This window comes from Heloderma suspectum, chromosome 17, assembly GCF_057233095.1.
Source record: "Heloderma suspectum isolate Gila_16-S chromosome 17, 16-S_ref, whole genome shotgun sequence".
NCBI lineage: Eukaryota > Metazoa > Chordata > Lepidosauria > Squamata > Helodermatidae > Heloderma > Heloderma suspectum.
The window spans coordinates 911,911-1,136,501 of record NC_139474.1 but is presented as its reverse complement, the minus strand read 5'-3'; the positions used below and the strand labels follow the sequence as shown (position 1 = coordinate 1,136,501).

General features: G+C 49.4%; 1 protein-coding gene across 5 annotated transcripts; it reads left to right on the top strand.

Moving 5' to 3' along the window:
• The first annotated feature begins 26,842 nt into the window (after positions 1 to 26,842).
• On the top strand, positions 26,843 to 182,801 carry MEF2D (myocyte enhancer factor 2D). Of its 5 annotated transcripts, none has more exons than XM_084824321.1 (12): positions 26,843 to 27,122; positions 76,407 to 76,476; positions 113,276 to 113,567; positions 134,392 to 134,595; positions 145,045 to 145,182; positions 152,775 to 152,985; positions 155,243 to 155,299; positions 162,404 to 162,594; positions 163,883 to 163,903; positions 168,996 to 169,122; positions 176,202 to 176,340; positions 177,212 to 182,794. In XM_084824321.1, exons 3-12 carry the CDS (start codon positions 113,514 to 113,516, stop codon positions 177,537 to 177,539), a joined length of 1,470 nt encoding a protein of 489 aa, XP_084680447.1. In that variant the 5' UTR covers positions 26,843 to 27,122; positions 76,407 to 76,476; positions 113,276 to 113,513; the 3' UTR covers positions 177,540 to 182,794. The 5 variants fall into 5 exon arrangements, with proteins under 5 accessions (XP_084680447.1, XP_084680451.1, XP_084680450.1 ...); XM_084824326.1 differs by lacking the exons at positions 26,843 to 27,122; positions 76,407 to 76,476 and adding exons at positions 76,489 to 84,080; positions 145,326 to 145,460 and having other exon boundaries at positions 177,212 to 182,801; XM_084824325.1 differs by lacking the exon at positions 145,045 to 145,182 and having other exon boundaries at positions 177,212 to 182,795.
• Positions 182,802 to 224,591: the final 41,790 nt, after the last annotated feature.

Below are 224,591 nucleotides of genomic sequence, written 5' to 3'. Positions count from 1 at the left end.
GATCTGAGAGTCCTCGGAGACGTGTCCTTTGATCATTCTGAGCCTGTACTGCAGATTCCCAGCCTCCCCCTTCTCTCCAGCAGTTCTGCACTAAGCTTGGCCTCATTTCCCCTCCCTTTTAGCCTCTTGCAATTGGGGCATGAGATGATTCAGAGCACATTTGCATGGCTTTAAAGCCAGTCCAATGCTAGACTGGGCAGGCGAGTCCTGGAGCTTTGACAGAGAGAATGGTAAAGTGTGGCTGGGGCTTCCCACACCCTTTGGGGGCTCTACTAGCTGCTGGGCGGGGGGGGGGAGCTCTTTGCTGTCTGAAAGGCAGGATGAAAACGTCAATGAGAAAAGCACTCGGTGCACACAAAAGGCCTATGTTGTTTCATTTATTTATTTAAAATATTTATAGACATTTCAACCCCATCAGGGCCTCCAAGGGCACTCGCAGCATAAAACAAACCCTCTAACCCCAAACAATGCCGATTTAAAAACCCAAACAATGCAGCAGTTCAAAATTACAGCAACCTCCCAAAATGCTGCCAATGGCTGTCGAAATCTTAATCACCAGCCACCAATGCCTTGTGGGGAACAGTTTCCATTTTAAATCAACGGGCATTTTAAATCAACGGGCATGTTAAATCAATTGGTGGGTGCCTGGCGAATAGGGCACCACCACATCTTGAGTAGCCAGTCACCTCTCCTCTGCTGAGAGTGGGGCCTGTGCAGACTTATTTCTTGGTATTTATTATATTTCTGCATTGCCCAATAGCTGAAGCATATCCCCCAAAGGATCCTCAAAGCAGTGTGCAACAAATAAAAGAATACAATGCAATAAAAGAAGCAGCCAAACAAACCAGCGCAATCAAACCATGCAACTCTGAGCAGCCCCGGATGCAGGAGCATGCGCCACTGAGTAGGCCTTGCCTCAAGCAGCATCCTGGCAGATCCATCCAAGGCCTCCAAAGGAGACCCTCCAGCACGTCACAGGTGGAGCCAGGGCCGCCCTTCTCACACACCCCCTTCTCATGGGGTGACCCCCCCCCCCGCCACTGCTGAATGCTCTTTGCCATCTGCTGCTCTCCCTCTGCAATGGCCCACATCCCCCACTGATTTAAAACCCAGGCATGTGGTGGTTCTTTTGGCTAAAGATGCACCTGAAAAAATCATCCTTGTCCTACAACATCAGCACTTCAAAAGGTGCCTTGGCAGCGACCCGGCAGCCGTGCTCTCATCGTGCTGTAGAGTCTGTCCGCGTGCAGTTGCCACATGCTCATGAGGGTAGCCGCTCACTCATCACAAGGGAGCACAGGCCAGTCTGTGGCAGTGGTGGTAGCCAAGAGGCTGTACCTCTGTGCCGCTCCCAGGGCATCAGCCGGCTGAACTTTCCCAAGAGGAGCAGGGCCTGTTCTAGCTTGGCCCACCTGGGGATGCACCAGACGGCTTAGAAGTCTGCTCTGAACATGGGACATTCTGCCTGCTGCCACTGAGCGACCATCCCGCCAAGTGGGCCAAACCTTTGGAATCAGCTGCCAATGGAACCTGGGGGACAGAACTGTGTCCTGAAGGAATGCACTGAATGTATTCTTGGAAGCTCTGTGTTTACAGGTGATGTTGTTATACACAGACACACAGAGGTGAACGCAGAAGCTAAACCAAAACCGGATCTAGCCAACCGCCATTCCTTTGTCTCCAGGGCAAGCAGGATGCACAAGGCCAGAACCGGGCCAGAGCTACTTTTCCCATTCCGCTGGAAGCAGCCGGTGGGGGCAGAGCCCGTGCCGTTCTGCTCCAGTGGCCAGTACAGTGTTGATGTGCGTCCTCCCTGGACCTGAGCCAGGCGGGAGAGGAGGCGACTGCACCAGCTGGGGCAGCAGCGAAGGTGTCTCAGGTATGGTGGCTTTGAGCACCAGGGAGGAGAGGCCTTCGGCTGAGTCAGCGAGCAGCATCCTGAGGGCAGCTCTGACTCCTCAGCCCAATGCCCCGTTGAGGAGATGTTGAGGGGGCTGGACTCGATGGCCTTGTAGGCCCCTTCCAACCCTACTATTCTATGACACACAAGCGTCGGGCAGCGGAGACACACACCAGCCCCGCTTGTCGCAGGTGGGGTCCTGCGGGGCTTCTGTTCTGTGAGGCAAGTTTGACTCCATTGCTGAGGGAAACAGGGAAATGCTGGCTGGGGGTCATCTGTGGATGATCCTGTCAGGGTAGGCTTCAGAGGAAATGAATGCTAATTCTTCCCCCCAAATGATCATTTTTAAAAAATCTGAAAGGTATTTTTTCTGGCCCTCATGGTTTTGGGGTGGGGGTGGGGACAGGAAGCCACATTCTCCCAAATAGGCCATAAAGGGATTTTAGTGTTTTTAAAATTTAGATCAGAGTTACTTAACTTTTAAGACAGTTCCATGAAGCTTATTTAGCTTTCTCACCAAGACCAAACCCAACAACACTGTCAAGCAGCGAACGGATGCCCCGGGAAGGAAATTTCAGGACTGTCCCTAGACTAAAGGCCATGCTGGAGCCCTGCTGCCTGACATGCTAGATTTCTGTGTGCAGGGGGCTGTTACAGGGAGAAGCATTCAAAGGGAGCTGTCAGTGCTCTTGCATCCATGCAATAGTTTATTAACTAATGTAATCCTGCAAGAAATTCAGGGCGCTGCCTTGTCCTCCTAAGGCCAGGCCCCCTCGGACAGAAGGTGGGGCAAATCCACACAGCGAGGTCTGGACCAGGTTGAGGCCAGAAACCCAGTGGTACCGTCAGAAAGTGGGGCAGTGCCAAAAGCAAGCTCTTGAGTGAAGCCAAAACCATACTGAAGCCGAAACAGAGTGAAGCAGTTGGGAAGCAAGCGTCCAAGGGCAGGGTCTGAAGCAGGGGTCTTGGAGTCGGCAGCACGGGTCAGTCAAAAGCTGGAGCAGAGTCGGGGAAGCCAGTTTGCAAGAGTCGGGGAGCCAAAAGACGTCTGTTGTTTCAGCAGCCACTACACCTCAACTAAGGGTTTATACAGTCTGTTCTCCTGGACCCTGCGCAAGTCCAGCTGCAAACTGGTTTGAAACCAGTTTAATTATCATGGCTCCTCAGTCCTGAGCAGTTGCTAAGAATTCCTGGTTCCAGAATTCACTCCCACCGTCCTTTGGCTGGTAACTGCATTGAAACTGATGTGAAACTGGGTTAAGTGTTCAGTGCTGACATACCCCATTGTCTAGACCCAAACCAGACTGAGGTGGTTTTGCCTGAATAGATATCAGTGCATGCTCTGCATTGACCTACGGAGAATAAGTATTTGATATCTTTTTTTCTTGATTTAATCGGCCCGGAGGATGTGGACTGGGCATCACCATGCCTGCAAGGAGTTTGTGTCCTCCGCGTGGGAGTTGCTCACCCTATCGGGGGTCCTGCGCCTCCCAACCCACCCTTTAGTACCTTGACACAAGTGTCTATAACAATTTCATTTGTTAGACGGTGAACCTTCTTAAAATTAATGAACATAAGGCTGTCACGGTTGCCATGGCGACAGCACATCCCCTTGGCAACCGCAGCGATGCAGAGCGGCGGAGTTTAATAACGGGTCACGTTAGCAAACACGGGGAGAAGCGAGAATATTTTTTTACAGAAGAGGTGGGAGAGGGAAGGAGTCAGATCCCACCCACGGGCAAGCGGCTGCCGGCGCAAGGCCTGGAAATCGCTGGCTGCCTCCCACAGCCATCCGCCCCTATGGGCCACGCTGCCTGGGGGGTCGGGAGGATGCGCAGCTTGTGCGAAGGGAGGGCCCGCTCCACATCCCAGGTGCGCCTCCCTCGGGGTCAGCGAATGCATTCATGCATCCTCAGACATGAGGCCGGGGGTGGAGATGGTGCTCTGTCCCTCCCCCACACCTATTTGAAACATGTGTTTAACAGCTCAAGCCCCCCCCCCCCGACTCCCAACCGAGCCCCCGGGGCTGCCAACCAGAGAGGCAGTGGACCCATGAAGGTGCCAATGGAGCTTCACTCTCAGCTCGCCCACAGTGAGGATCCAGCCCCGTCGCCCAGAGAAGCAGGTGCCGCTGCTTGCTGCCACTGTCATCTGGGGCCCCTTAGAGCTGCAGGAGCCCAAACCTGTGCCCGCTCCGCTGGCTCTCGCGGCAGTGCATGCCACGGCCACCGCCCTGCTCCTTGGATTGGCGCATCTGTCAGGAGCGCAGCCGCCCTTCCCCACGCTGGTGCCCCGCAGACGTGCGCGGCTGCAACCCCGCTCATGTTCTGAACGCATGCAGCTCCCGGGCGGACCGGGGGCCACGACCTTCCGCAGCAGGCCGGGGATCTGTGGCAGGCAAGCAGATGCCGAAAGGGCGTGTGCGGGGAGCTGCGCGCACGGCGTCCCGCCCCAGCTTCTCTGGTCAGAAGGATGGCAGTGCTGCCAGCCATGCAGAGACCCCTGGCTCCAACCCTTGGGAGCAGCGACCAGTCGGAGCAGCCCCCGGCCCGTGGTGACCCTTGCGCTGACCTGGGCCGAGGCAGCTTCTGCAGAAGTGCCGGAACTCGGGCTGAGCAGCCCTTCGCCGGCAGAATGGCCCAGTTCAATCAGCCTGTGACATCTCCGGCTAAACAAGCTGGGAGGGCTTTTTGGGGGCCCCGGAGCTGCTCAGAGTGGCGCCTGGGGCTTGACGGACTAGTGGTCTGCCTTGGTGTAGCAGAGCCCCTGCTTCGCGCGCAGAAGGTCCCGGTTCAAGCCCTGCCATCCCCAGGTGCGGCCAGGGAAGTCCCCCGTTGAAGACCTACAGGGCCATTGCCACATCCCAGTAGACAGCCCTGGCCTGGACCAGGGGTGCAGAACCATTGGCGGGGCTGATGTCACCCCCCTTTTTTCCTCCGTGCTGGAAGGAGGCACGGAACGATGCCTCCTCCCAGCACGGAGAGAGGGACCCTCATCCCAGCCGCTATTTCCAATCAGAGTTTCTGTTGGGCCCCTGCGGCGCCGGCAAGAGCAGCACGCTTTCTCCTGCAGGTGGGTTCCAGTGCCCAGGCTGCCTGGTCTCCCTGCAGCCACCTCCGGCCGGAAACAGCAGCGGCGATGAGGGGTGTTGGGCTCAGCCAAGCGGGGAGAGCAAACACCCTGCCCCACGCGCAGGCAAGGCCCGTGCCCAGGCGCCTGGCGTTCCAGTGGGAGATCACAGTGGAGATTCCACTGCAGCCAGGCTCCACCAGGGAGACCCCCACTGCGATCTCTGATGCCCTCTGAGGGGACTCCTGCAGGGGGAGCCCCACGAAGCTGCATGTGCTGGACTGGGGCATCCACAGGTTGGATTAGGCCCGTGGCCAGAGGTTCTGCACCTGTGGGCTAGATGGATCAAGAGTCCAACTCAGTGGAATGTGGCTTCGTAGTTCCTCTGATCCAGCCATTCAGGTTAGTGTATATTGCTAGTTTTCATACCTTAATATTTTTACTGTTGTAATGCTCTTGTTTTACTGTGTCAGGGTTTTATTATTTTAATTTGTTGTACACTATCTTGATGGCTTTTTAGCAGATCATAGAATCATAGAATACTAGGGTTGGAAGGGGCCTACAAGGCCATCGAGTCCAACCCCTGATATATATTAACATTATATACTGATAAATTGGTATATAATGTTAATAAATAAATAAATTTTCTTAAGTCACCGTGCAGACAAATAGAGATGAAAAAAACAATTGCAGATTTTCCACAATTTTAAACAGACACAGAAAGTAATAACAACCACACACATACCAAGAAAAAAAGAAACAGAAAAATCAACACTCTTGCAATGCACAGTGCATATTTTGTAAAAAGTAGATAAGATTAAGAATATATGCCATGAAACTAGCTGTTAAATAATTCTAACTGGTTGCTGTGAGGCATTCGCCTTTCAGTAGACTTAAGAAATGGAGTCCACTTAGCATAGAAACTATCTACGTTTGTTAACCCAATCTGAAAGGTTAGCGTTTCCATGGTTGCTTTGTCTCACACCCTAAAGTACCAAGATGAAATGGTACAAGGAATGGGGGATTTCCAAATGAGCGAAGAGATGTTTTGCTTTGAACGAGCAGGTTCAGCTCTTGCTAAGCTGAGCTTAACGGCCAGTAACTTTTCTTTTAAGATCAGTCTGTTGGACTTCTGTGATATCATGGCCGCTCCACCAATGACTGGCTGCTGATGGGTTGGTTTGTAAGCCTGTGCCATTTCTCTTGCAACCTGTGCTGGTGGAGGGGAAAGGCTGTTAACTGTTACTGCAGGCAGATGTCCTGATGGAGCACTCCTGGGCGCTGACAGATCTTTCACTATAATTAAGCAGGCAGGGAACCAAAAATAGCACTGAGATCTACTGACTGTGGGCAGGTTATCTAAGGGGGAAGAAGAAACGCTCTCTGGGGAACAGCATCCTCATCTGTTTGCTCCCGCCTTTGTAATGAATCAGAACAACCCCTCAGTTGAAAGGACCCAGGCGTTCTCGCTGTAGCACAGGGCGAGCGCTGGATTTCTGGCCTCTTCGAATATGCAGTGCACGTGGGCAACCCACATGCCACGGCCACACGTGGCCCTCTGCTGGCCTCCATAGAGGGCTAAGCCACTGCCCCTGCAAACTTGTTCCTTTTAGGCCAAGGTAGCTGAGGGACGAGGCTGATGGATGACGCATCCCGCACCCAGGCTGACAGCACCTCTGCAGTGAGGCTGGCCCAAGACATTTTGCACCTGAGGTGGAGCGGGCGACATCGCCTCCCCCCCCCCAAGTCATGGTGCACAGTACCTGAGGCATGTTATTCTGGCACCTGAGGGAGCAAATCCCACAAGCGCCTCTTCCTCCCGGGCAGTAGCAATACAATAATAATGCATGAAATGTCTGTGTCCTGCCTTTTCATGAACCCCCAAACCAGCTGCCTCACCCTGCCCAATAGGTGAGCTGGCCCTGCTCTTCAGTCATGGAGAACAAGGGTCTCGGAGAAAGAGGGCATTGCCCAGAGGAAGAGGGAAATGATCCCTCGGAAGAGCCCCATTCCTTGGGGAACAAACCAATATCTTCTTGCACCGAGGATTCGCCTCCGGTGGTGGGAAACTCCTACTAGAGGTTGATCCAACCATTAGAAACACACAGAGGTGGGGTTGTGATGGGCCTGTTAGACCATATGGTGCCTTCCGTGGCCAGTGCAGAGGTAGCAGATGTCGCCCTCCATCTAGATGGGCTGGGAAATCGTGCTGGAGAGGAGTTGGTGGTGGTGGTGCACATCGGCACCGATCGTGTGATGAAAATGCAATTGTACCGTCTTGGGAGCCAAATGCAGGTTGCTAGGTGGAATGTGGAGTTCCGAGACCCCCAAGGCAGCCTCCTCTGAAACGCTCCCTGCTCCACGAACAGGGTCAGTGAGACAGGCAGGACCGAGGGCCCTCAATGTGTGGAGGAGGTGGTGCTGTCAGGAGGCGGGGAACATCTCCGGACAAGGTGGGCCTGTACAAAAGTATTGGGCTGCATGCTGACTTGGAACCAGCCTGCTGGCACTTAATATCAAGGAGGCCGCAGAGCAGCTTTTAAGGTGGGCCTTGCTGAAAGCTGACCGGGGCTGGGAAATATCCACCTCAGGATGAATCATTCCAAGAAGATGAAGGTGAAAACATCACCCAAGCATCATCCAAACGGGGACTAGGCCGTGAGTGTACGGCAGGATGCAATAGCCAGTCATCGGGGCCAAGGGGAAAATGCAGATGCCAGAGACATTTGCAGGGGTCATGCAGTAGTGTTTGTATGCTAACGTTCAAAGCCTCTTGGCCACGCTCAGTGAGTCTCCTTTTAAAGGAGAACATAGCTATAGCGGGCATAATAGAAACCTGGGAATGGGGAGAACCAGTGTGATATGGTCATTTCTGGATACCAACATTACAGGTGGGACAGGGAAGGGTGTGATGGAGGTGGTGTCACTCTATACATCAAAGAGAGCAGAGTCAACCAAGGCATAAATCCCGTGAAAGGCAGACTGCCCCGCAGAATCACTGTGGTTGGCGATATTAGGCGCAAAAGGGAATTCAATCCTGGGAACCTACAATCCCCCCCCCCCCCCGGCACACACAGGGTGATCTTGAGATGGGGAATGAAATTAGGGAGGCACCCAAACAAGAAAGAGTTGTAATAATGGGTGGCTTCAGTTACCCTCACAGACTAATTAAATGCATGTTCCAGGCATGACGAAAAGGTGAAATCTCTAGATACCCTAAAAAAACAACACCAGTACCTTAGAACAGTTGGTTAGGAAAGCAACCAGAAGGCAACTGGAGGCCCTGGACTTATCCTAAGTGGTGTCCAAGACCTGGTGAAAGACGTACGTTGTGAGTGTGTTGAATTTGATGGTACAGTGGACGGACGGACACTTATTTATTTACAATATTTATATACTGCCCCACATCAAAGATTTCAGAGCAGTGAACAACAAGATGTATGTATGTATGTATATAAAATGAGGGGTGGGGTGTTAGTAAAGCAAGTTGAAAGGGAAAATCAAAAAGGGTCAAAACTGACTCTCAGCCTAACCAAGATTGTTGTGAGGATAAAATGGAGAGGTGGGGGAGGATCATGGAAGCCGCCTTGGGTTCCTCAGAGGAAAAAAAGCAGGATATAAAAATGTAGTAGAAATAATAATAGTAATAACAACAACAACAACAACAATGAAAGGTACCACCAAGTCCAAGGCCAGTATGGTTAATGAGCAGGGTCAAGGAAGCTATTGGAGGCAAGAAATGGAAATCTTGCCCCAGTGAGAAGGAAAAGGAACACATACTTGCACCAAAATAATTCAGGCAGACTAAAAAGGAAAAATGAATTTAAGAAGCATATTTCTAAAAACATTAAGACAAAGAATAAAATATCTTTAAATACACCAGAAGCAGGAAACTAGTCAGGGAGGTGGTTGGCTGTTAGATGACACAACAGAATTAACTAAAGGACAAAGAGTTGCAGAATAGCTGAATTAATTATTTGCATCTTTCTTTAATGTGAAAGGTACGTGAAATTATTTTTTCAGGAAGGGAGTCTAAAGAATTGAAATAGTAGTGACAAGAGATGGTTCTAGGTCTTGACAAATTAAAAATGAACAACTTTTGTTCCCATTGAATTTTGTAATTGTATTTAATTGTGGTCGGCACTGTATTAATCCGAGAGTTCTTAATGAACTCAGATGTGAAACTGCTTATGTTCTCACAAACAACGGTAATGTTTCCCAAGAGCGGTCTCTCACGAAAGCAGCCAAGGCAATGTCGGTTTTAAAACGGGCTGTGGGTGGGGCGCAGATCCCGGGGAAGTCACAGCCAGGTTCGCTTTCAGGGCAGCCCTGTTCCTGTCTCGGAGCTCCTGGACATCTCCCGAGTCCTGCTGGGCTCCAGCTGGCAGGCCAGAACCGAGCAGGAGCAGCATCTGCTGATCCCCCTTTGCGGGTGGAGGTGGTCTTCTACTGCAGAGGCAGGGGCCCTCCGGCCAAATCCAGCCCTCATGGGGTCCAATTCCAGTCCCTGGGGTTCCCCAGGTGGCCACGCCCCTCCCCCTGGCCACCCCACCTTTCCCCCATCCACCGATCCTTTGGTGGTTTCCCAACCTTTCTGCAGTTTCCCTTGGCTTGAGAAGGCCAAAATGCCTCTCCTGGTAGAAAGGGCCCTTAGGCACAATACCCTGGGGTATCTTGACCCCACCCACCACTGGAATGCGGCCCCTGAGAGCTTCTCCGAAACTGACTTCGGCCCTTCAGCTGGAAGAGCTTCCCCGCCCCCGTTTCACTGTTTCCCTCTAGCTGCAAGCCCCAGCACTGGTCTAAATCTTCCCCTGTGTGTACAGTGAGGGAGGGGAGCCTCCCCCACTCTCTGCTTCCGATCCAGAGCCTCCCCTGCTCTGCCCATGCCATGCTTCTGCCCCCCCGCCCTTTCCCCTCTCTGATATCAGAACTCAGTAGGTCTTATTTCAGAGTAGACATGCATAGGATTACTCTATTAATGTCTGTTCTGGATATATTGGTAGAAAGCATTGCTAAAGGTAAAATTACAAAACTCATAGGACAAGTCTTGCTGAAGAAGAATCAGCAAGGCTTTTGCAATGATAAATCCTGTCTTACTAATCTCGTAGAAAGGGGTTTCTTGACTTGGTTTTTTGGGGAGAATTTTAATAAGCATATGGATGGGGTGATCCTGTAGACATTGTACACTTTGACTTTGGAAAAGCTTCTGACGAAGTCCTTCACCAAAGGTTCCTGAGTGAACTCTCAGTGGCGAGAAAAAGTTTGTGAACCCTTAGGATTGTCACATATTTCCAACCTAAAATGTTATTAGACCTTAAATCTAATTCCATGGTCCTAGATAAAGAACAACAGATAACCTGATTAAACAAATGACACACAAACATGATGCTTTTTCAACATTCATTTATCCACAACTGATTCAACGTTCAATATCCGTGTGTGAAAAAGTATGTGAACCTTTCGATTCAGTCCCTGGTGGCCCCCCTTGAGCAGCAATGACTTCAAGTAAGCATTTCCTGTAACCGTTGGTCCATCTCTTGGAGATGGCTTGGAGGAATTTTGCCCCATTCCTCCTTGCAGAACTGCTTCAACTCAGTGACACTTGAGGGCTTCCTTGCATGAACAGCTCACTTCAGGACCTGCCACACTTCAGGACCTGCCACAACGGAATTGGCGGGACCGACCACTTGCGGAAAGGAATTGGCGGGGGTGTAAGCATCCCACTGGATTCTGCCTTAGAAAAGGAATTGACTGCCAATAACATAAGGCCTTTATACAAATCTATGGTGAACCAACACTTGGAATGCTGTGTACAGTTCTGGTCACTGCACCTCAAAATGGGTATTGTAGAGTGGGAAAAAGTGCAGAAAAGAGCAACCAAAATGATCAAGGGGCTGGACCGCTTCCCCTCTGAGGAAAGTTACAATGTTTGTGACTTTAGTGTAGAATAAAAAGTGTGTAAGAGGGTGATGGAGGTATATAAAATTATGCATAGTGTAGAGACAGCTCACAGGGAGAAGTTTTTCTCCCCCTCTCATAATAGAACCTGGAGTCATCCCACGAAGGTGATTCATAGAATCATAGAATAGTAGGGTTGGAAGGGGCCTACAAGGCCATCGAGTCCAACCCCCTGCTCAAGGCAGGAATCCAAGTCAGAGCATCCCTGACAGGTGGCTGTCCAGCCTTGTCTTGAATGCCTCCAGTGTGGGACAGCCCACCACCTCCCCAGGTACTCGGTTCCATTGTCGTATGGCTCTTACAGTCAGGAAGTTTTTCCTGATGTTCAGCCGGAATCTGGCTTCCTGTAACTTGAGCCCATTATTCTTTGTCCTGCACTCTGGGATGATCAAGAAGAGATCCTGGCCTTCCTCTCTGTGACAACCTTTCAAGTACTTGAAGAGCGCTATCCTATCTCCCCTCAGTCTTCTCTTCTCAAGGCTAAACATGCCCAGTTCTTTCAATCTCTCTCCATAGGGCTTTGTTTCCAGTCCCCTGATCATCTTTGTTGCCCTTCTCTGAACCCTCTCCAGTTTGTCTGCATCCTTCTTCAAGTGTGGTGCCCAGAACTGGACACAGTACTCCAGATGAGGCCTAACCAGTGCTGAGTAGAGGGGAACTAGTACTTCCCAGGATTTGGAAGCGATGCTTCTATGAATGCAGCCCAAAATAGCATTTGCCTTTTTTGCAGCCACATCACATTGTTGGCTCATATTCAGCTTGTGATCGACGACAATTCCAAGATCCTTCTCGCTCGTAGTGTGGTTGAGCCACGTATCCCCCATCTTGTAACTGTGCATTTGGTTTCTTTTTCCTAGGTGCAGAACTTGGCATTTGTCCCTATTAAATGTCATTCTGTTGTTTTCTGCCCAGCGCTCCAGTCTATCCAGATCACTTTGAATTTTGTTTCTGTCTTCCAAAGTATTAGCTATCCCTCCCAATTTTGTGTCATCTGCAAATTTGATCAGCATTCCCTGCACCTGCTCCTCCAAGTCATTCATAAAAACGTTGAAGAGCACTGGGCCCAGAACTGAGCCCTGCGGTACCCCGCTCGTTACCTCTCCCCAGTTTGAGAAGGTCCCATTGATAAGAACTCTTTGAGTCCGATTCTGTAGCCAACTGTGGATCCACCGGATCGTTGTTTCATCTAGCCCACTTTGAGCTAGTTTGCTCATCAGGATATCATGGGGCACTTTGTCGAAAGCTTTGCTGAAGTCAAGGTATATGATGTCTACAGCATTCCCACGGTCTACAAGGGAGGTGACTTGATCAAAAAATGAGATCAGATTTGTCTGGCAGGACTTGTTTTTGACAAATCCATGTTGGCTTCGAGTAATCACGGCATTGTTGTCAAGGTGCTTCCAGATGGATTGCTTTATGATCTGCTCCAGAATTTTCCCAGGGATTGATGTCAGACTGACTGGTCTGTAGTTCCCAGGTTCCTCCTTTTTACCCTTTTTGAAGATAGGGATAACGTTAGCCCTCCTCCAGTCCTCTGGCACTTCCCCCGTCCTCCATGATTTCTCAAAGAGAATAGACAGCGGTTCTGAGAGTTCTTCTGCCAGTTCCTTTATTACTCTAGGATGCAGTTCATCCGGCCCTGGAGATTTGAACTCATTCAAAGTAATGAGGTGTTCCTTGACCATATGCCTGTCGATCTCAAGCTGCAATCCTGCCCCTTCAGCCTGTACTTCGCCTTTGCCAGGGGGGTCATAGACCCTCTTTTGGGAGAAGACTGAGCCGAAGTAGGAATTGAGCACCTCTGCCTTTTCTTTGTCATCTGTTATCGTTTCTCCATCCTTATTTAATAGCTGAACCACCATTTCTTTCCTCTTGTCTTTTACTATGCACGTAGCTGAAGAAAGCCTTTTTGTTGTTTTTAACATCCCTTGCTAACCTCAGCTCATTCTCAGCTTTAGCCTTCCTGACGCCATCCCTGCAATTCTGTGCTACCTGCCTGTACTCTTCCTTTGTTACTTGCCCTTCTTTCCACTTCCTATATGTGTCCTTTTTTGTTTTCAGGTCATCCCTAAGCTTTTTGTGAAGCCACATTTGGCTTCTTCTGTTGTCTTCCACCTTTTCTTCTTGTTGGAATTGCTTGTGATTGTGCCTTGAGAATTTCCTTTTTTAAAAGCTCCCACCCATCTTGGACTCCTTTTCTCGCTAGCATCGCTTGCCATGGGACCTTCCTGATCATTGTTCTGAGTTTATGAAAATCAGCTTTCCTAAAATCCAGGGTACGCGTTTGAGTACACTCGGCTTTTGCTTCCCTTAGAACCAAGAACTCAAGTACAACATGGTCGCTTTCCCCCAGAGTTCCTGTAACTGCTACTTTATCCACTAAGTCATCTCTGTTGCTTAGGATCAAGTCAAGGATAGCCGATCCTCTGGTTCCTTCCTCTACTTTCTGTAGGAGGAAGTTATCCGCCACACAAGTCAGGAATTTCCTGGAGGGGCCATGTTTTGCAGAATTTGTCTCCCAACAAATATCAGGGAAATTGAAGTCCCCCATTACTACTACATCATGCTTCCTTAAAACATTGGCTCTTTGCTTTTCAAAAGTTTCATCCTTGTCTTCTCCTTGATTGGGTGGCCGGTAGTAGACTCCAACCACCAGGTTCCTTTTATTCTTTGCTCCATTTATTTCAACCCAGATGCTCTCGATGGGGCTACCAAGCTCCTCCTCCTTTATTTCTGTGACAGGACAGATATTCAGGACAGATAAATGGAAGTCCTTCTTCACACAGCCCAGAGTTAGACTATGGAATTTGCTGCTACAAGCTGTGGTGCTGGCTCTCGACCTGAACAGGTTTAAAAAGGGATTAATCAATGGAGGATAAAGCTGTCCGTAACTAGTAGTCCTGATGGCTCTGTGCTGCCTTCCGTATCAGAAGCTGCATGCCTCTCCGTGGCAGCCGTTCAGGAACAGTGGCAGGTGGGGCTCTTGCCCTCACGACCCATTTGTGGGCTTCCTGGGAGCATCTGGCCAGATCCTACAAGGGTCATTTTACGTCCTTCTGTTCTTTCGTGCTACCCTGCTATTCCTGTTTTCTCCTGTGCAAAAATTTATATGGCATTAGTTTAGAGCGTGCATACGCTGCCTCTCCAACAGCCCAAAGCAACTTACCACACGTTCAAAATCTAAGGAATCAAGCTTCTGTCTGAAGAGCTATTCCAGCTGAAAGCTCCATGGGGCAGGGCCCCTGCCCCCACTCCTCTTTTGCTCCTTCTGCAAAGCAGGTTCAAGTCCTGCCCAACTGAAACAGACCTCTGCTCCTCGCACCGCAGTCTTCACCATTTATTTACTGAGAGCATTTGTTCCTGCCGTCTGCCACAGAGTTTAGCCAGCTATGGATTTTTCTTCTGCTTTTATCCTCATAACAACCCTGAGAGGTAGGCGAGGCTGAAAGATGGCAACGGGCTCAAAGTTATCCAGTGAGCTTCATAGTTGAGTTGGATGTGGATGCAGCGCTCCCAGATCCTTCTCGGACACGCGAATGGCTACGCCACAGTTGGCTTTCTTTCTTTCTCATGGTTGTCTCCACCTCCATTACCACGATGCTCCTGGGGAGAGGCCCCTCCCTCAGTTATCTAGACCTGGTCCTGCATCCCTGTCCCCATCTCTCCCCAGACACACAAGGCACAGAGCTTAGACGTTGTGTTACATAACCAGGGAGATGTTAATCAGGCTGAGAAACTATGGCTGCCAGCCAATGTTTGGCAATAAACTGGTGCAAAGGATTCTGGGGAGGAGCTTGGATAGCTGGTGGGGAAGCATACACTGAGAAATGAACAGCAGCAGGCTAAATCCATGGGGTGGGGGATGTACTTAAAGGGGAAGACAAAAATAGTTCAGGCTTCAGCAGACCCCTTCGCCACTCTAATCCCCTTGGCCTTTGAGATCTCAGTCCAGCACCCATATGTTTTCAAGCCCATCTTAAGGGCTGGAAACTTGTACCCCTCTTTTCAAAAACACTAAATCTGAAATTCTCAAGATAATGATTTCCGTACGCAGTTTCAATTCCTGGCTTGCAAGGCATGACCACAAAATCATGCAGTGCACACAGGCCAGATGGGAGGCCAGATGCAAAGGAGGACAGTGGGAGGAGGGGGCTCCTGTGCCTATAATCATTTGTAGTAAGTAGAGGGAACGAACTCCGGCAGCTCTGCAACATGCCATGTCAGGGAGAGAAAAACTGCACCTGCTGAACCCCCCCCCCCTTTACAGCCCTGTTAAAGGGACAGGAGCATCTGGCTGGGCACAGCTTCTGAGAGTCACACTGGAGCATGGGGGGGGGGCATTTTCTCTCGTACAAACACTTGCTGTTGCCTTGCTCTCTTGCCACCCATGCATGCCGGGTGCTCAACAGAGTAACTGCAAGAGGAGAAGATCCTTGCTCTGATGAGCATCTTCTACTTTGAGATTCAGCAAAGGGGGAGGCAACAGAGGGAGAACTGAGAGATGGGGGAAGGAGAAGAATTAAGTGTTCTGTTCAGAATGTGCATGTATTTAGGCTTCAACACTGCAGAGACACATGGCATCTTAAAGGCTAACAGATTTCTTCTAAACAAGCCATTTCTTGTTATTGTTATCAAGAAATCTGTTTGTTTTTCAGGTGCCACCAGACACTTTACCGATTTTGCTGCAACACGCGAAGATGGCCACCCTCTGGAGTTTCAGCAGGGGATGAGGACTAAGGGGTTATGCCACAGGATTAGGGCAGGAGAATAAGGAAGATGAAATAGGCCAGCCATGCATTGCCCTGAGGAACTGCTGTGTGTGACTTTGAAGTTTACATACTCCACTGCAAATGGAAACTGCCACAGCTTCACGTGTTGCCCCGATCATTTTGCCTGGTTATGCATCTGAAGAGATGTTCCTAGGAGGGACAGGCGCCTGCTTCAGCTTGTGGGAACCTGGACGAGTCCCAAGGAGTTCAAGAAAAGCGGGAGAGGGAGAGGGGGGGAGGGAGAGAGAGACTTAGTTACTCACCAAAAAAGGAAAACTTGCAGAGGCCAGGCCAGGCCGGGGGGGGCGGGGGGCGGTTGATTTCAGATTCAGACGCGGCGCATTTTTATTCCGCGAGACGGGCCTTTCGGAGCCTCGTTCGCAGATACGCGGCAGCCCTCGGGGGCCGCCCTCGGGGCGAGCCGCGCGGCGCGTGCAGCAGGGAGCCGCAGCGCGGGAGCCGCCCCGGGAGCGCGCGGGGGCCTGGCGGCGGAGCGGGCCGGCCAGGGCGCGGGGCGGCCAGGCTGCCGGTGGGCCGCCCGCCCCCGGCGGCAGGTGGCGAGGCGCGCAGCCTGCGCGGACGGGAATGCTGCCGCACAGCGGCGTCCGCGGGCGCCCAGGGCGCGCCAAGCGCTTCCCGAGCGGCGGGCGCGCCGGCTGCGGGCCCGGCTCCTCCCCGCGCGTCCTCAGAGGCCGGGCCCGGGGGCTCGGGGGGGCTCCCCGAGGCCGCCGGCCGCCTCGGCGCCGCATGGCCCGCGCGCACGGCCGCGCCTCGCGAGGGCCGGGCCGCGCCTGGCCGGGCCCGGCTGAGCATCCGCAGAGCGGCCCGGCGGCCCGCGGCCGGACTGGGGCCCGCGGGGCCCCGCGCCCGGCGGCCCTTCCACCGCGCCCGGCCAAGACAGCCGCCGGCTCTTCAGATGTCCCCCACGCGCGGCCCGGTTGCGCTGGCGACGGTGACGCACGCGCGACGTCAATGGCGCGGCCGGGCGGGGGCGGGCGGCGCCCGGCCGGCGGGGAGAGGGCCGCGCGCGCAGCCGGCGGCGAACTGCGTCTCCCTCCGCCGCCGGCCCCAAAGAATCCCTCGCCGGCGCGCAGGGCCGCCGGCGGGGCAGCGGCGCGCGTGCGCACAGCGCCTGCGCCGCCGCCTTTGGCCGGGCGCCCGGGGCCCCGGGAGGCGGCGGCCTTCTGGGCGCGTGACGCGCGGCTCGAGTGCGAGGGGAGCCGCCCGCTCGCCGGTTACTGGTCGCGCGTGTGGGCTGCGCCGTCTCTTCCTGCCAGGAGCCCGAGGCGGCGTGCGTGACCTGCTCCTGCTCCTCGCCACTGTCCTCACAACGGCCCTGCGAGGTGGCCCGGCCCGAGAGGCTGTGACGGGCCGAAGCCTCCCAGTGGGCTTCCGTGGCCGCGTGGGGCGAGAACCGGCTCCCCCGGCTCCCCGCCTGGCGCTCCCAAGGCCGCCGGGTGCCTCCCAGGGCTCCCGGGAGCCACGCCCCAGGCCCTGCCCAGGCTGCGGTGCTCGCCCTTCGCCCCGGCATCCGAGCGCGGACGGCCGCAGATCTGGCAGGGAGTCCGGAGTGGACACGGCGCCTGTGCGGCTCCGTGGGCGATCCGGCTGTAAACGCTGACTTGGCAGGTGACCGGGAAAGAGAGGCGAGGCTTCTCTGGTCGGTGGGCGACCCTGTTACCCAGCTGGAACCGGCAACCGGCAGCCCCAAGATCCAAAACTGGCCGTGAGAGGAGGGCCCCGCTGGTCCCCTACCCCAACTTGAAAGTGGGATGCAGAGGAGCAGCAGTAGGCAACTTTCCATGCAGAGCCTTTGAGGCACAAAGTCGAGACATTACTTTGAAAATAAATATAAAATCATGCATCACCTGCAAGGTTGCATAAGGCAGTTATGGCCAAGACTTCCCTGTAATCTTGAGCTTGCCACCAGAGGGAAATAGAGTGCCACAACCTCCCTGTGGCTTGTTGCCCCAAACACTTCAGCGCTTCCTTGACTGTGAGTGCTCGCTAAGGGCGCAATCCTATGCATGTTTAGACAGAAAAAAAGTCCTACAACTCCCAGCAGCCCTTCAGCCAGTTCTGCTGGCTGGGGCATGCTGGGAATTCTAGGACTTTTTTTTCTGTCTAAACATGCATAGGATTGCGCCCTAAAGAAATTTAAAGGGCAAATTACGGATGGGATATTGCATTTAAAAACCATATAACCATCAGCAAGATGTGACAAGCAACATCAACCATTATGAACAGCTCTGTTTATATTCTGCATTTCTCCACATTGTCCAGAACCTTGTCTTTCTGGGAAACTCAGCTGGGTTTGCTAACAAACAAAATACTTCTAGTCCTCATTGAAATGTTCAAAAAGTGTTTCTTCCGAAGTCTTGGACATGAACCTAAAAAGGATCGGGGTGTGAACATGTGCGAATATTTACACAGAAATACATCAATGAAGAGTTACAGATTTCTGGGGCTTGATCTGGCAACTGCAGGGGCTGAACAGCCAGGTCAGGTGAAGGCTGCATGCTGATCCCCACCCATGAGGCAGGTGGCAGCTTCTTCAATGCCCAAACTGCCCACACAGGAAGTTGTACCCGAAAGAGGTACTTCCTAATGAGGAGGTTGCGTGCAATGGTGATGGGGCACCTTGCAAGTAAGAATGATATCCAGGTAAAAACTTTTGAATAATTAGATGTAATTGCCTGAACAGGAACTGAGGCACGGGGTCATGGAATGCAAGGAAACAATTAGTGTAAGGAGATGAGTTTGGAGAACTTGGGTGATTTCTCTGTTTTGAGCTGTGGGAGTCGTGTGTGTGTGTGTGTGTGTGTGTGTAGTGGCTTTATGAGGGTGCTGAGGGCACGTCCAGATGGAGAACCTTTCCTGTGGCAAACGGATGCAGTCAGCCCAGCAATAAAATGTGAGGTGTACTGGTCTTGTTTTCTTTGTTTCTGTCTGCTGTGTTAGCACAAAAGGAGACTGGGAAGAACTCAGGTTCCAAAGCACTTTGGCACAGGGATTACTCATCATATAAAATAAACGCTGTTATTGATTAACTCTCAGTTAATCTCAGTTCTAGGATAAAACTCTGGAAATATGATATTGTGCTGGGGAGGATGCACAAATGCTTTCCTAACACTGAAAATGGGTTGTGTGTGAATTCACATGGTGCCGCTGTGGTCTCTCAGCCATGCGGAGCTGTTCCTCTTTGCAGATTGATCAGTCAAAACCTTTCTTGCTACAAGCTGCTATTTCTGCAGAGTGGGACCCCAGGCTGGTCGAAGCTGCCCTGCAAATGAGAAGAAGTCCCAAATCAGATGGGCATTTTAAGTTTTTTAATTGGACTGCCATCTGTCAGGGATGCTCTGACTTGGATTCCTGCATTGAGCAGGGGGTTGGACTCAATGGTCTTATAGGCCCCTTCCAGCCCTCGTATTCTATGACTCTGTGAATTGTCACACAGGAACCTTCTCCTGCTTCAGCTAATAATGCACTACCCCTACCCTTTACAAGCCTTCCCCAACCTGGTGCCCTCCAGATGTGTTGGACTACAATTCCCATAACTCGCAGCCAGCGGGGCCATTGGGGTCATACACGATTAAGCCACACACACACTCCATCCAGCACAGGATGCTCCTCAATACCAGTTGCTGGGGAACACAAGCAATGTGTGTGTGGGGTTGCCCTCCTGTCCTGCTTGTGGGCTCCCCATTGAGGCATCTGGCTGGCCACTGTGGGAACAGAATGCTGGACTAGACAGGCCTTTGGCCTGATGTAGCACAGCCCTTCTTAGGTTTTTACACCTGCCTCTCGTAGCTACAGCCTGCCCCACCATCATTTCCTTCACCATTGTATGCGCTGCCCCACCCCCATAACATGGCAGGTCTCGCTCTCACTAACCTACTGCCCTGGGCAATCCCATGCCAAGTGGCTGGGTTGGTGAGCCACGATTTTACTTTCCCCCAATCCGCAGAGCGGGACTGTGCTGAAGTTATTAAAACAGATGTTTGCTCCTGTTTCCGCCACCATGGAAACCTGCAGCGGGGGTGCGCCATCATAGGAGGGGGCCACCAGAGGGCACTTTGCAGAAGGCCCCCTCAAAGTGGGCCTGGCACCACTGAGAAGGTGTTCCCACCACCGCACTTATCTACAGGGAGGAAAGGCTATTTTGCAGCCGTAAACCCGCAACTGGGCTGCATTACTTCACATAGCGGGGGGGGGGGCAGAGGTCACATGATAGAATGCTCCCCCACCAAAACAAATGAAACATGAACAAGGCCATTTCCAACAATATGGAAAAGATGGCAGCTGGAGGACTCAACACACACCTCCCGTGCTCCTTCTTGATGTCCTCCGCAGAACTTAGGATGGCTTTTCAGGTAGCTTTCCACCAGGCAAGCCCTGGCCATCCTCCCCTCTGCTTTGGCAAGGTGCCTCGAGGCCGCAGCCAGGAGGGGTCTGTTCGCTACTCAAACAAAAAACAGAAAAAAGTTGAAATGCAAGTCTCAATCCACCTAGTTCCTTCATGACTACCTTGTGTGTGTTTTTTTTTTAAAAACCTTGCTATAAGTGCATTTGAAACTACCTTGCTGTCTCTCACACATGCAAACCACCCCCCGCACTGCGCACAGCTGGAGACTCACCTTCTGGAATGTTCTTCCCTATTAAAAACCAACAACCCTCCATGTAGAAAGCAAGCATGTAAACGGAGAAGGGCGCTTGCCTGCCCAGCCTCCTTTCCCAGGTGAAAGCTTTCTATGCGCAATAGGACATATTTTTGTATGGAGGAGCATCTGACCCAGCTATGGTCTGAATGGTACAATCTTGACACAGGTTGAGCACCTCAGCAGTAGATTCAAGTCATATTTGAGATGGGGAGATCAGGAGAACAAAGCAAACATCAGGAAGCAACATCGCAGAAGCTGAAAGCAACAAAATAACTGAAAGCTAGTTCATGGACCAGGGATATTGGGCAATCTGGAAGTCTGGGAAATTGTTTCACATAGTGACTGAAAATGGTGAAGAAAATCCGTAGAAAACAAATGAGCAAAATATGTTCAAAAAACAGCGCTGCCACCACGGCCAGAACAACGAAAGACAAGACATCACGCTGTTAAATTGTCAATTTTAAAAGTATTTTAATTGCTGCATATAATGGCTAATTCTGTGGGTTTTAATATTGTGTGTTTTTAATATATCCCGCCCATTCATTTTTTGTAAGCTGCTCTTGAGTATGTATTGATAGAACAGCAGGATACACATGTAAATACTGAATAATATTACCACCACTACAGCAGTAATAAATTAAATCATAGATGAGATGATATTATAAAAGTGCATAGTAGTAAATTAGACCAATGCCACTTTGCTAATGTTCATTGTTGAGCAAAATTAAACGTTTACAAGAAGGAAGGATATGTCTCTACTCCCTCCCCCCTCCCTTCCTTAACAGCATTCTGGCACCGAGATGAAGCGTGGGGGAAGCAGGATTGGCTAAGTTATCTGTCCTCAAATGTCTGAATGCTGGGGAGTACTTTCTCTCCTGGACTGAAATACTGGTAGAAAGATTCACTGCTACACCTGAAAAAAGTTTACTTTTAAGGTAACTTGGCATTTTGAGAATGTGTCATGGGCACTCTCACAAAATGGCTGCATGGAGAGGGTTTGCCTATTCATACTATGGCCATGGTGGGCATGGCCAGTAACAAAATACCCATTTCCCAGAAGGAAAACTCAGGGATTAAAATAAATTTGCCAAGAATGTAACTACAAGGCAACTTCTGGGGTCTAAGTGCCCCAAACCCAAACCATTGTTTTGAACCGACCATGTTTTGCTCCATGACCTATTTCACAGAAGGCAAATGATGTGCCTGGTCTCGTCTGATCTTGGAAGCTAAGCAGGGTCAGCCCTGGTTAGTACTTGGATGGGGGACTGCCTAGGAATCGGGCTTCCTGCACTGAGCAGGGGGTTGGACTCGATGGTCTTGCAGGCCCCTTCCGACCCTACGATTCTGTGACTGAGACAAGTAACTTGGCCAAGAAAGTGAATAATGGCTTGGCAGGCACCAAAAGAGTCCATTACGTAGTTGCACAGTTGCGCTGAAGAGATGAACCTGTTGAGTGAATGGTCGTGGTTTAGGTTGATGGCGGGGTAAAGTTATTTTAGAAAAAAGCATACTTTGTGTTTAAATTATCTATGTATTCATGTGTCCTCTTCATGGATCACCGCCTTGCTGTGGTGAAGGGGCTTGCGTGACTCAGTGAAGCCATAAGCTATGCCGTGCAGGGCCACCCAAGACAGACAGGTCATGACGGAGAGTTCTGACAAAATGTGGTCCACTGGAGAAGGAAATGGCAACCCACTCCAGCATTCCTGCCAAGAAAACCCCATGGAACGTATCCCAAGGCTAAAAGAGATGACGCCGGAAGATGAGCCCCTCAAGTCGGAAGGTGTCCAATATGCTACTGGGGAAGAGCAGAGGGAATTTCCAAGTAGTGCCAGAAAGAGTGAAGCGGCTGGGCCAAAGCCGAAAGGACACTCAGCCGTGGATGTGTCTGGTGGTGAAAAGAAAGTCCGATGCTGTAAAGAACAATATTGTTTAGGAACCTGGAATGTAAGTTCAATGAATCAAGGTAAGCTGGAGGTGGTCAAACATGAGATGGCAAGATTGAACATCGACATCTTGGGAATCAGTGAACTAAAATGGACAGGCATGGGCGAATTTAATTCAGGTGACCATCATATCTACTACTGTGGGCAAGAATCCCTTAGAAGAAATGGAGTAGCACTCATAGTCAACAAAAGGGTGGGAAAAGCAGTACTGGGGTACAATCTCAAAAACGATAGAATGATCCCAGTACAAATCCAAGGCAAACCATTCAACATCACAGTAATTCAAGTCTATGCCCCAACCACTGAGGCTGAAGAAGGTGAGGTTGATCGGTTCTATGAAGACCTACAACACCTTCTAGAACTAACACCAAAAAAAGATGTCCTCTTCATCATAGGGGATTGGAATGCCAAAGTAGGAAGTCAAGAAATCACCGGGATAACAGGCAAGCATGGCCTTGGTGTACAAAATGAAGCAGGACAAAGGCTCATAGAGTTTTGCCAAGAGAACACGCTGATCATAGCAAACACTCTTTTCCAGCAGCACAAGAGGCGACTCCACACATGGACATCACCAGATGGTCAATATTGAAATCAGATTGATTATGTCCTTTGCAGCCAAAGATGGAGAAGCTCTACACAGTCAGTAAAAACAAGACCTGGAGCTGACTGTGGCTCAGATCATGAGCTGCTTCTTGCAAAATTTCAGCTTAAATTGAAGAACGTAGGGAAAACCACTAAACCATTCAGGTATGACCTCAATCATATCCCTTATGAATATACAGTGGAGGTGAGGAATAGATTTCAGGGATTAGACCTGATAGACAGAGTGCCTGAGGAACTATGGACGGAGGTCCATAACATTGTTCAGGAGGCAGCAACGAAATCCATCCCCAAGAAAAAGAAATGCAAGAAAGCCAAGTGGCTGTCTGATGAGGCTTTACAAGTAGCTGAGGAAAGAAGGGAAGCGAAAAGCAAGGGAGAAAGGGGAAGATATATGCAAATGAATGCAGAGTTCCAGAGAATAGCAAGGAGAGACAAGAAGGCCGCCTTAAATGAACAATGCAAAGAAATCGAGGAAAACAACAGAATGGGAAAGACTAAAGATCTCTTCAAGAAAATCGGAGATCTCAAGGGAACTTTTGTGCAAAGATGGGCATGATAAAGGACAAAGAAGGCAGGGACCTAACAGAAGCAGATGAGATTAAGAAGAGGTGGCAAGAATACACAGAAGAACGATACAGGAAAGATCTTAATGTCCCTGATAGCCATGATAGTGCAGTCACTGAACTTGAGCCTGACATCCTAGAGAGTGAAGTCAAGTGGGCCTTAGGAAGCATTACTGACAACAAAGCTAGCGGAGATGACAGTCTTCCAGCTGAGCTGTTTAAAATCCTAAAAGATGATGCTGTGAAAGTGCTGCACTCAATATGCCAACAAATTTGGAACACTCAGCAGTGGCCACAAGACTGGAAAAGGTCAGTTTACATTCCAATTCCAAAGAAGGGCAACGCCAAAGAGTGTTCAAACTACCATACCATTGCGCTCATTTCACATGCCAGCAAGGTTATGCTCAAAATCCTACAAGCTAGGCTTCAGCAGTATGCGAACCGAGAACTACTGGAAGTACAAGCTGGGTTTCGAAGAGGCAGAGGAACTAGAGATCAAATCGCCAACATTCGCTGGATCATGGAGAAAGCAAGAGAATTCCGGAAAAACGTCTGTTTCTGCTTCATTGACTACGCTAAAGTCTTTGATTGTGTGCATCACAACAAACTGTGGCAAATTCTGAAAGAGATGGGAGTACCAGACCACCTTACCTGTCTCCTGAGAAACCTGTACGAGGGACGAGAAGCAACAGTAAAAACCAGACATGGAACAACCGATTGGTTCAAAATTGAGAATTGAGTACGACAAGGCTGTATATTGTCGCCCTGCTTATTTAATTTATATGCAGAGTACATGGTGAGAAATGCCGGGTTGGATAAATCACAGGTTGGAATTAAGATTACCGGGAGAATTATCAACCACCTCAGATATGCAGAGGATACTACCCTAATGGCAGAAAGCGAAGAGGATCTAAAGAGCCTCTTGTTGAGGGTGAAAGAGGAGAGTGCAAAAGCTGGTTTGAAACTCAACATTAAAAAAACGAAGATCATGGCATCTGGCCCCATCACTTCCTGGCATATGGAAGGGGAAGAAATGGAAGCATTGACAGATTTTACTTTCTTGGGCTCCAAGCGTCTTTTAATTTCATGGCTACAGTCACCGTCCGCAGACGGTGACTGTAGCCATGAAATTAAAAGACGCTTGCTCCTTGGGAGGAAAGCTATGGCACACCTAGACAGCGTAGTAAGAAGCAGAGACATCACCTTGCCAACAAAGGTCTGTCTAATCAAAGCTATGGTTTTCCCAGTAGTAATGTCTGGCTGTGAGAGCTGGACTTTAAGGAAGGCTGAGCACCGAAGAACTGATGCCTTCAAACTGTGGTGCTGGAGAAGACTCTTATGAGTCCCCTGGACTGCAAGGAGGTCCAATCAGTCAATCCTAAAGGAAATCAACCCTGAGTGCTCATTGGAAGGACAGATACTGAAGCTGAAGCTCAAATATTTTGGCCACCTAATGCGAAGAGAAAATTCCCTGGAAAAGACCCTGATGCTGGGAAAGACTGAAGGCCAAAGGAGAAGGGGACGGCAGAGGATGAGATGGCTAGATAGCATCACCGGTGCAATGAATATGGACTTGGGCATGCTCCAGGAGAGAGCGCAGGACAGGAAGGCCTGGCGTGCTATGGTCCATGGGGTCACGAAGAGTCGGACACGACTGAACGACTGAACAACAACAACAAATTCAGGTGTGGTAGCAGGAGCCATGTTAGAAGAGGCATCACTGTCTCCTATGTGTGTGCAAGGCCTCTCTGAAGATGGTGCCTTCCAGCAAGAGTGTTTATAACTTTTTGTATTAAAAATACATATATTGCAAACAAGCAGCAGCAGCTGCAGGCTGATTAATCAGGGGCATTTTTTTAGTTGATCAAAAGGTTTTAAGTGATCAGACTAGAACCAAAAAGACTTGTGTCCAAATCCCTGCTCAGCTGCAAGCCTCATAGACTTAACCTACCTCTTGGTTTAACATACCTTACAGGGTTGTTGTGGGGCTGGGGGGAGGGAGAACAACCCTATACTCTGCCCTTTGAAGGAAGGTAGGATAAACATGCAACAACCCTTCCAAAGGGAGAAAAAGATGCAATTGGTGCTCCTCCTTCAAGGGTCAGCTGAATGCAGGCAGGTGCAGGTGGAGACGGACCTCGGGACTGATGTCTAGGGTCCCACGGTCGTCCTCCCCCGAGCATCCAGAGAGCAGCAGGTGAGGGGGAAATGGCAAACATGCCCAGTGTCAGCTTGCCCATCGGGGCCTGCCGGGGCTGAAGCTGGTCTCTACAGCACCCTTTAGAAAAGTAGAAATGTGTGGTCAGGGGGCAGCCAGGCAGGTCTGTACATGGCTACAAATGCTAGTTTTATCATTTATTATCCTTTTCAACAGGCTTTCTTATGTTCTTAGATGGAATTTGCTACCACAGGAAGTAGTGATGGCCACCAGTTTGGATGGTTTTAAAAGGGGTTAGACAAATTCAAGAAGAAGGCTATCAATGGCTACTAGTCCTGAGGGCTCTGTGCTGCCCCAGGACCAGCAGCAGCGAGCCTATGTACACCGGTTGCTGGGGAACATGGGTGGGAGGGTGCTGGTGTGCTCATGCCTGCCTGTGGGTTCCCGGTCGACAGTGGGTCGGCCGCTGCGTGAACAGAAGGCTGGACTAGATGGGCCCTCGGTCTGATCCAGCAGGGCTCTTCCGACGTCGTCAAGCTCTTCTTTCGATGCCATCTTTTCTTCCCCTATATTAATCCTTAATGCTGCTATGTCGGGCGGGGGATACTCATCTTGGAGGTCACAGGGTATAGTGCCTGTAAACCAGACCACTCCCCAGAAGCCGTCAGTCAGGACTGGACAGCACATTTAGCGCCGCCTCAAGAGGACGCACAGCGAAATGGTGCTGATTCCCCAGCGCAGCGTCCGCTGCTGTCCTGCGGTCGCGACGGCGCTGCGACGCGAGCTCGGGCGCCGAGGCCGCACACGCCCGGGGCGGCTCTTTTGCATCCCGGGCGGCGACCGGGGCCTTTCGGAAAGGGGTTGGTCCAACGCGCCACGAACGCGACACCTGGGCCGGGCCGGGCCGGGCCGGGGGGCGAAAAAGAGAGCGGGCGCGCGCTTCGCGCCCGGCCGCCCCCGCCCCCGCCCCCGGCCGCCGGGCCGCCGGGCCGGGTCTCGCCCGCCCCTGCGCGGCGCCGGGGGAGCCGCGCTCCGCCGGGCGGAAGGATACGAGGCGGGCGGCGCCGCAGGCGGCCGGGGCGGGGCGCAGGGGCGGGCGCCTCGATTCATTGGGCGCGCCGCGCCTGGCCCCGCCTCCGCTCCCGGCCGGCCGCGCCATTGGCCGGCGCCCGCGCTGCGCTGCCTCCGCCCGGCGCTGGGGGCGTCGCCGCGTCCCGCCGCCCGGCTCGTGCCATGTAGCCGCCGCCGCCGCCGCCGCCGCCTGCTGTTGATCCGCTGCCCGCCGACGCCGGGCAGGGAGCGCGAGGGAGCCGGGCGCGCAGCGGCGGCAGCGGGCAGCAGGGCCCGCGCGGCTGCGAGGCGCGAGGCGGGCGGACCGGTGCCCCGCCGCAGGCGCGCCTCGTCCGGCTCCGCCGCCCCGCCCGAGGCCGGCGACGGGCCGAGCGCTCCCCGGCGCCTCCGCCTGGGCCGCGGCGTCTCCGGGCGCACGGAGGTGAGTGGGGCGCCGCGCCGCTGCGCGCCTCGCGGCGGCTGCTGGTGCTTGCCGCCGCCGCCCCGGGGCGCCCCGGGGCCCCTCGAAACGGCGCAGGGAGGGCCGGGAGCGGGGGAGGCCGGGGCCGGCGCGGCGCCGCGGGGGAGGCCGGCCTGGCCGGGGCGGGGCGGGGCGGCGGCGCGGAGAGAGCCGCGGCTTGGGGTCCGGAGCTGGGGGCGGCGGGCGGGGTCTCACGCTGAAGGGGGCCCGAGGGCCGGAAGGCGCGGCGGAGACCCGTGCGTGGAAGGGGCCTGGCGGCCGGCGGGCCGGTGTGGCGCGGGGGCGCAGTGCCTGGGCGCCTCCCGCCGCGGGGAGGCGGTGACCGGGGGGCACGCAGCGCGGACCGGGTCGTCGGGCGGCTTGCCGCGGCGTGTCCTGAACTGTGGGGCTCCTCGCGGACGGTGGGGCAAACGCCGGGGCGAGAAGCGCCTTGGGAAAACAGTGCGAAGGAGCAGGCTGGGGAGCGGGAGCGGAGACCGACGGGCACTGGGGCATGAACTGGCATGTCGGGGGTCATGTCTTAGGAGCTGGTGCTGATAGAGGGGAGGGGAGAAGTACCTGTTTCCCGAGGTGCTTTGATAGAGGTACTTTTTGGGAAGGGATAAGGAAGGATAATCAGGAAGTAGGGAGGGTGTGAATTATGCAGGCAGGCCAAAGAATATAGGGGGACGACGCGGGGAGAACAATTGGGATCATGGTATCTTGAGGATGAGGGGAAGGAATTGGTGCAGTTTTGGGGGTGGGGTGGGGGTGGGGGAGAAGGGCAGGAAGAATGTGGAGGCAACGCTCTGGGAATGCAAGGCTAGCTATGTCATGTATCTCGCACGCCTGAAGATGTGCCAAGCTGTTTTGATCTCGACTTCCTGTCAGCCAACAACATTCCCATTTGACAGATGCAGAACTGAGACCCAGGGAGACTGACAGTGTAGTCCTGTATTTGTCTTGTCAGATGTCAGCCCCGCTGGGCTCCAAAGTAAATGTGTATAAGATTGCAGTCTGAGTTGCCCAAGGCCGCATAATAAGGCTATCACAGAAGGGGTGCTTGAACCCACATCTCTGGATCCAGCTCCTGACTGTTTCTTCATAGTTGGAGCAGAGTTAGAGAGCTCTGTACTCACAGTTTGCTGGGAGGCAGTTGAGAGTTGTGGGGAGGGAGGGAAGGATAGAAGGATATGGCATCTCTGATGTTGACATTCAACACCTGCCCAAATTGCAAATGTGTGTGTGTGAATTTACATTGCAAGCTGTCATAATAGGTCAGCCCATTAGTAAATCGGGCCCAGTATCCTAATCAGTATCAGAAAAAAACAGAGCAATTCTGGATTGCCACACATGTATGTGTATAGATTGGTGGAGAATCATATGCCGCTATAGATTATGGTTCACTAAGGCCCGTTATTTAAAAACATCCCGAAGTCTCTGGAACCTTAAGAGATCTGGTGATGGGGTTAAGAGTATGAGCCAGGAAGACTGCTTCAAATCTCAACTCTGCCATGACCTCTGGGATACCCTTTGGCAAGTCTTTGTTTCATCCTCAGTCTTAAGCAAGCAATCATTATGGATATTAGGCATGGCAAGACAAATACAGCCTGCATGATTAGAAGCTATGCAGGACTGTTGGATGCTGGGGATGAGGCATGGAGAAGGTCTGTAGCCTCCTTGACCTGCTGGTGGAAGCATGAAGAGTTGGTGGCCAAAGTGATGGGCCCTCTTTGGTCGGATCCAGCATGGCAGTTCTTGTGTTCTTAATTAATGCTGGCCTATCTTACAGCTCTGTTGCAGGAATTGCTATGATAATGTATGTAAAATGTTTTGAGCACTTAGGAAAACAACTGTATGGTATAATAATATTGCTATGAGACCTCCAAAATGAGCTCCATATTTTTTATGTTAAACTTTGCTGCTCAATTGGTTCCAGAACTAATTCAGGGCTACAAGGTATGCCAAATGACATCTTCCATTCAGCCAGGTTCCCTTGGCATGCAGTTGTATTGCACAGAACTCCACACTGGATAGAATGAAGAATTCTGTATAACCTGAAGGCTTCCAGGTTCTTACATTATATGTTGTTTCCATAAAACTTTCACAATAATGTGTGTGTGTGGGGGGGGGATAACCCTTCTGACTGAATATGAGAAAGGTGCTTTGAAGCAGAGTTGGTGGGGCCAGCCATCAGGAAGCTGCTTCTCCCCTCCACTCTGTATATGGTCTGAGGGGTGACAGTGCTGAGACTGTGGACCCACTAGCGAAATATTGGTGTCTGTGTGTATGTAAGCAGTATTTAAGGTGGTGCCTGTGTCTGGAGAGGGCAGTGTGTGTGTGTGTGTGTGTGTGAGAGAGAGAGAGAGATTGAGAGAGAGAGAGAGAGATTGAGAGAGAGAGAGAGAGAGAGAGCCTTAAACAGCCACACAGGGGCAGGGCAGTGAAGGCAACAATCCTGGGTTGACAACAGGAACCTTGGCCTTGATGAACAGGGGTCCTGGAGCTTTGCAGTCCTGCCTTGTGGTGGACAGTTCCGGTTTTAAAAAGTGAAAGGGTGCCTGTGGGAAATTGTATGTGGATGGTAGAGATTCTTCTGCTACTTCCCAACCAGGTGTTATGGGGAAGGGGAGAGATGGTGGGAGTGAGAGGGTGTTGGAAGAGGGCAGTGCTGAGGGGTGTCTACAGCAGCTGTGTGCGAAGCATGAAGTTGGCCTTGACATGTTTTCGGGCACTTGTGTCTGTTGGGTTCTCCTTTCTGGAAGGAAAGGCTGCTGGTGAACACTCTTGGGTCGCTCCACTGGATGTCAATGTTGTTGAAGGAGACTGGAGAGAAGAAAGGATATTTCAGATGCTGTGGAATCAGGATTATCACCGGTGTGTGTGTGTGTGACAGTGGAGGCTGGATTTATAAAAGTGTGAACAATGGTCTAGTCTAGCCTTCCCCAACCTGGTGCCCTCTGGATGTTTTTGGCTACAACTCCCAGCTTTGCTGGCTGGGGGCTTCTGGGGGGCATCAAGTTGGGGGGAACTGGTCTAGATAGCTCAGGAGCCAAGCAGTGGGAACAAGCATTGGCTACAAGTGTGGAAAGGGTGCAATCTACATTCGCACACACTCTGTTTCCCTTGTGGGCGTGATGTGGTTTTCCTCCCGTTCTGTCTGCTGCCTCAATCACATGCTTGCCCAAACACGTGTACGCACTTACACGCTACCCTTGATCTGTTGTTGTCTGTGTGTTTTGGTTCTCCTAATGTTTTTTTGTGTGTGTGTCATTCCATTGCACTCTTTTCTCTATGTTCTTTGATAAACTCACCATGCATAAATTTTTACTCAGTTGGCTATTGTTAGGCTCTCACATTCCCTTAATCTTCTGTCTGTCGTTCCTACCCTCTGAGGTGAGGTGGATATCGACTAGGGAAAGAGCCTTTTCTGTGGTGGTGCCCCAGTTCTGGAACATTTTTCCCCAGGCAAGTTAGGGAGGCACCTGGCTAAACTTTTACTCATCAGAGCAGGACCAGCTCTAGACCCAGGTGGGAAGTGCCTTTGGTACCCCTTCCATTTGCTCGACTTCTGGATAACTTGCTTTTTAATTGCATTTGTAGCCCATTTCATGACTTTGATGTATTAAATTTGTACACTAGAATCTGTAGATTTGTTTTTATTTATGCCGTATGAACTGTTTCAGCTGCGGAGTAGACAGTCTGATATATAGCCCATGGAGTCATCCCCTGAACCCGGTGTTCCAGGCTGTTGCCTGGGTCGCCTTCCCCTAAATTTGGTGGGGAAGTAGCATTTTATTGATTTTAAACATTTATATACTTCCTTATTTGCTAAGAAGCCATCGAGGTAGTACACAACAACCTAAAACAATAAAAACTTAACACAGTAAACAAGAACATTAAAACAGTAAATAATTAAAACAACTACATAATTTAAAAGGATAAATTAAAAAGATGCATTTTCACACCCTTTCTGAAAGCCAGGAGAGTGGGGCTAATCGTAGTTCTGCAGGGAGCATATTCACCAGTTTGGGAGCGTGCCTGACAAACCGGCCTCTGCAGGTGTCCTCAAAAGGGCCTCTCCTGCAGATCGTAATACTCCACCAGGTTCATAGCAAGACAGGCGGCCCCTTAGATAGCCAGGTCCAAAGCTGTTCAGGGATTTAAAGGTGAAAACCAGCACCTTGAATTGAGCCCAGAAAGCAACTGGCAACCAGTGCAGGTCTTTCAAGGCAGGTGTGATATGGTCCCGATACCATGCACCATTTAGTAGCCTAGCTGCTGCATTTTGTGCCAATGGAAGCTTCCAGACACTCTCTAGGAGTAGGCCCACGTAGAGAGCATTGCAGTAGTCTAAACACGATGCTGTTACATTTTGTGATGTTCCTCCACATTAAAAAACAACAACCACCCAACACCAGTGCATCAGGGAGAAATCCCAGCATAACCCTGCTGTGCTAGTGTTCTGTAGCCTTTTCTGTCAAGGTATATTCAAAAATGGAATTTCCTGCCAGTAGTCTGAAGTAGTGCAGTGCCTTCAGGACCCTCAGGAGTGCACAACCTCATTCTGTTGCGAGTATATAGCTACATCCTGACTGAGTGGGACCCAAAGCATCTCATAATTACACAACCCTTTGATTTAGTAGCCCTTCTTACATACGCAGTTCACAGAATTTCCATCCTGTTTCTCTCATCAGGTTACTGGCTAACCTGGCTGCTGCTCTCAGTATTCTGAAAATCTGTTTCCACCCACAGTTAAGAATGGCAAGGGCCGCCATCCCCCACGACAGGGCAAAGTGTGTGTGTTTCCCGCAGATGCAACCTCCCCTCAGGCCTTGTGGTCTTCCAACTGGTTGCTGGGAGCAGATACACTAATTTCTCAAAAGCCATGTCTCTTCCTCCCATTCCACTACTTCTTTATTGCATTTCTATATGGCCCAATAGCTGAAGCTCTCTGGGCAGTTCACTAGGGTGCTGTGTTTCAGGATGTCTTGCAGAACCATCTTGCTACCCAAGAGGCCAGTGTGTTGGGTGTCCCTGAACAAAACCCAACCCCCTTCCTCTTAGGACTGGCCCACCGGGACATCTCCTCTGCTCCAAAGAGAGATGGACTCTTGTTGACAAAAAGGACCACTGGCTTCAAATGTGGTCTTAACGTATAACCTTGGGATGGTCTTGAGCACTGGGGGCTTCTCTTTGGATGGTCTGGTGCATCTATAGCTGCTGTCTGTTTTTCCATCTTTGTTCTTAAGTATTTGCGCTCTTGTTTATCTCTCCATCCTTACTTCCTTCCACCAGCTGAGTTCAACTGCCTGTCTGTGGCGATGTCTGTAACACGGTGCACTGGGCTGACTACTGTTTCCCCTTCCTGTTTCCTTCCTCACTGCTTTATTGTCAGCATCAAAGAATCTACTGTAAAAAGTTAAGATTATGGTGTTGAAGCTCTTTGGATTCTGAACTATTGTCTGAAATTGGTAATGGGCTAGGTGTGGGCTAGAGATTTAATCCAAAGTGCTCTTGGTCAGTAGGACTATTGGCTCAGGGTTCAGCCTCTGTTGCGTGGGGTTGCACTTCCCTTGGAAAATCCTTTGGAACACGTGACTCCATTTTTATACTGACTTCACTAGCCACTGTTCCATTTCTGGACACATAGGAACATAGGAAGCTGCCTTATACTGAGTCAGACCGTTGGCCCATCTAGCCCAGTATTGTCGACACTGACCAGCAGCGGCTCTCCAGGGTTTCAGGCAGTTCTTCCAACCCTACCTGGAGATGCTGCTGGGGATTGATCCTGGGGCCTTACGCAGGGGTTGTACCACTGAGTCACGGCTCCAATTCAGGGGGCTAGTTATTCAGTGGGGAAGGGCCTTCTTGCATGCAGCACCCAGGATCTGGACTTCCCCCGTGCCCTTGGAAGCCCATTTCTCTCCCTCTTTGGAAACCCTTTTTTGGCTTTAGCAGGCTTTTGGCCTGACTCCCCCACCCCACCCCCGCTCCATATTGTTTTGTTTCCACTGGAGTGTTTTTAAATTATTTGCAGCTGTGTTTGCTTTTAAACTATTTTATTGAGTGGGTTGTTTTTCATCGATGATTCTAGCCACCTCGAGAGCTTTGTTCTGAAGCAGAAAGATGGGATGGAAGTCTCAAAAATGATAAATAATATATCCCTCGCCTCTGCACACAGGATAATCTTGTTTCAAAGATGCTGTCCTTTTGTCTTAATGAAAATATTTGGCGTTGTCTCTTCTTGGTGCTGCTGTTAACCCAATGGAATTCCTATTTATCACTGGTGTGTTGCTGAAGTCACAAGTAGGTTTGTTGGTGGGTTGCCCATAACAGTGACCTCACTGCTGCTGCTGTGGGAAATGTACAGAACGGCATTTGGGGGCATGTCCTGTGCAAGACTTTGGAGGTGACAGCGAGGCTACCTGGCACTACATTGTTAACCACATTTGGAATCTGTCAAGGAATTCAAGCAGGGGCATGGGATTATCCTCACAACAACGTTGTGAGGTAGGCTAGATAATGGTGCAGTTCAGACATGGCGCTGAAACATGGTTAAGGAAGCATAACTTTGGTGTGACATGATGTCTGAATTGATAAACCATGGCTAGTGTCATTTCCCCAATTCTGAAAACTGCTGCTCCATGGTGGCAGGAGTGGATTTAAGAAGTGTGAGTCCTGAGAGAATGGAAAGGAAAGCAGATGAGCCCCTCTGAATCTTGGCTGGCCTCTTGTACTGTCCATTTGAGGGCTCTGAATGTGCAGCCCATGGTCTGGTGTTCCCCCTGCCCCTTCTGTTCCAGCATGCCTTTGGTTTCTTGGTTTTCCTGACATCATGTCGTGCAGTTCTTTAACCCACTGTTTTGTGGGTTTGTTTTTATTTGCTGCTGGCTTTCAATTTGTTATGGTTGTGTGCAATTTTATGTTTAATTCTGTTTAATGTTTTATTTTCTTGCAGTTATGTAAGCCCTTCATTTGTGTCTGGACAGGAAAGCAGGATGAAAGTAATAAAGCAATCTGACTTGAGCCATTGGCTAGCCAGTGAGGTTCATGATAGGGTGCGTTGGGGCAGGGACCTGAACTTGGACTTTCCTCCGGTTATTGGCCAATAATACTGTTGAGAAATCTTTTTCAGAGGAATAAAAAAACGCTGCAAACAATCTGGATGAAATTGTCCACAGGAATCGCAAATTTGGATGTGGTGTAATAAAAACCACAGTAGCACCGCTGTGTTGCCTTCTTTTGTCATCAGTATTTAAATGGGATTACAGTTTGTTTCATTGACATATTGTCAACACTTTAAGTACATAGAAAGGTCTGTCGCTGGAGTGATTTGCATGTGAAATGTTATGTTTTTATAATTTCATTATGTAATCCACTCAGACAACTGTTCGTTACTGGGCAGACTAAAATATAATAAATAAATAAATAAATGCTTGCAAGGCTGCAGCAGGCAAGTACATCAGCTGTGCTACTGGGCAGTTTATGGCAGGGGTGGGGGGCTGGACTAGATAGTTTGAGTGACCCTCCAGCTGGGTAGTGGGTTGAAAGATGGGATGCAGTCGGTGATGAGATGGGACTGCTACTGTTGGGGCGTTGTTGGCACTTGGGGATAGAACAGGCTTTCCATCTATATTTCATTTCATTTGTATAACACCCAATAGCCGAAGTTATCTGGGCAGTTCACAAAATTAAATCCACAAAAATGCGACAGAAAATGCAATATTAAAAAATATAATAGATTAAAACTGAAGAATAAAAACACAACCAGAGTGAAACTAGCAGCAGTGCAGATATTTAAAATGCAATAGCAGATTTAGGGCAGCAGAGCTAAAACACCAGAATGCTAGAAATGCCTGGGAAAATAAAAAGGTCTTCACCTGGCACCAGAAAGAGTGCAATGTAGGCGCCAGGCGAGCCTCTCTAGGGCGTCCGTTCCACAGCTGGGGTGCCACAGCAGAAAATGCCTTTTCCTGGTAGCCACCTGCCTTACCACTTTTGGCAGGGGCTCCTGGAGAAGGACCCCTGAAGATGATCTGACTTGGATTCCTGCATTGAGCAGGGGGTTGGACTCGATGGCCTTGTAGGCCCCTTCCAACCCTACTATTCTATGATTCTATGATCTTAGGGTCCAGGCAGGCACATATGGGAGGAGGCGATCCTTCAGATAACCTGGCCCAAGCCGTTTAGGGCTTTGAATGTTAATGGCAGCACTTTCAGTCGGGCCCAAACATGGACTGGCAGCCAGTGCAGCTGGAAAAGTACTGGCATAATATGAGCTCGTTGGCCAGTCGCTGTTAACAATCTCACTGCCTGTTTGGGCCAGCTGAAGTTTCCAGACCGTTTTCAAAGGCAGTCCCACGTATAACGCATTGCAGTAATCCAGAGGAGAGGTATCGGAGCATGGATAACTGTAGCTAGGCTATCTCTGTCCAGATAAGGGCGTAGTTGGTATATCAGCCTAAACTGATAAAAAGGTGCTCCATAAAGTGTAGTCCCTAATTTTGGTGGACAGATCCAATTTTTTGAAACTTGTCCCTGATAAATTACCGTTCTGATGAATACAATTATATATCACAGAGTTAGAAGGGATCTGGGAGATCATCTCAAGGCACAATCCTATGCATGCTTAGACAGTAAAAAGTCTCACAATTCCGAGCATGGCTGGCTGGGGAATGCTGGGAATTATAGGATTTTTTTCTGTCTAAACATGCATAGGATTGCGCCCTAAATTAAAAAGGAGAAGTGTGAGGGAGGGTGGCTAAAGGAAGCCGGACCAAACAGAGCCCTGGAAAGCAAGATCTTGATGAAATGAGGGGTGGGGAAGTCAAGAAGAAAGAGGACATGGGCAAAGCTCTGCACAGGGGCTTAGAGTCAGGAGGAGCTGTGTGCTCTTGGCAAGATGGAAGGGAGCAGACAGGAGGTGTTCTTGGAGGGTTGGGACTTCTGGCCCAGGGAGCCAAGTGGGCAAAGAAAGGGTTGTTTGTCTTGACCCCGGCAGGGAATTCTGCTGGGTCTACCCAGTCCTAGTCTGACACTGTACCACCACACCACACTATCCAGTAGCTTAGGCAGCTTTCAAAAACAGGATTAGACAAATCCGCTCAGGACTAGAAGCCTTCATGCAGAGAAAGGGCTGGTTAGTTTGAATCCATAAATGAACTTCAGTACACGTGGTAAGCACACACTGTTTCAGCACAGTCCCACAGCAATAATAGAAATATTACTGTGGGACTGTGCTAAAAAGCAGCGCGTGTGCCTGCTCACCATGCGCACCGAAGCAGGGGGTCAGACTAGGACTGGGAAGACCCACTTGGCCATGAAGCTCAGTAGGTGACCCTGGGCCAGTTGCCATCTCAGCCTAACCTGCCTCACAGGGTGCTTGTGAGGCTAAAGTAAGTGTGTGTGTGTGTGTGTGTGTGTGTGAGAGAGAGAGAGCGAGAGAGAGTGTGCACACCATATATGCCACCTGCGATGAAGAAATAAATAATGGCCATGGCCACATCTTGCAGCAGTGAATTCCATTTGCTAATTATTTGTTGTGTGAAGAAATGCTTTCTTTTCTTGCCCCGAACCACCTGCCAATCAACTTTTCAGGACTCAGCCTCTTTAGAAGTCAAATCTATTGTTTGTTGTGATTTTATTAGTATTCTGTGATGTTACTTATAAGCTGCCTTGGAAGGATTTGTATCCTGAAAGGTGGGATATAAGTAATTGTAATAAACAATAAATCTTTGAGTGGAGTTGGGTAGAGGAGGGTGGACATGCTTTTTGTCTCTAGAGTACATCTAGGTAAACATGTGGGCACACGGGCAGTAAGGCGCCATGCCGTGCATAGCCTGCCATTTCCTAGGGTGCAACTGATAAGGCCTGGTTTGAATTGTTGGTAACAGAACGTAGGACAATCTTTAAAATATCTTTGAGTTGAAAGAACAGATGTTGGGCAAGGAGGCCTAGAAAGATAACTGGAGTTTCTCAGCTGAAACGCCGACTTCTCCATGCAGAGAGCCTTAAGTACTGAAATGAACACATTAACATCTCTAATTAATGGTTTTAGTAATTACATAGCATTTCTAGCATAAAGAGTGATTTACAAACCTGATTAAGCTTTCCAACAACCCTTGCAAGGTAGGTCATGAATAATGTCTCTGTTTTATAGATGAGAAGCCGAAAGCAACTCAGTGAGGTGTTGTGTGAGCTGGGATTTGAACCCAGATGCGATTCCAGTGTTGCCCATTGAGCCCCACTGGGCGCTCGCAGATAGTTAACGCTTAGACAGCCCAGGCCGTGCCTGCTCCGTGGGGCTTATTCCAGTCCTTTGCAGGCCTTGTAGCAATTCTGATAACTTCAGTTGTCTTTCCATGTCAGCTGACACTGATTTCATGTTGCTTTTCTCTGTAGTGTTTATGGAGAGGATGCTGCTGGGGTTCTAAAAGGAGGACCAGTCAGACTTCTTATTATTGGCATGCCTTATATAATGGAACAGGGTTATAAAAGTTGTTTTGGGCTTAAGCATATGCCTTAATAGGTCATGGTTACAAGAACACTGGTGGTTACAAATGACCTTTTAGGCAGTGTGTAGCACTGGGTTGGCCTTCTTATTAAAGTGTTTCCTAAACATTAAGTTAACCCTTCTAATAAGTGACAAAATGCTCCTTGGCCACCAGGTACTGAGATACAGCTTTCCAGAGCCACAAGCCAAGAACGAACGAACAAAACCAATTTGACCCCTACAACATCGTGAGATGTGAGTTTTCAGATACGATGTTCAGTCACAACTAAATAATCTTTGTCAACTTTGGTATTTAACTATTACACGGAGCTCTGCAGAGAAACATGAGCACAGAGACCCCTGCCGGGTTCCAGCAAGGAAGGGCCCTCAGTCCAGAGCCCTCTCCACCACACGGCCAGCCCGGTGCTTCGGCCCCAGGAAGCTCATCAGCAGGGTCTGCAGGCAGTAGCCCTCTGCCGCCGTTGGTCCCCAGCATGGGGCTCCGTCTCTCTGCACGTGGCAGTTCCATGCAGCCATCCTGGCTCAGAGCCATCGGCTCCTCCTCCTCCTCCTCAGGTGAAGCCACCTAAGCCAAATCCGTCCCCAAATTGCACAGGGTCTGAGTACAGATTCCCGGATCGGGGAGAGGGAGAGGCAAGTGTAAACCATTTCATTTAGTTCACTCTTATTTTTATCTCCTTCCTCCAAGGAATATCTCCCCTCACATCCCGGCAACAACCCTCCGAGGTAGCTTGGCTGAGAGAGCATTGCTAGCCCAGGGTAAGCGTTGTGGCTGAGTATGATTTGAACCTGGGTCTTCTCAGTCCTAGCCCAGCATGTAAACGCTACACCACATTGGCTTGGCTCGCACGATCATCACTGCGGCGCGTGCTCGATGCCATTAGTCTAATTGCCCACCTAGAGCATGGTGTCAACTGAACTACGGTGCCATGGCTTGTTTGAGGGGGAAGCAGCCCTCAAACAACCGTGGCAGATAATTAGGCAAATTGCACCTGGCAGGTGCCACGGCTCGAACAAGTCAGGGTGGTCATGTGAACCGGGCAGTTGGTTCAAACATGGAAACTAGCAGGGCGTCTCAAAACGAGACGAGTCCTAGCTCCTGCAAAAAATGAGAGGATGCAGGAAGCTTGGTGGGAAAGATCAGAAGTGGATACTTCTGGGGGAAACCTAAGTTGTTTGGCATTTCAGCAGCCCATCTTATACTGATCTGTTTGAAAGGGGGGGAAAGGGACTGGAATCTGATTGGGAATTAGAGTGGATCCCAGAAAATAAGGCAGTTTGGGCCCTGCTATGGGTAGCCAGTGGGCTTGATGCTAATGGAGTGTGAGGGAAGGAGAAAACCCTCCCTCCCCAGCATCCTCGCTTGGAATGTGGTATTGCACGCACATTTTAGCTTTTTAAGAATCTCAGTTTCCATTTTAAAGTTTCTGAATGTGTGTGAACAATTCCTGCTGAAGCGTCAGCTGAGCGCAAGCACTGAAACACCAAAGTGCTGCAGAGCAGTAAGCCCCATGCTTTGGGTATGAGTAACTGACATGAATATCTTCTCATTATTTTTGCTCCACGTGCCTCTTGGTCAACGCTTACAGCACCGTGTAGGTTACTAAATTCTTAGCCCTACTCCTCCTCTGCATGCATAGCTTACTTGACTCTGGCCTCCGACTGTCAACTGAAACTCCACCTTCTGATTTCTTGAAAAATATCTGGGGCCTGTTTATCTTTTCTTTTAATATGGGTTACTACTGACTTTCAGGGATGTGTGGAAGAGAGAAATTGGATTTCCTTTGGCAAGTGGTATGGGTAGTTCCAGGAGGTAGGACGTGTCTGTTTTCTGGTCCTCCACCTCTCAAGACAGTGGGAATAACCTGGCTGCAATCAGCCATGGTTGATTGGAGTCCTAGAATGCACTGCAATTTAGCCAAGGCTACCATTGGACAAACCTTTGCAGCTGAATTTTGCCACTACTTTCCCCTTTAAAATTATGGCCTTGCTTATGATATTCCTAAATTTGGGACAGACACAAAAAATACTTGCTGGGTTTGAAACACATTGAGAGTCTTGGTTTTCTCAAAGGAGGCAATCTATGTGCTTAGGTTTCTGAGGACCACATTTTATTGTTAGCACTGTAGCTGTAGGAGGGGGAAATGAAGAAAGAGAATAACTATGGTGATGATACTGAAGCCAGATATAAAGAAGCTTAAGAGTTCATGATCTCTTTGAAGTCTTATGATTTCTAAAGGCATCTCAGGAATTTTAGGTGCCAATTTACCACTGGAAAATTTTGAGGTTAGCCATCTCAGGACTCTGGGTTTAAGATTAACCTCTAGTCCTAGATGGTTTCTGCTGGTCCATGTGTGCAACAGGGCTAGTGTGGACTCTGGGCTGACTCCAGGTTGTTGACACACATCCCTGCCCCAGGCAAGTGACTATATGTAGCCCCCTCCCCACGTCCCTGCGATCATGGCATCCTGTCGTGACTTAGTTCTAGTTCTCCCTGGGGTGGTCAGCCTTTGCCTGGGCTCTGCCATTTCAGGTGGCTTCTGTGGTCTTGTGATTGAATGCTTGCCTTCCAGGATGGCCCTAGACTAAATGGTGCCACAGGGCTGAGAGTGTCTTTGTTCAGCTCTCAAATACTTTATCTTTTATTGCATTTGTAGCCCATTTTGCAATGTCATGTGCAGGAAGTATCCCTGGTGTATAAGATGATAAACGTGCACTCATGGATCTCCACCTCACAGTCAAGCACGCATGTGCACCATTTGTTGAATGGGTACTGACAATGAACATTTCCCCATTGATAATAACAGTGATAACAATAAGAATAAGTGGTGTTAACATAACCCTGGCCATGTATGTCAATGTTGCAAGCTGTAAAAGTGAATATAAACTGTTTATACTGTTTATTTAAGCTGTTGAATGGAGAGCTGAGTAGATGGCCCAGGATAACGCCCCCTCAAAGAAAACTAGGCACCCGAGACCCTTGCCTAGGTCATCTATCCCTATGTCTGGCCCTGCTCCCCATTACTAAAACATAAATAAATATCTCTGCTAATAGAAAACTAGCAATGTCAAGGAGAAGGGTTCTGGCTGAACCTTCTTCCTGGCATGCTAGTTTTTTCTATGCGCAGGGACCGTGTTATCCAAAGAATGTACTACTTTATGTATTGCATAAATTAACCTATGGAATAAACAAGTTGATGTCATCAGCACATGCTAGTCACCATAGGCTCTGTGCATGTCTTGTGTTGCATGTTCTTTGTGGACCAGCCCGGATCCATCCACCCTCCTCTCCCACCACCTCTGAAGCGTGAATGGCACATGCACAAAAATGGCAGTGGCTTCAAGGTTTATTTTATTTATTTGTTACAGATTATTGTTATACTGCCCTTTAGTCAAAATTTACAGGGGGGTTTACATAAGAAGAAAATACAGACGTGGTTAAGGCTGGTGGCTCCTTAAGTGGGCTGAGGGTCTCCTAAGGCAGTTGCCAAAAGCTTGGAGTTAAAAGGCGGTACCTGGCAGATGAGCAGGTGGTGCATAGGGTGGGACCGGCGGGTCAGGATGAGAGCCTGGCTGTGCCTTGGTGATGATGCCCGATCAGCATGAGACTAGAGAGCATGGCAGACACTCTCCAGTCAAGCAGAAAAGTCTCTCTCTCCCCGCAGCCCTGATTCTGACCTGAGATTTGACTCCTCCCCTAGAGGCTGTGGGAAGGGTCCTCAGACCCCAACGGCTGGCAGCCCTTGGTGGATCTGAACAGTAGTAGCACTTGGCTGACTCGCGGTGCTTGGTACGCGTGAGCCAGCGTGAGCTGAGGGATCCCTGGGGCTGGCGCGCAAGAGCTTCCCAGGAGGGTCTGGGCTCAGGGGAGCGAGCACCTGCTTTCCGCCCGAACTTTCCTTGCAGTCCTTTATACCCTGCTTCCCTGTTAGGCTCTGTAGGTGGCATACAAATAATGTGAAAAACCATGCAAACACACATACAAACATGGGACATGTTTCAGCCAACGTTAAGCACTTTGAGACTTGGGTGGAGAGATTTAAGCTGACTTCTTCAGCTGGAGTCAGTAGCACTATAAAGCACGCAATTTCAGCTGAATCATATGCATAATGCATCTTATATTGTCTATAACTCTGCCTTAATTTCTCTTCCCTTCCTCTGTCCCCGCTGCATCAAAGTTTAGATTGTAAGTTCCTTGAGGCAGGGACCCGCCTTCATGTATTTCATAAGGTATTATTATGTATAAATAATAATGCTTAAAAACTGGGGTCTCCAAAGTGGTGCTCATGGATCCCTCTCTTGGTACCTACAAGGCACCCCGCCACTCTTAATGTAATTATTACTTATTTTTGAACCTGGGAGGCTGGCATGCTGCAAAGCAAAGTACAAAGCACCATCTTTATTTGGGTTCAAAATAGTGTTTTTGTGTTTAGGACTCGGACCCCACCTCTGTCCTGTAATCAGCTTCTTGGGCAAGTTACTTTTCTTTTAGTCACACCAGTTTGGCTTCTGGGAAATGAGTGTTCTGTGACCAGCCACAACTGAACAACAAGAACAAAGGTGCTCCCATGGCAGCCATTTTGTGAGGGCCCCCACGACACAATATTTCAGATGTGCCCACCAAGCCAAGAAAGTTGGGACCCTTGCTTTAAAAAAAACTTGGTAAGACTTAGCATGGTGTGGAGAATGTGGATAAGGAGACATTTTTCTCCTTCTCTCAAAATACTAGAACCCAGTGGGGTTATCCCGTGGAGCTGATTGGTAGGAGATTCAGAACAGATAAAGGGAACGACTTCTTCAGACAGCACATGGAATTCACTACCACAGGATGTAGTGATGGCCACCAATTTGGATGGCTTTAAAAGGGGATTGGACAAATTCCTGGAGGAAAAGGCTATCAATGGCTACTAGTCCTGATGGCTCTGTGCTACCTCCAGTACCAGAGGCAGTGAGCCTATGTACATCAGTTGCTGGGGAACATGGGTGGGAGGGGGCTGTTGCGCTCGTGACCTTCTTGTGGGTTCCTGGTTGACAGCTGGTTGGCCACTGTGTGAACAGAATGCTGGACTAGATGGACCCTTGGTCTCATCCAGCATGGCTCTTCTTATGTTCTTATGCTCAGTAGCTGAGAAGAGTAATCAATACACTACAGGCCATTGCTGTCATTTAAACCTTGTCAGCTTCCCAAGTGACGGAACTGAAGGGTCCTGATGGCCTTCCTCGGTTGAAGGGGATCCAGAGATGGCGGTGCTCCTACAGAGACTGTCCTGGACCAGGTCATCATCTGCTGAAGGTCAGGCAATGGTGGTGTCCTCTACAGTACCTTCTCTAAAGGTTTAAGGACCTGGGGCCAACATGGGACAGAGAGTTACATGTTTCTACATTCAACAAGGACAGCAAATTGCTTTCTGGATATACTGAACTGGTACTAAATATGCTGTCCAGTCCTGACTGACTGTCTCTTGGGAATGATTTGAGTTATAAATACTTATATACTGCTCTTCAGGTCTACAATGTCCCAAATTAGTATACAATCCCCCCCCCCCAATATAGCAGCAATAAGGGTTAATATAGTGAAACAGAAGATGGCATCAAAAGAAGAACTTTTCAAAGATAATGAGATTTGAAATTTCCTGGCTCCACCTGGTCAGCTCTCTCCTCCTGATATGAAGAGCCAGGAGAGCAAGGGTCTCGCATCAGGACAGTCTCTTAAGTTTTGTGCTGGTCAGAAATCTTCAACTCACATGTATAATAAGGTGGCCTTGTATAGCTTGCATATCATCCATAATAATTGCCTCTCGCAGCCCTGCTTACTGGAAATGGTGATACATTAAGCCACTAATTTACATTAAGAGCAGGGTCTCACTAAACATTCCTAGGCTGCCTGTTGAGGGAGAAAAAAACATTGACAGGAGGGTCAGCAAGGTCAGTGAGGTGCCAGACCGCTGTGAATGTTGCCTCTTTGGAACCCTTCCCCTTCCCCTTTGCAAAGCCAGTTCTTCCCCACCCCCTCTCCAATGTGGAACAATCTGCAGAGAGACATAAATGAATCGGCAGCAATCTGATTTTTTTTTTATTTTGTGCACCTTAATTTAAAAGATCTCCCTTTCCTTTCCTTTCCTTTCCTTTCCTTTCCTTTCCTTTCCTTTCCTTTCCTTTCCTTTCCTTTCCTTTCCTTGTTGAGTCACTGGGTGCAGGTGGGACCCACTGGGCAGTATTTTTTGGATTTTGGAGGGGGAAGATCAGACTTCCTAGGCTGCTAGCTAGCATGGTGGCTGCGAGACTGGGCAATGAAGCAGGAAGTCTCAGGGTTGAATCTCATCCCTCCTGTAGTGGGTGTTGTAGGTTTTGCACCACATGAGACCTTAGTGCGCATGCACGTTCATTAAATTCAAGATCTTCACTCAGATATTTGACTTCTGGAGATCCAGGGGTGGGAATTGAACCCTGAGGGATGACACCGCTGCCGGCTGGCACTACAGTGCTTCCCCAAAAGGGAAATAGAGGGGCAGTGATTCATTTTCCAGAAACAAAGATAGCTGGGGCATAGGGAGGCAAGGGGAGGGTGGGATGTGAGCAGTTGCAGTTAACATGTACTTAAACCTTGGTTATAGTTGGGTAACAGGGTTAAGGAGATAAGCCAGGGACCACACAGGAAGGAGAGCAGTGGTGGCATTCTGTATGTGGTCAAGGAGGGGATTTTACACATGGGGAGAGTGAGTGGGGTCATTTAAGGGCGCAGTAGGCTGTTGGGCTTCTGGCTGTACGTGAGTGTGCTTTGCTGAATGGGGTGGACATTTTCTTTGCAAGGGGTTGGGATATTATGAATGCATTTTCAGCAGCCCTGCTGTGCATGGAAGAAACTGTACATGAGCTGGGGAAGGGAGATGGTACATTGTGGGACTCTGCAAAACTGTCTACCAAACTTCATACTCAAGCCACGCTCTCATTTCTGAAGTAACTCGTACTTTTGTTCTTGCTTGTGCTTTTGTTCTTGCACCCAGTTTTCACATTTAGAGCAAAGGTGGCTAATTCCTACCCTCACACAGAGGAGCTTGTCCCATGTGTTTCTGTGTGAGTTGCTGTTCCTGAGCGTGAAGGAGAGAAGACCACAAGCAATGACTCGGGTTGAGAGACAATGGGCATCCTCCTTTGGGGCAGATAATCCTGTTGTGTTTTTCTGCATAGGGAGTGATTGGATAAGTCCTTCATAGCCCCCACCCCCTTCCACTGGTGGCAGTTTGGAAGGAGACAAAGCTGAAGCAATAAATCACCCAGAGATGCATCAAGCAACCTCTTCTCTGGCTGTGTGCTTTGGGCTTTGTTGTTGTTGTTCAGTCGTTCAGTCGTGTCCGACTCTTCGTGACCCCATGGACCATAGCACGCCAGGCCTTCCTGTCCTGCGCTCTCTCCTGGAGTGTGCTCAAGTTCATATTCATTGCATCGGTGATGCTATCTAGCCATCTCATCCTCTACCGTCCCCTTCTCCTTTTGCCTTCAGTCTTTCCCAGCATCAGGGTCTTTTCCAGAGAGTTTTCTCTTCGCATTAGGTGGCCAAAATATTTCAGCTTCAGCTTCAGTAGCTGTCCTTCCAATGAGCACTCAGGGTTGATTTCCTTTAGGATGGACTGATTTGACCTCCTTGCAGACCAGGGGACTCGTAAGAGTCTTCTCCAGCACCACAGTTCGAAAGCATCAATTCTTCGGCGCTCAGCCTTCCTTATAGTCCAGCTCTCACAGCCATACATTACTACTGGGAAAACCATAGCTTTGATTAGACGGACCTTTGTTGGCAAGGTGATGTCTCTGCTTCTGACTATGCTGTCTAGGTTTGCCATAGCTTTCCTCCCAAGGAGCAAGCATCTTTTAATTTCATGGCTACAGTCACCGTCTGCGGTGATCTTGGAGCCCAAGAAAGTAAAATCTGTCACTGCTTCCATTTCTTCCCCTTCTATAGCTTTGGGCTTTGGAGAACCTTTAATTATGTCCATCCCTTATTTCTTTCAATATAGTAGTAGTCCCTTTGGTGCATGCATTTTGGGAGCTACTGCTCTGTGGAGTATGAATCTGTTTCTCAGTGCTTTTTCTGAGACCCTGTGTGGATATTAGTGGGTTTCTCTACTGTGTTGGGTCAAAGGCCTTCCACACTTAGCCATCCTTGTAGGTCTGTAAAGGAGCAGAAGTGTCATATCATTTGAGTCAGACACATGAGGAGGGCATCTGGGGATACTTGACCTCATTGGAGAACATGCTTTGCCTCATATTAGGTGCCCTCGAGTTGGATGGCTACCTTAGCCTGACCTTGGCTTCTTTCAGAGCTAGCAAAAACACCCTTAAGTATGCATCATAAATAATAGGTAATGCTTGCTTGCTCCTTCGCTTGCTTACTTACATAAGGCCCTTTAGTCATGGACCTGGGAACACTTTAGGAGAGAAGGTCGGAGACATGATGATGGTGCATCCTGAGAGCTTGGAAACTGAGGCAAGGAGGAAGCAGTGGATGACCTTGGCTAAGGTCATCCCTTAAATTGCTTTTCCGAGCCTTGAATTAAAATCCCATGGAAGCCTTGGCTGCAGCTCACTGAACCAAAGAGGGCATCTTTTGCTTTGGAGAGGAGAGAAGATGATTCTTTTTCTGGCAATAATACAATCAGAGAGGCAAGACAGAGCAATGGACTTAACCTGCATTTTCCTGCTGTTTCTGCCTTTACAAATTGTAACAGCAGTTTCCTTCCCTTTTGAGACTTTGGTAATTTTAAATAAAAATTAGCTGATTTCCCCTTCTGAACTTCTCTACCCTGGCTTATTCTCTTCCCCTTTCTATCCTCTTCCTGCACCAGAATCTCTGATGCTGATTCTGTGGCATCCTGATTATTGCCATGGCAACTCTCTTTTTTAAAAAAAAAGACACAGTATTATGGCAAGTCACAGTATTATGTTTCTTACTGTGGGATCAGGCAGGAAAGGTGCAAAGAGGTAAAATTGGGGCATTTTTCTCCCTCCATCCAGTGGTGCAGCTAGACCTTGGACTTAATGGTCTTACACTCCCCCCCCCTTTAAATTACCATGTGTTGCGAAGCACTCCATGGAACCACCATTCCATGCTTTACATCTGCTTCTTCGTTCTTGATACGTTAGAACAAAAAAATCCTTTAAAAGATCCTGTTTGCCAACCCTGATAAAAAAGAGATACTCTTGAGCATGTGCAATTTCGGTTTTTAAAGTCACATTATAGCACTGTAATGAGTACAGGAATAAAATGGAGTTTGCTAAACACGTTTACTTGGGAATTAGTACCATTTTGTTGTAGAAAAGGATAATATGTACTCGAAGTATAAATTATAAAATTAGCCTTTATAGCCATGTACATACCTGCCTGGCTGCCCCCTGACCGTACAATTTTTTTTTAAAAAAAAGAAGATGAAGAAAGGGTGCTGTGGTGACCGGTGGGCCTAATGAGCAGGCTGACACTGGGCCTGTTTGCTGCTGCTCCCCTCACTTGCTGCTCTCTGGGTAGTCGTTTGGGGGCCAAAGTCAAAAAAGAAAAGCTGCACCAGTTGAATTCCCAACGTGTTTAGACACTTGGTCTTTATCTAGGGAACTGAAGAATACAAAATATAAAATACATGATAAGTGATATATAAGGTACACCAAAACACTTAAAATACATTTTACATGTTTCCAAAAGAATTCTTGAATAACATGTATTGACTAATTAAAATCTTTAAAACATGCTAAACTATCCTAAGAATAATGTTAGAATTCTCTCTATATAAATACCTAAGTTTTATCATCTCTCAAGTGTTAAAAAACATAATAAATGACATATACACACACACATACTAGGCATTTAAAATACAAATTTATATGTTTTCAGCGAAATCTCTGGACACCGTAAAATGACTCATTAAAACTGCAAAACGTGTCAACTGGCTTAAAAATGATCATGAGATTCTCTGTGTTCAGATATCCAATGATAATCAAACAGGATTTTTTTAAAGCTTACTTACAAACTCTTGGAGATCTTTTGGAGGATTCCCTCTCCCTTGCTTCTTCCAAAGAAGAATGAAAAGTATTCTACTTTTCAAGGCTTATGTAGGGTATCAGTTAATTTTAACCAAATTAAATTGGGCTTGATTAGACTCTTCCCCCCCACCCCCACCTCACCTCTTAAAGGCAGAATGGTAAAAATCCTGTTCAGATGTACTATTGAGATCAATTTCAAGATATAAACAAGAATGAGTATATTATACAGCTTATTCCAAGAGAGATATATAATCAATATTATCATTTAACCCTGAAGGGGTTAGAGTACCAAGCCTCAAGATCCACCTTGCTTCCTTTCTAAGTAGTTTCTTCCTAAACAGCTCTTTCCTCTTTTCCAGAGCAATCCGCTCTCTGGCCCAAAATAAAATATACCCTGCTTTATGTCCCCGTTGTAAGTAATGTTTGACTAAGGGTTCTGCTTCCCTTTTCTGCTTTACATTATTAAACTGCTCTGCAGTTCTTACGTTCAGCTTACGGGTAGCCATTCCCACATGCATTAGATTGCATGGACATCTAACAATATAAACCACACCCTGGCTGGCACAGATGATAAAACTTTGCAAGAAATATTCCCATTGGCTGTTAGGATCCATCAAGGACAATAAAGCAATTTAAGGGATGACCTTAGTCAAGGTCATCCACTGCTTTCTCCTTGCCTCAGTTTCCAAGCTGTCAGGATGCACCATCATCATGTCTCTGACCTTCTCTCCTAAGCGGTGCCTAAACCACAAAGACAACCATGCACTGTGCATATTTGCAGTATGCACAGTGCCCACAGGGGCAGTGGCCTTAAGGTGGAGTAGAGCCTAGTAAGGATCAAGATATTGTTCCCCTTCTATCTCTCGAAGTGGTGTCACTATGCACCAGTAAGTATTAGTTCTTTTGTAGGCAAAGATTGGCTTCCTTTGAAAAATGGATATGCCTCCCAAAATATGCCAATACTTCGAAATGCTACTTCTTCTGGATGCGCTAGCTTTATTAGAGGTCAAATTACATACTCTGCTCTCATCTTTCTGTTGTGTTCCTTCTTGTTTACCCTTAGGTAAACCCACAGAGAAGTCTAGCAGAGCCAACAGGGATACACTGCCCCTGTCCAGTTCCCAGTGTAGATTGTCCACTCAGGCGACCAAAGAAGTCTCTGTTCCATAACCAGGTCAAGTCAGATTGAAATGGATTTAGATAATCCGCCTCATCCAGAAACCCACAGATGCCAGCCCACGCTCCCAACAACTTGCCCAAGAATGGAACATTGGAGACTAGCTGGAAACCACCCAGTATGGTAGAGTTGGGGGGGGGGGCTTTTAAATCGAGGTCTCACCACTGCTTTCTTTAGGCAAGATGGAATCACACCCTCTTTGTTGGAAAGAGACATTCACTGCTACCCATAGCAGTGCTACCCATAGCAGTTGCCCTGTGGCTGCTCTTATAAGTCAGGAAGGGCAAGGGTCCGGCAGACATGTGGACAGGATCTTTGGAGAAGTGAGGCCTGCCACATCTTCGAGTTGTACAAATTGAAAAGTACCCATTGTAGCTGGACAAGCAGGGGCCAAAGCTACATACACTGGATCTGTATCCACGATTGCATCCAGGTTGGCACAGATCCAAGCAATTTCATCTGTAAAGTGTTACGCAGATTGGTCACGATGGGCTATTGAGTGGTCTACATGTTCTTCTTATCTCCACCTTTCCTCCAAGGACCCCAGAGCAGTGAGCTGTGCTCCCCCATTTTATTCTCACAACAAAGCTGTAAAGTAGCTTGGGTTGAGAGAGAAAGGTAGTGAGCGGTCCAAGGTCATCCAGTAACCTTTGTGGCTGAGTGGAGATTTGAACCTGGGTCTCCCAAGATCTAATCTAATGCTCTTCATCTCTGTACCTCTCTCTCTCTCTCTCTCTCTCTCTCTCTCTCTCTCTCACACACACACACACACACACACACACACTATGAAATGCAGGCTTCCAGCTCCTTCCCAGTGTGCGTGCCTGCTGTCAAAAACGTGTGAGAGATGGTCTTGCTTCTGCTTTCCCAGTGTTAGGACTGGGCCAAGGCTGTGAGCAGCCACACCTGAACAGAGGTGCGAGGCAGGCTCCTTCAGTGCGGTCAGGGGCGTGAGCTGGTGGCCTGTTCTGTGGGCCAGGCAGGCCAGGGCAGGAGGCCAGGCTGGTGGCATTTCCAGCAGGCCCGCCCAGCCAAGGGGTTTCATGCTGTCTGGCAATACAGGGGCTCTGGTTCTCTCCTGTGCCTGAAGAGGGCTCTGAGGCTTGAACACAGGGGGCCCGAGGTAGTCAAGCCCTGGGCGGTGAGGTTTGTTGGCAGTTCAAATCTAGAATCCCTGACATGGCCCTGAATGGCAGCACCTCCCATAACAACTGAAAGAGGCCCTTTTTATGTAATTAGGAATCCCCCCCCCCCCCAGCCAAATCATGGTTCTTGTTGAAAGCAGCACAGTTTTGGTTGTCTTTGTGGTTAGGCACGGCTTAGTCCCCCCAAATAAACACTTTGTTGTTGTTTTTCTGCACACCCCCAGATCTGCTGTTGTACATGGCAAAGTGCCCAACTCTGCCGCTTTCATTCCCTCTGACATTACTCACGGTAGCTATGTTTGGCCACAGAGGAAGTAAAATGGGAGGGAAACTCTTTGATTATTATTATTTTTAGTATTTATTTTTAAATAATTTTTTTCCTCCAGGAAATGGCAGTACAATCTAATCTCTCCAGTAGATTTCCATCCTATGTAAATTTCACTTGTCAAGGTTAATGCTGGAATAATGAGTTTTGCAGTTGCTTAATATTTGTACAGGAACAAGCAGTATACAAATGCTAAATTTGGATCTGGGAGAGAGCAGCTTGTCTAAAGGTGCCCAAATGGAGGGTGCAGAGAACATGCTTTGGTTTGGCTTGGTGGCAGAGCGCACGCTTTGTATGCAGAAGGATCAGTCCCTCACATCTCCAGGTAAAGGTGGGAAAGATGCCCATGTGGAACCCTGGAGAGCTGTTGCCAGCCAGTGCACACCATCTGAGCTAGACGGATCAAGGCAGGTCTGACTCGGTAGGAGGCAGCTTCTGATGTTCCTGATGAACTGGCTGAGCTGAGTCTTGAACTGGGAGTGTGTGCATCATGCTCTTAACCACAATGCTACACTGGCTTATGAAAAACTAGTGGTACTAGGTTCTTCAGTAATTGCCAGCAAATACGCATGGAGAGCAGACAAGGGGAGTGTACGGTTGCCTACCAAAGAACATAGGAAGCGTCCTCCTGGATGAGACCCATGGTCTATCTAGTTGAACGTTCTTTTCCCACAGTGGCCAACCAGATGCCCCAACGGGAAGCCCACGAGCAGGACAGGAGGGCAACAGCACCCTCCCACTCATGTTCCTAGGGTCTGGCATACAGAGGCATATTGCCTCTGATACTGGAGGTAATGTATAGCCATTAGGGCCAGTAGCCATTGGAAGCCTTATTCTCCACGAATTTGTGTAATCCCTGGTCAGTCTTGAATTTTATTCTGGTTCAATTTCCCGCTTAGATATTATAGTCCTGCTGGTGTGGCCACTGCCAGTTACCCTTTCTCTGATTCTGTCTTGTTTACTTTTTGTTGGGGAACAATAGAAATTGGCATCTGGGTGCACAACACGGAGACTTCGCTGTGTGTGCTGTTTTACAAATACAGCCGCCACTTCTATGCGATGGTTCGGGCTGGGTTTGTTGTTGCATCTGTTGAGTCCAGTGCCTGATTTTTAGCCATTTGACAACTCCTAAATCATTATTACTGTAGGTTGCGCTGTGATAGCACACGTCTGCACACTCACAGCAGCAGTGTCTCTGTTGGGTCTCCTCACCCCCTCCCTCCCTGCCTTGCTTAGCATGCTCTGACTGGGCAATCCTATGGGCCTGTCCCATTGGCACAACTTAGGTGGCATCCAATCTGTGCCCGCCTGGCACAAACGTTGAGGGGGGAAAGTACGACTTCAAGAAGCACAGAATGGAGCAGCATCGCCAGCCACTCTCTGGCATCCAGGGCACACTTTTGACTCTCACCAGTTATGGGCTGCCACGGCAACAACGCCCCCATGAGAGACAGCCAAGGAGGACTCAATCCACTCATGGCTACAGCGAGCTGCCCCTGCGACGTCTTCCCACACAAGAGTCAACCTACTGGGCTGCTGGCACCCTCCGCTGCATGAACGACTGTAGTGCCGGCAGGAAGAACCCAGTAACTGGGAGCCCCAGAAATCCCTGCACAAGGGGGGATTCAGATCCATTTGTACTCCTCACACAATCTCCCATTGTCCATGCACACGCTTTGGACTGCACAGCACAAGCGGAATGAAGGATGGGCATGAGAACAAGGACAACTTAAATGAAGGCCTACATTAAGAATGCACAGGCCCCCTGGGACATGGCCCGAGACCCACGGAAAGTCTTTTGCAAGGCAGGGAAGGGAGGAACCAGCCCAGGCAGTAGTTTGCACTGTCTTTAGTGTTGGGTTGCCTTTAAAAACAGTCTGGAAACTGCAGTTGGTCTAAAGAGGGTTGCAAGATCACTAACTGGGACGTGGCATTTCAGTTATAGTACGCCAGTGCTCCCAGGCCCAATTTGAAGTTGGATTTCCCCTTTGAAGTCTTTAATGGCTTGGGAGGAACCAGCTTATCTGGAAGATTGCCTACTATGTATATATCCACCTGGACCTTAAGTTCCTCTGCAGAGGCCTTGCTGTGTGTGCCCCTGCCAAGAGAAGTGAGGCGGGCAGCTGCCAGGGGCCTTTTCAGCAGTGGCACCCCAGCTGTGGAATTGCTTCTCCCAGAGAGGCTCGCCTGGCACTGCCTTTATGGTCTTTTTGTCAATAGGTAAAGCACTGTTCATTCATCTAGGCCTTTTAAGCAATGTTTGTTTAAAACAGAACAAAAGCAAAAAACAAACTGGACCTCACTTTGTCTTAATGACCTCATCTGCAAAATGTGGCTTTATTTTCCTCTGCTAGAAAGCAAATGTGTTTTTTTAATGCTGCATTTTATTATCTTTTTTCTTGCATTTCAGTTATTGTATTTTGTATTTTAATGTTGTGTTTTATTCTCCTGTGAGCCCCTCAAAGAGCTTATGTTGATGGGTGGCCATACAAATGTAATAAAATGAATAAAATAAGGGGACCCACAATGAGGAGTCTCACAGGAGCAACCCCCAGTCGCTCATTGCATACGGCTTGGGGTAGGGAGACAGGCGATGGGAGTTCCAGCCGTACCACCGGGGATGGGAGGAAGAAGGCCCTGCATAGTTCTTAGCTACGTGCCTGCCCAGCAGCAGTCATGGCAGAGCCAACAGACTGAGCTGCCCAGAGCAGCTCCCTCCCCACCCAGCCACTGCAGCATAGAGATCCTGGGGCATTTGTCATCCTCCAGCCGTCAGCACACCGACCCTGTCTTCTACACCAGGACCAGACTGGCTGTGAGAGGAGTCCTAGCGCTGTGGAACAGCTCAGGTTCCACGTGCAGGAGCTTGCAGGTTCAGAACCTGGATATGACACAGCCCCCCCCCCCCCCGTGTAATGGTTGAGCTAATTGGGAGAACGCTGCCTGGGTGGATAGCCTGATCCTGAACTGGCCTCGCATCCTCTTGATCCAGGCCTCTCCCTTTCAACAGGTCTGAGGGCTGCCCACCCCACCCCCCAGTCCCCAGTGCTGTTTTGCTTGACTGGCTGGCCCTGTTTGGCTATTGGCCCAGTGGGCCTCATAGTCCATCCCCTCAAACCAACTGGCACTGGGTGATCCATTGGGTGCAGAGTTAAGCTATCTGCATAAGAATGCACCATCCCTGCAGTGTGGGTGGGCAAGAAGGTGTGAGAAATCCTAGGGCTCTCTTTACTTACGCCATCTCTGGGGTCTGCATAACATCGTGGCAGTGTTGGGGGCAGGATCGAGGGGAGGAGCGTAGGACTTGGCACATGCCCGCCACTTTCCTTTCACACGCACCTCGGCCTTCTTTTGGCCCCTGTGCCAGAGCTGCAACTAGGCTGGCATCTGGGTGGGCTGGTGCATCCGCTGCACTGTGCTGGGAGATCTCCACTGGCAGGGTGCCGTGTGCAGGTGGCCCTGGCATAACGGGACTTCTACCTCAAGCCCCAAACATCTGTAATCTGCGTTAATTTCTGGGGAGGGGGGTAGCTGTGTTCGTCTGTGTTACGTGATCCCGAGCATGATGTTTTACTTTACTTAAGATGTGGTTGTGCTGAACTGGTGCCTGAATGAGGGCCAACAAAGTGAAGCCCAGTCCAGAGATGCTGTTAATAGGTGGTTCTCCAGTCTGGATGGGCAGGGTAAAACCAGTTCTAGATGGGCTCACACTCCCCCTGAGGAAACAGGTGCGCAGCTTGGGGATACTCTTGGATCCATCATTGTCACTGGAGGCACAAATGGTCTCTGTCACTCAGAGCACCTTCTCCCAGCTTTGGTTGGTGGTCCAGTTTCAACCCGATCCGGATGGCTTTGGAGGTGTATGCCCTGGTAATTTCTGCGTTAGATTACTGCAATGCACTTTAGGTTAGCCTGCCTTTGAAGATGGTTTGGGGACTGCAACTAATGCAGAATGCGGCAGTCAGACAAAAGAACACTAGGTGTTCTGGATCTGTAACTCCAGTTCTGTCCTGCCTGCACCAGCTGCCAATTTGTTTTGAAGTCCAATTCAAGCTGTCTTTTCTTTTTTTTCCAAGCTGGTTTTTGACGTATAAAACCTTTCATGGCTCATGACCACAGTACTTCAAGGACTGCCTTTCCTCATATGAATCTGCCCAGACGCCGAGATCGATATCTGAGACCCTTCTCTCCAGGTCTGCTCCGAGGGTGGCACTGAGAGAACAGGCCTTTCGTGTGGCAGCCCCCACCCCAGTTATGGAATGCAGGCCCCACTGGATGGTCCTCCAAAACCTGGCCAGGGAATAACTTTCTGCACACTCCTGGTAGTGGCTTCAGGAAACTTGCTGTTTATAGTAAGGAGGTGGGAAGAACATCTAGTATACTTCTTCATAAAACTGATGCACAGAGCTGTATAAAGCCACTGGTTTTCAAAAGAGTCCCGTCACCTACCCACTACAGGGGTCCTCACTTTTTGGGTTGATGGACACATTTGGAATTTTGAGAAAGTGTCATGGGTACGTGCACAAAATGGGTGCCATAGGGGGCATGGCTGGTCACAAAACACTCATTTCCCAGGAGGCAAACTGGTGAGGCCCCAAAAGAGTTAAATGCTCAAGAACTTACACCCAAGTCAGTGGTGGGGTTTAAGCTCCAAAACACAAAACCACTCTTTTGAACCGAAATATAGATGGTGCTGGACAGCAGCACATCAGTTTGCAGCTTCCCAGATTAAAAATGATTTAAAAAATCTTAAGAAATAAAATAAAGATCAGGAGAGGCAGGGAGCTTGGAGGGCACCAAGGGTGGTATCTGCAGGCACATTGGAACCCAGACCTACTGGCTTTATGGCCCTTGAGCCAAATTTGCAGACATTTGCGGGGGGAAATGTGCTTTAGCCTGCTGAAGTCAATGTGAGAATCCAGGTTTCCTGCTGAGGCCTAGTGGGTTATCATCACAACCAAACCTTCTCTTTAGTAGCCAAGCGATTTTATTGCTCCTGCCCAAATTTAGGGTAAGTGAAGCATAAAAGTGTATTTATAGGCTTTAAGAGAAGCGGTGAGTCTTCATGTTTTTTTATCGTATGTTTATTAAAAAGTTAACAATAGCATCCCCAACTTGGCTGTATGACCTAATGCTCTGGATTTTTCAAAACAGTCTGTGACTGGGATGGAGCTTCCGGAATGTGAGGGAGCCATTTGGAGCATTCCAGTATAATTGGGATTCTGGGATTCTGGTATGACTGACGCTGTTATTGCCACATGGTTGTTAGTGCTTCCAGTACTGGCTGTTTCAGACATGGTGGAAGATGTCGCCAGCTGTTCTTCAATGAGGTGCCGGGCCTGGGGACAGCGTGGGGAAGGCATTCCGTTGCAGACCTGCACAATGTGTGAGCCACTCGGCCAAACGTAGCCCATGTACTATTTCTGATGGCTTCCTGGCAATTCCAGTAAACCTCTTTTTTTGCTGTTTTCCTTGGAGGGCATATGGAGGTGGAGCGAGTGTTTGTCCAGACCTGAGGGGTTTGGCCAGTGTGCTGCATTTTGACAGTCATGTGAAGAGTTTATATACATTTAACAGTTAAATTTTAACTAGTTAAAGCTAAAAGTTAGCAGCCTTTAAAACTGAGTTAAAACAATGTTATACTTGTCATACATTTTTCAGAATAACAACTTACCAATACCTATGTTAGATCCTTCTCATCTTTTCCATGTGCAGCTGATCACAAACTACATTCCAATCTGCTGTTAGGATCAGTGGCATCAACTCCTTGCCCAGTGTCTAGACGTTAAATCTGAAAAGGTTCATCCGACTGGGAGCTCTGCTGTGTTGTGTCCTACATCCCTTAAGGATACTTGCAGTGAAGGGTGCAGCTTTTAAAATGGTCCTTGGTGCGAGAATTGAGATGTTACATGGAGGCCCCTACTTCTGTCTGTAGGAAGTTGGAAGGTATGGGACGGTGGCGTCATTTATGGAGAATAGGGTTTCTCTCCGGTGATGAAGGAGTGTGCTGTTGTTGCATGTGTGAGGTTTAGTACCTCTGATGGAGGTCCTCTCATCTTCTCATGGTTTGAGGAATGCTGGAGTCTCTCAACAGCCATGCCTTGAAGCACTATATTTGCTGTTTTTTCTTTCCTGTCCTCAGAATGGTTATTGCTTTCAGTCTTAAATGCTGTTGATTGAGATTAACATCTTACATTCTTAGTGACTGTATTTTGCATCTGGCTGTCTCAAGATTTTTTGTTTTGTTATTTGGTTGGAGGGAGTGAGGAAAGAACAGCTTGTTCTGGGTCCTGATTTCATAAAAAAGAGAAAAGGATGCCTATGGGATAAGAATTAATTCCTTCAAGATAATCATTTCTATGCCCATTTGCCTCACCAGTAAACAGTAGGACCTTCTCCAGGCATCTTAGTTTGATTTGTTTGTAAAGACAGGTGCTTCCAGCCTTCACATTCTTTCTGTGTTAGTTGTACCTGATGTGTTACGGGATTGTGGATTTGAGGCTGGTGTCTTTGGAAAAGGCTGTGGCTGTTCGAGGTTGAGGGCAACCTTTAATACATCGGGCATTGATCATGGGATTCCCATTATTGTTTTTTGTGGGCAGAAAATATATGTGAGTTTAAAGGCCAAGAAATGGAACCAACCAGGTGTCTTTGGTTGTGGTTTATGAAAAGGATTGAAAATAAATCTACAGGTATCATGAAACCATTATATAAATCTATGGTGCTGTCACACTTAAAATAATTGTATACAGTTGAGTCACACCATCACAAAAAATCTTATAGAGCTATAAAAGCACAGCCAGAATGATCGATGTGTTGGAACATCTGTTTGAGAGCCAGTAAGGAGTAGAATGTGGATGGGGGAAGACCTGGGTTCAAATCCCCACTCAGCCATGAAGTTTATTGGGTGACCTTGGGACAGTGTCACACTTTCATACCAATCCACCTTGCATGGTAGCTGTGAGGCCTTGAGCTCTTTGATGGATGAGGAAGATAGAAATGTAAGGCAAAGGCAAAAACCCATGAGGCTTTTTAGTTTAGAAAAAAAGATGACGGAGCAGGGAACATGGTAGAGATGTGCAACATGGGGGATTGATTATTTATTTATTTATCTGTTTATTTATTTAATTTCTATACCGCCCAATAGCCGAAGCTCTCTGGGTGGTTCACAAAAATTAAAACCAAAGAGCACACAATAAAACAATATAAAACATATAAAACGTTAAAACCATAGTATAACAATACAACCAGAATAAAACCTAGCAGCAATGCAGGGATTTAAAATATAGATTTAAAACGGCAAAGCTAAAAGTCTAGAAAGCTAAAATGCTAAAATGCCTGGGAAAATAAAAACATCTTCACCTGGCACCGGAAAGAATACAGTGTAGGTGCCAGGCGAACCTCACTAGGGAGCTCATTCCACAGCCGGGGTGCCACAGCAGAGAAAGCCCTCCCCCTAGTAGCCACCTGCCTCACTTCCTTTGGCAGGGGCTCACGGAGAAGGGTGGCTGAGGATGATCTTAAGGTCTGGGCAGGCACATATGGGAGGAGGCGATCCTTCAATAACTTGTGGCAGGAGTAAACGAGAACTTAAAAATTCTTGATGAGGTTTTGGGCGGTTCAGGACGATCAAGAGGAAGTACTTGTATTCACTTATGGAATTACCAGTCAAAACATAGGTGATGGTCTTGAGCTGTGGCAATTTTTAAACAGTATTACCCAAATCCATGGAAGAAGCCCCATAGTGAGAAGCCAAGGACCTTGACTTGCTGGCTTCTGGAGGCAAGCAACAGGGCATCACATCACATCCCAGAGTGCAGGACACGGAATAATGGGCTCAAGTTACAGGAAGCCAGATTCCGGCTGAACATCAAGAAAAACTTCCTGACTGTTAGAGCAATACGACAATGGAACCAATTACCTGGGGAGGTGGTGGGCTCTCCCACACTGGAGGCCTTCAAGACGAGGCTGGACAGCCATCTATCAGGGATGCTCTGACGTGGATTCCCGCATTGAGCAGGGGGTTGGACTTGATGGCCTTGTAGGCCCCTTCCAACCCTACTATTCTATGATTCTATGAATTAAACAGACCTTGTGGCTGGAAGGTGCACTGTTATGTCCCCTTGGAATAAAGCAAGGGCTCTCTTTCAAGGCCCATGCTTTGAGCTGCCTTTCTGCTGCTGTAGGTAGGGCTTTTTGGACTGACCCTTTTTCACTTGACTAGTTCTGTCCAAAGTGTCTGAACACACATGATCGGCCATTAATCTTTTTATGTGGTGTCTCATTACTCCTTCATTAGCATCTTGTTGTAAGTTCATTATCCAGTTATGAATTTCAGTTAGCAGGAGTTACTGGGGTTGGCGGCAGGATAATTGCCTTCAGCATTAAGGTTTGTTCCAGAATCTAAAATTGAGAGGGCTAATATTCCAGAAGGGAATCCAGAAGACTTTTGGTATTCCAAGAGATGGATGTGGAATCTAACAAGGGAGTTGCTTTTTTTAAAAAAAACCCTGCCCTTTCAAATTGGCATTATTGCCTCATATGCATTTGATTGCAATTGTTTGATGTTAAAAAGAAAATGAAAGAGAGGGAAGGCACCTTGGAGACCATCATGTCTAACATTCTACAATGAAATGAGATCTTGATTCAATTCCCGCTGAGGAATCCACATTATCCATGGGATTTAACAACATACCCTCAAGTGGTTCATAACACATTACAAAACAATAATCATTAAAAAATATAATAGCATTTAGATAAGTTAATGGTTGGAAAAAGCCAGGATAAACAAGTACGCTTTTAGTTATCATCAAAAACACATGATAACTGGTGCCTGAGGTATCACAAGGGGAAGTCATTCCAGAAGGATGGAGCCTCCACAGAGAAGGCCCGTTGCCATGTTTGCTGCCACTTGGGACTCTGCAGGGTATGGCACAGACAACAAGCCTCCTGAAAATCATATTGTTCTAACAGGTCTATATAGGGGGAGAGAATCTTTCAGGTAGCCTGGTCCTAAGTTGTTTAGGGTATTGCAAGCCATACCACAGAGGTATGTGCAGCAGACTTGTAATAGTTTAATAAAACAAACAGCTGGCTCAAGTGAATGAGCCAAGCTGCATGCTACGCAAAAGATGATGAAATAGCCCCAAGGTTTGTCAGATAACCAGTATATTCATATAGTGGTAATAAAGCCACAATTTCCCTCCAGTTTATGGATAAGGATTTATTTATTTATGACATTTGTGTGCCACCCCATATTGAAACTGGGGCAGAAAGATAAGGATATAGCAAGAACCCGGAGTTTCATCAGACAGCGTTAGCCCTATCTAGTCCTTTCTCCTGCTTCACAGTGTGGCCATGCAGATGCATCCAGGAAGACCTCAGGCAGGACATGAAATCAATACCCCCCCAGTGCACCTTGGCTGGGTGAGAACTTGAAGTGGTCATTACTTCATCACCATCTATTTAGAAAATGTTGGTTTCTCTGCCATTGGTATGATATGGTTATTATTATTAATATTAATAATAATAATAACAACAATAGAATTAACAAATTGCAGGCCTTACCAGCAAGGCAAATATTGTGCCAGAGTGGATAGAAGCAGAGAAGACGGCTGTGAGAGTTGTTCCCTTGCATGAAGCAGATCTGCATGGTCTGCTGAGTTTCTCAGGGCTAGAGCTTTATAGTGTCACATATGGAGCTAGTGACTGTACAAAGATACGCAGGTGATTGTACAAAGTTACGCCCTCCCCACCCCTGCTCCAGTAGAAGGAGGCCTCTTATAGAAGCTGTGATCTTCTACAGCAGTGTGGCAGAAAGCTTTGCTAAATTCAGAGACATGGGACAAAACCCTTAGAATTTCTTTCCAGCTTGCTATTTTTTCTGATGTTATTTTAGCAGTTCATTACTTACTAAAAAAGTACATATCAGCTTTCTAGCCCTTTGAATCTGATTGTTTCCAAAGGTGCATCCATTTCCCCTACCACTCCAGCATTATAGCTGAGTGTCAACAGATGGAACCTACTTAGTTACAGACTGGCAGGCCTAGTTTGGCAAGTGGGCAGAACCGCTCTATAAATAGCCTCTCACCTACGGCAAGAGAGAATCTTTTTGGGAGGACAGATTGGAACCTTCTGTAATGTAGGGAAGGAGTTGGTCCTTTTAAATTTCTGTTCTTCAGGCTATCATCCTGACACAGATGATCAATATATGGGCAGCTGTGCAAGTAGTTATTTTATTTTATTTTTTGTGACTCCTGATGATGTGGATTGGCTGCTTGGTTTGGTCAAAAAGACAGCTTGCCCTCTTGGTCCCTGCCCATTCTGGCTTGTAGTCCAGGGAGGGGAGAGGGTAAAGCAATTCTTGCTGAATATTAATAATGCCTCCCTAAGGGAAGGTAATTTTCCATCATGTCTGAAAGAAGCAAGTGTTAGACTGCTTCTGAAGAAGCCTTCCCTTGACCCTCTGGACTAAAAATTATAGGCCAGTAAGTAATCTACCATTTTTGGGCAAGGTAATCAAAGGCGGTGTCCATTCAACTCCAGGCAGTCTTGGATGAAACTGATTATCTGAACCCATTTCAAACTGGCTTCAGAGCAGGATATGGAGTTGAGACTGCCATGCTTGCCTGGTGGGTGATCTTCGCCTGGGAACTGATAGGGAGAGTGGATCCCTGTTGATTCTTTTGGATCGCTCAGCGGCATTCGATACCATCGACCATGGTATCCTTCTGGATTGCCTGAGGGAGTTGGGGGTTGGGGGCACTGCTCTGCAGTGGTTCTGCTCCTTTCTCTCAGGGCGGTTCCAGATGGTGTCGCTCAGGGATAGTTGTCCCTCGAAAAAGGAACTATTATGTGGAGTCCCTCAGGGCTCCATTCGATCCCTGGTGCTGTTCAATGTCCACATGAAACCGCTGGGAGAGATCATCAGGAGGTTTGGGGCTGGGTGTCATCAGTATGCTGATGACACCCACATCTATTTCTCCTTAACATCCTTATCCAAGGAAGGTACGACTCCTCTGAATGACTGCCTGAAGTCGGTAATGGGCTGGATGAGGGAGAACAAGCTGAAGCTGAATCCAGGCAAGACAGAGGTGCTCATTGTGAAGGGGCCTAATTCAGGTGTTGAGGTATGTCAACCAGGTCTGCACCCTCCAGAAGGGGCACGTTTGTAGCTTGAGGTACTTCTTGGCCCAACCCTGCTCCTGGCACCCCAGGTGGAGGCCACGGTGAGAAGTGCCTGTTATGAACTTCAGCTGACGCGCCAGCCACGCCCGTTCCTGGAACAGGTGGGCCTGGCGACGGTGCTGCACGCGCTGGTGGCCTCTAGGCGTGATTTCTGGAACGCGCTGTAGTTGGGGCTGCCTGTATATTTGGTTTGGAAACTTCAACTGGTACAAAATATGGCAGCCAGGTTGGTCTCTGGGACACCCCGTGGAGACCATATTACGCCGGTTTTAAAATCTTTACACTGGCTGCCAGTTTGTTTCTGAGCAAAATCTAAAGTGCTGGTTCTTACCTTTAAGGCCTTATGTAGTCTAGGTCCAGGGTATCTTAGGGAGCGCCTTCTCCCCTGCGTCCCTGTCCGCCCCCTAAGGTCCTCCGAGGGCTCTCTGCTGCGGCTGCCTCATGTGAGACTGGCAGCCACACGCACGAGGGCCTTCTCCTTGGCCGCCCCTCAGGTGTGCAATGACCTGCCGGCTGAAATGCGCCTGCCGACCTCCTTGAAGGTTTTAAGCTGGCATTAAAGACACCATTATTCTGGCAGGCCTCCACGTTTGAGAATTCTCGTTCCTTTGGCTGACTTTTGTATATTATTTTTAAGCAGTGTTCTTTTAAGCTGTGTTTTATGGTTGGATTTTTTAAACAACTTGTTTTTAGTTCAGAGTTGTTTTTTGTTATATGTTGTTTCTCCCTATGTTTTATGTAAATAGTTTTTAAACTTTGTATATTGTATTTTAATGTTTCAACTTTTGTAAACTGCCCAGAGAGCTTCAGCTATGGGATAGTATAGAAATGTAATAAATAATAATAGTAATAATAATAGTTTTTTTTATTGTGGGCTAATAATTTTGGATCTGTTTGCAAGACTGTGCTACTGTGCTATTTCTAAGCTCCCTTTTAGGGCAGACTTAGGGTCTTTTCTCAGGAACTATACTTTTTTATGTGCATATGTAAAAAATGTAGAGGCTATTCCTCCCCACCCCACCCCACCCCCATGCCACATAGCCAACTTAAAGAGCAAGGGAGATATGTATGCTCAGGCAGGTGGGCTGAATAGTCTGTCCCTCATTTCTTATCTAGATGAAAAGTTCCATGCTGTTCTTTCTCTCTGGCTGAGAAAGTTTTGCTGCATTCCTAGGGCTGGTGCACGCACACAAAGTCTGACCCCATTTCCAAGACTGTACAGTATATGATGGCAGGAAGCCAAAGTTAATTATAGGAAAGAAGGAAGAGGGATGTGGGAAAAAGATGGCATTTGAAAAGGCACCACCCTGTCATTGAGGACCGTTCAGGGGCCATGCAGGCAAGCGGTACAGTCTGCAGCAAGTATTCCTTTGGATTGCCTTTGGGGTCCGTATCCCATGTGTGTGGGGGCATAAATGCCCGTTCCCAGCAACTCTATTGCACTCAAGAGCAGCCTTCCCCAACCTGGTGCCCTCCAGATGTTTATCATCAGCATCAGCATCATTATATTTACATCCCGCCATTTTCCCAATACTGGGACTTAAAGCGGCTTTACAACATTAAAAACTTGTACAGTTAAAACCTATAAATAGAGATATACAGAAGTTTGAAATATAGTTAAAACATCAATAATAAAATTATATAAAATAACACTATTACTATTATATTTATTTTCGACTAGAACTCTCATCATCAATTACCATTGACCATGTTGGCTGGAGCTGAAGGAAGTTGTAGTCCGAAAACATCTGGAGGGCACCATGTTGGGGAAGACTGCTCTTGGGTGACCAAGAAACAGAACTTAAGATGGGGCTGTGCAGAAGCACACTTTTATTTTCCATGACTGGGGTCACTTTGTATACAAGCCTCTCCACAGAGTAGCCCAGCCTTCCCCAACCTGGTGCCCTCCAGATGTTTTGGGCAACAACTCCCAGCACACCTGCACATTTGCCACACTGGCTGGGGCTGATGGGAGTTGGAAACATCTGGAGGGCACCAAATTGGAGAAGGCTGGAGTAGGTCCTTACAGTCCTACTAAGGAATGCATGCTGGGGTCGGATGGGCGTGCATGGGCTTTACCTCTGCACACGGACGTGAAGGCTGCAGCGAGCCCCTGCGCACACAGCTGCATGTGTGGAGAGAGCCCCCTGTGCATACAGTATAAAAGTGGAGAACTCTTCAGACCTTCAGTCAAGTGCACGTAGGTTGCGTGGTTGAATCTGCAGTTGCAGTCCCACTCTTCCATCTCCTCGACTCCTTGTTCTTTAGAAATAGGCCACTGGAAGGGGGCTTCTGTCTTCATGACCATTTCTCATGCACGAGTGTTGCCCCAAGCGATGGAACCTAGGTCATGTGAAGGATACGTCTTGGTTATGCCAAGAAGGGCTGGTTTAGTTCCCATTGAATTCCTCGGGTCAAAGTGTGATAGGCTGGCAAGCTCAGACGGAGTTGAGAAGAGATTCATCTTGCTCCCTTGGTGGCTGCGAGAACTTCCATCCTTCAGCATTTCACAGTTGAAAAGAGGGCATGCTTGCAACATCTCCCACAGCAAGGACCACTGCCCGAGGCCCCTCCCCATTTCACATTGCTGAAGGCAGAACGTAGATCTTCAGATGTTTTGTACTTCAGCTCCCAGAAGCCACTGCCAGCTTAGGCAATGGTCAGGAAATGCCGGGAGTTGAAGTCCAAACATCTGGAGAGGTACTTTCGGCCCATGTAGTGTAAAACCTAAAAAAAATTGAAAACAGCTACCGAATAAAACCAAAGTAAAACCAAGAGCAATGCTAAGATCTAAACAGCTTGAACACAGAATTTGTCTCCTCCTGAGCCAGGCTGTGGGTCTGTCTCTTGCCCATTATTGACCACTCTGGCAGTCGATCTCTGAGGTCTCCAGGGGCGCCCTTTCCCTGGCACTTGCTGTCTGACCTCCTTTTAATGGGGGATGCCAGGGCTTGGCATCTTCTGCATGGAAAGCCGGCGCTTTACCTCAGCACTTTGGCCCTCCCCCAAGTGAGGCAAATCTTGTTGCAAGAATGATGTCAGCAACTAGCTGGAGAAAATAAACGTTTTTCCCTCTTGCAGGCCTTAAAGTGAGGAAGGAGGGATGGATATAATAACACATCAGCTGCAGAAGAGACCGGAATAAACGGCATGGGCTGTCATTTCCCCATTCAGTCGCACCCTGTTTCGGGTGTTAGCACCAGTGCACATCTGGGGCACGTGGTATTCCCTAGGCCAGCACGGGTATCCTGGCATGAACGGATGGGGGAGAGACATTTTGGGCAGGAACCCTGTAAAACCTTCATCTACCCAACAGCATAGAAACCCAGTTCTGTCAGACTTGCAAATTAATAAGGCAAGAATTTACTGTATCAACTTATTCAGCTGAAGTCCAGAAGAATATTGACTGCCTCATAGAGCTGGAAGGGACTTCAGGGTCATCTAGTCCAGCCGCCTGCCGTGGCAAGACATCTGCTGCCGCAGCAGCAACCCCGAGAGGTGGCCATCCAGCCTGTGCTTAATAACCTCCGGTGAGGGAGCATTCGCCCCCTCCTGAGGCAGTCTGTTGCACTGCTGAACAGCTTGTCCTGTCAGGAACGTCTTGTGATTTTGAACCCATTGGTTCAGACCCCCTGGTGCAAAGGACGACAAATTAACTCCATATTCTTCATGAGCCCTTCAGATATTTGAAGATGGCTGCCCTGCTATCGCCTCTTAATCTTCTCTTCTCCAGGTTAAACATACCCAGCTCCTTCAGCCTTTCCTCTCAGGGCTTGGCCTCTGGGCCCCTCACCATCTTTGCCGCCTCCTGTGGACATGCTCCAGGTTGTCGATATCCTTCCGAAACTGCAGTGCCTGGAACTGGACTCCAGTTGTGGTCTGAGCAAAGCAGTACTATTACTTCTCGTCATCTGGACGCTATACTTCTGGTGATGCAGTTTAAAATTGCATTAGCCTTTTCAGCTCCCGCATCCCGCTGCTGGCTATTACTCCTTGCTGGATGCTCTTCTCCTGCTTTCTGTAGGCTTTCCAAGTCTTCTGAGGGTCAGACCCTGAGATGCAAGGGATGGAGCCTGGCAATTAAAGGGTGGGGCTTAATAGGTTGGGGCTGGAGCCTTGTGGGGGAGAGGATGGCACTTGGTGGGTCAAGAGGAGGGGCTGGTTGTGCTAGGTGTCTGCTGGACAGAGTGAAAAGCAAAAGCTCTTCAAACAGTAGGCCGTCCCCTTGAGTCTTGCCCCTTACTTTGAGATTTTACTCGTTCTGCAAGAGACCCTGAGAAGGAGGGAAACCATGAGACTGCCGGTCACTTCGAGAGATCTGTTAATCCTATGTTGCATTCATTTATTCTGGAAGAGCTGGTCCTGCACTGGATTCCAAAGATGGATGAGGTAGTTTAGTAAATTACCATAAACATTTTCCTTAAAAAAAAAAAAAAGAAGGAAAAAGTCATAACAGCCCCAGTTCCACTTACTCTAAAGCAGACATATTCGGAAGGTATTTCTGTTGTGTTTTCTGTCCTCGCAGGCAGTTGTAGATGGGTAGAAAGGGAGTAGGCTTTAGTATTGTATGTGTACGCGCACGTGTATTTATACACATTGGCACCAGATAAGACAATTTACGCTCTAGAGACCAAACCCTGAAGGGTTTGAGTGCATGCTTTATCATGCGCATGAACTCAGTGTTAGAAGAAATTCCCTGCATCTCTCTCTGTGGTAGGGTCATAACTTTCTAAAGACCAGTACGTTGGGATGGACCCTAAATACACAGATAGTGGGAGTGTGAGTGCGAGCACAGCTTTTGTGTACAAGTGCCTCTGTGTATGGGGGGACCATCAAGGAAAGGGGTTGCTGCCCCCTCAAATGTCAGCTGCCCTCCCTGCGTTTTTCCACTTCTGCTTCATTTTGTGGTTGGCAGCATTTTAGGACAGGACATGTCGGAAAGATCCTTTGCGACACGTTTGGAGAAAGAAGCAGCCCCTGTGGAAGGAAAGCCCTTCCCAAAATGCGTTGGGTGGAATACAAGCTTTTCAGGCGCCTGAGAATATTTCCTCTTCTGTTCTGCCGCCAAGGAGGACGGAATGTGGTTAGAAAGCCATCAGGTGATTCAGAGGAGCCCAGCTCATTTTCAGGGCCCCTGCCTCAGGATTCTCCATGCAACAGGCCCCACTCACTTCAAGGTCCTTCTGCCTAACTTCTGAAATCCTTCTCTCTTAACCCCCCCTCCTCCCCCGCAAAGCAACAGCCACCTCCCCGCACCAGTAGGTGAGATGGCCTCTGTGCGGGTAGACGAGGGGATGCACAAGCTGCCCTGCGCGTCCTGTTTTGCTCCTTCGCACCATCCAGTGGTTCGTCCCTCCCGGAAGGTTCAATGCCTTGTGCTTCATTCATGGTGTCGTAATTACCTCTGGGAGGTGACTTACAGCCTGCCACTGTGTTTTGCCAGAAGCACAAGAGTTACTGCTGCAAACTGTTTTCTGGGGCCAGGCAAGCGCTCTGTGCGCGCGCGCGCATGTGTGTTTGGTTGCCATGGGGAGGATGACGGGGCGAGCTGTCACTCAACCTTGAGAGTGGTGTGTTTGTGTAGGAGGCGTGGGCCTGGCATGCGGTATGAAGCACTTCTTTAAAGTTGCTGACTCATGTGAAAGCAAACATACGTGTGTGTGTGTGTGTGTGTGTGTGTGAGAGAGTGAGAGAGAGAGAGAGAGAGAGAAGGAACTTTAGCTCCATCTTCTCTTCCTGAGCCTGTTCTAACCATCTCTGGAAGGAGCCTGGCCTCTGTTTCTGCACCTTCCCCCTGCAACCTCCTGGATGTCTTTCAAGTCAGTTGGCCAGTTTTTAAGCAGTTGGTTGACCCCTTCACCTTCCAGTTCCTCAATTCTGAAATGGGGAGGGAGGGGAGAGCAGCATCACTGTCGAGCTTTCCCACCCAGATAGGATCTGCTGGTGCTCTCTTCAGAGCCGTAGCTCAGTGGCAGAGCACCCGCTTTGCAAGCAGAAAGTCGCTGGCATCTCCAGGAACGCCTAGGAAAGAGCACCCGGAGAGCTGCTGCTGCCAGTCAGGGCCGACAATACCCAGCTAGACGGGCCAAGGGCCTGGCTTGTGTTCAGGCAGCTTCCAATGCGCCCGTGTTCCTAAAAATGCAAGGTACAATGAAGCAGGAAAAGCACTTCAGATTAGAAGGCAAAAAAAGCATGAATTCAGGGCAAAAAGTAGTTTTTCTGTAGTGCCTTGCTGCAGTTCATAGTAAAGACCTGGTTACCACAATCACCACGGCCTACCATGGCTTACTAGCTACGGTGGGTCGTGGGACCCGTGGGCGCCAGGTGGGCGATCCAAGCTGCCGCAGCTTCTCATTTTGTGCACACCCGGCGAAGGTGGGTTGTTGGGGTGATCGCCAAGCCACCCAGAACCCATGGGCTGATTTTTGGTTGTGGGTGGCTTGTTGGCCTCCCCAACAACCCGCTGTTGCTGGTTTCGCATGTAATGAGAAGCTATGGCACGCCCCTGCCACACCGCAGATATTCAAAATGGCGGCAGCCCTTGAAACGAGAAACCCTGCGGGGAAATTCACCCACAGTGTCTTTTTGTTACACATGAACCAGGCCAAAGACTCCTTCCTCAGGTACTTGCAAGATTTTTTAGTACTTCTTGAGATATAGCAGCCTCAATATCGGTTTTAGAACAGAGGCTGTTTGTGGATGAGCATGGAAAGAAAGAAAAGGGTTGCTCTTTTGTTCTAAAACCTATACATTAAAACCAGTTTTTGCCCCATTCAAGACCTGAGTTTGCTCTTTTTTGCCTTCCCATGTTCCTAAGCCAGAGGTGGGCAACTTGTGGCCCTCCAGATGTTTTGGCCTACAACTCCCATGATCCCTCACCACTGGCAATGCTGGCTAGGGCGGCGGGGAGTTGTAGGCCGAAATATCTGTAGGGCCACAAGTTGCCCACCCTTGGAAGCGATGCTATTGGCAGTGAAAGGAAGCTTCCCGCATACATTTTCTAGTTCAGCAGCTGAGAAACTCAGCTGTAATTTAAAGACACCAAACAAGGGTCTAGCTGTCATAGATGTGAATGGAAGTTTCAAAGCGAATGAATGATGCCTGATGAGCTCTCTGAAGCCAGAGGTCATAGAATCACAGAATCATAGAATAGTAGGGTTGGAAGAGGCCTACAAGGCCATCGAGTCCAACCCCCTGCTCAATGCAGGAATCCAAGTCAGAGCATCCCTGACAGATGGCTGTCCAGCCTCATCTTGAATGCCTCCAGTGTGGGAGAGCCCACCACCTCCCCAGGTCATTGGTTCCACTGCCATATTGCTCTAACAGTCAGGAAGGTTCTCCTGCTGTTCAGCCGGAATCTGGCTTCCTGTAACTTGAGCCCATGATTCCATGTCCTGCACTCTGGGATGATTGAGAAGAGATCCTGGCCTTCCTCTCTGTGACAGCCTTTCAAGTCCTTGAAGAGCGCTATCCTATCTCCCCTCAGTCTTCTCTTCTCAAGGCTAAACATGCCCAGTTCTTTCAGTCTCTCCTCACAGGGCTTTGTTTCCAGTCCTCTGATCATCTTTGTTGCCCTCCTCTGAACCCTCTCCAGTTTGTCTGCATCCTTCTTCAAGTGTGGTGCCCAGAACTGGACACAGTACTCCAGATGAGGCCTAAGCAGTGCTGAGTAGAGGGGAACTAGTACTTCCTGGGATTTGGAAGCTATGCTTCTATTAATGCAGCCCCAAATAGCATTTGCCTTTTTTGCAGCCACATCACATTGTTGGCTCATATTCAGCTTGTGATCGACAACAATTCCAAGATCCTTCTCGCTTGTAGTGTTGTTGAGCCACGTATCCCCCATCTCATAACTGTGCATTTGGTTTCTTTTTCCTAGGTGCAGAACTTGGCATTTGTCCCTATTCAATGTCATTCCATTGTTTTCTGCCCAGCGCTCTAGTCTATCCAGATCACTTTGAATTTTGTTTCTGTCTTCCAAAGTATTAGCTATCCCACCCAATTTTGTGTCATCTGCAAATTTGATCAGCATTCCCTGCACCTCCTCCAAGTCATTCATAAAAATGTTGAAGAGCACTGGGCCCAGGACTGAGCCCTGCAGTACCCCGCTCGTTACCTCTCCCCAGTTTGAGAAGAACCCATTGATAAGCACTCTTTGAGTCCAATTCTGTAGCCAACTGTGGATCCACCGGATCGTTGTTTCATCTAGCCCACTTTGAGCTAGTTTGCTCATCAGGATATCATAGGGCACTTTGTCAAAAGCTTTGCTGAAGTCGAGGTATATTATGTCTACAGCATTCCCACGGTCCACAAGGGAGGTGACTTGATCAAAAAATGAGATCAGATTCGTCTGGCAGGACTTGTTCTTGACAAATCCATGTTAGCTTTGAGTAATCACTGCATTGTTTTCAAGGTGCTTACAGATGGATTGCTTTATGATCTGCTCCAGAATTTTCCCAGGGATTGATGTCAGACGGACTGGTCTGTAGTTCCCAGGTTCCTCCTTTTTACCCTTTTTGAAGATTAGCTACAGTGGCTCAGTAGGATTTTCCGACAGTAGGGGCCTGCATGATTCTTTTTGTGCCCATCATTCCCAAACAGAATACATATCTATGACTTGTTATAACTTTAGACTTTGCTATATCCAGCTTGTTAGACAGAATTATTTTGATTTACAGCTCTGCCCTTGAGTATAGGAAACCAAAGCTGTACTTCAGATTCTGCCCTCCCTGGCAGAAGACTTGCTTCCATTCCTTCAGACCTCCTGGGAATTATTATTTTTTTACATTGGTATGCTGTGAGTCTGTGTGTGTGCATGAGGTTCTCTGTGCGAGCTGTGAGAAATGACACCCCAGCCTACGTGGGAATTGGCCATCTGTAAACCAACCCTGTTCTGGACCAGCAACCAAAGACCTGTAAATCCAGCTGGTGCTCAGCTCCCTCCTTGTAGGTGCTATTGCATGGCAGATAACTACAGTATTATATAACACTGCAGTCTACCTTGGCATGCGATTAACCAGAGGCTTCTAAATCATTGATGCCTTGGCAATCTTGCCGTTAAGTAGGTCAGCAGTGAGATGAGAATTTGGAGGGCTGTGCAGGGACTCAGCAGACGGGAGCGTGAGTGTAGGTGACAGTAAGTGAGCCCTCTCCACCTCTGTTGTTGTCAGGGCTGGGCTGGAGATGGCTGCGCACAAATCCAGAGGTGGCATGAGTGCCTTCCAACCTATGGTCCCTGCAGTCTGGGCTGGGCTTACGTCTAGGCTGGGGCCTGAAATTTAGGAGGTTGCTCCTGGCAGCGGCAAACCTAGCCAGAGACTTTTTCCTTTTATTTCCTACATGTATGGGGATATGGGTGTATGGTTCAGATTCTCAGCGATGGATAGCCCGGTGGGACACTTCGAGATTTACCTGGAGAAGCCTATTCCACTGACCCTGAAGTGCTGGGAGGCTCTTCCCCCATGATCTCCATGTAAAAAAAAACATCATCGGCCAACGGTGCTGATCCGTGCAACACACCAGTGGTACTCTGCATGACTCGGAACGGTGTGTCTTTGCTCCTCTTGTGCTACAGGGCACCCGTCATAACACATACTATGTGAAATGGCCTCAACACCCAGTCAGAACAGGCAAATTTGGGCTATAAGGTAGGCTGGCCTCTGTATGTGTCACAACATTTCAAAAGCGCAAAAGATTCAATTTCCTAAGAATCTCAGACTTTATTTCGGTTTGGCTTTCTTTTCCCCCTTTCCTTTGTTAAAAGGAAACAAGGTCTTATTATTTTATTTTGCTCGTTTTATTATTTCAGAAAATTTATAAACTGCTTTTCATTTAAAAATAAATAAATCCTAAAGCAGTTTACAAAGTAAAATCATAACAAAATCCAGTAAGACCAACCGATAAAAGTAAGAAAGCAGTAAAAGATCACATTAAAATAACCAGCAGTAGCTGGCAATGTTAGCAGTCAGGAAAACGCCCAGACAAACAAATATGTCTTTAGTTTTCAGCAGAAATGCTCCATGCTAGGAACTTGACTTATGGTTCTGAAGATAGGTTTATAGCACAATCCTAGGTATGTCTGCTCAGAGATAAGTTCCATTGCATTCAGTGGGACTTGTTCTCAGATGGGTGAGCCTAGGATTGTAATCCTAAAGCCTTGGGTGGGCTCCTGCCTTTAAAGGTTACCTAGAAATATTTTAAATAAATAAAGCACATCAGCTTTCCTAGTAAAATCTCAGAAGGCCGAGTATGGGATTCAGGGCCTTCCTGTGATGAAGTGGAATTTATTAGATTCTCTTATTTTGCACAATGTACTGTCTTGGACATACCTCTTGATACAATGCATCATTAACCTCTGGAATTCATTGCCACAGGATGTGGTGATGGATATGGTTATGAATTAGACAAATTCATAGATGAGGAAAGGTCTCTGAGCAGAGGCCCAGAGGCAGCCTGACCCTGAATACTCGTTGTTGAGGGGCAGGTGAGGAAGGTGGGGGGCTCTTGCCTTCCTGCCCTGCTCATGAGCTTCCTGGAAGCATCTGCTTAGATGCTGCTGAAAAGGGGATGGTAGACAAGGTGGGGCCAGCTTGGTCTGGACTCTCCAACCAGGACCCTCTTATGAGACATGCATATTATTGGCTTGAGAATTATTACTATTATTTGGATCATTCTGTCTTTTGCCTGGGTTGCTTCAGGATTTCCTGCTAAGCCTTGTCCCTCCTGCACCTTCTGCTCATGTCAGCTATGTAAACGATCAGGCTCATGTGCCTTGTAATAGTGAGGCATGTTGGCCTGTCTTTACCACTGCAGTGCAACAATATGGCTATGAAAGCTGTCAATAGAACCCCGGCCTCTATTGCTTGTGGCCACTTCTGCCCCCGTGCCTCTGCTTGCACACACATGCACATATATACCGTTTTCACCCCTCACCCTTCCATCATCCATCCATCTGTTGGTTTCACTTCTGTCTCTCCCTGTGCAAGAAGGAAGTTGATCAGTGAGACCGAAACTCGTGGTTCCAACAGTCACGGCCCCGTGTTGTTCTCTGGATTGCCAAGCTGGGCTAAGCCTGGATGCTCTTGCCACACACAATGCTGCACACGCCGTCGCGGGGGCAGCAGCATCCTGTGTTTGTTATGTCTGCCATGCCTGCCTCTCTGTGCCTTCTGAGCTGGCAGAATGAATATCAGTTGAAGGGACCACATCCCCTCCAACAGTCCTCAGATGGAGAAACCATGTTTGTGACGTCCTGAGTCTGTGCACATGGGTCCCTGCCTGAGCCTCTCCACACTATTACACAGTGAACGCTTTAGTCTGCTTTCTGTATGCCGTATTAATTTTCTCTACAATAGTTTTTCCTCTATTGATTTGAAAGCCAGGGAGGTCTTTGTTCTTTGTGGTAAACATATTTGTGAAAAACAACATCACAGTTGTCCTGCACTACGTCATCAACCATTTGGTAGCTGCAGGGTCTGTGGAATGGCAGGTGCATGGTGCTTTAGCGGCCGTGCGCCTCCATTTACATGCATGCGTGCTAGGAACAAGCTGCATCTGCTCCCCACTCCAAGAGGAAAGTTCTGCAGCCCTCCCCTGAGGGGGCTGAACTCTGAAGAATGCCCAAGCTGCTAGCTCTCATGTGCAAAATTTGTAGCAAGGATGCCCAACCAGCAGGAAGGAGCAGGACTGGGAAATAGGGACGGTCCCTGATCAATGTGGATAAGTGGAGGATCTGGAAATAGTGTGGCATCGCAGAGGGTCTTGGACAGTGCAGAATCCTTCTTGGTTCAAGTCCCTGGTAAGGCCAAAAGTGCCAGTCGCTCTACCTCACAGGGTGGCTGTGAGGATAAAATGGCAGGATGGACACCGTGTTGGCCGCCCTGAGCTCTTTGGTGGGATACAAATGTAAGTAATAATATGACACGAATATGAAAAAGCAAGGAAAAAACCCATGCTCCCTCAAAAGAGATGCGCCCATCTTCTTACCCACTGGAATAACGAGTGCAGGATAGCAACGCAAGGAGGGAAGGATGGGGAAGGAGGAAGGAGGCATGGCTTCTGCAAAGGATTATCCAACCTTTTAGAGTTCTTTGATGTTATTAACAGACATGAATATGGGTGATTATAGTGGTAGACCCAGTATGCCAGGAGTCCCAAAAAGCTTTTGACCAAGTCCCACACCTGGACACACTTAGCACTTGTGGGATAAGAGGAGAGACCCTTTCTTGACTAGCAACTGGTTACAGAACAGGAAGCACAGAGCAGGAATAAATGGACGGTTCTCACAGTGGCGGGAGGGAGAGGCACGAAGTGGGGGCCTCCAAGGGTCTCTAAGATCTATTTTGTGAACCACTCAGAGCTTCGGCTAATGGGCGATATAGAAATGTAATAAATAAGGACCAGTGCTTTTAAACTTGTCCATAAATGTCTGATAAATTCTCAGGAGGCAGAAAGTGATCCCTGGAAAGTACATTCCACAGGAAAGGTGTCCTCCTCTTTAACTGTGACAGTAAGATGGCTCTTTACAAACAGTGTCCAGGATCCAAAGGACTGCAAAGTTAGTTTGTTGGACCCAGAAGGGGTCTAAACTTCCTCTTTATTCAGCTCCCTTCCCAACTCCCACAGTTGCATGGCTAACTGCTTTTATGATAAGTTATTGTGGGGTGGAGGGGATAAAGTTTTTTTTCAAGTTTTCAGTTCCATTGGGCTATCAAGGTCCTTGCGTGGTGTGTTGATCAGAGCATTGGACTAGGATGGGGAGACCTGGGTGCAAATCCTAACAGCTCTGAAGCTCACTAGGTAACTTTGGAGCCAATCTGTCTTTCACAAGGTAGCATAAGATGGGGTGAAGGAGGAGAACTGCGAGCTCTTTGGAGGAAAGGTGGAATGTAAAGGCGATAAATCAATAGGAGATCTTTGGTCGTGTGATACAGTCAGAGAAGTCACATAAATTTTTCTCAGGTGAGAATAGTTTCCTTTTGGAGCACCTGCTCAGAACAAAATGGTCTCTGGATGTGCCGTGTTGGGCAGGCGGGATGGAAGGGTGTGGATGCTGTTGGCGCAACCTGCGCTTTCCATTGGCTGCTGATGGCAGAGGCGTTTCAGTCGGCCTCGGCACCACTATCGTCAGCTCTCTCCCATCCCCAGGGAAGGCAACAGCTGGCATGGTGTGACCTTGGTTGGCCTGAGTGCCTCAGGTTGGGGGAAGAGCTTATGGGGCGTGGTGGGGAGCAAGCTCGTTTGGGTTGTAATTACATCGAACCTTCTCACTGGTATAGCCTGTTGCGAAGGACAATCCTCTTCAAAATTATAAATATGTTTCTTGAAAGCTGTTTTTTTCCTGCACTCAGGCCATGTGGGGTTAATGCTCAGTCACCTTCTACTTGACAGGTCAGATTAGGGCTGGCAGTTCACCCTCACCATGCCGTATCAATTAGAGCTAAGTAGATTACTCGCTTGCCTCAGATCGGGGAGAACTCCGTAACACGTGTGTTGGTAGGGATATGGCTCTCTCACATCAAGGCCTGATGCAGACTGATGGCAGAGGGATTTTCTGTTGCTCTGGATGTTTTTGTGATTGTGCACACGAGTACCCAGTTTCATTCTATGCCGGCTTGAAGGGAATGACAGATACAAAGAGCCTTTGGCCACCCAATTTACTAGCGAAAAAGGCTAGCGAATTTACTGTGGCAAAAGGACACTTGTGCCCTCCTCTTAGCCAGGTAGGGTGTCATTGTCACTTGTGGGTTCACTCCCGGCTGGTCTAGGTAGTGATGGTCTCTGCCAGAGGCATTCATAGAATAGTAGGGTTGGAAGGGGCCGACAAGGCCATCAAGTCCAACTCCCTGCTCAGTGAAGGAATCCAAGTCAGAGCATCCCTGACAGATGGCTGTCCAGCCTTGTCTTGAACGCCTCCAGTGTGGGAGAGCCCACCACCTCCCTAGATTATTGGTTTCATTCACCACTGATGCACCGCCAGTGAAGGCTGAACTGCTGGGATCATCCCTTCAAGGATGGGATGACGGGGAAGGCCCCGTTTTTTGTCCTGCAATGTGGGGTGTCGTCTGGGCATGGGAGGGATTGCACTCTGGCTCAGATAAGGGCTGGATAGCGCCATTATGGGTGCTATCCAGAGGACCCAGAAAGGTATTGACAGAGTGTTTTATTCTATTTCCCCAGCCATTTAAAAAGTGATCATACTGTTTTAAAGCAGGTTTTCTATTCTAGTTTCTCAGTCTAAAATATGTGTCTTTTTGGATTGATCTGATAGTACCGCGGTGGCTTAGTGGACCGCGGTGGCTTAGTGGTTAAGACGCTGAACTGCAGACTGGAAGGTCGGCAGGTCAGCAGTTCGAGACCCGAGTGCTGCGTGACGGAGTGAGCTCCCGTCTTCAGTCCCAGCTCCTGCCAACCTAGCAGTTCGAAAGCAAGAAATTGCAAGTAGATAAATAGGTACCGCCTCGGCGGGAAAGGTAACAGCGTTCCGTGCACCTCGGTGTTCAGTCATGCCAGCCACATGACCACGGAACTGTCTTCGGACAGCGCTGGCTCTTCGGCTTAGAAACGGGGATGAGCACCGCACCCTAGAGTCGGACACGACTGGTTGGGGACACCTTTACCTTTTTTTTTTTACATTGCTTTTAGTGCAGCTTTACTGAGGAAAATCAGTGGGATAGCAATGAAATAAACATATACATGGTGCCAGACTAAATCTGTTAATCTTTCAGCTCTTGGAGTCCCTGCTCAGCCCTGAGGTCTTGGGCAGCCTGGAGCAAAGACCCTCTCTTACCATTATCGACCTCGCAGGACTGTTCTTTAAGATAAAAATTAGTTCTATCCTGGGCTCCTTGGAGGATGGAAATGTGACTGATCTCTTTCCCCGTCCTTCTAGATTGACTGACAGGCACTGGCTACAAATCGCCTTATGAAGACAACTGAAGATGCAGTGACCCAGCAGACAGGTGAGTGGGTGTTACTTGATCTCCTTTGTGAAAAAGGGATGTTGTTCATTTTATTACATTGGCCTGGGCCTCTAGGTATGAGGGAACTTGCAGTTCCATGTTGTGAGAAGAGGGAAGGTCTTTTCTGTACTAGGAAAGGATCCATCCTGTAACAGATACTGTTACTACCCTTCTCATATGAATTGGCCAAGACATAACACTGGCATTACTAAACCATGATGATTCTAGCTGAAAACAGGTGGGACCTTCACTTTGTCACAAGCTGAATTACCAGCTTCTGATTCTATTACATTTAGGTCCGGGTCTGGAGTTGCCAGTCTGTTTTAGCAGCTGTGCTCCTCTGCCTTCTAAGAACAGTCTGACCCTGGAATTAAGTGGGTGAAACCTTTGCTTCATCACTTCACCTCCATTGCAGGAAAAAGCCTTACTAGAACAGGAGCAGAGACAATACAAATTAGCAGTCCAATCGGTGTCTCCAAGTCTTGTACAGAGAAGGAGAGAAAGATGGAGGAATGTTTCCCCTTCCCTAGTGGGCTTAAGAGGCTGTGCTGGGATTGTTGACCTGTTTTATTTCATGTATTTTTACTTTGATTTTAATCTTGGTGTAAATTTCCCTGAGAACCTATAGGGTGGCATATACATACCTGCAAGGTGTGAATGAATGCAATCATGCTTCCTTAGTTCCGGTGGGGGGGAGAAGCTGCCATGCAGCAGGGCACAGGCGGGATCTGGGGAAACGAAAGTTCTCAGCCAGACGTCTCCCCGAGGAGTGGCCCCTGGGAAACTGTGTGTGTTTGTTAAATAGAGTTGCCAGGTTTCAGGGTTTGAATCAATGCTTGAAGGTTTTGGCCTCCTTCTCAGGACCCCCAGGGGAAGGAGGAGTACAATCCCAAGTGAGGGAGCAAATTCAGGGGGCAGGGAGAGGGGCATTTTTCTGCTCGACTTGTAAGTCTTTGCTGTTTACTTAGGTGACCACTGCTGAGGTCACCGCTTGACCTCAGTGGTGGTCCCCCCCCCCCGACTGGCCAAGTGCTATCCCCAAGGCTTCTTGCCATGATCGGTCAGGCACCACCCTGAGCACCCAGGTTCCCCCCGCCCATATCTCAGGGTTCCAGCCATTCTATACTTGGTAGCCCTCGTCCTGAATGTTCCAGCCCGGTCCTTGAATAGGAGGAATGAGGCTGTTGCCACTCTGCCCTGCTGGATAAAGGCTGCTAATGTTGATTTCAGAAATACTGACCTCCCTGGGCAAGAGCCACTTGGAATTTAGGGGGCCTGAGGGTAGAGCCTGACCAGAAGATGTGCTCTTGAGTTGCTAGAGCCCAGTGAAATCCGCAGGAACATGATTTACTGGCTAGACCAGTAGCATATTGGCTGGGAGGCGGTGCTGTTATTTCTAGCATCTGCCATTGCTATGCTAATGCCATTTTGAGTGGGGTGTGTTGGTGCGGGGAGGGGAGGGGGCAGTCAAGCAAGAACAAAATTGTGGCTTGGCCCAGTTTTGGGTAGCAGAGGTTGTCCCTAGAGCTGTGTTCATAGCTGTAATGAGAATCAAGAAATGAAGGTGAAGGGGGGAGTTAGAAAAACGTATGTGCAGGTGTGTGTGTGTGTGTGTGTGTGTATGTGTGCGTCTGTACTCCATCCCATAATTTATATCCTCATTTTATTGCTGTTACCGTAAACGTTAGCATCTTTTCCGGCTGTAATGAGATTGCGGCATGCAGAGTACTGGGGCAACTATTTCTTTTTTCTTTTTAATTTAATAAGGGCTCTTGGTTTTGTGTAATGTACATTCTGCTGGTCAAAAATCAATGAGAGAAAAGATGATAAAAAATGAAAGTGAGCCCAACACTAGAAATGTGGGTGTTTTAAGTTCATCTGAGAAAAAAAAAGGATCATGATGGTTTCAAGACGGGGCGTGTGAAAAAGGCATTGGAGACTTGGTACATTTGACGGCAGATTGTCCAGCAAAATTATTTTTGTTAATGTTCCTCCTGCAAGGTCAGGATTGAAAGTGGAGGCATTGACGTTGTAATTTCTTGTAGCCTGAGTGCTGCTCCTGCCCCAAGGTCAGTGAGTTGTAAATTATAAGAATGTAGAAGCAAAGGGAGCCTTCCTTCGACCTGGCCAGGCAGCTGTTCTGTCTGGCCCAGTGCTGCAGCTGGCCAGCAGCATCTCTTCTGGTTTTTGGGCAGGGGTCTTCCAGCCCTGCTGCCAAAGGCCCTTTAATGGCGAGGTCCTGGGGTGTGTGTGTGTGTATTTGTTTATTTACAGTGTTTATACCCTGCCTTTTGACTTAAAAAGGCCTCAAGGTGACTTGTAACACAAAAATCACATAAAACATAGATCTGTGCTGCTTTCTTCCACCATCAGCATATCTGGGTCAGAGTCTGATACTGGAGTTGTGTCTGTTGATACCTAGCAAGTCTGTTTCTACTGCTTCTTGGAGTCCCTCCCACACAGCTTTGGCCCATCCCTCTGGGTACTGTCTACTCAGAGTGGCGTCAACTCCCCAACTCCCCATCAGACAACCATAACAAGGCGCCCTTCAGATGGTTCGGAGTACAACACCCATATCCCCAGCCAGCCCGTGCTCTGCTGGATGGTGATTATGGGGGTTGTAGTCCAACCAACTGGAGGGTGCCAGGCTTGGGAAGGCTGCCCAAGATCCTTGAACTGGAGGTGCTGACAGGGATTGAACCTGAGCCTTTGTGCATGCAAAGCAGGTGCCCCTGTAGCCACTGAGCAATGGACATGCCCCCACAGCTGTGCAGAAATGGTCAAGGAATCCATGGCTGAAGACTTGTATTCAGTGAGGTCTAGTCTCAGTATTGAGCACTGTTATGTGCTGCACTGGAAGCTAGAGTGGTGGGCACTTCAGTTCCTTGTTTGGCCCAAGTGTAATAGAAGCAGTAACAGAAGAGAGCTTCAAGCTATTGGGCAATATAGACATGTAATTAATTAATTAATTAAAGCATTCTCTTTGCTCACTGGCAAATGATGTGCCTTAACCATCTTGTTGTTTATGTACACCATGCTTCCCCATTCTGGTGCCCTCCAGATGTGTAGGGCTGTGGTCCGACACATCTGGAGGACACAGGTTGTGGAAGGCTGCTGTACAGGTTCTTCATTTATGGGGAAAACCTTGGTGTGATCTTCCCAGAGGGCAGGGGTGGTGCTTAGAGTTGCCTACCTAGCTAGGGGGTTGCATGGTTGGGAGAAACCATTTTCTGAGCCAGGAGGTTGAGCGCTTTTTTCAGCATTTTGTGGGTGTGGGGTGAAAGTGCTCCCTGAACATAGGATTGATCTGCAGGGAAGGGGAAATTCTAAGAGTATTTGGAGAGATGGGGGTGGTGTTACTTTACTTAGGAGAGGTGGTCTTGCAAAGGTATTCGGGGAGGGAGTTCATACAGCAAAATAGAGAAAACTATTATAACAGCAAGATAAAAGCAGCACAGGAAAGTGTTTTCAAAGCCTGCATGAATAAGAGTCTTCACTGGCACCCCAAAAATAATGAGGTCTGCACAATGTGAGCCTCCTTATGGAGTGAGTTCGAAAGGCAGGGTGCCATCTATCCCAGGTCCCTGCTTGACTTGCCTCAGATAGGAGAGGGACCCACAAACAGGCCTCTGATTAGCCTCTTAACAACTGGGGAGTAGGGTTCACGTGGCAAGAGGTGATCCTTCAGCTATCCTGTTTCTCAGCCATTTAGGGCTTCGACATGTAAATCCAATGCCTTGAGTTGAGTTCAGATGTGTTTGTTTGTTTATTTGTACTACTTATATACTGCTTAATATAATAAGATCTCTAAGCAGTTCACATATGAATATTAAAATCACATCAGAACATCAGAAGAGCCCTGCTGGACCAGACCAAGGGTCCATCTAGTCCAGCATTGTGTTCACACAGTGGCCAACCAGCTGTTGACCAGGAACCCACAAGCAGGACACGAGTGCAACAGCACCCTCCCGCCCATGTTCCCCAGCCACCAGTGCATATAGGCTTACTGCGTCTAACACTGGAGGTGGCATGTAGCCATCAGGGCTAGTAGCCATTGATAGCCTTCTCCTCCAGGAATTTGTATAACCCCCTTTTAAAGCCAATCAAAATTGGTGGCCGTCACTACATCTTGTGGTAGCAAATTCCATAGTTTAACTATGCGCTGTGTGAATACACTATTAAAAATAATTCTAGTTACGATAACAATGCAAAACAATATAAGGAGCAGTAAGACAGAGCAGCATGTGATTAATTTCAATTAATTGCAAGCCAGAAAAAACCCAGGTGAGTAAGTGTGTGTTCAGGAGGTGTTTGAAACATACCTCATTTTCCGCCTCCCAACTGCATGGGGCAGGGTTTCCCAGAGTTCTGTTTGTCCTCTGTGCCAAGGAGCCTACTTGGGCCTCCAGAGATGGGGCTAGAGCTAATAGGACTCCAAGGGGCAACCCTGATCCTTATGACAAACCTATCCAGAACAGGTTGCCCACCAGCCTTCCCCAGCCTGTTGTCCTCTGGATGTGTCAGCCTGCTTCTCCCATTGGCCATGTTGGCTGGGAGTCGCAGTCCAACACATCTGGGCGATACCAGGTTGGGGAAGGTTGCTGCACACCATCCCCTGTATCAGATGGACCACCTTCCAGTAGCATCCCTGCCTCATCAGAATTGGGCATCATTTTACTGGCCCTATCCAGCCCATTACCATTCCTAGACATCAGTTCAGCACTTTGACAGCATTTCCTGCATTTGGGAAAAAAAGAAGAAGAGTTTGCTGTCTTCAGCATACCGAAGACATCACCCCCAAAACCCTGGATGACCTCACTCAGTAGAGAATCACGTTGATTCTCAAGAGCATGGAGGGCAACACTGATTTACATGGCACACCTTTTCATTAATGTTCTGGGACAGAGCAGTAGTCCCCAGGCACCCCCTTCTGGAATTGGCCATCCGGGATGGAGCGGAACCACCCAGCACCATGGCCCCAGCCCCCCCTTCAGATAGCCAATCCAGAATGGTTGTGTGTGTGTGTGAGGGGAGGGAAAGGGAGAGGGAGACTGGAGAAAGGCCACGTGCTCCCTTGCTTGGAAAGACTCACCTGAGGCGTTAGTTGAAGGGGAGCGCGGCCCGGGCCTGGAAGTGTCGTTGATCTTGCCTTGGAACCAGCATCCGATCAAGTGGGGGGTCTCGGTGTCATGCTAGCTCTGTGTAAGGGGCACTGCCAAAGGGCCTTATGAGGAGATGCCTTGTGTTCCTGGCACAATATGCTTCCGAGGTGAGCCTGGCCAGCTTGTTGAGTCTGCTCGCTTCTGTTGGCATCTGTCGGGGCATCCAGCAACCTCTTGCGCTGACGTGGGACGGTGTGTTGCCTTCTCCTCCTGCTTGCTTGTGAGCTGCGGCCACGCTCCGGAGGCCCTCTTGACCAAGGGTGGTCCCTAGTTTTTGGCCCCTGTCCCTGGTTGTTTTATTTTGCCTTTTGGTGATGCCTGTTAAAATTCAGCTAGAGGGTGTTGCTAGTTCTTATATCTGCCCCAAGCACTGGAAATGGGTTGCTACTTTCTCAGCCACTACCTGGTCTTGGTTTTGAGCTGCTGGAGCCTGCTGGTTGCAAAGATGCCCGGGAGCGGCCTCAGCAACACACGTCCTTCTATGAACAGAGAAAAGCGGCCATGGAGTGTCGCCATCAGGGCCGGTAACCTGCTGAGGTGAGGGTGCAGGTTGCTTGCAAATATTTGCAGATGCAGTTGGGGTCACAGTGCCCCAAAAGTGGAATGAGTAAATATTGCACAAAATGGTAGCTGTGATTAAGAAAATATGTTTTGCTGGGTTACAAGGAGAGTTCTGACTGGGGAAAAAAAGTTTTAGAAATTCAAGGTGTTCTGTAAACCTGTAGGGTGCTATTGGCCCCTAACATGATTGTTAAGGAAAGTGAGTAATTTGTCTATTATAAAAGTACATAAGGTATTTCCATGGTCTAGTGTCCTTTTTCACAAGAAATGGAGAGAACAGGTTCTGGGCTAGGCATATGTAGACATGAAGAGTAACTATTTAAACAGCATTGTATGGGGTAATCTTGACCCCTGTGCATAGGTTTTCAGTTTTCTCCATCATTCCAACAGGAGTAGAATTGACCCCCCAAAGCTGTAAAGAATAAACACTTGAGAATTTTCAGTAGATTGCTGGGGGGTGGGCCTGAAACACCACTTAGCAATTCACACCTTGACAAGGTATAGGAATACCTAGAACATAAAAATGTGGAAGAGTGACACAAAGTTTTATGGTTTTTTCCCCTGGTGCTGTCAGGGCATGCTTGATTGCACTTATCAACGGAGTTAAAAACCTTGCCTCTGCCTGGGTTAATTCCTGGTCCCCAATTCTCAAATGTCACTCTGAAACCAAAAAGCATTTGCATTAGTTTGAAAAGATACTGAATCTTGGGCCATGGTGAGTTTTCTGAGGAGAGTTCCATAGATGAGAGGCAATGAATGAAACAGTACTGATTCTGTTTTGAATTCTTGTGATCAAGGAGGCATACTCATGTATGATATGCACACATCAGGGTCACACTTCTATATTTTGGAAGAGAATGTAGTGAAAACTTTACGCATGTACTTTCCGTGCTGTGTGCTCACTGCAGTCTCATGGAAGGACAAGGGAAAGCACAACATATGTTACTTAGCAGAGAATTCAGTTGCCTGAAAATCTTGGCTTTCGTTTAAAACAACAGCACATGGCCCTTATGGAGGGAGTCATGTGCATACATTTCTAAGCAAATGCCTGCTGAAATCTCAGAGACTACAGTGGTGGCAGAATAAGATTTCCAGAGGTCCAGGACAGGGCCAGGTAGGAAGAATACATTATGCAAAATAGGAATAATTTATTTAAGTAGCAGAATTGAGCTCTCTCGTGGTGCAGGATCTGCGTTGCACAGTTGCAGAATTTCAGAGAATTTCAGAATTTGTGCACCCACCACTGTGCATGTGTGTGCTCAAAAATTCAAGCACGAATCTGCCCGAAGGGGCCCAGGCCAAATGATTTTCCAGTGCATGAAATGTCAAGATCACTTTGGTGTCTGCCCTGCCAGAAAACCAGAGTGGGGGGAATTCCTCCCTGCACACACACACATGGACGGCCCCCTCCATGCCTCTCCAGTGATGGCCCTGGCTGCTGCTTCTTCTTTTCGGCCACAAAGGAAGCGAGCACCAGCGGCTGGCTTTGGGCAGCTGTTCCGACTGAGGCAGCCGCCCATCCCCCAGTGCTCCCCCTGCACGCACTTGAACCACCCTCCCTCAGATTTCTGCATCTGTTCCTGCCCTTTAGCCAGCCTAGCGGTTCCTTCCTGTCATCCCGGGACAGTGTTTGGGCAAAGGAACAGATCGGCTTGATGGTGAAGAGGGAAAAGGGAAGCTGGCGTGATCCTCCGGTGCTGTTGCTGCCTGTGACATTTTTGGGACTTCTGTCCAGGCACTGGCTTGTGGGGGACACGGAGGGAAAGACACGAGCTTTTCTCCAGACCAGGGCAGCTGAGACGCCAGCTCTACCCTGCCAGGTTCCTCTCTGACATCCAGGGCCGTGTAGACGTGGAAAAGGACGCAGCCATTCTGTCTCCCGTGAGTACTGTTTCACTCTTTCCACTGGAGAGTTAAAATTAGCAACTCCACCCCCCACCCCCCTTCTTCTTCTAAAGGACAGGCATTGCTTGAACGGAACCCAACAACCGCAGAGGTCGTGTTTCTTTTTAAAGGAATAGATGGCGTTATGTTTTGGGAACTGGTACCAAAACGGCCCGGCCCGGCACCTCAGATTAGATCGCGGATGGAGAACCTTGGAATGCAACCAGAGACGTGGGAATGCAATTAGCCCGGCATCTCATTGTGCTGTTTTCCTGTTGGTGTTAATACTCTTTCCGATTTTTTTTTCTGAAATTCCCAAAATAGATCCTGGAGGCGTGCTGGTGGGGATAGAGGGCTTGTTTTTGTGCATGTGGTGTTCTGATTGAAATGCCTATTAGCTCAGGGGGAACTCCTTAAGGAAAGAGTTTCTACAACTTCTTAGCATGTGGGATTTTCTCTCCACTCAAGATCCTGACCTGAACATCCACCTCCCCGCTCCCCCACCTCCTGAGCACGAGCTCCTCATGTTCACAACTCTCTTGTGCACGGCGCCAAAGTGTCCTGGTGGCTCTCCTCACATCTAGGTATTTTGGTTAACCAAAGAGCCAACCCTGATATCGGAGCCATGCTGTGCAATGAGGACATGAGGACTTCCTTAATAGCTCACACATCACCATTATGTCTCCATCTTTGGAAGTTAGGTCATTGCTATTATGCAGATGAGCAACAGAGTAGCTTTGCAGTGAGGCATAGGGCAGGACTTGAACCCAGGACTCAGAGGTCGGTGCTTGGTTGACTGGATGATCCTGGCTTGATTCATACATTTTTTTTTAAAGGCTTTCTTGATCATTCTTGTAGCTTTTTCTGTGAAGCCTTCCAAAGGGGTCAATGCTCTTCTTGAACTGAGATGGTCAGGAGTGAAGGCAGAACTCCAAATCCATTTGCAAAGGAGAGCTGAGCATCTTTCAGGCATTTCTGTTGCTTGCAATGGAATTGAATTGTAAGAGAAATCAGAAGCAGAGAGAGGCAGTGTGAGCACTCTAGCCTTTAAACCTAGCTCGGAGGTAGACCACATTCTTTTCATGCAGAATGTCCCGGGTTCACTCCCTGATATCTCCAATTAAGAAGATCAGTGGTGGGAAAGCCTTTCTCTGCCTGAGACACTGGAGAGCCCCTGACAGTCACAGTAAACATGGTGGATCAGCTCAGTCTGACTCAGCAGAACAGCCAACCCAGGTGCGTGAGCCAAGTAAGAGCTTCCATGGGGAGGGGCTGAATTGGACTAGGGTTGTGGTGAACCACCCAGGGAGCTTCGGCTATGGGGCAGTATAGAAACACAATAAATGACATGAAATGGTGCTGGAGAAAGGGTTTTTAACTCCTTGCTCCAACCCTGTACTCTTGATTTAAAGCACCCAGCTGCTATTTTGCCCTGAAGGGGGAATCTTACAGGTGGCATATGAGTACCTATACATTTCTCCCCTCGGGAAAAGTCAGCATCAGTATGTGTGCATGTGGGGGCTTTTGGTGGAGAAAAGCCGTGCTTGAGGAAAGGGTTATCCCCCCACCCTGCTCATTGCTGTGGCCCAGATACAATTGGCTCCCCATGCTGCTTTTTAATTCTTCTTCTTCTTCTTCTTCTTCTTCAACAAAACCTGTGTCTGATCAAGTTAGGCCCTTCATTTGTTTGAGCAAAGTCAGCCAAGTCCTTTGGAGCCCTTGACAGACCAACACATTTACTGGGCCATAAGGTTTTGTGGGCTGGAGCCCCTTTGTCAAGATACTGTATGTGTCATGATAAATGTGGTTATTTGGAGGTTTGGAGGTTTCCCATCTCCTTAGGGAACTGTAGCTATGTGAGGGGCTGGAGATCTCTTAATGGACAATTATCAGCACCTTTGCTAGACTTAAATTCCTAGGATTCTTTGGGGGAGCTGTGAGCATGCCATATCTCAACTGTCCCTGTTTACCGGGAACAGTTGCTATTTTCTGGTCCCTGGCCCTATAAAATCACAGCCCTTATTTCTGTAGTGGGGGATGCCTTGTGACAATGTTGTTGCCGGATTTGCGGTTCTGCAGGTTTCAGCCCTGGTGTCCCGCCTCGTAGAAGTTACATGAGCTGTGTGAGGTGGATGCATCTTGTCTCTAGTACACAGCCATGAAAATGCACATAAATCCCTGTACATACAGTTGAGATGCTTACCAGTGTGACTGATGAAAACAGATTATAGGACAATTTAAGAGCCGCAGTGAATCAGACCAAAGGCCTCCCTAGTCCAGCATTCTCTTCCCACAAGCAGGACATGAGTGCAATTACAGCACCCTCCCACTTGTTTTCCGCAGCAGAGGCACACCGTCTCCAATACCGTAGGTAATATATAGCCATCATGACTAGTAGCCCTTGATAGCCTTATCTTCCGTGAATCCGCTTTTTTAAAGCCATCCAAGTTGGTGGCCATTGCTGCATCTTGCGGTAGCAAATTCCATGGTTTAAGTATGTGCTGCCTGAAGAAGTCCTTCCTTCTATCTGTCCTGAATCTCCCACTATTCAGCTTCATGGGATGACCCTGGGTTTTTCTCACTGTCCACTGTTTCTGTATCCACCATGCATCATTTGATGCATCTCTACCATGTCCCCCTTACTTGCCTTTTTTGTAAGCGAAAAGGCCCCAAGCGTTGTAACCTTTCCTCATAGGGGAGTTTGCGCTAGCCTCTTGGCAATTTTGGCTGCCCTTTTCTGTACCCTCATTGGCTCTGCAATATCCATTTTGAGGTGCAGTGACTGGAACTGCACACAGTATTCCAAATGTGGTTGCATTATAGATTTGTATATAAGGGCAGTATGATATTGGCAGTTTTATATTAACCAAAATAAATTGGCACTCTGTTTTTTAATGAATACTCTTAAAATCTTGTTTCTTCTTTGTCTCTTTTGTTCATTTTATCCCTTGTTGTTCACCATGCCGGAATCTGTTTAGATGCGGATTGGCATACAAATGTTGTAAATAAGTAAATATTGGATTCCTTTCCTAATTATGCCTAATGTGGAATGTGTCTTTTTCACAGCATTTTCATCTAGCTGTCCACCACAACTCTTTCTTGTTTAGTCTCTTTCTTGATCAGTTACTGCTAACTCTGATCCCATCGGCATATATGTGAAGTTGGGATTTTTTTACCTCAGCATGCATTATTTTATGCTTATTTACATTGAACTACACTCACCATTGTAATCCCTGTTCTTCCAGTTTGGAGATATCCTTTTGGAGCTCTTCACAACCTGTTTTTGCTTTAACCATCCCAAATAATTTGGTGTCATTGGTAAACTTGGCTTCCTCACTTGTTGTTGTTGTTCAGTCGTTAAGTCATGTCCGACTGTTCGTGACCCCATGGACCATAACACGCCAGGCCTTCCTGTCCTCCGCTCTCTCCCGGAGCATGCTCAAGTTCATGTTCATTGCATCGGTGATGCTATCTAGCCATCTCATCCTCTGCCGTCCCCTTCTCCTTTTGCCTTCAATCTTTCCCAGCATCAGGGTCTTTTCCAGAGAGTTTTCTCTTCGCATTAGGGGGTTGGACTCGATGGCCTTGTAGGCCCCTTCCAACCCTACTATTCTATGATTCTATGATTCTAGGTTGCCAAAATATTTGAGCTTCAGCTTCAGTATCTGTCCTTCCAATGAGCAGTCAGGGTTGATTTCCTTTAGGATTGACCGACTGGACCTCCTTGCAGTCCAGGGGACTCATAAGAGTCTTCTCCAGCACCACAGTTCAAAGGCATCAATTCTTGGCACTCAGCCTTCCTTATAGTCCAGCTCTCACAGCCATACATTACTACTGGGAAAACCATAGCTTTGATTAGACGGACCTTTGTCGGCAAGGTGATGTCTCTGCTTCTTACTATGCTGTCTAGGTGTGCCATAGCTTTCCTCCCAAGGAGCAAGCGTCTTTTAATTTCATGGCTACAGTCACCGTCTGCGGTGATCTTGGAGCCCAGGAAAGTAAAATCTGTCACTGCTTCCTTTTCTTCCCCTTCTATATGCCAGGAAGTGATGGGGCCAGATCCCATGATCTTAGTTTTGTTAATGTTGAGTTTCAAACCAGCTTTTGCACTCTCCACTTTCATCCTCAACAAGAGGCTCTTTAGATCCTTTTCGCTTTCTGCCATTAGGGTAGTATCGTCTGCGTATCTGAGGTTGTTGATAATTCTCCCGGCAATCTTAATTCCAACCTGTGATTCATCCAACCCGACATTTCTCATGATGTACTCTGCATATAAGTTAAATAAGCAGGGTGACAATATACAGCCTTGTCGTACTCCTTTCCCAATTCCTCAGTGCTTCCTCACTGCTCACTCCTAATTCCAGATCATTGATGAACAAGTTAAAAAGCAGTCCCAATACAGACACTTGGAGGATCCCACTTCTGACAGCCCTCCCTTGCAATAACTGACTGTTATTCCTACTCCCTGCTTTCTGTTCTTTAACCAGCTGTTCTGATCCATAAGCGCCCCCCCTCTTCTTACCTTATGACTTCCAAGTTTGTTCAGGAGCCTTTGGTGAGAGACGGGCAAAAGCTTTTTGGAAGTTCATTTTTTTCAAGGCTATTTTTAACCAAAAAAATAAAACCTACCTCGGAGGATTGTGATGATAAACCTGGAGAGGGATGAACCATGTACGTTGTCTTGAGTTCTTTGGAGGAAAGCTGGGATATCCATGTAATCAACTGCAACAACAGCAATGTCAGAGTAAAGGGATAGAGCATACAGCAGGTGCCAATTGAAATGGGGCAGGGGCCCTCGATCAGTGGGCTTTCATATGCATGCCTTGTTTTCCTTTGTGCGTGTGTAAGGAGGCAACAATCTGAAAAACTGCATAGGCTGATACATAATGTTCTCAGATCTGTTCCTTTGCAACTCGTGTCTTTGTTAAAAGGTTACAGCTGTAATCCTGTGGGCACGTACCTTGGAGCAACTTGTCCCATTGAACGCAATAGGGCATACTTTTGAGTAGACATATATAGGATTGTACTATAAGAGACGGCAACAATGTAGCTTGACTGTCATGGGTTGGGTCTGTCAAACCCCTATACCTGCCATATTCTGCTTCAGTCTTACATCCACATTTTTGTGTTCTGGCTATAATTTACTCCCGTATACAATGCTGGCCCCAGGTTTGGGGCGGGGGGCAGAGGTTGGCCAAGGTTCCCTCAGTGTGCCCTCCTCTCCAAGGCTCCACTGCTTCCCATTCACTTACCCTCTCCATCTGGGTCCAATCTGCAGATAACTAGAGGGAGTGCACAAGGGAAGTGGAGGGTGCTGCTTAGTGTCCTCACTCTTGGAGTTGCTTCTGGCATGGAGCTGGGAGGTGAATTAGCAGCAACAGTGAGGAGGCAGCGGCGATGGCAGCTCCAGTGTGGGCAGTGGGCCCCAACCACGGTGTGGGCCTTAGCAGGTGCCCAGCAATGCCTACCCCTGACTCCAGCCCTGCCCATATATTTGAAAGTTTCAAGAAACAATGTGTAAAGTTTGAATTAAAAGAGATAGATGTATAGCCCTGACTTCTGTGCTGCACACTTCGTAAACTGTTTTGAGCTATTGGAAAAATGTTGTAATTAAAAAGCAAAGAAACTCTAAGGGTTCTGACCACAATGGACCTGACTCCTTGGGGATCTCCCAGGCCCCTTCTCTTTAATTTTCACCTTTCTTAAAATAATAATTAAAAAAGTAAATATCTAGTCTCTTTATTTGTAGAGATGCAAGGGAAAGCAAGCAGGGTAGGAATCTTCCAAGGGCTGGCCCTGCTGTTAGGCAAACTGAGGCGGCTGCCTCAGGCAGCTGATTTGGGGTTTCATGATGGAAGGACAGCCAGGGAGGGGAAAGAGGCACTTCTGGGATTTGCACTCTCAGGCACCAGCATAATATGCCAGCCTCAGGTACTGTGCACCTTGATCTTGGGGGGAAATGGCATTTCCTGCTCCACTGCAGGCAACAAAATGTTTTGGGCCAGCCCTGATTCTATCCAATTGCTCATTAAGAAGCTAACCCTCCATCAGCCTTCTAGGTTTCCGCCAACTGAGTGCAAATGCTGAGATAGGCAGCCCCAATGAAGCCAATGATTCAGGTTATTTATATTTTTGGCATTGGTCCTGACCCCCGAGCGCTCCCGTAGACCTCCTCACCACAACATTTCTGGCTCCAGGGCTGAGATAAAATGGGTGCTGGGTCTGAAAACGCCGAGGTTCTTCTCCCCTCTTCAACATGAGTACATGACTGCTCTCTTTTTCTCTTTTCCTTTCCTTTTTGTATTATTATACTATTTTAACAAGCTGTTCTCCAAGATTCCTTTGCAACTGTCTTCTTCAACACTTTCCCCCCTCAAAATGTGCCTTTGTTTCATTTGGGTGGGTGGGGTTGTGGGTTTGCAAAGAGGAAACAGATGGGGGGGGGGAGAGAGAGAGAGAGAGATGTCTATATACACCAAGACAGTGTCTGGCCCCAGACGGGGCAGGTTGTGTGCTGAAGCCTCCACTGTTTCCTCTAAGAAAAGAGGGACATGCTTGTAATACTCCAAGTCTCACACTAAAGGTCACTGCCTGAGTTGCTGCTGCACTTTAGGTTAGCTATTTTTTTATTTTTATTTTTAATCGTACCAAGCATTTCTAGCAAACATCTCCAAAGCAGCTCAAAACCCACATTAAAGTTGCACTCTATACAGACTTGCCTGGGAGTAAGCCCCATTGAACTTAGTGGGGCTTATTTCTGAGTAGGCAGGTACATGATTGCACTGTAAGACAATACATTTAACTGTACCTAACAACAATTGAATTAAGAACGAAACTGCAGCGGGGCTGACTATTTAAGTGGGATCTAAAACAACAACCTTATGCACTGCTGAAGGCTATGCGCTTGTCTTGGTATGGTGTATTTTACACTGGCTTTATTCTGATGCTGTTCAAAGTTGGTTTTATGGCTTTAATTTTTTCTGTACAGTAAGAGAACTAGAGAACTTACTGTTCTCTTACCTAGAGAACTTACTGTTAATGGGTGGCACGGAAATGCTGTTAAAAATAAATAAATAGATACATAAATATGTGTTTACTTAGCAATACCCCATTCTCAGCTAATAAAAAGTCCACAAGGGTAATGTCTTTGGGGGATTAAAATATATATTAGAAAAACAAGATGCTCCCAAAATTTTATCAGCAGTTCAAAATATACTTCAGCAGCTGCAGGATATGTGCAACAGCAGGGCTGTGCATTGCATGGTGGTGCCTTAGCATGCACATGCATTAATTTACCTGCATGGGGGGCAGAGACAAGGTGCATCTGTTCCCCACTCATAGATGTACGCTGTAGGGGCGGGGTGTGTGTGTGTTGAACTCTGAACATCTCATCCATGCTAGCAAAACTTTGAACAATCTTTTTGTCGTTGCCAACAGTGATTTACCAGCGAAAGGACCAGTATGTGTGGGCTCTCCTTGATTAACAGGGCAGTTGTGTTCAGTAGAAAGCGGGGTCTAGTCGGGCGCCAGGGGTGGGCCACTGCAATCTTGAGTGGATATGGCACAAGTTCTGGATGTTGCTTCAGCAACCAGAGGGAGCCTTAAATGGATCTGCAGCTTGGTCTGAATGTTTTGTTGAAGGGCCCTTGTCCATTTCAACAGCTGTTAACTTTGGTGCCTTCTGGGCTGGAGTCCTCCAAGGGTGCCAGTGTGCAAGAGGTGCTGGCAGAATGGGCTCCATCTGTGCTGGAGCTTCCAGGACCCTGGGGACCTCCTGAGGGTGTTTCTGAGGACCATTTCTACTCACCCTCTGATTCTTCTTCCAAATCCATGGCTTCAACCCCCAAGGAGGCAGAGTCCGACCCTGAGGTCATGACAAGTTGGAACATATGTTACAAGGTGGGTGCGGGAAAGGAATGGCAGGATTCTGCTCCCCCTGCCCATTCTTGTGTGTGGTACTTTCTCCTCATTTTGGGAAGACACTTCACCAATTGGACCCCTTTATTCAGCAAGAAACCTCTCTTCTGCTGTCCCTGATCTTTTCAGGCACTGTAACATAGGGATGTATGTAAGTTTCATTCCTGTACGCAAACGCATGTTCTCCAAAAATGTTAGCAGGTTCCCAAACTTGCATTCACAAAATGTGCTCGCTCATTTCTGTACCACCCAATAGCCGAAGCTCTGTAGGCAGTTCACAAAATTAAAACCACAAGTAAAGCATAAAAACAATATAAAATATAAAGCATTAAAACTACAGTATATAAGTACAACTAGCATAAAACCTAGCAGCAATGCAGAGATTTAAAATACAGTAACAAATTTAAAACAGCAAAGCTAAAAGACTAGAATGTTAAAATGCTAAAATTCCTGGGAAAATAAAAAGGTATTTCACCGGAAAGAGTGCAACATAGGCGCCAGGTGAACCTTCCTAGGGAGCTCATTCCACACCCAGAAATGTGCACACTTTTAGATTTTAGAAATGTGTGCACTTTTTTAAATGCACAACTATAAGTATGTATGCACAGCTTTGGGAAAATGGACAGCTTTGGAAAACTGTGCACTTTTCTTATTTGAATGAACTGCGGAACAGGTCACAAATGAGAGTGGGCTGAACTGAGCGTTGAAGGAAGATTTGGAGAATATCAGCGAGCTTGAGCATCCCTGGTTCTCCCATTCCTACTGTAACCTGAGCGTGGCAGTTGTTTGGCACGGTGGGCCCTTTCTGCTGGTCTGGGGTGTCAGCAGGTACCCAACTGTCGCTGCCTCCTGGGGTCAGCCCTGCTTGTGTAGAATCACTGCTTTCCCATGACCAGAGAGTGTGGATTGTGTTGAGTCACAAGGACGTATACAGCCAGGCTGTCCCGTACAGTTATCGTTCTGGTTTCTGAGCTGATGGGAGGCCCATAGCTCAGTAGCAGGGCACCTGCTTGCCTGCGGACGGTCCCAGGCAGGTTCAAACCCAGCACGCCCAGTCAAAGCAGGGCTGGGAAAGGCCTCTTTCCGCCTCTGCCTGATGCCTTGGAGAGCCACAGCTAGTCAGAACAGACGAAATGGGGCTAGACGGACAAACAGCCTGACCTGCGATGAGGCAGCTTCACCTGTTGTTAGCTTTCCTATGGAATCGTGTGTTGTGGTGTGGGAAAGAGAGTGCTAGGCAGGCCTGACATATAATAGATACATTTAATTAAAAAAAATACGTTTGTGTCTGTGCAGAATCTGTTCCTTCTGCGTGAGCGGCTGCAGCTGATCACCAGCTGTCCTAGTTTTTTGTTCAGGGTTTTCAGCTGCTGCTTAAGAGGCAGCAAGAGATTCCACAATGTGCACAAAAGGCTGCTTTTCGAGCCGTCTGGTGGTGAGAGATCATGGAGGCCCCGAGAGTGATGTGTGAAGGGTCCTGGCTGGCGGAAGTGTCACCTGTCCCCCCGCTCCCCTTCCACCAGCCCTTCTCCATCCCCGCCTGCCGCTTTCTACTTGAGTGTAAACACTGTTTTCCTTGTTATGGTGCAGCTCAGTTAGTCTGCCTGACCAGTACCCTTAGCAAAAGCTGGTTCACAGGCCCTGTGACCCTAGGAGGAATGTGATGACCGCCCCAACTGGTGGGCTTCAGCTGCTTCTGGTCACTTGTGTGTGTGGCTTTGGGAGGTGCCTTAAAGTCCAGGAATATATCAACATTCTATTGAGCCCGGGGGCCTCTCAGCGATATTGTTGGTGACTCTACTTGAGGTTGGATCCTCAGGATGTGTTGCTTCCCCTGGAACGGGGGAGACTCCACCCCCCTCCCCTGTATGTTTTAATGTTTAGGATTTTTGAGAGAAGAGCAGTATCCACCATTTTCTTAGGGTTGCAGAATCTGTAGAATCAAGGCAAAGAAATCCTGCTGCCCTCACAGGATGTGCTCTCCTTCTGGACGTTGGAGTGCATAACATCCACCCTTTTTCTTTTCTTGAAATTATTGGTAACCAAACAATCCTGCAGTCCTTGCCGCACAGCTGCCTTCCCTCCCAAGCTGGTTCTTGCAAGAATGCCTCTGAAGGGAGACTTGGAGGCAGGGCGAGAGTGAGCAGGCATAGGAACACCAGAGGATTTTGTCGTAGGGTGGAAGTGCCTCTAGAAGTTCTCAGCTTCGCATTAAAAATATTGGACGGTGTTTTCCAGAATGTATACAAAGGAAGGGGCAGCCTTACTTCCTAAAAAACCCAACAGGGGCTCAGGCCTGTGAGGGATCCCCGCCATCTGGCTTGGAAGGGAGATGCCCTCTTAGCTCTTAGGGTGCTTCCAGATGGAACGCTCCTCCTAGCATCACCAGTCAAAAGGTGCTGTGTAGCTATTCTTTCTTCCCTCCTTAATGGAGCTTTTATGGTAAGAAAACGACGGAGGAAATGGTGAGAAAACATGAGAGGGTTACAAGTTGAAGATGTTGTCTGCACTCCCCACAGAATTCTGTGGGCAAGGAAGGGCAGTCTCACGATAAAAGCCCGCTTGGGGCATGGAGACGGGCTGTAGTTGCTTAGTGGCAAAGGGCAGGTGCTTGGAGGTATGTATGCGATAGCATAACCTCATCACGGGAGCAGCACTTCTCCCCGGAGGTTATTGCCCTCCATGGCCGTCGGTGTGCTGCTTCATTAGGCTGGCGTGTGGGATATTGCTTTTATTGATCGCTGTTAGGCTTGTTTGCTGCACTTCTGTGAGAGGGAGGGTTGGTGCTTACCTTTCCTGGTCTCCTTCTTCCCAGGCCTGCTGTAGCTAGTGTGGGCTCCTGTGGATCTGTAGTGTGAGTACAGGCATTGGGTTGTATCCAGTGTTAGTTCTTGTTAGAGCAGACCCACTGAAATGAAAGAGACTTGCATTGGTCATGACAAACTCTAAGTAGGGCTAACAGCCCACTATGTGAAGAGGGACTCTGGGGGGGGGGGGTCTCCTCCCGTTTGGTTTTGCTGCTGTTTTTGTATTAAGAAAACTGGGAGAGTCATTGTTTTAGGATTGTGCCCTTTGTGGTGTGTTCACAGTTTTGATTCTCTCCCTGCTCCTAGCTTTCACTGGTTTGCTAATGGGCTGCCATAAGGGAGAGGGCGCCTCAGCCCTTCGTTCTGAGTGTTTAGTGTGAGAGGGGGTGCTCTCTGGAGCGGAGGGGGAAGGGCCTTCCTTCCTTGGTGGAATCCTACTGGAGTGAGTGGATTGCAACAGCAAAGTTCTGGATATTGGCACTTGGTGTTTTCTAGTTCAGCTGTTACTTTGCTTTGTGCGTGCTGTCTACTGGTAAACTTGAGCGATTGCGTAGAGATATTTTTTAGACACGGTAGTAAATAGATTAAATGAATAAATAAAAAACTGTTTTGTACTTAAAATGATGTATGGTTTTTGCTAGTTCTAAAGATTAATATTGGCATTCATTGACATTCCCCTGCTTGTAATTAAATGAACCACGCTGCTCCATCTTACTGCTCCTTGTAACTGGGATTGTTTTAGTACTGTACTTTAAATGTTATTTTAATAATTATATGTAAACCACTTAGGGATTTTATTATATTTAGCGGTATATAAATATCACAAACAAATAAATAATAAATAAATTGATATTGTGTCAGTTTAAGTGGTGTCTCCTTTAATAGTGATTTTGCGATTTTGGTATAATATGGTGATAGTATTTATTTTCTTATTAGATTTGTGTACCATCCAGCTAGCTAATGCCCTTCGGGTGGTTTACAGTCATAAAACCAAACAACAAAGTAAGAACAAAAATACAATAAACGTATCAAAATAATACAATATTAAACATTACAAATATGAAAAACATTGAACCCATGGAGGATCCAACAGCAAAATTAATAATCAAGCAACAGATTAAAGATTAAATGCCTGCTAAAAGAGGAAGGTCTTAACCTGATGTCTAGATGTATATAATTGTATAGTATTTAGTGATTGCTTATCTGGCAATGAACTTGTAATACTTTTTATAAAGCTGTTATTAAATGAATTTTATAGTAGATAGTGTGTGTTGGTATGCATTCTTGTCTTTATGAATTGCTACTATTATCACTACTCTTATTTTTATTATCTTTATATACTACTATGGGCGGTTTGTATATGAGCTCTTACTGGTTTGTTATTGTAATGATCTGTTGGGTGTGTATAGTCTTATTTCTTTTACTGTGACGCACTTGGGGATATTTATGCGGAATATAAGGAGCATATACGATAATTAGATGATGGCTTCTTTAACAAAGGCCACAGATGGGAGGAGTTGGCTACCAGGCAAGATACTTCGCTTGGTGGGCTGCCCCATAGAAGCTAAGCTGCATGCTGCCTTCCAAACTGGCCATCCCTAGCAAAGCACCCAATTGAACTGCACCAGTCCCTGGTTGCAGGGGTGCTTTGTAAAACTAGCATCTGAAATTTCAGTTGCGCGACCCCATGATGCTGACCCAGAACTTCTCATGATTGAGTTCCATGGGATTTGTGCTCCTGGTCTGTGCATTAACAGTTCTTGCCTTGAGCTACGCGCAGGAGGAGGTGGTATTGCCATGCCAGCCTTCCTCTGGGTCAGTTCATGCATTCAGTAGAATCAAGTGTCAAGCCCGGAATGTACTACTTCAGGTTGCAGGTGGGGGATTACATGTCTGCACGCTCACCCATATTGAAAAAGTCCTGCATGCAGAAGGCAGCATGTCACCGAGAAAGGGGTTCAGACTAGCCTTCTCTCTGATTGTTCCAGCTGCAGGAAGAGTTTGGGTTTTTTTTGCCGTATAGGAGCATTCAGACATGCAACTCCCCTCCCCACCCACCTGCAGCATGAAGTGGTACTGCAGTAGAGGAAACCGTCTCCTCTTGGTTTGGCAGAATGTATAAACTGGCCCTCACAGGGGTGGGAGGCTGGGCAGCGCTGGTTGCGCGCGAGGCGGAGCCCAGCTGCTCTTGGTGGGGACCTCTCAAGCCTCTCCCCGCTCTGACTTCCAGCACAGAATTCTTGCCCTCTTCCTTGTGTGTCTTGAAGACATATTTCCTGCCCCAGTCCACCCAGCAGCTGCTCTCCTCCATAGAAAGGGAGAGATGCTGAATCTGGAAGGGGGAGGGAGGGAAGGCGCCCTGGGCATGCCGCTGGGTCCTCAGCCTGAGATAGTGCTCCATTTCTCTGGGGCGGGAGGGGGAGGACAGACGACCCGACACCTTGGCTCAGGTCCTGGCAACCCTGTGCAGCCTTCGGCATGGCTCCTCCACTTGAGGCAGGCCATGGATTCCTTCCCTCTGCCCTGGCTGCTGACGAAAAGACGTGTGCGTCAGAGAACATGACCTGGATGGAAATTTAGAGGCAGCTGCTTGAAACAGAATCTTGGGCTTTGGAGCAGCACGGCCTGGCTGCTGGTGCACCATAACCCCCTGCCCCAGCCGTCTTTTCTGGCCTTGTTGCGCATGCTTCCACGTCTGTGCCTGAGCCATGGCCCACCCGGCCTTGGTCGTGTGGCTCCTCCTGCCCAGGGCTGCCAGGCCTCTGGAGCTGAGACTTGGGGTGGGGGAGAGGCTGTAGAGCTGGACATAGGGCCAGGGATGGATGTTCGCGGCCCCTGACGGCTCAGCGGGCGGAGCTTCTGGGAAAAGCTCTCAAGTCAAGTGGAAAGATCCTGGCCTCTCCCTCTGAGAGTTCAGTCCTTCCGCTGGAACCCCTGATCCCCCAACTCAAACCCCACAGTCTGATCACCTTAATTCTGCTGCCACCTTCAGCCTGCTCCTTCCTGCCCTCTTGGCTTAGGCTTCTTAGCTGAGAACCCAGCTTGTTATAGACTCTGCCTTTGGATTGACCCACCGTGTGGATTAGCCTCGGCCCTCGAGGCTGAAAGGCCTCCCGGGTTTGTGCACTTGGCTGGCTGCAGGCCAGCGCTGGGCCGGCCTCCCTCGCAATCCGATTTCTCAATCTGCCAGGTTTTTGAGAATTGTTTGGGCTTTAGCTTAACATCTGTAAGAATATGGCCTGTAAAAATCTCACTGCTGCTAAAGCAAATCTATCATTTCCACTTTTCCCAAAATCTGGTGGAGAGCAGATTTGAGAGCAAAATCCTGCACAGGATGACGAGCAGGCCTGGGGAAGCGGAGGTTTTCATTTTCTCTTTAAGTAATTTTTTTAATGAGGCCACTCTCATCCACCAGTAATTTTTTTAATGAGGCCACTCTCATCCACCACGCTGAAGCGTCTCATTATCAGGGATCTAAATTTTCACAATGACACTAGTGAGAGGGAGAAATCTTGCAGCAGCACCTTTGTGCAGAGAGATGGTAGTTGGTTATTTCATGCCCTGCAGGGTGCTGAAAGGGGTGTGGGTTGTGGCTGCGAGTTTAATGGTCTCTCGCGCCTCTTCATTGAGATAGGAAGCTGTATTTAGTGCAGGCAGGTTGAGGGCGGGGGGGATGTAAGTCACCTGGGCTGTTTGCTGTGCTGTTGCCTTTTGACTGATGGCAGACCGTTCCTGGGAGCCGAAATGGAGAAGTTCAGCCCAGGTAGCTCGGTTGTCTTCCCTTAAGGTCCTGGTCAGTTTTGTGTTACACTATTTTTATTGACCTCAGTATACAATTTAAGATACAATATATTTGTTAAGCAGGATCACATGTCCTGGGGAGGGGCTGTAGCTCCGTGATAGAGTGCATACAGAAGAGCCAAGGTTTGAGCCCTGGCATTTCCAGGTAGATGCTGGTGATCAAAACACTCCTGTCTGAAACCCTGGAGCGCTGCTGCCAGTCAGTGTCAACAGTATGGACCTAAATGGACCAGTGGTCATGTCCCTAAATCTTGAATGCTTCCCATTGATAAACATAAGAAGAGCCATGCTGGATCAGGGCAGCGTTCCAGCTAATCCAGAGTCCTGTTTCCCACAGTAGCCAACCAGATGCCTCTAAGTAGCCCATGGGTGGGGCAGAGCAGGGCAGGGAGAGGCGGCAGCAGCCGTTTGCTTTCCAGTTGTTGCCCCCTCACAGCTGGTATTCAGAACTACTCTGCTGCTGGACCTGGGTGCACTATTTGGTCATCATGGCCACGGCAAAACTGCCCCTTACCCGTGGAGTTGTCTAACCCCCTTTTAAAGCTGTCTGAGCCAATGGCTGCCATCACTACATCTGGTGGCAGCAAATTCCATTAGTTAATTGTGTCTTGCTTGGAGAAGTTATTTTGTTTATTTTCATATAGGTGTTGATAGCATCGAGATGTCTGCAGAGACTCCATATTCAAAATTACTATTCTAGCAGTCCAGAAATTCTGTCCATCTGAAAATGTGTTTTGTTATCTGCCCCTATGAAATGTGTTAGTTGTACTGTTGCTATAGTTTTCCAACAGTAATAAACCAGCCACTTGTCATCGGCATTTCCAGACCCTTCGGTCTATAAAGGGCCTTATAGGCCCCTTCCAACCCTACTATCCTGTGATTCTATAAGCAACCTTCATTCTTGCTGAAATCCTTGCATTTTCAACTGGTTATGGCCACTCTTCCAGTGTGCTAGTAATACCAATAAGAGGGCCACAGGAGTATGGTATATTATAGGAAATCCTGGGTAATTTGAATTCTGTAAGTATATTCTTATACAGATTCATCCTCTGTGTTTTTTAAAGCAGAAACAAAATATTTCAAAATGTATACTTTTATTGCATTTTTCAGTTTTTCTAGCATTTTTAGCAACAAAACACAAATAAATGAAGGGGGAAAGAGGAGGAGGGGGCTCCAGCTTGTAAGACAGAAGGAAAAATATTTAGTTTTAAGTAATTTGACCACAGTGCATGGAAGGATTCATACTAATGTGTCCATATAGGCAGTCCAAATGCGTTGATTGATGCCAGAGGTTTGCTGCTTGTTCAAATACAGAGACGGCAGTATGATCTTCAGTCTGCTGGTGGCTTGATGGTGGAAACTTGTCTTCCCAGTGTTGGAGAGTGAGTGTTTTTTCTACCGTGAGTGCTTATAGAATCCATTTATTTCCATCTGAGAGGCCCCAAAGTGCAGGAATACAGTTGAGTAACACATGAAGATTAGGAAGGCTTCTAATACATGATGAATGCAAATATAGACTATCTACCACAGGCTGTGCCCAGATCACATGCAAGAGAGTAGTGACATCACTACTAGAGCTAGTTAAATTCTTCTGGAGAAGACACTGCAGAGTCCAGGAGGTTCTCAAAAGTGATTTCTGTCACACCACTAGTGAGGAGAGGCATATAGAATCAAAGCATCAGTCTGTCGCTGTTTGTGCATGGGTCTTTCTAGGTGCTTCTTCCATTTGTCTCTGATAGTTTACGTGTCCAATTCAGATTTCTCAGGGAGCCATTTCTACATAGTGTGGATTTGGAAAGGGGGTGGGGTTAATTAGTGCTTCTAATATCAGAAGTGATTCTGAAGTGCTGGCAAGTTTGAGAGTCAAGTAATATTACTTGATACGTTTCATCCTATTTGAAAAAGACCTATTTCAAAAAAATATCTTCAAGGGCTTTTATTTAATGACTGGGGCTTGTTGTTGCCGCTCTATATGGTTCTGGTCACTCCATCTCAAAAAGGACATTGTAGTGCTGGGAAAGGTGCAGAAAAGGGGAGCCCCCCAAGTGATTAGGAGGCTGGAGCACCATCTCTGCAAAATGCTGAAATGTTGAAGGGGGCAGAGAGAAGGCAGCTAAGGCGGGCGATGTGGAAAAGGTTTTATGAAATGGTGAATTATGTGAAAAAAGAGATGGTCTTTCTCACTCTCCTGCATAGTAGTAGAATTTGTGTCACAAAATGAAACTGATGGACACGAGCTTCGAGGCAGACAAGCAGGGAGCTTTCTGCACATAGAAGACATACTGTGCGGGAGGGCCCAGACTTGGCGTAGATAAAGTCCTGGGTTCAACCCCTTTGGCATCGCCACCTGCAGGATTTCAGCTAGCAGGTTCCAAGAAAGGATCTACACACACACACACACACACACACACACCACCACCACCACCACCACTGTCAGGGGACCTGGAGAGTTGCTGCTGCTTGTTGGAATAATCAAAATTAGGACTAGATGAACTGATGGTCTGATTTGCTACAAAAGGGGAAATTAGAGAAAATAATAGAAATTTCATGCCGCAGCTGGAGGCGTCTTATCAATGGCTAATGGGCATGATGGCCAAATGGGTATGTTTGGAGGCAGAGTACCTCTGAATACCAAATGCTCTTGGGTACAAAGAACAGAGGATTCTGTCGCCATTTTACTTTTTGAGGGAGCTTCCAAAGGGAGCCTCTGACTGTCCTCTGTCAGAAGCAGGACCCTGGTCTAGATGAAGCACTCTTCTTATGGCTTCACCTTGGTTTTTCCACATTTGGTGTGATGTGTTGATTTAGCCTTTTTATGTCGAAGCTAGAAAAAGAGAGATTGGGTGGATCAGCCGACTCTCCTTGCTAATAAGTCTTGATTGTTTCCTTGCTTTTTGCTGTGACCGGGGATTCCCTCTGAAGAAACTTGGTGGTGGCTTTTGTTTCCTTGGGAAATGGCTCTTCATAATTGCTTGCAAGTCCTCATTTGTCCTGAGACTATTTCTGCGATTGAGAGTCAGAAATCCTTAACCATCTCCTGCAAATCGAGATCTACCAGTAGACCCACTCCTACCTTCTCCCTGCCCCTTGCTCTAGTCTATTTTACATTTTCCTGGCCTGCTGCAGGGAGAGAAAAGGGTCTCTTGCAGGCACTCAGCAAGATGGCCCCTTCCCAGAATCACTGATGCTGCGTAATCTGATTGCTGGCTGGCCTTCGCCCACCCGCTTTGTTCAGAAGAGAGGGAGAGGCAGGGCTGTAAGACTTTCTGCATTTTCACATTTCCGTTTTGGTCTCCTAGCTGGTAAATGGGCAGCAGCTGAGACAATGTAGGTCTGAGAGGCTTTGCAAATAATAAATAAGAGTAGGACTTGTATATACTTGCTGAGTGCTCGGAGAGCTTCATCTTCATAATCTTTACAGTGCTGTAAGGCAGGACTGGCAAACAGAAGCCCTGCTTCACACAATGCACAATTAACTCATGGGACTCACTGCCACAAGGAGATTTGATAGCAATGACCTTAGATGCCATTACAGAAGGATTAGAAAGAAGATCGACCTCATCAACTGCTGATGGCTAAACGTTCCCATTCAGAGGCAGCGATATTTTGCAAAGTGCCAGATGCTATGGGGCAGGGCGAGGATGAGGTCAGAGTCATCTGGTTTATTTTCAGAATCCAAATTTGTGGGATTGAATGTTTGTAAGCCAGCCCCATTATATCCTCAGCATTATTCCCAAACACAAACTCCTTGTTCTTTTGTTCACATATTCAGGATGGCCAAAGTGGGGCGAAAGGTTCCCATTCTCTTCCACTTTTGCTGAGTGAAGGAGGTGAGGACCAGTGAGGGTTGTTCTGGGTTAGGTTACCCATGACAACCAGGCGAATGGGAGGGGGCTGTTCCTGCAGAAATTGTTTCCTTTGTGTCCCTATGGGACTTGGGAGAGAACGGCTCTCTACGTATAAGAGTGCTAGCTGCTCTCTTATAGCTCGTTGCTATGGTTCCTGATTTTTCTAATATATTTTAGGCTGCTTATAACACTTATCTGGGTGGGGTAAGTCCCATTGAATGCATTGGGCTGGTTCACACAACACGAGGGTGGTTAATGAGCTATGGTGGCTTGTTAATCACCCTGTGCGTGCTAATTGCGTGCTGGCCTGATTTACATAATTACCGGCGCAGCTTCCCGTGTCGCCTGAACCTGGCAAAGGTGATGTCTTGGAGTGGTTAACCAACCACCCCAGAACCTATGGCCAGTTGTAGGGTTGTGGGGTGGTTGGTTAACCATCCCAACAAGCCGGGGGTGGGGGGTGGGGGCTTGAATCAGCAACCTGGTGCCCACAGACACTGCAACCTACCATGGCTTAAATAAACCACGGTGGCTGTAGTGATTGTGCGAACCAGGTTAGTGAGATTTACTTCTGAGGAGACACATACAAGATTGAGCCGTTAATTAACTATACCAGGCTAAACCTTGCTTCTCCACCCCATAGGTCAGAAGTGGGCAACTTGTGGCTCTCCAGATGTTCTGGCCTACAACTTCCATCAGCCCTCACCATTGGCTATGCTGGCTAGGCTGATGAGAGTCGCAGTTGATCACTATTTGGAGGGCCACAAGTTGCTCACCCCTGCCATAAGAGCTAAGAAAACCATTGATGATAATGACCTTCCATTTGAAAAAGGGAAAACTGAGGAACTTGGATTGGGAGACTTTTCCGGGGCAGTCCTGAGACACAGGCGGGGAACATAGGGAGCTGCCTGATACTGAGTCATCTAGCCCAGCAGCTCTCCAGGGATTCAAGCAAGAGTTTTTCCTGCCTTACTTGGAGATGTCGGGGATCGAACCTGGGACCTTCTGCATGCAAAGCAGGGGCTCTGCCCACGGAGCCCCGGCTCTTGCCTGGCTGGGAACTGCGCCAGCTGTGCAAGAAACCTGGAGTCACTTCCGAATAGCAAAGGGATCCTAAAAGAAAAAAGATTTGGCTGCTTTGTTTTTGTTTTTAAAGAACAGGAAGGCAGGACGTGGCAGGCTGTAACTCGGGGACCCGTGTAGTCTGATGCTCACTAGTCAGAGGCTCACAAATTGGGCAAGGTTGAGATACAAACCAAAGGCCTCGTTAGTTTGTTGTCCAGGCTAGGACAGAAAGCCAGCACCACATTCAGACGCATCTCAGACCTTGGGACAAGTCACACTTGGGAATAGGCACCTTTTAGGCAATTGGGTTCAAGGAGTTTGCTGCAATTCCATCTGGGCCAGAAGGAGATGCGTGGTCCAGACCAGGCAGTGTCTTTACACCAGAGATGTGTTGCCCTGACTGAGGAGCAAGCTCTGAGGCAGGGCTTTATATGGCCCACTGGGCAGGGATTGGTTCTGGCGGTTTGAGGTGTTCCCCCCCCCCCCAAGCCTGGCCAATCGAGAAGTTTCACACGGCTGCTCCCAATCCCAGGGGTCGATGTTGCACATCCCTTGTGTTGAGTGATTTACAAGTTGTGCTGGTTTAAAACGAAATAAATACAACAGTCCAGCAGGTTTTGAGGAGGGATGTGGTGCTTCAGGAACAGTCTGGCAGCAGAGGAGATTGCCAGGCAGGTAAGAGCAGAGCACAGCAGAGAGAACTGGGAGGAACAAATGGGCCCTCTTTTCTTTCTCAGCTGTCCAATTTATTTTACTCTTTCCCATTTTTTTAAAAGAAGAGCTTGTGTTTAGGATTGCATTCCTCCCCTCCCTGTGATGGTGTAGAACTTGGCAGGGACTCAGGAACTGCAGCTGTGGCACCTGATACTCTCCAGAGAATACTTCAGTCTGGGTCAGGAATATTATAAGTGTGTGGATGTGTGTCCCTCTCCTCCCTCTCTTCTATTCCTCAAGGGGCCTGGTGGCATTTGTCCTCTGCTTCTGTCATTTGAGGCTCCTGCTGGTGGAGCCTGCCCCTCGATGGCCTGGTGGCTTCAACTGCCCTTTGCTGGTTGAGGGACCAGGCCACCGGTCCTCAGAACTCAGGGGCAAAGACTGCATATTAACCCTGCCTCTTAAGGGGAGCTGGATCAGATGGGCACTGCTGGAGGCAAATTGTCTGGACAGGGTGGTGGAAACATGGAAATGTTCCCCCCAAGGACATCACGGCGCGTGAGTTGTGCTCCTGGCTTAGGGTCTGAATGGTCACAGTATTGGCGCTCATGAAGGAAGGTTGAATTCTCATGATTCCTGCAAGCTATTGGCACCTCCGTTTCTCCCAACCCTCATGCTTATGCAAAATTGTCTTCCGGCCAAGGGAGTCCCTCCCCCACTCCATTTAATTCTCATTCTCTCCCTCTCATTCAGTTCTCTCTTCCAGTTTTTCCTCTTCCTCCAGAAAGCAAACTCTTCTCCCCCTCTTCAATTTGAGGCAATTTATTGGGAGTTGGGTATGAATTACAAGGCAGGGTGCTAACAAGCACCTGCTTGTATGTAATTGACTTGCCTGCTAATTGCTGGGATAATCATACTTTGTGCATGATAGTTCGAGGGAGAGCGTGCCGGGTGTGTGTGCCACTCAGTTGCCTGCTGGGCTCTAGGGGGAACGGCCTGGATCCCCTTCCCTCTGCAAGCTGACTGTGCTGGTGCTGCCTTTTTGAGGCCTCGATGTCGGCCTGTGCTTGAACTGCCACAGGCCACGGTTCTCTCTCTGCCTCTGCAGGAGCCATCTAGCCCGAGAGGCCTGCTGGAGAGGGCTGCGGAGAGGGCTGCCAGCCAGTCAGACTGTGCCGGTGACAAGCTACAGAGGAGAGCATGGTTTAACTACAATTGTGGGGACTTAAGGAGAGATGAGGCTTGTGAATTTCACCAGAGGCATTCCTGCTCCCTCCCCGCAATAATAATTTAAGCACTGAATTGAGTGCCGGATTATTTCAGGCTCCACCCACAATCCACGAGGTGACACCTTGGTGCTGCCCCTAGGTTGCTCCCCGCCTCCTCCCTCTGGCGCTGCCCCCAAATTGCCAGCCACACCACAGCCTGCTGTGGAAGGGGCAGCTATGGAGCAGGGGCTTCTCTGGAAGCCCCAACATGCTGGAGCCATGTGCCCAAGACGAAGTGCCTGTGCACCCACTTTTGGCTATTTAAGAGGAGCAGCACCTTTTCTCCAGCATCCCGCGTGCCGCCATTGTCTTGACTTCGGGATGTCCCAGACACAGCACTGGACATGTGGACTGGGCTGCTGAGTTTCACTTCTCCCCCTAGAAAGCTCAGCGAAACGGCCTGCCAAGATCGCCCCTGCAAACGGGGCCACAGGTTTGTTGGGCCATTTGATCTCAAGTTTAGACCTATAACAACTCCTGATTTGATAGGCTTTTAATTCCTTCTCTTTTTTTTGTACTTGCTGACTTTTCGTTGTGCCGTGTGTGTGTGTGTGTGTGTGTGAGTGAGTGAGAGAGAGAAATTATGCTTGTGACTGGTTCTTTTATCTGACTCTTAAGACTTAAAACTAAGGAAACCTACAGCTTTAACTATAAATAAATGCATCATAAATTAAGTTTCTGTCCCTCATGGTTGAAAAGCTAAGAACAGGGTGGCAATTTTGTGCCTGACAGCTTGATCCTGTAGCCTTATAGGAGGAATTGGAATGGTGAGGAAACTCTGGCCTGTTCATAGCAGAATCATTAGTAACATTATTTTCAGGATGGTGTATGCTGTAAAGACAAATTAAAACTCTGCTATGAGAGAAAGTAAGTATTGTATAAATGCTGCATTTACTCAGATCTCCACGCCTTTCCTGAATTTGCCCAATTCAGCCTCTGAAGACTCCCTGCAAATCCACTGCATTCTGAGATTTCATCAGGCATGCATGGACTTTCAAACGTATCTCTGCAGCCTTAAGGGCTAGAAACTTTCTTTTTAAAAATAAGAGCTGAGATTCTTGGGATTTATGAATGCAAATACACAATTCCATGCTTGCACTGTGCAGTTGTGGAATATCTACCACCTTCCTGAAAGGTTTGGGGTTGGGGTTGGGGGAGGCCTTTCCCCGGCTCCTGTCCCTATAACTGACTGCCATTCCCCAATCCTCTGTCTATCCAGTGAGCTGACAAGAAAAGGAAAGGAAGGGGGCGGGAAGAAAAAACCTGGAAGAACTGTTGCATGGTAATAGTTACCATGGAGACCACCCCATCTGCATCCATGCTTCCCAGGTGCCTGCTTCTTTCTTTCATCATTCTGCACCTCATGTCTCTGGGCGAATTTGAGAGAGAGGCATTGCTGGCTGGGATGAGCGCAATTCTCCCGTGGTGGAAGCACCAAACTCTAACTTCTGGGGAGCAGTTGCATTCCCCTGAATAAAGCTATTGGGGCTCCAGAAACGATTAAGCCCTTTTTAGTTGGCAAAGGGCAGGAGAGGCCATTCGTCATGCCTGTTGTGCTCTGCCCGCATGTGCTGCTTTGGACTCATGTGGGCACAAATGAAAGATGCTCCCTGGCTGTGCTGGTGTGGCACCGGTGCGTACATTGCCCTCCGCAGCAACTTCAGCGGCCCCCTGTTTAGCCCCCTCCCCACCTGTGAAGTTTGTCCCCTTTTAAACAAGGTCCAGCCTTGCTTTCCTTTGCCACAACTTTGCCACACCCCCATCCCCCGTGTGTGGCATATTTTATGCCTAGCTCCTTCCAGTCCTCTCAGCTGCCTTGCAAACAGGTCTCTCTTACTCCTCTTTCTCTCTGCATGAGACTGGGAAGTGAGAGGCAACAGCCGGCACGTCTGCCATGCTGAGATGCACAAGAGCCCCTGCTCTCTAAAATGACTCCACCCATTCTCCCTCACTGCCCATTCAGAAGAATGTAGGAAGCACGGTGCTGGATCAGGCCAAAGGCCTCTCTGTAGTGCAGCATCCGGCTGCCACAGTGGCCAGCCAGATTCCATGGGGAATCTCACAAAAGACGAGCAGAAGGGTGCAGTTGCACTTGTGCTATGCTCAGGCGTATGACCTCCAATGCTAGAGGTAATACACAGCCATCAGGACTAGTAGCCGCTGACAGCCCTCTCCTCCATGAATCTGTCTAATCCCCCCTTAAAGCCTTCCCAATTGGTGGCCATGACTGCATCCTGTAGTAGCGAATTCCACAGTTTGACTGTGCACTGTGTGAAGAACTTCCTCTTACCTGTCCTGAATCTCCCACCATTCAGCTTTGTGGGATGACCCCATTGGGTTATAATGTTATCAGAGAGAGAGGGGCCAAGGCTGAGTGTGATGGAGCCCCTGCTTTGCAGGCAGAAGGTCCCAAGTTCGATCCCCTGCATCTCCAGGCAAGGCTGGAAAAATTCCTGCCTGAAACCCTGGAGAGCCTTTGCTGCCAGTCAGTGTCAACAATACTGGGCCATTAGATGGACTAAGTCTGACTCGGTATAAGGCAGCTTCCTATGTTCCTAGGGGGAGGACTGTCAGTGGCTGTAAGCTATGAAGACCAAGTGGAGCCCCCATTTTCAGAGGTGCTCTACCACCTGGGGACAACTTGCAGGGGAAGGCATCTGTCTGTCTGTCTTTCATAGTCCACCCAATAACAAGAGGTCTCTGGGCATATATGTCCTCCTCGTGTGCTGGCCATTGCTAGACTTGATGTACTTGGGTCTGGTCCATCAGATCCTGAGCATGTCATGGCAGAGGCTTAAGTGTCATTTCAGGCGTGGAGGAAGAGGAGAGTGTTAAGCTAAAGCCTTTGCAGGAAAGATGAGTTTTGAGAGAGGATTTCAAGGATGAGAGAGAGGCTGCCCCCCTCTACTGAGAGGAACGTCCAAGGAAACAGTAGTGACAAGAGATGAAATTCTAACTCTCATTGACGCATTTTCTTTGTAAATTGCTTCAGGACTCCTTTCAGTTGTGTGAAGCTATTCATAAATGTAATAAACTAAACTAAATTAAAACAAACAAACAAATCACTGGGTCTGGATAGTATCTGTCTGAGAGTTCTTAAAAGAATTCAAATTGAAATTGCTGATCTTCTAACAAAAATATGTAATATATCCCTAAGATCAGCCTCTTTACCAGAGGACTGGAGAGTGGTTGGTGTAATGCCAATTTTTAAAAAGGGATCTGATCTGTGTGTGGGGAGTGGGGTGGGGTGGGGGAACCAGGAAATTACAAGCTGGTTAATGTAACATCTGTTTTAGGTAAATTGGTGGATGGCACCACATTGTTCTGGGTGTTGAAAATGAAAACAGATTTCAAAGAGCTCCAAAATACTCTCTGCAAAATGGCAAATGTAATCAAATGTAAAGAGATGCACGGGCCAACCGACCACCAGCACCTAACATCACATATACACTGATACGGTATGAACTGGGGGTGACCAACCAGGGAAGTGAGACTGGAGTTGTGGTTCAATTAGAATATCAACTCAGCACGCAGCAGCTATGAAAAAGACACCTCCTGTGCTAGAAATAGGAAAACTATCAAAAATATAATTGCCGGTATTGCAGTGCCCTTACACAAATCTTTGGTGAAGCCACGCTAGGAATCCCATGTACTGCTCTAATTGCCCTGTCTCAATAAAAAATATCATAGTGATGGGAAATATGCAGAAAACAGCAACAAGGGACCAGAATATCTTCCCTACAAGGGAAAACTGAAGTATTTGGGGCGTTTCAGTGTAGTGCAGCCTTCCCCAACCTGGCGCCGGCCAGCTGTATTGGACCACTTGACTCTAACTCCAGATCCTTTATGAACATGTTTAAAAGCACCAGCCCCAACAGATCCGTGGGAGCCTCACTTCTTTCTTCGCTCCACTGTGCTGTGTAAATGCTCCATATTAACCCCATCTGCCAAACGGGAAAAATGCAAAAGTGGCCCAGCGCTGATGTAGTGCAGTGGCGGAGCGAAGGAGCTACAGGGATCATTAAGTCCCCAGTTCAGATGTTGCCTTTGCCATAACTCACCAGGTGGCTGTTATTCTCAGCCTCATCCCTCCCATCTGTGAGACAGGGTTCTCCCATGTCCCCCCGTCCCTATTCACCAGGGATAGTCAGCAGCCCCATCCAGAACAGGACGTCTCCTTAATTTCCAGCCCTGAGAACTACTTACCCAGAGCACCTCCCTCTTGTCAAGGATTCTGCTTCCACTTCTTGGCCTTCAGCCCATCACTGCCTCCAGGCACCTCTCCTGATTCAGATGGAATGGGGAGATAGGGCAGAGTGTCATCACCATGTCCCAAATCCCTGGATGACAGCTCTGAATGGTTTCATATGGACGATAAAGCAGTATGGGGAAAGGATAGACTAGAACCCTGCAGGACCCCTCTGCACAAGTGCCATGGAGATCAGCAGACATCCCCCACTGCGCCGGCTCTGTCTTAGCGACCCTGCAGGAAGGAGTGGAACCCCTGTGACACAGGGCCTCCCGACCCACAGAGTCATTCCAGTGGGACACGGTGGGCAGTGGTCTGAAATGCCTCCAAGAGATCCAGGAGAATCAGCAGTTAGTCCTCCCCCCTGCCTTCCCCTCTCCTGATAAAGGCTGCAAACGTCTTCTCTGTGTTCCCTCCAGAACACAAATGTTGGGGAAAAATTTAGCTCCGCTGTGCTTGGGCTGGGGTGGGCAACTTGTAGTCCCACACTATCCGGGTGCCACAGCTCTCGTCAACCCTCGCCACTGGCTGTGCTGCCTATGGCTGATGGAAGTTGCATCAGCCACAGCCAGGTCCCCTGTGCTCGGGGAACCACTTTTCACTACGAACCTGGCTCCATCCATCTCAACATAGATGAGATCAGAGTTTTTCCAGGAATTGAGTTTTATCGAGAGCAGTGATATGAAGTGGCAATTTAAAGGCTGTCCCAGAGATGGGAGAGAAGGAGGAGAAGTGATGTTGCTAAGGAGGTTGGAGCGGGGCAGGGGGTTGCACTGGGGATTGAAAGCTGGCAAGGGGGAGGGAGGGACTGATACCTTTCCTTCCCCAGGCTCTGTCCAAAACACAGGGAGGGGGAGCCGGGATCCTGCATGTCTGGGCAAATCCAAAAGGCAGACTTTCCTTTGCTGCAGCTAGGCTTTTATGGGGCAGAGTCCACTGGAAGTGGGGATGCAGAAAAGGAGCACTCTAAGCTGGGAGCCCAGCTCAGCTCAGGCTGAGTTGATCCCAGCAAGATCTCCCCTGGAATCACCTGGAGTTGAGGGGTTTAGGAGTGCAAAAGCCTGGTGTTTCAAAATGCAGGCAGTGTCTGCCAGCAAAAGCAGCACAGGGGAACATGTGAAAGGAGACTTGTGCAGGACCTGGGGTGGCTTACTTGGAAAACCCGTGGAGTCCAAGGCCATTTTAGCCTCTGATTGCAAAGACTCCCCAAAGAGTAGGGTAGTCCTGGAAGGGTGATTTCCAGGTGCCAAAAGGAAAATGGCTGCTTTGTTCCTGCCTAACAAAAGAAGGGGGTCTAGTCGGCTTTAGGGGCCATTGAAAGTACTTATTTTAGAACATTGGTTCTAGTCCTGTCCCCTTCTAGAGCAACAGAGCACAGCTTTGCTCCATCGTCTGCATGACAGCCTTTCAGATATCTGAAGAACTGACTTCTGCTGGTCAGAAATCTCTTTGCTGAGATGTGTGGAACAGGTCCCTTTTATTTTCACATATTTTTCTGCTTTTGATCTCCATGGTGTCAGAGATGATACCTTGGGAGGTTTTTGAAGAATGTATATGTTCCCCCCCCCAGCCGCCATTTTTCTCTCTCTGCTTGCTTAAGTGCTAATTGCAAATGATTTAGTCATAGCGCAAAGGCTCCAATTAGCAGTGTTGGTACTGCTAAGGTTTCTCTGCAGCTCTGCTGATGGTAGGGAGAAGTGCCTTAACGTTAGTGGAGAAATTGGCAAGGGCTTGGGGATGTCTTGTCAGCCTCTGACTGACGCGCTTGCCCTCTCTCTCTCTCTCTCTCTCTCTCTCTCTCTCTCTCACACACACACACACACACACACACACACACACACAGTTGCATGGACATCTCTGGGCTTGCAGTGCTGGAGAAGAAGCATGTCAGTTTCACTGCAAATGGTGGAGCTTGAACAGGATGCTGCACATCCAGCTGCATCTATTTTTTTTTTTCCTGAGCAGATAGATGCACAACTTGGTGCATCAGATGTCGATGACATTTTTTCCCTAATAGAAGTTAAGTTGGATAGAATCAGACATAAGGAGGGTCCAGGATGTTTGTCCACATCCGTGGAAATGCAGCATCCTGCTGGGCGACTGCGATATCCCCGATCATCTCCTGGTGAACTTCCCAGCCAGTTCCCAACCCCAGAACTCTGCTCTCGGGCTCTCTTCAAATTGAAGGCTGCACACACTCCAGCCCCACACGAGAAGGTCTGGTGTGATGCTCAACCCAGTGGCACCCATGACCATAGAGTCGGACCCTACCGAGAGAGACTTGGGTGTCATATGAGTCTGCTGAAAGAATGGACAGTCCCATGCAGAAAGCTAAGCTAGAGCTCTGTTACCCATCATCACCTTCTATTCTTATTCTTACTATCATCACCATCCACAGCCCACTCTCCCTTCAAGGAGCCCCATGGGCAGTATAGTTGAGCAACTGATGATTTTTTTCTTTAATTAAAAGGACCCTCTTTTTCTCAGAAGAAATGCAAAAAAGGAAAATGAGTCTGTTTGTTATGGCTCTTCTGTCACCATGCCTGCCAGGTGTACAGTGAGTGCTTCCTGTTTATGGCTTTTACTGTTTGGGGCTTCTTCTGAGACAAAGTCTTCTGAGTGGAAAGGTTTCCTTAAGAGGCTTCCTTGGGGCGGGAAGGTCATCACCAATCAATTGGGTTCCTGACCCTGGCATAGTAGAGCTGCTGGGTTCTTTTGAATCATTTTGTTCTTGCTGTTGAATTATAGTCTTACACTTTAAAATTGTGCTGTTTTGCTAATTTAAAACCAAAATCTTATTGTATATTTAATGGGGTCTTATATTATGCATTTATTTATTTGTCCTTATCCTTGTGCATTTGTAAATGTGGAAACTTGTTATTTGTATGAAATAATCACATTCCTTCATAAAGCATATCCAACTTGGTTTATAAAACCTGTTAAGGAAGAAGGCAAATCTTAGGTCTGTCCCTGCAGATAGAACACTAGCACATCAGGGTTCTCCCTGACATGCTAGTTTTCTACATGCAGAGACTTTTTGTACAGAAGAGATTGTCATGTGAGTGCCCAGGCTGAACACAGGCTAAACACAGATTGACTGCCTCAGTGAGAAAGACAGCCATGCCTCCCACTCAAAGTAGGTCAAATGTGAAACAAAGATGACAACCCAGCACAGATAGGCAGAATGCCCCCCCCCGGGGGGGGGGATTTGCTTTTCTCCAGCAGGGCAAATAGCTTGGGAGGATGTATGGTCCTGAGGCAATTCAAGGAGCTCCTTGCTAGCTGTTAGAGAAGTTTAATGAGAGAGGAAATACTGTTGTGAAGTGTCAGAAACTTGTCTAGCGTGGCCCCCTGTGTCCTGTATGGATGGTCCCCAACTCCTGAGCAAATTATGCTCTGAAAGACATGTTTTTTTAATCAGTGGAATGCTCATTTCAGAACTGAAAAGCACTGGTTTCTATAGGTGGCCAAAGTGTGGTGGGTGGACTAGTTCCTGAATGCACCCCATAATGCACCCGTTTGCAAAGCAATCATTTTCATTCTTTTTCTCCTTCCTCCTCCTCCTTTTTTTTTTTTTTTGCAGGTTTCTTTTAACGTCATCCCCAAAACCCCACATCTGGATTTATACAGACAAGTGGAATATCATGATCTGAAGAAGAGACAAACTTTTTTTTGTTTTTGTTTTGTTTCGTAATTTTCTATTTTTTGTTTTTAAAAAGAGTTTTTTGGATGACAACATTTTGAAAAACAAGGTTTTTCATTTTAAGTTCTGGAAATTAAAACAATTAAGCCACCCCATACCGTGAGGATTTCCGGAGAACATGGGGAGAAAAAAGATCCAGATCCAGAGGATTACAGACGAGAGGAACCGGCAGGTCAGTCGCACGAATGGATATAATTTCTATGGCTGATTCTTCCTCTCTTTTCCCACTACCCCAGACTGCTTTTTGCCGCTTGCTATAAAGTCCCATGGGTAACGCCTTTCATTTGGCTCATGTCTTAACTTTCCTAACTGTAGAATGTAGCTGGTGGTTTTCAGTAGCTTGGGATGTTCTGAGTGGTGCAGGAAGGAAGGTGTGTGGAACCCAGCAGAGGATTGGTAGAGCTGTTTGGGACCCAGGTTGGGTTTCCTGGGGGTGGAACCTGTGAGCTATTGGGTGTGGCCTTATAGACTGGGGCAGAGCATGGTGGGAGTACAGGGCAGGGTATGTTTCTGATATATATTCTGCCCATTCTGGAGCTGCATGCTGCTTTCCCCCTGTTTGAGAACTCAACACTGCCTGCCTGCCTGCCTGCCTGCCTGCCTGCCTGCCTGCCTGCCTTCCTTCCTTCCTTCCTTCCTTCCTTCCTTCCTTGCTTTGCAAAAGCTGTCTGGCTGGTGACTCACACGTCCCAGTCCCTTCAGGCCCTGCGACCATCTTCCTCTCATGCCACCACTCGACATGCAGTCAAACAGTTAGTCTTTGGAGGCTCTGAATTCCCACCCAGTGGGGCACCCAAGCTTCTGCATTTTAAGATAGTTGCTTTGCCTGGAGGTCATAAAGCATTGAATTTTGGAGCAGTTCACCTCATAATCCCCCCCACACACACGTGCGTGCGCGTCAGTGCAAGTCGATACTATCCAGGGATTCCAGCCTGCCAAAATGGTCTTTGGGATGCACTGACACAGATGAAGGCTGCTGCTCCATCATGCTGCCAGGACTACCAGGTGTTGGAGGTCTCAAGCCGAGGGAGTGCTTTCCGAGCTCACTTCTTCCCAGATCACGTAAGGGGGCAGCCACCCCCAGAAATCCAGTGTGGAGCAAGTGAGGGCCCAGTGCCAGGGGACATTATGTCCCATTTCTGCCAACCCTGCCTTACCACAAATCCTGCCTTACCAGGAGCAGTCCTGGGGGTCAAGGAGAAGGAAGTTCAGGTTAGCGGGGGAGCTGTCCGGCAGAGAGCATAGCAAGAAAGATGTTGTTTCAGCAATGGCTAGGCTCTACCTGAGCAGCATTAGAGGTGCTGTTGCTGCCCCAGCCCCTTCTGGCTTTTCAGTAGGGCCTGGATCCTGAGCATGCTTCCTCCTCATGAGTAGGGCTCAGGGATAGTTGTTGTACTGCCATCTGTTCCTCTGAGTTTCCTTCTGGACATGCTACTCCCTCCGTTCCTGGGTGATGCTGGTGGGCCTGGAATGGGGTCTGGGTCTGGCCGCTTCAGTTCCTCCAGTGCCACAACCTCCTTGAGGTGGGCATCCCCCTGGATGGTGGTCCTGGGAGGGCACCCTTTAATTCCTCTTGACCCATGCAAATGCTAGATCCAGTGGTAGCACTCCTCTGAGTGAATCCTCCTCTTGAGGTCTCATCCAGTTCCAGAGTGGACTGTCAGGAAGGTAGTGGGACACAATATGTTCAGAGTACCCCAGTCTTGGCTGGTTGTGCCTTTTTTGAGTGGGGGTTCATCTCTCATTTGCATGCTGCTTTTTGTTTTCATCCTTCATGAACCTTCCACGTTTCCACCCCTAAACAGTCTGAGCCCAACTCCCCTAGAAGATCGCTCTCGCTGTAAAGGTGTGTCTGCACGTACATCACTGCAGCAGTGAGACCATTGTAGAAAAGTGTCTGTGTGCCATTTGTGCCACATGTACGACCTTCTTGCTTGGCTTGAGCTCAGGGGGCCCTTGTGTTCCCAGTGTGAGAAGGGGGTGGATCTGCACTGCACTGCCCTGCCCGGCCATCCCTTGCTTCACTTGCTAGGCCCTCTCAAAGTAGGGGGCTGTGCCTGGTGCTGGTTGGAGGGGCCTTCTGTCAGTCATGAAGCGACCTTTAACCCTTACCATGGAGCCAATTTTAAAGTGAAAAATGAAAGGGGGGGGCATTGAGCAAATGTTTAAGCAGATAAGCATGAAGGCACTTGCAACCTTCCCCACCACCCCCTAGCCTAGTCCTAATCTGCCTCCCCTGCCCCAGGGTGGCTTGACCTTCATCAGCCTCCTTGTTTGTTGCCTCTGTGCCATGAGGACTTGGAACTTGTATACTTTTAAAAAGCAACAACCCTAAAATAAACCTGGAGCTTTCATGAATGTCTCAGAAATCCTGCAGGCTTTTACTACGTCCCATTTCTGTTACACATCAGAACTCCACCCCCACCCCCTGTGTGCACCTGAATACGATGACTGGTATGAGGTCCCTGCCGTTCCTCTTGCTAGCAGAGGGATCATCCTGGCGAGCAGCAATTGCTGCAGCAAATGTCTTCCTCCCCTTCAGGGAACCACCCTCAAGGCTGTGACGTCATAAAATTAACCTGTCGTGACAGATGGCCTAGTTAGGATTTCCAGCTCCCCATCAGGTCTGTTCTCCTGGCAACGGCCCCTCGGTGCAGAGCAAGGCTGCTTCACATGGGAGAACTACAAATCCCATTATGAGAAATGAAAATGCTAGCCCTCCTCAAGCCCCTGTTGGCCAAAACTGCAGGAGAGGCAGGGCAGGAAGAGAATTAGAAGCTCTGTTCATGGGAGCAAAGCTGAACAGTCGTGCCTGGAACATCTGTGAGGTTGTTTGAGGAGGGTGCTGAATAAGGCCAGTGTCCACAGGCCCTGTTATCTGGAGGGGCTCATCCCCCATTCTTTTTCCTGTGAGAAACCTGCTGTCAGCTATGAGTTCCTTCTCAAACTCACAAGAATAAAAGAGCCCCTCACCGGGTGTCTCCTGCCTTTGCTTATCCCTGCAACTAGTGGGTCTGGTCTGAAGGTCCCTGATGCAGCCATCTTTTTGAAGCGAAGCTCGTCTGGGCTGGTCAGTTCCTTGATGGAAGGCTGCTGGGGACCCGTGTGTGCTGCCTTGAGCTCCATCCAGGAAGAAAGGCGGGATGTGCACGTACATCAAAAAGGGCTAATAAATATATTCAGTCCCCCTCCCTGGCAGTTGGGAGGGAGGGGGTGGGGCAGCTTACCTTGCCTTCCCCTATGCAGACGGTGTCTTGAACCCCACTGCAGGCCCCTGATGTGCCACCGTGACTGATCTTGATGAGGAGTCCTGAAGAAGCTTCCAAGTTAGAGAAATAACGGCGTTAGGCGAGATGCCCAGTTCCCAGTACATGCTCGGTGTGATTGTGCTCATTTCTGTGTAGGCCCATCATCAGGAGACAGTTTGAAACGTTTTGTATCGCGCAGTAGGAGAGGTGCATGCCCCAGTGGGCTTGTAGTGGTGCCAATGGGGCCACTTCTGAAAGTCTCCCATCCACATTCCTTCATAGATTCTGGAGTTCTGAATTGCCTAGCCTCGATTCTGATCGAACAGATGCATCAGGAAACTTCCATTGTTTTGCTTTCTGTTCCCATTTTTGTAGAATGTAGCATGCATGTGATGTTTGCATTTCTGTCCACCAATGTCTTCCCAGTGTGCATGTGTCATAGTTTTCATGCAATAGTACCTAGCAGGAGTATGCCAAGCAATGCTTTACTAATGTGTATGTATAGATTTGTGGATTGAAAAAGCACCAGAAAAAGCAATTGTGACGTGATCGTATGGTTGGTTGTATCAAGATTCTTTGTGCAGGGTATTTTATCCAAGCTCAAGCGTGCATGTGCACCTCGATAGAATACCACACAAAAAGGATTGCAGTGCGCTCATACATAGGAGCACATCAAGATGGCTACTTTTACAGTGTTTTTATGAAAGTACACATGTGTATTGGTTAGTAACAAAGGAGGGGGAAAGACACAAGTGGTCTGAAGGAACTGGAAGGTGTGGCAAACTGCACAAGCTCCAATTCCAGAATTTAGTTACTTTGTTTATTCCTCTTTTTGATGACCTTTTTCTTCCCTTCTAGTAATCATTAGAGCTACGATGTCTAGTCGATTAATCATTTTAGTTTGATTAAAAATCTTTCATTTAAAAGGTGTCCCCAACTAATCAGGCAGCAGAACTTCTTAAAAATGGTTTATTACTTTTAATGTAACTACTTCCAAATTCAAGTCCTCTTGGAACTGGAATGCCTCTCCTGAGGAAATGATGGGCCCTTGGTGAGATGTGCAGAACTTTCAAAAAGCAAAGGGTGCAATTTTCTTTAAAATGAGTGTTGTATTAATATGCAGATTTGTTTGAGTAAATCAGTTAAAACTCACATGATTAATCCACTAAGATTTCTTTAATTGAGTGGCAGTCCTAATAATCATACTTTGCCTTTACATAGCACTTTAAAGGGTTCAAGGTGTTTCGCATATGCTATCTCATAATCATTACAATGACCTTGTATGGTACGGCTGTGATGCTAATCCTTCTATTACAGATGGGAGGCGAAGAGAGATGGCCTTGCCTAGGCCTCCTAGTGAGTTCCTGGCAGAGAGGCAACTTTTGAACTAAGGACTTCCAGATTCCCTGACTGGTGACTTGGTCTTGTAACCGTTACGTTACATCAGCTGTCTTTTTAGCGGAGAGCATTTTGCCTCCATTTTTAATGCTGGGCACTGCCCTGCACACAACCAGTGGGGACAACTAATTTCCGTTGGACTGGTTTCCCTATTGAAACAGTTGGACTTGCAAGTTTCCTTATTAGATTTACTGGTAAGGTGGGGCAGGGGGCAAGGAGTAAAGAAGAAATGGTTGAAAGCATTCCAGTTGTGCAAAGCATTATTTGTTTTTAAGTCTAGCAGGAAATATCCCATTAACAATTATTGAGAAAGTGGACTGGGGGGAGGGGGGATGACTGTTATTGAGGTAGTGATGTTTTGCAACCCGGGAATGCCAGTGCCAGGGGCCAAGAAAAAGCCTAATCTTTCCACGGTTATTGGGAGCTGTAAAAATACTTTGGAAAATACTTTGCAGCCCAGGGAGTTCTAGGGAGCTTTGAGGACGTCCAGGCTCCCCAACCCTTCAGGAAAGGGGGAAGGGTTCCATGCCAGAGTGCAGGGCCAAGGCGAAGGTTGTCTTTCCATCAGGCTGCTGCTTGTTTGTGCTCCTGTTGCAAAGCCTTTGAATGAAGGCGAGACGGCATCCAGTCACAAGGCCTAAGAGCCTTGGTTGGGTTTGCCCTGAGTGTCTTGCTTGCTTTTAGAGAGCTTCGGCTATTGGGTGGTATAGAAATCAAATAAATAAATAAATTTTAGTGCTGTGGTTTGGAACTAGAGATGCCCCTGTGGGAGACTTTGCATGTAGCTGATTCTTCTCTGTGAGCACTGAAAATGTTCTACAAATATGAGTCCTGGGAAAACTGAGAATGGCCACTTTTTCACCTTGCAGGTTTCTAGACTAATGTGTGCAGTCTTCATCTGATGTTAAGTGTATTTATTTACCTTCTGTATACACCATATTCGCTTATTCTGCACAATTGCAGAATAATTACTATGCACAATTCAGGACAATTGTGTTTTTCTAGTACACTTTTTGTGGTCTAGTAGACCACAAAATGAACCTCCCCAGCTATAGCATGTGAAATGGGAGACTGTTTTAAGTGCTGCTTTACCGTGCATGCACGGTAAAGGCCAAGCTGCATCAGCTCCACCACTCAGAAATGGAATGTCTAGAGACCCACTTGCTAGCTACTTGTGTTACCAAGATTTTTAAAAAGGCATCCACATCTCCCAAAAGGCAAAAACTGGAACAGTGACTTACCCAGGAGATATCCCAGAAACGTGAGTCTGTCCCTGATCAATGGGGTCCATTGGTGCATGGTCTTAGTACTGTGCTGGATTTGCCCCATCTGCAGGGGACACGCAGGGGTTGCCTTCCTCTGGGCAGGGAAAATTGGGTTAAGTCAGACGCAGGCCAACAGAAGCCCAAGGCAAGGGTGCCCAGCTTGTAATAGTCCCTGATGACATTACAGGCATTTGCTGAGTGGATTTGCCCCAGCAGATCAGTCCACTGTTATGTCAGGGCTGGCTGGCTGACTTGGGAAGCGGCTGGGACCTTGACGCATGCGAAGGGAGCCAGAAATCCTCCCTCAGCTGTGCCAGGCTGGATGGTACAGTAATTCCTTCCCCAACACAGCTTACACCCTGGAGAAGGAGATTTGATTACCTTCTCCATCTTAAAAGGTTAATGCCGGCAGATGAGGGTGAGCAGGCCTGGCTAAATCCTATCCAGGCCCCAAAGGGAGTGAAAAAAGCCTTCTGTCTTTGCTCTGTCTTGGCCTGGATCTGCCCCGCTGATGCAGATGTAAGGGGGTGAGTGGCTTTAGCAAGGGTGAAGGGATCCCGTGGGGTTCAGATGGAGCTGTCCTATGCCGAGCCAGGCCCTCAGCATATGAACAGCCCAACATTGGCAGTGGCTCTCCAAGAGAGAGATGCCAGCCTGAGATCTGTTTCCCAGCCTGAGATCTGTTTAACTGGAGATGCCAGACAGAACCTTAAAGCGAAGTAAGTGTCCAGAATGGATGGCCCTTACGGAAACATACAAAGCCAGGCCATTGGTTCATCTCGCCCAGTATTGTCTGCTCTGGTTGGCAGCAGCTTCCCAAGATCTCTGGCAGGGAGAGGCCTTTTTCCCCCAGGCCCCTTTAACTGGGGATTGAACTGAGGAGCATCCCTGAGCTTTGTCCTGCTCCCCCTCTGTTTTCTTCCTATGTCCAGCAGAGAAGCATGGAAAGGTTCATGTAAAGTCGAAAGCTCACAAGCCACTGGGTCTGCCCATCTCCCCTGGGCCACCCACAAGCCCCTTCGCATACTTACCTGCTCTGTTTGCACCACACCACTTGTCCATCAGGCTCTGTCCCTGATCCACCACACACAGCACCCCTCTGGGCATCTCTAGACCTCACCTGCTGCCCTGATATCCTGATGCTGTCAGCCCCACCCCCACCCCGTCCCCACTTATCTGACCCTCAAGAGGTCTGGAACCCCTTCATTTCAGGGTCTGGTGGGAAGGGTAAGCAGCAGGATTTCAGTGTGTGTGTGTGGGGGGGGGGTTCTGTGCGTCATGGGGGCAGGATTCCTGGCAAGTTTCAGAGGCCTCCTCAAGATTACATTGCAAAAAACTCAACTGGGCACAATGCACAGTTTGGCTAGTTAATGCAGCTCAATCAGTAGAGGTGTCCAGAGCACCAAGCAGCCCAGCTTTACTGGAATAGTTTCTGTTGTTGAGGCCCCAGGATGAGAAGGAGTTGCTTGGCCACATCTGGTCGACCACCGGTGTGCTTGGCCCTTGCCCTTCATGGCTTCCTACTTCTAACAGGGAGGGGATGTCTGGCTGGGTCCAGGAGGCTGCCTGGAGCTGACAGCCTCCTTCACTTTTGCATGAAACTGATTATCTGGATCCATTTTGGTCAGGCTTCAGGCCTGGTTTTGGAATGGAAACCGCCTTTGTTGCCCTGTGATATGACCTTTGCCGAGAAAGGGACAGGGGGAATGGAACCCATTCCCTAGGGAGGTGGTGGGCTCTCCCAGACTGGAGGCATTCAAGGTGAAGCTGGACACCCATCTGCCAGGGATGCTCTGACTTGGATTCCTGCATTGAGCAGGGGGTTGGACTTGATGGCCTTATAGTCCCCTCCCAACCCAACTATTCTATGATTCTATGAATGCAGCCCTATTGATTCTCTTGGAACTCTCAGCGGCTTTCAATATCATCAGCCATGGTATCCTTCTGGATAGGCTGTCTAAGTTGTGTGTTGGAGATACTGCATTACCGGGGTTCTGCTCCTACTTGGATGGCCGAATCCAGAAGGTGGTGCTGGAGGATTATTGCTCTGATATGTGGCAGTTGTGCTGTGGGGTTCCACAAGGCTCTGTTTCATCCCCCATGCTTTTCAACATCTACGTGAAACCCCTGAGAGAGATGCATACTGAGATGTCACCGATATACAGATGACACCCAGCTCTGTCTCCCCTTTTCATCAAATTGAGGTATGGCAGTGGGTGTTCTGAATCAGTGCCTGGTTGCAGTAATGGACTGGGTGAGGGCCAATAAACTGAGACTCAGTCCAGACAAGATGGAGGCACTGTTAGTGGGTGGTTCGTCTGCCCACCTGAATGGTGTTCGACCTGTTCTGGAGGGGGGTGCACTCCTGCTAAAGGATCAGGTTTGTAGTTGAGGGACTTCAGTGGGACTATTTACACCAGGAGATGGAGTGCGCCCCTCTTGGTTCCACTGGACCTCTCAACAGTTTTTATACCATTGACCATGGTAACCTTCTGCATTGTTTGGTGTGGATGGAACTTGGGGGCAGTGTCTTGCAGAAGCTCCTGTCCTCCTTAGAGGGATGATCCCAGAAAATGATGCTAGGGTACTATTGCACAACATCTTGGCCATTGGCCAAGGTGATGAAGCACCTTGCCCAAGAATGAATGTTAGAGATGAGCTTATTGTGTCTCAGGAGGATCCATCTTGTCCCAGTGCTGTTTAACATCTACATGAAACTGCTAGGAAAGACAGGGATATGGAGTGTGGTATCTCCAATATGCTGATGACACCCAACGCTCTCCATCTGGGTCCAGAGAGCTAAGGAAGTTCTGAATCATTGTCTGTGCATGATAGTGGACTAGATGTGGGCTAATAAATTGAAGCTTAATCCAGACACGATAGAGGTGTTTTTGGTCAGTAGGAGAGCTGATCTGGGATTGGGTGTACATCCTCTTCTGAATGAGGTAGCACTCCCTTTGAAAATTTACCTGGGGCATCCTGATTTGCTCCTGGATTCTCAGAGAGTGGCTGTGGCCAGGAGTGCTTTAGCCTGGCTTAGAAGTCAGACCTGGGCATGATGGCATCTCAGCTGAATTACTGCAATAGGCTCTATGTGGGCTGTCTCTCAGAAGTGTTCAGAAACTTCAGCTGGGCTTGAACGTGGCAACTAGGACGTTTACGGGAGACAGTCCTTGGTCACATACGACTCCCTCATTGCAAGAGCTGCATTGGCTTCTGGTCCATTTTGTACCAGTTCAAAGTGTTGGTCCTAAATGGCCTTGGAGCAGGTTACTGAAAGGGCCGCCTCCCCTCTCCCATCAGAGCTTGCCTGCTGGTTAAGATCTACTGGAGACGTGCAGCCAGTTGGCAGCAAAAGTGTGGCTGGCGGGGTGCAGGAGAGAGCCTTCTCTGTGGCCGTGCATTGGCTGCGGCCCTCTTGTAAAGGCTGTCTTTTTCATCAGGCTTTCTCCCTTGGAGAAGGACTTCTTGTTTGTTTTAACTTGCTGTTTTTTATTGTTGAGATGTCACTGTTCGGAATATGATGCAAGCTGCCTTGAGCATTGCTGTTTTTTAAATGGAAAGGTGGGGGTTAAACACTTTAAATGATATGTTTCATAATCAGCTAGTTGGAATTTAGGCTCTTGAGGCTGTACCTGTGAGTTCTGCATGTCCGGTGTGAACTGGAGACCCTTGTTTCTCTATTTTGGCTTGGAGTGATGGGTGGTATGAAAAGGTGAAGGAGGCTGTGTGCCAAGGCAAAGGTGGTTCTTGGCGTTTGACAGCTGAAAAAATGAAGTGGAATGAAGCACAAAGGTGATGGAGAAATGGGGAACAGATGAGTGATGTAATGGCAAGGGAAGGATCAGAAAGCTGAACTCCCTCTCTGCAGAGAGGCCTAGGAAGCGTTGTATGAGTCGAAGTTTGAAGCCTGGCAAGTTTGTTTTGTAGCATCTTGACTGAGGCATGAATCAGGATATCCCCACTTCAAATTTTGCCTCTGCCAGGAACTTCCTAACTAGCCTTAGCTAAGGGGCATTAGTTAAGCCATTCTCTCTCAGCATTCCCCCCCTCCCCCCCCCGCATTACAGGGTAATAATAGTGCCCTACTTTGTAGGGATGTTGCAAGAACTTCAGCAAGATAAAGTGTCTGTGAAGTACTTTGAACATTTGCAAGCACTATACAAATGCAAATTCATGATAATCAAAATGTGAATGCATTGTTGTTGATATATTTATTGCTAATTTCATTGGCATGCTTTCTCTGTTGGCATTACTTGGCAGTGTTTTATGAGAGCACCTCGGGTTGATGCAAACGTGGCAGTGTGCTGGTGCAAGGTGCCCAATCGCTCCTGCTCCAAGCAGGAGCCTGACGTGTGTACCCGGAACTCTGGCTTGTTATGGAAGAAGAGACAAGCGAGAGGTGGAACGCAGAGCCTGACAAGCCAGAGTTCTTGGTTCACACGTCATGCTAAACAACCCAGGGACGGAGCGTCCCTGGGTTGTTTAGCCACTCTGGTGCACCAGCCTGTTTCCATGTTCGTTCCATGTGAACTGGACCTTGTCTGTGTCTCCCCTACCAAAGTAGACTCGAAGCCAAACTACCCTAAGGAACAGTGGTGGAAGGTACTACCCTGTGGAGGCTTTTGGCCTTGAGTTTTGGCACACGTGTCCAAGCATTTAGCCACCTCTGCCTTCATCCTAGGCATGTGAAGAGCCCCTTAACTGTGGTGAGTAAAAACCTCACCCAGGTGAGCGGGCAAGGAAACCTGGTTACCAACACTTTTTTCCCCCCTGTGATACTGCAAACAGGTAGCATAAGTATGCATATGCTGGTGGACTAGGAACTCCTGTGAGAATTCGGCCTTGTCTACCTATGCAAGCAGGATGATGTGGCACAGAGCACTGTACAACTTCAGGCTGAAGGGAAGGGACCACATGTTGGAGTGCTGCTCCATATTTTTTTTTAAACCCTCCTTGCAAGTAAATGCCAGCACATTAGTGAGAGAGGTTCTAGCTCAGCCCTCCCCCCTCTGTGCTAGTTTTCTTCCTTCTGGGAGCTTTTTATGCAAAGGACCATTCCAGAATAGGATTCATGCCCACTGAAGTCTGAAAGGGTATTATAGTCTTATTTGACCACCCCATTCTGCTGCACGTGGTTATTCTGAAATCCACACATTTGCCTCTCTCCATCTGATTTCTTTTTATTAGCATGAAGTAGCACTGCTGGATCAGGCCGCTTGCATCTATTGCTTACATTTTTACCCCGCCGTTCTGCCAAGAAGCTCAGGGCAGGGCAAGCACATAGGAGCCGACCAGCCCCCTTTTACCCTTACAACAGCCCTGCGAGGTGGCTCAGGTGAGAGTGACTTGCCGAAGGGCCCCCGGGGAATAGGAGTTTGAACCTGGGTCTTCCTGCTCTTAGGTCAGCCATTACACTACACTGAACATAGGCGGCTGCCTTATCCGAAGGCAGGAGTTCTTCCCACTCTGTCCTCCCCCCCGCCCCCCCAATAATGGCAGGGGCTCTGCTCAGCACTGCCATCTGCAATCCTGCATGCAGTGTGGAGATGTGAGGAGCAGCCCTTCCCTTGCGCAGCCTGTCAAGTGTGGCTGAGCTTGCAGGGAGTTTGGCGGTGCAGCCATCGTTTGGAAAGAAGGTGGTGTGAAATCAGTCTTTGCTAAGATGACATCTCTGTGTATTTTTGGCACGGGGGTTGTGATCGCTTTGCTCAGAGTACAATCAGGCCTAGCCGGGAGGGAGGATTTGCTAGGCTAGGCGATGTGTTTGGATGGAGTGTAGCGACTTTTCCGCATTTCGCAGATGGAATGAGGGGCATGCTTGGAACACCCCCGATTCTTATAACAAGGATTCCTGCCCAAAACACCTTTGCAAGGATGGGGGGATGCAGCTCGGCCCCTCCTCCTGCTTTCGTTTACTCTGTTGTTTGTGTTTTGGGAGAAAAGGCTGTTAAAAAAAGCCATTCTGTTGTTTGTGTTTTGGGAGAAATGGCTGTTAAAAAAAGCCATAAGCCGCATCACTGATTTCCCCATGGTCATAAACAAATCATCCCCCCATAGCCTTCTAAAAATAGTGTCCAAGGGAGCAGGCCTATTCTGGCCCCCTGTAATTCAAGCACTGACTTATTCTATAGTAGCTCATCCTGTCTGGATTTGAAATCCAAGGTGGTGATGCTTTTTGTTTGGTTTTAAAGAGATGCTAGAAAAACAGCACTGTCCTCCAAAGAGACCAGGGCAAAGTTGGAAAGGACACAAAGCTGCCACCTTGCTGAATCTGGGCAGGGCAGTCTCAGTTCCTGGATGTGGGGGTCAACTGGGAACCCCCCTGCACGCCACATTGAGTTGCATGGAGTAAAGCTGTATGAGAGAGGAAAGCTGGAGCTTCATGCTGAAGGAAGGACTTTACATGTAGGTGTGACCCCTGGCTTCTCCAGTTCAAAGAAGAATCGGGGAGCAGTTGATTGGAGGTGAATTGCTAGGGAGATGGTGCTTGTTGTTGTTAATAATAGTTTAGTTCAAAGCATTTTAGCCCTCTCTTTGGCCAAAAAGAAGGCTCAAGAGCAGTTTTATTATTTTATTATTTATTTATTGCATTTATATCCCACCTTTTTTCCTCCAAGGAACCCAAAGTAGCGTACATAATCCCCCCCTCCATTTTATCCTCACAACAACAACCCAGTGAGGTGGGCTGGGCTGAGAGTCTGACTGCCCCAAGTCAGGGAGCTTCCACGGCTGAGTGGGGACTAGGGCTTCCAGCACTCTCACCACTACCCCGCACTGGCTTGCAGAGATTAATAATAAAGCAGGCCCTGCCCTCAGGCTTACAATCTGAAAACCCCGAAACAAAAGGAAAAAGGAGTTGGGGCGTGGGGGAGAGGAAAACAGCAAATCTGGGCCCTGGTCTTTAGGTATAGAATTCTTGTAAGCACTCTTCCTGGCAGCGAGGAGGGAAGAAAGCTCTCTGCAGCTTCTCTTTCTTGGGTCAGTGGATGGGGTCAGGCTGGTCTCCCCTTGTCATGATCTTCCTAGGAGCCCTGGCCGATAATCCTGGGCGAGATAAATAGTCTCACCTGGCAGCCTCCTCTCTTGTTCAAAACATGCCCCAGCAGCTGCAGACGGGTGCTGCATGGTACTGTGGGGCTCATGAGCGTGCATTTTACATGGCTGTGTGCGCAGAGATTTAACTTCTGGAGAATCCTGAAGAATGACAGCACTGGCAACAGAGCTGAACAAAAATGATAATAAGGCAATCCCAGAGGTAAAGAGACGGACAAAATAAGGGCTGTAACTTATCAAGCACAGAAACCGGAACTGTCCCTAGTAAATACAGACATTTGAAGCACATGTAGTAGATACTCCAGAGCAGATAGGTTAGAGAAAGAATATCAAACCATAGTTGTGTTTTCATGCAACGGGAAACCCGAATTCTGGAGAATCTTGGCTTACTGTGAACAAGCTGTGTGCCTGTGGATGTAGCCCTTTCACTCCTGTTTGACTTCTCTCTGGAGCAGTTAAGTTAACCAGGAATTAAAAGCTTGCTGTGTTGTCTGAACCTGAGCTCCTGTCTTGATTCACCCCTTTACAGGCCAGGATTGCAAACCAGGGTTTGTTCTTGGTTTATGATCCCTGGCTTGCTTGGGAGCAACAAACGAGAAGCCCTGCTCTGGAGAACACGGTAAGCTTCCAAGTTTTGGTTTGTTTAGCCACTCCCTCTGGTGGGAGGAGCCAAGGGGGAGTGAAAGGCCTGTGCGCGTGCGCAGGGACATAGCTTGTTCACAGTAAGCCAGGATTCTCCAGATCCCTGGTTTACTGTTGCATGCCAATGCGGCCATAGAGGGATTGCCGGCTCTTGTGTCAAAAATATTGTAGTCTGTGAACCTGAGTGCTTCTCTGAAGGCGGACATGATTTTTCCTTTTGAACAAAAGATCTTTGCAGCAGTGAAAAGTTTGTCCACGTCCTTTGTATAAGAAACAGACCGAAGTGGATGTCTCTTTTCCTCTCCAAAGCAGGATAGTTATAGCAGTGGATTGAGCCATGTTACTTAAATGGAACCTCCATATATGGCAGAATTCTAGGGGCTGGGGACCAGCAGGGGAACGGCCGTTGCTTCACACCCTCTTTGCAACCCTCCAGAGGCATTGGCTGGCCCACTTTTGGGAACAGGAGGCTAGACTACACGGGTCCTTCTCAAGGACAGGAGAAATCCTTGTCTGCATCCTTTAAGAAGGATGCAGACAAACTGGAGAGGGTTCAGAGGAGGGCAACAAAGATGATCAGGGGACTGGAAACAAAGCCCTATGAGGAGAGACTGAAGGAACTGGGCCTGTTTAGCCTTGAGAAGAGAAGACTGGGGGGAGACAGGATAGCGCTGTTGAAGTTCTTGAAAGGCTGTCCCAGAGAGGAAGGCCAGGACCTCTTCTCGATCATCCCAGAGTGCAGGACACGGAATCATGGGCTCCAGTGACAGGAAGCCAGATTCCGGCTGAACATCAGGAAAAGCTTCCTGACTGTTAGAGCCATATGACAACGGAACCAGTTCCCTAGGGAGGTGGCGGGCTCTCCCACACTGGAGGCATTCAAGACGAGGCTGGACAGCCACTTGTCAGGGATGCCTTGACTTGGATTCCTGCATTGAGCAGTGGGTTGGATGCAATGGTCTTGCAAGCCCCTTCCAACCCTACTATTCTATGATTCTATGAAATTTAGAGAGAAGAGAAAAGGCCCACCCATTGCTGTTAGCCTGACAACTAAATGGAACCTCCAAGCTCAGGGGCAGCATCCCTTAGGATGCCAGGCGCTGGGGACAAATGACAGTATTGCGTTGTTGTGGTCTTCCTGAAAGCATTTGAGTGCAACCTGATGCCGGGATAGAGGATCTCCTTTCTCCTTTCCCCTTTAGAATACTCTATTTTGTATCCTAAAAATATTTCGTATCTTGTTAGGATCTTGGCTAGAAAGTCCCAATGAGAGGATAACCAGAACAACCAACAGCCCTCCCTCTCTCCCTCCACATTCTTTTTGCTGGCAGCTGCTGATGCTCTAAGAGGGCCGGTCTCCTTCTGACTGTGTCTGGCTCCTCCGAAAGGTGGCATCTGAGATGGATGGAAGAGGCAGCCAGCCGGGCAGTCAGATATGCAGCCGCTGGCCTGCAGCAAGTGCTGCATGGGCATCCATGCCCCCTCACCCTCCCTGGCCTCCATGTTGCCACTTGGGAGCTCAGCTTGATCCCACTCCTTGCAAGGGAGCCAGCCAGGAGAGCAACGGAGGCTGCTCCCCGGTTTAAGCCTCCCCTGTCAGGCTGGCAGCCGTCTGCAGCCAGAACGTCCTTAACATGCCACAAGCGGCCAAGTGGCCTTGCCCGGCTGGCAGCAGGCTGGAGGAGGAAAGAGAAAGGGGTGGGGAGGGTGGGCAGAGCCGGCCGCTGACCCCTGCCTTGATTCCAGAATAATGTGGTTCGCTGCTGCAGAGCCGGCCAGAGACCCTGGCAACGTGACTGCCGCCGGCTCCGAGGCAGGGAGCCCAGAAGACAAAGGACAGGTGGCTGAGCCACCTCACGTGGTGGAACAGCTGTGTCGTGTGCCTCACCTTCGAGGGGGCGAGGCGATTAGAGCCCAATCTTGTTAACTGCTTTGGGCGTATCGGTGGCGGGTGGGCGGGGGAGTAGGCTTGAGCCACTGGTGGGAGAACGCAGGAGGCGGGCAGCCTGGGCTACTAGCCCTGGTAAATCCCCCCTCCTGTCCTTTTATCCACGGGATTGTGGCGGGTCTCCTAAGGGCTCAGCCTCTTCTCTCAGGCTGCTTCTCCCTCCAGTAGGTTGAGGAAATGACTGAGGAGCTGCACAGCAGGTTCAAGTCAGGCAGAGCGAGGACTTGAAGCTTTCGCCTCTCTTCTCAGTTAACTGCAGTTTAGCGTGGCGTCCGAACCCCAACCCTTCAGTGTGGTTTAGCAAATAAGCCGATTTCACAGACGAGGATTTGAAGTTGGCTTGTTTCCATAAAGTATCATTAAAGTTAACCAGAGTTTGTCTGGGCTTGGACATAACACATGAAGTAAGGTTAGTTACAGTGGAAGTGAATGCTTCTGATCCTCCTCATGGCTGCGCCAGCGGGGAATGGGGTGGGCGGGGTGGGTGAGCCCGAGTCTGTTCGTGTCATGCTGTGCCATAGCTTAGTATTGTGTCTGACCAGGCCAATGTGTTTTTAATGTGTGAACCTTATAGCAATGAGATGTGGTTAAGGCCACTGGCGAGGAGGAGGAGGCTGTCAACAGAGGCTGTCAACTCTGATGGCTCCCATGCCCAGAAGCAGCAAGCCTCTCAGTCCCAGTCAAACCAGAAAGGGGGGGGGGGGCTGGCATAGCTGTAGCACTGAAGTGCAGGATCTCATCGTGGCAGCCCTCCCCCCGAGAATCCGTTGACATGCGCTCCCACTAAAAACATCCATTATAAAACACAGACATCCAAAACAAACAAACCAGGAATAGTATCTCACAGTTACATTTACTGGCCATGACTGCAGTCCTGTGCATCATTACCTGGGAGCCAGCTCCGTTGGTCTCGATGGTGCTGGCTGCTGACTGCAGAGGTTCAATGTGCGAAACACACCGAGCTTCAACAAAGGCTCCCCAGCCAGCTGAAATGCCGTCTTTAACTTCTAGTTAGAAATGGAAACGGTCTTGCAAAGAACTGCTGCCGTGTAACCTGGTGAAATAGGAACCCCGTCCAAGGAAAGGAAAGCGGTATCCAGCCTCAGCTTGGTTGTTTCCCCATTCCCCGACTTCTTCTGTGCTAACCTGTCACAAGCAATCCTAGACCTCGAAAGCCTCCGATCTGCTCATTCCCTGCCCAGAACGAGGAGGGACCTTCTGTCACCCTGATGCTTGGGCAGATGATGTCACTGCTTTTGTGCTGAAAAAGGTCCCGGGGCTGTGCTCCCCTCCACTGCAGCACTGGGGAGGACTCCTGCCTCCCTGTACTGCTTGCGGGCTTCCCTGAAGCACCTGATCGGCCACGGTGGGGAGCAGGATGCTGGACTTGATGGGCCCTTGGTCTGATCCAGCAGCGCTCTTGCACTCTTACATGGGCCTCTGTGACTCTCTCAGGACATGGCTTTCTTCCCCCTGTTTAATGCATGCTGCTCCCGTTTTCTCCCCATCTCGTATGGTCAGTAGTGAAACTGGAATGGGACCACTGGAGCTATGCAGCTTGAGCAGGGTAGAAAATTAGCACTGAAGCTCATGTAATACAGTTATTTTATGCTTATAATGTTAAATGATGTCATCTTTTCTTTTTCCATCTAAAATAATTAGACGTGCTGATCAAAAGCCTCAGAGGCTTAGAGTGGGCAGGAGACCAGTCAGAGTGGCACTGTCACAATTCCTCCTGGGCACTGTGCTTCCCAGGCAGTAACCAGGGCATTTCCCCTCTTCCCTCCTGAACTCCCCTTGTAGCATCATTTTCTAGTATTTGCCAGGAGTTGCTTTTCACTCACATTGAACAAGAGCTTAGCAAGGAGTTACTTGTGCCTTTTAACTGCTTGCTCTGCGTCTGTCTCCACCTCTTCTACCCCGCCCTCCATGCACTCACCCTCCCTAGCAAGGAGTAAGTCCCCCAAGGATTCTCAGGTTTCCGCCCGCTGTGCCCTCTGCAGAAGCGAGTGGCGTGTTCAGAGGCACCCTCTCCTGGATCAAGTGGCTTTGTCGGTAGAGAAGGGCAGCCAACCCTGTCTCCATTTGTCAGGATCCAAAGCAGGAGACAGGATCTGTCCAGCCAAGAATGGATGGCTCAGTGACCTTGCCGAAGGACAGTGAAGGGAAGCGGTCACTAGGCGGATGACCCCTCCGCCTGTGACAAGCAGAGAGGGGGAAATGCTCGGACAGCTGAGATGCAGCAGCACTCGTAGGTGACACCCTTCGCCTGTTGCAGGGGAGCGGAGAGCCCTGGGTGGCTCTTGTCCGGCACTCCAGGGCTTCAGTACCAAAGGGGCTGCTGGCCAGAGGAAAGAGCTGCCCAGCCCAAAAGGGGACGCACCTGCTGCAGCCCAGAATCCTCGTGGTCCTGGGACCAGGTGATCCAAGACCGCCAGTCTTGTGCTACTACATACTATCAAGCTTCCAGGTCTCCTGCCCTCCCTTGGTCTGGGCAAGTCACAGCCCAGCAAGGCCCCAGGCTGATCCTCCTGGCTTGCCAGACAGTTGGACGACCTGCTTGCTCGCCCTGTTTGTTGCTGGCCTTTCTGACTGCCTCTTTGGCCCGGGTACTTGAGCCTGAGCAGCTGACAGATCTCTGTGGGATCTAGCTGGTGGTAATACCCCTGTAGGCCTTGAAACATCCATAGCAAAGAGCACCCCATTCTCCAGAATCATAGAATAGTAGGGTTGGGAGGGGCGTACAAGGCCATCGAGTCCAACCCCCTTCAGTGCAGGAGTCCAAATCAGAGCATCCCCGACAGATGGCTGTCCAGCCTCGTCTTGAACGCCTCCAGTGTGGGGGAGCCCACCGCCTCCCTAGGTCGAAGGGAACAGGCAGCTGGGCAGTGGCTCAGTATGTGTATTGGATAAAGTCATTCAAAGTGAGTGGTATTGATATTCCCGGACTGTACCACTTCAGTCTACAAGTGGTGAGGCTGCGTATGTGGATGGTTCTAAAAATAAATAAATCACTCACTGTACATGGAAAGCAAGTGTATCAGGGAGATGGGTTCAACTTGGACTCCTCTCTCATATTCCCTATGATAGGTGGAGGTTTTCTGTGTGCGAGCATTCCTCTCAGCCCGAAGCGGCACTGTCTGGGCAAAGCTTGACCATCCAGTTCCTGCCAGTTGGATTTTGGCCTTTGCAGCAGGGAGACTTAGGCAGGCCCAGGAACTTTCTCGAGTTGGTTGTGCACGAGTTCTAATAGTCTCATATCCACCAAGCTCTTTGAGATCCTCAGTGGGCAGATGCTATGAACACACACAGGCCTTTCTCATCACTGGAAGCTGTGTATTGTGGAATGAACGGGGAAATAAATTTCACCCCAGTCCCCAGCTGCACTTCCATGTCTCCCCTTTGGCACGAGAGGGTCTTCCCCCCACCCCCCGGGCCATAGCATAGGAGATCGGCATTGCCTTGGAAGCAGCGGAAATGTTATCAGGAGAACAGGGCAATGTTGGGAGAACTGTTCCAGTCAGGCCAGGGTCTCTATTTGCACCCCAGAAAAGCAGCCCTGTGCAGCTGACAGCTGGGCTCAAGAGAGCCAGCAGGGAGGCCTGTCAGGGAGGCTGGCCAAGTCTGCTCACTTGGGGGCTTTGGATAGCAGGACTTGAATTGGCCCCCAGTGCCCAGATGAATCCCAAGCCCATTCTCACAGCAAGTTTGTGGCTTCAGGATGTGACTGCAACAGGGCTCCTTGGGGGTGGGCAGGCTTCGTTGACATTGGGGGCATTCACTTCCTAGATTTTGCCCCCCCGCAATGAATTGTGAAAATGAATGGTTTTATTTTACAGAAAGTCGCTTAATGTGTGTGCTTTAATCCATTCTAAGCCTTTGATTTTTATTTTACGTTTTGGTACAGGGGATGGTCTGAGCAGGAGCACCCTTGCAGATCAGTATGTTCTGTGCACGTGCGCGTTTATCACCTCTAAGTCCTGGCTAGAGTTGCCACCTTTTTCCTTGGTAGCCTCCTTTGCCTGTAAGAGAGACTTACAAGTATAGATTTTCCAGGCATGAGGGTTCCCTGGTGGGTAGCGCTTTGCTTGCATTTCTGACTGTCAGTGGGGACAGCTGCTGGAAGTATTGGGCCCCATGCTAGGGAGGAAAATGTGGTAACTCCATTGCCAGAGTGGCAGGGAAAAAACAGGTTAGCCTTGACAGGGCTTCCAGTAATCAAGGGATAGACTCTCCTTTAAAACTAAAAACCCACTACAGCCTAGGCCAGTGACTTTACCACCTGTGCAACATTCTGCGAGTTTTAATTCTCCCTTCAAAGCCTATACTTCCGGCCTTAACCAAAAGGATTTGCAAAGTCAAAGTACACATTTTGCATGAAGGAAGGAAGTCATGTCAGCCAAGGCAATAGTGTGCACTGATGGATATTATCTAGGGGTGATGAGCGTGTTCCCCATTTCCTTCCTTGATTCTTCTCTGGTTTGCTTTGCCTTGAGTTCTGCCGCTTCTGAATTTCAGCCGCTGTGCCGCTTCTTTTGCATGCATTGAAGCTGGAGTTGAATTGTCACAGACTGTACTTTTTGCATTTCATTACCATTTAGCTTCTGTTTACACCCCCCCCCCACACACACACACGTCCATGTTGTGTATACATAGCTGCCAACTCAGGGTAATGCTTCACGCATCTGATGAAACGGTTTCTTGTCCACAAAGGCTTCTGCCATAATGAATGCATTAGTCTTTAAGGTGCCCCAAGACTTTTTGTAGTTTAGGAGCATTTCTGAAATTCCGTTTTGGAAAACAAAAAATAATTTCTAAACAAGCTTTCAGGTGTGTCCGTTTATTTGCACCTCCTCCTTCCTCTGTATTGACTGAATGCAGTGTGCATGAATGAAACAACTGCAAAAAAGCAAACTCGGTGTGATCTGTAGGCATGATGGCATCAACCTTCTTTTATATGGTGCTTCAGCAATGCACATGTGTACTCCTGCACATTGGCAAAGCCCACACAAAAGAATCTTGATACAATTGTATGTGCAATGTACATTGATCAGACACTGCACACAAAGATGCAATCCGGCCTATAAATCTCACCAAGATGGCTGTTTTCATTTTGGGTTTTGGCAGTGTTTTATCAGTGCCCACGTGTGAATTGTTAATGTAGAGAAGAAAAGACACACTGCCCACACACAGCACTCTTGACAAAATTCAGCAGTAAAACAATAGAACGATGAAGAATTCTCTGTGTGTCCATTCCACTTCCGAACGATTGAGTCTTGCTTCAGGCTCCAACATCCAGGGCACAATTTGGATGAGGAGAATTTCTGGATATCCCCTACCCCTTCCAGATGGTATCAGTCGAAGAATTTGGGTTTCCTGTTGCAGCCAGGAGCTGTGTTTGATTTGACTCCCCTTGTTTTCTCGGCTTGCTTCCTGCAGGTGACATTCACTAAACGGAAGTTTGGGCTGATGAAGAAAGCCTATGAGCTGAGCGTTCTCTGCGACTGCGAGATTGCGCTCATCATCTTCAACCACTCAAACAAGCTGTTCCAGTACGCGAGCACGGACATGGACAAGGTGCTGCTGAAGTACACAGAGTACAACGAGCCTCACGAGAGCCGGACCAACGCAGATATTATTGAGGTACAGTGTGCCGCCCCTGCCTTGCCCCAGCAAAGGGCGTGGTGTGAGAGCGTGGCTAGGAGCCACAGTGGTGCCAGGTCCGGAGGAAGCCTGCCTCTGGATGCCAGCCCCAGCAAGTAAATAACCGGTGCCTTTGTGCGCTGCTTGCGGGCGTCCTGAAAGCACCTGAGTGGCTGCTCTTGCCAGGGGTGGAGCCGGGTCACACACAGTATAACACTGGTGACGTCTGTACGTGGCAGCAGGTGCTTCCACCTTTCATCTGCCACCGGAAGTTTGACAAGATACCGAGATGAAATACTGCTGCTAGGCAATTTAGTTCTGGGTACCAGTGGCTGGGGACAGACTTCCACCTGTGCTTGTGGGTGCCCCAAAGCCTTCTGCATAGCCAGAGGATGCTAGAGGGTCTCTCAGTCTGGTGCAGCCCTGCACCAAGGATTCTCTTATGTCCTTGAGAACGTGCAGCCCTGCCGATCTGAACCCTTCCAGGCCTCCAGTGCTTTTAACAATCATGCGCAAAGGGAGCATTTTGGCAGATACTTACTTATTCTCCCACCAATAGGCCAAGTAAAAAACTGGACATGTGCTGATGGTTGTAAAAAAAAAAAGATCTAATACAGCTAAGGGACGATGAGGGATCAGACATCACAAGTGTGACTTCCCTGTCATTTTAGGGTTGTCACCTTACAGGGAAATGGCACCACCAGGTGGGAATCATTGTAGTTCTTCTGTGGTTAATTGTTCTCATACATTTTATTTTTATTTATTTCTATACCACCCAATAGCCGATGCTCTCTAAATGTGCTCCCAAAGTGATGAGAGGCAACGGTTAAGGGACTGGAATTGTTATGTCTGCACAGAAGGAACTATATCAAGTTTAAGTCCCAGACAAGTATGAATCTTGGAGGGACAGGAAAACTTCCAGCAGTAAGCCAGAGACAAAATGTGAGTGTGAAGTGAACACCCACTGAGACAAGAGGTTGGCTGCGTCTCCATCCTCAGCCTCCGAAATGCAGGTCTCCCCCCCCCCCCCGTCACTTCCTTGTCTCTTTCCTTCCAAGAATTTTGCAAGCACAAGGGTAAGGTTAGTTCCTGCATGTGCCATGTTCCAAAGAGTGGGATAGAGCTGAGATTGTAGCAGTTGCTTTGTCACCTTTCAATGAAAAACTGTGCGTGTGGGCAGCTCCCTTTATGCTTGGTAAGATTTAGACAAATGAATGGTTTGGCTGGGTAATTATTGACATTACAAGTGAGTAGAAATTAAGGCACGCAAAACCTTTAGTCATTCAATTTATCTGCTAGAGACGGCATGGAATACGAGGCCAGTGGAGGAGTGCGGGGAAAAATGTTCCAGGGAAAATATGTGCGTTTTGTGCACAATTGCACTCAGACTTCGGCTTATTTTTTTTTTTAATGTTGTAAATTAAAAAAAAATTACAGCATCATTGACTAGCCACAGATGGAATATAACAGGGGGCACAAAAAGACCCCACCAGCCTCAGATGGCTCTCCCAAGCCCTGTCTGGTGGCCCCCCACTCATGTGTATGAATGACTGTATGTGAGTATGTATCTGTGTGTAAATGAGTGTGCATGTTTGTGCAGCTCCTGGCACCCCAGTGGACACCCAGTGTGGCCCTGGGAGCTGAACATTTTCTCCACCCCTGGCATACAGTATAAAGAGGAGAAGAAATAGAGGTGCCAACTCAAAATGCAGTTTCTTCTTCTTTTTTGCATGTATCTATCACTTTTAGTGAAGGTAGTTTAAAATATTCTAAAAATATTATAATATGAATAAAAAATAATGCAGTGAAACAGAAGAACGTTTAAACCCCTTGGTCCATGTCCTGAAAGCCCAGGCAAATCAAAGTCTTCACCGGTGCAAGCCAGCCTCTCTGGTGAGTGCGTTCCAGAGCGCCCCGCAACTCCAGAGGCAGTGCCCCAGGTCAGATCGCGCCGGACTCTGTGGAGGATCTTAACGCCTGGGCAGGTTTGTGCAGGAGGAGGTGGCCCTCGAGGTTTTCTGCTCTAAGCTGTTTGGGGCTTTGACAGCTAAAACCAGCAGCTAGGATCGGCCCCAGAAATGGGTTGGGAGCCATGCAACTGTCTCAAGACTGGTGAGACTACTTCCACACGCCTGACAGTGCCTTTGAGTAGCCTGGCTGCTCCATTCTGTATGAATGGTGGCTTCTGGAATGGAAGCGATCTCCCCAAGGGGCTGACACTCTTTGGAATCGACCTTTGGGGGGCAGTCCCCACTCTTCTTTGAGTCCCTCGGCTCCGCTGGACATGCCCCAGAGTCTGGATGCCAACTGCCTAGGCCACCAAGTTCCTCTGTGCTGCTCCGCTCCACTGCTGGTGAGCTGATGGGCAACAAAGAGGGACTGGGAGAAATGGCTGTTCAGAGCCCCTCACAGGTATTGCTGCCACCACATGGCTGTTGCCATGTCTCAGCAGTGGCAGCACCAGATCACGTCTGTGCTGGGGAGGGACCATGTCTCCATCAGAGATCACCTGCTTTGCATGCGGAAGATTCCAGGTTCATTCCCCAACATTTCCGTCTCGGCAGCAAGGCTGGGAAAGACCTGAGACGGTGGAGAGTTGATGATGGCCAGAGCAGAGAGAGAAAGCTGAGGCAGGGGGACCAAAATGGTAGTCCTTTATCTGCTGCAGTTTACTCCTCTTAGCTCGCCATGTGAAACACACTTGTTAGGTCCCAAAAGCATCATCAAGACTCAAGAACGCTGCCTCTGTCTCCTCCTTATGGTCTCGGCTGCAAAAGCTTGAAAGTGCGTTGAGTGCTTGGAGCCGGGAGGAACCCTCTGTTCCACAGCGATTCTTGTGTATCAGAAGAAGGGCAACATTCATGCCACTGTCTGCTTTGTGTGTCTGACACGAGCTTGTAGGAGCGGGGCCATTCTGTACGAAGCAGAGCTGAATCCTGCTGCCTGCATGCATCTCAGGCAAATGAAACATGTTTGTCTCTGTCTTCTTAGTTTGTGTAATGTTATTTTGGGTTTGTGAGTCATAGGGAAAGTCAGGGAGCTGTGCCAGACTCTGAATCCCCCCTTGGTGGCGCCACCCCCAAAGTGACTGGGAATCCCCCACACTCTCTTCACAGACTTCACCAGGCATCGCCCACTGTCCAGCCTGCATTTCCAATCATAAGGAGTGCAGCTTGCTTTTTAAAAAATTAAATGCTGAAATTAATGCCCAGTACAACGTTCTGTCACCTTTCCATGCTTGTCTGGCATTGCAGAATACACTTGCATGATTGCCCGCAAAAGGAAGCGTGGAAAGCTGCAACAGAAAATGCTTCCTCCCCTGTCCCCCCAGTTTGCTTTGTTTTAGGTCTGCTGTCCCCCTTGGTCCCCGTCTCCTGTATCTCTTTCAGACAGGCTTCTTCAGATCATTATTCTGGGAACTCTGGGCTTCCTTGGAGATGCACAGCTCTGCCTATAGCTTTCATCTACTAATCTCAGAGCTCAGATTAGAACTCAGCAGAGGCAGTAAAACTCTTTAGCATGGCTGACGGGAAGATGGGAGTTGTAGGCCAACACATCTGGAGGGTGCCAGAGGTAGGAAGGCGAGGCGGGTGCTGCCTCCTGAGACTGCGCCAAGCCCCTGCACCTCCCCAGCTGCCCAGGGCTCTCTGCGCCATCCGGCAGTCCCTCTCCGAGTCCTCCGCTAACTGAGACTCTTCTAATCGGAGCTGCCAGGGACTGACGTGGCTGTTCTGCCTGCAGAGGAGCCACACGCTCTCCCACTCGTGGGACAAGCAAGCCTCCGCATGCATGGCTCTTTTTCATGCGGTATTTGGCCTGGTTTGTTGCCTGCGATCTTCTTGTCCTTCACTTCCTGCATTGCTCCCTGTTGTCGCATGCACGCACGTGTTCAGCACCCTGCCGATGTCAGGGACAGCACAAGGAAGCCCACTCGGAGTGGGCCACGGCCATGTCCGCGTGGCGTGGGAGAGGCTGCAGTTGGCTTGCTCTTCTCCACTGATAATTTACAGTGATGCGCTCTGGCCCAGCTTTCTCTTCAGCAATCCAGGCTGGCAAGAAGCAGAGAGGAATGTCCACTGACAAGGTAAAGCGTTCTCTCTGGGTGAAGTCCTGAGCAAATGGAAGGCATATAAAGAATGACACACACACACACTCACGCGCCGGGCATGGGAGGTGGCTGGCTGGCTTTGCTGTTTTAGCTCCTCAGTTTCCTTGGTGCAAGTACCGGGCTGTTGTATACACTCGGGGTAAGCACGGTCCTTCTGTAATAGTTTAGACTGCTGTTCCTCCAGGGCGTCTTTTTCACATGATTAATTATCCCGAGACTAACGAGTCCTTTGCTGGCGTCAGTCTCCAGTTTGTTTGAATTGGCGTTTCTCGACCTTCATAAAATTCCCTTCCCTTCCTCCACTTTAAAGACTGTCCACAGCCCCTTGACAGCCCAGGGCCTCACTGGGTGTCCCCACCTGACTCCTCTCTTCTTGTGCCATCTCTAACTCGCCCCCACCACCCCCACTCCTACACCACCTTCCTGGACGCTTGGGGCTAGTGATACCCTGATGGCTTGCACAAAGCGCTTTGCACGTGTTATTTCAATAATCCTTGCAACAGCCATGTAAGGGAAGTCAACACAAAGACAGAGGAGGAGTCATAGAATCATAGAATCATAGAATAGTAGGGTTGGAAGGGGCCTACAAGGCCATCGAGTCCAACCCCCTGCTCAATGCAGGAATCCAAGTCAGAGCATCCCTGACAAATGGCTGTCCAGCCTCGTCTTAAAGGCCTCCAGTGTGGGAGAGCCCACCACCTCCCCAGGTAATTGGTTCCATTGCTGTCCTGGGGAGGTGTCCTGGGGCTAGATGTGGCCAAAACTCCATCTGGCCTAGCACCCTCTTTCCCACAGTGACCAGCCAGGTGATCCCAGGAAGCCCATGAGCAGGGCATGAGGTCATGCCCCCCCACCCCGCTGCTCATCCTCCCCTTACGAAGGTCATCCCTAGGTGAAGGCCTGAGCCTGAGATTGATGTCACCCACTTCTGTCCTGGTTCTGCCCGAGATTTGAGGCAGGTTGCTGAAGGCTGTACAATGAATTTTAATAGCCAGTGATACTCTCTGTTAGCTGCCACAGCACACCAGCCCCTATTGAGGTTGCAGGCACTGCTGCTTACAGGCCACTTCCCAATAAGACCTGCAAGGCTGTATGAGTGCAGATGCCCCCACACTGCAGGCTAGAGCTGTCCATCCGGTTCCGGTCTGATTTACGGGAACTGGGATTGGTTCACAAGGAGCTCCCGTGAAGTGCTTGGACAACTGGATTTCATCCTAGGCAAGGCTGCGGCGCCTGTCAAGCCCAGCCACGCGCTCTCTTGCGAAATTGATTGTGTGGCTTGGCCTCGATTTGCACAGTTGGGGGGGGGGGGCACTACTTGGCTTGGAGTATTCCTGTGCTCTAAAGCCAGCCAGAATGCCTGGGTGTTGGGTTCTTGTCCTGGGTTGTGGAGAAACATTGGAATGGCCGGAATGGACATGGCTTTTGCACAAACGGATTTTAACTCCCTCCAAACCGGCTCGTTCTAAGCCCAGCAAAGTCTTGTCCGCTCCAAGCTTAGACGTCAGAGCAAACCTCCATTAATGCAGGAGGTTCCCCTCCCCCGCCTTCCTTGAGCCCCCCCAAGGGGCATGCCAGCCACCACATGCTGGCCAGGACTGGGCTTGAGCTGGCTTTGCATCCTGCTGTCACTCCTCCTGTCCTTGTGGTCTGGCTGGTACGCCAGGTCCTGCCAAGTGACGTCAGTGGGAGCTCCAGTTCTGCTCTTAGCTTGTTATGTTATTTATATAGTGCAGTCAGCATCCACAGTGTTTTGCAGAGGAACAGAAACTTTAAAAGATAGGCCTCTGCCCCATGGAGCTCACAATCTAGTCCTGTAAGCTCTGCAGGTTTAGAGGAGGGGCTGCGTTGAACTCTGGTGCCACAGAGAAGGCGGGGAGGGGGGAAGATCGAGTGTGACATCAGGATTGTGAAGGTGTGTGGGGTTACGAGCTGAAGCCAGCCAGCCCCCATCTGGTTCCATGAATCCAGTCCTGGAAGGACAAGGATGTTGAGACAGAGTTTCTCCGAGAGCTTGAGAAGACCACACAGCTGTAGAACGTCCTGCACCTCCGTTTGCTTCTCAAGGGCTCGGAATGATTCTCATTCCACTCTCCTTCTGCGAGGCAGGATAAACTGAAAGGTAGTGATTTGTCGGCCCGTGGATGAGCAGGGACCCGAACTCGGGTCTTCCCCATCCAGGGCCAACACTCTGTCCTCTGCGCTAGCTCTGTCCGTTGCTGTAACAAAGGTCTCTGAATCCCAGTGTTCCCCTGTGCTGGGATGCAGGAAATCGCACGCTGTCCTGCTGTCTGTGCATGTTGCTTGTGGTGGCTGCCAGCTGGAACAGACTGGATCAGTCCAGCCTTGACTCCCTTCCTCTGCCTCCAAGCAAGCTCCCAGAGACCCGGCTGGCCCGCGTTTGCGATGAGCAAGGGTTGAGGAATCTGCAGGCCGCCTTGCACATGGCTGAGCTGTTATCTGCTGCCCGCGGCTCAGCTTTGCGCTGCTGGCTGCCTGCGCCCAGAGAAAGACAGCTGGGAAAGCCAGGTGGAGAGGCGAGCTCATGCACTGTCATCACGGCGCCCGACGAAGGCGCAGGAGCCAGAAGGGCTCAGTTCCTGCCCGGGAGCGCTTGCAGTCCATATTTTCGATACTAGGGGCAGGGCGGGGGGAGGAAAGAGAGAGGTCGGGATGAGTGTGAGCAGCACAGCGATGCCTTCTCACGCTGGGGATGGGGAAGTACATGAGCCCATGAAACTTCCTCGGATGAAGTTGGACCACTGGTCCGCCTGGGCCAGCGTTGACTGGCAGTGGCTTTTGAGCCCTGCTTCCTGGGAGCCCTGTAGCTGGACCCAAGTCCTTCTCTAGGGCGGCCACTTCCGCATCGTCAAGAAGGAGGGCAAAGTGGGTGCCTGGATGGAGCACTGGAGCAGAACGCAGGGTAGAGGGTAGGCCAAGAGGCAAGCTGAGGAGGACGCGTGAAGGGAGTGGGTAAAAATGGGGAGCCGGGCAGATAGAGGGAGCATACAGCATTCCCGGGCCACAAGGAGGAAGCCAGAGGAAGGCCAAAGCCTGGCCATTGCTTAGGCCAAGTGCCCAGGAAGCGTTGGTAGCCAGCCCATATCAGGAAGAGCTAAGGGCTGCTTGGGGGCCTGGTGGCGCCATGGTGGGATTTGGCGGAAGGATTCCTCCATTCTGGGCCTTCAGTGGCTCACCAGAGATGGCGGATCCTGACCCTGGAGCCATGCGCCTCTCAGACTGTGGCTGAAGGGCTGAGCTTTCTCTGGCAGGATGTGTGGCTGCCTGCTTGAGCCCATGGCATGATAGCCTTGCTTCCATCAAAGAGGGTTCCTAGCCATCGCTTGGCAATGACTTTTGCTCTGCTTCGAAGGCTTCCGAAAACTGGCCCTCTGCCGGAGGAACCTTTGCTAGGTCTGAGGAAGAGGGTCTTTGAACACAGGCTTAAAGGAGGTGATGTTTGAAGAGGGCGCTTCCCTTTGCACTCCTCCACAAAGCCTTGCTGAGGGAGAGAGGGGCCAGCTGGACATCTGTGGGAGGCCTGAAAGTTTGGAGACAGACCCTTGCTTGTGCACAGAGAGAGAGAGGGAGTGCGTGAAGGGACTGCTGACCAAGGCCGAGTTTGTCACTGAAGCATTCCCTATAAAGCCTCCTCCTTTGATCTCACATTTTCTTCCACCTGTAGGAAGCATCATTATAGTCTCATTTCCAAGAACAATCCCTGACTGCTATCCTCTCCTCCCCGAGCAGGACTCATATTCGAAGGAGGAACTATTGGCTTCAAACCAGGCACTGTCCAGGGGGAAATTCTCCTGCTCAAGTCCTGTTGAAATGAATGGGCATGTGCAGCACCCATTCATGTCAATGGGCCGGCACGGGAGAGCCTCCCACAGGACGGCACCTTTAGTCCAGGGGTGGGCCACTTTGGAAGGTCTGGGGACCACTTTCCACCCCCCGGACTCCCCTTCCCTGCCACGGACCATACTTCTGCCACACTGCTGAATTTGGTGGTGCCTTGGCAGCAAAAATAAAATTAAAACGTTGTTGGATTCTGATTTGTCCTTAAAGCTCTGCGACGGTTTGCTGCCGGAACTCAGTGGCAACCCGCCTTTTTTGGTAGCGTGGCAGCAGCAGGGGCCGCACAAGAGGACAAGGGGCTGCGTGTGGGGAGGGGCCAGAGGGTGGGCGGCAGCACGGTTGGCATGGCGAACGAAAGCCTTCCTCGGTCCTGAGCAAGAGGTGTCTGAGGCGTGGCCTTGAGAATGCTAAAAGGCTGCTCCCTTGCCTTTTCACCAGATGAGGGATGCAGCACCTCAGGGGTGCTCCAACCCTTTCCCCTAATTTTCAGCTGTTGTTAGAAAAGGAAGTCTCTAGTCCCTTTTACTGGTGGAGATACAAGGAAATGTGGGCAGGTAGAATTCTACCCAAGGGCTTCTTAAGAAGGAAATTTGTTCCCATCTTCCTGTATTCTGGATAGGATAATGGATAAGCACTAGGCATTTATTTTCAATTTTTAAAACAATATATTTTAGTAATATTTGATACAATTAAATAACTTTACGGCTTCAGTGCTATACATCCTTACCTGGGTGTACGTCCCATTGAACTCAATGGGGCTTACTTCTGAGCAGACATGTATAGGATTGCATTGTAAATGTATGATGCTGCCTGTATCTAAGTTCTGGTGTTCTGAAGTGGTTCTTCTCCTCACCACACCATTTCTGGCTATGGGCCTGGTCCAGTCTCACAGATGCTTGCTGAACAGGCAGAGAACTCCTAACGTGGCTATTGTGTTAAAATGGTTAGTGCTGTTTGGAAAGAGCAATTTTTGTTTTTTATTCACACCCCTTTCAGTTGGCACGAAAAGGAATCAAGACTTCCAGGAAATGTTGTAGCACTGACTTTTAAAAAGAAATTGGCAAGTGATGATCCCATAATATGGGTTAATTGCTTCTGGTATTTTGAAAATACAGTGATGAAGCGTAGCTGAGGAAGGCAGTCCTCGAATTGGTTGCCATGCGTGGAACAAACTTCTGAAACGTTGCACTTGATGGAGGGGTTTTTCCTGTCTTAATGCTGTGCATCCAGCAGGCATCTGCAGTTGTTGCACCTCTCTGTGGTGGGTGACCTTGGAGAGAGAAAAGTGCAGTCCTGTCTCAGAGTTCATTAGCACATTAGTCATCCTGAAACTCTTAAAGTCACTTCAGATCCCTGATATTAGCGTCTGAGTCTCCAATTAATTCCCCCCCCCCCTTGAACTTTATGGTTAGAATATAGTCCCCGGCGGCACTGGTCGCCATCCCAGAAGCCAGTGATGACCGTAGAGCTTGACTCTCCGTGCTTTTGCTACGTGTGGGATCAGTTCAGATGTCGCTGCTCCAGACGTCGCTGAGGGAAGCGTAACGGTTGTTTGGCGTGATGTCCAAATCGACAAAGCCTGGCTTGTGATCGGTCAGCCCGCTGGAATCAGATATCATGGGTTGGAGTGAATTTGCACACAATGATTTGTGCTAGTCCGAAGTGACAACCTGGAATGACTCACTGGCACCACTCTTCCTCCAGAGTGGCTCCACCTAGTGGCAGGAAGGCTGAGCAGATGGAAAATGAAGACAGACGCGCCTGTTCCATGTTTGGAAGCTCAGCACGTGGTCTGGGTTCTAAAGACGATGGTTTCTGCACGCTGTGATTTGGCACGGTGTCTGATCTGGCCCTCTTGACAGAAAAAAGATTGCTATCTCAAAATGGCAGGATAAACACTTCCTGTAATGCTGCGGACGGAGGACCTTATAACGCATTCAGCATTTGAACCAGTGGCATATAGGGGCCACCTTCAAATAATGGATACTTATTTGGATATCTAGTCCACTTTTGTTGAAGCCTGTGTATAATTGCTAGGAAGTTGTATTTTCATATATATGCCTTTCATATGTATTCATTGCTATGGATACGTACAAATAGGCATATTAAAAAAGCTCGAAAAAAGAACAAAGAACAAAATGACGTCTGACCTGAGCCATAGAGAGGCAGGACATCTCTCAGGAGTCTCTGGGAATGTCCGCACCTTCCTTCCGATTACCTGCTCAGCCCATCACCATGAAAGGGGCTTGTGCTCACTGTGGCCATACTGTTTCTTTTCTGCTTCCTCTCCAGTGAGGTTTCGCTCCATGTCTGGACCTCTTCTGGTTGTGCTTTCAGACCAGGGATGGACAGTTTCACTTTTGCCAACATTTGGATTTTTCATATCAAGTACTTTCCGTCCTGTTTAGGGAGAAATGTGTACATTTTTGTAAGTGCTAATAAAAAAATAAACCGAGCCAAATTCTCACCCGTCCCTGTTTCAGACCTTAAGAAAGAAAGGTTTTAACGGTTGTGACAGTCCGGAGCCTGATGGGGACGACTCCATCGACCAGAGCCCACTGATGGAAGACAAATACCGCAAAGCCAGCGAAGAGCTCGACGTCCTCTTCAAGCGCTACGGTGTAAGTAGCCGCTTCAGGCCAGAGGTCCTTCACTCTCTCTCTCTTTTTCTTTTCTCCCCCCTCCCCATTTTTGTTTGTGTGTTTGATTGACCCATCCCCCCCAAACAACCCCCCTCCCACACCTTCCTCCGGCCACATAACAGGCGCTGAACAAGAAGCATAGAGAGTGTGAGAGCCCTGACGGGGAGGACGTGTTCACGTTGACGCCTCAGACGGAAGAGAAATATAAAAAGATTGATGAGGAGTTTGATAAAATGATGCAGACTTACAGGCTCGCAGTGAGTAACAGCTGCTGGGCCTGCCGACCCCCTCCTCCGTGGTTAGGGTTGCCAACCTGCCCAATGTTTTTTAATAAGAATATTAGGAATAATAGAATTAAAGCGTGCGATGTTGCATTAGGCACCGGTCAAGCCATTTATCCTGGATGTTGCTGGCCTGGCCAGAATATCTTACTTGTAACCAGTTGGTAGAACAGAAGGCGGGGGGGGGGGGGGTTGCGTTTGGGTTTTTTTAAGGGTTTTCTTTCTTTATATTTTTCAAAAAACAGAAACATCAAAAGATGACACCCTTCCAGGGAAATGTTGTACACATATTCAGAGGCATGCTGTCCTGCCCTTAATACCTTTAAAAAGCTGCTTCCCACCAGAAGCAGAAAGTACTCTGTGCTTGCTTAGAGGCACTGGGTACATGGGCTCTTGTTGATGCTGTTTTTTAAAAATAGCCGGCTCCCTTCACAAAGAAAAGGCACACGGCACAAGCCCAGATGCCAGAATTCTTTGAAAGTGAAAGTTGGCAGCCCTACCCATGAGGGAAAAATAGTATGGAGGGGGGAATTTTGCATGGTTTGGCTTTCACGGAGCCTCAGCTAATTTGCACCCCTAAGGCGAAAGTTATGAGATGTCCCTCTGACATTTGGAAGGCAGCGTGAGCCCAGTTGCTAAGGAGCGGAGTGGCAAAAGTGTGGCGCTTAGTTGCAGCTGGGCCTTGCTAGGACACCCTGGGAGCTTGTGTGGAAGTGGACCCTTGGAAAGTCTTCTGGGCCAGTTTCTGAAATGTAGGCCTCAGCCTGACCTTTCTTCCCCATCCTCTCAGGATCGGAGAGGGATGAGGGCATTAATTTTATTTTAAGCACTTCTATTTAGTTTAAAGTTCTCTTCCGCTAGAGGATCCCAAAGCAGTTAACAGCACAGAGATGCAGACGATCATGCCAATAACAAACAGCATGGATAAAATATTATTGGAGTAATATAATAATATTGGCTAGAACCTGTTGTTTTATGAGTAGACCTGTTTCCGGTGGATATGGGAGAAAAAAGTTTAAGCTTCTCTGGGTCTTAAAAAAATGTTTTTGCTTTCATTGGCGATAGACGTAAAGCTTCCCATTTTAAGGAAAAGGTGCTCAGGTTCAGAGGCACTGTGTCTTGGGGTTATTTAAAAAAGAAGCCATTGAAATCCAGCAGGTCCAGCACCAATAGCTGGGCAATGCTGGCATCTATAGGAGACCGGCAGAAGACTAATATTGTGGGGCGGTGCGAGATTAATAATAAAAATCCATATATTAAAGGATTTTACACTCATTACTGGGTGATTCTTTGATATATACATGTTGCTAGCCTAGTATATCAAATAGTCGCCCTGCAGAAGTAAGAACGCAGTGCTGATAATGATATGCAGTCACAATAAAACAGCATTAAAAAGATCTGAAATAAGACACTGCAAACCATCCAGAGTTAAATAAGCGCATTTACGTCCCCTTGGTTTCGGAAGGAGACAGCTGAGCATGCACTTCTCAGGAGAACTAACCCCAACCCTTCGCCAGACTAACTATTAATCAGAAGCTGCTCCTGAATGGAGCTCTCACATTCTAAATATTGTAATTTGCTTTGCTGGCGGTGAGGCTGAATGTATCCCTGGCTGATGCAATGAATGCCCCACGCTCCCAAGAAACCAGCCAGGGGCTGCCTCTTGGGAGCAGTCAGCACCTCCTTGAGCAGATTGGGTCTGGCTTCTGGGTGGTTCTGGAAGGAGTCGGGTCAGGTGGTGGTTCCATAACAGAGCGACTTCTGAACATGAGAACATTAAACTGCCTTCAACAGACTGAGAACCCTTGGTCCCTCTAGCCAAAACCAGCCTTCCCTGATGGCTGTCCAGGGTCTTTCCCCAGCTCTGCTACCCACAATCCTTTTTCTATGGGAGGTGGCAGGAATTCACCTTGGGAACCTGGGCAGGCAAGGCATGTCCTCTACTGCTGAGCTACGGACCTTCTCCCCCCCCCGTACCCTCCCCCCGAGCAGGCCCAAGCAGGGGGCCGCAATCCTGTTACCATGAGGGGAAAATGGAGGCTCCGTAAGTTATGGAAACCTATTTCCCTGTGCCTGTGCCCCTGTTTTGTCCAAATCTTTTGAGAGTTGCTCGAGTCCATCACAGACAGAACAAAAGCATTCTGAGCAGCAAGTCGCTGCCCCCCAGACTTCCTCTAGAGCAGAGTGAGGGTGCAGCTGTGCAAGTGGTTGGTTGGTTTCTTTAAAGCGGGGGTGGCAGCTTCCGAAGGCCCAAGGGCCATTTTCGCCCCCACCACCCCTGCCAGGGCATTCTGCAGGGCGCCTTCCCCGCAAAAAAGGGGCGAGGCCCCAAGGCACCGCTTCGCTGCCAACGTTTGGCAACAAACCACTACAGAGTGCCCAGTGGTTGCATTTAGCTTGTTTTCAAGCGAAGCGTAACCCGTCTGCTGTGGCGACAGAGCACCAAACGGGCCGATTTAGTTTACAGACAAGCTACATTTGGCTGTTTGGGTGCCCTGTAGCTGCTACGGGCACCATTTTTAAAAACTGGCTTACATTTGGGGGAGGAAACCAGGGGGCGGGGGGGCAGAATAGGGGTGGCGGGGCCTGTGTGTTGCCTACCCCTGCTTTAAAGCATCTTTACCGCGCTCTTTGGCAAAAAAGGCTCCCAGAATGGCTTCCAAAGATCAGTAGCATGACAGTCACAGAATCATAGAACCGTGGGGCTGGATGGGGCCCGCAAGGCCATCGCGTCCAGCCCCCTGCTCCGCGCAGGAATCCCAGTCAGAGCGTCCCTGGCAGGTGGCTGTCCAGCCGCGTCTTGAAGGCCTCCAGTGCGGGGGAGCCCACTGCCTCCCTAGGGAATCGGTCCCATTGCCATATTGTTCTATCAGTCAGGAAGCTTCTCCTGATGTTCAGCCGGAACCTGGCTTCCTGTCACTGGAGCCCATTGTTCCGTGTCCTGCGCTCTGGGAGGATCGAGGAGAGGTCCTGGCCTTCCTCTCTGTGACAGCCTTCCAAGTCCTTGAAGAGCGCTATCCTATCTCCCCTCAGTCTTCTCCTCTCAAGGCTAAACGTGCCCAGTTCTTTCAGTCTCTCCTCATAGGGCTTTGTTTCCAGTCCCCTCATCATCAGTCTCTGCTGTCAGGCTTACAGTCTAAAAGACATGTCACACAAGGGAAAGGGATGGGGAGGGGGGAGGAAAAAAGCAGGCTCGGGTGCCAGTTCTCAAAAGCACCATTCTTATAACGACAAGCTTGGGTGGAAGCAGTTCAGCTAGCCTGATGGAATGGCTGCCTCTGCTGGCCGTTGAAGGAGGGCCGAAGGGGTCTCTCAGCAGAGATGAGAGTAGCCCTGATTTTCTCCCTCTGCTCTGCAGTCTGTTAGAATAGCTGCTGCTAAGGGGCAGTCAAACTAGGATGTGTAGTTTCCTGTGGACAGGGAAGCAAACATCTCGGTGTGATATGTGTTCCAGAACTACCGCTCCTAGGGCCCTTGCACCTCACGTGAAACCCGTATCTAGCAGCTATGTCGTCTTCCATTTTCATTCAGGACCACAGCATAGGGGCTTTAACCCTTCCCTCCCTGCACACCGTAGGCCTAATCAGGGACGCTGCACCTACTGTAGAGTAAAAATCAGAACTACGTAGCTGCTAGATACAGATCTTAAGTAATGTCTGTTTTGTCCCTAGAGTTACTTGCCTTTAGGCAAGTGGGAGGAACAGAGCATTGTAATGACCAGGGACACAGTTTCCAGGGTGGTGAGGAGTGGTCCTGCTGGTAGGATTTACAGGCACAAAATGTATGTAATTGTCTAGTTCACACCACGTCTGGCTGCGAATATAGATCTCGCTCCATGTATGGATGGGGTGGGGCTGTGACGCGTGTGTGGGAGGGGGCCCAGGGTACAAGTCTGTACTGCAGCCCCCCAAAACAATACTCAGCCCTGCCCCAGAGACCCGTGGCTCCTTTTTCGCATGGTCAGGGGCTGTTATCTCAGGGTAGCGATCCTGCAACACATAGAAGCCCTGTCTCTTTGCAGTCGTGCAGCGAAACAGCCTCCTTCCTCAATCTCCACTTCTCCGTTCCCCCTGTGGTTTTCCCTTCCCGTGTTTTGCTCTTTCCTTTGACTTCAGTGGAATTGGGCCAATTTATACTATCTATGGAGACGGCCCCGATTCCCTTCAATGACATTAAGCCTGTTTTCCGCTCCCCGGGATTCCGGTGGGGTGGGGGGAGAAAATGAGCACGTTGGTTTCATGGAACTGGCCCCCAAGGGACAATCGGTCCGAGCCAGTGTTCTGGTTCCTGGGAGATGAAGAGCTTCTTGATCCTTGGGGCTCAAATGCTGCTCGTGTTCTTGCCGTGGTCTCGCTTCTCCCTTTTAACCTTCTGCTTTGATGCTTGGATCCATTTTCTGCTTGCTTGCTCTGGGCTCTTTTAAAGCAGCCAAGAGCACCTCTTAACAAGAGGAGGCAAAACGGCTGGCAGCCAAGCTTTGACGGTGCCCAGATGGCCGTGCTTGTTCTCTGCCTGAAGTGTGTGTGGGGGGTGCGGGCGGGGAGGGCACACAATTCCTGTCAGCAGCACCATCATCAGAAGGGAATGAGTGGGATGACAGGTTAGCATCTCAACTCCTAGCCAACCACATCGTGGCCACATCTTCTGTGTCTCTTGAGGCCTAATTCTCACGGAGTTGGCCGAGCTGCGTCTGGGCTGAGCTGTTTTGGGGAGCAGGTGGGGGGCTGTCACACTTGAGAGCCCCCACCCCATGCAGCAGTGTTCTTTGCGTATAGGAGACCAGCATGTAAGGCCAAAGGGCTCCAGCTTCCGAGTGCTGCATCTTGGGAGTCCTCTGGAAGGTGCCCCAGTCTCTCTGGGGTCCTCGGGGAGGGGGTGCTTCATTGGGATTCTCCCAACACAACTTTGTAGCTCAGTTTGTCTCGCTCCTGCTCTTGTTTGCAACCTGTTTTTCTTTTCATTCGAACGGGAAAAGTGAAAATTTTTGTACACATTTTTCAACAGTGTGCAGTTCCCCCACTGACTAAAACATGAAAGTGTGTATTTTTTTAAAAATGTACATTTTAAAGTGTGCATTTTTGTTTTCAAACGTGATCATAAATTCAGCAATTTGCAATTTCCCCCTGAAATAATTTGCTCCCATTTGAGATTGCAAGTGGGGCAAGTTCAAATGGTTTGCGAACTGAAACAAAATACCCATACATCCCTAAGAGAGACCCACGACATCTCCTTGTTTCTGCCCTTCCTCTTCCTCCCCCAACATTCCCATTCCTTGTGGATTATCACCTGATCATGGCAGGCTGTGCAGTGTCTCCCCACCCCCCTTGCCTGAAAGAACACCTAGTGTCTGCCCACCCTCCAGCCAGGCAATTCTTCCCCTCCATCCCCCACTTCTCCATTATGGGGGGAGAAAATATAAAGTTAGTGCTGGGTATGCACTCTTTCATAAGCGTAAATCTCAAGGAAAAGCCCAGGAGGGTTGATGTCTGCAGAGATCTTGGAAGAAAAGGAGGGAAGGCACCAGTACAGTAGAGAGAAGAACCTTTCAGATGAAGTGAATTATGATTTATTCACCCAACACAGTTCAGTTTATTTAATATTTGCATTCATGGGACGCCATAAATATGAGTAAGTCATTTAAAATAAAACAGTAATACAATAAATTCTAACAAAAAATTAAAAGCACAACTTAAAACTAACAGATAATACACAAGTCAACAGGATAAAATGCAGTACGTAAGAACTAAAGCCAGCCAATGGATACAAGGGCTAAAACCACCAAAATGTCACAAGGATTATAGTTGTGGGGGATCATTTTGTGACACAGCACTTCTTAAAACGTGCCCAGAACTGGACACAGTACTCCAGGTGTGGACTGACCAGCACGGAATAGAATGGAACGATTGCTGCTCGTGACCTGGACTTGGTGCATTTGCTCATTAAGCTTAAGGGCATCTCTACACCAGCCTAAAATCCTGCATTTGAAACGGGGCTTTCTGCTTCCATTTTAAATGCCGGATCACAATTGACTTCCTTTACATGTGCTTCCTCCCCGCCCTGCCTTTCTCCCCATATCTGAGTCTCCCATTCTCTTTCATGGATCTCGCTCCTCTTCTTGCCGCTTTTCCTCTTTTCACGGAGGGAACTGAAGGAGAACACAACAGGGGTAATTTGATAGCTCACGATCTGTGACCTGTTTAAAATAGACCCTGGAGGGTCACGGCATCATGTAAAGAGTCCGCAAACTTCCATGAGGAAGCCATCTCAATCGCAGGATAACAGCTCCGTGTGAAGAAAGCCTCACTATAACCTTCGAATCCTCTCCCACATTCAGGCCCCTCCCACCTGTCACTCACCTTTCGCCCTAAGATTGTATTCGCTTTTTAAGCAGCTGCCTCACACTGCTGAGTCATGGTCAGTTTGTGATCCACTAAGACCTAGGTCCTTTGTATAATGTGCTGCTGCCAAGTCAGGTGTTCCCCACCCTGTGCTAGTGCCTTTGATTTGGGGGATGGATACCTAAAAGTGCTATTTTATATTCATCTCGGTTGAATTCCATCTTGCTGGTTTGGGCCCAGTCTTCCCGCCTGCTCAGATCCTTTTGAATCTTGACCCTGTCTTCTGTAGTGCTGGCTCCCCGCCCCAGCTCTGTGCTGTCTGCAGATTCGATGGCCGTCCCCTCTGCACCCTCATCCGGGCCATTTACAAAAACATTGAGCACACCAGGGCCAAGGACAGAGACCTGCGGCCCGCCGCTCGAGGCCTCCCCCCAGGGTGAGGCAGAGCCAGGAAGGAGCGCTGGCTGCATGCAGCGCTCAACCAGCTGTGGATCCACCTGATATCACATCCAGCCCACATGTTGCCACCTTGTCAGCAAGGATAGCATGGGAGGCTGTGTCAAGCGCTTTGCTGAAACCACGGTATGCTATGTTCACGGCACTCCCATGATCTATTAAGCTACTAACTCTAACAAAAAAAGAGATAAGGTTGGTCTGTCATGACTTATTTTTGATCAACTCATGCTGACTGCTGGTAATCAAAAGTTACTGGAATGTGTTGGGTGAATAAGTGATTATTTACTGTACCTGAGAGATTCTCTCTTCTTGTTACTGGAATTGCCCAGGAACAGTGGCTGCCCATGAAAAGCATCAAAATTGAAAGCATTGGCTCCCGTGTGTACTCACGAAGTTGTGACTGACTGCTGCTTGGCAAATCTAACTGCAAGCCCCTCCTATCAGTTTCCTACTTTTAACATGCTCTGCTTCTCCCCCCCCCCCCCCCATTCCTCAGTCTGCAGTTCCAGCTCCAAATTTTGCCATGCCCGTTACGGTTCCAGTGACCAACCAGAACACCCTGCAGTTCAGCAACCCGGGAGGCTCCCTAGTGACCCAGTCTCTGGTGACGTCCTCCTTGACTGACCCACGGCTCCTGTCACCACAGCAACCAGCCCTCCAGCGGAACACAGTTTCTCCAGGTCTCCCACAGAGACCAGCCAGTGCAGGTAGTTCTGTTGTTCTTAAAAAAAATAAAAAATAATAAAGTAAAAATGACAGTTTGCATCCCCCAAAGGAAAAAAAACAAACAATGTAAGAAGAAGGGTCTTATTACTTGCAGGCAAATTGAACAGGAAAGATCCTCAAGCATAGGAACAATATTGAAAGGCATAAACAACGGACCAGTTAAAAAGCCGCTTTGACAGGAGGTTGCGTGAGATGGGATTAATTTTCAGTATGAGAGATAAAAGGGGGTGCCCCTCCACTTGAAAAGCATCAAGTTCAGCCAGTGCTTTTACGCAGGGGAATTCCCCACCCCATAGTTTGCCCAGCCTCACAGCCCTCCAATACCGAAGAGTTACATTTTCCGAGTGTCCTAGACTTTTTTTTTTTTTGATGACAACTGTTTCTGTGGTGAAAGGAATACATAATATTTATTTATTTATTTATGCCATTGGCATGCATGGTGATTTACAGAGTATAGGAGGACAGGTCCCTGCCCCAAGGGGCTTGCAGTCGAAAACTGGGGAAACAACAGAGGAAGGAGAGGGGAGTGGAGGCTGGAGTAAGCAAGGGAAGAATGTGGCTAAGCTGCAAAACTGAGGCTGAATTCCAGTAGGACAACAGAACTAGGGGGTTATTTTGTTTTCAATTGTCCCCATTCCTCATCTGGAGGCCCGCATACATTTACAATTTGCTTTTTTTTGGTTTGTTTTTGTATGTATATGTTTGGTAAAATGTCTTCTTGGTCCATTCCCCCTTCACTCACACAAACTCCCTCATTCACACACCAACTTGTAATCCACATATAAGCACACTACTGTTCATGTACCACTCTCCTAAGACATTTTTTCACACACCATTAACTAACATTTCAAAGTCTGAACAATTGGAATGTTCATAAACATTCCGTAATACTTCAATGCATTGGGTGGGATTCTGCACACTGAAGCCAGGGCTCTTACAGACAACAGCTTAGTTTTGTGAACCTCCTGGAGAGCTTTGGCTATTGGGTGGTATAGAAATGCAGTATTAAAATAAATAAACAAACAAACAAACAAACAAACAAATAGCTGTGGAAGTTTTCACCTTCTTTTGTTGAGTTTATCTGATGGAGGAAAAGTGGCAAAACCACTATCCCCCACTCCCCAGCAAATCAGCATGTTTCGTGTTTAAATGTTATAAGCTATCCATCTCTTTCTCTTTAATCATAGTCAATGATCTAAAAGATTATCCAAAGCTAGTTTCACAAATAGAAGAGTTTGACCCTTCTGCAAATGCAGGACTTTGCCTCTTCCCTTATACTGAAAAGGCTCAGGCCCCTGGCTTGTAAGGTGGTTACTTCCACACCACTCGGAAATCAGTATCTCCATCTCCCCACAGACAGGATTCACACGATCGTGCCTTGGTTGACAAGCCACAGTGGTTTGTTAGCCTCACAGCACATGCTGGATGGATTTCCCTAATTGCCCTCGTTGGGGCAGCTTGCTCTGTCATCCAGATCTGGGTGGCATGGCTTGTTTGAGGGGGCAGCAATCTTCAAATAAATCATGGGCTGTTGTTGGGTTATTTAGGGGTTGCTGCCCCTCCACTAACAGGCCATGCCGCCCAGCTTTGGGCAACACAGGCCATGCCAGTGAGGGTAATTAGGGAAATTTAGCTAGCACACAGGGCAGGGCAAATAAGCCACCATGGCCTATTTTCCTCTTTACAGTTGTGCAAACCAACCCATACGCCAGGTTCGCACGATCACCAGGGAAAACAATGCAGGATGGGTGGCTTCCCCTGCCCCCGCATCCACCCAGCATTCGCTTAATTACTCGGGCCGCATCATGGGTTGCTATGCTGTCCGATCCCAGTGCACAGTGGAGGCGGCTTCTAACCCACCAGGCTTTGTATAGGGGTTTGAGGATGGGTTAGAGGCCACCCCCGTTGCGCTGCGTGCCGGGTTTGGACGACAGGGCGATTCGCGATACGGTGCAGATAATTAAGCAAACGCCAGGCATGTGCGCAGCACACACAGGGCGGGGGAAACAACCCATTCTGCGTCGTTTCCCCCTGCAGTTGTGCGAACTCGGGCATGGTCTTCCCAAGGCAAGCCCCCTCTAATCCCCAGTTGACAGGTAGAAACGATGCTTCAGAGGCAGAGACTTTCCCAGGCAGACCAGATACACTAACAAGAGGAACATGAAGTGCAGGACTGTACCACATCGGACAAGTGACATATTTGAATTCTAATTTCCTTTGCCAATTGCTTCTTCATAGGGGCAATGCTCGGAGGAGACCTCAGCAACACAAATGGTGCCTGCCCAAGCCCTGTTGGTGAGTAGACATAAATGGAGGCGAGTTTTTCTGGAAGGCAGGCCTTGAGATTTGCCATGGACGAGCTCAGTGGTCTGTATGTAGGCCTTCTTCAAAGTTTCGGAACAGCCTTCCTTTTATGAGTCGTGCTGTGGACGTCGGGAGCCCAGCCGCTTCACACCGGGTGTCAGGAAACACCCCACCCAAGGGAGGGTCTGGTTGGAAATGGGGATCCCAGCTAGAGGGAGCTGGGAGCCGTGCTGTGATTTTAGCTCAGGAGGTCTTTATGAGCTGCGTCCCGGATACGGCAGACATCTTGACTGAGGGAGCAGGCCGAGTGTTCAACTCTTGTGCTGTGGCATCGTGGAGCAGGGCTCGCAGGGCCGAAGTACTGCGGGGGGGGGGGGTAGTAGTGGTGATGGTGACATCATCTGCCACCCCCCTCGGACTTCCCTGTCCTCTCTGGCTTTAGCAATCCTCACAGTAGGGCGACCCAGAAAGGGGCTCCAGATTTCCAGGGGCCCAGGCACAACTTCAGTGCAGCTACCTTTGCTCAAAGGGATCTGGGGAGAGTGATTAGCAACTCCATGCAGAGAACAACAGTGTGGCGATCTGCAGAGCATCCCGTGCTGGTCGGGCTGGCTGAGTCCGAGTGGTGCGGCACTGTCTGAGAGCGCTCTGAATCTCAGCGGGGTGGGTGACCTTGTGCTTGGGGAGGCGGCCCCTCAGCTCCCTGAGCTGGGCGGGCTCTTTTGGTTTCCTCCCATGCTGAGGACTGAAAATGCTGCTGGAGATTCAGGCTTCTTAGCGGCAGTCTCTAGGAGGCAGCTGTCCATGCACCTGACACGTGTCTGAAGTTCAGAAATGGGCCAGCGGGGCCTGGTAAGCCAAAGAATGGCTGCTTTTGGGCACTGCAGCTTCTTATCGGGAAGCACATTTGCTCCGGCCTTCCATGGTTTCAGCCAATGAGCGCAAAGGCCCTGAGATGGCTGATAAGCCCTTGAGCACTGGGGGCTTGGCACTTGTTCTGTCTTCTAAAAGAATAGTCAAATTATTTAATACATCTAATGTTAAACCTGTGAAGACCTCGTGTTAAGACACACACCCCCGCCCCAGCTTTGGACTGCCCCTTCCCATCATGTCTGGCTCAATGCTGCTGAGGCGGCTGTTGGGTGAGCAGATGCAGAAGGGGCCATCAGGCTCCCGACCCTGTCACAGGTGGTGCCGAAGGAAGGATTTCCAGAACAGAAAGAGCCCCATGGATCCATTGGAGACATTCCGTATTGGGGACAATCAGATGATACCTTTGTAAGGGTGAACTGCAGTTTGCAAGATAACGTGCTAGCTTTTGAACTCGCTCTTCCACAGGTTGGATATGAAGCATAAGCAAAGAAGCGGTTTATAAAAATCAGCCGGTGGAGGTGGGGGTAGAAAATGGTGTCGCCGGGCACAGGTGGAAGCCCCAGAATGTGCACAGCTAAATATGTGTGTGTGGATGGATTGTGGCTGCAACACTGAGGTGATTAATTGATTAAATTAGGGTGCAATCCTATACATTTTGAGACAGAAGAATTCTTACTACTCCCAGCATCCTCCAACCAGCCATGCTGGCTGGGGCATGCTGGGAAGTGCAGGACTTTTTTCTGTCCAGACATGCATAGGATTGCACCCTTAACAGATTGAGGGTGCAATCCTATGCACATTACATACGTTGAACTTAGCAGGACATACTTCCAAGTAAACATGCTTAGGACTGCACTGTAAAAAAACATCTTGATTGACTAAAAAGACAGCAGTTTGGGGGTTTCTTTAGTTGAGTTTAATAGAAGTTCATATAAAATTGCAGATGCCTCTAAGTACATCTTAGAGGCTTTCTCGCTGGTGTGTTTGAGAAGGGGGTCAGACTTCTTCTTGGATGGGCGCCCACTACAACAGATCTGTGCACCATCTAAAAATGAAGAGAATGTGCATGGTGTGTGTGTGTAGAGTTGTAGAGATATTTTCCCCTTTTGTAAATTTATGTAGAGTATTCACCCGTACAGTTAATCAGCTAAGGTTTTTTTTAATTGCATGATGTATTTTTTATAAACAGAATCTATTAAGTACACAAGCTGACTTACATCCCCCCCAAATAATCAGCAAATAAAAGCAAATGAAAACAATGAATACAAGATATTTCCATTTAAAAACAATAAAGCTCCAGTTTAAAAACATGGCAAAGAAACAATCGCATCACAAATGGTTAGGAAAAGGTCTCTGAAAAACTTATCTTCAAGGCTGACATAATCACCCTCTTCAAAAAAAACAAAACAAAAACACCTCCCCTTAGAGGGAGGTGGGGGTGGAACCCTCATTGTAGGACTAAAACTGGCGGGTTCCAGGGAAGCAGGTTTTTCTGCCCTGGTTTTAATTAGAGGCTGCGCTGCGCTGCAGATCACTTATTTGTCCTTGTCAGTTTTAAAACCAGCCCTTGTTTTAAAACCCTTGTTAAAATGACAACAGTTCTGGGTTGCTTCAGAAATGTTGCCTGAATCCTTTTTAAATTACTCTTTGTTTTGTTTAATTACTGGATGGCAACGGGCGGAGATGGTTCTAATTGACTATTGAGACATCCTGGCCTTTAGATTAAATGTTAGAGTAGTCATGCCTCTTTTAATGTTAATAATTGCATGGAAGAGAGAATTTCAGAGGGTTCAGTTTTTCCCGCTTTGGCGGCACCGTGATGTGACAAGCTGCATAGCCACGCTAGTACTGTCTCTTTCCACTACTGTTACAGGAGACCTGGGAGCTCCCCCCTTGATTGCATCTAGGCAGCCTACTTAGGGCTCACAGGGGAAAGATTGAGGGATGGAGGGAGAGAGATTTGCGGACACGCAATCCGGGCTGCCTAAGGCCTGCTGCCTGGATCAGAAAGGAGGGCTAACAGCCAGAACTGATGGAGGCTTTGCACTGGCCAGTGGTGGTGGAGGCCGCAGTTGTGGGTGCCTTCCATCAGCCTCGCCTATCATGTGAGCTTGGGAAGGGAGGACCGGAACTGCGATCTGATGGAAGGCCTGATCCCCAAAGCGGGGCAGTGATGGCTATTTACGTCAGGGCTCCAGTGTTGAATTGGTCTTAAAACCAGATCATTTAAAAAGGCGCCCCGACTGATCGGACAGCAGATTAATTTGGTTTTAAAGACACGAGTAGTTTTTACCAACTGTCAGTCGCCACCATTATCTTAAAAGAGTCGTCTCCCTTCTCAGTCGCCCACCCCGGAGGGAGTGCTTCTTCTAGGATTGTGCCTGCTGCTGCAGTGTGCAACAGACGCCTTTTCAGAACGACAGCTGTGCCTGCTGCTGCTCTCTGTTTCTTGTGTGTTTGCTTCAGAACTCTTGTTTTTATGCACATGCAAATATGCTCAATTTATCAGTTGGGTTAGATTTCTTTAGTCAGATAATAGCCCTCAGCAATTACATGCCACTTGTCCAGCACGTGTCCACAGTAGCTTACAACAGACAGAGAGAGAGAATTTAAATGACCATCATGAGACCCCAGATCTCACCGCCAGAAACATCCCTGTGCAGAGCTCCCGGGGCCAGTGGGAGGGGTTGCTCCAGCCTTTCCAAAGGCCAGCAGAGAGGAACCATGGAGGACCACGTCAGCCTCGAGATGGAAGCAGGGAAGCAGCTTGAGGAGCTGGCCTGGACTTGGGAAAGCCCTCGGTGAGCGCCCAGGACAGTGCAGCCAGGAACAGTGATTCTGCAGCAGCACTCTGTGGGCTTCTCGGCTTCCCAGCATCGCTTCAGTGCTCTTGCACCACAGTACAAGGCAGGGACAGGATGTCAGCAGGCCAGGAATGTTAGCAGCAGCCTATCAGCACTGAGGCTGGAGAGAAATCTGAGACTCCACGAGGACAAGCCTGCAAGGGATCTGGCACTGAGACAGAGGGGGCGCCATTTTAACTTCACCCATCGTGCCCAAACGCTGAGCATCGGCCCTTCCTGGGATTCCTAGGCACACTTGCTGTCTCTGTCCATCATCTGCACATGCAACTCTCCCCGCCCCCCGGCCTCCATGTCAGCTGTTGCGAGCGGCTGTTCCGGCTTGTAACTTGGCAGGGTCTGTGAATGTCAGCATTGACGTCACCAAAACATTCCCGTCATTCCAGGAAACAGGAGCAGGGAAGCAAAAGGAGAGCTGAGGGGGCAGACCCCCGGAGAGACTTTGCTTGGCCCTGGGACTTTCTCAGGACCCCACCGCCTTTGCGCCGTTTCCTCCTGGCCGCCGCTCCTTGTGGTTGGTCTCATGGAGAGGCCGAATTAGCTGGTGGAGGTGGAGGAGGGATTGAGGCCTGGCTGTGGAGGGCCTGGGGCTGCCTTGATGTCTCCTCTTGGCTGGACTGTGACACTAATTCTGCAGCCACTCCCAGAGGACAACTGGGACGTGTTTAGAAGCCTTACACCAAGGGGAGAGCCCTTCCGTGGCCCGCGAGCTGGCTGGCGGGGGCTCTTGTGAGAAACAGCCGACCAGGGGTGCCGTAGGCCGGGGTCTCCACACTTTTTTGATCGTGCACCCCTTTCAGTAAAAAAATGTTGAGCTTGCACCCCCAATATATGTATATTTATAAAAGATATATGTGTACTACTGTACTAATATATTATGTACATTATAAAACATACACAAAAAATAGAAATTAAAAAGATACGATAAAGATGAAATAAACAATATTTTTGAAATAATTTATTTTATTTATTAACTTTAAAAAACCCCTTTTTGTTCTCACTCAATTTTTTATTATTAATAATGATATGTTTTAGTGAGAGCAATGTGATTGAATATGCTTCGTTATTTTTGAAAATCTTGGTTTAACGCTTTGTGATACAGCGATTCGAAGGTCCGGTTCTAAGTTCAGTTTATTTCAATACTTGGTTTTAATGGCTGTCATAGCTGAAAAAGACACCTCTCAAAGATACGTAGATCCAAATGGAAGAAGGCCATCTTAGGGTGTGCTTACTAAATCATAATTCTCATTTTTCAATCCCATCCCCCAATTATGCAAAGGTTTTTGTTGAGATTCAGCTAGTAACCTTCCATCTGCCCTGATGTCAATCAGTTGTTCTTGCAAACTAATCGGAAGGTATTGCATTTTTATATTTTTAACGAACGGGTTCAAAACCCACTGAAAATCTTTGGAAGACTTTCAAACAGGTCAGAAAATTTGGTTTCCAAGTTTTTTAAGTGCACAGATGTGAGAGTTTTTATAGGTGACGACGCACTTACATCGTTTTGGCAATAAAACCACATACCGATGGAAACATTTCTAAACATCCATTTTCACAATGCTCTCTCTATGGCATGAGTTTCTTTCGAATAGCAGTTACTTTCTCACTCGTTGTTACGAGTGAGAAAGTGCTTTGAATGTCACCTTTACCTTGACGGGACAGATTAAATGTAGTTTTTCAAAAGTATCCGCCAGGTAGCACACTACTGACAGCCACTTGTCATCACAGGAACGGGCAGCAAATTCGGAACAAATCTGCTCTCCTTCGGCAGGATGGCAGCTGCTCCAGTGCCAGGGCCGAGCAAGGAACCGTGCCTTCCTCCGCCGCGCCTGGCAGAGACTGGCACCGTTGAGCTTGGTGGCCGCGGCAGAATAGGACTGGAGCCGAGAGAGAAATGCCACGGAGCTTCCCTCTCGGCTCCCGTCCCCTCCTGCTGCCCCTGCCACTGCCCCTGCACACACTGGCAGCTTGTCGGGGCAGCAGGAGGCAGCTCAATTATCAGGCGGCTCGCGCACCCCCGTGGATCGTCTTGCGCACCCCTGGGGTGCACGCACCGCACTTTGGAGACCACTGCCTTAGGGCACATGCACAGCAGAGTTGTAGTTTCACTGCTGCTTAGTATTTATTATTGTGTGATTTTATGGTCATGTTTTATTGTTGTATTTGCTGGCAGTGATAACTGCATGTTGTCTGCATGACAACTGCAAAGTATATACTACTTTGATATGGAAAGAAGAATATACGTTCCATGGAAAGTAGTATATACATTTAGGTAATAAATAAAAATAAGTCCAGAGGCGAAGCATCCACTCCTCCCATTCAGAGAAAGATAGTCTTCAGGAGGGAGCTGAATCCTGGAGAATGACGATGTAAGCATCTCACGTTCACAAGACCTTGACAGGGTGCGCACGCACACTTCCCCAGGTCAGACTCTAAAGCAGGGCCAAAACATCTGGCGATCTCCCGTCTGCCTGCTGCAAAAGGGAAGCTGATCCAGCTTCCTGTTTCCAGATGCCTCTGGGAAACTCACAAGCAGGGCCTCAAGGCAAGAGTCGTCCCATTGCTGCTTGCCCCTCTGTAACTGGTATTCAGGGGTAGACTGTTTATGAACATGGAGGTTCAGTTTAATGTCCATGGCTAATAGCTGTTGATAGACCTGTCCTCCATCAGAATCTCTGTGTTGCCCTCCTGGATCAAATGGAAGTCTGTGAGCAGGACAGGAAGGAGCAGCCTTCGGCTCAACGTTTGCCCTCTGGCAACTGGTGCTCAGAGGTATGCTACCTCTGGATGTGGGAGGGTCCATTTAGCTCTGATGATCAATTATGAGATGGAGATGGAGCAGCCCATGACGTGAGGCAGCCAAATTGTGTCTCTGCGTGGGTTTTTCCACGCCCTTGTGTGCCTCTAATTTGCAGTGGGAGAGTGGAAGGGGAGGGTCTGTTTCAGTGGCAATAGCCTGAGTGCTTTTGGCTCTTATTCATTATTAGCCTCATGGTCCAGTTAGTGGCCAGATACTGACTTTTGCCTCTACTTTATTTGTTGCCCTGGTAGATACAGGACAGTGGAGAACTGTCCCCATTGTAACACTGACGATGGTGTTGTTATTGCTCTGTGTTTGGATGTAGATGGCACCATCCATGTAGGCTTTGCAAAGGACAGGGCCTCCAATTCTTAAAATAGATGGATGAGAAACAGCAGAGGAAGGGGAGAGAAATGGAGGCCCCAGGGGTCAACGGGGGGAGGATACGAGCTATTCCAGGTACACGCACTTTGGCTTAGTCACAGTAGAGAATGGAGACAACGTGAAGTTTTCCACCACTGTTGATCCTTTAAAAAATCACCTCTCCATTTCCTCCTTCAGGGAACGGCTATGTCAGTGCCAGAGCCTCCCCAGGCCTCCTCCCCATCTCCAACGGCAACAGCCTCGGCAAGGTCATCCCGGCAAAATCGCCACCGCCCCCCTCCCATGGCACCCAGCTGGCCACCAGCAACCGCAAGCCAGACCTGCGCGTCATCACCTCGCAGAGTGGGAAGGGCCTCATGCACCATTTGGTGAGTCCCGCCTAAGGCAGAGAAATCCGGCTGGTGAGATAGTGGCGCAGGCAGCCCCAGTTTGCGCGTAATCCTCCACCGACCGTCTGCTTGGGGCTGCGTTGAGAAGACCATGCAGGGGGTAGACCTTGGCGATGAATTTGGTCTGTCTGGAAACCTCTACCCACAACCCTTGGCGTGTCTTTTTTGTTGTTATCCCTGACAAACGCACAACAGTAGAGAACATGCTGCGGCGTAAGATACCCTCCCCCCTCCTTGGGCTCTCCAGATGTGTTGGAGTGGACTACAGCTTCCACTATCCCCTACTGCCAGGGGCCATGCTGGCTGGGGAAGATAGGAGCTGCGGCACACATCTGGATGGCACGAGGTTGGGAAAGGCTGGCTTAAGAGGTAATGGTGATCAACATATGATGTGCAACAGTGATTTAGATCAGCTTGCAAAAATCTCCTATCTGTCCTTGAAGATAAGAGTACTGAATAGGGCTGCTGTGCATAATCCTGAGTCTTACAGCTCGATCCTGTGACCTGAATTGGTTAGACAATTAAATTTGCATGCATTTGCATATGACATCGTTTAAAAGAAAACCACATACTGTGTGTTTAGGTGAGGCACATGAGAGTCGCAGCAGAGAGCATCCCCCCTTCTTTCTTTCACACACAAGCAGAAGAAGCCATTTGCTACCTGCAGTTTTTATATTTATAGAAATTCTGCTGCCCGGCTAATTTGGGGCACCCCTTTAGTCGATCAAAATGTTTTAATCTATTAATCTATCTGATTAGCCGACTAAGTATTGCAGCTGTCAGTCATTCCAAACATGCAATGCCACCATTTGGGAAGCCAGAAATGTCTTTGGAAAGGAAGGGATACTTTGCACGGCTCCTATCTCAGCCCTGTTGAGGGAGAGTGGCTCACTGTTTGGCTAATACAGGATCGCTGACGGTTTCGTTGGGTGGGAGGATGCGGAGATGCCTCCATCCTGAAATGTGCCGAGTTTGTGTGTGCTGAAACCATTCCAAGATGGCGTCACCTTGCTGCTGTTTTGGCAGCCATCTTGGCACCAGGCAATTTTCACCTTGGACCTTCTCCAAGCATAGACATTTTCTTTAGTGGCTTAGCTTTGCTATTGAAAAGGGTTTTGAATTGTTTCACACAGCACGGGTCTTTGAATTTCTGGTCCTCTATGCGTGACAATAGAGAACAGGATTCTCAATTAGTACTGGAAGGAGGGCCAAAATTAGGAGCTAAATGTAACAATTTCCTTTGGTTTCATTTCTGTTCTGCACCCAGACGGAGGATCATTTGGATCTGGTGAGTGTCCTGGCTTGCCTGCGTGTGTGTGTGTTTCTGTTTGGCTTGTTTTGCCCCATTTAACAACATGTGTGTTGAAGCAGGCAGGCGTGGGGGAGGGGCTGCCAGAGGGAGCTTGGCACCTTCGTGGCCTGTCCTAGGGCGCCCTGAGTGGGCCGGGCAGGGGGCTAGCAGCCTGCCCACAGCGGCAACTCCTCAGCAGTGGGTGCATGTGCCTCAGCAGTGGCTGTCCTTGGGGACAGGGGAGGGGCTCCTTGCTCTTCACGGACTTCTAGCTCTGCGTCTTCCTCTCTGGGAAGGAGAAGCTGCCACTGTGGACCAGGCAGAAATGGAACTGTCCAGTTGTCACCACCCTTCCGTGTTGCACACAGCAGCCCGCCCTCTTTGGCAGGTCTCCTTCATCCATCGCCAGGCTTGAGATGTGGGTCTCGTCCACGCTCTACCCCATTTTGTCATGGCCATCCCATCTTCTCCTGTGTGGGATGCTCTATCCCCTCCTCTTGGCTGCCTTCAAACAGCATCCTTGCAGAGCCCTCCCCTGACCACTGTGGCATCACATCCGGCACATAACGCGGTGCTTCTGGGTCGTGCAGAGAGCCTCCAGACCAGGCAAGTGCAGTTCTGGCTGAGACATACTCCAGGGGATTTGAAAGAAGCACATGATCCATGTCATGGCTCTGACCAGGAGAAGATTTTCTTTCATGTTAGGATATCCCGTCCTCCTTCCATAGTGGAACTCAGAGCGGTGCAAATGGAGGTCTCCATCCAGGGACTGAATAGACCTAGCCCTGCTTGGCTTCAGTGAGGGGGCTACATCAGGTGCCTTCAGGCCAGGCCCAGGGAGGTTTTATTTATTTTGTGTGCGTTTGTTTTCTATCCCATCCTTCAATATAAATGTTTCCTAGGTGCCTTGCAGCATCAAAACAATAAGATCTTACGAGAACAATGGAATGACCCCGAGCCAAAGAGCAGCATTAAAGCAGTCTCTTCCAAGGTTAATAAAGGCCTGTGGGAAATGGAAATGGTGCTGAAAAGACATTCAAGTGGGCATCAGGCAAGCCTCCCTGGGGAGAGCATGTCATCAGGGCCAGTGGAGGGCACGACTGAGAAGTCCCTCTCCCCAGTGGTCACCCTGAGGAGGGAGATGAAGCTGCCATTTTGTGGCGAGCAGGGTGTGTTGTTAGCCAGCTTTTGGCAAGTCCTTTCCATCCTGGTGGCTTGGTGACCCGCATCCTTCTGCCACGTTCTGCCCTGGGCAGCCCCCTGGGTATGCCTGGTGCCAAGGCTGGTCCTGATTCACAGATCAGGAAGGGAAGCACGATCCTTTGTTCACTCTGAAATTCTGGATTGCACCGACAAAAGGGTTGCTTCTGTGCGCCACCTCTTTGCATGCTCTGTGCGGTGGCAGCTGTCCCCTTGCCGCTCGCCCCATGGTTGTGCCAGAGTCCTACCCTGGTTGTGTTCCGGACTGTGTGGATTCTGCCCCTTTAAAACCAAAATTGGATTCTGAACCAAAAGTGAAAGTCTACAGCTTCTAGAAGGAGAAGCCTGGCCAAATGAGTGTGTTCCTCTTTCAAAGGAAGACAGAGAAGCGGTTGGAGAAGGGGGGCTGCGCAGGCGTGTGGGGGCACGTGGCAAGCCAGAGGAAAGAGCTCGAGGCGGGACGGCGGAGGCAGTGACTCAGGGGCCTGGGGAGATTCTGTGCTGCTTTGCACGTCTGCGTTCCTCGCAAGTGGTGATGCAGTCGTGCCGACATTGAAAACAGGGCCGGGCCTTTCAGCGGAGGAGGTCGCAGGCCAGAGAGGCCATCCCTGCCGGTATCTCTGATGCAGGGGGCTTGGGGAGCAGGGGGGGAAGACCCCTTGCCTGAGGGCAGCCCAAGCGGAGCCTCCGGGGCAGGACGGTCTGCCCTGCAGAAGCAGGCTGTCTGTGTTTCTGAGGAGGGTCCACAGGGGCTCCGTGGCTCTGTGGCGGAGTGTCCGCGCCAACGGCTGTGGGGCAGCAGGGCTGCGAAAGTGCCTTTGCTGCTTGGCGCGGGCGCTGCTGCAGGGGAGGGGCTCCGCACGGCTGGACGCGGCAGCTTCCCGGGTGAGCGTGGGGCAATGAGGTGACGAGAAGGCCTGCCATGCGTGAGCGGCCTTGCAGAGAGCATAGGGCAGAGGCTGGCCAGGAGAACTCAGGTGCAGAGGGCCAGAGCCCGAAGAGGTTTAGAGCCAGGGAGGGAGGTCTGGTGGGAAGACAAACCAAGGGTGACACCTGGACACAACAAGGGGAGGGAGAGGGCTGCTGCCCCACGTGGTACACGGTGGCCGTGTTGCCAGGGCCGGGTCTCCAGCGCGTCCTCGTTCACAGTGGGTGGGAGAAACAGCCCCCCGCCAGCATCCTCCCTTCTCCCCAAAGGCGCAGGAGCCTCCCTGGTGGACCACCGCCACCCCTCTGTTGGTGTGGAGGGCGGGAGGGGCCAGAGGGGGCTGACAGCGGCTCCCTCCTGTACCCATTTTGAGAGAGAGAGCTGCGGGAGGGGATTCCTCGCCACTTTCACATAACGAGATCCTTGGTCTGGGCTTCCCTGGCCTCATGCCAGGTGATGCAGGAGGAGGAAGTGCAGGAGGGGATCCTCCAAGCCCCCAGGCCAGCCCCAGCTTCAGGATCCTGGTTCAAGCCCTGTCATCCTGGACAACTTGGGTAAAACCCGTCCTTTCCAAAATGCATCTTTTATGTTCTCGCCAGGACTGCCCAAATGCTCCTTTCCACAATGCATGACTAGTTCATGGAGTTCACCGCCACAGGGTGAGGAGGAGACGGCCTCTGGCTTGGGGGGGGGCGTTAAAATGTAATTAGCCAGATCCCTGGAGCAGGAGGGGTGTCCCTGTGGCCCTCAGTTCAGCCGTGAGAACTGAATGGAAGCTCCCCATTCAGAGGCAGCTCCTTCGACGGCCTGCGGCAGGAGGGCAGCATGGCTGGGGAGACGCACCTTCTGCTGGCAGGGAAGAGCGTGCTGGGCCAGACGGGCCCTCGTTCGGTCTGGTCCTGCAGCTGGGCTCTCCTCCCGTGGCGCCCGATCTCGGAAGCTGAGCAGGGCCAGCCTTGGTTGGTCCTTGGGCAGGGGACCGCCTGGGAATCAGACTTCCTGCATGGAGCAGGGGGCCGGACTCAAGGGTCTTGTAGGCCCCTTCCGACCCCACGACTCTGTGATTCCCCAGGGGCTTGCTTTGCCCACCTGGGGCCACCCCATTGCTCCCCCCTTCTGCCTCCCACAGGAAGGACCTGATAAGACCTTTGGGGGGGAGGAGAGGGAGGGGAGATCCCAGCAGCCATGCATGAATGTGCCCCAGGGCTGCTGAGCGTGCAGGGCCTGCGTCCACAGCCCGGGCTCTTGCAAGCGACAGGTGCCCGCCAGGAGAACTGGCCCCTGCAGGCTCAAGGGCTGCCTGTGCTCTGCTCCGGAGGGGCACCTTCTTCCTCTGCCTTGGAAACGGGCTGTCCTCTTTGGGGAGTATCTGTGGCATCCAGGCCAGATGGCAAGAAGCTGGCGCTGGTTTCACCCCTTCTTCATGGTACACGTTACAGATACGTGCTCAGAATAGGCAGCGGGGGACCCTGTGTCTCTCCTCTCTTCTCCCCGTTTCCTTCCTCCTGGCGTTGGTGTACTTAATCAGCCAAAAGAAACCAGTGCAGATAGCCAGTGGAGTCTTGGGACGTCTCCAGGGGAGATCTGGGTTCGGGTCCCCACTCAGTGGTGGTGTTAACCTGAGAGCTTGGTGCAGTCACCCTTTCCCTCAGCCTAACCTACCCCACAGGGTTGTTTGGGGGGTGAAAAACTCCCCACAGGGGGAACCACGTATGCGACCCTTGTTGGAAAAGATAGAGTAACGTTGCAATATGTGTTTTTTACACAATTCTGTGGCTGTATACATTATTCAGATTAAGTCCGTCTTTTCAAAGAGCTGTAAAGGGCCCAGGAAGACCCTCTGGGGTGCAAGGTCAGCCCTACCCTTAGGCAGGGCGAGGCGGCAGATGCTGCTGGGGGCGGGGAGCCGCTCCCCATGCTGGTCTGCTGCTCTCAGGGGCAATGGCGATCCGGCTGTCGGTCTGCTCAGCTGCTGCACATGAAGTAGGGCAAATACACCCTGCCTTCTGAGATTTCAGTGCAAATTCCCAAGCCCGTCTTCACGTTGCCCGACATAACATTCCTAAGCCAGATCTTGGCAGTTGACTTATTCAGACCTTATCATGGTTGCTGTTGTTGGTGAGACAGTAGCCTAGGAAGGCACAGGCCCCAGCTCTGTGAGCTTACAGTCCGAAATGGGGCACAGAGATGGAGAGGGAAGGGAAGTGGGGCGGGGGAGAATGCGTGCGCCGTTCAGGTGCATGTAGTCACGCTTCAGGTCAGCAAGGGGGAGGACTTGCAGGTTTCACCAAAGACTCCATGGAGAAAAGGTGAGTTTGAGGCAGGGGGTTGCAAGGAGCAAGAGAGAGAGATCCCATAAGAATTCTGGGAGACGGGGGGCAAGAACAGAGGAGGTGGGATCGTGTGGGATGGTTGAGGATGGTTCGTGTCCAGGGGTATCTTTCAGAACTGACATACACCTTTCCCCTTGATTGGCTCCAGAGCTCAGGGGTAGCACAGGCACCCCCTGCACCCCCTTCAGCCTTCCCTTGAGGTACATCAGGCGGAGAGCAGGCGACTAGCCCAGGGGCACCCAGTGAGCTTTGTGGCTGAGCGGTGACTTGAACCCAGGGCTCCTTAGGCCTACTCCGACACCCTGATCGCTATCCCCACACTGGCCATCTGCACATGAGGAGGATTGCAGGGACATCCTCATCATGGGTGAACAAGCAGTGACTGAATATGGCTTATGTTCTCCCCACAGGCCAGTGTCTTGTCTTTGCCTTGTCTTTGCCTTGTCTGAGGCATCTGTGAAGAAGCCTGAGCCATTTTTCTTCCCTTCTATGTCAAGGCTTGAGGTCCTGTGCCAGAGAATGGACCAAGGGGTCATCTCCCCTGCACCCCTCTTCCCTGTCTCATGACTCTCTCTCTCTCTCTCTCTCTCTCTCTCTCTCTCTCTCTCTCTCTGTTTTTCCCCAGCAGAACACACAGAGACTGGTCGTCTCTCAAGCAACTCATTCTTTGACCACCCCGGTTGTTTCCGTGACTACCCCAAGCCTCCTGACGCAGGGGTTGCCCTTCTCGGCTATGCCCACAGCCTACAACACAGGTAAGGCCAATCCCACCTGGGAGGGGAGGAGCAGGGGAAATTAGCTGCTAAGCTGAGATCAGTGGTTGTTCTGTTGTACAAAATGTCCTTGACAGAAATTGTAATTGAAATGCACCGGGGTGGTTACATCGGAAGCTGCCTTCTACTGAGTCAGACCCTTGGTCCATTGAGCCCGGCACTGTCAACACGGACTGGCAGCAGCAGCTCTCCAGGGTTTCAGGCAGGAGATTTCCTTGTCCTACCTGGAGATGCCAGGGATTGAACCTGGAACCTTCTGCGTGCAAAGCAGGTGCTCTGCCAGCGAGCTGTGGCCCCTTACATTGTAAGGTAGTGCACCTTAGAGGTTCCCTCTTGTTTTGGAAGAGTATTAGTTGCATCTATCAAAGCCATGGAAGTGCATAAGAACAAGAAGAGCCCTGCTGGGTCAGACCCAGGTCCATCTAGTCCAGCATTCTGCTCACACAGCCACCAACCAGCTGCCCAGGGGAAACTCACAAGCAGGCCACCCTCCCGCCCATGTTCCCCAGCAACTGGTGTTCATAGGCTCATTGCCTCTGGTACTGGAGGTAGCACAGAGCCATCAGGACTAGTAATCATTGATAGCCTTCTTCTCCAGGAATTTGTCCACAGCCTTTTAACGCCATCCAAATTGGTGGCTATCACTACATCCTGTAGTAGCGAATTCCATAGTTTCTCTCTGTGCTATGTGAAGAAGCCCTTCCTTTTATCTGCCATGAATCTCCCACCAGTCAGCTTCATGGGGGGACCCTGCTGGGTTCTAGTATTATGAGAGAGGGAGAGGAATTTCTCCCACTCCACTTTCTCCACACCAGGCATAATTCTGTACACCACTCTCATGTCTCCCCTTACTTGCCTCTTTTCTAAGCTAAAAAATCCCAAATGTTGTAACTTTTCCTCGTAGGGGAGTTTCTCTAACCCCTTGATCACTTCAGTTGCCCTTTTCTGCACTTTTCCCAACCCTACCATACCTGTTTTTAGGTGCAATGACCAGAACCGTACCTGCTATCCTAAGGGTGGTTGCACCCTCGATTGGCGCAAGGGCAGTGTGATTTTGGCAGTGTCATTCTCAGTTCACTGTGAGGCCCGTAGACCAGTGGCAGAGCACGTGCTTCGCGTGCAAAATGTCCCCAGTTCAGCCCTACAGAAGAGCCAGTCTGAAACCCTGGAACGCTGCTGCCGCCGTTCCACATGAACCATCCTGGCCAGACAGACTGAGCCAGTGTCAGGCACTGTCTCGTGTTCCTGGGCTCCAAGGCGTTCTCTCGCAGTCCTAAACACAATGGGCGGCCCAACGGGAGGAAAGTGCTGGCCTGCCCTGCTTGCGAGCATCTGGTTGGAGACCGAGTTCTGGGCCAGAGGGCCTCCAGCATAGGCTGTTTGGATGTGGCGGTGGGGTGACGGGGTGACTTCAGAAGTAAGGACAAGAAGCCTGAAGTTGACACAGAGAATGACAGTGAGCTGGTCTTCAGGAGCGGGCTGATGCCGAGGAATGGAATGAGGTGTGAGGTCCACACGCCCATCTTAATTAGCAGACATGGCCCAACATCTGTCTGCTCACGAGGGATGCCTTTCTCAGGGTGATGGAAAGTCAGGCGGGTGTCTGGCTCTCGCCCTTTGTCTCTGTCATTGCAAATAGAGGCTTTCTTTGAAAAACAGTAACACACAATGACCTGACTCAAACTGCGGGTTGTTTTTTCAATTCCTGGGTTGTTTGGGCCCCTTTCGCCCACTCCCTCCCTCTACCCTACATGTAGTACCCTACATGTTGTTTCGCCGGTACTACAGCACTGTAGTACCGGCGTGTAGAGCAACTGGTGTTTTTTTTACCATTTTTGCCCACCACCTCTGTAGCCTGGTGAAGCAACCTATGAACAACCCAAAGTTCTGGGTTTGCACATAATGACTACCCATGATTTAAACAACCCACAATTCGCAGTCCAGCCACAAACCATGGGCTCTCTTCTGGATTGTTCATGGTTAACAACCCAGAGCCAACCCATAGTTCTGGACTGACACATAACGACAACCCAAGATTCAACAAATTATGGTCAATTCAACCACATGAACCAGGTCATTGAGGCTCGATGTGTGGGCTAGCTATGGATTTCAACCCTTGTAAAGGAGCTGCCAGCGAAACGGGTGTCTGGCATCCAGCCACCAGGTTTGTTTTCTCCAAGGCTGTTGCTGCCATTTCTAATACAGCACCCTCTGGGTGTTGCTTAAAAAGTTACTTTTTTCTTTCCCTACATGGGTGATCATGTCCACATTAGGAGAAACATAACATGTGCATGTAATGCAACATGAGTGTTGTTTAATTTGTTTATTTCTGACTTTGTTGATCGTTAGAATTTTGCAATGCTGGACACTAAAATGACCACTTAACATCAGTATTGTACCCTGTATCCCTGTTCCCGATTTCGCCCCAGCATTCTCCCTCTGCCTCTGTAGAAAGACAGACAGAATGACATGGAGAGTGAACCGTGATATGCAGAGCTTTGAAACTTGAACTTCAGGGTGCTGGAAATCTTCCCTGGCTTCTGAGATGTCAGCAGACTTTGGCTGCCCATGCATTTTTAAGCATACCTTCAAAACTTTAAAAGTTTAAGAAACTTGAATTTTATTTTTTTTTTTTTAAAAGTTGAGGTTCTTTGGAAGCTAAATTAAGTGGTCGATGCGACATCTTCGCCACTCTTCTGGGCTGTGTACACATGCAAAGTGCTATGTTTTGCCTCACTTTTTGTTGCATCTTTGATGTGGAAGAGAAGCTCATGGGTTTTTTCCAACCGTCGGTGCAGGGGGGTGGGGGTGGGCTCAGAATTTCCCAGCAAGGGCTTTGGCAGCTGCTCACTCTTTGCTTTCGAGTGGTTTTGACAGCTGGGGAGGGGGTGACAGAAACTGCAGACACGCAAAACAAGTATGAGATGGGATGGGACAGCACAGTCAAGGGCTCCACCAAATATTCAGGTTGCATTGTGTTCACATCAAACCCAGAGAGACAATCTGGCAGAACCACCTCTAGGGAAATTTGATCAGAGGCTGGCGGCTTCTTGGGAGAAGAATGAATGTCCCCTTCGTTAAATATTTGAAGTGCTGTCCCTTGGGGTTTGATTACAGCTGTAAGAGGGTTCTCCTCCTCTCCTTGTTATGGGAGTTGCACACAAGAAAAACACAGACTGGGTTTCCACTACACAAAGTTCTTTTAACTTCAAGGCGGCATCGAGAAACTTTGGGTGTTGAAACGCCTGCAAAATGGAGTGACGACAGTTCTAAGGACCGATGCCTCTTCCCGCCCTGACACAGGGTGGGTGTGCAGTTTATTGTGAAAAATGAAGTATGCAGGAAAACAGGCCCAAACCTTATTATTTCACCCCATCAGAAATTCTTTCATCTGTTGTTGACTAGGGAGAGAGTGTTCTTCACACATGTTAAAAACTGTCGGCACCATCCCGCCCAGTTCAGCCTCTGTAATTCTTATCGATTTCCATATCATAGAATCATAGAAGAGCAGGTTGGGAGGGGCCTACAAGACGCTCGAGTCCAGCCCCTGCTCAAGGCAGGAATATGGGCAGTTATGCACTTTTTAATCCCAGCATACCTAACTGGCTAGATTGTGCCCTTTGTTTATTCTTTTATATCAAATCCTGGGTGAGACTTAGATGCTCACTTTGGGAAATAAATATGTCCAAGTATAGCTGCCAGTTTTTCCATATCTGTCTAAATTTCTCATATTCTTTCTTTGTTGCCCTGGTGTCTGTTTTACTCTCGAAGTTTAACTGCCAGCTTCTTGAGGCATTGATCTGTCATCTTTTTTTTTGTTCCTGTGAAATCACTGTACAGTACCAATGTAAGCCAATTAACAACAATAACAGCACTAATTTTCTCATTTGTGCATGTTTCAGCATTAGCAGCTGCCAAGCTATATCCTCCAACTGCATCTGTTTATTGGACCCATTACCTGTTTTTTCTGTGTTTAATAGACTGATCGCTGATACAAGCTCACCTCATACCTAATAAGCAAGCTGACCTCCCAACTGTCACCCATTGCAGATGGATCTGACAGTTGGTCAGCGTATAGTGAACTCTGAAATGCCAAACGTGGTCATACTTTCAGAGTGAGGTGTTGGGTGCAATGAGCTCATTTACGATGTGTGGATATTCAAAATATACTCCCCGGGCCGCGTAATTTTGCGGTCGGAGCCATGCTGCTATTGCTTAAGGAACTGGCTGTGACCTGTGTGGCTTATTAGTTACCCATGCCTGAGAGGCCGTGAACATGGGTGGCTGTGACAAAGCGCTTGAGAAGGGTGCGCAGCGCCCTTCTCGACCCGTGGGGAGCCCAGCTGAAGGCACACGTGCCGGGTCTGGCTTTTGGAATGGGTTGGAGAAGGCAGTGCCTATTCTTTCTAAACCCGTGCTGAAACTGCCCTGCTTCTGAGGGCCCCAGGGGCTGTTGGGACTTCAGCCAAAGGCTGGGCGGGCTGGAGCCTGGCTCAGCCCAGCCGGGGCCATCCTGCGTTGGCGATGCGCGTGGTGATGGTGGTGATGCTCATGACTTGCTCACCACCAAAGCCAGATGAAGGAGTTTTCTTCTGTGCATCCAAACAGTCGCATGACCAGGTCCTGAGCAACCCATCTCCCTCCCGCCTAGGCCTAACGCAAAACTCATCTACTCTGCTGTCTGATGGTAGCAGCGGGCGTGCGCAAAGGACTCCATCTAGTGGCACGTAATTCTGTCACCCTTGGTTTTGTTTTTCCTCCATTCTTTTTTCCAAACTAAAAAAACCCAGCCTCATATGCAATAAATAAATAAATAATGGGCATATCCAGAGTACTGTGTCCAGTTCTGGGCACCACATTTTAAGAAGGATGCAGACAAGCTGGAGAGGGTTCAGAGGAGGGCAATGAAGATGATCAGGGGACTGGAAACAAAGCCCTACGAGGAGAGACTGAAAGAACTGGGCATGTTTAGCCTTGAGAAGAGAAGACTGAGGGGAGATATGATAGCGCTCTTCAAGGACTTGGAAGATTGTCCCAGAGAGGAAGGCCAGGACCTCTTCTCGATCATCCCATAGTGCAGGACACGGAATAATGGGCTCAAGTTACAGGAAGCCAGATTCCGGCTGAACATCAGGAAAAACCTCCTGACTCTCAGAGCAATACGACAATAGGACCAATTCCCTAGGGAGGTGGTGGGCTCTCCCACACTGGAGGCACTCAAGACAAGGCCGGACAGCCATGTGTCAGGGGTGCTCTGACTGGGATTCCTGCGTTGCGCAGGGGATTGGACTCAATGGCCTTGTAGGCCCCTTCCAACCCTACTATTCTATGATTCTATCACATTATTTATTTAGCAAGCAGAACGTTGATTTTTGGGAGGTGTTTGTGGGATTATGTTTATAGGCTGCTTTTCCTTGTATAGGCCTTCAAAGTGGGTTAACCAATAAAATAAAGACCAACAAGCATAATATTAAAATACCCAGTAAAAAAAACACTAGAAACCTGCAGAGCAACAGAAAACCTCAACAAATGCAAAATAGCTGCTAGCTGTGACTCCGGCAGTGGCAGGACACGAAACAAGTTCCCAGCTTGTGACCTTGGCAAACAGGCAGGTACATATGGGGGAAAGTGGTCCATTTAGAAACTGTGGGCCCAAACTTTGTAGGGCTCTAAAGGTAGCAACCAGCACTTTGAATTGTGCCCAAGCACAATTCAGGAGCCAATGAAGATGGAATAATAGTGGAGTGCCGTGATTGCTGTGGTGGCTACCAGAAAGCAGAGTCTGCTTTGCTTCCGAAACACTTTTCATAGCCTGCCCCGCGTAGAGCACGTTATGCTCATGCTGCCGCCCTCCACCTGGTGCCCTTCCGGTGTGCCACAGATGGAACTGACCCGGGAAACTGCCAGTCCGTGATCTTGGCAGCATGATGGAACTGATCGAGTGAATCGGCACACTGGGGGCTCGAAGCTTAGGCTTTTTATACGATTTTAATGAAAGCTTCAAAGACACAAAAGGGTGTCTGTCCTACCTGACATGATAAAGCTAGAAAGAGGCTGCGGAAAGATTCCCAGGGTTGGGACAGCTTCTCGCCAGAGCCATCACAAATGCAAAAAGGGCTGTTTGGGGTGAGCAAACCACTCCAGGAAATGCTGAGTCTCTGGCTATTTGAGAACAATGACCTTTCCAGAACTTTAGAAATTCTCAGGCTTACGCTTGGACCAGTGATTGCTTTACATGTGCAGATCGCCTCAGGGCTGGCGTGCACGTGTGGAATTCCGCTGGTGTTTGCCCATCCTGGGGCCGTTTGCATGTGTGCAGTTTTGCTGAGCTTGGTGCTGCTAGATCCCTTCCCTACGTGACCAACAGGATTTTTTGGCAAGACCGCTTTGCACTATCACGTTCCCTGCGTTTGCTCAGGCAGGACTTCTTAAAGCGGCCTCCTCCATGGTAGCCTGCTGAAGCCAACCAGAGACGTGACAGGAACACTCGTCACGGAGACCCTAAACTCCCCTGGAGCCATCAGGAATCCATCCGGATCCGTCAGGCTCCAAGTAGGACCATCCTACTCTGCCGGTAGCATGGTCCCCTCTTCCCACTGCTATGGATGTGCTTGTATCGAGGCTAGTCTTGCCCAGCTTGGTACCCTGCAGAGGTTCTGGATTGCAGCTGTCATCCTCCTGACCATTCGCCATGCTGGCTGGGGCTGATGGGAGTTGCAGTTCAGCAGGTGTGGTGGGCACCAGGCTGGGGAAAGCTCCTTAAGCTTTACAGATAAACAGCACCGACTTGTGAGTCATGGCCAGGTGGACCTGCGTGCGTGCAGTTGCCTCCTGAGGGTCACACTCGCTGCCTCCAGCGAAGCGGGCTTCTGCCACAAGAGACCCGTTCGTCCTGCCGCAGGGCGCTCTGCTGTTGGGTGCTGGCCCCTGCAGCAGAGGCTCTGGGCAGCCCTCCCTCCGCAGCGCCGCCTCCGCCGCCTCTTTGCACTGCCGCGGGGCTCCTGACAGGTCTGAAGCGGGTGCGTCACCGCCTTCTGAACCCTCTCCCTTTCTCCTTCCAGACTACCAGCTGACCAGCGCAGATCTCTCGTCCCTCCCAGCGTTCAGTTCGCCCGCTGGCTTGTCTCTGGGGAACATCTCTGCTTGGCAGCAGCAGCAGCAGCAGCAGCACCTGGTCCCCGTATCGCTCAGTAACTTGATGTGAGTGCAGTGGTCTTCCCCTGCAAAAGAATCTCGTTGGCCTGGACGGGGCAATGCCGTAGCATTGAGAGCGGGGGGACCTGTTTTGGCCCAAGGGCCGAACTGTCTCTGCACCAGTGTGTTGGGAGCATGTGCCAGCAATGGGTGAGGCAGCCCACTGCTGGCATGCGCCCCGGGGCCCTTTCGTCCCCCCACACACACACGCTCGCTCCAACGCTCTTCCTCGAGGCCTCTCCTGGGCTAGCAGAGGGCAGGGCTGGCCAGGCCGGGGAAGCCGCCTGTCGCCAGTGGACCTGCCGCTCAAGGCCCGCTTCAGAGGACCTGCTCTGCCCCACCCCACCCCGGCCACCTCAGAGAAGGCCTTGTCTGTGCTGGTGCCCTGTCGATCAACCTTCTCTGGGGATATTCGTAGGAAACTGACTCTGCTAGTTTCTCGTTGCCAGGTGAACGCAGCATTATTCCCCCACGGACAGGGTATTTGTGAGCTTTTTTGTTTCTGCCTTTGTTTTGTTTTGTTTTGTTGTCTTGGAGTAGCTTTCATTGTTTTACATGTTTCAGTCGTTTCTTTAACCTTTTTTTAGCCAACTCATAGGTTTTATGCTAGAAGGAGAGGCAAAACCAAAATCTTTAACTACATAAAATAAATGGAACTTCTGAGCCCAGGAACAGGGTCTCCTGGGGCAAGAGAGTTGGGCCGCAAACCCTCCCGTGGTCCTGCCGGTCCAGATCTTCTCGACGCCTGCTAATGACGCGCAGATGCTCCTCAGCCTTTGGTGGCCAGTTTATTTAATCCCTGCATTGCTGCTGGCGGCTTGGGGCGGGGGGAAGCAGCTCCCTGTGCGTGCGCGTGACACTCTCTTTCCCTCCCCAGACAAGGCAGCCACCTCTCTCACGCCACCACCTTGACCGTCAACACCAACCCCAACATCAGTATCAAGTCGGAGCCCGTCTCCCCCAACCGGGAACGCAGCACTGCCACGCCGCTCTCCTCCTTTCCTCACCAAGGCCGGCATGAGCCCACGGGATGCTCGCCCGTCGACAGTCTCAGCAGCAACACCAGCTCCTACGAGGGCGCCGAGCGGGAAGACCCATCCCGGGCCGACTTCGGCTCTTCCCTTGGCCTCCTGAGACCCGCCGCCGAGGCAGACGGGGAGAACCCCTCTGTCAAACGCATGCGCTTGGACGCTTGGGTAACATAACTGCCTCCCTCAGGGCCAGCTCCCCCGCAGGGCGGCTGTCGGCTCTCCGCTGTGTGTGTCGGGGGGGGGGGGGGCAGTGGATGGGGGAGATGAGGAGGGGAGAGGGAGGGGGAGGCATGGGGTGCTGAGGGTGGGGGGGGACTATTATAAACTGCCTGAGAAATAGCTTTAGGATTTTGTAGGCGTCCGTTCTAGCGACATTATGCAGTACATAATGGCTCTTGAGGGTCTTTCAAGAGCCACAAAAAGTATAGAAACCCCTCACTGGTAACCAAACTCCCCAGGCCTTGGGCCTCACCCAGTATAGTGACTCGTGCAAATGCCAGCCCTGTGCTAGGCTGATGCCAGTCAAAGGAAACGTCTAGCATGGAGGGGGCGGGGTGGAGGGGCCGGGTAGAAGGGCGAGAGACTTGTCTCAAATGCGCCGTTTGCACGGCTCATCATAATGTAGAGAGAAGAGTGCCTTCAGATGTCAAGAGTTGTTATGAAGAACTCGAGGAGAGCGTCGGTGTGCAGGCTTTCTTTCAGGGGAACGACACCAGGGCTGCTTCCCAGGTAGGCAGCACAAGGAATGTCACTTGAAGCCAGAGACAGATTTCGAGTTTGGCACAATTGGGCGGGGGGAAAGTTAAAGCTCTCAGTGGAATAATGATCTGCTTTGAATCTCAATTAATGATGTCTTGCATGGAGACACAATTTTTGAAGAGTATATCCAGGTCAACGAAGGCTGGAGAAATGCAATAGCTTTAAGAGAGTTGACTCTCTAATCCAGTGTTTCCCAAACGTTTGATAATCTGGGGCACAGGGTTGTTTTGTTCTTTCTGGGTGAAAATCGGAGGCACACTTCTTTCATACACTCCAGAAGACGTGCATGGATTTTCTTGATCGGCTCCAAATAACATGGGCAGGGACCTCCCTTTCCCATTTAGTTTCTGCCCTCCCTTTTCTCCCAGTCAGTCCAGCTCATGCTTCCTTTGAAATGATGATGCCTCTGTGATCCCCGCCGCATCTCTCAGCTGCAGCACAGACTGCATCAGGGAGCCTCGGTGCGTCTGTCTTCCCTCCTTTGGGATGATACCAGTACCCAAATACTGGCAGAGAGAGGGGGACTTACATGGCACAGAGCCTCTGCACTTGGGGAACATGGAGCGGTGGCTTCTAACGCACCAGGGCGTGCTTCTGCCTCTCCAGTGCCGCCCTCGTGGTGGGAATCGTCCCTTCAGCAAGGGGGGACAGTGAAAGTAAAGGCAGTTCAAGCAGCGGCCTCAGCAGCCCAGCTGCAGTGTGTGAACATCAGCCGTGGAGCAACAGTCCGGGGTGGGGCTTCTTTCATTTTGGGAGGCTTCCCTGACTTCCTGTTGTCCTGTGGAGAGAGCCCACCGTCATGTTTTTGCTTCAGCGTGAGTCCACTTTGCAAGGCAGCACCTTCTGGAAGTTACCCCCAAACGGGTCGAATGCGGAGTATGGCACCTTGCCACGGGGGGCCTTGGCGAGGCAAAGGTGGGCGGAGCGACTTGTGAGGGTCCTTTCACACATCATGCAGCCGCCAAGCAGTCGCCCAGCGGCAAGCTGCAGCCAGTCACAACGAGGGCGCTTGAGGATGTTATTTCAGTTTGGTTTTGATAAGAAGCAATTCATGTTTATGAAGTTTTCCATAAAAAGATTTTGAGATTCTAAAAAACTGGGAGAAACCAAAACAGACAGATCCATGCATCCCAGCTGAGCACTTAGCTCTTAAAAGTCTGGGTCTGAATCCCTGTACATGCAAACACATTAGTGGTTAGTTGGGGCCGCCACCTGTTTTTCTGGCAATCTCCTCATCCGTAATAGCTCTATAGGGTGGGCAGGTACAACATGGTCCTTTCCATGCTGGGAATAACTGGACCTATGGAATTTGACTGCTGCAGACGGGTGAGGATTCCGATTCAGTTCATTCTTTTATAAGAATTTACCAAAATTCACAAACTTCTCCATATTTGAGAGAGAAAGAACTTGAGATTTTAACAATTCGAATGTGGGAGAAAGAGAAACTGATATCCATTCCTAGTTCACAACTCTCTTCAGGGTGCATGTTATTTTCAGGCACCTGCTAGTCACCAGTACGCCTTCCCTTTTTAGTCAGGTGACATTTAATTGATCAGCGAAATCTGCATATTTTGGGATTTGAGAAAATAGTTATCATTTTAGAGAAAAGATACTTAGTTTTTACGTGATGAGCCTGCATGTCACACTCATCTGAGACAGAGCCATGCGCGGGATTTTTGTGTAAGTATCTTGGGAAAATCTGCTGCCGGATTAATCAAGGACACCATTTTAGTCAAACAAAATGCTTTTGAATTGCTTAATCTAACCAATGACTTGACCAAGTGCTGTAGCCCTGTTTTTTAGACTTAACAGTGTAGTGTGTGAAGAGCCTCTCAGCCCGCACCCAATAAGCTGGAACTGGTTGTGACAGCCAGGAAGCTCCCTGGGGCCACACCTCAATCTGTGAGAGGAGCAAACGCCTGTAGGCTTCTGCCTCCTTCTGGTCAGCATATCAAAATAAAACCTTGCCTTGGGGCAAAGTGAGGGACAGTCCCTATTCATCTTTTAGGCTGTAATCCTTGGGGAAAAGCACCATTGAACTCAGTGGGGATTACTTCTGAGTAGGCATGTATAGGAGTGCACTGTTTCTCTTTTGAACACTCCTGCTTGCTTTGCTTCCCTCCATCTCTGAAAGCTCATGGAGCAAGCGGGACTTTGCTAAGCATCCCTTGCAAAGTGGAGCCTTGAGGACCTGAGATGTGTTGATCAAATTAACTGGCACCAGGAAAGCCCCTAGGCAGGCTGCTTTGCCTCCCGCCATCTCCCTCCTCCTTGAACAATCCTGTGCCCTCCTGCGGGGAACTTAACCAGGAAAGGACAGGAGGCCGATGTTGTGTAAGCTCAGGAATCTTGTACTGAAGGGCTGTTTGGGAGTTCTCGGAGGGGGACCGTGGCGCGCCCAGGGAGAGGCGCTCAGTTCCTCCCCTTGAGAGCTGCCAAGCATCAAGGCTCAGTTTGTCATTTTTATTTTTGCTCAGGCTTTGTTTATGCTCATTCTCGGCCAGAGTCTGTGGGCTTCTAAACCACACACCACCTGCGTGCTTCTTCCACTGTGTTGACTGAGACTTCCTTGACTTCCTGGGGTGGAAGTTCCTTTGGGCAGAACCCTGGCTGGAGGTTTGGCCCGGTTCCTCTTCTGGGGAAGGTAGCTGTTGCTTTTGCAGCATCGGGGTCCCCCCCAAGTTTCCAGTTGTTGGGGAGAGTGGGCAGGTGAGGCAAAGATGCCAGTTGCGGTAGGATTTGGAAACAATTCTCTGGGCAGAAAGTCAAGCAGAACGGCTCTGCCACCCCAGCCAAGGTCAGGATGTGCACACCGACCTCCTGTAGGCACAAACCTTCTTTTGGCTGTCAGAGAGGGACCTTGCGAGCTACTGCTCTTGGCTGTTGGTTTTGTGTTTCTCGTGTTCACAAATCCGTCATGTTTCTCCCACATCAGCCATCCAAGGCAAGCCCATGTTTTACAACACCTGTCTGACAAACAACCACCCTCATTTCCACACAGCTTTGCATTGAAATATTTCTTATCAAATGTGTCATGTTGTCCCCCGCCCCACATCCTTCCCCAAATCTTGCCAAAAAACATCTTTCTTCTTCATTTCTTCAGTGCATCTTTGGCTCAAGAAAAATCCCCCCCCCCCCAATAGTTCACTGGTATCACAGAAACATTCTGTAGCCATCCAAAGCCCACATGAAAACCTCAGTAGACAACACTTGGCTGCAGAAAATGTGTTTTCAATATTTTCTTTGTGGCCATTTTACTCATGAACTTCACTGTTCTAGTTTCCACCTTCCTTTGGAGAGGAGGACTTGGAAAATTAATGAGCAACATCGAAAGAAAAGAGGGAATTGGTCAATTGGCAAAGGTCTTGCATAGTTCAGTGGTGAGCTGGTATAGAAACAACTCAACTTTTATAGTCTGATCAGGCTTGTAATATGGTGACTCTTACCCTGGGGTGAGGAGACATTCAAGAGACAACTGGCATTTGCACCTTTGTTTATGCAAGAAGCTCTTCATTGTGTTTCTTTCCATCTGGGTTATCACTATCCATTATTTCGCACTGGGACGGTATAATTGTCTGCCTCCTTCCTCCTCCACCTCCTCATTTTTGAAAGATAAGCAGAAGAATGACAATCTACAAAATCAACACCCTTGTTTGTATTTCTATAAATATATTTCTCGAGATCTTTTAATTTTATTCTCGTGTTCATCCGTACTGTTGACAGTTACATTGTGTATAATTTTTTTTTAATTTGGAAAAAAAATTGGCGTTTGTATAGGGTTTTAGTTTTAAAAAGTTATCTATATATAAATATAAATATATATATATATTATATTTTCCATTTTTAAAAAGGGGTGTTGCAAAGAAACACAAAATTGCACGATTTAAAATGACTTTAGTTGAAAATGCTGCAGTTTTTAGAGATGTGGGGAAAAATGGAGCTTATTTATTCTCAAAGGCTACAAAAAAGTGTACAATGCATGGAGAAAACATTTACAAAAAAGACAAAAAAAGACAAAAAAGTGTAACCTGAACAAAGTGTAGCGTTTTAAAAAAAACACAAAAAATTTAAATGACAAAAATGGCTAATATATTGTGTTTGGCTGGTTCGCTTTTGGTTTTTAAATGTTTCCTTTTTTTCTTTGAGAATGAAATACAATAGTGTATATTTTCATATAAGAAGTATGCACTGATATGTTTAAAAAATGATATATTACTTTCTAAAAGCGTGGTTACTTAACCAATGTCTGTTTCTGCTCTTTTCCTTTAAAAAAAGAAAAACCTCTATGGATCTTCATACATGCATATTTGGGGGTTTAAATATAGGTGACCTTTGTCCTTAGGTTCCTATATGCTGCCCTGAATTATTCTGGTGCCTCACTTTTTTTTTTTAAGTACATGTTGCTAGCCCTCATGGTGGATGAAAGCTTGAAAATGTGAGTGCACCGCCCACCAGAGGTGTATCTTTTCACAGCCGAGCGTGGCCCTCCACAAAACGTCGGCGACTGACCCCGGGCTGCTTCGTGGGGCTGGCGAGTTGTGCGGAGGGAGCCCCTCTCTGCCACTCGGCACGCCTCCCCTCCCTCCTCGCGAGGGAGATTATGGGCGGAAACAGCCGGGCCGTCTCCCGAAAGGCTTCGCTTCCGCCGTTCTCCTCCAGCGCAGGAGCGGCGGGCTCCAGCGCCGCACCAGCTGTTTGGATCCTGGCCGCGGCAGCGCTCAGGGCTGCGCTGCAGCAAGTGCCGTCCGGGGCCGAGCGCGGAGGTCTCCCGCGGCCCCCCCCCGACGGCGCTGCGGCGAGCGGGGGCGCGGTCCGCAGTCGCGTCCTTCAGGGGATGCGCCGTCGTGCCCCAGCCCGCCCCGCACGTGGCCCCCGCGCCTTCGCGACAGCGCCCCGCGAGCGGGCGGCGGGCCCCGCCATCCCTCCGGCCAGCCCGGGCCTCCGCCGCCAGGGCCAGGGCGGCAGCGCGCGACCATGCCCGCGGCCGGGCCGGGCCGGCGAGCGCTCTGCCCGCGGCGCTCGGCCTGCCCGGGGGTGGCCGCGCGACGCTGCCGCCAGCGAGCGCTTGCCGGGGGGCGTCGGCCCGCCCCCGAGGTCGGCGGCGGGCGGGCGGGCCTCCCTGCCCCGCGGAGGAAGAGGAGCCCGGCAGACCAGGCTCCTGGGCGGCTCCGCCGCGCGCGCGCGGCCTGCCCCGTGGCTCGAGCGAGGCCGCCCGGCCGCGGAACGAAGGCGGCGAGTCGCTGACGCGGCGCCGGGGGGGGGGGGGTTGCCTACGTTGGAAGGTTCGAGCGAGGGCGAGAGGCGCGCCGTCGGGGGCAGGAGATGGGGGGGCAAGCGCGGCGAGGGGCTCGCCTCGGGTCAGCCTCCGCGGAGCCCCCCCGCAGCCTTCCTGCTGGGGAGCACCGCTGAACCGGCACTTGAGCGGGGAGAGCGGGACCCGGACCCCTCGGGCCTCTTCGCCGTGCGTGGTGCAGGGGACAAGCCCCTCTCCCTCGTGACCCGGCGGCGCCTGAGGGGCCCTGCCTCGGGCGGGGCTCTCCCCAGCCTCTTCCACGGCCACGCGTAGCGACGACCTCCACGCCGAGCCCCCCCACACGCACCAGCGCCCTGGTTTGGAGTCGGGGCGGGAGAAATCTCGCATGCAGAGGAGAAGCCAGTTCTCCCTTATGCTAAAATAAGATCTGTTCTGCGACTCCCCGTGTAAAAGAGCGGGGGGGGCGCTTTCCCTTGGGCCTTGCTTTGCGCTCCTTTTATGCCGTCACAATTAGCAAACAGCGCAAAACGCCGCCCCGGAAGAAACCCGAGTCCTCATTTCATAGCTGTGAGTCGCCATCTGCAGCTCACCGTCTTCTCAAGCTGCACAACGCAGGTCGAAGGTGAAGTAAAGAGGGGATGTCTCTCCCTCTCACAGCTTAGATTGTATTTCAGATGTGACCTCCTTTGAGGGGGTGGCACGGGGCTCACCGAGGTGGGCAACTTGTGTCTTGGTGGCACCAGGACCAGAGGATTAGCTCGGGTGGTTGTGTGCTGCTTTGTTGCTCAGTCGTTCAGTCGTGTCCGACTTCGTGACCCCACGGACCACAGCACGCCAGGCCTTCCTGTCCTGCGCTCTCTCCCGGAGCGTGCTCAAGTCCATGTTCATTGCGTCGGTGATGCTATCATACAAACAATGTGTGTGTGCTGCTACATACAAACAAAAAGATTCAACTCTGCACATAGAAAACCAGCATCTCGGGGAGAAGGGAAGGATAGGCTAGAACCCTGTTCCCTGACATGCTAACTTTTATGTTCAGGGATTCTTTCCTTTTCTCTTGTATGCTGGAGCATTTATTTATTATTTAGTAATTAATTAAATTTATTAATCTCCCATCTGGCTGGTCACCCAGCCACTCCAGGCGATGTACAGCATATAATAAAACAGTTTAAAACAATAAAATTCTACAATAAAAACGTTTTCTAAAATACCCTAACCCACCCCAAATGCCTGCCTGAACAACCATGTTTTTAATGCACGGCAGAAGCTCATTAAAGAGGGGGCATGGCGGAGTTCCCTAGGGAGGGAGTTCCACAGAGTGGGGGCCACCACAGAAAAGGCCCTCACATGGAGCATTCCATCACATGAGCACCCCACCTGCAGCCTGAAGTGAAATAATCTGGAAACCCGTTGACCACCTTAGTGAGAGCTGGACTATTGTGATCAGATTAAAGGTTAAATATCACACCAGCCAAAAGCCATGAAGGAGGTGGCTTCTGTAGAAGGGAAGCCATTTTATCAAGTGGCTGCACCTCACAGATACCACACACTTTTCACACCACTGACTTAAAGTCCTTGTCTGTTCTCCAAATCAAGACTGCCTGTGGGCAACCTTGACCAGGTTCTAGACAGTGGACCTAAGGCGCTCATTTACAACTCCGTTAATAAGACTAGGTAGGCTTTTATCCACCGAGTAGATCCAGTCACTTCAGGAGAGATGTTCAAGCCCTCAAGCCCTGTTTTCTTGTATTGCCATTCAGAAGAATCCTTCAAGACTGCTGCCAGCTAAATATGGTTCCTTCACAATGATTGTCCAGGTCTAAGACCATTGGAAGTGGTACATTTCGGAAGGGAATGAAATGGAACAATTCTTACGGAGTTTTTTAAAATATACTTATGACAAGACCTTAAATTGCAGGACACTTTGGAAACTGTTTTCCACATGGCATCATAAACTGAGCAGAAGGCTAGCATCTCTTGAATTGTGGGTGGAAAATTAAGAGTGGAGAGAGAGATTCAAAACACAAAAAAATCAAGATACGTATTCTTTGCTTTTATATAGCATTTCTGAGTATTCAAAATGCTTCATATATATTATTTCAGTAATCTTGAGAAAGGCCTTGGGTTTGCTCATCATTCCCTTTGAAAGAGCCGAAAACAGATAAGCCAAGAAGAAGATTCCTGGTGTGTGTTTGGAGAAGAAATCCGAGAACAACATGGTGTGGGTTTGGGGTAGGATGGGGCACGTCCCATTGCTTGAAACCCTGAAAGGTAAGTGCTCCCTGGCACTGAACGTTTTTGATGAGCAACCTAGATTGGAGCAATGCTCAACTTTAAAGAGGCTTGATCATGGATCTGAAACAAGAAGTATTTGTCTGGTAGCAGCTCTTGGTTGCTTTTGCTGCAACCGACTAACTTGGTTAGCCCCTCTGAAATTAGACAACATTCGGGCATTTCAGATCATGTCTCCGCATTGAAGGGGCCAGATATGAGGAACTGAATCATGCTGTTAAGCCTGAGTGCTGCTTCTTCCCCCACTCCTCTGTCTCCTCCCCCATCCCTCCCTCACACACACACACTTAAAATACTGGCTTCAAATGACACCTCCTCCTAGAACGGGAATGGACATTTGCAGATGTGACAAACTTACTTTGTAATGTGTATTTCAAGTCAAAATTTAACTTCCAAAATTTGCCACCTGAATTCTGGAATTAAAATAAAGCACCAAAGGTCCAGATTAGCTGACTGAATGCTTTTAACATGAAATTTACTATAGGCAATTGCCTGTCAGTTGTTATATGTTGACTAACAGCATGTCAGATATTGTCAAAGTGAACTGTTTCTGCAGCATAATATATTTAGTGGTGATGTGGAATTTCACATTCACATCAGGAGTGTATTTAAAGAACATCAGCATTTCCAGACGACAACACACACACCCCCCCGGGGGGCAGGGGGACACATATAATTTCGCTGTTTTTTCTTCCTTTTTCAACCAGTGGAAACCCTCCCCTGCAGCAGATAATTTTGTTCTTGCCACTTCTTACCCCTGCTCCTTCCATCTGAAAATGAAATACCATGAACAGATTATAGAGAGGGGGACTCAGTTTCACTCTTCCCACATTGCTTTTCCTTTTCTTTCACGCCTTCCTGTCTGACCTTCCTTTTTTGACCTGGCTCCTGTATTTGGAAATAATATGTTTCAATATATTTAGCAATGGTATAACAGTATGGGATACTGATCTCTCTGTTACATTTGCATGAAATGAGAATTTATTTTTTGTTGAATTAATACCACCAACTTGGATCACAGCACTTTCCTGTCTAGCTTATACTAATTTTCACCTCAATTTTCACCTCTTTCCAGCCCACTCAAATTTGAACCCACAGTGGCTATATATTGGGGTAAGGACAGGAACAGCTGCTACAGAGCTCAAAGAGATGGGGTTGAACAGATTTGGCTGCCTCCCGTTATATCTCTTAAGACATAGGGAGCTGGGAAGCATCTGGTTTGGGATGAATCATCCCCAGAGGATGGGGGTAAAAATGTTTTGACTGCCCAAATGGAGATGAGGCAGAAATAGAACATGGCCATACAGGAGACCATGATAGACAGTCAGTGAGGCCACCGGTCATGGGGGAAATGTCCGTGCCAGATACACTTGGAGAGGGAGTGCTTGGTTTTAAGGAAGAACTTGGGTATAGTGGGCATAACAGACCTGGCTGGCAGAATAGAGGGAACCAGTAAGATAGGGTCATCTCTGGATACAAACTCTAAGGGCACAGGGGGGGATCTGCACATCAGACAGAGCAGAGGGTCAAATGTACTAAAAGTGTCAAAAGAGGGAGACTTCTCCACAGAATCATCACTGTGGGTGACAATACCAGGCCCCCAAAGAAATCTAGCCCTGGAGCCATGCTCCTTGCCCCCCAACCAAAATGCTTAGGGTGATCTTGAGATGGGGAACAGAACCAGGGATGCCTCGAAAGGAGGAAATGTTGTAACTGATGATTCCAATTACCCTCACTTAGACTGGATAAATGTATGTTCAGGTCACAACAAAGAGATAAATCTGTCTAGGTATCCTGTACCCTAGAACAGTTGGTCATGGAACTGACTTCATCCTAGGTGGTGCTGTGCAAGATGTGAATGTTGTTTGAACCAGCTGGAAACCCTGACCACAGTGCTATCAGATTTAGTATATATTTAAGCGGGACATTGCCCAGGAAATCCAACACAGTCACATTTGACTTCAGAAGAGGAAACTTCTCTACAATGAGGGGAACGGCAAAAAGAAAGTTGAAAGGGAAAGTCCAGAACTCAAATATCTCCAGAATGCTTGGGAGTCATTCAAAACCACCACAACAGAAACTCAGCTAGAACGTTTACCGCAGGTCAGGAATGGTATCACCACTGCCAAGAGGTCACCAGCATGGTTGATGGGTAATGTCAAGGAACCTATTGCAGAAAAGAAGGTTTCCTTTAGAAAATGGGAGTGATGCCTAATTGAGGTGAACAAAAAGGAACGCAAGCATTGGCCAAAGAAATGCATGCAGACAACAAGGGATGCAAAAAATTTTTTTAAGTACTTTGAGGAACATGCCACTAATAGCTAGCATGTCAACTGTGCCTGTTCCTAGGGATGTCTGATTCGGCCACAGTGTCACCCGACTTAGTTGTGTCTCTTAGTTATGTGCTCTGCATGGGGCTGCCTTTGAAAACTGTCCCGAAAGTTCAGCTGGTCCAGAATGCTGCAGTCAGACTGTCGACTGGGGTGCAGTTACAGGGAGCACAGCTCTCTCTCTGTGCGACAGCTTCAGAGGCTACCGGTCTGTTTCCAGGAACAATTCAAAGTGCTGGTTATGACCTAGAAAGCTCTATATGAGGCCAGGCTACCTGAAAGACCGCCTACTCCCACATAAGCCTGCCTGGGTGTTAAGGTCTTTGGGGGAGGCCCTTCTCTTTAGAGCACTGGCTTCAGAGGCATGTCTGTTGGTGACCCAAGAGAGGGCCTTCTTGGTGGGTGCTCCCAAGCTGTAGAACTCCCTGCTGAGGGAGGCTAGGGTGGCCCCCTCTCTACTGGCTTTCTGCTGGCAGGCAAAGTCCTTTTTATTTAAGCAGGCCTTTAGCTTGTAAGTGAGTCAGCTGGGTTGGATGTTGTTTTTATTCCGTTACTGTTATGTTTTTAATTGTGTTTTAATTCATTTGTTTTATTGTTTTAATCAAGTTTTATTTAGGATTGTAAGTTGCCTTGAGTGCTGTTTTTCTTGGTAGAAAAGCAGGGTACAAATCAAATCAACAAATATCATAAATAACAATTAAAAATCTTTAAATACTTTAAAAGCAGGAAACCGGCTAAGGAGGCAGCTGGACCACTGGATAACCAGGGAGTTAAAGAAGTGCTGAAGGAGAATGGGATTGCAGAGAAGCTGAATGAATTATTTGCATCTATCTTTATGACAGAAGATAGGGCAGTTACAGCGCCCAAGCTGACATTTTCAGGAAGGGAGCTTGAGAAACGGAGGCAAAGCGTGCTGACAAAAAATGAAGTTCTATACCTCACTGACAAATTGGAAAGAAGCAAAGTATCAGTTTGAAATAGTATACATCTGGGACTTCTTAAAGAATTAAAATGGGAAAATGTTGATCTTGTAACAAAAATATGTAAGATGGCCCTGAGGCCGGCCTCTGGAAAGAGGGCAGCATAACACCAAATTTTTAAAAGCCGTTCAGGAAATTACAGACCAGTTAGCTTAATGTCTGTTTCAGGTAAATTGGTGGAAAGCGCTCTTGGAGATAATGTTACAAAGCACACACAAGGGCAAATCTTGCTGAAGAAGACTTAACTTGGCTTCTGCAAAGGCAAGTTCTGTTTCGTGAATCATTTCAAGTTAGTTGCGAGTCAAAAGGCATGTGGTGGGGATGCTCTGGTGGACACTGCTTTCCTGGCCTTCCAGAAGCTTAGGGGCTTTTGGCAAAGTCCCTAACTAGACAGTCCTGAGCAAAGGTAGCAGTCATGGCATGCAGGAAGCAGAGGGTAGGAATAAATGGACAGTTCTCGCAAGGGAAGAGCCTCGTGTGGTACAGAGTGGCGGGCGGCAGCATTGCAACCGAAACTCTCCCCACGACCGGAGTTCGATCCCAGCAGAAGCCAGGTCTCGGGTAGTCGACTCAGCCCTCCACCCTTCCGAGGTCTGTAAAATGAGCACCCAGCTTGCTGGGGGAAAGGTGGTCACGACGGGGGAAGGCCATGGCAAACCACCCCGCTGCAGTCTGCCATGAAAGCGCCAGCGGCGTCCCTCTAGGGGTCAGCAATGACCCGGTGCTTGCGCAGGAGGAGCCTTTCTTTTTTTTCTTCCCACAAGGGAAGGATGCCAACACTACCTTCCCCCAAGACTCTATATTGGGGCTGGGTGTGATTCCAAACGGAGGGCTCCTAGTGCAATCAATCACAAGGCATTGTGCCACAATTCCATCTTTTTTTTCTTAGTGGATTTTCTGTGTTAAAAAAGATGGAAGGAGCAATGAGAAAACACAGGAGGGATACGAGGGGAAGATGACAACATCTGGACCTTCCAACATTCTGTGAATCAGGCAGAGTGGAGGTGCGATAAAATCCCCACCTGGAAGTACCCTGGGCCTTTTTAACTTGTTTATAAATGACCTGGAGTTAGGGGTTAGTAATGAGATGGCCAGGTTTGCTGATGACATCCAATTATTTAGTGTGGTTAAAATAAAAATATCCACACCAAATAACAAAAATACTGTATGTAGTTCAATGCAATGTTAAGAATCACATGCAAGCAGGCCAAGCCTAAACTGAGCACTTTGAAGGGAATGCAGAGCCCTATATGGTTTTTCCCCAAAGCAGACTTGCATCCTGATCCTGAATATGTTGTTTATACCACTGGCTTGAATCTTTTTGACGTTTTTCCCCCCACCGCCCCACACACACACTCCCACCCATCCCTATTCTGCTTTGTCACCTCCTCTTCTGCCAGCAGAAATGAGTGTGAAGAAACACACACTCTAACCTGCTGCCCAACCGCCCATATTACATGCAGGTTTCCTACCACTACTTTTGTCCCAAATTGCACCCCCCACACACTGGTTGCAAAACCAATGAGAGGTGATGGAAGCAAATGCTGAATCACAAAGAAGAGAAACAGGTTCTCAGGATGCAAAAGAATATATATATAGTAGGAAGCCCAACGCATTTCAGCCTTTTTCTTATTTTTAGGTCTAAAAATAAGAAAAAGGCCAACACATGTTGGGCTTCCCACAATAATTTTTGGGAATTATAACGGGGGTTTTGCATCCTGAGAACCTGTTTCTCCTTTTTGTGATTTACTTTGGAGGCTCCCCTCCTCCTGTTTTCTTGAAGCAAATGGTGACCAGTGTCAGGCCCGCCTTTGAACTCCTGCAAAGAGGTGGAGTGCAGTGGAGGCCTTTTTGATGCACAGCAGACCCTCTGGCATGTCCTGGAGGGTGGAATCAGGGACATGGGAATCGCACCCCAATCCTCGAACCAAGGACCACGAGCAAGGTCTGGCAAAATTGCTTTTTTGCCTGGTGGGAGCCTAGAACAACGGTCTGCTTTTAAGGATTGCAAGATAATTCATATGAAGCATGTCAGCTATTTCAAACTGCTACAGACAATGCTTGAATTGTAGGCTACCTCGAGTGCCGAATAATAACGAAGATAATGCACTATCTGGGAAAGGATCCAGTGCTTTTATACCCCGTTTGTTTCAATGAGAACACTGAGCTTGCGTCTTTCCCAGGGGAATCAAGGGCACTTGAAAGCGCTCATGCTTTGCTCTCTTGACGTGCTGCTCCTGGCAGCTCCAGCACTGCTTCTGCATTTGCTCAGCAGTCCTTGGAGCAGCCCTCCAGATGTTTTGGACTTCAGCTCCCATTAGCCCCAGCCGGCCTGGCCAATGGTCAGTGTTGAAGACCAGAATGCTGGGCAGGGGCCTGCCTCAGAGCAAGCCTGTCTGGCAAGTCAAAATGCTCACTCCCCCACGTGGCAAGTGGCAGTGGGTTTGCCAGGGCCCCTTGGCAGAGGCGTGATTTGAACAAGGGACTTCAAAGCATCCAAAGCCCTCTTTTGCCAGCAACAAAAGGGGCAGGGCCAGAAATGCAAAAACATTGCAGCTTAATTTTATTTATTTATTACATTTCTATATCGCCTAACAGCCAACCCTCTCTGGGCAGATCACAACAAGTACAGCACTAAATTACGACAGTCCACTGAAATATGACACAATAAAATACAATATAAACATTTACAAGTATGGTATAAATAAAAATAATGACCAAATAAAACTTAGCAGCACCACAAACATTTAAAATGCAGCAACATATTCAAAGCAGCAGAAACTGAAAGAGTGAGATGCCTGGCGGGAGAGCTTTTCCTGCTGGTCATGCAGCCTCTGGAGAGGCATTTCCACCTTTGAGAATGGGGGGAATGTGGGGGGTGGGGTCCCACCTACAGTATTACCCAGATTTTCATGGAATCAGCTTTGGTTTGTCAGGGACACATGAAGCAGGAAAAGTCGAGTGTACCGCACCATTAAAATCCAGTTTTCAGGGCTCACACAGCATTTGAAAGGAACATACTTCCAGGTGGGCTGGGGAGAGTAGTACTGAACGTCATCAGACTGGCAGGGGTTGTTCAACCAATGGGAGAGGCTTGTTTAGCCCCCACACCACTCCAGGCTCCCCCCGCTACTATGTTGTTATGAATGGAGAGGAACTAATGCACATTTCTGAAGTCTCCCTCCTGCTACTATATTATCTCCCCCCACCCCTTTTCCCCAGTGTGCGCACTTTCGCCTAGAGAAGCCAAAATCCCCGATTCTGGAGTGCAGCACCTAAGGGCTTCCCATGTAAGCAGCCCAGCCTCTCAGTTTTGCCCCATTCCAGCACTCCGCCAGGGACTCATTGCTTCCACCACCCCCTTTCTACCCCGCTTTCTCCTCCCTGCCTGCAATGAGATGAGAAGCTCTCATGATATCAAATGATCTCTACTGTGACTTTACATAACAACAGAGAAACCACGGAACATCAAAGTAAAAGAAGCATAGCATCAAGATAGCCATTTCACAGGGAAGCAAAAGAGCGCTTTAGGGCGAGTTACTAAAGTTAGCCTTTTAACCCTTTAACCCCAAAAAGCTCCGTGTGAAGAAGCCCACAGAGAGGTTCAGGGAAGGGATATTTCCTTTGGCAAGAAAAGTTACAAATTGGGACATCTGTAAAACGGCGGGATGGGGAACTCTTCGTGGGAGACAACAAGCACCTACCGCATAAGGATTTGCTCACATTCTTCTGGGCTGCAGCAGATGGGCTCTGGGCGCCCCCGGGACGACCCTCCCTCAGGCTTCTCAGACACCCTCAGAGCTGCTCTGGGCAGGAGCAAGGGAGGTGCTGCTTGGTGGGCTTCCCGGGCTCCCTTCCTCCCGAATCATCCCAGGGCCTCAGCTGAGGGGGAAATGAAGGCACCACTTGCCTCGAGGTCCTGCCTGGAATTTGGTGGGCCCCCCGCCATTGCCCCACCCGCTCCACAAGGGTGCTCTGCCACACCAGCTGTGAGCCCTAGAGGCAGACTGGCCTATCTGGTGTGTGTTTCATCAGATGGAAGGAGCCGACCAAGGGCTCCTTCCCACCGGGCTTTTATCGAGCGATTGCGAGGGCTCCTTCACGGACGTTTGCGGGCTCTTTACATGACGCCGTGAGCCTCCAGGGTGTCTCCTGCAGTACATGCCCTCTGTTCTGTTTTTAAACAGATCGCAGAGAAGGAGCTATTACTCCGTTGTATTCCGCTTGAGTTTCCTCCGTGAAAAGAGGAAAAGCGGCAAGAAGAGGAGCGAGATCCATGACAGATGATGGAAGACTTGGATGTGGGGGGCGGGAAGAAAGCAGGTGAAAAAGGGAGTCGCTGTGACCCTGCATTTAAGCAGAACGCCCCCTTCTAAACGCAGGCCTTTAGGCTGGCGTAGAGATGCCCCAAGAATAGGAGGGCCTGGGGGAGCGGCAGATCAGCCACAGCTGGGCAGCGTGCCCTGGGCCTCTGGCGAGCCTGTGCCTCCCTCTGGCGCCCCGGGGGCTGTGGTGCGGCCACTGGGGAGAGCAGGGCGGCCACCTCGGGCAGCTGGTTCTGAGCTTCAGGAAAGGGCAGCAACGCCTTCGCTGTGAAGGCGGCCTTGTTCTTATCCCCAGGGAGGAGAGGGCCTCCTCAGGCCTCCGGCACAGCTGCTGGCCTTGGGTGCTGAGCGCCTGGACGTGGTGGGGGAGGGAGCAGGGGCCATTTGCTGCTCCACCTCACTAGCAGCGTGCCTTGGACCGGCGCTGCCAGTGTCGGTGGGCTTGGCTGCCCCAGCTTTGCTGCTGGGCCTAAATCTGACAGCAACTCAAGAGCTGTGCGCCGTCAGAGCCCTCCTCCTCCAGTTGCGGGGGCTTCCAGTGTTGTAATGGGGGGTTTGCTTGCAGGGTCTTTACGGAAGGTGACCACAAGGTGGCACGAGAGCCACAGGGACGCCTTCCCGCGATCCGAGGAGTGCTCCCGCTCAGAGAGCTACTTTGGGCGCACCCCGGGGTGCTTTTACACACCCAATCCGGGCCTGCACACGCCCTCCGTTGCCCCTGATTCACCAAACGTGTTGCCTGAAAACTGGCCTTTGCATTTGCGGCATGACAGCCTCCATTTAGAGAGTGAGGGCTTGATGTCGGAATAAGAACCTCTCGGGTTTTAACAAGAAACCAGTGGGAGGCAATCCCCCCGCAACCCCTGGCGACCTCTCCCCCCCGCCGGATTCCTCCTGGCTGTGGGTGACTGTGTCAAGAGCACTCTCATCCTTATGATGGGATGCTGAAAATACCACCCCCCCCAGCTACTGTGACTGTGCACTGCAGAGGGTTACCAAATGTGCTCTCCTAGACAAGCGTGAAAATGCGCACCCGTTCTCCAGACGCCATTCCTTCAGGCAGAGTGGGCAACCTCTTGGGCCCGCGGGCACTTTTAACGTGCTGGAAATGTGCCTGGGGCACTGTGGCAACTTCCCCGGCCCTTGCCTGGGGTTCCTCTTCCCCACCGCGGCATCCCCTCAGCAGGCCTGAAGCCTCCAGATGGGTGGCTTCCTGCTTCCACACGAGGGCTCTGGGCTGGTCCACAGAACCCTGCAGTTCGTCACGCTCTGAAAACGGGCTGCTCTCCTGCCAGCAGTGGGTAGGCCAGGAGACCAAGGACCCCTTCACACGGAGCGTTTATCCTGCTCCCTCACAGACATTTGCGGGCTCTTCGCATGACGCCGTGACCCTCCAGGGCGCCTCCTGCACTAAATGCCCTCTGTCCCGTTTTTAAACAAATCGCAGGTCATGAGCTATCAAATTGCCCCGTTGTGCTCCGCTACAGTTTCCTCCGTGAAAAGAGGAAAAGCGGCAAGAAGAGGAGCGAGGTCAATAAAAGGTAATGGAAGACCCAGATATGGGGAGAAGGAGGAGGAAAAGGGAGGGGGAGCGGGGAAAGGGAGCACGTGAAAAAGGGTGTCCTTGTGATCCTGCATTTAAAACGGAAGCAGAAAGCCCCGTTTTAAATGCAGGATTTTAGGCTGGTGCAGAGATGCCCCAAGGCGGTTTGGGTAGCCTGGGGCCAGTCAGCACCAGTGATTTTGGGAAAAGGGGCCTGCTCAGGGTGGCCAGGCGTTTAATGATTTCAGCAGCATAGAACTGATCTAGTGAATCAGCACACTGAGGGCTTGGAACTTGGGGGCTTACACAGTTCTAACAGAAGTGTCCGAGGCCAACATGCCTGACATTACAAAATGTGACGGACCTGCAGAAGGATTCCCAAATGGCCTGAGTAGCTGTTGTGCACTAGAAACGCTGTTCCACATATACAAAAAGGGTGATTAGAACTGCTGAACATCTGCTGCCTAGAGGAGGATGCTCTTGCTGGATCTGACCTCGCACGCCTGACCTGGGGGGTGCTTAGGCGCGATCTCAAACACTGACCCAGGAACGGAACCTTTCCTGTACAAAGCAGCAAAACTGCTCTGGCTTGGCCCAGCTGGTAGCCAGCTTCTCTGCATGCACCCGAGGGGGCTGATTCGCTCTGCACCCTGGGTGACCCCTGCTACGACCTCTCACATGCGGAGAGCAGATCAGCCCTCGGTGAGACTTCCCATCCGTGTGGTCTCCTGCCACTGCTATTCCAGCACAGAGCACACTTCAGAGTGCTGGGCTGAATGCAGATGGAGGCAGGTGCAACTGGGGTGGCGGAAGCCGGCTTCCCACCCCTCCTGGAAGCACGACCAGAGTGCCAGGGACCCTGCTGAATGGGGTGAGATGGGGTGCAAGACAGAGGCACCTCCTGGCCACGGAGGGCAGAGCAGGGGTCCAGGGCCTGGTGCTGGGGCCCAGGCGGTTCTCAGGGCCGGGCTCTGTGGCGAGAGCTCGGATGGGGCTCCTGCACAGGCTTTTACTCAAAGTGGTTTACTGAGGATATTTTAAAAAGCACCACAGAAATGGAATAAAGGTTCGATTTAAACTGTTTTAAAGTTTTCTTTACATTTTTCTTTTTCTTTTTAATTATGGAAGAGCAGGGGACCAGCATAGCTGTTCACCTCCATCCCCTGGTGAAGTGGCATCTCTGGTTCTTAGGCACTGTGTTTTGGGGCAGCTGGGCAGCCACTTCCCTCCTCTCCACCGAGAGGTTCGGAGCAAGCGAACGCTCAAACCTGCTGGTTGAACTCCAGAGCACCACACAAGTCGCCATGGACGTCAGTGTTGACGGTCCTGTGTGCTGCTGTGTCCTTCCTTAGCCGTGAAGCTCCTAGGCCGCCTCCTCGGTTTTCTCCTGGGCAAAGTGGGTTCTCAAGGAAAAAGAGCAGAAAGCTTTCAAGGTGCTTCCAGAGGAGGGTTTTATGGTGCCACTGCCCTGCCTCGTCCATAGCATTTTACGGGGGGGGGGGATCCAGACGTGGTCATCTTCCACTTATAGCCCACCCATCCCCCCCCTTTCTCTGCTTTTCCTTACAGCAGAAAATCCATTGGGGCGGGGGAGACAGAGCGGCCTCCAGGCCTTCTGAATGGTCATACTAGGAGGCCTCTGTCTGGCCGCAGCTTGGGACAAGCTCCGGGGGTGGCATCCAGAGCCAGAGTATGACCGCCCCAGTTTGAGGCCCAGTCTCCTTGGTGACAGGAGTTTGCATGTCTCCAGCTGACATCTCCAGTCTCCCTAGGGCCCTTCTGTGGCAGAAGTTTGGATTTGACCTCGGACACTCTTCCAACTCCCCTTCATGGATCACCGCCTTGCTGTGGCGAAGGGGCTTGCGTGACTCAGTGAAGCCATAAGCTATGCCGTGCAGGGCCACCCAAGACAGACAGGTCATGGCAGAGAGTTCTGACAAAATGTGGTCCACTGGAGAAGGAAATGGCAACCCACTCCAGTATTCCTGCCAAGAAAACCCCATGGAACGTATCCCAAGGCTAAAAGATATGACGCCGGAAGATGAACCCCTCAGGTTGGAAGGTGTCCAATATGCTACTGGGGAAGAGCAGAGGGAATTTCCAAGTAGCGCCAGAAAGAGTGAAGCAGCTGGGCCAAAGCCGAAAGGACACTCAGCCGTGGATGTGTCTGGTGATGAAAAGAAAGTCCGATGCTGTAAAGAACAATATTGTTTAGGAACCTGGAATGTAAGATCAGTGAATCAAGGTAAGCTGGAGGTGGTCAAACATGAGATGGCAAAATTGAACATCGACATCTTGGGAATCAGCGAACTAAAATGGACAAGCATGGGTGAATTTAATTCAGGTGACCATCATATCTACTACTGTGGGCAAGAATCCCTGAGAAGAAATGGAGTAGCACTCATAGTCAACAAAAGGGTGGGAAAAGCAGTACTGGGGTACAATCTCAAAAACGATAGAATGATCCCAGTACGAATCCAAGGCAAACCATTCAACATCACAGTAATTCAAGTCTATGCCCCAACCACTGATGCCGAAGAAGCTGAGGTTGATCGGTTCTATGAAGACCTACAACACCTTCTAGAACTAACACCAAAAAAAGATGTCCTCTTCATCATAGGGGATTGGAATGCAAAAGTAGGAAGTCAAGAAATCACCGGGATAACAGGCAGGCATGGCCTTGGTGTACAAATTAAGCAGGACAAAAGCTAATAGAGTTCTGCCGAGAGAACACGCTGATCATAGCAAACACTCTTTTCCAACAGCACAAGAGGCGACTCTACACATGGACATCACCAGATGGTCAATAATGAAATCAGATTGATTATGTCCTTTGCAGCCAAAGATGGAGAAGCTCCATACAGTCAGTAAAAACAAGACCTGGAGCTGACTGTGGCTCAGATCATGAGCTGCTTCTTGCAAAATTTCGGCTGAATTTGAAGAACGTAGGGAAAACCACTAAACCATTCAGGTAAGACCTAAATCATATCCCTTATGAATATACAGTGGAGGTGAGGAATAGATTTAAGGGATTAGACCTCATAGACAGAGTGCCTGAGGAACTATGGATGGAGGTCTGTAACATTGTTCAGGAGGCAGCAACTCATTCCATCCCAAAGAAAAAGAAATGCAAGAAAGCCAAGTGGCTGTCTGATGTGGCTTTACAAATAGCTGAGGAAAGAAGGGAAGCAAAAAGCAAGGGAGAAAGGGGAAGATATATCCAACTGAATGCAGAGTTCCAGAGAATAGCAAGGAGAGACAAGAAGGCCTTCTTAAATGAACAATGCAAAGAAACCGAGGAAAACAATAGAATGGGAAAGACTAGAGATCTTTTCAAGAAAATCGGAGCTATCAAGGGAACGTTTTGTGCAAAGACGGGCATGATCAAGGACAAAGAAGGCAGGGACCTAACAGATGCAGATGAGATTAAGAAGAGGTGGAAGGAAGACACAGAAGAACAATACAGGAAAGATCTTAATGTCCCTGATAGCCATGATAGTGCGGTCACTGAACTTGAGCCAGACATCCTAGAGAGGGAAGTCAAGTGGGCCTTAGGAAGCATTACTAACAACAAAGCTAGAGGAGATGACAGTATTCCAGCTGAGCTATTTAAAATCCTAAAAGATGATGCTGTTAAAGTGCTGCACTCAATATGCCAACAAATTTGGAACACTCAACAGTAGCCACAAGAATGGAAAAGGTCAGTTTACATTCCAGTTCCAAGGAAGGGCAACGCCAAAGAGTGTTCAAACTACTGTACAGTTGCGCTCATTTCACATGCCAGCAAGGTGATGCTCAAAATCCTACAAGCTAGGCTTCAGCAGCATGTGAACTGAGAACTACCGGAAGTACAAGCTGGGTTTCGAAGAGGCAGAGGAACTAGAGATCAAATCGCCAACATTAGCTGGATCATGGAGAAAGCAAGAGAATTCCAGAAAAACGTCTCTTTCTGCTTCATTGACTACGCTCAAGCCTTTGATTGTGTGCATCACAACAAACTGTGGCAAATTCTTAAAGTGAAAGGCTGCAAAAAAGGCAAATGCTATTTTGGGTTACATTAATAGAAGCATAGCTTCCAAATCCCTGGAAGTACTAGTTCCCCTCTATTCAGCCCTGATTAGGCCTCATTTGGAGTACTGTGTCCAGTTCTGGGCACCACACTTCAAGAAGGATGCAGACAAACTGGAGAGGGTTCAGAGGAGGGCAATAAAGATGATCAGGGGACTGGAAACAAAGCCCTGTGAGGAGAGACTGAAAGAACTGGGCATGTTTAGCCTTGAGAAGAGAAGACTGAGCGGAGAGATGATAGCACTCTTCAAGTACTTGAAAGGTTGTCACAGAGAAGAAGGCCAGGATCTCTTCTTGATCATCCCAGAGTGCAGGACACGGAATAATGGGCTCAAGTTACAGGAAGCCAGGTTCCGGCTGAACATCAGGAAAAACTTCCTGACTGTTAGAGCAATATGACAGTGGAACCAATTGCCTAGGGAGGTGGTGGGCTCTCCCACGCTGGAGGTGTTCAAGACGAGGCTGGACAGCCATCTGTCAGGGATGCTCTGACTCGGATTCCTGCATTGAGCAGGGGGTTGGACTCGATGGCCTTGTAGGCCCCTTCCAACCCTACTAGTCTATGATTCTAGGATCTGAAGAGCCTCTTGTTGAGGGTGAAAGAGGAGAGTGCAAAAGCTGGTTTGAAACTGAACATTAAAAAAACTAAGATCATGGCATCTGGCCCCATCACTTCCTGGCATAGAGAAGGGGAAGAAATGGAAGCAGTGACAGATTTTATTTTCTTGGGCTCCAAGATCACCGCAGACGGTGACTGTAGCCATGAAATTAAAAGACGCTTGCTCCTTGGGAGGAAAGCTATGGCAAACCTAGACAGCACAGTAAGAAGCAGAGACATCACCTTGCCGACAAAGGTCCGTCTAATCAAAGCTATGGTTTTCCCAGTAGCAACGTATGGCTGTGAGAGCTGGACTATAAGGAAGGCCGAAGAATTGATGCCTTCGAACTGTGGTGCTGGAGAAGACTCTTATGAGTCCCCTGGACTGCAAGGAGGTCCAATCAGTCAATCCTAAAGGAAATCAACCCTGAGTGCTCATTGGAAGGACAGATACTGAAGCTGAAGCTCCAATATTTTGGCCACCTAATGCGAATAGAAAACTCTCTGGAAAAGACCCTGATGCTGGGAAAGACTGAAGGCAAAAGGAGAAGGGGACGGCAGAGGATGAGATGGCTAGATAGCATCACCGATGCAATGAACATGAACTTGAGCACACTCTGGGAGAGATCGGAGGACAGGAAGGCCTGGCGTGCTCTGGTCCACGGGGTCACGAAGAGTCGGACACGACTTAATGACTGAACAACAACAACAACTCTTCCAACTGTATGCTCCTTGTGGGCAGGATCCTGTCACTGGGCTGATGTTACCCTGCAAAGCACCATGTTCAGTGATGAGAAGTCTGAGATGGCTGAGACATTGGTATGAATACTGGCATCTCTATGAGTGTCTGGGAAAGGTGGGGGTCGGCAGTGCGGTCGGCACAGAATTGCCCCACTGGGTTTAGCCTCATTGGGTAGCGGCTGGCTGCTCCTGGGCCTCCCCTGCCCCCCTAATATGTACTCCTTTTCATCCCTTCTCCTCCTCCTCCTTTTCCCACCCACTTGGCCTTCTGTCTCTTTCTTTCTCTCCCTTCCCCTGGGTGTCCGCCACATTCTTCCTCTTTTCTCCCCTGCCTTCTATAAACAAGGTGTCTGGAGGAAGGGGACATGGCATTATGCAAATGGAGGGAGGGATGGCATGAGGAGGAGAGAGTTCCCACTCCCCCCCCCCTCACTGGCTCTTCCCTCCCCCCAGTTCTCACCAAGCTCTTTGGTTTCCATGGTACATCCAAGGCTGTCTGCATCCTATTTTGCATACGGATGAGGGAGAGGAGACGTAATGAGCAAGAAATCCATCACCCGCCGTGGAAGGGCCCGGCCGTCTTGTCTGTCGGACATGGAGCCTGATGGAATGCCCTAAAGTACAACTGGCTCAGCTTCTGTCTGCAAGAGGCCGCTGGGGCCCTTTTGAGACTGGTCATCTGTCGAAATCCTCCAGAAGGTGCTCGGGTGTCCCGTGCAGGAGGGACTTCAGACAGGAGGTGGCGTTCTAGGCAGGGTGCCTAGGCGGCTGTCTCCACGACAACACTGAAACCAACCCTGAGAAATAGTACGGCAAAATTTAGCAGAATTTTAGATGTCTAAGGAGGCTGAAACTACTTGAGGCAGCAGAGGAGGGAACAAAGAGGGCTGAACTGATATCTTCCACCTTTGAATATGCATGTAAAAATGCATTTTTTAAATGTTGAAGTTTAGGTTTCCATTTTTGTGTCCCATCTTTGCTGAATGTACACATGAGATGGTTTGTTCATGTATTTATTTAATTTGGACCCCACCTTTCCAGAAAGTAAATGGCGCTCAACGTTGCTAACAATCAATGGAGCTAAAACATTTTTTAAAGTAAAAACTTGATTCAAACAATAGAACAAATACATTAAAAACATGATTAAGAACAGAACAGATTTTTTTTTTAAACCCAGCACCCAGCCCAACAGACCAGCTTACATGCCAAGGCTTGCCTGAATAAAAACGTATTTACCTGCTGGCAGAAGGACGGCAGAGAGGGCACCAGCCCAGCCTCCTTGAGAGAGAGTTCCACAGCCTGGGAGTGGCCACCAAGAAGGAGAAGGTTGCCGAGACACTGACAAGAGATCCAGGGTTCTGCAGCACGGAAGTGCTGAAATGTTCAGATCCAGTGCCTCAGCCTGTTGCAGGTGGGGGACCCAGGAGAGGACTCTTCTGGTTCTGAGATTATGCAAAACTTTTGATCAACATAAGTTTGAAACCATCATATAATAAGGTCTATAAGGTTGATTTCTTCACCTAAACACCCTTTTTGAGCCTCCAACTTCACATACACACACACCTTTCCTCTATTTGCTATTCAGCCTTGAGAGGTCAGGGAAAGAGAGAGGGGAAGCCGGCATGTTCTCCTCCTCCAAATTTCCCTCTGATGTTGGTGTTCTGAATTAGCTGGTCTGGTTTCCAAAGTAGAACCAATGCCCCAGGAATTCATTCCCCCATTTTTTTATTTCCGCATTTTGTCCAGAGCGCTGAGCATGTACCGTTTACGGCAGCTTTCAACCCCTTCAGCTCATTTGTGTCTTCTCCACCTCCCCCCACCCCACATTACCAACGTGTGCATTGATATAACACTACGAAAAAGCAACCTTTTATGTATTTTATTAAAATATTTCTATCCCAGCTTTCAGTCCCCCAAAGGGGGGCTCTTCTGGCAGCCAAAACAAGGTGATTGGCTGTGTGGTTGTTTCAAAATACCCTGTACACTGTGCATCAGTAAAACAAAGGAAACCTGATGCAATCGTGTGTATGAGATCTGGGCTGGATTTTTGTGGCATTTTATCAATGCCCATCGGTAACAGGGAAGGTGCAAATGAACAGAAGGAACTGAAAGTGGTGGCAAACGACAGGTCCTCCTCCTGGCCAGGATTAAATTTTAGAAACTCTGCCAGTTATACCAAAACTCTGGAGAACTGGGACGCAGGGCAGAGTGAGCGCCCTAGACAGCGAAGTGATAAATGGGGGGGATCTTCTCTTCCTTGAGCCAGCAGCGAAGGAGACCGAGGCGGCCGCTTCCTTCGTGCCATGCAAGGCATCCTGGGCGGGTTGTGACCCTCCTCTCCTGCTCAGCTGGTCACACCTATTTGTTACCAAACTGCACAGCACAACGCGACCACAATAGCGAGAGGTCGGGTCATGTAAACACCCCGGCCTAGTCGGCTGGCCCAGGAGGGCTTGGCGGAGGGCATGCGGGGTGCCTTGTCCCGTACAATGCGCTCCACGCTAACTCGTGGCTGTGCTTGGGGGAGGGGGAGAGGGAGCAAGCCACCCGCACAATGTCAACGCTGGGTCAATGCCAACAAAGCAAAGTCAACAAAATTGACCCCCATGTCACAAAAGGAAGTCAGGAACAAATTCTGGGGCGCCAAAGGCCAGATCTACTGGTGCAGCAGAATTAGTCGGTAGAATCCTGAGATGGCAGGACCGTACCACTTCAGAGGGCTGGTGAGGGAAATCACAGTTTTGAATGCTTCCTTAAGTGAAACACTCCTTGAAAATAGAAAAGCAGAAGAGCAGGCCAAGGGCTGGCTTATAATCTCTCTCCCTAGCAGGCTGCTTGGTTCTTCCCACAGAAGGGGGAGAGCAACGAAAAAGGGATCCCCTGCCTGCTATGGTGCAGTCCACTCTACCCTGTCAGGACTCTACCACTGCATTCTGCTGCATCGGAGACTTGGCCAGCGACTCATAAACATACGTAGCTGTGTCGATGCAGGGTCAGACCATCGGACCTCGCATTGCCTGTCCTGGCCAGGCATGCGGGCTCTCTCGGATGTCAGCCAACCAGCGCTACTCCATGAGACCCTGACGGGGCCAAGGACGGGGCTGGTTCACCTGCCAGGGGGCTGCCGTCTCTGGGCCATCGAGGCCTGGACTGTCCCCTGAGGCGCAGGGTGGCTCCCCAGGGCCTCTGGGGGGGGCGTCTTTCCCAGCCGGCCGCCTGAGGCTCTGTCCATGTGCAGATGCCGGTGGCTGAGCCTGGCCCCTTCGAGGCACAATGTGTGCGACCTTCCACTGAGCTGAGCCCCCTCCCTACTGGGCCAGGTTGGGGGACTGGGGGGGAGACGAGCCCCGCTCCCCAGGGGCCTGCAGACACGGGGGGGGGGCTCACCACGCCCCTGGCAGCATTGGGCCTCTGGCCAAGGCATGGCTGGAGCATCTCCACCTGCACTTCAGCTAGCAGCCTGCCTTTGCTGCGTGCCGCATTTCCCGGGCTGGCGGGAGCGAGTGGGCAGCAGAGCCACCCCGGCTGAGGCGCAGGCTGGAGGAGTGGCCCCCGTTGGAATGGGAGCAGGGGGCCGGGCCAGGGCCTCTCTGGCCCGTCCCTGGGAGGGGAGCAGCACACAGGGCCACAGTCAGGGCCAGCCAGGCGATCCCTCTCCCCAGCTCCTCCCCTGCCCTGCGGCCTCCAGGCCAGGGGGAGCTGGGGAGGGCCTGGGGAGGGCGTTCAGGCCTCCGTGGGCTGGATGGGCAACCTCTCCTGGTTGAAGGTTGCCCACTGCTGGCTGAAGGGGAGGCGGATTCCTTTTTCTTGCAGCCGGTTCACAGCAAGAGTTGGGCGACAGCCTCTGCCCTCCTCCTTCTCAGCAGTGTGTCCCCATAGAAAAGGGAGCGCCCGCCTCTCTCCCACCCAGCCGCACTTGCCCACGTGGGGGCCGAGGCACGGGGTTGGGAGGAGGTGGGGAAACACCCCTTCCGGCTCACCTCCACCCCATTCCAGTCGAGGACCGGTCTGCCTGGAAGAGGGAACGCTCCCTTGAGCGGGGGGCTGGACTCAATGGCCTTGTAGGCCCCTTCCAGCCCTACTCTTCTAGGATTCTATGAAAACATGTTCCTGTTTCGTCTGCCTCCCGAGTATTGGGAGCCAGCTACATTCTCAGCTAAACGGAGACCCTTGGATGTTGGTCTGCATGCTCAGGGGCCACGTTCCTGTCCTCTGGCAGCCACGTTCATGGAGGGGGGTGTCTCTATTTATGGATTGGAAAATATTTGCATGCCATTTGTCCTGTACAACGGATCCAGGTTGTTTACAACACTGAGATTACAATGCAAATCTATGTTAGACTAGAACAGTCACTATACAATAAAACCAGCAGCCATGAATTAAGGACCACATTAAGGCGTCAGAATTGGGCAAAGGCAACGGCAAGGGAGAATGTTTCCAACGTGCAGCTACCCTCAAGCGGGGCAGGCACAGGCGTTGCTCTTCCAGAGAGCAGGTGCCACTGTAGGGAAGCCTCTTCCTGGCTGTGGCCAGACGGGCCCCTGCAAGATGGGACCTCCCTGGTGAGCCCCCAGCGCCCCCCTCCAAAGGCCCAGTGACGGGCAGCAGGAGGTGCAAGCTGCAGTGGGCTGGTATTGGGGGTGTTTGGGCCCCGCCCGTGCCTTTGGCCCCGCCCACCACTGGAGTGCGTCCCCAGAGAGCTTACCTGGCGTGGGCCTGGGCCCTTGGGTGGAGGGAGGTCCCCCACCCCTGCTCACAATGATCCGTTCTTCCCCTGTAACTGTGATGAGGTGCAGAGCCTCTCTCGTGTTCTTCACTGTTCATGTTCTCACATTTTTCATTGATGGTTTTATCAGGGGCCTAGGGAAATTTCAGTAAATTTCATATGATTTCACAGCAGCCAGACTGATAATGGGGCCCAGAAGGTCTGAACATATAAGACCAATTCTGGCCCACTGCATTGCCTGCCTATATGCTTCTGAGCCCAATTCAAAGTGCTGGTCTTGACCTATAAAGCCCTGCGCAGCTCAGAACCACAGTAGGTGACAGAATGCCTCCCCCAGCATGCACCAAGGGAGGCGCGGACAGCAGCAACAAGGGAGAGGGCCTTCTCGGCGGTGGCCCCCCATTTATGGAATAATCTCCTTAATGAGGCCCACCTGGCACCAACATTGTCATCTTTTCGGCACCAGGTTAAAACTGCCCTCTTCTCTCAGGCATTTGGCAGCGTATAAGGAGTCTCTTTCATTGTCTCTGGCTGATTGTTTTACATTGTTTTAGATATTTGTTGTTGTGTGTGCTATTTGTTCTATGTCATTACATGAATTGTTTTATACTGTATATAACGTATTTTAATGGTTTTTAAAATTTTGGGAACTGCCCAGAGAGCTTCGGCTATGGGGCGGTATAGATATATAGTAAAGGAATGAATGAGTGAGTGAGTGAATGAATGAATGATTTCTAGGTCATTCTAACATCCCTACTGTCCATTTTACTTGAGGGTTCCAATATTTTAATCACAGAGGAGTTTAATCACGGAGCAATTTTTTTAAAATGTAGCAATATCAACTAGATCAAATGTGATTCTTTCCTGATTGTTTTGATGTTAATATGAAATTCAACACCACTAGAAAGCGCTCTCCTCGGGCTTCTTCACACGGAGCTTCTATCCTGCTATTGAGATTGGTTACTCGCGGAAGTTTGTGGGTCCTCTAGATGAGGTTGCTAACCCTCAGGGCGTCTCTCACACTAAATGACCTTTACTCCAGTGTTTAAAAGATCGGAGATAATGAGCTATCAAAGTACCTTGCTTGCGTTCCCTCATGAAAAGAGGAAACCCCACAATAAGAGGAGCCAGACCAATGAAACATATGGAAGAAACATAAGGGAGGGGGGAAGCGTGTGTAAAGGGAGTCCGTCATGATCCTGCATTTAAAACTGAAGCAGAAAGCCCCGTTTTAAATGCGGGATTCTAGGCTGGTGTAGAGATGCTCCTTGAACACTATGGGCCCTCTGAAGTTCTCCTGAGGAAACACAGACCTGTCCTGAAGATCACTTGTGGATGCAAATGGACATTTTGCCTAAGGCAAATGTAAGGGCTCTATACCATGGGACCACAGGACAGCCCCCCACCCCACCCTGTGGCTATGGCCCTGTCTGCCTATCTAGCCATTCCAAATCCAGGAGGGGAACAGGCAGAGAGAGAGAGAGAGAGAATGAGATCCTACATTACAGCCAGATGGAAAAGAGGTCAAGGATCCCACAGAGCAGGAAGCCAGCTCTGGATGACATAGGTGAGCCGAGCCATACACGATGGAGGAAGGCAACCAGTGAACCCCGTCTGTCATCATAAGTGGAAATAGCTTACCATTGCATGAAACCCCTGCATGTAGGATTTCCCTTGGGGCCATCGCAGATGCCACAAGATCAACAGCAGCAACGGCAGGAGCATCAGTGGCCTCGGGAGAAGCTGTAACACCCTGCCCCCGCCCCCCAGCATCTCTCTTGGGCCCGCCACCACCAAGGCAAGAGCTCCTTGCTTTGGGTCGTGTAAATGAAGATCCTGGCGTCTGGCCCCATCACTTCCCGGCATATAGGAGGGGAAGAAATGGAAGCAGTGACAGATTTTACTTTCTTGGGCTCCAAGATCACCGCAGATGGTGACTGTAGTCATGAAATTAAAAGATGCTTTCTCCTTGGGAGGAAAGCTATGGCAAACCTAGACAGCGTAGTAAGAGGCAGAGACATCACCTTGCCGACAAAGGTCCGTCTAATCAGAGCTATGGTTTTCCCAGTAGTAATGTACGGCTGTGAGAGCTGGACTATAAGGAAGGCTGAGCGCCGAAGAATTGATGCTTTCGAACTGTGGTGCTGGAGAAGACTCTTACGAGTCCCCTGGACTGCAAGGAGGTCAAATCAGACAGTCCTAAAGGAAATCAACCCTGTGTGCTCATTGGAAGGACAGATACTGAAGCTGAAGCTCAACTATTTTGGCCACCTAATGCGAAGAGAAAACTCCCTGGAAAAGACCCTGATGCTGGGAAAGACTGAAGGCAAAAGGAGAAGGGGACAGCAGAGGATGAGATGGCTAGATAGCATCACCGATGCAATGAATATGGACTTGAGCACGCTCTGGGAGAGAGCGCAGGACAGGAAGGCCTGGCGTGCTATGGGCCATGGGGTCACGAAGAGTCGGACACGACTGAGCGACTGAGCAACAACAACACCCTTCAAACAAACAATAACTAATAATGGATTCCTACTGAAAAGCACCGAGTGTCAATGCTGAGAAATAGTCACATGTCTAGAGACAAACCAGAGAGCACTGAAATGACTTTCAAGAGCAGTGAGGGGTGGGGGAGAGAAACGGCAAATTCTTCCTTTGCAGCCCTCAGCTGCAACCCTGCATCCACGACACAGGTGCATGGAGCTCTGCTCGTTTGAGCGAGGCTTGGAGCGCAGCCCCAGCGACATGAGCGAGAGACTAAGACACAACTGCGTTGTTGCTATTTCAGGCTGTGCTAAAATTTATTTCCCATTTATCAACAGCATGGGGTGGGCCTGCAAATCGTGGGCCAACGCCATGCTGCCTCCATAAAATGAGTTTTGATCATAATCCTTTAATCCCCCTCCGACGGCCTTCTGCACACCGGAGCGCTTCGTCATTACGCGTGGCCGGCCGTTTCTCCCCACCGCCCCAGGAAGAGCTGCCCCAGGCCTTGCGGGGACGTGTCCAGGAGGGGCAGGAGGCACCACGTTGAACGCCGGCCCTGCAAACGAAGGCCCAAGGGGGGAACGCAGTTGGTCCAGGGCAACGAGTGGGGATTATTCGCGATGCCCTCCTCTTCTTCCCCTCCCCCACTTAATTTTGCCAGGCCCCTCACAAGCCAAGGCTCGTTTTCTTTTCAGCAGAGCCCCATTCACGGGAGCACAATGCGATCAAGCCAGGCCAGGTGTGGCCGTGTTTAAGGTTGCTGATGAGGAGAGGGGAGCTCCCAGCTCTTGGGGCTAAACAAGATCATTCAGACTCAGCAGTCATTAGCCTGGGTCAAGTTGTTGGAGGGGAAATTTCTCAATGCCCGTCTTTCAGCATTTCTCAGCAATTAGCTCATTGTTAAAGCAGCATGTGTGCGTTCACGTCCATATCAAGTGAGGCAGAATTTGTGGAGATTTAATGGGGAAGGATGAAAGTGGGGGAAACAGCAGAGGATCTCAGATATTGACCAGCTAGCCCAGTGCCAGGTTCCCAGCAATGCCCGGCCACCTGCTCTTGGAGGCAGAGCAAGGAGGCAGCAGCGTTCTCTTGGCATTCAGAGGTAAACTCCTTCTGAATATGGCAGCTCCATTTCATGATCCGGCCTAGCAGCAATGGATAGACCTCCTCCTCCTCCATTTGTCTATTCCGCCAGGCCATTGGGCATCGCGATTCACGTTGTGGCTGTGCATTCTATAGACTAATTCTGCTTTGTGTGTGGAAGGACTTTCTGTTGTCTGCCCATGGGAGATGGGAGTTCTAGGGAGTTCTTTCCTGCCTGGAGCAGGGGGTTGGACTTGAGGGTCTTATAGGCCCCTTCCAACCCTACTATTCTAGGAAACTATGATTCTAGTGTTATGACAAGGTCTAGTGTTCTAGATGGGAGTCCCAGTGTTAGTGGAAGCATTTCTTCCTGTCCACTTCCTCCATGCCCTTCATAATTTTGCCTTATTAGCTTCTGAATCCAGTTCAAGGTGCTGGTGATTTTTAAAGCCCTAAAGCAGTTGGAATGGCAATATCTCAGGGATCCTGCCTGCTTCCTAAGAGCTTCAAATGAGGCACTGCTGACCACACTTGGTAGCAGAAGCACATTATGTATGAGCAAAGAAGAGGGCCTCTTCTGTGGTGGCACCTGTGACAAACTGGACCTCCAGCCCTGTGAGGCAGGACAGGGTGCCATATAGACCCTTGCCCATATTCCAGAGATGTGCTGCCTCCACTCTCATTTCATTTTACGTTTTTGTCCTGGAAATTGGGGAGGCTGACACACTTCTGGAGAAACAGCAGCCCTTTTCCCATACCTCCTTGAGGTGGCTCTGTCTGCCAAGCAGCCCAGCACCCGGGAGAGGCCACCCTTCAGACTAGGCAATGAAAGGACCAAATCAACTCCAGTTTCCCATTCAGTATCTCTATTAAAGAGGAAAGCAGAGAGAAATAAAGAAATAGTTGCTTTTAAAAAGCTAAAAATAAAACGAATGTAAAAATTAGCTAACACACATCAGGATCCTAAAAATAACTCACCAAGAACTTAACAAAATGTCTTCGTAAGTGGGACGGAAGGAACTTTAGATTTTAAAAAATAAGTGTGGGAGAAACTGAAATGGACAAATCCGTCCCTCCAGGCGAGGGCTTTGAGTGCTGACTGCTTCGAAGTCTGGATTTGAATCCCGGTGTATTCCGCCATGTCTGCGTTGCTGAATTGGAGCCACCACCTCTTTTTCCCCTCCTCTGTCACAGCTGCATGTAAGGCAGGTAGAACGTGGCCTCTCCAGGCTGGGAACAGCTTCACCCCCTGCAGTTGGCCTGTGCAGCGGGGCAAGAATTTCATTTTGGTTCATTTTTTATAGGAATTTACCAACATTTGCAAATTCCCTCGTACATGGGACGGAAAGAATTTGACATTTAAAAAATGTGAATTTTGGAGAAAGCAAAAATGACAGATGTGTCTATCCCTGGGGGCAGGGGGGGATGCCCCGGCGTCCTTCCCTCAGTGGTGAGAACTGTCCGTTTACTCGCATCCTTTGCTTCCTCCTCTTTAAATGGTTCATGAGTCATCAAAGGACATGCAAAGGGCTTTGCCAAACACTGTCTATCTGCTTGGGACACGCGTAACACATCTGTCCTCACTGCCCCTGTTACACATTGGCGAAGGTGCTCCTCTGCCTCTTGAGCGCTCCACAAGGCGGTCCTCCAGGCATCTGAAAGCCAAAAGGGTTATTATCCTTTTAGTTGAGACATACGAGAAAACCATTATTGTCCTACAACATATTAGCCAGAGTTCACAACACAGCTGAGCAGCTGCTGTGTGTGCAAAAGGCCAGGTGGGGCACTGCACGCTGCCTTGTTCATGCGTGTCCATGCGTGTCCTGTGTGTCCATATACAGGCATGTGCGCTAGAGACAGCATCCGTTCCTCACGCAGATTTAACTTCAAGTTACGCTCAGGAAGGAGCTGAACCTGAAGGGGGACTGAGGCATTTGCCCCAAAAGCAAAGATGGACAAAATATTGTGATTTACGGGCAGTCAACAAAAACATGGACTGTCCCTGGTACCTAGGGAGGACTGTGGGACATACGCAGCCAGCTTGCCCTAAGCCAGGCCCTCTTCCAGCCCCTGTAGCTGAGCACTGACTGGCAGCAGTGAATCAACGATGGACTGAGTATCAGAGTTCAACCACTGCTGATCAGGCTCTAAATACTGGTAGTAATCATCATAATGAATAAATATATGATGTTTCAAATTACAAATTCAGTTATTCTTTGAATATTTGAAATTTAATACTAAATATGAGATATGTCGCATCTGGCACCTGATAGATGATATTCATTTATCAGGTGCCAGACGCTGCATAACTTATTGTTGAATTTCAGATATTCACTGAATAACTGAATTTGGAATCCACAAGATTAAAAGTTGTTATCCGCAGCGGGGAGGCTTGCGGCAGTGTGCCTGGGAGAGAAATGCTTTCAGAATTCCAGCCAAGAGGCTTGAGATGGAGACCAACATTTCCAGCAAAGGGTCAAAGCTGTTGGCGCAAACCTCATGCCAGAGGTGCACATTCACACACCCGTGGACAATGCCTAGACCATCTTGGCTGGTTATGATCAGGGTTGATCCGCTCCAAAGGTCTTGTTTTTAACTTTTCCTGGCCCTGCTGTGCTGCCTTTTGTTGAGCTTGGTAATAGCTGATTTGCTCCTGCAAATGATGAGTCCTGCAACCTCTACAGATCCTGAGAGCCGGCACCCCAATGCAGCTCCCTTCCCGCGGCAACTGCTCCATGATGCTCCATGAATTAAATTGACATTCATAGACAGGACCTGACCCTCTAGGGAACAGGAGGTCATAGCCACAGAGACCTGAAAGGTCAGGTGATTCTTGGGCAGACAAAAAGACCCTCAGTGTGGCCCGGCAGGGGTCCCTGTGCAATTAACTCTGTAGAAGCCAAACAGACACTGGCCTTTGGGGCTAGTTTGAGTTTTATAGACTTCTCTGCTGAGATCCTTGGGGGCGGGGGTCCATGGAACAGGGAGAGCCACTGCTGCACTCCCTTGAGAGAGAAAATGGGGGAGGCTGCAAGTCCCAACGCAAAAGGGGACAAAATGCTGCTGACATCTGGGGGCCAGACCTGCCAGAAAGAAAATGTGGGTTTGGGGCAGGGAAAGGCTGGGGAGGCAGACAGAGCTGGTCAGCAGGGTGTGAGCAGCAGCTCGTGCATCAAACATCGGGACATGCAAACTACCATGTCAGGAAAGGGCAGTCCGGGTGACCAAGGGGCTGGAGCGACTCCCTGGCCGGCAACGGTGGCAACGTCAGGGACAGTTTAGCTTAGAGAAAGCACAAGTGAGGGGAGACTTGAGAGAGGAGTGCAAAATTATGCCTGGTGTGGAGAGAGGGCACATCTCTGCCCTCCCATCATACTAGAGCCCAATGGGGTCATACCATGGAGTTGAATGGTGGGAGATTCAGGACAGATTAAGGGAAGGACGTCTTCACACAGCGCAGCGTCAAACTATGGCATTCACTTCCACAAACTGTGGCATTCACTTTGTAGTGATGGCCACCAGTTTGGATGGCTTTAAGAGGGAGTTAGGCAAATTCCTGGAGGAGGAGGCTGTCCGTGGCTACTAGTCCTGATGGCCATATGCTACCTCCAGTATCAGAAGCGGCATACCTGTGTACACCAGTTGCTGGGGAACTTGGGCAGGAGGGTGCTGTTGCCCTCATGTCCTGCTTGCGGGTTTCCTGTAGGCAGCTGGTCGGCCACTGTGTGAACAGAGTGCTGGACTGGATGGACCCTTGGTCTGATCCAGCAGGGCTCTTCTGATGTTCTTAAGGAAGTGCTTCAGCTCTGCCTATGGAATGATGCTGGGGATGCTTCTAAACATCTTTGCAACTGAATTTCTTTCTGGCTTTTGGAGTTCTAAATGACTTAGTCTTGTTACTGAAACAGAAATTATGAATTAGTAATCCTCCATTGTTCTGGTGCTTATTTCTTAATTTTACATCGCTTGCTGCCACTTTAAGTTCCCTCATTATTGATATGCATTATTAGAGCATAGATAAGAGCAAATAGACAGATGTGCATCAGAGTATTGCAAAAAAAGGGGGAGCAATCCTGCTGTGATTGTATGTGCAGCGGTATCAACAAGATCTTATTTTATATAAGTCACCTGCATCTGTGTGATGCCACATGCTCTCTCAACCCGGGCTCTTCATAGCTTCTTCAAGCTAGCCACTGGGGACCAACTGGATGGATCAGGGGAGTGGTGAACGCATCCCTGCATGATGGTGGGTGTTTCTACATGAGGCTTTTAACCTGCCATTTTCCTGAGGCTTCTCTTTCCAGATTCTTTGTGGGATTAAGATCGGCTCCTTTACATGTTTTTTTTTTCTGGGGGGTTCCTTTCTCTGCCTTATTATATGCCCTACTGAAGCAGGATGCAGCAGCTACAATGTTCAGTGGAGCATCTAAATATAGATATATATAGTTATAGACTATACCTATGTTAAAAGAACTGCACTGGCGGCCATGTTCCAGGTCTAGTTGACATTCAAAGCCCTAAACAACCCAGGGCCAGGTTACCCAGCTGACCGCCTCCCCCTATACACACACCAAGCTGATCTCCGAGATCTTCCGAGGAGGCCTCATCATTCCGTGACCAGCAGTGCGTCATTATGCAACGGCCCATGAGCGGGCCTCCTCGGTAGCGGTGCCCACTCTCTGGAACACTCTCCCATGTGTGATTCACACCTCTTGAAAAGGCATTTGCTCACTCAGGCTTTCCCTGACTTGTTACCAATCGTGACAGTGCTTTGTAATATTTTAAGGCATTTGTTTTATACGGTTTTTAAATTGGCTTTATATTGTATGTATGCTGGAAAAACACTGCACCAAAAGATTCTTGATGGAGCTGTATCTATGATTGCATCAAGGCTGCTTTTTCGGCAGTGCTTTGACAAACTGCCTCTGCACGCTGGTAATGCGAGTGCTGGGAAAGACATGAACACACTGAATGCTTCAACAGGCACAACGCTGAAAAAAAAATTCGGAGTTTGCTGTTGTTTTAATGGAAGAATGGAGGATTCCTAATACAGAGGCAAGACTGGATGAAGAGAGTTCTGGAAGCCTCACCCTTCGTACTCAAGTTGAAGTCCATTGAGCCACTGATGGGGAGGGACGCCAGCACGCAAAGGCCAGCCCGAGAACTGCTGATTTCGACAAGGGGCCGAGGTGAACTGTGGGGTTTCTTCAGTGCTTGAATTACAGGGATACTGAGGGGATACTGGCCCCTTACCTTGTCTGGCAGCCCCCACAGCCACTATTTTACAAAGGGCATTAGGGAAATGTTTTGGCTAAAATTGGGGGAAGGTCACGGGATTCCACTAAGCTCCCCCACCTTCCCCTGCACCATTCGAGCGCTAGGCTTCTCCCAGACCTGCCAGAGATGGGACTTTGGCTGGATGAAAGAACAGGCCTTGAACAAGAGGGCTCATTGTCCCAGGAGTGTTGCCCTGGGCTCATCTCTTGGACTCTTCATATGGATAAAATCAAAGGCATTTCAGACTGGGCATCCGACCCCCACCACAGATTAACCCCTCCACCCATCCAGACCCCCCCACCCCCAAATTCCTCATTTATTTCACACACACAGAGACACACACACACACTGGCATCAAATCGTGGGAAGGAAACAAACAGCTGTCAGTTCTGCTGTCTGGGCCTGTTACTGCTCCCACCCCCACCACATAATTTTGCTATGTAGGGGCAGCTGGAGAGGCATTGAAATTTGAAGGAGGGGAAAAAATAACACACGCACGCATGCACGCGCACACACACACACCCCTTCAAAAAGGAGGAAAAGAAAGGGAGGGAAAGGGTGGGGGTATATAAAATCGTTAGCACTAATTATCAGGAACAGGGACAAATGATTAATTTGCAAGTCAATTAGCATCACGTTTCCTGTTCCCAGCCACTGAAGGGTAAAGAAAAGGCGAAAACACACCGAGGCCTTAATCTCTGCAGAGAAGCTGCCAGGATGGAGCCCTTCATTTGGTGCCAATGTTGGAGGGAGGGAAAGTGGGGCAGGACTGGAAGGGCACAGCTGGCACAGCAGAAGCTGAGCGGGGAAAAAGAGGGGGGCTCCCTACATGCCAACTGCTGTGCCCCCTCGGAACAGAAGGAGCTTGTTCCCCCGTCCCTCGCCCCCTGCCCCTCCCAGCCACGTTGCTTCAGGGATTCAATGGAAGAGGCCTCCTCACCCCACAGAGACAAAAGCATCCCCCTCCCATTCCTTAAGTGCCACCATTTTGTCAGGCAAATCCCAGCCTGCCCTCGAGGGGTGTCCGCTGGTCCTTCCGTGGTGCCCTCAGAGGATCTGGCCCTGTTCCTGCTCACAGGTGAAGCTCTCCCCAACACTTTATTCCCAGGCCTGGTCCACCTACTAAGGGTTAGTTTGTCAGGTTGCTCAGAAGCAGGGCCACTCACCAGAACTGGCAGCGAGTGTCATGGGGATGTGGTGGGCCTTATTAGTGCCATCCATGTGCACAGTCCTTTAGAAAGTGTAAGAAGACAGGTCCCTGTCCCATGAAGCTTACAGTGTAAAGGGGAAGGAAACAGAGACAGGGGGTATGCTTTTTTCCCATTTAAACATGCTGAGGCACAGGGACTAAGGTGTCATGCCAAAGGCTTCATGGAAAAACTGGGATTTGAAGGCAGTCAGAGAGGTGGAGGCATGACAGAAGCATTTGGGGAGGGCATTTCAGATTTCCCCGCCTCGATGAAAATTCTGGCTGTGCCCATTCTCATGTCTGTCAAAGGCAGCTATTTTCATGCCTTAAGGCAGGAAGCAAAACAAAAAAAGATTATTTTAACCAGTGTCCTTAGGAGAAGGGGAATATGCCATAGCCTGGCACATGGTTTCCAAATTTCTTTGAAGCAGCTGCCAGGCACCTGCTTCCAAATCTCCGTGCCTGTTGACATCCTTTGTTTTTACGGAGCAACAAGAGACAGGGGATCCTCTTTCTCGCCCCCCGCCCCCACATGTATTGACAAAATGCTGCTCAAGCACCTACTCCATCTAAGGACCTCCAAGTGGTGATGGATGTTAATTAATTACACTTCATGGGGACCTAAACAAACAGTGGTGTGGCTAAAAAGAGCGCCAGAAGAGTAAGGGGGACGAGTGCAGGCCCTGCTAGGACTGAACGCTGCAACCGTCAAACGAATGCAAAATATTTGAGATGAGAACGTATCAGGGAGCGGCTAGACCAGCAAATGGGCTCTGCATTTCTCCTTGGTGCTTCCTTCTCCCAAAAAAGGGTCCAGTGGGGCTGTGGGTTTTCTTTCTTTCTTTTTAATTATGCGTTACTGTTTTTAATGTTGTTTATATGGTTTTTGAGTGTTGCACACCACCTTGGTGGCTCTGGCAGAAAGGTGGCATAAAAACACTGAAAAACAAATAAAGTGACTCTGCCTTGCCCTTGGCCATGTTCCTGGTTGACCATTTGGTCATGGGTGGAAAGATGGAGGAAAATGTTCCCGGCCATGTGTTTTCAGTAAGGCAAAGCCAAACATTTTGTGTGTGAAACCACTGCTGGAAAACGCATTCTGACAATATGTTAACACACCTTTCTGATGTAACTCATTAAATTGCCTTCACTGGCCAGCGCACTTAGGGACACAGCCAAATCTCTCTCTCTCTCTCTGTCTATGTCTGTATCTATATATAAATATGTATTATTGGTTGCTTGTGATTTTATTTACTGACATCTGGAGATATTATTTTGTGCTTTCCTCACTGTGTGATCCTCCGATTGGGTGGGGTCCTTCATGTGCCTTACAGCACAATCTTATCTATGTCTACTCAGCAGTAAGTCTCATTGCATTCAGTGGGGCTTACTCCCATGTATGCAGGCAAGGGACTGGAGCCTGGTAACTAATTACGAGAGGAGAAAGCAGATGCCACCAGGGAAACAATTCTACTGAGCAGGACTGGAAACCAACCAAGCAGCCATACTGTTAATTACCGTCAAATAAAACACAGAAATATTATGATTCAGTAGCTATATTTATTAGCGCTGAAAGGCTGCAAACTTTAATACATTTAGGCTACAATCCTACACTCAATGGGATTTACTTTTGAGTAAACATAGGATTGTGTAAGCTGCAGTCATAAACATAAATCTGGAAGTGAGTCCTACTTAAAATTATAGGCAGAAAACTTCTTTTATTAACCAGTTTAATTTGAAGACGTTACCAGGTGAACCTGTGCATCTCTTGCTGATTTCTGTACAGGGCACCTCAACTGGGCTATACACCAGTTGCTGGGGAACTTGGATCGGAGGGTGCTGTGGCAGTTGTGTCCTGCTTGTGTGTTTCCCGTGGGCAGCTGGTTGGCCACTGTGTGAACAGAATGCTGGACTGGATGGACCCTTGGTCTGACCCAGCATCAGGGCTCTTCTTGTGTTCTTATGATGAGAGCAGAGAAATCCCTCACTATGCCCTTTCCCCATACTGTGGGTTTGGAATTACACTCCTTAGTTTACAAACAATGTATTAAAAGCCAAATAATTAAACAATTTAAAATATTTTGACTGGTTGACATCAGAGGCCCACTGAAATAAAACTGGCAATATAATAATGTCTTTGTACAAATCTTTGGTGTGAACACACTTGGCATACTTACACTTCTGGTCACTGCACCTAAAAAAGGATACTGTAGAGCTGGAAAAGATTCAGAAAAAGGCAGCCAAAATAATTTCCCCTTTGAGGAAAGTTTACAACATTTGGATCTCTATAGCTTAAAAAAAGGCAAGTAAGGCGGAACGTGACAGAGGTTACCAAATTCAGCATGGTGTGGAGAAAGAAGATATGGAGAAAAACTAGCAGTCATCCCATGACGCTGATTGGTGGGAGATTCAGGACAGAGAAAAGGAAGGACTCTGCTTCCACAAGATGCAGGGATGGCTACCAACCTGGACATCTTTAAAAGAGGGTTAGATAGTTTCAGGGAGGATAAGGCTACCAATGGCTGTTAGTCATGATGGCTGTATATTGCCTTCAGTAGGAAAGACAGTATGTCTGCCAGTTGCTGGGCTCCCTCCAGGACCAGACGCCTGTGTGCACCGGTTGCTGGGGATCATGGGCGGGAGGGTGCTGTGCGCTCATGCCCTGCTGGCCACTGTGTGAACAGAACAGAATGCTGGACTGGAGGGACCCCGGGCCTGACCCAGCCTCAGGGCTCTTCTGACGTTCTCACGTTCTTGACATGAGCGGGAGGGTGCTGTTGCACTGATGTCCTGGAAACGAGATGCTGGGCTATATGGTATTTTGGTCGAGTCCAGGAATATTCTTCTTATGGATGCTCTTCTTATTCAATATATTATATTGAAATCAAACACATACACTTAAAATGTTCAACTTCAGGGGATGGATTAAATTTTTAAAGAGAAGAAATTAATAAAAATCCTTTCATGTACATATGTACATTTTTGGAGTAAAGCGCCACCAGTTTGCTGATGACACCCAATTCTGTTGCTTTTTGTCACCTAATGCCAAGGAAGCCGTTGGACACCTTGAACATTGTCTGGGTATTGTTGGACAGTAGAAAGCCTGGCTCTGGGATTGTGATTCAGCCCCCTAATCTGGGAGAGCTGAAGGATCAGGTCCACAACTTGCACGTATTCCTTCATCCTATGCTGCCCCTTTATCATCTGGCGGCGGCAAGGAATCTCTTTGCACAACTGCGCTTTGATGCACCAGCTGTGTGCCTCCCTGAGTCGCTCTGACATGGCAACAGTTATCCATCGTGTTCAGACAACTATGTACATAGGGCTACTCCTGAAGAGTGTCCAGAAGCTTCAGTTGATGCAATTTGGCTGACAGGCTGCTAACTCTGCTAACTGGTGCATGGCATCGGGACCATATCACACCTGCCTTGAAAGACCAGCACTGGCTGCCAGTTGCTTTCTGGGCTCAATTCAAGGTGGTGTTTATCACGTTTAAATCCCTAAAGGGCTTTGGACCTGGCTCCCTAAGGGGCCGCCTGCCTTGTCACGCCAAGACCCTGACGGAGTATCAAGGTCTGCAGGAGAGGCCCTTCTGAGGACACCGTTACCTGCTGAGGCCAGTTTGGTGAAAGGGCTTGCTCCTGTGTGGCTCCCGAACTGGGGGATTCGCTCCCGGCAGAACAAGATCAGCCCCACTCTCCTGGCTTTCAGAAAGGGCGTGAAAATGCATCTTTTTAATTTGCGCTTTTAAATCATGCAGTTGTTTTAAAGGTCGGGGATTTCAACGTTCTTCTTACGCGTCAGTGCTTTATTGTTTTAAATTGTTGTTCACCGCATAGCTGGCTTCTTAGCAAGCGAAGTGATATATAAATCGTCACCATCATCTGGGCCGCCTTAGTGGGCAGGAGCCGGGGCCAGCGACGATCCGGCAGCCGGCGAGACTCACCCGCCCTTCCCGGGGGAAGCCCGAGTGCCTTTATGGGAGAGGGAGGGAGCGGGGCCTCCTCGTCTCGGTGGCAGCCGCGTCCATGCCCGGCGCGCGCGCGCGCGCACACGCGTGCAACCTGCGCGTCTCTATTCGGAGCTGACCGTGCGCATTTACTCCCGCCTGAGGACGCAATCCTATGCATGTTTAGGCGGGAAAACGTCCTGCAACGCCCAGCATTTTCTGTCTAAGCACACATAGGATTGCGCCCTTAAATGCGTTCCCCCTTTTAGGGCTGCCTAGAAGCGTCGACCCCCAGGGCGCGGCGCGCTCGCTGGGGAAACGCCCGCGGGAGAAAGCGGCGCCCACCAGAGCGCGCGGTCCTCGGAACTGTTCTGCGGGCGGGGCGGGGGACAAAGGGGACCCTAGACCGCCCTCCACTGTGACGACTGTCGAGGCGGTTTACAGTAAAAAGCAAGAAGAACAATTCACAATTCTAACTTCTGTCCAGAAATAAATCGAACGCATCGCATTCTAAAAAAGGCCAAGATTTTGTGGCTCGGGCCTTCGGGTACGTTTGCTTGGAAGCGATGGCTATTCTGCTTGGACCGTCAGCCATCGAAGCCGGGGGTCTCCGCGGACGGAAAAGCCCTTTCGGTTCTCTGCGCTTCCTTCGAAACGAGGATTTCGGATGGGAAGCGGAAGCCTTCCTTCCCGACCCGACCCGACCCCCACACAGACGGCTTGGGAAGGGAGGGGGGTGATACTTCCTGCCCGCCGTCTCAGAAGTGAGCAACCGATGTGAGTTATCAGTCATCTAAACGAGGTGCAGCGCGATCCCCTAAAACATGTTTACTCTGAGATAACTCCTATTACGTTCAATGGGTTTTTCTTGCAAGTATGCTAATTAAGGTGGATCATTTGCTTCATGCCCGATTAATGTCAAAAAAGCAAAAAGATCTTCAAAAAACTTTTAAATATAAAACGTATTCTTAAAAACGTTTAAAATACTCTATAATTCCCGTAAGATTTTAAAACGGTAGGAAGTGTGTTGGAAATCGCTGAAGACTATTTGTCGGACGTGCAGAGGAATCACGGGGACGACGCGGCAAACGGATTTTCTCTCGCCCGAACTGGAGGAGCGCCGCCAAAGCGCGAGCGGCCCGGCCTCGGCGGCGCAGGATCGGGGCGGGGGAGGCGCGGCGCGGCGCGGCGCGGCTGGGCCCGGGGGCGGGGGCTTTCCCGCCACGCCGCCGCCCGCCCCCCGCGCGCGGAAGCTCCCGCGGGCCGGGCGCGCCGGCGGCTGCGCCCCCTCTCAGGCGGCGCTCCCGGGCCGCGCGGGGTCCGGCCGAGCCCCGGCGGGGACGGCTCGTGCGGCGCTCGCGGGAGGGCGCGTCCGCGTCCGCGCCCCGCCCGCGCCCGCGCCACGCGCCGGCCCAGCCGAGCCGCCTTGGGCGCCGGCCGCCTCGGGGCTTCGCGCGCCGCGCCCATCTCCGCCCGGCCGCCTCTCCGCGGCTGGCGCGCTTCCGACGCGGGCTGAGCCGCGGGACGCCGCGCCCTCGGGGCGGGCGGCGCACGCGAATCCCCGAGCGCGGCCCGGCCCGAGGCCCCGGCCCTCCTCCGCTCCTGCAGCCGCGCCCCGCGCAGGGCTCGCGGCCGCGGCGGACTTACTCGGGCGCCCGCGCAGGGCTGCCTCGGCAGGGGCGGGCGGTCGCCCCGCGGGCCCCGCAGTTTCCGTATGTAGGGCCCGATCCCGGCCGAGGGTGCGCTTTTAGGGGCATGTGGATTTTAATGGAAGAGCTGGTCACAGGGCTGGTCACAGGGCTCGACCTCTCCCCTTAACATAAACCGGACTCCAAAGAGCTTGATTCTGGCTGGGTTGTCGTCTGAACCTGACGCAGAAGGTGAGCCCAAAGGGTTTCGGCGGGCCCAAAAGTGTTGCATGCAGATCTCTGAACCCAGGTCAGCGCAGCGAAAAACAAAAGCAACCGGCTGAGCCCCGCTCCCCCGCACGGAACTATCTCCTTTCACGGTGTCTTATTTTTAAAATCGCTCTGCCCTCTTCCCATCAGTTCTCACCCCACCCTAGGGTGGCCCCATAAGAGTCTCCCCAAAAGAGGGATTGCATCACCAGAAAGTAAGATGAAAGAGAACACCAATTTGCATAACATTTGGACATGCTAATTGATATGCGTAGATGCATATATAGATTTAGACATTATTATTTTTATTATTACTGTATTATTATTAGAATAGAAATACATCTCACCATAGTGTGGAAGACTGTGACCAGTGTGCCTGCTTGTTCCAGTCTACTGTTGATGGGCGACTTCAGGGCCCATCTGGGCGTTCAAGGTGTCCCTTCTTGGGGTTCCTGGCCCAAACTGGCAACCCTTCAAGGGGAGGCCTGCCCTCTGTAAAAAAGGGCACACTGCCACCCGCCCCCACCCACATCCATTAACCCCCCAACTGAGCTACCAATGCGTAACAGCCGAACAGGAAAGGCAGGACTTGCGCTCTGTTCTCATTCCAAATAGCCGTGTTAGTCTGGTGTAGCAAACACAAGAAAGCGTCATGTGCAACCTTACACATGTATCATGGCAGAAGCTGTCATGGACTACTGTCCGCTCCACGAAGTGTCATCCGAAGTCACAGATATAACTGGTTTGGTTGGGGGGGGGGGGAGAAGGTGGGGGGGAGATTGCAAACAGTGACATAGGACAAATATACCAATCTCTATGGAAAAGAATAAATGGACAAATCTGACATCAGGAACGGCAATATTAACAACAACAACAACAAACATTTCAGTCTCCCAGGAACTCTGTCTAACCTCATGTTCTTGAACAATGTCACTTCAAAGAGAGACTACAATTTGAAAGAGAATAATACTAGTAAATAAAATATCCTGAATTTCAAGCCTTTTCAATTCTTCTGAAATTTATCTTACTGGGTTTTTAAAATAGAAAATTGTCCTGATACATTTTAAGACAATTTAAATGTGAAGTACTTGCTACATTCCTGACTTGAAAAAAGGAAAAACCTCCAAAATCCCGTAATATTCCTAAGTGGAAATGCAGGGCGGGGGGGGGGGGAGTTCTGGAGCTTTCGCACTTTGCCTCAGCTTTCCCCAACCTGGTGCTCTCCAGGCCTGCAACATCTCTACCTGGGTTGTTTGTCTCCCTCCCCCTTGGCCCACTCCCTCCCGCTATCCCAAATGCCTTTGCAGTGCTGCAGTACTGGCATGTAAAGAGGCTGGGGCGTTTGACTGCTCTTGCCGCAGCTCTGTAGCCTTGAACACCCCAGACTGGTTGAACTACAAGTCCCATGCTCCCCCAGGTAGCATAGCATCAAGATTGCTTTTTTAATTGTATTTTATCAAAGCACAGTAGAGATGTGGGGCTGGGGGAGAGACACAGGCTGGAACTGAAAAAATGACCAAGAGACTTGCGGCACGTTAATGACCCCTACATTTAGTTTGCCATAAGCTTTCATGCACTATAGTCCATTTCATCAGATGCTTGAACTGTAGGATCTGAAAACTGTGTCAGACTTCACATGCATCATGCTCTATAAATTTTGGAAATTAAAAAATGGAACAGTAGCAGACTGCTAATGTATTGCTTCCACTTTGGAAACAAAACTAATATGAAACTGAAAAACCCACAGATCAATTCATATGAGAATTTTGGAAGTATCCCTAAGAGTTCCTCGCTTTTATCTGCAACAGTTACAGGCCCCTGGCCTGGTTCCATTGTATAGTGGTTCATTGGCATCACTTCCCAACCTACTGTCACGTCAGTCTTATATAAAGACACTGAACTGACTCACCCTTGGCTTGCTTGCTTGCTTGCTTGCTTTCGTTCATTCATTCGTTCTTTCTTTCAGAAAATGGAGGAGTAGAATATTTACCTGTTTGTTTAATTGAGAGAGGAGTGTCCAGTGGTAAAAGCAGCAATAAAATAGGTTAGTTGAGTGGAGATGGATGAAAGATGTCGTCTACTCTTAACATATTTGAATTGCCTTTTTAGGTTGGCAGAACGCCTTTCAATAAAGCACTTTCCCGGCGCTGCTGCTGTATGGATTGAGCGGTGGCTTGTTTAAGGTGGTTTAAGGTGTGCATCAGAAGCCGCCCGTTTCCCATTCTGATGCCTTCTGTTTTAGGTTGTTTTATGTTGGGCTGTTTGTCCCATTGTTGTTTGCACAATTGTTAGGAGTTCTTCAAAAGGAATAAAGGGTTTATTTGCAAAGGGGGGTGGGGGAAAGCCGGCCTGAAGGAATGTAACAGGAGTAGGAATAGTGTGCGCACTGCGAATGTATGTATGTATGCATTTATTTATTTATTGCATTTATACCCCGCCTTTTTTCCTCTTGCAAGGAACCCAAGGCGGCTTACATTATCCTCCTCCTCTCCATTTCATCCTCACAACAACAACCCTGTGAGGTGGGTTGGGCTGAGAGTGTGTGACTGGCCCAAAGTCACCCAGTGAGCTTCCATGGCCGGGTGGGGACTAGAACCCAGATCTCCCAGCTCCTAGTCCAACACTCTTGCCACTACACCATAATAAGACAGAACCACACAGCTTTGTTTTATGGTGAGACACCTGTCAAGGACCTCCATCTTGGAGATACCCCACAGAGTGCCAGGGGCTCCAAGCAGGCCTCCCTTGTCCAAGATTCAGTGCAGGAGATCAGGCAGTCGATGCTTCTTGCCATGAACTTGGCCTGGACATCTGCTTCCACCCCGTTCCAAAATAATGTTCCTTTTTGGAATAGGGCACTTTACTATTGTCAGCTATTTTATCACATCTGACAGTGTGAAGCTCCTAGTTTTGACTCATTGTGATTAGCACTCTGTTTCTGCTTTTCTTGCCATGGGAGCAGAAAGGTTTCATTACCTTTCCAATGTAAATTAGGGTCATTTGTTTAGGAAAATGTTCTCTGCCCTAGGCAGGGGTGGGCAACTCGGGGGTGGGCAACTCATGGCCCTCCAGAAGTTTTGGCCTACAACTCCTGTCATCCTTCATCATTGGGTATACTGGCTAGAGCTGATGGGAGCCGTAGGCCGAAACATCTGGAGGGCCACGAGTCACCCGTCCCTATTGTAGAGAGATCTAATTTGGCATGTTTCATGGGGTGTTCAGGGGTTATTTTGCCAGGCTACAGAGTGGCGGTAGGAGCAGTCAAACCCCCCAGCCTCTTTACATGCCAGTACTGCAGCACTGCAAAGGCATTTGGGATACAGGGAGGGAGCGGGCCAAGGGGGAGGGAGACAAACAACCCAGGTAGGGATGTTGCAGGCATCCGATGTGGGGGTGGAGTCCATCGGACTCCACCCAATAGACTCCACCCCACTCAGACTGCCGGACTGGGGTCTGTGGACCCCGCCGGCCACCTGCACCACTGGATGGCCTGATGAGTGCGTGGCCAGCCGGTCTCCTGGTGAGCCACTATTTTGTGTAAAAATGGCAGCTCATTGTTTTGCGTGAAAGGCCTTTTACAGAAATGGAGGCCGTACAGCCGCCTTTTACGCACGATTAGAGCAGAGGCAAGCGGGTGGCGACAAGGGTTCAGCAAGCACCTGGCAAGTGCAGACAGAGGTAAGTCTGGGGAATGAGAACACAAACCATGGTTTGTTCAATTATCCGC

Excerpts from the sequence above, each read along its gene's own strand:
- MEF2D (XM_084824326.1), top strand. The coding sequence starts at position 113,514 with ATGGGGAGAAAAAAGATCCAGATCCAGAGGATTACAGACGAGAGGAAC. Across the intron at positions 113,568-134,391 it reads CAGACGAGAGGAACCGGCAG|GTGACATTCACTAAACGGAA; the intron begins GTCAGTCGCACG and ends TGCTTCCTGCAG. Across the intron at positions 176,341-177,211 it reads GTATCGCTCAGTAACTTGAT|ACAAGGCAGCCACCTCTCTC; the intron begins GTGAGTGCAGTG and ends TTCCCTCCCCAG.